The 288,358-nt window shown below is 43.4% G+C and overlaps 4 protein-coding genes across 19 annotated transcripts; 1 reads left to right on the top strand and 3 right to left on the bottom strand.

Moving 5' to 3' along the window:
- Positions 1-32,166: 32,166 nt before the first annotated feature.
- arl4d (ADP-ribosylation factor-like 4D) lies at positions 32,167-55,153 on the bottom strand. Of its 9 annotated transcripts, none has more exons than XM_070864383.1 (5): positions 55,049-55,153; positions 51,588-51,830; positions 46,375-46,439; positions 45,980-46,073; positions 32,167-34,519 (listed from the first exon to the last, which is right to left on the bottom strand). In XM_070864383.1, exon 5 carries the CDS (start codon positions 34,361-34,363, stop codon positions 33,761-33,763), a length of 603 nt encoding a protein of 200 aa, XP_070720484.1. In that variant the 5' UTR covers positions 34,364-34,519; positions 45,980-46,073; positions 46,375-46,439; positions 51,588-51,830; positions 55,049-55,153; the 3' UTR covers positions 32,167-33,760. The 9 variants fall into 9 exon arrangements, 8 of the variants coding, with proteins under 8 accessions (XP_070720484.1, XP_070720485.1, XP_070720487.1 ...); XM_070864384.1 differs by lacking the exon at positions 55,049-55,153 and adding an exon at positions 54,191-54,262; XM_070864386.1 differs by lacking the exon at positions 46,375-46,439.
- A 12,419-nt stretch (positions 55,154-67,572) lies between these two features.
- tmem106a (transmembrane protein 106A) lies at positions 67,573-98,282 on the bottom strand. Of its 4 annotated transcripts, none has more exons than XM_070864376.1 (9): positions 98,242-98,282; positions 92,203-92,279; positions 81,295-81,531; positions 79,133-79,196; positions 78,854-79,013; positions 77,049-77,189; positions 75,352-75,395; positions 74,291-74,344; positions 67,573-73,469 (listed from the first exon to the last, which is right to left on the bottom strand). In XM_070864376.1, the coding sequence occupies exons 3-9, from the start codon at positions 81,512-81,514 to the stop codon at positions 73,322-73,324; spliced, it is 831 nt and encodes a 276-aa protein (XP_070720477.1). In that variant the 5' UTR covers positions 81,515-81,531; positions 92,203-92,279; positions 98,242-98,282; the 3' UTR covers positions 67,573-73,321. The 4 variants fall into 4 exon arrangements, with proteins under 4 accessions (XP_070720477.1, XP_070720476.1, XP_070720479.1 ...); XM_070864375.1 differs by lacking the exon at positions 98,242-98,282 and adding an exon at positions 98,153-98,230; XM_070864378.1 differs by lacking the exon at positions 92,203-92,279 and having other exon boundaries at positions 98,242-98,265.
- Positions 98,283-114,701: 16,419 nt separating this feature from the next.
- nbr1a (NBR1 autophagy cargo receptor a) lies at positions 114,702-176,253 on the bottom strand. Of its 3 annotated transcripts, none has more exons than XM_070864371.1 (22): positions 175,678-176,253; positions 161,671-161,733; positions 160,702-160,720; positions 159,767-159,789; positions 157,862-158,080; positions 157,071-157,148; positions 150,171-150,391; positions 147,926-148,090; positions 146,738-146,944; positions 145,671-145,809; positions 143,700-143,984; positions 142,183-142,272; positions 136,917-137,084; positions 136,554-136,629; positions 134,289-134,396; positions 130,136-130,291; positions 127,932-128,075; positions 124,462-124,822; positions 123,386-123,492; positions 121,872-121,950; positions 120,670-120,769; positions 114,702-118,464 (listed from the first exon to the last, which is right to left on the bottom strand). In XM_070864371.1, the coding sequence occupies exons 1-22, from the start codon at positions 175,777-175,779 to the stop codon at positions 118,291-118,293; spliced, it is 3,084 nt and encodes a 1,027-aa protein (XP_070720472.1). In that variant the 5' UTR covers positions 175,780-176,253; the 3' UTR covers positions 114,702-118,290. The 3 variants fall into 3 exon arrangements, with proteins under 3 accessions (XP_070720472.1, XP_070720474.1, XP_070720475.1); XM_070864373.1 differs by having other exon boundaries at positions 130,148-130,291; XM_070864374.1 differs by lacking the exon at positions 127,932-128,075.
- Positions 176,196-281,850, top strand: LOC139233819 (breast cancer type 1 susceptibility protein homolog). 3 transcript variants are annotated; one of them, XM_070864369.1, is made up of 23 exons: positions 176,196-176,531; positions 184,789-184,894; positions 185,294-185,347; positions 188,111-188,188; positions 190,573-190,661; positions 198,963-199,090; positions 200,480-200,579; positions 202,802-202,850; positions 203,615-203,763; positions 220,961-224,635; positions 234,433-234,518; positions 239,921-240,101; positions 243,697-243,844; positions 245,201-245,376; positions 249,531-249,877; positions 252,196-252,283; positions 253,046-253,123; positions 253,367-253,407; positions 255,708-255,791; positions 261,699-261,744; positions 275,441-275,514; positions 276,993-277,053; positions 279,221-281,850. In XM_070864369.1, exons 2-23 carry the CDS (start codon positions 184,815-184,817, stop codon positions 279,376-279,378), a joined length of 5,970 nt encoding a protein of 1,989 aa, XP_070720470.1. In that variant the 5' UTR covers positions 176,196-176,531; positions 184,789-184,814; the 3' UTR covers positions 279,379-281,850. The 3 variants fall into 3 exon arrangements, with proteins under 3 accessions (XP_070720470.1, XP_070720469.1, XP_070720471.1); XM_070864368.1 differs by having other exon boundaries at positions 261,699-261,756; XM_070864370.1 differs by lacking the exons at positions 202,802-202,850; positions 203,615-203,763 and having other exon boundaries at positions 261,699-261,756.
- The last annotated feature ends 6,508 nt before the right edge of the window (positions 281,851-288,358 follow it).

Below are 288,358 nucleotides of genomic sequence, written 5' to 3'. Positions count from 1 at the left end.
CACGGAGAAATACAAGAGCAAAGGAACACGATCCGTAAAGTCACACATTATTCAGACTTGGACATTTACTGCTATTCCTTCAGGATCTTTGGGTCAAAATCCCAGAACGCTACCTAACATCATTGTTGGAGCATCTTCAGCACATGGACCATGTAGGACCCCAATTTCAATATTTTAATAAGACTCCTGTTTTGGGCAGGAGCATTAGCCGGCCATTTCAATGCCTGCCTGAAAATGACATCAGCTGGGCCTCCGACTGCCAAAGGGCAGATGATTTGCTTTTCTGATCACTGCGGGAACATCCGCTGTTTTCCAGCATAAATGAAATGGACAGCAATTGCTACATGTGTTTTCAGTTGCTGTTGATAGATTGAGTTAGTGATGTAGGACCACAGGCTCATAGCTGAGTGATGTAGGCCCTCCATTAGTATATCGGATTGATTATTCTTTTTCTTTTGCTCGGTTTCTTCCCTTGTCTCCCCTCCTCTGGGTGTTACAATGAGTATGCTGACAGGTTGCATGAGCTGTTGAATTGTGAGTGGCTTAGCCAGTCACATGATGTTCACAAGACTCAATAAAACCCCAGCCAGTTGGGATTAGGGGATCCACGAAGAGGCATGTGGTTGTGAGCCTAGTGGATGAACTGATAATGTGTAGTGTGATTGTTAAATCTTTGCTAATAAACCAACTAGTTCTTAATAGTAATATGCTGATATGAATTCTTAAGCAAAGAACCCATGAAGCCAATACAATACATGTGTGCTTCCAAAACTGACTCTTGCTCGGATGTAGTCCCATGGACGCTAGTAGTTCGCCAGTACCAAGAGCCCATTCTTTATGTGTGAGCAGGCTAGTCACTAAGGGGGACCACAATCCTGTCCTCACGCAAAATCCACACACACACACACGTTACAGCAGGGAACATTGGCTAATGATGAACAGTGGGAATCCTGGTTTCTTTTCCCCTTCTATGGCCTAGGGACACTGTGCTCCAACCATTGCACTGATTGGCATTAGGTAACTACTTAGATCAGAGAGTGAACCTTCCTGACTTGTCCCTGCTCAGTAGCATGCTGGAAGTTTGCCCACGAAGCCCTCAGAAGAACAGGATAAGATTATTTTGGGCAGCAACTGTAGAGAACTCACTACCGTGTAATTATCATAAAACGGGACTTGCAGCATAGCAGGGGATCTGCTCCAAACAAGTGAGACTGTCTGTCTGAACTGTTGTTGGAATCGTGCCTGGTTGAATGAAGATGCTGTAAGTTATGTACAAGTCTCCCATAATCAAAGCAAGTGAGTGCAAGTAGGAGTTTCTGCTTGTCAGCTAATATGGCAGCATGCAACCAGCCTAGATGTGGTTGATTTTTATCCTTACGTTAGCTTATTTTTTTCCTTGTCGAGTCTTTTATTATAATCTGATGGAATTTATAAAAAGAATGTCAGCAACTTGTCTGAGCGTTGCTGAAGACTGGAGGGTAAAATGTACACCGATTATCGTTAACATTTGTGTATATCATTAGTAAATTCTGGTGCCTGTTAAGTGCCAGCTTGCAACAACATCACAATTTTATAGAATATACAAATCAGTGTGGACAGGCCTGGAAGGTATAAACAAAGGCACTACTTCAAAGGGTATACTTCACTCAGAGCTTCATTAGCAATTGGTGCAAATGATTAACAGATTTAGTAGCTTGTTAAAAGTTAACCTGATGAACTGTGTTGTATTTATTTAATGTACTAAAAGAGATTTTAAATGAGACAATACTTGCTGAAGAAAAAGACACAGTGAATACCATTGGAACTTTCCGAAAGATTAACTGCTTGCTTCCATTATTGTTTTTTTTGCTTTTTACTTAAGTTTCCCCAGTAAGTATTAAGTTTTGTGTTCTTGTCCATTATCTACACCCTATCACTTTCCATCAGAAAATTCTGGATAGCTGTCAGAAGCGGGACACCGGATGATTTTTCCCTTCTTAGCCAAGGGACATTGAGTCAACTCCAACTCCTCAGCTAGCTCAGCGCAGAATGGGAATCAGATAGAGGACCTTCTAGTCCGTGTGGGTTACCTTTACCCGCTTTACTGCTTCTGATCATTATCTGTTGGTCCATGCTGAAGTGTGTACACATAGAAACATAGGGCTAGATTTTCCACTTTTTTTGCATGCATAACGCCCATTTAACGTCCATTTTACCGCTGAAGTGAGGTATAATGCCCAGATATCGCCCATTTAGGCACAAAATGGAAACTGACGCACATTTTACGGACACTTATCGCCAAGCGTTACTTTCCCCATGTGTGTAATGCCGGGAAAAAATACTACCGCCCGCCCACTTTTTTTGGGTGGAATCATCAGAATGGGCGAAATCAACGCCCATAATATTGCCCAGTGTTAGTTTCCGCACGTAATTAACACCAAGATTCAATAATACCGACTGCCCACTTTTATTTGTCGTAAAGATCACATTTGCCAAAACTAACGGCCAGGAGATCAGCCAGCGTCACTTTCATCACCCCGCACACAATTCGTCTACAATATTGTTCGACGAAAACATCACTCTGAAAATGTTCTGAACAAATCACAGCGGTGTGGCTGCCATTTTCTAAATCGCAGGTCGCTTCATTCAAAAGGCTGCTTCAACTTCGGGGGAGTTTGCATTGACTCAGGTGAAGTGACCATCTCAACAGACATATTTTCTGACACTGGACTATTGGGGGTTTACTGTGGGTGTATTTTAGTGAGGAAATTATTGCTTCTGATCAATCGCTATTATACTTTCATTGCAATGGGGGCCAGCCATTTCTCAACCTGCATCGATTAATACGCAGATGCTGCAGAGTGCAAATGGCTCAATGTGTGATGCACATCATTATGGGCCCAATTTAAGATGTGCAAGAATGAGGAGGAGGTCCAGACCATACACACCCCGCACTTACAGGGAAAAGAGGTCTTACCTCGACGTGTCCGAGCACACCTGCCTTCGGAGACTGCGCTTGCACAAGGTGGTGATCAATGAAATATGTGAGCTCATCAGGCCACATATGCAGCCTGCCATCAGGACATCAGTGTCAGTTGAGGTCAAGGTAACCGCGGCACTGTCTTTCTACGCATCCGGTTCCTTTCGGGCCTCCGCGGTCGAGATTTACCCTCTGTCTCACCATGCAACCCATCGCTGCATTAGACAAGTCACGGAGGCCCTGTACACGCGAAGGACGGACTTTATCAGCTTCCCCATGACCACGGAGGCTCAGACTGACAGGGCTGGAGCATTCTACCACATTGCTAAGTTCCCCAGGGTGCAGGGAGTAATACAGTGCACTCACATCACCATGCGGGCACTTTCTCAGGACCCAGAGTGTTTTCGTAACAGAAAAGGATTTCACTCCCTGAAGGTCCAACTAGTTGTCAACCATAACCAAATCATAATGGCAGTGAATGCCAAATGTCCGGGCAGCTTCAGTGAGGCTCACATCCTGTGTGAGAGCGCTGTATCTGACATCTTTAAGAGTCAGCCACAAGGACAATGCTGGATGCTTGATGATAACCGATATGGCCTAGCCACCTGGCTGATGAGCCCCCCCCCTGTGTGACACCCACACCGAGGTCGAGAAGCGATACAACCAAAGCCACAGAGACACACGCAATGTTGTCCAGAAAACAATAACTGTGTTTAAGCAGCGCTTCAGATGCCTGGACCACCCAGGAGGGGAGCTACAATACAACCCTAAGCAAGTAAACAAATTCGTGGTCATGTGCTCCATGCTGCATAATCTGGCTATCAGGAGGGGCCACGAATTGCCTTGAAGGGACTGATGCTCCACCTCAAGAGAGAGAGGAAGAGGATGATGAGGGGCTGGATGCTGACCTAGGGCCAGACAATCAGGCTGGCTATGCAACCATGCCCACGCCCCCTCCAGACCGCAGAAAAGGGCCCATGATGGCTACATAGCTGCAAGACTCTTACGTGTGGAGCTGATATCTGAATGATTTGCCTGAAAGAACATTGCTGTGAGTGACAACGCTGACACACTGCTGTGTGTGTGCAGCTCAGACATCAATGGTGGCCATCAGCTTGGTGCCAGTTAAAGTTTACGTTGATTGAAGTTAAGTTTTATTTAACCCTTTCATGTTAAGGAATCACCAGTGTGTAATGGTCCAGCTATCTGAGACAATGCGCAACAAGGTTATGTTGAATAAAAAAATGTTTATAGCAACATTGGTCTGAAATCATAAGTATCACGGGCAAAAACACCAAACCCCCGCCCACACCCCACTTTTTCGACCATTGACATCAATCAAATGGTCAACATGTCCAGCAACACAGAATACAAATGCAAAGCAGGAGGGTGATCCCCTCCCCCCATACATTACAACAAACTGCATACACCCAGATGGAGATATAACACAGCCATCACCTGAGGACATGCACCTCACTTTCCTTCAGTCCTCTCCTTCTCCCCACCTCTACCCCTTCCCCTCCTCGCTCCACGGCGCCTGGCCGAGGAGCTCCTCAGGCGATGCCTCATTGCAGGGGGGGATGAAGGCAGAGGCGGTGGTTGCACGGGTACGGGACTGGGGGGTGCCGAGGGGGCAACATTCTCTGATCCAGAAGCAGGATCTTGGTCCTGCTTCTCATCTGTCATTCGCAGTGGTGGTGCGGAACCTAGGGGTGGAGTGCCTCGCCTGTGCCAGCCTCCAGGGTCTCCGCCATCCATGGAACGTACTCAGTCATGGTGGTCAGCTGTCGGAATATACCTCCCCAATGCTTCAAGGAGCTGGTCACCAATGTCTACAGTCCTCCTGGACAACTGCACCATCTCTCCGTTCTCATGTCGCGCTCGTAGATTAGACCTGTCGCGTCCACGAAACCTCTGCGGGGTCGGCGCTGTCCTGTGGACAAATGGGGTGCCCTGTGGCGAGGTGCTTGGGGCCAGTACCTCCAGAGTGGAGGTGGGAATGACTGGAGGAGCACTAGCTGGCCTTGGGGTGGAATGGCTTCTGGAGCGCGGCGATGCAGGTTCCTCGAAGTCCACGCTCTCGTCCGTAGAGAACAGACCCAGCGGATTGACAGGCGAGAATCAGAACTCTTCAGCAGATGTAGGATCGTCCAGAGAGTCCGGCCCCACGCCCCCACCTTCTGGCCTCTGTGGTCTTACCTGGTGACGCACTGCTGGCTGAGTTGCAAAACACAAATGAGGTTATTAGAGGAGAAGGGGGTGCTAGGGTCACAAGGTGAGTCCAGCGTTACACACAGCATATGCACGACAAAAGCACCACCGCTCTCAAAATAATCACAGACATCACATTTCATGACCATCAACACATGGTGCATTGCAATTATTTTCATTAGGCCAGCATTATTCTAGGACAATGTTAGAAATAATCTATCATATATAATTGTTCGGATATGAGTGAGCGTGGCATCTATTGACTTTACACCACGCAATGGTGTAAACTTTACTCACGTCGCTTCACTTCAGGGTCTGCAGATGCATCCGTGGCTGTCCGAGGGTGCTTCCCCATGAGTGTGAGCACCCGCTCCTCCATGTCAGTGATGTCGCTGGCACCTGGTAGCCCCCACCCGTTCGCCTCTGCACGGACTTCATCGTCGATAGCTTCTTCTGGAAAAGGTTACAGAACGACTTGAATTGAGATCATTGCATGATATCATTGCTAGGTACTGTCACAGAGACATAACTGACAGAAGTAATCATGATTATTATGATCGTTATCATTCTTTACCTAAAGATGTGCACTGTGACCGCAGGCTTTGACTACAATATACCCGGTAAAAGTGGAAGACCTCACATCTACTGATAGTCACTCATGACTGTTTACAAATCAAATTATATAAATACATAAGTACATGTAAATCAATGTAATACTTGCTCTTGCGGATCCCACAAGGTCGTTCCATCATTTGCGGCATTGGTTGCCCTCACACACCTCGTTGGTTGCCGACGGGACCACCTCAGCTATGTCGGCCCATATCTTCTGGTTGGCCTTTGGGGTGGGCTTCCCACGCCCTCCCTGTGTCAAATCACCCCAGCGTGACTTGACCTCCTGCAGGAGGGAGGCATTTGCCTCGTCCGAGAACCCTCTCGCTCTTTTGCGGCCTCCAATGTGCACCTCTCCCACCTCACTGCTGTCACCAGTATCAGTCTCCACAGCGTGCTGTGATGCCTCCTCCTCTAACTCCATTATAGGCCAAATTCGGTCACATATGTGGCTGGTAACAGCTAATTTTTGTTTCCCTATTTGCTCTAAAGCTCTAAACTCTCCCTTCCTCCTCCCAAAACAGCCACACCACACATGACTTCATTCCCTCTCAGCTCCCTCTCTCTCTGTCTCCTCTTCTGCGCATGTCATGATGACCCTTGACCTCCTGAATCGCAGGAATCGAGCGTTGCCATGCCGTTGCTAAGGACGGCGACACTTTACGGCAGAAGGTCAGAGTGATTTAATGCTACCGCCCATTTCATATCGCTCGCAGTAACGCCCAATTTCAAAAATGGAGACTAGGGGCTTTGAGAATGGGCGACAAAACGGCGATCTGAAAACCCATTTTTACTGCCCACGCCAGAAATACCGCCCATTTTTGGGCAATCTGCACAAAAGTGTAAAATCTAGCCCATAGAAACATAGAAATCCACAGTGCAGAGGGAGACCATTTCGGCCCATCGTGTCCGCGCCGGCCGACAAAGAGCCACACGGTTCTCGGTCAGCAGCCCTGAAGGTTACGTATAAACCTATGAACAATGAACAATGGTGGACAGGTAAAGAGCATCCGGCCCAACCAGTCCGCCCCACACAACTGTGATACCTCATGCATTGCAACATTTTACACTCCACCCCAACCGGACCCATGCGATCTCCTGGGAGAGGCAAAAAAAACAGATAAAAACCCAGACCAATTAGGGAAAAAAAAGCTGGGAAAATTCCTCTCCGACCCATCCAGGTGATCAAAACTAGTCCAGGAGATCACTCTGGCCGTATTCGATTCCCTGCAGTACTTGCCATCGTATCTGTGCTAGCAAACAAGAGGTTATCCAGTCCGATCCCACTTACCAGCTCTAGGTCCGTAACCCTGCAGGTTACGGCACTTCAAGTGCCTATCCAATCACCTTTTAAATGTGGTGAGGGTTTCTGCCTCTATCACCTTTCCATGCAGTGAGTTCCAGACCCCCACAACCCTCTGCGTGAAGAAGCTTCTTCTCAAATCACCTCTGAGCCTTCCACCAACCACTTTAAAACTATGGCCCCTCGTGATTGACCCCTCCACCAAGGGAAATAGGCCCTTGCTATCCACTATATCCAGGCCCCTCAAAATTTTATACACCTCAATGAGGTCTCCTCTCAACATCCTCTGTTCCAATGAGAACAAACCCAGCCTATCCAATCTGTCCTCATAGCTAAGATTCTCCATTCCAGGCAGCATCCTCGTAAATCTCCTCTGCACCCTCTCCAGTGTAATCACGTCCTTCCTATAATACAGCGACCAAAACTGTACGCAGATTCCGGCTGTAGCCTAACCAGAGTATTATACAATTTAAGCATAACCCCCCTGCTTTTGTATTCTATGCCTCAGCCAATAAAGGCAAGCATTCCGTATGCCTTCTTAACCACCTTATCCACCTGGCCTGCTACTTTCAGGGGTCTGTGGATAAGCATTCCAAGGTTCCTTTGTTCATCTACACTTCTAACTGGCCTATCGTTTAATGTGTATACCCTTTCCTTATTAGCCCTCCCCAAGTGCATTACCTCACACTTCTCCGAATTAAATTCCATTTGCCACTGCTCTGCCCACCTGACCAGTAGATTGTTATCCTCCTGCAGTCCATGACTTTCCTCTTCATAATCATACCCCCTATATTCAAATCTAGATCATTGATGTATACCACAAAAAGCAAGGGACCCAGTACTGAGCCCTGTGGAACCCCACTGGAACCATCCTTCCAGTCACAAAAACATCCATCAACCATTACCCTTTGCTTCCTAGCTCTAAGCCAATTTTGGATCCAACTTGCCACTTTACCCTGGATCCCATGGGCTTTTACCTTTGTGACTAGTCTGCCATGTGGGACCTTATCAAAAGCTTTGCTAAAGTCAATATACACTACATCGTACGTACTACCCTCATCGACCCTCCTGGTTACCTCCTTGAAAAATTCAATCAGGTTAGTCAAACACGATCTTCCCTTAACAAATCCATGCTGACTGTCCCTGATTAATCCTTGCCTTTCTAAATGTAGATTTATCCTGTCCTTCAGGATTTTTTCCAACAATTTTCCCACCACTGAGGTTAGGCTGACAGGCCTGTAATTACTCAGCTTATCCCTTTCTCCCTTCTTAAACAAGGATACCACATTAACAGTCCTCCAGTCCTCCGGCACCATGCCTAAATCCAAAGAGGACTGGAAAATGATGGTCAAGGCCTCTGCTATTTCCTCTTTTGCTTCGCTCAACAGCCTGGAATGCATTTCATCCAGGCCTGGGGACTTTTGCACTTTGAAAGCTGCTAAACCCCTTAATACCTCCTCTCTCGCTATGTTTATTTCATCCAGAATTTCACACTCCTCCTCGATAGCAGTATCTGCATTGCCCCTTTCCTTCGTGAAAACAGATGCAAAGTATTCATTAAGAACCATACCAACATCTTCCGCCTCCACACAAAGATTACCCTCATAGCCTCTAATAGGCCCTGCCCTTTCTTTAGTTATCCTCTTACTCTTAATATATTTATAGAACATCTTTGGGTTTTCCTTAATTTTACTTGCCAAGAATTTTTCATGCTCTCTCTTAGCATTCCTAATATCCTTTTTAATTTTACCTCTGAACTTTTTATATTCCTCCAGAGATTCTACAGTATTAAGCCGTCGGTACATGACATACGCTTCCCTTTTTTTCTTTATCCTGCCCTGTAAGTCTCTAGACAGCCAGGAGTGATCACATGAGTGTGTGTCGGGTGAGAGCTTGATCAGACTCGGCTGTGAAACCCCTTTATTGCCTAACAGCTTTCCAACACTGTCTCGGCTCACACCTGAAGAGCAGGGTCAAATCTGCTGTGCAGCCCCTCCCTTCCCTCAGCACCTCCCCCGCTGCCAAACATGATATTGGGAACTCATCATCAGCACCATTGCAAGCACAGAGCCACACATCTACTGCACCCTGACACCAGCTATACTATCGGGGTGCACTCAGTGCTGCTCTTCAGAGTTCCCCATATTTCAACATCAGCAGCAATATTTTTTTTAGCAAAGTCACACAAGTCCCTGAATCCAAGATGTTCCTCACTGATCATGATGTTGGTTTGATTTTCTTAGATTTGTTCTTAAATGCTTTTGAATACAATTGTTTAAAAAAGCTGACTTTAAGGGGCGGTTCCCTTTCCAGCCCTGCACGCAACACAGTGTCTTAAATATTAATGAGATCCCCACTTACCAGGCCCTGTGAAGGACAAATTGAGTGCAGTTAGAAGATTCATGAATTCTTTATTAGCTGCCACTTTGTTAATCTACACCCAACCCCAATTTGAACCAGAATATATTTTGAGTGTTCCCTGAGCCATGCAGTGCAAACCCTGGAATAAAGGTCGGACAAATCAAGCCTTCTCCGTTGCTAGTGCCACTCTGATAGGTGGTGGTGGAAATGGTCCAAAGTGGTATTCCAGACGAAGTTTCTTGCCTTCTAAATCACTGAGAAGAGTCCTCTTATTTATATTTATATATAAATTTTACTCAAGTCCTCAGTTCTTAATTTAGGTTGAAATAATTACATAAACACAGATGGCGTAACACTAATTAGACTCTGGGGCCGAATTTGGTCTCAGTGCCGCCCAAAGTGGCGCTGATGGCCGCCGAGGTACCGGACGTACTTTGGGCGGGGTTTTCATCGCCGAGGTCCCTCAGAAGTCGGAGGGCAGCAAATGGACAACGTAGGCCGCCAATCTGGGCGGCAGCGGGCGGGAGGTCTCGTTCTCGGCGGCAGAGGCGCTTGCCGCCCAAGTGCCGCCGAGGATGGAGTCGGGCCCACGGAGGGTCGAAGAGCTGAAGATAAAAATCATCAGGAAAACATTGTTAAAAACTATCGGAAGACCTTCAGGGGACCCCATCCAGGTAAGTCGCTGTGGGAAAAAAATAAATAAAAAATGTTCACTAACCTTTTTTTTCAGGATCTTCCGACTCACAGTCGGGGACAGACCAGCCTCCAGCCAGCGGCACACCCCCATTCGGGCGCCGACTCCCGCCTGGAGTTAGATGAAGTCCTTACTACTAGGGGAATCAAGGGGTATGGTGAGAAAGCAGGAATGGGGTACTGAAGTTGCATGTTCAGCCATGAACTCATTGAATGGCGGTGCAGGCTAGAGGGGCCGAATGGCCTACTCCTGCACCTATTTTCTATGTTTCTATGTTTCTATGGCGGGACTGACCTATCAAGAAAGACTGGATCAACTGGGCTTGTATTCACTGGAGTTCAGAAGAATGAGAGGGGACCTCATAGAAACGTTTAAAATTCTGACGGGGTTTAGACAGGTTAGATGCAGGAAGAATGTTCCCAATGTTGGGGAAGCCCAGAACCAGGGGACACAGTCTAAGGATAAAGGGTAAGCCATTTAGGACCGAGATGAGGAGGAGTTTCTTCACCCAGAGAGTGGTGAACCTGTGGAATTCTCTACCACAGAAAGTTGTTGAGGCCAATTCACTAAATATATTCAAAAAGGAGTTAGATGAAGTCCTTACTACTAGGGGGATCAAGGGGTATGGCGAGAAAGCAGGAATGGGGTACTGAAGTTGTATGTTCAGCCATGAACTCATTGAATGGTGGTGCAGGCTCGAAGGGCCGAATGGCCTACTCCTGCACCTATTTTCTATGTTTCTATGTTTCTATGCATGAATCTGGGAGCTCGGCGGGCGGGAGCTCAGTTGCGCCACTCGGCCGTCCGCTCTCCCCTCCTGCCCGCTCCAGGCCACGTCGAAAGGGGCACTGGGTGGATCTTGCAGAGGAATGTCGGCAGCAGTCGGCGGCACTGGGTGGTAAGTTGATCAATTTTGACCTCTATAAATTGTATACATCACTCACCTGTTATTAATTCCATTTACTTATAATTACATCCCAGTTTCCTCCTTCCTTGCAGTATATATGCACATTATCATCTTTGCCTAGCCATTTGGATCACACAAGGCCCAAACACATATGTAGCCATAGCAATAAATACATGGCTAGTACACTTCTGTATGATTGGCATGTTGGTTTATGAATAGCACAGGCTGGTATGTTGATGTATAGCTGGTATGTTGGTTTCTTGCCAGCAACCTGCAGAGGATGGCATCTCCTATTGGTATTTGCTTCCAGCTCGCTTTGTCTATACTAACTCAATTGTAAAGACATTCAACTCCACTTAACTAAACATTGGATAAGTGAATTTTTTTCTTAACTAAATACAAATTGAAAATTCATATTCAATTTGTATCAGCACCCATTACAATCATTGCTGTTTATATTTATATCCTGAATATAATCCCTCTTGAGCATCCCTGATTATAATCGCTCAACCATCGGTGGCCGTGCTCTCAGCTGCCTGGTCCCTAAGCTCTGGTACTCCCTCCTTGAATCTCTCCATCTCTCTACCTCTCTTTCCTCCTTTAAGACGCTCCTTAAAACCTACATATTTGACCAATTTTGATCATCTGCCGTAATTTCTTCTTATTTGGCTTGGTTTCAAATTTATCTATTTTGTCTTATAACACTGCTGTGAAGCACCTTGGGACGTTTTACTACATTAAAGGCGCTATATAAATAAAAGTGATTGTTGTTGTTGAATATGTTTCTCAGTGCAATCTGGTTAAGTGAATCATGTGTTGTTGAGGTCTGTATTTTTAAATGACTTGGCCTGTTTTGGATAACATCGCAAAATCTCCACTATTTCAACAACGAACCAAGTTGCTGCAAGTCACAAGCAATGACTGTCTGAAACCAATTAAACTTACAAAAAAAACTTGAGCTAAGCAACAAAATTGCAATGGAAACTATTTCCCAGTTCATTCCAAATCATTGAATAAGACGATGTGACTATATGCCCACCGAGTGGACCTCAGCCTCCTCGACGCGGGTTATTCACTGAACAGGAATGTACTGTCTGCACGCATCTGTCCTTAACTATAAATACGCTAATACAAAAAAGCAATAAGAGGGTGTGTCAAACAATTAGCTGGGGGAAGGTGCCAAGAGCAAGAATTACAAAACTGAAGGCAATGCTGTATGATCCACTACCCACCCTTTCTTAATGGTTGCAACATTCACAGACTATTCTGCGTGTTTCCTTAACGATGAAATTCACTCTTGATGGCTCAAAGTGGTTTCTTAACCATTTCATTACTGGTTACTATTTTTGTCCAATTTTCATATTTTTGATAGACACTGACGTATGTTGAAGATTAAAAAGCCTTCAGGATATGAAATCATAATTTTGAGCAATAATTCTTAACTGGTATTCTAACTCAATTTTCTTTCATGTGCGCCTTTCATTTGGCCTTGGGTGGGCTCGTCTGGGACTAGTCTCGTCACAGCAAATTAAAATCTGGAACTTAGCGTGATGAATCCGGTATCGCACTATCTAACTTTGTGCCACACATACTGGTGAACTTGTCAAACACAAAGATAGCTGGGGGAATTCGAATCAAACAGTAGAAACCCCTTGTTTTTTTCTATCCCATTTTGATTTATGTCCTTGATATCCACAGTTAGATCCCTATTGCTTCTACATTTTGCCTCTTCCATCATTTGACCTTGGTCTGGGAAAGAAACCTGCTGTCCTTACCCAGTCTGGCCTACATGTGACTCCAGTCCCACACTAACATGGTTAACTTTTAAGTGCCCACTGCAGTGGCCCAGCAAGCCGCTCTGTTGCATCAAACGGCTTTCTGGAGATCGGTAATACATACTGGCCTTGCCAGCGACATCATATCCCGATTTTTTTTGAAGCCAGATTGGAAAGAATAACTGAGCTTTTTGTAAATATTGTTCAATTCACTGATTAGGGATGCATTTCAGTGGAATGAGCCTGATACTGGAAACTTTTCTAACTTCTGTCCCAGACCAGCCCAACCAAGATCAAATGAAAGACACAGATTAATGGAGATTGAGTTAGCATACTAGTTAAGAATTTGCTGTTCTATTTATATTCCAAAAAAATAAGAGAAAAAAGCAATATTTGAAAATACAGCTACAGTAAAATCTTGATGAAACTTTCTAGCCCCTTTTTAACTGTAATTTACCATGTGTTGCTTCTTGGTCCCACTTGGTAGCCAAGAAGCCATGTATGTGCCTGCCAACCCTTTCACCACTGAAAGGAAACTGATAGGGGCCAAGGCAACAGGATGGAGAGGGACTGAGAACCAAACTGAGCCCTGCTCTTTGAATGGAGGATGTGAGAAGTCACAGGATGTAATGTGATGCTACATATTTTAGAGCTTATCGGGTGGAATTTCCACAGGGATTCTCCCAAACTCCCACCATAACTTCAGTGAAATCCAGGAGAACGGCAGAAACGGCCATTTGTCTGGGGCTTATGATGATCTTCCCCCAAAGTTACAGCAGGAAATAGAGAAAACGCCCATGGAAATTCTAGGCGCATGTATCTGCCATGTTTATAGTTCCTTTACTTACTCACATTGCCACTCCTACATTCAACACATCCCTCATAAAACAGGTAAACAAATTTTTCAGAGTATATATTCTACGCATTATGGCACAGAACCACAGAATTGGTTCAGTCCAGATTGCTTACCTGCAATCAGTTGGTAACAGTTTCACTTTTTGTATTAGTTCATGACGTCACTGGAAAGGCCAGCATTTATTGCCCATCCCTAATTGCCCTTGAGAAGGTGGTGGTGAGCCACCTTCTTGAACCGTTGCAGTCCAGGTAGTGAAGATACTCCCACAGTACTGTTAGGGAGGGAGTTCCAGGCATTTGACCCAGTGACGATGAAGAAACGACGATATATTTCCAAGTCAGGATGGAGTATAACTTGGTGGGGAACTTGCAGATGATGGTGTTCCCCTGCACCTGCTGCCCTTGTCTTTCTAGGTGATAAAGGTTGAGGTTGCGGGTTTGGGAGGTGCTGCCGAAGAAGTCTTGGCGAGTTGCTGCAGTGCATCTTGTAGATAGTACATACTGCAGCCACGGTGCGCTGGTGGTGGAGGGAATGAATGTTTAAGGTGGTGGATGGGGTGCCAATCAAATGAGTTGCTTTGTCCTGGATGGTGTTGAGCTTCTTGTTGTTGGAGCTGCACTCATCCAGGCCAGTGGCGAGTATTCCATCACACTCCTGACTTGTGCCTTGTAGATGGTGGAAAGGTTTTGGTTCCCCTGATTCCCATTGACTTCAATTTTACTAGGACTCCTTAATGTCACACTCGGTAAAATGCTGTCTTGATGTCAAGGGCAGTCACTCTCACCTCACCTCTGGAATTCAGCTGTTTTGTCCATGTTTGGACCAAGGCTGTAATGAGGTCTGGAGCCGAGTGATCCTGGTGGAACTCAAACTGAGCATCGGTGAGCAGGTTATTGCTGAGTAAGTGCTGCTTGATAGCACTGTCGACGACACCTTCCATCACTTTGCTGATGATTGAGAGTAGACTGATGAAGCAGTAATTAGTCAGATTGGATATTCCTGTTTTTTGTGGACAGGACATGCCTGAGCAGTTTTCCACATTGCTGGGTAAATGTCAGTGTTGTAGCTGTACTGGAACAACTTGGCTAGAGGTGCAGCTATTTCTGGAGCACAAGTCTTCAGCATGACAGCCAAGTTTTTCCCTCGTGTTGCTTCTCTCACCACCTGGCCCAGGCCCAGTCTGGCAGCTATATCCTTCAGAACTCGGCCAACTCAGTTAGTACTGGTGCTAAAGAACCACTCTTGGTGATGGTGATTGAAGTGCATTCGGTGCCCTTGCTACCCTCAGTGCTTCTTCCAAATACTGTTCAACGTGGAGGAGTACTGATTCATCAGCTGAGGGAAGGCAGCATGGGCAGGAGGTTTCCTTGCCCATGCTTGACCTGAAGCCATAAGAATTCATGGGGCCCGGAATCAATGTTGAGGACTCCCAGGGCCACTCCCTCTCAACTGTATACCCCTGTGCCACCACCTCTGGGGGAGTCTGTCCTGCCGGTGGGACAGGACATACCCAGGGATGGTGATGGAGGAGTCAACTTCTGAGTCAGAATGTTGAAGGCTTAAGTCCCATTCCATGACTTGGCCTCATATTACAATGCCAAAGTAGCTGGCCTTCGGATGAGATGTTTAACCGAGCTCATGGGTGGTGGTACAATCGGATGTTAATGAACCTAGGTCAGTCTCCACTGCCTCAACCAATGTCACCGCAAACAGGCTAACTGGTCATTCATCTCATTGATGTTTGTGAAATCTGATTGTGTAGAAAACAGCCGTTACATTTGCCTATGTAACAACTGTCATTATGCTTCAACTAATTGAGATTTTTCTATGAGATATTACATGAGGTGTTATATAAATGTGAGTCTTTCTTATTAAATGATTGGAGAGAGGAAGGTGGTGTATAACTGCAGCAATCACAACTGCTGTTGAGCCTAGTGTCCGCAGACCAGACAGGTTAAAAATCAGAAAGAATTCTCAATACTAACAGCAACCTGTGCATAAAAGTGACATCACTGAATGTTAAAGGAGTTATATACCTTGACAGAATCCTGTTAGAATTTTTTTTTAAAACAATACTTTTGTACTCCATAAAAATGCATACTAGATTGTGTCTATGAAAGGGGGCAGAATCAGACATGGCTGTAACACCAACCCCCAACACTCACGTAAGCTGCTGATATTCACTGTCTAGGCTCACAGAGAAGTTTAGCTACTTGTGTGAGATACCAGAGAGCTGGTACCCATGGGATCGTGCATCAGCACGAGGCAGAGGTGGGGGAGGGGATAACATTGTGGAGGAATACGCCATATATTATAATAAATAACAAACATTTACAGGAGAACCCAAATACCTAATTTAATCTCTTGTTTTGCTGATGAGGCAAACCACAGAATAAAGACCTTGAGGTATCACACCTTCAGAACCACTTGACTGAATTACTGCTTTATAGCTTACTGCCTGCCTCCTACCGAGTGTTTATTCTCTGTACTGTCTTTCTCTGGCGCCCACATGAAAGACTTTCATCAGTTGTCTCTCCGCGTGAAAAGGTACAGACGCTGAAACGTATGCTCTTTGTTGTTCAGTTTGTGGAATCCTCCCAGGATTCAATTATCTCATATAAATACAATTCATGTCATATAAACTCAAGCGTAGATATTAATAATGAATAACAAAATCATTATCTTTCATAACTATTTGTAAACAGTGTGTTGCAGCTTTCCCTGTGTGGAAATTGTCTACATTTGGCTGCAACCTGAACCTTGGTAAGTTGAAGAGTTAATATAGGATTTATTTGAAGTACCTTCGGGGAAGTAAAGCTTTTTAGAAAGAAAATTTATGAGGCCAGAAACTCAGTAAAGCTACCATTGTGTTTCCCTGAGGTGATATATAGTAGAACTTGTCATTTGACTGTTTCTCATGTAACCAGATTGGCTCCAGGGACTGACATCCTGTCAAATAAAGGCACTGCCTGCTTGCCCGGGTATTAATTTCTTTTTAGAAATCACAGTATGATGTAACTGCTGTACCGGGTTGCCACAGGGTCATGTGCTGGTTTGTGTTCCACACCATCATTCATGCAAAATCAAGGTGACCTCACTGTGTGCTAAAGCAGTTATACATCTTGCCCGACACATTCCCATGCTGCAAGTTGGCCAGCTTGATTTTTGTAAGCAACAATAAATTTGTGCAGTTTCAAAAACATGTGCTAGAATGGGTCTATTAAGCTGTTAGACTATTACCACTTTTAAACATTATGACGCACTCTTTGGCCTTCACCGTTAACTATCGTCAAGTTGAGTTTCTTCAAGGTTGCCTTTGGAAGGAAAGGAGTGCATGGCCTTTGGAAGGAAGGGAGTGCATGGCCTTTGGAAGGAAGGGAGTGCATGGCCTTTGGAAGGAAGGGATGCATGGCCTTTGAGTGCAGATGCATGAGAGCAGTGCATTGTGGAAGGTCAACCAGCGAGCAATGTCAGGCTGCATAGTTCAGGAGCACTCTCAGGATAATTATGTTCAAGATGAAAGTTATTTCAACTGGGGCAACTCTGTTGTTATAACTGGTGGAGCACAGGTTTCTCCATTTCATTTAGTCAATTCCTGTAATGGAATAATTTCTGAAATAGAGCTGGCACATGATTGCTGACAATATCGGCTTCCAACACAGTTTAGCAGCTCGGCTCGTTAAGGTAGTGAGTCGCTGATTCACACAGACCAGGCTTTTAAATGACAACTTTAAGCCAAGTGCCCCCTTTGGTAAAGGAGCATAATGACGAGAACCCGCAAATGAACAAATAAACGTTACAGGGAACCTTAACAAATCAAATTAAAATTCTGTTCCATGTTGTAATGATGCACTCCAGTCCCTCCGGTGCCCACCTGTAACAGAAGGCCTTCAGCGTACCAGTAGACACCGTGTGCACCATCTCCAGGGGCACAAGACAGATCAGGAATATCTCAGATTCAATCTCCCAGTTAGCCGATCTCCGTTGGAGGGGCTGCAGAGGCATTACAAGTTGCCTCAGCACCTCTGGCTCAGGGAAGGGATAGCCTGTCAGCACTGATTGTCCAAGCACACTTACGAAGAATGGGCACTGATCTCTGTGGAACTGTATCCCAAAAAGGAATCGTCGGAGTGGGGGGGGGTTGTAATATTCGGCTTTGGCGGGAACGGGGAATGGGCAGGAGCCAATCAGCTGCCCCTTATTTGCCCCTATGAAAAGGACAATCAGGTGGGGAATATAACGGGCGACCAATCTGCTACCGCCCATTTTGCATCCCTTTCAAGGTTGAATTTTACCCCCAACGGCTACAGGGGAGGAGGAGGAGAAATATGCCACGTTAAAAAGCGAGAAGTCTAGGAAGAGGGGAAAAATAGCTGATATAAATGACAATCCTGCCACTTATTGTACCTTGTGTCGTTGCTGTGCCCATGGGAAATAAAAGATCCCTCATGGAGGTAATGCAGGTTAGTCTCCTGAGATGTGCTTAAAGCATGCAGTACTCTGCACCATCCGTGCTGTGCCTGACCTGGGAATCATTACTACTGACACTGCCCAAAGAAAGTGGGAAATTATTCCATCTCACAACAGTGCTCCCACTCGCCTTCACCAACATGAAGACTCATCAAAATATATTTATTTAACCCTGAAGAGAAAAGGTAGTGACAGCGACAAATCCTTATCGACAATAATGACCACTGCAGGATCCTTGGCCACTGAATTTAATTTGCTTTTTTGCAGCACGTGAAATGTTTTCATGACACTCATACAAACAGAATTTATTTCTCTCGCCCATGACACTCTTTCTCTCCCCTGAATAGTGTACTAACATTCAGACCTGTCTTTACCCAACTCGGGAACCAGTTGCACTCCAGCTGCTGACATCTCTGCTGCTATTTTAATGAGTTCACTGCCGTGCTTTCTTGGCATGTCTCTGTAAAAGAGTGTTATAGACTGCGTTCTACACTGTCCTTCACTCAACTAATTGTCACCTTGGCTCAGTTGGTAGCACTGTCATCTGGGAGTTATGATGCTCCTGGATTCAAGCCGAAACACAAATAATCTAGACCGACGCTTCACTGCGCAGTGACCACCCCCGCAACTAGAAGTGCACGTGTGGAATGGCGGGGTGGGACTGGAACGGGTTCAGCTGTGATGGCCGGATTTTTCTGTACCTGGATGGGTCGGGTGTGGGCAGCGGCGTGGCAGGTTGTGACCCCATTCCTAATTTCATTACACGCCTCAGAGTGCCACCTATTAAGGCAATCCTGTGCGTCACCCGGCCCTATTGGTGCGGGTCTGATGACATCATCAATGACACATTTTCAGCCGGGATATTTAAAGGAGCCATGGCCACATTGCATTTGAAGGTTGATCTTGGATTGTGCGGGCACGGCATTGGAGCTTTTGAGTGTTGCAAAGCTTTGATGACTCCTGCCATGTGCTTGTGGAGGGGGTAAGAGCACACAGGGAGATCTTCTTCCCTTCCAATGGGCGGAAGAGATCTCCCCAACAAGCGTGGCTGGAGATAGTATAGGAGGGATGTTATCGGGAGGACATGGCTGCAGTGCTGGAAATGCTTCAGTGGTCTGATGAGAGCAGGAAAGGTGATTGCAAAGCCACACTCAACTTCATCCTGCTGTGCCTTTCATCACATCCCCATCACTCTGCCTTCCGAAGCCTACTCCTGCACATCCTTACTCACACCAACATACCTTGCACTCCACCCATCCATTTCTCTCTATCTACATTATCACATCCCCATCTGACTAACAACCTTCATACTCACCCTCATCCTAATTCAATCATACCAACTAACAACACTCAAGGAGGCCATTTGTCATTGGCCCCCCACTCCATCATAGTCACCCTCTAAAGATGGAACCCATCCATTCCTTACACTCATTCCATCACTCTCACTCAAACCTTCTCTTCTTTCCTTCCTTGCAAGAGAAGGGAGCCCATGATAAGAGGGAGAGGGAGCAAACCGGAGGTAGCCCTCTATTATTGGCCATCTTAATTGCAGCAGAGGCGGCCGCCCCGGAAGTATCAGGAGTCACAGAGCAGCTGGAGGTGGGAGATGGAGAGAGAGGGACATCTCAGCAACTTGGTGACATAATTACATCTCAAAAAGCCACATGGCAGACAGCAGTCATTCATATGGGGACATATGTCAGCAGCCAGTGAATGTTCATGTGCGTAAGGGAATTGTTACCCATTCATGATATGACATTTCTAATTCATCTCTTTACTGTCCCATAGGTCCATCAAGAACCACCGCCCCACCCCCCTCACCCCGCCACCCCCACCACCACTGTCCAGGAAGAAAAGGAAGACGACTCTCAGAGGAGCCTCCAGCCTCTGAGGGTGCACCAGCATCAGACATAAGTGCACCCAGCACCAGCGGCTGATATGCACATCTCGGTGGGTCCCACGTGAGATAGAGTAGTTTGTCACTTGGTGTCTCACAACTCACAAGTGAGTAAGAGGAGATGGTGGAGACAGAGACAGTAGTGGAGACTCCTCGCCGGAGAGCACAGGATGCTCCCAGCTCTGCTCAGCTGCATGCAGATGCTGAGTCTTGGAGTCCATCCAGAAAGAGGGCGATCCTGGAGGGGTAGCAAAACGTGCAGGGGGCTTTGACAGGTTTTGCAAATGTGCAGAGAACAGAGGAGTCCATCTCTAACATTAGCACTATTATGTCACTGCCGATGGCGACTGTGGGCTCTGCTATGGAAAGAATGGCCACCTGATAGAGCAGCTAATGTGCCACTCTCAGGAACAGAGGCTATCTATGGAGAATAGTTGGCAGAGGCTCATAGACCTCCTCTCTATGAGGGATGTCAATGTAGGCTTGGGTTCTCATGGCCCCACTGCTGTGCAGCAAGATGCTCTCCAGCTGCTTGTTAGCATGGAAGTGCAGCCCATGAGAGGGATGATGTTGAGAGGGCTTGTCCCCTTTTTTGAAGATGGTCACGATTACAGCAACTCTGAGATCTCCTAGCATGCTCTCCTCCTTCCAGATAAGAGAGATGAAGTCATGCATTCGTGCCAATAGTGCTTCTCCGCCATATGTTAGTGCCTCAGCGGGAATTCCATCTATTCCTGATGCCTTGTTCTTCAGCTAACGGATGGCATTTTCTACCTCGTGCAGGGCTGGGGTTTTGCTGAGATGGTGGCGGATAGCATGCTGCAAGATGGAGTCGAGGATACTTGTGTCGAAGGCAGAGTCTTGGTTAAGGAGATCCTTAATGAGTGTCTCCCCGTTCTTGGCCAGCAGTGGGGTGAGGCCTTGGGTGCTTGAGCCATAGGTGGACTTAACCGTGATGAAGAATCCTTACATGTCATGGCTGTTGGCCAGCTGCTGGCTCTCCTGTGCTTTCTCCACCCACCATCTATTCTTTAGATCGCGGGTTTTTTGTTGGACCTCGGCCTTCAGGCCACCTGTAAAGCTGCTTTGCTGCTCCCGAATTAGGCTGCTGCTTTAAGTTTAGAAATGCCTTGCGCTTGCGGTTTATTAGCTCCTGGAACTCCTGGTCATCCTCGTCAAACCCGTCTTGGTGTTTCCTGGTTGAATGACTGAGCGTCTCTTCACAGGCACTGGTTATGGTGGTCTTGAGGGCAGACCAGGCACTGTGGACACTCTGCATCTCGGAGTCATCGAGGGTCGTCAGGTTGGTGCCAATGCCCTTCTTGATCTTCCTGGCTGCAATGCTCCATCTCACTCTCAACAAGCTCCCCGCAGGAGTGGAACTAAACTGTAGAGCCAAGTGGAACCTGTTCAACCTTCGTCGGCTCCAGGCTAGATCCAAGATCGTCCCATCCTCTGCCATCGAAATACAGTACGCAGACGACGCTCGCGGCTGCGCACATTCAGAGGCCGAACTCCAAGCCATTGTCAACATCTTCACCAAAGCGTATGAAAGCATGGGCCTCACACTAAACATCCATAAGACAAAGGTCCTCCACCAACTTGACCCCGCCACACAGCACTTCCCCCTGGTCATCAAAATCAGCGGCGTGGCCTTGGACAATGTCGACAATTTTCCATACCTCGGGAGCCTACTATCAGCAAGGGCAGTCATCGATGACTAAGTCCAACAGCACCTTCAGTGTGCCAGTGCAGCCTTCGGTCGAGAAAGAGAGTGTTCTAAGACCAGGACCTCAAATCTGGCACCAAGCTTATGGTCTACAGGGCAGTAGTGATGCCCGCCCTCCTATATGGCTCAGAGACCGTATACCTTAAAGCACTGGAGAAGTACCACCAGCGCTGTCTCTGCAAGATCCTGCAAATCCACTGGGAGGATAGACACAACAACATCAGTGTCTTCGATCAGGCCAATATCCCCAGCATCGAAGCACTGACCACACTCGACCAGCTCCGTTGGGTGGGCCACATCATCCGCATGCCCAACGTGAGACTCCCAAAGCAAGCGCTCTACTTGGAACTCCTACACAGCAAGCGAGCCCCAGGTGGGCAGAGGAAACGTTTCAAGTGACCCTCAAAGCCTCCTTGATAAAGTGCAACATCCCCACCGGCACCTGGGAATCCCCGGCCCAAGACCGCCCAACATGGAGGAAGAGCATCCCAGAGGACCCTGAGCACCTCGAATCTCATCGCCGAGAGCATGCAGAAACCAAACGCAGGCAGCGGAAGGAGCGTGCGACAAACCAGGCTCCCCACCCATTCCTTGAATGACTGTCTGCCCCACCTGTTACAGAGACTGTAATTCCAGTACTGGACTGTACAGTCACCTGAGAACTCACTTTTAAAGTGGAAGCAATTCTTTGATTTTGAGGGACTGCCTATGATGATGATGATGATGATGTTGAGAGGGAACATGATAGTGGGGGCTCCACTCAAAACTCACTCACTTCTCCCCCGTTGCACCCCCTCAGTCACAGCCTCCTGGGACAGTGCAGAGTCGCAGGAGGAGCAGACGTTGTCAGGACCATCACAGGCTCCAAAAACCCAGAGGACGTCCACCAACAGTGTCTCTGCTGTCACAGCAGGGAAGTGAGCAGGCTGCCTCTACCTCTGCTGAAGCCACAGGGATAACACCTCATAGAAGCACGCGTAAAAGAAAGATGAAACACAAGTGCATGCACAAGAGTAAGCACTTGGGTGTTTTAATAACTGTTTGTGTAAAGCTTCAGTTACTGTGATGTCACAGATAAAAATAGTTATTTTCATCACATTCCGGTTTTGGCCAATTTAGTCTGCAACTTTTGAAGTGGCTTAGTGAGTTGAATGGTGAGACATACCTTCAGCAATGGTGGTCAATATGAAAGGAATGGCTTAGCCATTGTAGGGATGCTTTAGGGAGAAACATAGAAACATAGAAAATAGGTGCAGGAGTAGGCCTTCGGCCCTTCGAGCCTGCACCACCATTCAATAAGATCATGGCTGATCATTCACCTCAGTACCCCTTTCCTGTTTTCTCTTCATACCCCTTGAACCCTTTAGCCGTAAAGGCAATATCTAACACTCTCTTGAATATATCCAATGAACTGGCATCAACAACTCTCTGTGGTAGGGAATTCCACAGGTTAACAACTCTCTGAGTGAAGAAGTTTCTCCTCATCGCAGTCCTAAATGGCTTACCCCTTATCCTTAGACTATGTTCCCTGGTTCTGGACTTCCCCAACATCAGGAACATTCCTGCATCTAACCTGTCCAGTCCCGTCAGAATTTTATATGTTTCTATGAGATCCCCTCTCATCCTTCTAAACTCCAGTGAATACAAGCCCAGTCGATCCAGTCTCTCCTCATATGTCAGTCCTGCCATCCCGGGAATCAGTCTGGTGAACCTTCGCTGCACTCCCTCAATAGCAGGAACGTCCTTCCTCAGATTAGGAGACCCAAACTGAACACAATACTCCAGATGAGTAACTATTTGTACTGCGTGTTTTCTGCATATGCGTCTGTCAAGCTCCACCACCGATGCTTCCCGCCCGAACCGGAAGTGCGGCCCCGCTCTCATTCCATGCGGCCAAGAGCGACGTCGGGGGACTGAGAGGGAGGTGGAAGAGAGAGAGAGACTGGGGGACGGAAAGGGAGAGAGAGACTGGGTGGAGAGAGAGAGAGAGACTGGGAGAGAGAGAGGGAGAGAGAAACTGGGGGGGGAGAGACTGGGGGAGAGAGGGAGATTGGGAGAAAGGGAGAGAGAGAGGCTGAGGGGAGGAGAGGGAGAGAGAGACTGGATGGAGAGAGAGAAACTGCGGGAGAGAGAGGGAGAGAGAGAGACTGGGGGGGAGAGAGACTGGGGGAGAGAGAGATATTGGGGAAGAGAGAGAGATTGGGGGAGAGAGAGAGAGAGAGACTGGGGGAGAGAGAGAGACTGGGAGAGAGGGAGAGAGAGAGAGGCTGGGGGGGGGAGAGAGAGAGAGAGAGAGATTGACTGCGGGGGGGAGAGAAAAAGATGCTGGGGGGGAGGGAGAGAGAGAGAGAGACTGGGGGGAGAGAGACTGGGGGAAAGAGAGACGGGGAGAGACACGGGTGTGGGGAGATCGGAGGGGAGAGAGGGAACTCAGGGAAGACGGATCACGTTCTTCCAATCCCCTACAAGGGACACCGTTGGGGTGGATGAAATCCAGAAGCCATGACACTGTCACCATTCACTTCATACCCAATAAACCTGTTAACAATCCATACACAATGCCCCATCTATGGTGAGGTGGTGGGGGGCGCGGGGGATAAGGTCGTGCACTTGCACAGGGATAAGGCACTTCGGCTGGGGGAGGGATGTACTTGGTTTGGGATAAGACACTTTGGCTGGGGGAGGGATGTACTTGGTTTGGGGTAAGGCACTTTGGCTGGGGGAGGGATGCACTTGGTTTGGGATAAGACACTTTGGCTGGGGGAGGGATGCACTTGGTTTAGGGTAAGGCACTTTGGCTGGGGGAGGGATGCACTTGGTTTGGGATAAGGCACTTTGGCTGGGGGAGGGATGCACTTGGTTTGGGATGAGACACTTTGGCTGGGGGAGGGATGCACTTGGTTTGGGATAAGACACTTTGGCTGGGGGAGGGATGTACTTGGTTTAGGGTAAGACACTTTGGCTGGGGGAGGGATGCACTTGGTTTGGGATAAGACACTTTGGCTGGGGGAGGGATGCACTTGGTTTGGGGTAAGGCACTTTGGCTGGGGGAGGGATGTACTTGGACTGGATTTGTTGTGCGCTCCTTCCGTTGTTTGTACTTGGCTTCTGTGTGCTCCCGACGAAGAGACTCGAAGTGTTCGGCGCCTTCTCGGATGATTCTCCTCCACTTTGAGCGGTCTTGGGCCAGGGATTCCCAAGAGTCGATGGGGATGTTACATTTTTTTAAGAAAGCTATGAGGGTGTCCTTGAAACATTTTCTCTGCTCTCCTGGTACTCGCTTGCCGTGACGTAGCTCGGAGTACAGTGTTATTTCGGGAGTCTAATATCGGGCATGTGGACAATGTAGCCCGTCCATTGGTCAATATCTCGATGCTGGGGATGTTGACCTGAGAGAGAACGCTGATTTTGGTGCGCCTATCCTGCCAATGAATTTGCAGGATTTCGCGGAGACAGCATTGGTGTTACTTCTCCAGTGCTTTGAGGTGCCTACTGTACATAGTCCAGTCTCTGAAGCATATAGGAGGGCGGGTATCACTACTGCTCTGTAGACCATGAGCTTGGTTTGAGATCCTGGTCGATAAACACTCTCTTCCTTAGGCGACCAAAGGCTGCACTGGCACACTGAAGGCGCTGTTGGACTTCAGTCATCGATGTCTGCCCTTGCTAATAGTAAGCTCCCAAGGTATGGAAAGTGGTCCACATTGTCCAAGGTCACGTCATGGATCTTGATAATCGGGGAGCAGAACTGTGTGGCGGGGGAAGGTTGGTAGAGAACCGTTGTCTTACGGATGTTTAATGTAAGGCCCAGACTCTCATACGCTTCAGTGAAGGTGTCAACGATGGTTTGGAGTTCGGCCTCCGAGTGTGCACAGATGCAAGCGCCATCTGCATACTGTCCTAGTGAAGGGGAAGTCAACACCTTCAGGAGAGGAGGGAGGGGAGGGCACAGAATTGGAGCAGAAAATCTTGTTTATAAAAGGAAAATAATATATGGCGTTCTAATGCTTGCAAAGTATTTTAAATGATGAATTACTGTGATCCAATTAACTCATAAAAATGTTTTGATGTTACACTTCTGACCCAAAATACAGTACAATAAGAAAAAAATCACCGTTGGTCTGCTTCCAGTCACCAGATGCATCTGGTCTGAGGAGAGCAGCGAAAATAATTGAAGCCTCAAACTTTGCTCAAAGGCAGCTTGATTTCATATTGGTTTAAACTATAATTACTGGCACCCTGCTTAGTTCAGGATGGAAAAGGATCATCTTCATTTGGAAATAACGCTGCTGTTTTTCCAGAAATTGCACTCTGCCCAGTCATTTCACTCGACAGAATGGCCGGTGCTGCAAAAAGTTACGAGCATGTTGAAAATTCATTGTGAGATTTTATAGGTAAAGTCGTTAGTCGGTTTCTTGTTCCTATGAGCTTATAATTAATAAACTTAAACGTTGGTGATGTGACAAAGCATGTTGGCTCTTGTCCGCGCCTCCACGCAGCGAGTTCTCAGTTTCTGGTCCTGCCATCTGGGAGAGGTACTGAGCAGCTGCTGGATGGTTCTCCTCAAGAAAAGCTGCTATCAGATAGTCAGTCTCCCCACAAGAATCTCACATAAATCCAAGTATGCTTCAGAACAGCACTAGTAGCAGGCAGGAGAAAGGGAAAGCAAAGAGGTACAGAGAGAGAGAGGGAGAGAGAGAGACACACACACACACAAACTAACAAGATGCAATGTGCAATAGAATTAGAAAGCAAAGAAAGACTGAGACATGAAACAAATACAGGCACAAGAGACCGAGAGAGAAGGAGACAAGGTCAAGATGTAAGAACAGAGATACAAGAGTAGATTTTCATTTTCACCTGGGCTATATCTGGTCAGCAGATCGCAGGCTCTTTATAGAAAAAGGTCCTTATTGCATCATTCATCCTGCACGTTTCTGCGCAGGCGGTGAAGATGAAAATCTATCCCATAGTATAAGAAAAGTCAGGATGAAAAAAGATATTTGGCAGATCAAAGCTCATCAGTCCATGTATTAACTCGCCTGTATTTTTTAGAGCCTTCTGAACAATCCAAATGTTTTTCCCTCTATTAACCTGCTTTCCAAATTATTCAAAATATTTAGCACTCTAAGTATAAAAGTTATTTTTCCTGATACCTGCTCGAATTGATTTTTTATCTAATTTCCAGTATATGCCCTGGTCCCACTTCATTCCATACTTTGCAGTAATAATCTAGGTTTGACTTATCTGTACCATTTAATGCATAATATACTTTGATGAGGGCTATTTTAACCACATTCTTTATTTACTTATGTTTTTCTAACCTTTCCTTTCATCCCCTTTATACTTGGGGTCAGTTTTGCTGTCCTTTCCAATGTAAACAATTTGGGGGGAATTTGTGGTAAAATTGAACACAATATTTTAAGATTGGTCTAACTTTTTTTTTATACATTCACGGGATGTGGATGTCGCTGGCAAGGCCAGCATTTATTGCCCATTCCTAATTGCCCTCAAGAAGGTGGTGGTGAGCCGCCGCAGCCCATGTGGTGTGTTGTAGTGGTTTGATATAACTGTGGCTTATCGGCCATTGCAGAGGGCAGTTAAGAGTCAACCACATTGCTGGAGTCACATACAGACCAGACCGGGTAAGGACAGCATTTTTCCTTCCAGAAAGGACATTAATAAACTAGATGGGTTTTTACGACAATGGTCACCAATACTGATACTAGCTTTTTATTCCAGATTTATTTAATTAACTGAATTTAAACGCCCCAGCTGGTGGGATTTGAACTCATATCTCTGGATCATTAGGCCAGACCTCTGGATTATTAGCCCAATAACATAGTTACTACACTACCATTCCCTAGTGCTTTGTAAAACCTTGGCATAATTTCTGCAGACCTATACTTAACTGTTCTGGCTATATATATAATAGATGTGTCCTACAATTAGCTTGTTGTTTAATTGCTTCGCTACATTGTCTGGACCATTGAAAGTGATGTGTGTTGTACAGCCAGATCCCTTTGTAAGTCTCTCTGTATTATATTGCATTATATTTATGTCCCACATTTTGTGAGCTTTGTGTAATTATTTGCATTTAGTGTTTTGCCACGTGTCCCCTCAGTTGCATAACTGATCTCATGCTGCACCCTCTATCTCTACTGTCAGAATATTGCAGCATCTTCCACTTTGTTCCAGTAACCAGGTCATTTATGTAGATTAGAACCAATAGGAATTAAAGCATTGACCTTTGTGGGGCTCCACTCAGCACCTCCTCCACTCCAATGTTAGAGCTCTCACAAATACTCTTTCCTTAATTTTTTAAGCAATTTCTTATCTGGGCCCATATTCATACCTTGAATGCCCATGGCTTTTGTTTTATTCATTCATGGAATGTGGGCATCGCTGGCAAGGCCAGCATTTATTGCCCATCCCTAATTTCCCTTGAGAAGGTGGTGGTGAGCCGCCTTCTTGAACCGCTGCAGCCCGTGTGGTGAAGGTGCTCCCACAGTGCTGTTAGGGAGGGAGTTCCAGGATTTTGATCCAGCGACAATGAAGGAACAGCGATATATTTCCAAGTCAGGATGATGTGTAACTTGGAAGGGAACTTGCAGATGATGGTGCTCCCATGCGCCTGCTGCCCTTGTCCTTCTAGGTGGTACAGTTCAGGGGTTTGGGAGTTGCTGTCGAAGAAGCCTCGGTGAGTTGCTGCAGTGCATCTTCTAGATGGTACACACAGCAGCCACGGTGCGCCGGTGGTGGAGGGAATGAATGTTGAAGGTGGTGGATGTGGTGCCAATCAAGTGGGCTGCTTTGTCCTGGATGGTGTCGAGCTCCTTGAGTGTTGTTGGAGCTGCACTCATCCAGGCAAGTGGAGCGTATTCCATCACACTCTTAACTTGTGCCTTGTAGATGGTGGAAAGGCTTTGGGGAGTCAGGAGGTGAGACACTCGCTGCAGAACAGACAGGTTCTGACCTGCTCTTGTTGCCACAGTATTTATGTGGCTGGTCCAGTTAAGTTTCTGGTCAATGGCGATGGTGGGGGGGATTCAGCGATGGTAATGCTGTTGAATGTCAAGAGGCGGTGGTTAGACTCTCTCTTGTTGGAGATAGTCATTGCCTGGCACTTGTGTGGCGCGAATGTCGTCCAGATCTTGCTGCATGCGGTCATGGACTGCTTCACTATCTGAGGAATTCTGAATAGCACTGAACACTGTGCAATCATCAGCAAACATTCCCACCTCTGACCTTATGATGGAGTGAAAGTCATTGATGAAGCAGCGAAGATGGTCGGGTTTTGGACACCGCCCTGCGGAACTCCTGCAGCCACGCCCTGGTATGCTAGGTATGACTCCAGCCAGTGGCGAGATTTCCCACTGATTCCCATTGGCTTCTCAGTAGGAGCCTCCTCCTCCCATTAGTTGTTTAATTGTCCATCACCATTCATGACTGGATGTGGCAGATCTGCAGAGCTTTGATCTGATCTGTTGGTTATGGGGTCGCTTAGCTCTGTTTATAGCATGCTGCTTCCACAGTTTAGCATGCATGTAGTCCTGTGTTGCAGCTTCCCCAGGTTGGCACCTTATTTTTAAGTACGCCTGGTGCTGCTCCTGGCATGCTCTTTTACACTCCTCATTGAACCAGGGTTGGTCCCCTGGCTTGATGGTAATGGTAGAGTGAGGGATATGCTGGGCCATGAGGTTACAGATTGTGGTGGAATATACTTCTGCTGCTGCTGATGGCCCACATGGATGCCCAGTTTTGAGATGCTAGATCCGTTCTGCATCAATACCATTTAGCATTGTGGTCATGCCACACACCATGGAGGGTGTCTTCAGTGTGAAGATGGGACTTTGCCTCCACAAGGACTGCGTGGTCATAACTGCCACCTATGCTGTCATGGACAAATGCATCTGCAACAGGTAGATTGGTGAGGACGAGGTCAAGTAGGTTTTTCCCTTGTGTTGATTCTCTCACCACTTGCCACAGGCCCAGTCTGGCAGCTATGTCCTTCAGGACTCGGCCAGCTCAGACAGTAGTGGTGCTACCGAGCCACTCTTGGTGATGGACATTGAAATTCCCACCCAGAGTACATTCTGTGCCCTTGCTACTCTCAGTGCTTTTTCCAAGTGGTGTTCAACATGGAGGGGTATGGATTCATCAGCTGAGGGAGAGCGGTAGGTGGTAATCAGCAGCAGGTTTCCTTGCCCATGCTTGATCTGAAGCCATGAGACTTCATGGGGTCTGGAGTCAATGTTGAGGATCCCCAGGGCCACTCCTTCCCAACCATATATCACTGGACTGCCACCTCTGGTGAGTCTGTCCTCCCGATGGAACAGGACATGCCCAGGGATGGTGATGGAGGAGTCTGGGACATTGGCTGAAAAGTATGACTCTGTATGACTATGTCAGGTTGTTGCTTGACAAGTCTGTGGGACAGCTCTCCCAATTTTGCAGATGTCCGTGAGGAGAACTTTGCAGGGTCAACTGGGCTGGGCGTACCATTATCGCGTTCATAGCCGATGCCAAGGTCAATGCCAGGTGGTCCATCTGGTTTTATCCTTATTATTGTTTTTCGTAGCGGTTTATTACAACTGAGTGACTTGCTAGCTCAGTTTTAGAGGGCAGTTAAGAGTCAACCACATTGATGTGGGCCTGGAGTCACATATAGGCCAGGTAAGGACGGCAAATTACCTTCCCTAAAGGACATTGGTGAACCAGGTGGGTTTTTACAATTCAGTAGTTCCGTGGTCACCATTACTGATACCTGCTTTTTAATTCCAGATTTATTTAATTAACTGAATTTAAATTCCCTAACTGCCATGGCAGAATTTGAACTCACGTTTCTGAATTACTAGTCCAGCAACATAACGACTGTGCTACCATTCCCGATTTTAATTACGTCTTTCATGCAGGAACTGGGTGTTACCGTGGGCGAGATATTGGACTGAGCTTCAAATTCAAACAAGACTTATGGGATGAAAAGCTCCTCTGTCTTGCTCGCTGTAATGACTCTGTGCAAAATTGTTGTGGAGGAATCTCAATCCAGTTCTGCAGAGACACGGCTGTATAGCACAAAACTGCACCTAACTCAGTACTAATTGGCAAAGTCACTCCAACAGGCTCAAGAATGATTGATGTGGGAAATGGGAAACAAAATGCACAAGTGAAATAGAGGTCGGGGCAAAGAAGAAAGGCTTGCATTTATATAGCGCCTTTCACGACCACCAGACATCTCAAAGCGCTTTACAGCCAATGAAGTATTTTTGAAGTGTAGTCACTGTTGTAATGTAGGAAACACGGCAGTCAATTTGCACGTAACAAGTTCCCACGAACAGCAATGTGATAATGACCAGATAATCTGTTTTTGGTTATGATGATTGAGGGATAAATATTGGCCCCAGGACATCAGGGATAACTCCCCTACTCTTCTTTGAGATAGTGCCATGGGATCTTTTACATCCGCTTGAGAGCAGACGGGGCCCTCAGTTTAACATCTCATCTGAAAAACAACACCTCCAACAGTGCAATATTCCCTCACTACTGCACTGGAGTGTCAGCCTAGATTAATGTGCTCAAGTTTCTGAAGTGGGACTTGAATCCACAACCTTCTGATTTAGAGGTGAGCCTCTAAACTGTTACTAAGAAGGAGCTTTAAACCTCATCTAGCTGTGTTACACCCGACCTGGTAGTGCTTGATGTCAACATTGGTTGTCGGAAAGGGAATGTGCACCATTTCCTACACTGGCATCCCTTACTGTGATGAGCACAAAAACTTACTGAAAGTCCAAACTATAATACCCTAAACAAGGACATGCCTTACCAGTTGCCACTATCCATTTTACCTGAAATAGCCTGAAAGAAGCAAGGAGTTTTGTCAGAGAGAATCTTCCCTATCTAAAACCATGCTGGCTTTTTTGAATTAAATTATTTTGTATTAGTCCATTATTTCACTGATGGACTGATAGTTGCGTGGGCCTTCCTTTATAAGTACATTTGCCAATCGATTTCTCCGCAATAGCAACAACTAATTACATCTCTGGTCTCCTTCAGGGTATTTGTTAGCCTCAAAACCCACTATTTTACCAACTACCTGTTATGCTGACTTAAAAATATTAAATGCAATCTCATTTTTGATCTACTTATATAACAGAGATAAAACCTAAAGAGAATTTATTGGACCCCAGCACATACATTTATTAAATTGACGTTTCAAATATTCATCAATGCAAGCTGTCAATTTTTAATTCATCCCTTTCCCCCAGTGACTTGAGGTGCAAGTGTGTTCCTGTATCCATTAAAAGATGATTGAAAATCGTACTGGGAAACAGTTCTGAAATATTGATGTTAAACTATTACCAAAAGAACAAATGACCCATCGTTTCACCTTATCACATCTTACAGCATTTTATTTCAACACCAAACACACAATTTTTCTTAAAAAAACTATTAAAGTACAAAAAAATTCTATGTATAATCACCATTTAATTTCACAGCTTAAATATTTACAGCAAGATCCAGTTTTTTTCAGCTTGAAAGGCTGAATGGAGCACACTTTAATACAGATAATGCAAAACACTTCAAATTAAAGATTTGTCATTGGCATCTTCCCTTTCATTGAAGTACAGTGGCTCATGTGCACTTCATATCCAAATCTAGTTACACTGCAGCTATTGGTTTCAGACCAGGTATCAAGTGAAGTGTAACATGCAGTCACCAGACCGGAGTTATACTGCCAGCTGCCCATCCAAGCAAGTCACAGTAAGGCCAGCCACAAAGGAACTCTGCACACGCTCAGACACGTGAAGAGCTCAGATCCCTGGGTAGCAAATTGTTAACGTTAGGAGGGTGAAGGCAGCTCACATTCGTTCTCTCGACATTAAAATGATTTCTCCACCTCGGCACTCTTAAAATGCAGCTTCACACCGAGTAAGGGCTTTACTGCAGCTGGAGCAAACTTCACGAGGTGCTGAGAAGCCTTCTAGGAGGGCCCTCACATCATTTGGCCTTAGTGCATTCGGGTGCTCAAACTGGAACTGCTTCACATTGGTGGGAATGTGGAAGGAACGCTCACTTATTGAAATACAGTGTTAGGTACTCCCATGTATTTGGGATGTGTTGCTGAATTATAGTTTCAGACCAAAAAAAAATGTACAAAGAGCCTCCCTCAGTCCCCTCGTTATCTCTGCAGAGGAGTCACCAACACGTGCAGAATTAAATGTCTTTTGTAGCTTTTGACATTAGTGTCCTTGACTTGCACATCATGTCTACAAAAAGCTATGCAAGTTTCTAACACTTTATATGATAAAGTAGAATCAGGGCAATGTTGGTGAACCTCAGAACATTTTGTCATGTTCAGCTCTTCAGGGGCAAAGTGAAGAAGCAGTTTTGAAAAAGAGAAAGAGAGAAGGAGGGAGAAAAAGAGAGAAAGAGAATACTTCAGTTCTCGCAATTAATCTAACTTTCCAAGCAATTCTTACAGATCCTCTATCAGTTTGTATGTGCAGGGGTTAGCCAGGTACAACCTATCATTCCAGGAATGTATTTGCAAATCCAAATCAAAAGATTGCATGTTGTCCATAACACTGAGGGTTTTTGCTGTAAACAGTTTGCAAACTTCCTGTAAAATGCCAATCAGTGCTGTTCTCTGGTAGTGGCTGGCTTGTATCAGTCGAACTGCTCACCAACCATCCCTTCCTCTACTTATTTGTCACTTGTCCCTATTGTAGTATGGTCCTTTAAAAGAAAATAGACATTTGGATCACAGGATATGAGTGTTGTTGCTGTTGTATAGACCACTCTGCATCTGGGGGGAGGGGGAGGGGGGGGGATTGAAAAATCGAATTTGGATCACCCACAAAAAACCTAGAAAATATATTCTTGGCAGGTTGTGACCATTTAGTTGCTCCTTTAAGAGACTCTGCTGATGATCTATTCTAGAACGAGCACAGATTTAAGTCTTAATTGATTATAGAATGAGGTTCTGAGTTCATCTCTTTTTCTTCTGGTGCCGGAGTATCTTCTTCCGTTTAATGATCATTTCATACAACCTCTCCAGGCCTTGCTGCAGACCCTGGCCATTCACTGCACTGGAACTCTGGATGTGATGCAGCGTTGATGCGCCCAGTTCATTTAAACCGAGAGCTTTTTCTACCTCGGCTACAGAAATGGCCCCTGGCAGATCTTGTTTGTTGGCGAAGATCAACACGGGCACTCCTTGATTTTCTGAACTCCTGGAAATTTTATGGAGCTCAGCCTTGGCCTCCTCCAGCCTCTCCATCTCAGAAGAGTCTATCACGAAGACGATGCCATCCGTACGCCTGGTGTAGGATTTCCAGAGAGGCCTCAGTTTCTCTTGGCCACCAACATCCCAAACCTGGAAAGTAATGGCCCTCGAGTTTCCAACTGGCACTTTGATTTTTTCCGTGTTGAAGCCTTTTGTGGGAATTGTGTTGACAAACTCCCTTAATTTGAGTCTGTATAATAACGTTGTTTTTCCTGCTGAATCTAACCCAATCACCACAACATGCAAGGACTGGAAAGGAGGTAAGAAGGTAGTGCTCGGCGTGAGCTCAGAGAGTTGATTTCCCATTGTCGACAAAATATCCTCTTCACCTCCCCTTTAAGAAAAAGTACACCGAGCGCTAATTGCCGATGTTCTTATCTTTTAGGAGTTCCTGCAAGCGTCGATTGTTGGCACCTTCTTCAAAGTCAGTCTGAGTTCATTGGGCACAATTTGGTTTGAGTTCTAGTTTGAAAAAAAACAAGAAGTTAACATCTGGTTAGTGAAACCACATTTAAAATGCTCCCTTTTCATCTTAATGTACCTAAACTGAAACAGCCAACTACTCCTGAAAAACACACTTGGAATAAAGATGAAAGAATGTTTTTTTTATTGCATGTTGCATGAAAACGTCCCTGTAGCTTTAAGAATGCTACTTTAAATATAAATGCCATTTTAAATAGATTTGTCATTATTAGCACAGTAAATCTTTGATTCGTGAGCACCTTACGAGGTGGGGATTCATATGGTAATTACCCTGTATAGGGTAATAGTCCTCTATACAGAAATGGAATCAATACATTGACCGATATTTAAAAGCTCAAATTAAATCCCGAATGCTTCATGTGGTCAGCCTGATTTGGATGCAGCATTTGTCTGTCACTCACCATTGAGCCGGATTTGTTTAGACTCCTGGCGTTTTTAAGCGTAAAACTCCTTTGATCCCTGTTTATTTACTAATCAGACGCTTCCTGATTATACTCAGCGAGAACCCATTAGGGTCAAAGCAAAGCAAAGCAAACACCACATTAACACATCAATCTGGAGTGCTCGAGCCTGGACCCAGGCTTTCGAGGTTTCTTCTGGGTCCTAGCTTCACACCAAACACACCCGATAACTGGATTTTTAAATGGATTGTGTACGTGTGGTGTGTGGATAATATTTATACAACAGTACAATTGGCGTCTAAAGCAAAATTGCTACCCACAAATATTAACAGAGGCAGGTAAAACTAAAATATTAATACGACATATAAAGGTCAAAAAATTACTTATTAATGGCAGTCCTCAAAACTGCATCTCCCCAGAGTATTTGTTTGCAATGATCAAAAGTGCCTATTTCGGAACATCTCGGGGTTTGCTGGCGAGCTCTGCAACTGGCCAGCACCGCGCCGAGGCGCCCAGATCAAGGATAGCACAACGGGATTTTAATCTGAACCCAGACGCCAATGTGTGTCGGCACCCGAGGGACCGAAGTCACCGCTAAAACCGGGAGATGAAATAACGTGTCAGCGGACAGACGAGCAATAAGAAGCGCCCGCACTACGCTTTACTGCCCTGCCTGCTGAAATTCACATTTATGCAGCAAAACCTCACACATTTCTCAATTGCATTGTCACATACAATTGCACAGGTTGGAAAGTAATGATAGGCACACTATTCCTATTGGGATAACTAATATTTACTCATACACTCTAACCTGAGCAAAAACGAGCCTCTTAAATATTTGAGAAAAAACAATGAAATATTAATTTAAGCGAATCCTGAGCTATAGAATAGAGGGAGATTGCTTCTTAAAACAAGCAGAGTTTAAACATTACCTTTGTCCTGTTATAGAGACGCGATTGTAAAGCTTCAGTCAAGAAGGATCCACGGATTAGATGTGTCCATAAAGCAGTTTGTTAGGCACTTTCTACTGCCATCAATAAGAGCTGACAGATCAGTGAGCCGCCCCCATCTTCGGGATTTCTCTGAGTAACTCGCTCACAACCAGAGGCAACTGCAACACATTCCCTCTGACGTCGCCTTAACCCCGAGCAACACCTCCAAGGACATTTCTGAAAGTGGTCCGCCCTCCCTGACGTCCAAGACGCCCCGCCTGGGCGCCGATCCTTCCCCAAATCTGATAGGTTTATTCGGACAGAGCCCCTGGCAAAACATGTGTCTGCTCAGGTAACTGGCTCTGAAAATGAATTGAGAGTTTCGCGATGTTGGAAATATTAGTGAAACATTAACCGCCAAAAGATCATACTTAAAAAAAAATCTTCTACTGATGTTAACATTTTATCTGCATATGGACACACGTTTTATTGGGTTGCAAGATGTTTTGCTGAGCCCCACTGATTTGCGTCGTTGCAGGAGTTACAATCGCAATATTGGTAGAATTGTACATGAAATCTCTGCACTTCTTGCACGCTTGTTCCAGATGGAAATCGCCCTGTTGTCGCTGGAGTCACTTTGTTCGATAAAAGCAGATTGTCCCAATAACTGTTTGACATTAACCCCTACAGTGCCAGCATCTCTCTCGGGAATTTTTCACCTCAAGGCTGGCCATTTGCTTTTACAGATTTCGGTGCACATCCTGTAAGGTTGAAGGATCACCCAATATTGCAAAGGCGATAACAAAAGACTTGAGTTAAAGAGCACAATCACACCTCGGAGAAATGTCTCAAGGAGTTTCACACAGCGTGTTCCAAATCCGTGCCTATCTTTCCTGCAACTACGTGTTTGAACTTCTGCAATCAGATTCCCTCCCTTGCCACAGCACTGGAATGGCCCCAATCAAAGACACAAATTACATCCGATGTGACTGTCGCCCTGGGTCTCTAACCATTACCATTTTCTTGACCTCTCTCAGTCTGTGACACGGTTGACAATGTTATTCTCCAGCAACTTTCCTCCCTTGCTCAGCTGATTGGGGCTGCACACAACCGGTAACACTCTTACAATAACAACCTGCATTTATATAGCGCCTTTAAAACGTCCCAAGGTATTTCATAGGAGCATTATTAAACAAAATTTGACACCGGACCACATAAGGAGATATTAGGACAGATGACAGAAAGCTTGTTCAAAGAGGTAGGTTTTAAGGAGCGTTAAAAGGAGGAGAGGTTCAGGGAGAGAATTCCAGAGCTTGGGGCCTTAGCAGCTGAAGGCACAGCCACCAATGGTGGAGTAATTCAAATTGGGAATGTGCAAGAAGGCAGAATTGGAGGAGTGCAGAGATCTCAGAGGGTTGTAGGCTAGAGGAGGTTATAGTGATAGGGAGGGGTGAGGCCATGGAGGGATTTGAAAACAAGGATGAGACTTTTTAAAATTACTTATCTAGTTGTAGCCAAGGAATATCCTTCACTGGCTTCGCTTCCCACCACAAACCAGGACCTCCGGAGCACTCCAACGATCCCCACCTATTTCTCATCTATATGCTGCTTCTCGGTGACATCATCCAAAGACATGAGACAAGCTCAACATGTACGCTGACGACACCCACCTCTCTCAACCCCTCCACGACCTCTGTGTAGTCAGACTGCTTCTCCGATACCCAGTCCTCAATGGGCCATCATTTCCACAAATTAAAATTGGGAAGATTGAAGCCATTGTCTTTGGCCCCTGCCACAAACTTTGTTTCCCTCACCTCTGATTTCATTACCCTTCCTGGCTACTGTCTCAGGCTGAACCAGACTGTTCGTAACCTTGGCATTCTAGTTGACCCTGATCTGAGTGTCTGGCCCCATATCCTTTCCATAAGCCAGACTGCCTACGTCTATCTTTGTAGCATTGCCCGTCTCTGCCCCTGCCTCAATCCATCAGCTGCTTAAACCCTCATCCATGATTTTGCTATTTCCAGACTTGATTATTCCAATACTCTTCTGGCTGGCCTTCCAGTTTCCACCCTCCATAAACTTGTGCTCCTCCAAAACTCTGCTGTCCATATTCTAACCCGCAGCATCCTAAAAACCCATCATCCTGTACTCGCTGACCAACATTGGCTCCCTGTACACCAATGCCTTGATTTTAAAATTCTCATCCTCATGTTCAAATCTTTCCATGGCCTCGACCTTCCCTATCATTGTAACCTCCTCCAGCCCTCCAAGAACTCTGCGTTCCTCCAATTCATACATCTTGTACAACCCCAATCCCTTCACCCCAGTGGCTGTGCCTTCAGTCATCTAGGCGCTAAGCTGTTGGATTCCCCTCTAAACTTTTCCGTCTCTCCACCTTTCCTGCTCCTGCATGAAGACCTTAAAGCTATATCATTGACTAAGCTCTTAGTCACTCCTCCTAATATCTTTATATCTCCTTTTTTGGCTCGGTGGCTTATTTTATTTTCTCTGATTATGCTCCTGTGAAGCACATTGGGATTTTTTTCCTACATTAAAGGCACTATAAAATTGCATTTGTTGTTGAATTACTTTGACTGTGACTGTTATGTACGCAGGTACAATAGTCATTTTGTACATAGTAACGTCCCAATAACAGCCATGAGATAATTGTCCACTTAGTCCATTTGTGGTGGCATTGGTTGATGAAGGAATGTTGGTCAGGACTGATTGAGGGTGGAATGTGGGACAGGATACCACAGGAACTCTCTGCTGTTCTTAAATAGTGCCATGGCTGCTACTTGGCCTGTCTTCTCTTTTTTTCATGTTCTCATTTTCTTCTCTAGTCTCTAATTTAAGTTTTCTATTTTTTAAATATTTGTTTCTGGGATGTGGGCGTCGTTGGCAGAGCCAGGATTGATTGCCCATCCCTAATTTCCCTTGAGAAGGTGGTGGTAAGCCATCTTCTTGAACCGCTGCAGTCCGTGTGGTGAAGGTATTCCCACAGTGCTGTTGGGGAGGGAGGTCCAGGATTTTGACCCAGCGACGATGAAGGAATGGCAATATATTTCCAAATCAGGATGGTGTGTAAATTGGAGGTGAATTTGCAGGTGATGCCGCCCTTGTCCTAGTTGGTAGCAGTTGCAGATTTGGGAGGTGCTGTCGAAGAAGCCTCGGTGAGTTGCTGCAGTACACACTTGTAGATGGTACACACTGCAGCCACAGTGCTTCGGTGTTTAAGATGGTGGATGGGGTGGCAATGAAGCGGGCTGTTCTATCCTGGATGATGTCGAGCTTCTTGAGTGTTGTTGGAGCTGCAAGGATTTGGGGAGTCAGGAGGTGAGACACTCACCGCAGAATACCAAGCCTCTGACCTGCTCTTGCAGTCATAGCATTTATCTGGCTGGTCCAGTTAAGTTTCTGGTCAATGGTGACATGCAGGTTGTTGATGGTAATGCTGTTGAATGTCAAGGGGCAGTGTTTAGATGCACTCTTGTTGAAGATAGTCATTATCTGGCACTTGTATGGCGCAAACCTGAATGCTGTATGCAGGCATGGTTGCTTCATTATCTGGGGCATTGCTAATGGAATTGAACACTGTGCAATCATCAGCGAACATCCCCACTTCTGACCTTATGATGGAGGGAAGGTCATTGATGAAGCAGCTGAAGATGGTTGGGCCTAGGACACTGCCCTGTGGAACTCCTGCAGCGATGTCCTGGGGCTGAGATGATTGACCTCCAGCAACCACAACCATCTTCCTTTGTGTTAGGTATGACTCCAGCCAGTGGAGAGTTTTCCCACTGTATCCCATTGACTTCAATTTTACTAGTCCTCCTTTATGGCACACTTAGTCAAAAGCTTCTTTGATGTCAAAGGCAGTCACTCTTACCTCACCTCTGGAATTCAGCACTTTTGTCCATGTTTAGACCAAGGCTGTAATGAGGTCTGGTGCCGAATGGTCTTGGCAGAACCCAAAATGAGCATCAGTGAGCAGGTTATTGGTGAGTAAGTGTCACTTGACATCAGTGTCAACTACTCCTTCCATCACTTTGCTGATGATTGAGAGTAGACTGATGGGGTGGTAATTGGCTGGATTGGATTTGTCCTGCTTTTTGTGGACAGAACATAACTGTGCAGTTTTCCACATTGTTGGATAGATGCCAGAGTTGTAGCTGTACTGGAACACCTTGTCAAGAGACACGGCTAGTTCTAGAGCACCAGCCTTCAGCGTGACAGCTGGGATATTGTTGGGCGCATAACCTTTGCAGTATCCAGTGCGCTCAGCCGTTTCTTGATATCACGTGGAGTGGCTGATAACTGGCTTCTGTGATGGTGGGGACCTCAGGAGGAGGCTGATATAGATCATCCACTCGGCACTTCTGGCTGAAAACTGTTATAAATGCTTCAGCCTTGACTGTTGCACTCACATGCTGGGCTCCGCCATCATTGAGGATGAGGATATTCATGGAGCCTCTCCCTCCCATTAATTGTTTAATTGTCCAGCACCATACATGACTGGATGGGGCAAGAATGCAGAGCTGTGATCTGATCCGTTGATTATGTCATCGCTTAACTCTGACTATAGCATGCTGCTTTCGCTGTTTCGCATGCATGTAGTCCTGTGTTGCAGCTTCCCCAGGTTGACACCTCATTTTTAGGTATGCCTGGTGCTGCTCCTGGCATGCTCATCTACACTCCTCATTGAATTAGGGTTAGTCCCCTGGCTTGATGGTAATGGTAGAGTGAGAGATATGCCAGGCCAGGAGATTACAGATTGTGGTTGCTATCTATATTCTTTATTTTACCTGTTTTATTAGTTTTGCATATAAACAGTAAAATTTCAATTTTGTTTACCTGCACTGACCTATCACCCATTTTAGGGTGTGCAACCATATCAGTAAATATTGGACTAATTGGTTGATTTTATCTCCAAATCCTTGTTTGTTAGCCAACATGGAGACAGATCAATGACATTGCACCTGGTCACATCATGTGACCACTCTACTCCTATTTCTTATGTAAATCTGATGTGTTTTTCAGGCTAATATTGAAAATTGAGAAACATCAGCAGCCTGAGTAAACAGATACACAGAAATATGTTATCTTGTTGACAGAACCTGAAAATTAAGTTTGTAATATCGCCATTAAAATCTATAGGGGTAGTTTTACAAATGCACACTCCTGGCCCTCAGCCTTGCCCAGTGGCCCTCAGCCTTTCCCAGTGGCCCTCAGCCTTGCCCATTAGAAGTACATGTTGCGAGATCACAGTTGTGCCCCCCATAATTTCCCATTCTTTAAAATGGACAGAAGAGCATGGTAATTGCACAATTTTGTCTCCAAATGCAGCCCTCGAAGGTGAGGCTTCATGTCAGGAAGCTCCAGATAGCTTCCAAGCCTGACAGACCAAGACCAAGAAGATCTCAAGTCCAATTCCCTGTCATTATCTCAGCCGGATGATTGGTTGGTTTTACAAGGGAAGGGAAAAAGCAACCAGGGCCCCCAGTCTTGATGACCATCAACTGGTCCCTGATGAAAGTGTGTGGATGATGGATCAGGACAGAATTAAAGTTGGCTGTGCTGCTCCCCTGGTTAAGTAGCTTGCCTACTCTTGCTGACTTGGCTCACGTACCAGGTACTGAAAGGTGATCTGCGCCCATCAACCTGCAACCAGCCAGGAGTTGATACTGTCTGAAGAGCAGAAGGGGAAAAAGTTTTTAAAAAGACAATGGGATGGAATTAGAGCTTTTATGTTTTGGGGGCGATAATGGCAGCGGTGCAGGAAAGTTAGTGACCGGGAATAGTTTGTGACTTAGTATTTAACTTTGAGCATCTGGGGGGGGGGGGGGGGGTGCCGGAGGGGAGAGGTGAGATGGGGCGGAAGCAAAAATAAAAACGCAAAAACATTCCCAAAACATTGCCCGCGCGCCACCACAACACAAACTAAATAAAATTAAAAGAAAAAACAATCACACTGACCTCTTCGCTGGCGGGATGGTAGGACAGGTCGAGCAGGGGCTCAAACTCACACCAGTGTCATAACCAGGGGCGTTGCACACTGGGCGCAGCTCTTCCCAACAGTGCTGCTCCGCACCACCACAAAACCGAACCCGAGGATCGCTGTGGGGCACTGGAGGCTGGCCGCCCAGCCAAAACACCTCACCGCCGCCATTGCCACCGCTCTGGGGCGAAAACCAGAGCACTGAAGACCGGAAAATTCAGCCCAGTCTTATGTGGTTCCACCAATGGTTTAACAACACAACAACTTGAATTTGTATCGTACCTTTAATGTAGTAAAATATCCCAAGCTCGTCACAGGAGAGTAATCGGGCAAAACGTGACACTGAGCCCAAGAAGGAGACATTAGGCCTCCCTTAGCGCTGCGCCCCCTGACTCAGGGCCCAGATGCCCAAACTTAAATACTAAAGCACAAAATATTCCCGGTCGCTAACTTCCCGCACCGCTGCCATTATCACCCCAAAAACATAAAAGCTTAAAATCCAGACCATTGTCTTTTATTAAACGTTTTCCCCCTCTCCTGTTTGGTCAAAGAAGTAGGTTTTAAAGAGAGTCTTAAAGGAGGTGAAAAGGGGAAGTTTAGGGAGGGAATTCCAGAGCTTAGGGCCTAGGTGGCTGAAGGCCTGCCCACCGATGATGGGGTGAAGGGCGTAACATCACACATGGTTGAGCGGGTGTTGGTGTGAGTAAGGATATGGGCAGCAGAGTTTTGGATGAAATCAAATTTATGGAGGGTGGAGCATGGAAGGCCAGCCAGGAGAGGAACAGCAATGGTTCACGTTCAATCTCCAGTCTGTGCTGAGTTAGCTGATCACAGCTGAGATAATGGTAGGGGTGCTACCGTTGATCTTAACACTCTCCCGGGCCAGTGAGAAGAAAAATCAGCCGGCGTTCCTGCTCTTCATCCCTATCCAGCAACCTCTGGTGGTCGGTACACGTTTATGGATGCTGGTGAGGACAGACTCAGGCCAGCAGTAAATGGTCGAATTGCCTGGCATTAACTATTTTAGATCACATCTAAAGAAAGGTCACTTGCACGAAGGTCGTCAGCAACAAATGAACAGTACCTGAGCAAGGAGTCAACACCTTCGGGAGAGGAGGGAAATTTATTTGGATCTGATTTTGCGAGTGTGCCCCTAATGCTGAGCCACACCTGGGGAACACATATCAGGAACTCCGGGCTGTGTGGACTCCCAAAGCAAGCGCTCTACTCAGAATTCCTACACGGCAAGCGAGCCCCAGGTGGGCAGAGGAAACGATTCAAGGACACTCTCAAAGCCTCCTTGATAAAATGCAACATCCCCACCAACACCTGGGAGTCCCTGGCCAAAGATCGCCCTAAGTGGAGAAAGTGCATCTGGGAGGGCGCTGAGCACCTCAAGTCTCATTGCCGAGAGCGTGCAGAAATCAAGTGCAGGTAGCGGAAGGAGCGTGCGGAAAACCAGACTCCCCACCCACCCTTTCCCTCAATGACTGTTTGTCCCACCTGTGACAGGGACTGTAATTCCTGTATTGGACTGTACAGACACCTGAGAACTCACTTTTAGAGTGGAAGCAAGTCTTCCTCGATTTCGAGGGACTGCCTATGATGATGATGATGGATGGAAGATCATGAGGAAATTGAGTTCCCGACATACACACCCAGCAGGCAAACGTCTCCACTGTGAAATGCATTTGAACGTCGTCCCATTAGTCGTTTAAGACAAGTTAGGACATTGGTGAAGCTGTTGTGTATGCCTGGAAATTTTGATTTGAGTCATGGTCTTGCTGTTCAAAAAAAAGTTGAAAATAAATCAAGGTGAAAATAAGTTTTGCAATTTAATCAGCCCTGACAGAAAACAGCTGATATCTGTAAAGTTGTCAAGAAAACAGCACTGCCGATCATGCCTACAGTTGTTTACAGGTCTCCTGTTCTGACTGTATGTGCGGCCCGCTCTCAATACTACTGTGTGGCAAGTTCCAACTCGTATCGGCAACCTTCAGCGAAAGAAGAAGGTCGAGCAGGTCTATTCTAGTGCAGTGTTCTGTGAATGTTTCATGAGTAATCGGAATTGAAACCAAAACAAGATTGAAACTGTCACTCAAGTGGACTATTGCTTCACATCTGTAACCAGCTAAACAGTCTGTAAATATTAATAAGACAGCCAGCATATTTTATATAACATTATTATTCCTTATGATTCTAATAATACAGAGCAATTAAAAATGGTTGGTGTTGTAAGTTTTTGCAACCAGGAGCTGAGTAAAAATACAGCAAAGGAGACATGACACCTCCTTAAATTAGAAGATGAAAAATTAAATGTATCTCAAGTTACATTTCCAATTTGTTTTCATTTGTCTGCACCACTGTCTGTCTTCTCAGATTTGCAGCAGTACCAGATTGTGGTGTTCATGGATTAGACAAGGATGGGTGAACGTCATATATAAAAGGGGTACCCTCTCCATGAGAGTGGTGTCAGTGACAGACCATGTGCCAGTTCATCACAGTGACGCCATGCACAACTGACACGGTGGAACATTTTGAAATAATTTATGATAGGGGACCTGAAATTGCGGTCGGAGGCTTCCCGTGGGCAATTGCCTCCGATACGCAGGAAAAGTACGCACCTAACTGGTGCCTCCGTATCTTCGGACTCTTGCAGTCCTGGGTCTGCAGGCGGCTTCGCAAGTGTCCCTGGGATCACGCGAGCCGGCCCAACCAATCAAAAAGGGAGGATTCTATTTACGTACGGAATCCCCATAAGCATGAATAGGAATCATTTAAAAAATAAATTTTTCACACAACCTAACTAAAAATAAATCATCACATATTTAAAAAGTCTGAAATTATAATTTAATTAAACATTTAAAACAAAAATTAATTTTTTGAAAAGTAAATTTAAACATTTTTAAAGGGGCCAAAAATAACCTAAACTAATTTTAAAGGTTTTTGAATGTTTAAATAATGTTTTAAATTGTATTTTAATATTTATTTTAACCTTTACGTTGATAAAAGAAGGCTTATGCCTGCTTTTACCAGGCGTAAGAGTTTCACGGGCATTCGCTGGGCAGTAGTTGAGCAAATAGTAAATGTCCATTTCCTTCGGATTCATACGATCTGTTAAGCTAAAGCTTGGCAGATCGCAAGTTCCGGGTTTTCACGCATGCGCATCGCACGATCTACGGGGCGCAAGAGAGCGAGGCAGTGTTAACGTCAGCGCAAAATTGCCAGGGAAGTTTGCGGGCATCAGTGAATTTGCCGTACCCAGTCAGTAACCCCTTAGCAACCCATTACCGCCCCCCACAGGTGCTAATGGGAGGTGCAAGCCAGGTGAATTTCTCCCCCCCCTAGTTTCTGTAGTGCTATGTCCCGTGGACCGTATACATCCTGCAAGCCAGACCACAAAGCCCAGGAACTGCATTGTGCTTACAGTTATTATTGGATGCTTTTCCTGTTCCACACTGTGCATCTGCAAGTTGGCAAAGAGCCATTCTTAGCACTGTTACCTGGTTGGTGGCTAAATCTTAAATCAGAATACCAGGATTGGTTAATTTCAGCAGCTTGAAATATATGCAAATTAATAGAACATTGAATTAAACTTTATACATTCCCCATGAAAACCTAGACACTCCTGTTACAATGGGAAGGCAGTAGTTTTGGTTTTCTAAAAAAATGAGATCAAATAGGCTAAAAGAAGACTTCATCTGAACTAATTTTATAATATAAATACATTTTCTGGTTATTACTGAGCTAGTTCTTGCCGCCGAATCATATTTTATAGGAAGGAATAAATTGTTTATCTCCCCCATTATTTAATATGATGTCCGGTTAAGTTATTCTGAAGAGGCAATCTGGGTACTCAGAGCTGAGATGGAAAACCGCAAAGTTGAATAGATTTGAATGGTATATTATACGGTGCCAATAGTAATATATTACCACAGCAAACACCATTTATTGTATTGTATAATATTAATTTTAAATGCGGTCATAAAAAGTAGTATGCACACATAAAATATTTATCTATATAAAACAGCAGCTTAGAAATGCTAAAATGTGTCAAAAATCAACATTTTCGGGGGAGGGTAGGTATGCCCCCCAGCAAGCTTACCTCAGATGTTGACAAAACCCATTATCTTGCCCTGACCACAGACGTCTCATAAATCCCACTTCCTTCAGGTGCCTGGAACATGGTTGAACTCAGACTGCAAAACAATCACATTTGGGAAATAAATCTTTTCTTAGTTCCGCACAACTGCACTCCTAGGTTTCATCCGAGTGGGTGGAGGCGGTAACACTAAGGAATTCTCTTCATGGCTGTGATTTACAAACACCAAATCATGAAGAGTTAACTCATGAAACCAAGAGCTTTTCTCAATCGTTCAGCTGAACCAAACCAAATTCTTTTTAATACTTTTCATAAATGACTTTTCTATCAGAAGTTTGTTAAGACACAACATAAAATGTACTTATCATGTTAGGAAAAAACATGTATTTATATAGCACCTTTCACATCCTCAAGATGTCCCAGAGTACCTCACAGCCAATGACGTGCTCTTGAGATGTAATTACTGTTGGAATGTAGACAAACATGTCAATCGATTTGCACACAGCAAGATCCTGCAAACAGCAATGCGATAAGTGGCCACAAATTCTGTTTCAGCAGTGTTGGTTGAGGATTAAATATGGCCAGGACTCCAAACCAAATACTGCCGTGGGATCTTTTATAATCAGTTGAGAGTGAACGAGGCCTGAGTTTAACAGTTTATCTGAAAGGTGACACCTCAAGTATCAACTACTAGATAATAGGAGTAGTGGGGCTTCAACCCCTGACCTGTGGACTCAGAGGCTCGAGTGCTACCCCTGAAACACAGGCCTTGGAGCCTTCAATTCGAACTGTTTAAACTCTGCTTTCCCCTTTGTGTGGCCTGAAATACATCTTTTTTTTTGGGGGTGGGGGGTGGGGAGGAGATTTGTCTGTTGTCTGTACAGCAAAATCGCAAAGAGGTTTACGATTTCGCTCTAAATTGAGAAGGGAAGTCTGCCCCTTGGTGTTGTAACTGGTCACCAAGCCTAGTGAAAGATGCAGAAGTTCCTGCTGGGATACAGAGGAGAATCGTCCCCATCACTGTGTAACAACACGTTAAATATATTCAAAAAGGTTGTTTGTGATTTCGCGATACAGCGATCACAGGAGCTTTATTTTACATTCCGCACAATTAGCGCTTTCCGAAATCGTTCCCACCTCTCCTTCAAGCCTAATGGACTGAAATAGCTTCCCTGTGCTGCATTGCAGGTTTAAGTTTTTTTGTAGACGCAACGATGCAATGACTGTTTCCCTCGGATCAAACTCCATCAAGAGACACGAGATAGCCAGCAAGCAGCCTGTTATGCCTGGTTCATACATATTCAGTAGCCAATGTCAGCTATTATTTTTTTTAAAAATGAGTACATGTTTCCCCCACAGCAAAACCAGCGAGAAATGCAGAAGAGTCAAAGAGCATTAATGAAGAAGCTGTGGGTTATATCAACTTACTGCTCACATCTCACCAGTCACTCTGCCTTTGTCTTTATGCCATCTCCTGCGTGGATAGTTCAATATTTTGTTTGAAGATAATATTTTTGAAATTAACATGTTCATTCAATAAATTAATCACAGAAACTCACAATCCCCAGTCAGTCACCAGAAAGCGTTAGTGGTGATTAACTGAATGCTTTTTAAAAAAAGATACGCGTTTTCAAGCGGCTAGTTTACATTGCAAGTCACTTGGCCTTTTGCTATTTATTTCCAACTAAAGGTCGAGCAGCCTCTGATGAAATTATCCAAGGACGGATTTGACTGCAGCCTCCCACTGATTCTTTCACAACGGGGTACGAGCGCCGCCTGGTGAATTATTGACAACAGCGCACCGACCTTCCGCAAAATACTATTTTACAAACAGTATGTGCTTACAATTTCTCTCCTAATAGTTAGTAATAAAAATAATACCTCAGTGCACAAATTGACCTCCCCCAGCCTGTATAACTAGCCCAGACCCAATCTTTGTCAAACTGCTGGGTGAAATGAACTCAGATTTCCAATAGTGCAGAGAGAGGTTTGCAAACATGTATCTTTAGTTTTGAATTTTATGGTGAGACTAGCACATTGCACGTGAATGTGGTCTATTTGTATTTTTCAAACAAACTGGTGATTTCCTTTGTAACCTCTAGACTTGACTATTCCAACGCTCTCCTGGCTCTGGCCTCCCACACTATGTAAACTAGAGGTGATCCAAAACTCGGCTACCCGTGTCCTAACTCGCATCAAGTCTCGCTCACCCATCACCCCTGTGCTCACTGACCTACATTGGCTACCGGTTAAGCAACGCCTCGATTTCAAAATTCTCATCCTTATTTTCAAATCTCTCCATGGCCTCCCCCCTCTCTATCTCTGTAATCCCCTCCAGCCCCACAACCCCTCCCCCCCACCCCAGATATCTGCGCTCCTCTAATTCTGCCCTCTCGAGCATCCCTGATTATAATTGCTCAACCATTGTTGGCCGTGCCTTCTGTTGCCTAAGCCCCAAGCTCTGGAACTCCCTGACTAAACCTCTCCGCCTCTCTACCTCTCTTTCCTCCTTCAAGACGGTCCTTAAATCCTACCTCTTTGACCACCTGACCTAATTTCTACTTATGCGGCTCGGTGTCAAATTTTTATCGTATAATACTCCTGTGAACCGCCTTGGGATGTTTCACTACGTTAAAGGTGCTATAAAAATACAAGTTGTTGTTATATGACACTGGACTTTTTATGGGAATCAATATAGTTAGGAATACATAACACGGTCCCAAAAACATTTATGAAATTTCTCTGCGTGAGCTGTTCTCAAACTCCTTGTCACCAGTGTAACAAATCATTCCCAGCGGGGCAGCGAGCACGGAGTCCAACTCATTATCTCTCAATTGAATTAGCATCGTGGTTGATTAAGATAATTTTCTTCTAACCTAATTTCTGAAGGACTTTATTACATTTAATTAGCAGGACAAAGGCTTGATTTCTAGACTAACGGTATCCACCAAAAAAAATCATGATCAGGATTTACTATTTGGAGCAGTATTTAAAACAGTTATTCAGATGATCACAAGTATATTTGAGATTTTTCAGCACAGTAATCATCGAATAAGTAGCGCTCACCATGGAATCCGAATGGAAAGATCCTACCTCCTTGATTATTTTTCACCAAATTACATCCCCATTGGACTGGAGAACCTTACTAGATGGTATACCTAAACTTCTAAAGGCCTTTGACAGTGTTCCTCACAAAAGGATCAAAGCTGTGGGAATTCAGAGTACAAGTCAGAGGAAGTCAGCTAAAGCTACAGAATGCTCTGGTTAGACCTTAGCTTGAGTTTATGTCTAGTTCTGGTTACCAAGATACAGGAGAGACATTGAAGACAGTACAGAAACAAGCCATGCAGCTGACTCCTAACTTTAAAGGATGCACTTATTTGTACTAATAAAATGGCCGCATTGCCTCTGATTGGCTCTCCATCATCACATGACCTATTGCTGCTTGGTCCCCTTGGAGGATATGCCACACCCTGAAGTTTCTCTGTAATGTGTAACTGGAACCGCACAGCCCAAGTTCTGACTGACTTTGCAAAGTGTAATTTGATCCATTCTGACTTCAAAAGCCAGAGAAGACAGATCTCCAATAACCCAGCAAAAGCCACCAAGTTCCAGCCAAAGTCTCTTACCCCAGCGTAAGTGTATCCTTTCCCCAGCCAAAGTCCCTTACCCCAGCGCAATTACTGCCTCCCCCAGCCGATGTCCCTTACCCCAGAGCAAGTGCATGACCTTACTCACCCCCCCACCTCCCACCATAGATGGGGCATTGTGTGTGGGTCTTCCCTGAGTTCCCTCTCTCCCCTCCGATTCCCCTCCACATGTCCCTGTCTCTCTCCCCCACCCTCATTTGTCTCTCTTCCTCCCGTGTCCCTTTCTCCCCGCTGCCCCTCTCCCCCAGCCGCCTGCCCCCCCTCTCCCCTGGCTGCCTGCCGCGTCTCTCCCCACCGCTTGCAGGCTCGGAGGAACAACATGGTCAATTGCGGGGCCCCACTTCCAGTTCCTGTTCCAGTTTCGGGTGGGGGGGGGCGGAGTTCAGAGGATGCAGGCGCAGAAGGAACAGAAAAGGATTAGTACAAATAGTCACTCTGAACTTTAAAGGTCTGAGTTAGAAGGAAAGGCAGGAGCTTGGCTTTGCAGCCTTGTTGAGAGGTGAACTTTTAGGTATATAAGATAGCAAATGACAATGTTACAAATCTCAGGTCTGCACTAGATATTCTCTCAGGTTCAGCATCACTGATCTCTTCGATAAGTGGCTCTGCCGCTTTACAATCAGGAGTTTGCCTTTACGCAACCAAGGCGGGTAGATGGAGTTAAGATACAGATCAGCTATGGTCTAATCGAATGGCAGAACAGGCTCAAGAGGCTGAATAGCCTTACTCGTACCTACTTCCCAAAATCCAGTCATATGATAGTGTGACCTAAGCCTGTAATAATTAAAAAATCCTTGCTATATTAACTGGGTACAGTAATCTCACATATGCCACAATGTGCATTTCTCCAGCCCTGTTTAGTAGGCTACATTTATCCTTTTTGCCCTGCATTCTCAATAAATGTAATTGGTCCGGTAATTAAAAAGGGAGTTTCTCTCCTTAGGTCTGACTTCCTTACCCAATCACACAGACTGTCTTTCCATACCTGTATTTCGTGACTTTGTCTTTAGTTTAAAAATAAGTCAATGATTTGCTCCATGACCTTACCCCAGCTCTCTGTGTCTGAGGATTGGCCAGTAAAGCTACCAGTCAACAGACAATGCTGGAAGTTGCAGTCTTTAGATATAGGCAATCCTACTTAGTCGTTGAAAGAAATATAGCATTCTTCACCACCTCAGGATGTCCCAAAGTACCTTTGAAGTGTTGTAATGTGGGAAACGTGGCAGCCAATTTGCGCACAGCAAGCTCCCACAAACAGCAATGTGATAATGACCAGATAATCTGTTTTAGTGATAAAGGCCAGGACACCAGGCAGAACTCCTCTGTTCTTCTTCGAATAGTGCCATGGGATCTTTTACCTCCAAATGAATGAACAGTCACGACCTCAGTTTAACATCTCATCCAAAAGACAGCACCTCCAACAATGCAGCACTCCCTCAACACTGCACTGGAGTGTCAGCCTAAATTTTGTGCTCAAGTATCTAGTGTGGGACTTAAACCCGCAACCTTCTGACCCAGAGGCAAGAGTGCTATCCACTGAGCCACAGCTGACACTTCTAAGCAGTCATTGATACACAAGGCTAAACTTTCCTATGAGTCCCTCAACGCTGATTGCCCGCTCAGAAAAAACGCTAGTGTTTGGTGAGTAACGCTGGTGAGAATTTCCACTTTTATGTTAAAACTAATTAAAACTAATCACCCGGCAAGAAAATGGATGTTGCACTTTTATTGTCGGAGGTTTTCTCAGAGGTGAAGGGGAAACTAAGTAAAACGGGTGCTTCTTACCGGAATGGACGATAAATATTTAAAATTTAGTCCAAGGCTTTGGTTGGACCGAGGGAGGGGAGAAAATTTTTTTTTAAATTTCAATAAAAAAAATAAAAACGTAAAAAGCATTCCCAAGACACTTTTATACCTAATCACCGTTTTAAAATTTAAAAAATAAAGAACCTTTAACATACCTTTCTTTGCAGAATACTCATCTATCGTCCTGTTTAAGCAGCTTTTACAGGGCGATTCCCTCGGCGATCTGGACCGGCTTCTGTTGAGGCTAAACTTACGCCCTGGCGATTTTCTCGGCATTGCACGTTGGCGGTTTGGTCCCGGCGGGCGTTTTCAGATTTGGGCAACACCACTAAAAAACTAAGGGGGAAACTTTCGCCGGGCGGAAAAACAGCTGTAACGCCAAGAAAATCACCGAGAACCTGCCGAAAATGATAGGAAAGTCTTGCCCACAGTTTTGTATATAGCTTCAGAAACATGGATAGTTTCTGTATATAGATAATCAATGATACATACACTCCTTGTATGTAAACAGTTGCATGCATAGAGTATCTGTATACGGGCAGCTATTCTTGCCTATAGTTTTTGTATATGGATAGTCTTTGTATGTAGGAAAATTGTTTCAATTAATTATTTCCTTTCCTGCATTTCAAAAAGACTTGAATTTATATAACGCCTTTCACAATCACCAGACGTCCCAAAGCACTTAAAAGAACATAAGAAATAGGAGCAGGAGTAGACCATACGGCCCCTCGAGCCTGCTCCGCCATTCAATAAGATCATGGCTGATCTGATCATTGACTCAGCTCCACTTCCCCGTCCGCTCCCCACAACCCTTATCCCCTTATCATTTAAGAAACTATCTATTTCTATCTTAAATGTATTCAATGTCCCAGCTTCCACAGCTCTCTGAGGCAGCAAATTTCACAGATTTACAACCCTCTGAGATAAGAAATTTCTCGTCATCTCAGTTTTAAATGGGCGGCCCCTTATTCTAAGATCATGCCCTCTAGTTCTAGTCTCCCCCATCAGTGGAAACATCCTCTTTGCATCCACCTTGTCAAGCCCCCTCATAATCTTATACGTTTCGATAAGATCACCTCTCGTTCTTCTGAATTCCAATGAGTAGAGGCTCAACCACTCAACCTTTCCTCATAAGTCAACCCCCTCATCCCTGGAATCAACCCAGTGAACCTTCTCTGAACTGCTTCCAAAGCAAGTATATCCTTTCGTAAATATGGAAACCAAAACTGCACGCAGTATTCCAGCTGTGGCCTCACCAATACCCTGTATAGCTGTAGCAAGATTTCCCTGCTTTTATACTCCATCCCCTTTGCAATAAAGGCCAAGATTCCATTGGCCTTCCTGATCACATGCTGTTCCTGCATACTATCCTTTTGTGTTTCAGGCACAAGTACCCCCAGGTCCCGCTATACTACAGCACTTTGCAATCTTTCTCCATTTAAACAATAACTTGCTCTTTGACTTTTTCTGCCAAAGTGCTTGACCTCACACTTTCCAACATAATACTCCATCTGCCAAATTTTTGCCCACTCACTTAGCCTGTCTATGTCCTTTTGAAGATTTTTTGTGTCCTGTTCACACATTGCGTTTTCTCCCATCTTTGGCTACGTTACACTCAGTCCCTTCTTCCAAGTTGTTAATATAGATTGTAAATAGTTGGGGTCCCAGCAATGATCCCTGTGGCACCCCACTAGTTACTGGTTGCCAACCAGAGAATGAACCATTTATCCCGACTCTCTGTTTTCTGTTAGTTAGCTAATCCTCTATCCACGCTAATATATTACCCCCAACCCCGTGAACTTTTATCTTGTGCAGTAACCTTTTATGTGGCACCTTGTCAAATGCCTTCTGGAAGTCCAAATACACCACATCCACTGGTTCCCCTTTATCCACCCTGTTCGTTACATCCTCAAAGAATTTCAGCAAATTTATCAAACGTGACTTCTTCATAAATCCATGCTGACTCTGTCTGACCAAATTTTGCTTTTTCAAATGTCCTGCTACTGCTTCTTTAATAATGGACTCCAACATTTTCCCAACCACAGATGTTAGGCTAACTGGTCTATAGTTTCCTGCTTTTTGTCTGCCTCCTTTTTTAAATAGGGGCATTACATTTGCAGTTTTCCAATCTGCTGGGACCTCCCCAGAATCCAGGGAATTTTGGTAAATTACAACCAATTCATCCACAATCCCTGCCGCTACTTCTCTTAAGACCCTAGGATGCAAGCCTAGGAGATTTATCTGCCTTTAGTCCCCTTATCTTACCACCTCCTTAGTGATTGTGATTGTGTTAAGTTCCTCCCCCCCTATAGCCCCTTGACTATCCACTGTTGGAATATTGTTAGTGTCTACTGTAAAGACTGATACAAAATATTTGTTCAGAGTTTCTGCCATCACCATGTTCCCCATTACTAATTCCCCAGTCTAGTCCTCTAAGGGACCAACATTTACTTTAGCCACTCTTTTCCTTTTTATATACCTATAGAAATTCTTGCTATCTGTTTTTATATTTTGTGCTCGTTTACTTTCATAGTCTATTTACAGCCAATGAAGCACTGTTTGAAGTGTAGTCACTGTTGTAATGTAGAAAACGTGACAGCCAATCTTCACACAGCAAGCTCCCACAAACAGCAATGTGATAATGACCATATAATCTGTTTTTTTGTTATATTGATTGAGGTATAAATATTGGCCAAGACACCGGGGATAACTCCCCTGCTCTTCTTCGAAATAGTGCCATGGGATCTTTTACACCCACCTGAGCGAGCAGACGGTGCCTAGGTTTACCGTTTCAGCCGAAGACACCATCAGTCTTTTCTCCGACCAAGACTTCTGAGCTTTCCGTGCTTCTAATTATTGGTATGTCTTTTAACAGTTGCCGATGCCCAGTCTCTTACCCCCGACGGCGCCGTGTCTCCCCTGGTCTGGTTGGCTCAGCACAGGAGGGTGTTGCATGGAGCAGTCCCGTGCAAAGGGTTTTTAAGTCGGTTCACGGACTCCCAGTCCGCCTGCAATTTCTGCGGTCTGGAAGAGTCCGTGTTTCATGCGTACACTGAATGTGTGAGGTTGCAGCACCTGTTCCAATAGTTGAAGGGGCTGCTCCTCAAATTCTGGTTGCACTTCAGTCCCACGCTCCTGATCTTTGTGCACCCTGTGCGGAGGGGAGCGGGCAGGTCAGAAGGCCTCCTCGTAGGACTGCTCCTGGGCATGGCCAAAGGTGCCATCAGCCGGTCCAGGCAGCGGGCGGTCGAGGGGGTTATTCAGTCCGACTGTCTGCCTCTCTTCCGTGGTTACATCCGAGCCAGGGTGTCCCTGGAGATGGAGCACGCTGTGTCCACCGATACATTCGCGGCCTTCCGCGAGAGGTGGGCGCCGGAGAGACTGGAGTGCATCATCACCTCTGGGAACCAAATTTTAATTTGATTGTTTTACAAAAAGTTTTATTTGTTAATTTGTCGGTTCTAGTCCCCCTTTAATAAGGGCGCACTTGATTCATAGGTTCAAACAAAATAGTTGTAGAACATTCCCCCCCCCCGCAGCTCCATAGGTGGCTCTCCGGCTCCTATTTTTCGACGCCAACATCTGTATTCCTGCAAGTTACTGCGGCCCTACTTACCTGAAGGCAGTCGCTTTCGACGCAATCCTGAGCGCAAAGGGAGCAGAGTGGGTGTATGCATAGCTCGATGTCTGTGCAATGCAAGAACGGCGAGATATGAACACCTTCCGCTTTCGGCTGCTGTGTTGCAGACTGCACCCATTCACAAAGGGGCGGAGGGAAGACCAATCATTTATTTTAAATACGGCGGCGCCGGCTTAAAATGCGCGTAAGAGGGCAGCGTTAGAACATAAACGTTTGCGTCGAAAGCAACTGTCCTTTGTTGCAGAAAAGCAACTGAAGAACAGATTGCAAACGCGTCCAACAGCAACTTTTGGCGTCCTGTTGCTGAGCAACGGGTGGAATTTGCAAGCAGACCCGGGCAGGGAGTGTGTGGGAGCTGTCAATCAAGCAGCGGCGCCTTGCGCCGAGCGACCTCCCTGGGCTGGCGGTCCCCGGCGCTATCTCTTCCTGCACGCCTCACACTGTCAGCTGCACTGAGCATATAAAGCCCCGCCACTTGGTAACTGTTGACACTGGAATGTCTTCTGCACAACATTGGGAAGCGCGGCGCAGACAGTGGATTCTGGATAAGAAAGTCAAGGTGGACCAGGTATGGCTCTTTACCAACCTGCTAATTGCACGGGGCTGCTAGTGTCATAAAAAAAAAGACTTGCATTTATATAGCGCCATTCGCGACCACCGGACATCCCAAAGCGCTTTACAACCAATGAAGTACTTTTGGAGTGTAGTCACTGTTGTAATGTGGGAAACACGGCAGCCAATTTGCGCACAGCAAGCTCCCACAAACAGCAATGTGATAATGACCAGCTCATCTGTTTTTTTTGTAATGTTGATTGCCGCATAAATATCCGGGGATAACTCCCCTGGCTCTTCTCAATAGTGCCATGGGATCTTTTATGTCCACCTGAGAGAGCAGACTCAGGTTAACGTCTGATCCGAAATACAGCACCTCCGACAGTGCAGCACTGTCTTAACCAGCTGAGCCACTGGGAGAACCCCAATCACGCTGTGTTGATTATTGTCATTGCGAACATCTCAATACTTGTTTCGGTAAAAGTAGCTTTATTATGTTGCACTGAGAGCCGTCCTGGTGGCGATGGTTCTTGGGTCTTGTAGACCCAGCTACAACTGAAAGTCACTTGTTAAAACTGACGGCTGAGAAACTGGCCCATAGATGACCTTAGTGAATCCTAGCAAGATATTGTTCAGGTTGCAGCCGGCTGAGCAAGACCAACGTGTCGAAAGCAGCCACCACAAGAATAGTCTCAATTTTGGCCAGGAGTTCCTCCGTTTTTTTGGAGTAACTTGATTTTTCTGGTGTATCTTAAAAATCCCCATTTTGCACATTCAATTTGCATCAGTGTAAGTGACTTAGTTATGATTTGTTTAGTTTACTTTAGTTTTTCTCAAAAGGGGGCGTTACCAGCCACCTATGCCAGTTTTGGCCATTTAGGCAACTTTGGCCAGCTAATAGTTACTCCAAATCTACTTAGGCCAGTGTATGTGGCCACTTCAGAAAACCCATGCGAGAGTTAAAGAAATCAGCGCAGGTAGGTACATCGGAGGCCATTCGGCCTGGGATAGGGGGCAGAGAGGAACTGCACCTAAAGCACCAAGACTTACAAAGCACTAAACAAAGCACAAAAAGTAATAAGCATTCAATAACAAATAAAAAATAGAAGTAAGTCCTACCTTCATTGAAAACTTGGCTGAGAAGGCAGCGGGCCGGCCGGTGCAGGAGACCACTTGGCCAGGGATAGGGGCGGGACGACCGGGAGACCACTTGGCCAGGGATAGGAGCGGGAACTGCCGACATCGGAGCACACACAGGCTGCAGGAAGCAAACTCGCTGGACAGCAAAACACAAGCAGCTACGATTACCTTTAAAAAATGGGCAATTGCCAAATTTTGGCGCTACTGCGCATGCGTGGACATTGCGACCCGACTCCAATGCGTGTGTGCAGACGTCCCAGCACTGTTTACGGCGCAGGACGCTGGCTCCGCTCCCGACTCGACTGGCCATGCTGCGCGACGACTGAGGAGAGACTGGACAGCGGCCAAAGTGGGGAGCGATTTTTTTCGACGCACTTATCAACGGAGAAAAGCGGCGCATCTCCGGTAAGTGCGCCGAAAAAAGGGGTGGCCTAAATTTGAGCTCTATAAGAGCACCTAAAGTTATTTGTTATAGTGTGCAAGAACAGGCAGTTTACCCGTGTGCATTCTCCTCTGACAAGTGTACCTAGTGACTCTCCCCCATGCTCTAACTGCACCAACATGCATAATGAGGTATTGATATTAAGCTGAGACCAGAGCCTCCAATACACCCACAGCTGTCCTTGTCCCACACCAATGAAAAGCTGATACTCTCCAGGACTGGTTTCTGTCAACCTTTTATTTGTGGTTCATTATGGGGCAGAATTTCCGATGTCTCAGGCCTGTACAAAGTTTCTACGGACCTGGGAAGACATCGGAAAAGCCGGTTTCCAGCGCGCAATGCGCATATGCTGAAAATCAGCTGGAGCTCGACAGATCGTAGCCAGATTGGGAGCGAGGACATTTGTACGGGCAAGAGTGGGCTATTTACCATATCTTGCCTGGCAAATGTCTTCAAAAATCCTGTGCCTTAAAGCACACAAAAAAGAATTGTAAAATAAAATTAAAAACACATAGTTTATTGTTAAAAACCCTCCCCACTACGGTAAGTTTATTTTTAACATAATTTTTAAAACTTTTTTAAAAATCGGGAGAATATTTTATTATTATAAGATATAATAACTTTAATTTCAATTAATTTTAAATATGTGTGGTCTGTTTTTTATTTTTTATTATTTTGTGTGATTGCTTTTGTTCCCATTAATAACACTGAGAACTGGTAGATACGCTCATCTCAGTGCTATTAATGGGAACCTGTGAAATACTTACCTGATTGGCTGAGCAGTCACAGGTGACTGCATCTTCTGCGTCGAGACCCTCCGCACGGGAGCGCGCTTCGCAGCGCGGGAGGAGACGGCCCCCCCATCGGATATCAGGGCGCCACCTAGACCACCGGGTAAATTCATTAAAAATATCCAGGGAGGAGGCAATTGTCCGCAGGAAGACCTCCGGAGGAATTTTTGGGCCATTATCTCGAGTTGAGAAAACTACACCAGTTCATTGTGACACGATGTTTGGCTTCTCATAGTCCATCATCATAAAATTTGACTTCATTGTTACTGTTTCAGGATGAACTTATAAACAGGAAGCAGTCTAACCCTTCAGATCAACCAAAGACCAGCACAGGTACAAATACAGTGGACTATATGTTGTACGTCCTTTAATTAAAGTCACTTTTTCCTTATGTCAGCTCTGCTGGTTTTGTGTTACCTTCTACTATGGTGAATGCTACTTGTATTCGTTCTTTGTTCCAACACTGCAATCCTACACCATCTCCCTCCTTGCTTCATCCTCAGTGTCAAAATCAAGACCCATGACACCAGCTCCTACTCTAACTTATTCCTTTGCAACAGAACCGTAGAATTCCTTCCATATCTGTTTCTCCTTCCTCCTCAAATGCAGACATTTTAAAAGGTCACCTATTCACCACTTCTTGACATAACTTGTCTTCTTTCTAATTCTGTACTATGTGCTTTGAAATTTAACCTAGTTTCATCCTTTTTTTTTAAAACCCTCTCCGTTTTTTTCCGTTCAGTTTTAAGTTGCCATTCTATCCTGTCCCTAGCCCAGGGGTGCTGTTTCACACTGAGCATATTTTATGCATTTGTTTGAGTGGTCAGGAGAGTAGTGGACGCTTTGTGTGGGATTCAGGTGTCAAGTCCTCGTGGCTGCTTTCCCCATATATCTCAAAATTGGCCCAAGTGTCAGACCAAGGGTTGAGATGGGTTCTCCGTCAATTCAGAGGTTGGGAGTTCATTGGATTTACAATACAAAATGGAGGCCAAATTTGGACCATATTTACAAACAAATGTTAGTTTTTTTAATATAGTAAACAAGGCACAAAGGTATCTGCCTCGCTCTATGACATCCTCCTAAACACCTTAATGACTTAAAGTGTGAGTTGATGCTTCCCCAATAACAATGCGATGTGGTACTAAGCCATACAGATAGGAAGGTCCTCAGGTTCAGTCTCAGGTCTGTGCTGACTTGGCTGAACTGAACCAGGACAGTAGGTGGAACCTTGGAGCCTTGGTGTACTGGAGGGGAAAATCAATTTGCACTCTACTCCTGATCCTAATCAGTGGTTCCTGCTGGAAAGTGCATGTGTGTGGACATCAGATTCATGATCAGTTGGTGATGCCCCTAAAGTAGAATAGCCTGCTGATACTTCCCTATTCAAGTTCATGCATCAAAAATGGCCACTTAGGCGAAGTGTGGTATCTTTGGAGCCTCATTGAAGTTCGAGTCAGTGCTCTCAGGAAAGGAGGAAGAAGACTGAGGAAGAAATGGTAAACTTTGAATGTGTCACTAATACCAATAACATTACATTTAATGAGATTTTATTTTTTCCTGGAAGATCCACAGCCTGAAATTTCACCTAGAACTCAGGCCCCTGGTTACAAACCCGTTAGAAGATACACAGTAAGTGCTCTCTTATTATTGACTTTGTATATCTCATGGATTTGCAACATTGAACCCTATGGCCCTTTTAAAAAAGAGCATTCAAACGTAATTTTAATACAGTAAGTAAATAAAGATGTACAATCATTTAGCATCCAAGCTGTTTATAGAGAAATTTTATGGTGAACCAGATTTTTCTGTGTAGCCGATCATGTTGTTATTTTTGTGTCTCCCTAGTCACTCTGCTCAAGGTATTCATTGTCAAGATGGCCTCCGGGATGGCAGCTCCCTAGGGAGCTCTCCCTGAACAAATTTACCTCTGGCCATCCATTGCCATTCTTCACTCTTTCTCCCCCAATCTCCCCCACTCCTCACATTAAGTATCCCCTGGCCCTAATAGTGGGTGCATTTATTGCAGCTACCTGAGCCCACTGCCCAGTCTCCAACCATGCCTGCTCCTTACCTCCATCTGCGGATTTGCCACCCAGATCAATCGTCCAGCCTACTGGTCCTTCCTGCTGCCAAGACCTTCGCTCCCCCACTGGATGCGGCAGACTCAGCTACTCCACTCGATCCCCGACGGCGTCCGGTCAACCTCCGACCAAAGGTTTGGGCACTACCCTCTCTCTCCGCCCACACACTTGATCCCAGCGGCATCCCGGACTGCGCCCCCTCTCTCCGCCCTCGCATCCGCTCCGTCGACGCTTCGGTCTACTCTCGGTCTTCCGTCTACTCTCTCCCTCCGCACCCGACTCCGGCAACGTTCTGGCCTCCCTCCGGCCACTGGTCCCACTCAACTATGGAGCCCCTGGCGAGCACGTGGTGCATGCTATGGTGGTGGCCACTCTGACCTCTCCTCCTCCTACGAACTGGATCTCTGGCCATGCCAATGCCTGCCCTCAGCCGGGAGCTAATAACTGGGAGAGGGAAACATTGCCTCAAATCTCTCACTCCCACTCTCCACACCTCGGATCTCTCACCATTCTCTCCGAAAGGCGCTGTTCAGTGCCAAGCTTACGGCACACACCCCACCATAGGCAATTGGGCCCATACAGTAGAGCCTGGTCTCCAGTCATCTTTGACCCCCTTGCCACTGGGCCAAGACCTCGCTCTACTAAGCCCACATGGTAGTTGGTGTGCAATGGCCACCCCATGTTAAAAGAACTCACGCACAGGCATCTTCCAAGCTTCAAAATGAAGTTCTGGACCTGGAACGTCAGGACCCTCATGGGCAACCCCAACAGCAACAGACCAGAACACCGCACTGCTATCGTTGTCAAGGAGCTCAGACGCTTTGACGTTGACATCGTCGCCCTAAGCGAGACCCGGCGGGCAGGGGAAGAGCAAGGTGGTGGTTACACCTTCTTCTAGAAAGGCAAACCAGAAGAACATCGCCTCCACGTAGTTAGCTTTGCCATCAAGAATGAGCTGGTGGGCCGTCTCAGAGACTTCCCTTGTGGGATAAGCGAACGCCTCATGACCCTTCGGCTCACTCTAGCCCGGAACCAGTGTGCTACGGTCATCAGTGCGTACGCCCCAACACTGGACGCTACAGATGGGACCAAAATGAATTCTACTCCAGCCTCAAACAATCTCTGTCCCGAGTCCAAACGGACGACAAACTGATCCTTCTTGGTGATTTCAACGCCAGAGTCGGAAAGGACACAGACCGCGAGGGAGGTGTGATCGGCAGAGAGTGGGTCGGGAAAACCAACTCCAGCGTTACCCTGCTCCTGACAAAATGCCTAGAACATGGCCTTGTCATTGCCAACACCTTGTTCCACTAGAGGGACAGTTACAAGACATCATGTCAACACTCTCGCTTCAAGCACTGGCACCTGCTCGACTATGTCATCGTCCAAGTGAGGGAATGCAAGGACGTGCGCAACTCCCACGCCATGACCGGAGCTGACGACTGCTGGACAGACCACCACCTGATCCGCTCCCTCATTAACAACAATGTAGCCCCAAAACAGCAACGGCAACAAAAATGATGCCGCAGGAAAATCAACGCAGAGGCACTCAAAGACCCTGTTAAGAAAGCCCAATTCAGCCAGCGCCTCACCGCCAACATGGCGACCCTCGATGACCCCGAGATGCAGAATTCCCACAGTTCCTGGTCTGCCCTCAAGACCTCCATAATCAGCATCTGCGAAGAGACGCTCGGTCACTCAACCAGAAAACACCAAGAACGACCAGGAGATCCAGGAGCTAATTAGTTGCAAGTGCAAGGCATTTCTGAACTTAAAACAGCAACCCAACACGAGAGCAAGAAAGCAGCTCTACAGACAGCTGCAGACTGAGGTCTAACAAAAAACCCACAACCTAAAAAACAGATGGTAGGTGGAGAAAGCACAGTAGATCCAGCAGCTGACCAACAGCCATGACGTGCGAGGATTCTTCAGTGCAGTCAAGACCACCTACGGCCCAAGCACCCAAGGGCCTAGCTGGCCAAGAACGGAGAGGTATTCATCAAGGACAGAGAGGCAGTCAGTACCCATTGGAAGGAGCATTTCGAAGACCTCCTTAACCGAGACTCTGTCTTTGACGCGAGTGTCCTCGATTCCATCCCACAGTCTGTTACCATTTCAACAAAACCCCAGCCCTGCACGAGGTAGAAAAAGCCATTAGTCAGCTGAAGAATAACAAGGCAACAGGAGCAGATGGAATCCCTGCCAAAGCACTAAAGCATGGCGGAGAAGCATTATTAGCACGAATACATGACCCCATTTCTCTTTTCTGGAAGGAGGAGAGCATGCCAGGAGATCTCAGGGACGCCTTAATCGTGACCATCTTCAAAAAAGGGGACAAGTTCGATGGCGGTACCTACAGAGGAATCTCCCTGCTGTCAGCCGCAGGGAAATCATTGCAAGAATCCTCCTCAATCGTCTTCTCTCCGTGGCTGAAGAGCTCCTCCCGGAGTCGCAATGCGGATTCCACCCACTAAGGAGTACAACGGACATGATCGTCACCGCGCGACAACTACAAGAGAAATGCAGGGAACAGCACCAACCCTTGTACATGGCCTTCTTTGACCTCACAAAGGCCTTTGATACTGTCAACCATGAGGGATTATGGAGCGCCCTCCTCCGTTTTGGCTGCCCTCAAAAATTTGTCACCATCCTCCGCCTGCTCTGCGATGACATGCAAGCTGTGATCCTGACCAATGGATCCACCACAGACCCAATCCACGTCCAGACCAGGGTTAATCAGGGCTGCATCATTGCACCAACACTCTTTTCGATCTTCCTTGCTGCAATGCTACATCTCGCCCTTAGCAAGCTCCCCGCCGGAGTGGAGCTAAATTATAGAACAGATGGGAATCTGTTCAACCTCCGCTGTCTCCAGGCCAGACCCAAGGTCATCCCATCCTTTGTCATTGATCTACAGTACGTCGATGACGCGTGCGTCTGCGCACACTTGGAGGCCGAACTCCAAGCCATCGTAAACACCCTCACCGAGGCATACGAGAACTTGGGCCTCACGCTAAACATCTGTAAAACAAAGGTCCTCTACCAACTTGATCCTGCCACATAACACTGCCCCCTATTATCAAAATCCACGACAAGGTCTTGGACAAACGTGGACCATTTTCCATACCTTGGGAGCCTACTGCCAGCAAGAGCAGACATTGACGATGAGGTCCAACACTGCCTTCAGTGCACCAGCGCAGCCTTCGGTCGCCTGAGGAAGAGAGTGTTTGAAGACCAGAACCTCAAATCTGGCACCAAGCTCATGGTCTACAGGACAGTAGTGATACCCACCCTCCTATATGGTTCAGAGACGTGGACTATATACAGCAGACACCTCAAAGCGCTGGAGAAGTACCACCAGCGCTGCCTCCGCAAGATCCTGCAAATTCATCGGCAGGACAGACACACCAAAGTCAGTGTTCGCACTCAGGCCAACATCCCCAGCATTGAAGCATTGACCACGCTTGATCAGCTCCGTTGGGCGAGCCACATCGTCCGCGTGCCCGACACGAGACTCCCAAAGCAAACACTGTCCGCGGAGCTTCGACACGGCAAGCGAGCCCCGGGTGGGCAGAGAAAATGCTTCAAGGACACCCTCAAAGCCTCCCTAACAAAGTGCAACATCCCCACCGACTCCTGGGAATCCCTGGCCCACGACCACCGAAAGTGGAAGAAGAGCATCCGGGAGGGCGCTGAGCACCTTGAGTCCCATCGCCGAGAGTAGGCAAAAACCAAGTGTAGACAGCGGAAGGAGCGTTGATCAACCCAGGCTCCCCGACCACTCTTTCCTTCAACCAATGTCTGCCTCACCTGTGAGAGACTGTAGGTCCCACATTGGATTCATCAGTCATCTGAGAGCTCACTTTTAGAGTGGAAGCAAGTCATCCTCGACTCGAAGGGACTGCATATGATCATGATTAGTCCTCGGCCAGTAGAATGGCTGGTTCCAATGCCTCTGCCATTGCTTTGCAATAAGTTTCCTCTGATTTACCCCTATCTCCTTCCTTGTGGAGAAGTGCCCAGCCATTGCCCAGTGCATCGTAGCCATGATTGATACCTTGCTATAGGGGCAATGGCTGCCACACTCATATGCCCAGGCAGTTTGTGATGTAGCACACTGCTAGATCATTAAACTGCCTCCAATTACTGATTCCTAAAATAGCCAGGTTACCTTTTTCCCTTCCGTATCAAAATAACAGAAGCAGCAATCATGCACAGATTAATGTATTTCTTAATGAGAATTTACATTCTGCAGGTACACATATAATCTGCGATTAAAATCAGGGATGATCAAGAGGCCAGAATTCGAGGAGCGCAGATAGCTCGGGAGGTTATGGGGCTGGTGGAGATTTCAGAGATAGGGAGGGACGAGGCCAGGGAGGGATTTGAAAATAAGGTTGAGAATTTTGAAATCGAGGCGTTGCTTAACCAGGAACCAATGTAGGTCAGCGAGCACAGGGGTGATGGGTGAACGGGACTTGGTGCGAGTTAGGACATGGGTAGCAGAGTTTTGGATGACCTCAAGTTTACGTAGAGTAGAATGTAGGATTTGGGATCGATACCAGGGTAACAGAGGCCCATGGAACTTTACCCCAGCAAAGAGTCTATGCCTTCTGCAACAGGAAGGGATTGAGAGAAAATTAGGGGCAAATATTTTTTTTAATCCTTGTCGAATGCGAGATGTGTGCACTAAATAACCAAAACATTCAGATGTGGTAGATACATGGGTGAAAGGTCACTATTGACGCAACATCAGTGAACAATTTGCCATGTCATTTATTGTTAAAAGATTTGGTTCAAAAACTGTTTCATTCGTACAGAATAGCAGATTTAAGGGGGAAGTTTTTAAGCTTCTCACTTATACCACTAAGGGATCGTGCATCAATATATTTGCACTTCAACTGGAGCTGTGGTCACTATGTGGTGAAATGTATGCCTGGTGAATAATTTATAAATAGTGAAAGTGCATGTGGGAATGTCATGGTTCAATATCACCACAATGCATCTTTACCCAGCAACTCATGTCTTGTTATCTTTAGTTGCTATTTTTGTAACAACTCTTTTAGAGTAAACAAAATAAACATTAGATCAACTGCCCTTTTTTATTTTTGGGGGTTTTTTTTGTGATTTTTTTTTTGGGGCATTAAAATGATATACTATTTTTGTAACATTAGGCTCCCTCCTAACAACTTAATTTCACAGCAAAAAGACAATTTCCATACACAGACCCAGTTTACAGGAACTGAAACTTGCACGCTTCTGTGTTGTGATTGGAATAGCCTTCCATAGGACTAACAATGATCATTTTACCATTGGATTATGCACCAGAGGCTATGCAGACTGCCAACAGCATTGTCCCATCCACTCTAAAAGGTACTGATCTACTCACACTTGTTTTGACTGCAACAGTGCATCGAGATATTTATTTCAATATTTTATTGCACTGTTTTGTTCAAACAGACATCTATAGACAACCTGAACCATGGGGCCTGTGAAAGAGGCACGATGGAGCTGTGCTTCCAACAGTTATATATTTTTATATCACCACGGCCTGACAAAATTTGGTGAATTTTTAAAATGGACTTCAAATTGCTACACTTAAGAGTTTTACTTTTATGGGGGAAAATGCAATGTGAAAATACGGTCGATGTATACCTACATTTATGGAGGTTACTTGATGCAGCCATGTATATACAAGTTAATGACATCTCGTGTTTTTGAAATGTTAATACATGCAAGGTTAAGGAGCCATATCAAACACTCAGATTGTCATTGAAACCTCGAGAGCAGGAAAGTTGTTTGATATGAAAGTCTGCTGTCAAAAGGAAACAAAACACCAGGATGATTGCTATTCACATCTTATCTACTTGAATAATAAGATTATTATCCGAGCAGAAAAGAACTTTGATCTTGTACGATCAAATCTGCCTTTGGAAATGAAGAATAACTGGAGGAGGTACGTGTTTTCTCTGTCTCAGGTTCCTTCGTTTGACTGTTTTCCAAACCAAGGTGATGAGAACTCAGTTAAAAGATCCTGGAAAAGACATTGGGATTTTGACAGTTTATTGCCAGCATCTTAGGTAAAGCAATATATTGCCGATTTATTTGCTGTATTCTTTTACATCTGTGAAATGATCTTACTAGCAGTTACATTTGAATGTTTGTTTTAGCCAGTGACAGCATTTGGGAGTGAACAGGGGACCGTGGTGGGTAATCCACACAATCTCTGGTGTGAAATATTAAGATAAAGGGGTTATCATTCATCTGTACATTCACATCATACATGAGAATGCACATTTTGGTTCGTAGTTGTCAAGGGCCTGCCTTTTTACAATGAACCTGTATCAAGAGGTAGAGGGCCAGAACAATATCCACAAAATTAAAAGGCTCATTAAATACGTTAACCATTGCAGCGTAGGCCTCCAAATAAAGTGCTTGCTTGTTGAACATGGATGCCATTATGTTTTGAATGTGCCCTTTTCTCTTTTTTGTGCTTCAGTCCACAGATTATAATCAACAATGGTGAAGAATTGAATCATCAGGCACCACCTCAAGATAATGAAGACCCTACTCTCCAACTGAGAAAATTCCTATTTTTAAACAGTATTTTTAAATGGACAGTACTAGGAAGTAAAATAGATTGTTACATGCAGCTTGTTGATCAAATATCAGTCTGCAAAGCTCAAATCAATAAAAATCTTTCCAACATCATTCAATATTTGTCAACCCTAATACGAGTCTGTCTCCCTTTCCTTTTCAATTACTTTGGGCTTCTCCTGCTGGAAGTATTTTGGTGTAATCCTGAATGTTATATATCTCCGTACCCCTGTATGAGCCCTTGTAAATAAGTCTAGGTGGCTTATCGCAACACATTTTAAAATGTATTTTCCTTCGTCTTGATCAGACTCTCTGCAGCACACATTCTTCCCAGGCTTGGCCAACTCTCAAACCAACTGTTCAGAAGTGCTTGAAAACAGTCCTGATTGACTTCTGGGTTGGAATCAGTCTGTGCAATTTTATTAGTAAAGATTCTGTTAACATACTCATATGATACAGATTAACTTCTCTTAGAATAGCAGAGAAACTTCACGCAAACAGGTTAGCATGCTTGTTACTAATATTGCATAGCACTGTTTCAGGACATTGCTCCTCATTTATTTCTCTCCTTTATGGTGAGCAATGCTCTTTAAAATCCAAGTTTTATCGCAACATGGTACAATACATTGTTCACCACATATTTAATGTTAATGTTAGATGCCAGCAGCTCAATTAGGAAGGCTAGCATTTATATAGTAGCACCACAATTTTTAAATAGCTTACGTGGCTCTCATTTAAAGAATATATGAAATAGGAACAGGAGTAGACCATTTGGCTCCTCGAGCCTGCAATTCCAATTATCCAAGTCACAAGTGTCCTTCTGCCCAAGTTACCACACAACTGATGTCCTTTAATTACTAATCACTATGCATTTATATTAATTCAATCTCACAAAGAAACTTTAATTATCCTTTAATTAGCAACAAAGCCACAATTACAAGACAATTCATACAGTGCAAATATGAAAACATAGGGTAACAGCAATCTAAAATAGTAAGGTGTGACACATCACTTTCTACAGAACTCATTACATTTAAAATTTAAAAAAAAAAATCACAATGCACAGTTAATTTGGACATCAAAAATTCAACAGTCATCTTTTTGCTGTACACATTGGCTATTGGCAAAGAATGAATACGAAACAGGTTTACCATATTTGTAACCAGGAGTGGCACCATATTAAGACCAGCACTGTTGATATTTTCTAGTTTCCTTGGACTTCTGATCTTACAGGAGCATGGTTATCATGGTACAATCTCTTCGGGTTTACACACACATAGATGCTCAATGGCATGATTGGTGACGCAATGATGTCATGACATAACTATCAGCAGTAGAAATTATTTTACAATCAACAAAAATTAAATGAGTGAATACAAACTGAAAGTTTTCACACTATATAGGTGATACACTGCACAATTCAGAGCCAGCTTTCTTCAATGGTCAACATGGCAGCAGTTAAACAGCATTTTTAAGGACAGGCTGTTCCGAGAACTGAACTACACCAAAAGGAGGAGTACCTCTCCCGATGCACTGACATGTAAAACTGGGAAAATCCATGAATCAGTTATCTTATTGACACTGATAAACTAGTTGGCTTAACCCACATCATTTAATTACCTGATTAACCAGCAAAACTCTAAAGTCACTGTTCCAATTACTAACTAGAAGTTGAAACTCACCTACCATCGAGGAGTTAATTAAACGTCACACTGCGGCAGTGATAGTTTACCAACTAGTCATAATTTAGTGCAGTTTAATAACCTTTTGTGTTTTGTCCATGATTTACCAGTAATACAGACTGGAGATGTTAATTGCAGGGTGGAAAATATTTTCGCAGGCTTAATTATTATTGGGCTTCCTTAAAAAGTGTTTTTACAATGCCTAATTATGTGGAATAATGGAGTATTGCAAAAGAATTACAAAATTGGAACCTAATCCAGGCATTCAGGTGACATCGTAAAGCAGCACAAAGCTTAAATTCACCTGAAGCTCAGGATTAAATTTCGGTCTTTGATTGAGTCTGTCATTGAGTAGAAAAATTAATACATCTGATATTTTGTATATGTAAAAATCTGAATACAGTATGTAAATAGAATTTTAAGTTAACTGCATTTCAGCTTTATGACAATTGCTTTATTTTTATAAGTTACCATTTTGGAGAGCAGTGTGAGCTCAAATGACAGTAAGGTGTTGTGCTCCTCGTTATCTCACTGTCACAGGGTTATCCATAAATAATGGTGAATCGCTATGCACAGTAAAACACTAACATAACATGCTGATTTCAAAATATTTTATTAGTTCCCTCAAGCCTAAAACATCCAGTGGATGATGGAAGCGCCAATTTAATTATTTTAACTGAAGTACCTAATTAAATATACCTCAGTCAACAATGGAAGTATGAATACCGAAGCAAATTCTCAAATACTTCTCTTTTTCTCCTTCAATTTCCTGAAGGTGCCGACTGGGGAAAAGTTCCACAAGTGCCAATAGCTCTCTTGTACTTCGCCCAAGAGGCCGTTCTTTATGTTTCAGCATAGACAATGAGTAGTGGTGGACTATTCAACTGTGGAGGCCAGCACCTCCGAGCCCAATCCCATCTACACCCATCACAAGCAATTACTGGTTTGTGATCAAGGAGCAGGAACTCAGACATACTTCACCTCCCTAGCTCAAGGCGCTGAGGCCAACTGTAGCATGTCTAATGTGGCACATGCTCAGATGAACACAGACCAGAGATTGAATCGGACACCTTCCCAGTCTGCATGGCTAAGTACCACATGAATCTACTAACGGAGACATGTCTATGAATAATTTACTGCCATTTCTTTGATTACATACATTGGTTCTGAAGGACTCAAATTTTAAACATACAAACAATTTGTACTTGTATGCTGTGTCTAGCACCTTTCAGATTTGTATACCACTTCTCAATTTGTTAGCTATTTGTGTAGTGTCAGGCATAAAAGTTAATTATATACACTTACAGGAAAAGTCAAGACCAATAAATTACAGCACATTTTGTCGTGTCACTGTGTACTAAAGACATTTTCTGCACACAAGCTATTCTTGTTGCAGGTGAAGAGCTGAGACGACAAGTATTCTATGGTAATATTATGGCCATTCAAATACATTTAACATTTTAAGTTTGTGGCCTTTGAAGTAGTATCATTACGGATAGTGTCAGTTACATTAAAGGCTATGCACAGCAAAATAAGATGTCTTTACATCACATAACAGACCTCATGTCCATACAATGAAAAAAAAACCCTTAACACAAAAGTGATCATATAGAAAAGCAAATGATCTTCACAGTTAATTTTAGCAAATCAAGGCAACTGAGCATGATATGCATCAAAATAAAAATTCCTCTGGTTACAATGTGTACCAACATCTTACAGGTAAACATGAAGAATTCCTCTGATCTGTCATTTTAGTAAAACCATAAATGCATTTTCTTAATGTCACTACACATGGCGATCACAGTGACTCACCCACTCTGACCTAACGTTTCCTAGCTTTCCCAAACTCTCAATTTCATTTAAAAAAAAATAATCAGATGCTGGGGTAAAATTTACAAGACCTCAATATCACCAGCAAGCCCTTGTATACTGCCAGCACATATTGGATGTGCCCACAAAATCTGATCCATTAAAATCACTGAACACAAAATCATGGGCAGCATGCCTGTGATAATCTGATATGCACTGAATGCAAGCGAGGTGTCTTAAAATTTGCCCTTGTGCATCATTCTAAACAGCAATAGTCAGAGGCTACCACAAGGGACAGAGTGATTGGTTTAATCAAGCTTTAATACTTTAGTTAATCATCTTGACACTAGACAGGTGGACGGGTCATGGAATTGGCCCTATAACGTTAAGTGACTTTTCTGTGACCCAACAGCAAGGCTCTGCACTGGGATTGAAGACCCACAGAATCTACCTGCACAAGTCTTCCTTTCTCTAAGAAAGCCTCCCCTACCACTCGATTTTATACTTTTATTCCAAGAAACAAAAAAGGTGCCTTCATTGGTGTCCCCAACCCCATAAGATGAGTGGATAAAGATTTTCAGGGAGTTCCGTTGAACAAATTGTCATTTATAACGGAAAAGTGGATATATACTTTGGCCTGAAACATAAAATGCAGAAATATATTCTTTAAATATATGAATACTGACAATTTTTCAGTATTTAATTGTCTGTGAGGCACAACACAGGATAGCTTTACTTTCATTAGTGATGCACCAAACTGGAAGTAATGCTCCAGGCTGCTGGAAAACTGAGCAGTGAACAAAGTGGTGGGCTGGAAACAATTTGAAAGATTTTGCATATATTTGTAAATTGTGATTGTGGAAACATGGAGATCCTCAGTAAAAGTACTTGTTGCCATTTTGTGCAAAACTGATGTTAAGGAAATCCCGCCCGGCCCAGTCACTTTCTAACTTGGTCAATACCGGTGAAGTCACATCTACAGTGAGTAAGTATGCTTCATAGAATGTTTCTCTTCAGCACCAACCCAATGCAATGGACAGCAATCACTCTGGAGAACCACTCACAGTAATACGTTCTCCCCATCTATCCATCTAAACAACATTGTTCGGTTCTGTATGGGCTGGTTTGGGGGAAGGACAATATATGACTTTAAATAACTAATTTATCCTTTGATTAAAAGCATTTGAGCAGCAATGACCAACTGCACTTAGTACTTGGATATGAACTTGAAGTGCCATAACTTGCAAGGCTACAGACCAAGAGCTGAAAATTGGGATTAGACTGAACAGCTCTTTTTCAACCGGCGCAGACATGATGGGCTGAATGGCCTGCTTCTGTGCTGTAAATTTCTATGTTAAGTTGTGACTGCGATACGGATGGAATGTAGTAACATCTTCTGTAGTATTGACTATTCCCCCAAAAGAATTTGAGGTGTGCACACAAGCGAAAATTGCTAACATGCTCCCCAATGTATTGTGGGAGAAAACACTACATAGAATCATAGCATAAAATGGTTACAGCACAGAGGCGGCCATTCAGCCCATGCCAGCTCTCTGCAAGAGCACTTCAGCGAGTCCCACTCCCCCGCCCGTTCCCCGTAGCCCTGCAATTTTTTTCCTTCAGGTACTTATCCAATTCCCTTTTGAAAGCCATGATTGAGTCTGCCTCCACCACCCTTTCAGGCCGTGCACTCCAGATCCTAACCACGTGCTGTGTAAAAAAAAGTTAGTTAAAAAAAACATAGACTGCATAAGTGACAGAGAAAATACTACCATTAACTACTATAGTAAATCTAAGGCTTTTGAAATAGGATTATTTGCTCTGTGTGGCTAAGACAGACACACACCAACACCCTTGTCACACTCAAAACCCTTTTAGTGCTCATGGACTGGTGACACCTCTGGGGTTGGCTGTATAATATGGCTAGACATTTATCTAAACAATAAGGTTTTCTTTTTTGTTTAAAAGATTATTTAAAAATTCCCCTCCAATATTCCTCCCTCCTCTGCTGAATGCTGTGGTTCCATGGGGATCGTTGGGCATCTCGCCCAAGTGGCCATTCTTCATGTGTGACTCTGCCAGTAAGTGTGCACAGTCTGTTCAACTGTGGGGAGCATCACAGCTGAGCCCAATCTTGTGCTCACCCAACATTCACACACGTGCACTTTCCCAGCACGGGTTGTTGGGATGGCAATCGGGAGCGGGAACCCTGGTCTACTTTTCCTGCTCCAGCCCAGGAACACACAGCCCAACTGTGCAATTCCATCTTCCGCCCCTTCTATCCAAACTGGGATCATCAAAATCAGCAGAGGCCAGTGATCAAACTAGATTGGTGTGGCTCAGTACCACAACACACAAAGCATTTATCCACTGGACCATAAGGGGCCAGAGTTGAATATTTTATATCAAATATAGATTTTGTTTTTAAATTTCATTTTCAGATCACACACACGTGGTAGAAATATAACTGGAATATGCTAAATAACACAATTTAAAATCTTCCGGAACCCAAGTGTTGCATACGCTGACTTTGCGTGTTAAATTATTTCGCATATTCCATCATTCCAAGTTAGTTATTGGACATCCTGCCCTTCTGCAATAGAAATACTTTGACAATTTTACACATGTATGTTTTTCATGGGTTTCAGTCTTCATGATCTATAAATGCAAAAGAACTTCCCAAATGTTATCTAGCGAGTTGCTCATAGATGTTGCACAAAATAAGCTTCCTGCATGAGTCTAATGAACGAGAGGTGACTTATTTAAGGAACCACACATTTAAATTTGGAGGCCATAAAAGGTACAGCTGTCATATCCAAAATCGACCAACAAATGTCAGTTTGCAGTTCAGCCCCTGTTCATTTCCCAGCTAGATTTAACTCATCTTCCAGCTCTGGTAGTTCAGCAGAACTTGCTCTTACCAGAATTGTCAAGATTATCAAATCATCATTACACTTGCGATATCCCAAATGAATTTACTCCTCTTACAAGTGTTACATTGCCACACAGAGCACTATAAAATAATTAGGCAGACAAGTGCAGAACTGGCTGATGGAGCTTCTCATCAGTCCAGAAGCACAATATCTACATACAGAGGAGGACGCGTTTGTGCCATGCTGGAAGCCTTTAGCGAAAGGGCACCAACACAATCTGCGTTAACTGAGCAGCTCTTGCAAATGGTTGCCATGGGAAGGGTAGTAGGGGCTGTGAAGGCGGGTGGTGTTGGAACCACAGTCAACGTACTGGTAGGCATCAATGGAAACTTGCTCAGAGTGCGACAAATACCAGGCGGTCACAGTTGCTCTGGAAGAGATGGAAAAGAACAAATAATATAACTCTCTTCGGTTCCATGCTGTTACTTTTGCATTCATTTTTAGGAGGGCTATTGCTTCATTTACTTTGCTGATCCATTTCAGCAAATCAGTGGTGGCTGCAGCTCTGTTTATATTTCAGGAAGGTTTCCACACAAACAGATCTATGTTTAAATAACTTGCTTGTACAAGTGGATTTGTTTTAAAGTGACTAGCTGATAGCAGTGCCTTCTCTAAGTGCAACAATACACAGAAACATGAAAGACCTGGAGGCCATGATTGAAACCATAAGGCGTTTCTGGGCAGGAGGATATACGGAGGCTGAAAACCTTTGCCCAGTCCCAAATTGGAAGGGGCAACACATTGTTCACACTACGCAGGTGGTCAGATTGCTTATGCGAAGTGTGCCCAGTGCAATTGTGAAAGGAGTTGTATTCACACATGTGCACAACAGTATTTTAAAGCAGTAATCCAAAATTAGACTTTTTCTACCCAATTATCAAATTTACCAGGATGTCACCTCAAAAAAACAAATTTCCTGGTTCAAAACTGACAGGAAGTCATTACTCCACAGAAACAGGGTGCCTGTGGAGGACAAAATATCCCATCCTTCATGATAAGAGGGAATACAAACACAAGTGTGTGGATTAGACTACCCATTTCTCCCTTCAGGAAAGGGTTGCACAGAATGAGTGCTCTGTAAAGGGAAGGAAATAGGGATTTTGGTTAAAAGAAAATAAATTACAGATTAATTTACTTGGACTAAATCTGCACAGATTCTACTAAGGAAAAGACAAAATCTATGGTACTTACTGTATTGAGATCACAATATTGTGCACTTTGATTTCAGGCATTGTGCAGTAATGGCTTAAACACAAAGAAAATAAAGAACAGATTATAGATTCTCTGACATATGGGCAGCAAATTACTCCAACAGCTACATTTTATATTGTGGCGGTTTTGCCGATCAACCCATCTTTCACCATAAAGAGCAATTTTCGGGGAAATTATATTATACAATTAATTTTAAATGAATCTTTACCACCATAAATGCAGTCACGGTCTAGGATTCACACAATGAAGAATGCCCACTAGGTTAGGTACTGGAGGCTGTGCAACTGTACCTCAACAAGAGTTGGCATCTTAAGGAGCGGAGGCGAGAAAATAGAAAAATGTGACTGTATTTGGGAATGTCCAAAACATTCTCAGGTTTGAGGTAGGGGTAAGCAATTATAGTTCGCTTAGGCATCCTCTAAAAATGAATCTTAAATGTGTCAGCTTGGCTCAGTTGGTAGTATTCGCACCCGAGTCAGAAGCTTGTGGGGGCAAGCCCAGCACAAAGTTGAGCTTATAATTTAGACCATCAGGTCAAGCAGTACTGAGGGATTGTCAGAGGCAGTGTCTTTTGGATGCAATGTTGAACCAAGGTCCCATCTGCGTTTTCAGGTGGACGTACAAGATCCCATGACACTTATTTTAAGAGCAGCAAGTTCTCCTGGTGTCCTGGCCAACATTCAGCCCTCAACCAACACCAATACAACAGATTAACTAGTGATTCATCCCACTGCTATTTGTGGGACCTTAATGTGCACAAACTAACTTCTAGGTTTTCCCACAAAACGACAGTGACTACACTTTGAAAGTACTTCATTGGCTGTGATGCACTCTGGGACTTCCCAAAGATGTGAAAGGCTTTATATAAATGTAAGTTCTTTCTTTTACATCATAGCATTAATTTTGTTTGCTGCCACACTAATAGACAGTGCTATTATTCACTTGCATAGAATTAAATGGAAAATCTTGCTCTTAAAGCACGGTCAACTCATTCCTGCAACCAGCCAATTTCTGAACAGAATTGTCATTACAATACTTACTACATGCCGAGATCATCTAGCGTAGCAGTCACCGCATAGAAAATCTGAAAAACAGAAAAGATATAATCAAATTATATAGAACACCAGAGAGGCACACGAGACCAGTAAACAGAAGTGGGTAAAGTAAAGTGTGTAAATGGCCTTGTATATGGATGTGTATAATAGTGATTGGTTAGAGATATAAATCTCATCTATATTGATGAAATTCAGTAAATTGTTTGAACTGCAGAAAAAAAATAATTAATTTGAAATTCTGAGTAATTCTGACAGCAGGAACAGAAGGAATCTTGTTGCAATGATTTCTTCCCTATATCGGTGTCAGTAATTACAGTGATAATTTGTGTACACTGAATGAATTATGTGCAAAACTCATTAATAATTAGTGAGGTCTATGTGTGTGCATCTGGTCTACACATTAGGAAAACAGAATGAGAGACTCAAAATGCATTGTAACGTGGAAGTCTTTGAAAGGTTCCTCTCCTTTCCCAACCATCTCTGAGAGTGGTGGGTCACTTGGTAGAAAAATCAATCAATTGAAAATTGAGGGATGAGATAGCAACAGTTTAATTTGTAAAAATCTAACCACAACTAGATCAGAAGCCCAAACCAGCTACTTCCACCTCTAAAATATATCACCTGGTCTCAGTCTGTACCTACTCCACCACTGCTGAAATCCTCATCCATACCTTCATCTCCTCCAGGCTGGTCTCCTTCTTTCCAGCTTCCATCCAATTTAAACTTCAATTCAACCAGAATTCTGCTGCTCGTATTTTATCCCACACGAAGTCCTACTCACCTAATGCCCCAGTCCTTGCCAACCTTCATGACTGTGCCCCCAAGGCATCAATATCCAAATCCTCGTTTTCAAATCCCTCGATGTCTTTCTCCATCTGACCTCTGCAATCTCCTTCAGCCCGAGTCCCCTGCTTGCACCCCCTCCTCTACTGTTAATGACATCTTCTTCCACTTACCATCAGTGGAAGAACCTTCAGCCATTTAAACCCTGCACTCTAGAATTCTCTTCCCAAACAATTCCGCATTGCCCCATCTTCGAAAGCTTCCTTACAAACTACTATTTGACTGTACCGCCAACAACCTCCGCTAACTCCTCTTCCTACTCCTGCTCCTGCTCCAACCCCCATACTGTGCAGTGCCTTGAGACACTTGCTACTTTAAGCTATTATACGTTCAAGCTGTTGTCCTAGAAATTGCTAACACTTGTTTGAATGACAGGCAATTAACAGTTTGTGGTAATGCATTTAGACACCAGTTTTCTGTTGCAAGTACTACTTATTATCTTGTACTATAAACAGACATTTAACTGAAGAGGATATCATATCTTCAACAGCAAATCACAATCATCATTTACATTACTGTGTCCAAAGTTTACCATGCAACCTAGATCTGAAGTAAAAACTTATATTTTGTAAACACTATTATTTAGTTCCCCAAAACAGACCACATCTGCTTTGACAAGATGCAGTAGAGCTTAATGCAAGCAAGCAAAAACTAATGAGGCTAGAAATTACTGTTGTTGATATTAGTGGTTACAAGCTTTACATGTTGATATGACATTCCCATGTGCTGTTTTAGTGTAGGTAACCGGTTTTAAATACAGATTAGCACCACTGCTAAAATAGCAACAAGGAAATCAATCCAGCGATACCACCAGAGGAAACGGAGGCAATGTTCATTACCTGGCCGCCTCCCAAGGGCCTGAAGACTGTAGTGTTTTTGATGTTGACAGTTCCAAGGACCTCATTAAAAAACACAATCTGCACACTGAGATCAGTAATACTGATGCTGTAGAAGTTGTAGTTCGTTACATTTAATATATTCTGCAAAAGAAAGTGGCACATCAAGAGCCTAAATTAAGACATGAAAAGCACCACAATATACCTTAACCATAACCTCAGAATACCTTCCTCAACCAGTGTACACTTTTCCCATTTCCCACAAAAGCAATCATTGTGGCTTTTCTGAGTTAAATAGCAATTTGGTTCTAATTGGAGCTGATTTGTGGCCATTTTTATGTTGCACATTAAGATCTTCTAGAGGTTTAATTGAGATTGTCCAAATCATTTCACAAACTACCATTACAGCCAAAAAGCAGAGTCTTGCATCCGATCTAATCTGAGGATAGCGATATCCACGTGATGCTTTTCCATTCTGAGTGAGGAGCCAGTCTTTCTAGGATGTCAGTCCTGGTAAATGGAGCATTTTTTTCCCCCTACTTTTAACACACAGGCCCCAAAATTCCAGGATCCCTGCTCTTGAGGTTATAGAATTCATCCAAATCCCATGGACATGATCACTTAAATAATCGGGCTGAGTGGCTCTATAGTGCCGCTACAGAGCTGCCCGTGCTGATGAGGTCCCCTGCCACTCTGATGGAGGAGATTGTGTACCCTTGAAGGGCTGAAGATTTAAATTTTAAAAATACTTCTTTCCCCTCAGAGAAACACTGTGCCTTAGTTCAGAAGGTAATTAATATTCTCTGGGATCAATTACCTTTAGTGTCAGCTTAGCGGCTCAGTGGGTAGCACACTCGCCTCGGAGTCAGAAGGTTGTGGGTTCAAGTCCCACTCCAGGAACTTGAGCACATAAATCTAGGCTGACACTCCAGTGCAGAGCTGAAGGAGTGCTGCACAGTCGGAGGTGCCATTTTTCAAATGGGACATTAAACCAAGGCTCCGTCTGCTCTCTTTGGTGGACGTAAAAGATCCCATGGCACTATTTCGAAGAAGAACAGGGGAGTTATTCCCGCTGTCCTGGCCAATATTTATCTCTCAATCAACATAACAAAAAAATAGATTATCTGGTCATTATCACATTGCTTTTTGTGGGACCTTGTGTGCAAATTGGCTGCCGCGTTTCCCACATTACAACAGTGACTACACTTCAAAAAGTATTTCATTGGCTGTAAAGCACTTTGAGACATCCGGTGGTCGTGAAAGGCACTATATAAATGCAAGACTTTCTTTTTTCTTTCTTTCTTTTAACTCCTTTCATTTCTTGCAAGGAAGAAATTTCCACAATGGAAGCCTTCCATACCTGCTCTCCACAGGCATGGCCTTCCATTGGGCCTAAACCGGCATCCTGGCTGGAATTCCCAGGGTAGTCCTGAACGCCGACTTCGGGAGGGCAGGCAGAGGACTTGTCCACTCCAATCACAGAATGCGCAGGGCGCAAATCCTGTGTAGTCAGATTCTGCCCTAAATTCCTGCCGAGGAATGAACTGTCCGTGTTGCAGTTTCTCACCCGACAGAACTTTTGGCCTCACACTTCATGTCAGATGTTGCAGAGCAAAGTTCCCTTTACTGTCCCACAATAACCCTAGCCTCAGAAAAGATCAATACCCCAATATAAAATTACATTTTCTAATTTTGTAATAGACAGCAAGGATGGCAGGAGCCAGATTACGCAGGAGTTGCTATTTTTGGTACCAATCTAATCCTGCACAATAGGAGTTGAAATTACATCTAATATATGAACCACCTACCGTTATTTTAAGAATAACTCTATAATCCAACTTGTCATCAATGATGTAGGCTGACTTAATACCAACATGTTCTACATTAATGGAACGTGGGAAAAGGAAGAAGATCGCAAGTCCGCTAATCAGAAGGCTGAGCACCACGGCAACCGTCACATAAAGCTTCCTGAAAAGTAAATCATATTGCAGCATTGGAACTGGTTTTCTTCTGTTCTACTGAAAGGCTTCAGTTTTGGTTGTTAATGAAATATTAAATTGTTTAAACAGTAAAACATTAATACTGACGTTCGTTGTGGTTGCAGCCTCTGGTCACTGTACGGAATCAGAGCTACCAACTCATTCTCCTGGCCTGGAAATGTAAAAATAGAAAACAAATCGTAAAAATACCATCAGATTTCCCATAGCATTGCATGTGATATGTTGGAAGATAAGATGTCAGCCTTGACTCTGTGGCATCACGCTCACCTCTGACTTGGAAGATTATGGGTTCTAGTCTGACTTCACAGACTTGAACATATAATCTAGGCTGACACTCCAGTGCAGTACTGAAGGAGAGTTGCACGGTCAGAGGTGCCGTCTTTCGGATGAGATGTTAAATTGAGGCCCTTCAGGTGGACATAAAAAATCCCATGGTAGTACTTGAAGAAGAGAAGAGTCCTCCCTCCCAGTGTCCTGATCAATGTGTACAAATTGACTGCTATGCTTGTCTACATTACAACAGTAACAACATCTTAAAGTACTTCATTGGCTTTGAAGCACTTTGGGACATCCTAAGTTTGTGAAAGACTTTATGTAATATTGTGTAATGTGTCATGCATTATTCAGCCTGCCTCTTTAAAACTACAAGCTCTTATCGCTGTAATTGGAGGGTAATTTCTATGGTGTGGCAAGTTTCTCAAACTAGCTGGAATAGATTTCTACCTTTAAAAAAATGACATCCCTGCCTATTATTGTAGGTGCCTGCTTCAAAATGGGGATGGCTCATTTCTGTTTTATAAGTGTTAGGTAACACGGAACGCACCCAGGTGATAAAAGTAATTATTATCGATCGCCTTACTACAAATTACAGTCTAATACATTTGCAATCATTATATTTCCATAATGGTTATCCCATCAGTAATTCTCAGGAGCAAAACTCTTACCTAATTGGCAGTTTTCATTTGTTCTGAAAAGTTGCAATTGCTTTTGAGTCAGGATTCTGTGGAGTAACCGTATGACTTTGAAATCTATTTTGATTTATTACAAAAGTACCTTTTTAGATGATTTTTTTTTTTGCATTTGTTTCAATGTCACAGTGAAAACAGACATAAAGCTACGCTGCTAGCCTTTGGACTTCATGGTTTTCCTACGTGTTCCACTCTTTGGGTCGGGGCAGTCTGTAAAGGCTCAGCCCCATTTAAAACATGTAATCAAAGACTATGGCCTATTTTGCCTTGGTTTAATCTTACTTCTTAATAAAGATGAATCAGTAGTTTTGGTCAATGCTGACTGACTGTCAGTGTAATGTTTTTATTACTTGGAGAGATAATAAAGGTAGAGTAGTATCCTGTACTACTTCCAATGCATATTTCAATGGTAAGTGTTCATTATTTTCCCAGAGAGCCATTGCCTAGATACTTTGTACAAAGGGTCACATATGGTTCATGGAAACTGACATTTGCTTGAATATGAATACTAAATACCTGGAGAGAGCCCAAGTTACAAAACAAGGTTTCTCCACTAAATCGCAAGCATTGCCAACACTAATTCACACAACTCCTCAATCAAAAGTAGCATCAGTTAAGGCCAGAGAGCATGTCTTTGGCCACACACTTAGCTAATGGAAGAGGGCATAGCACAAGGAAGAAAATAAAAATACCTTAAAATAAATGAATGCTGATTAGTTTGCCAGACCAGAAGGTTTACATCAATACAGGTTAAACCTCCCTTATCCCTCCAGAACCACCCCTCATCCAGACCATTCCCGACCACTGGGTGGCACATGCGTAGAACTCCGACATGAACAAATTGAAGTCCTTCCTCGCTGCCGACTCCAGCAATCGTTGGCCTGATCCCGCGATCCACTGCCCCCACCCACCATCATCTCTCTGCCGCACTCCCAGCCCAGACATCCGCTTGCTCAGTACCCGTACCATCCAATTTAACGTGACCACCCCTCATCCGGAAAAATTCCTTATCCAGAATAGGTCAAGTCTCGAAGGTTCCAGATAAGGAAGGTTCAACCTGTAGTACTTTATGATATGATGGCCCCAATTCTTCCTTGGGTTGACAAAAGGGCTTTCAGCAATGTTTGCACTATCTTAGGAAGTGTTTGGAGTTATCAATGCTTTGTTACGCCTACAAGTGGAATTTTCCTCCATCAAATGTTGGTGCAGGAGAAAGGAATGAAGCTTATTTCGCAAGCCTAGCACCAAACGTCTCATTAAAGTTAGTGGAAAACTACCTACCTCTTGGTATTCTTCCTGTTCCTTGACACGTGGGGCATGTGATGTTCTCTCTTCCCACAAACTCAACGTATGGCACATGTGAACTGGTCTCTCCATTACTGCCCTGCACTTCATTTGTGTTTTCTAGAGCTTTTTGATCAGTCTCTGGCACGATGGGTGCTGTATCTTTGTTCTTGCTTTCTCTTGAGAAATTAGGTAAATGAGAGAATGATTTACCCATGGTTTCTTGTACTTGCCCTGTAATGTGAATTTAGAATAAAGAATCACACTCTATTTATGGAGATGGCTTGAGATGCCAATTACTGGAAATATCTGAAAAGACATTTGAAAGTGCATTTCAGAGCTCAAACATTATATAAACCTGTATCACAGAACTTACAATCACTCCAGCTACACAGGAACCAACGTGCTGTTCCAGCGGGGGTGATAGGATGCAGGCTTGTTCCATGATTGCCTACAAGACCAATTTCTAGTCATGATAATGTGAAACTTTGTGCTTTGAATTGCTGCCATTGTTTTGTGTGTATATATTTATCAAAGGCGGACATCAGGCAGGGTGATCCAGAATATAAAAAGAGAAGCTTCGATAGGCCATGTGGCTTTTTCACATTCTTGGACTTTTTGTTAAGTCTCGGGGGCATGAATTCCAACTAAATTTTCAGCTGTCACTTGGTGACATTAACAGACCTCTTAATGGAATGGATAACGAAATGCTGTGCCTCAAGCGGTGGAGGGAAAATGAACTGGACAGAACCGGTCTCACCAACCTGTTCTACCCCAAAGTGTTAAAGTGCAGCAATAGAGCTTTGAGTTACACTAAAGAACTGGAGGGGAGATATAATGGCCTGGAGTTTGCATTGAGAATAAAAGTGAGGCTAACTGCGCTCACCGTTATTATGGAGTAAATCGTACAGCAACTTTCAGAGTACGCACATGCGCAGTTAAACATGGATATCCGAAAATTGCGATCCAAGTTACCAGGCTGTGCAAAAACAGTATCATGCCGATAGATTCGGCATTGAAATACATGCAACGGCGTGAGTTATGGTACTTACCCACTAAACAGAGAAATAGATTCTAGAACAGCTCCCACAGATTGGAAGGTAGCAAATGTAACCCCGATATTTAAGAAAGGAGGAAGAGAGAAAACAGGGAACTACAGACCAATTAGCCCGACATCAATAGTCGGGAAAATGCTAGAATCTATTATTACGGATGTGGTAACAGGGCACTTGGAAAATAATAGGATTGGGCAGCCAACATGGATTTATGAAAGGGAAATCAAGTTTGACAAATCTATTTTGAGGTTTTTGAGGTTGTAACTGGCAGAATAGATAAGGAGGAAACCAGTGGATGTGGTGTATTTGGATTTTCAGAAGGCATTCGATAAGGCGCCACACAAGAGGTTATTAAACAAAATTAGGGCTCATGTGATTGGGGGTAATATACTAACATGGACTGAGGATTGGTTAACGGACAGAACACAGTAGGAATAAATGAGTCATTTTCTGGTTGGCAGACTGTAGTGAATGGGGTACCGCGAGGATCAGTGCTTCGGCCTCAGCTATTCATAATCTGTATCAATGATTTGGATGAGGGGACCAAATGTAATACATCCATGTTTACCGATGATACAAAGCTAGATGGGAATGTAAGTTGAGAGGAGGATGCAAAGAGGCTTCAAGGGGATATAGGCAGGCTAAGTGAGTGGACAAGAACATGGCAAATGGAATATAATGGAAAAATGTGAAGTTATCCACTTTGGTATGCAAAAATAGAAAAGCAGAGTATTTTTTTAAATGGTGAGAGATTGGGAAATGTTGGTATTCAGAGGAACATGAGTGTCCTTGTACACAAATCACTGAAAGTTAACATGCAGGTACAGCAAGCAATTAAGAAAGCAAATGGCATATTGGCCTTTATTACAAAAGGATTTGAGTACAAGAGGATTTGAGTACAAGAGTAAAGATATCTTACTGCAATTATATCAGACCACACCTGGAATATTGTGTACAGTTTTGATCTCCTTACCCAAGGATAAATTTGCTATATATGGTGCAACAAACGTTCACCAGACTGATTTCTGGGATGGGGGATTGTCCTATGAGGAGAGATTGAGTAGACTAGGCCTATATTCTTAAGAGTTTAGAAGAATGAGAGGTGATCTCATTGAAACATACAAAATTCTTACAGGGCTTGACAGGGTAGATGCAGGGAGGATGTTTTCACTGGCTAGAGAGTCTAGATCCAGGGGTCACAGTCTCAGAATAAAGGGTAGGCCATTTCGGACTGAGATGAGGAGAAATTTCTTCACTCAAGAGGGTGGTGAATCTTTGAAATTCTCTACCCCAGAGTGGTGTGGAGGCTCAGTCGCTGAATATATTCAAGACAAAGATTGATAGTTTTTGAGATATTAAGGGAATCAAGGAATATGGGGATAGTGCAGGAAAGTAGAGTTGAGGCAGATGATCATCCACAATATTGTTGAATGGCAGAGCAGGCTCGAGGGGCTGAATGGCCTACACCTGCACCTAATTCTAATGTAAACATGCCAGAAAAAGTTAGGGCTGATGTAAGTGAATTTTTAACGCCGTGTTCAGTCATAATTACTGCCAAACATCATCTCTGACATTGAACATTTAATTTTACAAGTGTGGAGTCTCATTCCTTCAGAAATTAATTAGTGTTGGAGATTTTTTTGAATTAATTTTTTTAAATTTCTGTCCGTCTCTTATTTCTTTCTCAATTTCCTCTTTTTTTTTGCAATTTTTATTTCACTTTCTATATTTATTTTACTTTCTATACATGATTTAAATCTAATTTCTTGGTTTATATGTCCTGGTTTAGACTGCATGTTTCAGTGAGAATTCTTCAATCTGATTGGCTGAAGAGCCTCGCTGTAGCTTGACCTACTTACAGACGCCATAGATCCCCTGTAGAGGGCGCTACGCTAGAACAGATGCCGGTTGATAGCAAGTCTACGCTTAAAAGCCCGTAAAATCCTGTGGCCATATCCTGTCAGCATAGTGAATAGTGACATTCATTCGCCGCTGACCGCAAAATCCGTTAATTCTTCAGCTTTGAAGTGAAAGTTATCAAAAGGAGAAATCATCATGGCTCTATCTTGTGTTAGTTTGAAGTTATAACGACTCCCATTTAAGGGCAGAGCTGTTAAATAGTATTCAAATACATAAATTAAACAAACAGTTCTCTAACCATCCCAAATACAGTGACTCTCATCCTTTGCATATAGTTAGCGAATTATTAAATATATTAGACTTTTATTATTCAAAGAAGAGCAGGGGAGTTCTCCCCGGTGTCCTGGCCAGTATTTATCCCTCAACCACCACCAAAAACAAATTATCTGGTCATTATCACATTGCTGATTGTAGGACCGTGCTGTGCACAAATTGGCTGCTGCATTTCCTACATTGCAACCAGTGACGACATTTCAAAAGTACTTCATTGGCTGCAAAGCACTTTAGGACATCCTGAGGTTGTGAAAGGTACTATATAAATGCAAGTCTTTTTGTTTTTTTTAAATTGCAGGTAGAGTGAAATAAACAGATGTGGCTTTTCACGTGTGAGCTGACATGCAAAGATAAAAAACACTGAAAATGATGCTAAAATAGATGAGTAACTCAGTTGTGGCAAACCACATCAGTCCATATCCGGTAAGCACAGGCCTGGAGGTTACTTCGAAAGATGCAGCTGTTAAACTGGTAAACTTGGCCGCCTGAGGAAAAGAGTGTTCGAAGACCAGGTCCTCATTCTACCATCAAGCTCATGGTCTACAGGGCTGTAGTAATACCCGCCCTCCTGTATGGATCAGAGGCATGGACGATGTACATAAGACACCTCAAGTCGCTGAAGATATATCACCAACGATGTCTCCGCAAGATCCTGCAAATCCCCTGGGAGGACAGGCGCACCAACATCAGTGTCCTCGCCCAGGCTAACACCCCCAGCATTGAAGCACTGACCACACTTAATCAACTTCGCTGGGCAGGCCACAAAGTTTGCATGCCAGACATGAGACTCCCTAAGCAATTGCTCAATGCGGAGCTCCGACGCGGCAAACGAGCCAAAGGTGGGCAGCGGAAACATTACAAGGACACCCTCAAAGCCTCCCTGGTAAAGTGCGACATCACCACTGACACCTGGGAGTCCCTGGCCGAAGACCGCTCTAGGTGGAGAAAGTGCATCCGGAAGGGCGTTGAGCTCTTCGAATCTCAACGCCGCAAACGTGAAGAGGTCAAGCGCAGGCAGCGGAAGGAGCGTGCGACAAATCAGTCCCACCTCCCCTTCCCCCGACGAATGTCTGTCCCACCTGTGATAGAGTCTGTGGCTCTCGTATTGGACTGTTCAGCCACCAAAGGACTCACTTTAGAAGTGAAAGCAAGTCTTCCTCGATTCCGAGGGACTGCCTATGATGATGACGATGAACAGCCAGAAGTTCCAAATAGAACATACAGAATAGGAAGAACCAGCTTTGATCCCCAGTCTGTGCGGAGTCAGCTGGTTTAGTTGTAATGGTTATTGAGGGGAGAGAATTCAATATGCTTCCTACGACTGTGCGCACACAACTTTTATTTGTCAACCGCAAAGGTCTATGGAGCGTCCTCCTCTGTTGTGGATGTCCCCAAAAGGTCGTCAACATCCTCCGCCTGCTCCAAGACGACATGCCGTGATCCTTACCAACGGATCCATCACAGACCCAATCCACATCTGGACCAGAGTCAAACAGGGCTGTGTCATCGCCCCAACCCTCTTCTCAATCTTCCTCGCTGCCATGCTCCACCTCACAGTCAACAAGCTCCCCGCTGAAGTGGAACTAAACTACAGAACCGGTGGGAGACTGTTCAACCTTCGCCGTCTCCAGGCCAGGTCCAAGACCACCCCAACCTCTGTCGTTGAGCTACAGTATGCGAACGACGCCTACATCTGCTCACATACAGAGGCTGAACTCCAGGACATAGTTGATGTATTTACCGAGGCATACGAAAGCATGGGCCTTATGCTAAACATCCGTAAGACAAAGGTCCTCCACCAGCCTGTCCTCGCCGCACAGCACTGCCCCCCAGTCATCAAGATACATGGCACGGCCCTGTACAACGTGGATCATTTCCCGTACCTCGGGAGCCTCTTATCAACAAGAACAGACATTGACGACAAGATTCAAAACTGCCTCCAGTGCGCCAATGCAGCCTTCGGCCGCCTGAAGAAAAGACCGGCCCTCAAATCCACCAGCAAGCTCATGATCGACAGGGCTGTAGTAATACCCGCCCTTCTGTATGGCTCAGAGACATGGACCATGTACAGTAGACACCTCAAGTCGCTGGAGAAATACCACCAACGGTGCCTCCACAAGATCCTACAAATCCCCTGGGAGGGCAGATGGACCAACATTAGCATTCTTGACCAGGCCAACATCGCCAGCATTGAAGCACTGATCACACTTGATCAGCTCCGCTGGGCAGGCCACATCATTCACATGCCAGACACGAGACTCCCAAAGCAAGCACTCTATCGGAACTTCTTCACGGCAAACGAGCCAAAGGTGGGCAGTGGAAACGTAACAAGGACACCCTGAAAGCCTCCCTGCAAAAGTGCAACATCCCTACTGACACCAGAGAGTCCCTGACCAAAGACCGCCCTAAGTGGAGGAAGTGCATCCGGGAGGGTGCCGAGCATTCCGAGTCTCATCACTGAGAACATGCAGAAATCAAGCGCAGGCAGCGGAAAGAGCATGCGCCAAACCTGTCCCACCTACCCTTTCCCTCAACGACTATCTGTCCCACCTATGACAGGGACTGTGGTTCTTGTATTGGACTGTATAGCTACCCATGGACTCATTTTTAAGAGTGGAAGCAAGTCTTGCTCGATTCCGAGGGACTGCCTATGATGATGATGATGATGATATTTATATAGCGCCTTTAACGTAGTAAAATGTCCCAAGGTGCTTCACAGCAGTGTTATAAGACAATACACTAAAATTTGACACCGCTACGTAAGAAATTACGGCAGATGATCAAAAGCTTGTTTAAAGAGATAAGTTTTAAGGAGCGTCTTAAAAGGTGGAGAGGTAAAAAGAGGCAGAGAGGTTTAGGGAATTCCAGAGGTTAAGGCTCAAGCAGCTGAAGGCACGGCCACCGATGGTTGAGTAGTTATAATCAGGGATGCTCAAGAGGGCAGAATTTGAGGAGCGCAGACATCTCATTCAGACACATAAACACGTGATCAGATAAGGACAAGATTAGATCTGGAGATTCTTGGTGGTGAAATAGTCTGTCAACATTCTCTGTATAGCGTACATCTGAAGAATGGTCATTTGTACACAGTACTGACAGGGCTGCCAGGAACTTGTAGAGTGTCGAGAAAATTGGGAAAGCTAAAAGTTAAAAAAAATTAAAAAGGAAAACAGAAGTTAAATAGAAAGGATGGAAATAAAACACCTTCAACCTGTAAAGCAATGGTTATCAAACAATTTTGTGTGGGGGATCATCGACAAATACTGACCTACTCATGAGGACCCTCTCTAAATCCGGACATAAGCTTGGGAATCTCTGCAAATACTGACACACTCCCAGAGACTCCTGCAAATACTGACACTCTCAGGTACACCTTGCAAATACTGACACTCTCAGGTACACCTTGCAAATACTGACACTCTCAGGTACACCTTGCAAATACTGACACTCTCAGGTACACCTTGCAAATACTGATGCACTCCAAGGTACACCTTGCAAGTGCTGCCACACTCTCAGAGACCCCCTGCAAATACTGATGCAATCCGAAGTACACCCAGCAAATACTGACACACTCCCAGGGATCGACAAAAATTACTGGCACACTCCAAGGTACACCTTACAAATATTGCCACACTCCCAGGGACCCCCTGCAAATACTGACACACTCCCAGGTACAGCTTTCAAACACAGATACACCCCAAAGACCCCTAGCAAATATTGCCACACTTCCAGCCAGCAAATACTGCCACACTCCCAAGGACCCCCAGCAAGTACTGACACACTCCCAGGGACCCCGGAAAATACTGACACAAATCTGGGAAGCCCTTGTCCTAATTTTTGAAAGACAATGTGTCATGTATTTGCTTCATGGGCTCTTTGCTTAAGAATTAATAGCAGCACATTGCTATTAAGAACTAGTTGGTTTATTAGCAACGGTTTAACAATCACACTACACATTAGTTCATCCGCCAGGCTATTTCCTCATCGTGGATCCCGAGACCAACTGACTGGGGTTTTATTGAGTCCTGTGAATATCACGTGACTGGCTAAGCCACTCCCAACTCAACAGCTTTACAACTCTTTTGTTGCAAAACAAAATTAAACAGTTAAGTCAAGTGCCCCCTGATCTGGGGGACACTCCAAACACTTTTTAAGGCCCTTTTTTTTGGGGGTTTTTTTTTAATGTTTTTTTGGGGCACTAAAACATAAATTTTACAAGTGCCCCCTATAAAAGGGGAGGGGGACACTAAAACCGGCAATAAAAACAAATTAAACTTTAAAACATATAAAAATCAAATTAAAATTTGTTTGCTGGAGGTGATGATGCACTCCAGTCCCTCTGGCGCCCAGGAAGGCCGCGAGCGTACCGGTGGACACCGCGTGCTCCATCTCCAGGGACACCCTGGCTCGGATGTAACTGCAACAGCTTTACAACTCTTTTAGTGTAAACAAAATGAAACATTAAATCAAGTGCCCCCCGATCTGGGGGGACACTCCAGACACTTCTAACTGCCCTCTTTTTTTTTGTGGGGTTTTGTTTGTGATTTTTTTGGGGGGGGCATTAAAATCATATAATTTACAAGTGCCCCCTATAAAAGGGGAGGGGGGGTACTAAAACCCGGCAATTAAAACAAATTAAACTTTAAAACAAATAAAATCAAATTAAAATTTGGTTGCCGGGGGTGACAATGCACTCCAGTCCCTCCGGCGCCCACCTCTCGCGGAAGGCCGCGAGCGTACTGGTGGACACCACGTGCTCCATCTCCAGGGACACCCTGGCTCGGATGTAACCGCAACAGCTTTACAAACCTGCGAGCATACTCACAGGGGCATACATTACACAATGTTAGCTGCACAAAGTTTAACATTGGAGGAATTGTTTGTCAGGCAAACTTTCCTGAGCTACCGCGTTACCAGTGGGGCCTCGCAAGCAGCTGGTTGCTTACAGGAAAACCACAGGTTGCTGCTTGTCATTTTCCGTCCGTTGATATCTATGAATAGAAAATCACGGACAGTGTGCCCACGATTCTCCAGTAAGCCATCTGCTGTTTGCAGGTCTCCAAAAATTCCAACCATTTTATACAGCGACAGAAATAAGATGCCAACAGATACAGAAAATGGCATACTCAAAAACCAGATGCCATTGTGGTCATCCTATGACCCCTTTGCCGATCCTTAAGAGACTAGGACTTGAGTTTGAAGTAAAGGGATTAGGGCTGTTCTCTAGGAGTTACTGATTTCCACGTTGTTTGCACTGCAGATTATAAATATCCAGTGAGTACACAAGTTTATTAATAAACTGAAAACCTGCGCTGCTTTCACTACAATCGCATGCTAATCATTACCTATCTGGAACAGTAAAAGTTTTAGATTTGTGACAGTAATTGAAAGGGAAATTAGTGCAAGAGTCCAGAATTAATATCAGATGTTTGCAGCAAACTCTAATGGTGCGATGATTATTTTCAAAACAGAACAGAGCAAGGTAGAAAATCTTAATAAAAATTATAAAAGTTATGCATTTAAACATGTCACTAAAAACAAAACAATAAATTAAAATTAAAAAAAAATTATTTTCTTCAAACAAAATACTGTTTAAAGTGCTACATTTTGGGAGAAAGGAGTTTGTTTTCAACTTACTTTTCCTTGGAACTTATGCAGGAGTTACTAAGATCCTGACAGTGACCATGGCTCACAAGCTATCCCTACAGCAACTCAATGCGGGCATCTAATAAGGACCCATGGTCATGACATCTGCCAGTCCCAAGAGGAGATTATTTACTGACCCTTGGTCCCGAGAATGATGTATGGCAAAGGGGGTTGGGGACCCGTACATAAAAGCAGAAAAATCAGCTTGCAAAAGGATAAAACTGCCCATATCGAGCGGCATCTGTGCCCATTTGGACAATCGATAAATGTCACTGCCAAATTTCTGGTGACTTCAACACTGATGAAAACTAAAGGGTGATCCAACAGTGTTTAAGGCACAGTTTACTGGAGCAGCAACCTGCAACTCAGATGATGTGTAGTGTACACCAGCACCACCCTTCCCATGTATCTCGGTGCAGACAGAAGTGTGTTCCACAAATATACGTGTGTCCTGGTATTTGAGTTACAAAAACCTCTGGTGGAGCTAATGCAAGACTCTGGTACAAATATATGTGGGTATGTCATCATCATCATCATTGGCAGTCCCTGGGAATCGAGGAAGACTTGCTTCCACTCTTAACACGAGTTCTTAGGTGGCTGAACAGTCCAATACGAGAACCACAGTCTTTGTCACAGGTGGGACAGATAGTCGTTGAGGAAGGGGTGGATGGGATTGGTTCGCTCTTTCCGCTGCCAGTGCTTGATGTAGAATTCTGTAAGCTGTCATGTATAGGCACATTGGTATGTCAATGCTGGTATTATGCCAATACGAAACCTATTGTAGATGTAAGTTTATATTATTAAACCCTTTTATGTAGGGATAATACCTCTTCAGTGAACATGATGGTAATTCAACATTTTTATCTTTCGACTACACCATTTCATCTTTCAAAATGTCACTTCTTAATGTACTATCTCGGAAATTAATTTTCCACATATTTCAAATGAGCACGTGAAGTATTCATAATATTTTGGGAATGAGTTGGAAAGAGGAAAATTCTAAAATCAACTTCTGTTTTGAATTCTGATGCTGGAACACTTGCTGCCCCTGGGTTATTTAGCTACTTCTCCGCCGGCTACAGTCAAACTACCCCAGGGATGATTCCGCTTTCCACTGTGTGAAGCGAACAGTAGTCGTCCACACCCATGTACAAGCAGCTCTTTAACCCTTGGCTACCTTCCCCAGGTTCAAGACGCACACATTTGTGTTACAGAACATCAGTAAAAAGGTTGGACATTAATTTCTAGTGAACAGAGATGCAGAAAATTCAAAAATAAAAAAGCAGATCACCTTAGTACTGAGAAACATTTATACTCTTTACAACCAGCAGCAGGTTACAGAGCAGCAGTGCTAGAGGTCGGGGCGGGGTAGGAATAGAAAAGAGGATAAATTAAGCGTGGTATCCTTCTTAAATCTGCAGCTTTTTCACTTCCCCCTCAAGATTTCCAATAGTTCTTTCTCCATTGCTTTATCTTTTTGTCTCCAAAATTCTACTCATTTTTTAATGGTCCCATTATCCATGTAATCTTCTATGCTTTGGCAATTTTTCAATTCAATCCAGCTTCTTTCTGGCTGTTTGCCTCAGGCAAGAGAATGATTGGGCCATAGCTGTGCTTGCCTTATTGGTTCCTATGGGCTTGGCTTAGATTAAAATGAAACAAAGAGCTCGCAGTAGGCACCTGCTGTTTAATATAGACAACAGGATAAACCCACTGAAGTTTGTGACTCCAGTCTCTGTGGGACTCTCTAAAGCATCAATGTACACAAGTGTTGTTAAGTGAAGGAGCTAACTGTAGGGTACAGACAAAATGAGATGCTGACTGATCTATAGACTTCATTATGCTGCAGCCTGAAGCATACCCCAATTCTTTTGGATTTTGTGGTTCTGTCTACGCAACTGAAAATACACTAACCAATTTCTCATTGTGGGCAGCTTGAAGTTTACACAGTAGCAAGAAATCAATGAAAAAGCTTTCCCAAATGTATAATTTTCCTCTAAGTTATATTCACCTCTCACTTTTGGGTAGTTTGTCACGTCAGAGGATTCTATCTCCTCTTCTCCCAGGGTGCCTTCCTACTAAAGGAATCTGAAAAAAAAAATTGGGATAACAGTAGCATCCAGGGCTATTGTGAATTGAGGAAAATCAAATTAGCGACCGAGAGGCAGGTGGTCGTAGTGTATATGCTGGTCTATAAGGCGACCCATGTATCTGATGAACACTACTTTCAACCTGCAAATAGCAACTTACATTTTGTATGTTACTCGTAAGTTCATATGGTTGTTAGATTTATACCTCACAGTTCTGGATAAAATCTAACAACTCATAGGAAAGGGACCATTATTCCTTTAATAATTTAGTAACTACCCCGCTCTTTCCCCAGAGCCCCTACAATTTTCTCCCTTTCAAATAATTATCCAATTACTTTTTGAGAGTTATTATTGAATCTGCTTTCTCCACCCTTTCAGGCAGTGCCTTCCAGATCATAGTAACTCGCTGCATAAATGAACCATTTGATTTACATACAAATCTCTTATGTGTGGTACAATTTTTGTTTGGCAAGAATTGTGTTGTGTAGTGTCACTGTCAAGACATTTGTGAAGTCTGCAGTTGCACACGCTCAAACTGTAAGCAGTGATAGAGTGTATACATTGCTAGTAAGACCTGACTTTCCTATATATTCTTCAGGGACTTGCACACTGCTGGCTCAGATGTGTAGCACCAGTGCACGTGTTTATTTTGTCCTTCCAATTTACTCCCCCTATCCTGAAGATGCTAACATTAGAGGGCAGTTTCTCTCATGCCAATCGCCATCAGATACCTCACCCATGTGGTGATGCCTCACATGTGACGAAAACCATGTGTTTTTAAACTGGGAGTCTGCAATGTAATCAGGGGGGGAAAAAAATCATAATGTGTGTGTCTGGGGCCAGGCACACAGTGCCGTAGGAAAGGTTACAGCTCTGCAACCCCCAAGAATCAGGTGTGGGCCCACCTCTTGTTTCAGCTGCAAGATCAGTGTTAGTTCAAAACAGCTGAGCTTCTGGCTGGCTGTGCTGAAGCTTTTCTATTCACAATACTGGCATGCTTTGTGGACTCTTTCAACGCCAATGATATCAGCAGCAAGGTCCCTAGTTAGAGATCAATGGTGCCAAGTCTTTCTTAAAGTAATGGTCAGGCCCAAAGTAAAAAAAAAAAACTGTATATAGAATCAAGATCTATATATAGTAGCTGTGCCTGTCTTTATTCATATTGCTTCCCTTCCTAAACGTCACACACTCCACCAGACTTTCTCCTGATTTCATGTTCATAATTTTGAAGGTGCAGTTTGTCATCAGTCCAGGCAGGGGGGGGCGGGAGGAATACAAATGCAGCGTCCTGCCTGTATTGCCGATCTGTGCTATGTTTAAATTACTTTGTTGCCGCATCAAGGCCCATGTGAAGGTTACTGCGACTCCATATAAAAAAAGCATACTTGGATTCTAGCCTCAATATGGTTGTATCTATAACGCTTATGGGATTCTTAGTGTTCAATAGTACAGTCTATGGTTAATGATCTGAAGGCTGCAATAGGTGGCTCTATGTTTATGCTTAGCTATGCATTTATGAATAATTTGATTTTTAAATTTTATTTTCAATTCTTGCACTCATACTAGATGACTAAACTCTCTTGTAGCCACGGCCCCCTTCCCACCTAGTGCCAGTTACATGCTCAGGTTTTGGTCAGTATATTAAGACTATAAAATGCTTTTTTTTAAAAAAAAAGGATACTCTTCCTGCACAAATACATTTTAAAAAACACAGCTGTTGCAGCAGACTAAATCACTAGTTTTCAAACTGGGGTCTGCAGAAAAAACAAATGGATGTGTTGATTTTTGTGAATGTTAAAAAAATTCTGCTGTATTTTATTTAACACTCCTGTAGGTGTGAGACATCATCAGGCCACAGGTCAGAAAGCGCGATGCTTTACGCTCTTTTGCAACTTTTACGATGAGGGGGCTGCAGAAGTGTGCCAATATTTGCAGGAGGCCCTCCAGACAGAAAAGATGAAAATGACTGGCCCAGACAGAGTATGACAGGCTATTGTGCTGCAGGGGCTCAACCCTGTTGTTACTGACCTTCACACATGCAAACCTTGTAGCAGGTGTCACTGGATAGCAGTCTGCAGCGGGATCTGAATGTTTCCTTTTCCTAGCCTAAACCCGCTATGGCACCAGCTGAGATCAGCTGACAAAGTACAGACTGGGGGTCAAACCTGGGAGCTTCATGATCTGCATGACTTAGTATCACATCAGGTGATGCATTTACAGTCGGGCATAAGGAAAGATTCATTATTTTGCAGTGCTGATATTCCAAGATACGTAGTCAAAGCAAGGGAACTGCCATTGATGTTGGTGCTCCTGATGGCAGTGTGGAAAATTAAATAGCGCACTGATACCCAAATGTATTGTGCTACTGTTAAAAATAACTTGTAGGGGTTATGTGGCTTTACCAGGGTTTCAGTCAAAGCCCAAACCCTCCGCACATGTATCTCCTTATACTCCCAGAGATCCAAAATACAAACAAAAGATTTCCAATGAAGTTGCCTCAGTGACTCATACATACGTTTGTTATTTCAAGGCTTGACATATCAAATACCCTCCTTGCTCACATCCACCCCAATATAGGCTACAACTCATCCAGAATTTCACTTTCTGTTCCTAATAACTTTTATTTATATAGCACCTTTAATGTAGTAAAAGGTCCCAGGGTGCTTCACAACAGAATTAAAAGCAAAACAGATAAATTTGACACCAAGCCACAAAAGAAGAAATTAAGGCAGATGACCAAAAGCTTGGTCAAAGAGGTAGGTTTTAAGCAGTGTCTTAAAGATGGAAAGAGAGGTAGAGAGGCATAGACGTTTAGGGAGGGTGTTCCAGAGCTTAGGGCCCAGGCAGCTGAAGGCACGGCCACCGATGGTTGAGCAGTTATAATGAGGGATGTTCAAGAGGCCAGAATTTGAGGAGCACAGACATCTTGTGGGGTTGTGAGGCTGAAAAAGATTACAGAGATAGGGAGGGGCAAGGCCACAGAGTGATTTGTTAACAAGGATGAGAATTTTGAAATCGAGGTGTTGTTTAACCAGGAGCCAATGTAGGTCAGAAAGCACAGGGGTGATCACAGGTGATCGTGACTTTGAGCGGGTTAGTCCACAGGCTGCTGAGCTTTGGATGACCTCTAGCTTACATAGTGTAGAATGTGGGAGGCCAGCCAGGAGTGAGTTGGAGTAGTCAAGTCTAGAGGTAACAAAGGCATGAATGAGGGTTTCAGCAGCAGAAGAGCTGAGGCAGGGGCGGAGGCGGGCAATGTTACGGTGATGGAAAAAGGTGGTTTTAGTTATGCCGCGCATATGTGGCTGGAAACTCATTTCAGGGTCAAATATGACACCTAGGTTGCGAACAGTCTTGTTCACCCTCAAATTGATGCTAGGGAGAGGGATGGAGTCAGTGGTTAGGGAACGCAGTTTGTGGCGAGGACCAAAGTTAATGGCTTCGGTCTTCCCACTATTTAATTGCAGAAAATTTCTGCTCATCCAGTACTGGGTGTCGAACAAGCAATCTGACAATTTGGATACCAATCAGGGGTCGAGAGAAGTGGTGGCGAGGTAGAGCTGGGTGTCGTCAGCGTACATGTGGAAACTGACTCTCTGTTTTCGGATATCGCCAAGGGGCAGCATATAGATGAGAAATAAGAGGGGGCCAAGGACAGATCCTTGGGGGGACACCAGAGGTAACGATGCAGGAGTGGGAAGAGAAGCCTTTGCAGGATATTTTCTGGCTACGATTGGATAGACAAGAACGGAACCAGGCGAGTGCACTCCCATCTAGCTGGATGATGATGGAAAGGCGTTGGAGGTGGTAGAGCGGTCAACTTTGTCAAAGGCTGCAGACAGGTCCAAAAGGACGAGGAGGGATAGTTTACCTTTGTCACAGTCACCTCCTTAAAGCCCAGACTTTCATTACCCCAGTCCCTTCCGGAATCTAATAGACCCATGAATCAACTTCAAAATTCTTATCCTCGTTCTTGAAATACTCCCAAGGAATGCTTGGATCACCTGACCTCATTGCATTCCTTTACCTACATCTCCTTGCTCACATCCTTTGTTCCTCTAACTTAACTACTGCTTCTTCCCCATGCTGTTTTTAAGTTACTCTTTTGGCCAACTTGCCCATGTCCTCAGCAATTTTGCCCGAGCCCTTTGAAAACCCTGCCAAAATCCATTTGCCTTTCCTCCTCACCATCCAACTTTCCAAGGCCTACCAAAGATTTATTTTCAACTATTTTCTCCATTCTGCCCTTTAAAACTCAATCTACAATTTTCCTTTCTTCTCAGTGTCCATTTTCAATTATCTGATCTGTGAAGCATTGTGGTACATCTTTCCAATGCTAAAAGCACTATATAAAATGTAAATTGTTGTTTAACATATCCTTCTATTTCTTTCTTCTTCCTGTGTGTATCTAGCTGCCGTTAAATGCTAGTCGCTTTAACTACTCTTTGTGATAGCGAGTTCCACATTCCAACCACTTTCTGGTTGAAGAAGTTCCCCTTGAATTCCCTATTAGATTGATTAGTGACTATCTTATATTTATGGCCATTTAGTTCTGGTGTCTACACAGGTGGCAACATCTTCTCCACACCCCATCAAACCTCTTCATAATCTTAATGACCTCGATCAGGTTTCCTCACATTAAACGAACGTCTCAGATGCCCTGAACAAGTTGGAAATTTGGATAATGAGCAAGAAAAAGGAGGGAGAGCCCCTAGAAAGGGCTCTGAGGGGCCATTTGACCAGAGAGTGCCAGATGGGAGATGCATAGTGGCTTTAGCAGTGAATCCCAGAGAGCAGGGTGTAGCGACTGCACAATTGGCCTCTGATGGAGGTGCAAAGGGAGCAGGGAAGCAATAATCTGGTTATCAGAAGAGCAGAGGGCACGTAAAGGGACAATGGCTGGAGACAGTTGCTGAGTTAGGTTGTCACGCGGCTACGGAAGGATTTGAAGATGAAGAAATGGATCCTGAAGTCAATTCGTTGGGGCAGAAGAGGCCAGTGGAGCTTGACAAGGATGGGGGCAAGGGGCGATTGGTGTGTGGGGCTGATGAATGTATATATACTAAATTACACTAAAAGATTATGATAGATAATGCAAAGTTATAGTGTGAAGTGAAATATTCAATAAAAACGGTGAAAGTTTACACCAATCTGTGCTGCTTGAAAAACTTCAAGGGAGAAGAGCCTCCAAACATAGCAAGACTCAAGTCCCAGTGAAACAAGTCCCACTGAAAAGTAAAACGAGTGCAATTCAACTGTTATTAGAACAGTGAATGTTACACAACCGGTTTAATAATGCAGAATAAATACAATACATAAATTATACATAAAAACAATACATAAATTATACATAAAAACAATACATAAATTATACATTAAAAACAAGGCGTCAGTTAATCGCGACCGGGGCAAACTCAGGGCCACGGAGGCTGGCGATGAGCGTCCGCCGCTTCACCGCCGCAGTCGCGCTCACGGAAAAGCCCCGCCGGCTTCCCGCCCCAAATTCGCTCTTTGCATCGAGGCAAACAACAAGCCCGCCTGGAGGTACCGCCGGCGGACTCCCCCTCCTCTCCCCCTCCTCTGTCCGCTAAACCCCGACTCCCGGGGCGGAGGGGGGAGGGGGAGAGCGCCGGCCGTGAGGTGACTGGGGCCCAAAACAACATTTGCAAAATATCTCCCAACCACACACACCACACACACAGCGGCGGCCGCCAGTCACCGTCACTGCGGGCTCTCGGGGGGGAGGGAGGCCCGGGGCCGGGGCCGGGGCCGGGGCCAGGCCCGCTCGTCTTTTTTCCCCATCTGCGACATTGATGTCCGCCCGGTGCCCCGGCGGGGTTAGCGCTCTCTTCCCTTCCTTACCCCGCTCACCTTCGCTCTCCGGGCCGGGTTTATTTGCCCCCTTCTTCTCCCCCCCCCCTCACCCTGGGTTACATACCCGACCTCCGACTCTCACTCACCTGCCGCCGCCAGCCACTCGCCCGCCCGCGGCAACCACTGGCGCCCCTCCACGGCCAGCCTAAGTACTGCAAGCTTTAAAACTCACAACACCACGCCACTTGGTCCCAGCACATTCCCTTCCATGAACTAAACGATAGTGCCCTTGACTTTAAAAAAAAAGGGGGAACTTGATTGAATGTTACTTAAAATAGTTATGGAGCTGTTGCATTGTAGGGGTGGCGCAGCCAGTTGCGTGATGTTCACAAGACTCAATGAACTAAACACGCAGCATCGCTGCAATTGCTGATGTTTCAAAATTAAGTCATAGGCAAGTCCCTCAGAATTGAGGAAGACTTGCTTCCATTCCTGAAGTGAGCTCTTTGGTGGCTGAACAGTCCAATACGAGAGCCACAGACTCTGTCACAGGTGGGACAGATAGTCGTTGAGGGAAGGGGTGGGTGGGACTGGTTTGCCGCACGCTCTTTCCGCTGCCTGCGCTTGATTTCTGCACGCTCTCGACGTGGAGACTCGAGGTGCTCAACGCCCTCTCGGATGCACTTCCTCCACTTTGGGCGGTGCCCCCATACAAAAGCAACATACTGCAGATGCTGAAATCTGGGATTAAAAACAGAAAATGCTGGAAATCTCAGCAGGTCAGGCAGCATCTGTGGAGAGGGAGCAGAGTTAGCGTTTCGGGTCGCTGAACCTTCGTCAGAACTGGAGAGTGTTCGAAAAGAACAGATTCTTGACAAGCCATGAAAGGGGGAGGGGGAGAAAGAACATAAGGGAAGGTCAGTGATAGGTTGGAAGACAGGAGAGATTAGAGAGACAAAAGGGATGATGGCCCCAATTCAAATGGTAATACCAGGAGTTAGAAAAACATTAGTCAACGCACGAACCATTGACGGAGATTGAGATCCGTGCCCTGTCACTGTTCGGGGATAGCAACTGTGCCACCACCGGCGTTGGAGCTGACCCACCCACACAGGAAGGTCAGTTCAATACAATCCCCCGTCTGTGTTGTGGTCCTGTAATGTCATGTAATGTAAAGTAATGAAAGTTTATTGCACTGTAATGTTGGGCTCATGTGATGTACTGCAATGCTGGGGGCATGCATATATATATGTGTATTGTCTGTCTGCGATAGATAATGCAGTAATGCAGCAGTGATAGACATTTAAGTAAGACTGCGCTACGTCACTGTACTCATGTACTCATGTAACCCTGACCTCTCCCCTGGTGCCAAGCATTTTTAACTGTTGTTTTGTACTTCCAGACTCGGAGGATTTAGACCAGACCTCCGCAGAGAGACCAGACGACAGACCCACTGCCTCCACCTCTGGCATCACCCAGCTCTCTCCTGACTTCACCCCTTCCAGAGCTGATGAAGAGGAAGAGCAGCTGATCCTGGAGCCAGTGGAGGTGGGGGTGGAGATGAAGCAGGATACACCAGCTCCATGTGGGCCAGCTGGAACATCCTGCACCACTGACTCTACTTTCATGGGATTCTCCCATGCCTCCTCTGATTCTGCGGGACCAAGGTCAGTGTACAAGGTGTGTACCAGGACATCATCATCATCATCATAGGCGGTCCCTCGAACGAGGATGACTTGCTTCCACATGAGTTCACAGCTGTTTCAATGAAGGACCCGATGTTTTGGTCATGAACTCCAGTTGAAGGGGTGGAAGATGCCTGTGTGTGGATTTTTTTAACGTGCGGTGGCCGTTGCACACCAGCCACCACACGGGCTCGACAGAGCTAGGTCTTTATCCAGTGGCAAGGATTAACGAAGACAACTGGAGACCTGCTCTGCTGCACGGACCTAGTGCGCACACATATCGCAGTGTGGGCTGGTCCGTGCTGCCCCTGGGCCCGTGGCTCCTCTGGGCTCTGTACCCTCATTCGCTGCACCTCTGCCACGATCTCTCACCGCTCCTCCACCACAAACATTTCCTGTGGAGCGGCGGGTGAGTGAGGACACACAGGGAGAGAGCTCCATGTTATAGTGTGCGATAGACCGTGTTACATGCTGTTTATGTAGATAGATCTGTTGTGGGCGGATTACTTTTTTTGCGGCGATGATTTCGGTTGAAAGAGGCTCGTGCTCGGAACTTGCCGTTTGGGTTTAAATATTTATTGTTTAACGGATGTAAATCTTTGCCCCTGTGAGTGGCCACGGGGCTTTGCTTCTGTGATTGGCGGGAGGACATTAGGTTAGTATATGAGGAATATGAGGTACCAGGACATGGTGCATCTGTCACAGGCCAGCGTCGACATAGATCGAGAGCTGCTCAAGGCCATATCGCAGTGCTATCAGAACGACAGTCGGAGAATATGTCGCGTCTGATCACCATGACAGAGCGAACCGCCGACTCTGTCGCTGCCAAGCGGCAGTTGACGGGATTGGGACATGGCACGGAATCCCCCCGTGCCATAGTAGTCGGGTCGACAGCACCTGAAGGTGGGGAGCTGCCAGCAGCTTCCAGCCCTGAAGCTGTGCCTTCCACATCACGAGCTTCTCCTGAGGCCCCATTTATTGCGCCTGTAATGTCTGACCCCCAACGACAGCAACAGCACTCGGGGTGTGGTGCTGCACGCTGGCTTGGTACCACCACGGGGAGGTCCGGGCTCTGGGGCAGTGGGAAAGGGAAGGGCGGGAGTAAGAAAGGGTGGGGTGGGGGGCGGAGGGTGAGTTCAGGAGTAAGAAAGGGGAGGTGAGTCCAAAGGATGGGGGAGTACGTGGTCGAGGTCAAGGTCGAGGACAGTAGAGGGTGTTTTGTTGTGGTCAAGTGTTCATTGTTCATTTTAAATAGTTGAAGTTTGATTTTTAATAGTTTATTTCAAGTTGTTAAAATTGTTAAAGTCGTTACAGTTGTTCAAAGTTATAGTTATAAGTTTTACAAAGTTTCACAATTGTTGTATATTTTTTACATAAACGTTTGAATTGAATTTAAGTTCTCTTGTACAGTGTCAAACTTTTGGGGTAACAGTCATCAGGGTCCCAAAACATAGCTCTCCACATTGGTGAGACCACACCTTGAGTATTGTGTACAGTTTTGGGTCTCCTAATCTGAGGAAGGACATTCCTGCTATTGAGGGAGTGCAGGGAAGGTTCACCAGACTGATTCCCGGGATGGTAGGACTGACATATGAAGAAAGACTGGATCGACTAGGCTTATATTCACTGGAATTTAGAATAATGAGAGGGGATCTCATAAAAACATATAAAATTTTGACGGGATTGGAGAGGTTAGATGCAGGAAGAATGTTCCCGATGTTGGGGAAGTTCAGAACCAGGGGTCACAGTCTAAGGATAAGGGGTAAGCCATTTAGGACTGAGATGAGGAGAAACTTCTTCACTCAGAGAGTTGTGAACCTGTGGAATTCCCTACCACAGAAAGTTGTTAATGCCAGTTAGTTAGATATATTCAAAAGGGAGTTAGATGTGGCCCTTACGGCTAAAGGGATCAAGGGGTATAGAGAGAAAGCAGGAATGGGGTACTGAAGTTGCATGATCAGCCATGATCATATTGAATGGTGGTGCAGGCTCGAATGGTCGAATGGCCTACTCCTGCACTTACTTTCTATGTTTCTATGTTTCAAGCAAAGCGTTCATTTATGAGCTGCTGACATAACAATTTTACAGTGGCATACGCTCCGTGTGCCCCCTGCTGTGATATGGTGGGGGGGGGGGGGGGGTGGCGGGGTGCCAAGGATTCATCTGGAAGCTCCTCCTCATCCTCCTCCCCCTCATTTTCCTCTTCCTCCTCCTCCGTCTCCTGCACTCTCTCCCCAGGTGGTCCCGCAGTCTCCTGTGGCAATTCCTGCCCCTGCATGATTGTTAAATTATGCAACATGCAGCACACCTCTGTGAACTGAGTAACCTGCTGTGGGTGGTATTGCAGCCTGCCTCCCGAGTGGTCCAAGCATCGAAAACGCTGCTTCAGCACTCCAATTGTCTTTTCAATAATATTACGTGTGGCTATGTGGCTCTTATTATATCGTTGCTTGGTTTCTGTCTGAGAGTTCCACAGGGGGGGGTTAAGAGCCAGGTGGCGAGGCCGTACCCTTTGTCCCCCAGCATCCAGCATTTGCCTTGTGGCTCAGACTTCAACGGGTCAGACACAGAGCTCTCACACAAGATGTGCGCATCATGGATGCTCCATGGAAAGTAGGCATTCACTGCCATAATGCACTGCGTATAGTCGCAGACGAACAGCACGTTGAGGTAGTGGAATCCCTTATGGTTTCGGTACACCTCCGCCTCCTGTAATGGTGCTCGCCGGGCAATATGGGTACAGTCAACAGCACCCTGCACCTTGGGGAAGCCGGCAATGCGTGCAAATCCCAAAGCCCCCTCACTCTGTGCAATCCTGGTCATTGGGAAGTTTATAAATTCCATCCGGTGTGCATACAGTGCTTCGGTTACCTGTCGAATGCAGCGATGAGTAGTGTACTGAGAAATACAGCATATGTCCCCAGCTGATGTCTGAAAAGAGCCACATGCATAAAAAGAAAGTGCCGCAGTCACCTTCACCCCGACAGAGAGTGCAGTAATGTTGGTGGTACTGGGCTGCAGGTCTGCCTTAATGAGCCGGCAAATCTCACTGATCACCTCTTTTCGGAAGCGTAGCCTTCGAATGTACTGTCGATCGGTCAGGTCCAAGTATGAGCACTTCTCCCTGAAAATCCTTTGGGGGTAAGGGCTCCTCCTCCTCATCAGTCTGCGACCTCCTCCATTACCCTGATAACTCTGCTCAATAAACCTTCTCCCATCTAGATCCTACATTAGACAGGCAGTCAGCAATACAGGCTGAGATAGTACAGGCCCCATTCTTTTTAAATCTCCAGAATCTCAAATATCTCAAATAACGCAAATGATTTTTCAATGAAAAAAATATAACTCAAATGTCTTATATTTTAATAATGTACTCAGTACCAATAAAAATACCTTTCCCACTGTAAATCGCACTGTAAAGTCACTGTTCACCTCAGAAATACTGAGTTGCTACTTTAGCTGACTGTTCCCGATTTTAAAATGGTGGCCGCGAGCCCATTCCCGCCCACTTAAGATCACGTAAAACCACCTTTTCCAGGACGGTATGCAGTGATGGTGTTGGTGGTATGTCATAAACTTGCACTTTTTGGACAGTATATGGGTGGTTCTGCATGGCGGACGGTGTGCATACCGCTCGGTGGTATGTCAATGATGAATCTTCCACCAAGTAGTATGTCGGCAGTATGTATGGCTTTTTTGACCAAACTTGTATTTTTGGGCAGTAAGCGGGCGGTATGTTAATGAATTTTGGGCCCAGAGTGTTTCCACCTGTGGGGAAGAGCAAAGCTAGAGGCCAACGCTATAGGATAGTCACCAAGAAATCCAATAGGGAATTCAGAAGAAACTTCTTTACCCAGAGAGTGGTGAGAATGTGGAACTCGCTGCCACAGGGAGTAGTTGAGGCAAATAGTATAGCTGCATTTAAGGGGAAGCTAGATAAGCATAAGAGGGAGAAGGGAATAGAGGGTTATGCAGATGGAGCTAGATGAGGAAGAATGGCAGGAGACAGAAATGGAGCATAAACGCTGGCAGGACTGGTTGGACCGAATATGCTATGTAATTCTATGATTTACCTTTAACAAATCTAAGCTGACTTTCATTTATTAACCCATATTTTTCCAAATGATAATCAATTTTGTCCCAGATTATTGTCTCTAAAAATTTCCCCACCACTGACATTAGGTTTACTGGTCTGTAGTTGCCAATTCAAGCCCCAATCCAGAGGCTCGAGCACATGATCTTTGCTGGCACAATACTGAGGGAGTGCTGGACTGTTGCAGGTGCTGTCTTTCAGATGAAATTTTAAAGATCCCATAGTATTATTCAAAGAAGAGTAGGGGAGTTCTCCTGGTAGCTTGGCCAACATTTATCCTTCAACCAACACCTAAATACAGATGGTCTGGTCACTTCAGTTATTTATGGCACCATAATTTGCACAAATTGGCTGCCATGTTTCCCTACAACAGTGACTACACTTCAAAGGGTACTTCAATTGCTATAAAGCACTTTAGGACGTTCTGAGGTTGTGAAAGGTGCTATATAAATGCAAGTACTTACTTCCTTTAAGTAATACCTTCTTGATCAGCAGACCCTTGCAAATGAAAGTCTTTGTGTAGATTTTAAGTAATTCATATTTCATCTGTGGTGATTAGTTTTGCAGTAACAAACCCTGGCCTGGGCTTCTGCTCCTATCCAGGGACCCTTGCTGATAGATCATACTTGAACAATGGGACACTTGGATAAAGCACAAGAGTGACTGGCCTCTGCGGGACTACAAGTGTGAGTGTTTTGAACATATGAAAGAATGCTTAGGATTCACACTTGGCAAGATCATGTTTACTCTCAGGTCACACATTCCCTATTGCAATCTAAAGGACAGCTATAAATGTACACATATCACTTCCGCCAAGAGTCACATTGCTTCACGTATGCAACACCATGTGGGCAGTAATGCAACATCTTGTGGGCAGTAAAGCTACCATTCAAATCCTGATTAGAATCTAAACTGTAACTAGCTAAGTTACAGAGTAGAGTAAGTGTGGCTGTGGCTTAAGCTTTTGCACATTATTTCTCACCATATAAAACATAACTATTAATAAGCAGTAGAAGACAAGTTCATGAAACAAGCATTTTGTGAACTGAAATGTTCAAAACAGTTTATAATTACATAAAATGTGCATAACTGATTGTGATGCTGACTGGAGCAGCAGGATTCTTTTTATATACATTAAATGCAATATTGTCTCATTAACCCAAATCACATTTTTATATTTTATATTTTGAAACAAAATAAAGCTGCCAAGAAGATTTCCACTTCGGGTTCAGTGTAATTAATCAAATAGTGAAATTTAGTAAATGGAACTTCAATGTACATAAGCAGATTCTCATTCAGTGGAATGCGTATCTGAAGCAACTATATACTCAATGACTTACTCAGAGTTATCACCAGAGAATGTTTTTTTAAACAAAATAGATCAATATTCAGCCACTTAATTCTGAGTTAGCTAATTCAGCCAGGGTAGTGCTAGAGGTACTACAATTGGCCTCAATGTCCGAGTTACACAGGTGAAAATTGGCCTAAGCTCCGGCTGCTAGCAAGGAACCTATAGCTCATACTTGAATAATGGGGCACTCGGATAAAGCACAAAAATGACTGGCTTCCATGAAATCATACTGCAGCAAAGCGTTAATGCCTTCAGGAGAGGAAAGAAGGAAACTTTTTGAAAAGAACAGATTCTTAACAAGCACTGAAAGGGGCAGGGGAGAAAGAACAAAGGGATAGGTTGGAAGACAGGAGAGCTGTGGTGCATATTCCATGTCCGTCCTCCTTGACCTCTCTTCAACCTTTGACACGGTCAAACATATCAACTTCCTCCATGCTTCTCCTCCATTGTTCAGCCTTTGTTTGGCTCCACTCTTACCTATCCAATTGTAGCCAGAGCATCACAAACAATAGCTTCTCTTCCCACCCCCACACTGTTGCCTCTGGAGTCCCCAAGTATCGATCTCCTTTTCTTCACCTACATGCTGCCCCTTGCCGACATCATCGAAAGACACGGGGTCAGCTTCCACATGTAGCCGACAACGTCTAGCTGTACCTCTCCACCGCTTAACTCAACCCTTCCTGTGCCTCTGTGCTATTGGTCGGATATCTAGTCTTTGATGAGCTGTGATTTTCTTCAGTTACATATTGGAAAGGCCAAAGCCATTGTCTTCGGCTCTAACCACAAACTCCATACCCTTGCCACCAGTTCCAACACCCTCATTGGCCACTGGTTGAAACAGATTGTTCACAATCTCAGCGTCCTGCTTGACCCTGAGTTGAGTTTTCAACCCCATGTACTCTCCATTATAAAGACTGCCTCTGTAACATCACCAACCTCCACTTCTGCCTCAAATTATCTGCTGCTGAAACACTCTCCCGTGACTTTGTCACCTCTGGGCTCAACTATTGCAATGGTCACCTAGCTGTGTCCAAACCTCCATGCTCTGTAAACGTTCGCTCATCCAAAACCCATATCTTATCATGCACCAAGTCCTGCTCAACTATCACTCCTGTCCTTGCTGACCTACAGTGGCTCCCTTGTGCAGTACCCCTCTCTGTGTGCTTTAGATGACTAGGTCCCACGCTCAGGAATTTCCTCTCTAAGCCCCTACACCTCTCCACTTACCTCTCCTCTTTTAAGACCCTGCTTAAAATCCACCGTTTTGACCAAACTTTTGGTCATCCCTCCTAATATCTCCTTCGTCACACCTCTGTGAATGCCTTGCGATTTTTGTTGAAGGCACTATATTAATGCAAGTTTCTATTAAGTGAATGAGTGAGTGAGTGAGCAAATGACTGAGCGAGAGAGTGAGTCAGATGAATAAGAAAAGGATGACATTAACCCCAAGCATCAGAAAGGCTTCAAAACTCTCCCTGCCCACTCCTTTGATATCAGAATCAGGTGAATTTATAATGGGGAACAAAGAAATGGCAGACCAATTGAACAAATACTTTGGTTCTGTGGTGTATGTAGCACACAAATCACAGACTCCACACGGTCTGGTGTAAGTCTAACTGCTGTGACCTTTGTCCTTTATTGTTCAGCTCCAGAGTGCCCCCAGGCGTGGTGGTCAGCCTTATATAGTCCTTGTTACAGGTACTACCAGGGTTTCCCACCGCAGCGCCCTCTGTGGTGTGGCATAGTACTTGCATTACATTTAAGGTACTGGGACGATACACACATCATTACATAACATCTTCTGTCTTCACTAAGGAAGACACAAATAACCTTCCGGAAATACTAGGGGACCGAGGGTCTAGCGAGAAGGAGGAACTAAAGGAAATCCTTATTAGTCAGGAAATGGTGTTCGGGAAATTGATGGGTGTGGTGTCCCTGCACCTCACTACAAACTCACACGAGGCATGTACTGCAGACACAGTCACTACATGACCTTAACCTTTATTCCCCAGGACAAGGAGTGCTGACCCTGGGTGGGACCTCCCCTTTTATACCTGGAAACCCAGGTGAGGAGTGTCTCCCACAAGTTCACCCCCTGTGGTCAGGGTGTACATTTCTAGGGTATAAGTACAGTGTACAGGAGTTGCATGAAGGTTACAGTTACATGAAGGTTACCATTGCATGATGGTTACATACATGACATCACCTCCCCCCTTACGTCTTTTTGTGTCAAAGGTTAAGTCTTTCAGGTGGTCGACGCTCTCTCGTGGAGCGCCGCAGTTGTGGCTCTGGTGGCTGAGCCTTGGCATGCGTCTGTCACCTGAGGTGATTCCGGGCTGGCCGCAGGGACTGTGCATGCTGTGGACTGTCCTTGTTGCTCGTCCACTGGCAGTGGTGTGGGTGACATCTCATTTTCTTCTTCAGGTTCCTCCGTGTCTATGCTGAACCTTTGATCTGGCGGGCTGTGATGGGGGAGCCTGCGGTGTCAAAAGCCTCAACGGCCATGACCATCTCAGCGCTTTGCTCCGACGCCCCCTCAGTGGTGGCCAGTGGGAGCCTGCTGAGCGCGTCAGCGCAATTTTCAATGCCTGGCTGGTGCCGTATAGTGTAGTCATACGCAGCCAGCGTGAGAGCCCATCGCTGTATGCGAGCTGACGCATTGGCGTTGACAGCCTTGCTGTCAGACAACAGGGATGTTAACGGCTTGTGGTCCGTTTCTAGCTCGAGCCATCTACCGAAAAAGTACTGGTGCATCTTTTTCACACCGTAAACACAAGCGAGTGCTTCCTTTTCGACCATGCCATATCCACGCTCTGCCTGGGAGAGTGACCTGGAGGCGTAAGCCACCGGTTGGAGTCGGCCGTCATCGTTACCCTGCTGCAACACACACCCAACCCCGTAGGATGATGCATCGCACGTTAAAACCAGTTTTTTTACAGGGGTCAGACAAAGTCAACAGTTTGTTAGAACACAGCAGGTTCCTCGCCTTATTGAAAGCCTGTTCTTGACAGTCCCCCCAAAACCATTCACAACCTTTACGCAGGAGCATGTGTAACGGCTCCGACAATGTGCTTAAATTCAGCAGAAAGTTCCCGAAATAGTTCAAAAGTCCCAGGAATGATCGCAACTCCGACGTGTTGCCGGGCCTGGGCGCCCGGCGGATCGCCTCCGTTTTTGATTCAATGGGCCGGATCCCATCTGCGGCAACCCTCTTGCCCAAAAACTCGACCTCTGGGGCCAAAAACACACTTGGCCTTTTTCAGCCGCAAGCCTACCCGGTCCAGTCAGCGTAGCACCTCCTCCAGGTTGTGGAGGTGTTCCTCGGTGTCTCGACCCGTTATAAGGATGTCGTCTTGGAATACGATTGTTCCAGGAATGGACTTGAGCAAGCTTTCCATGTTTCGCTGAAAGATGGCTGCCGCCAAACGAATGCCAAACGGGCACCTGTTGTAGACAGATAATCCCTTGTGCGTCGTGATGGTGGTCAGAAGCTTGGATTCTTCAGCCAGTTTCCGAGTCATGTAGGCCGAAGTGAGGTCCAGCTTCATGAACAGCTTGCCACCTGCCAGCGTGGCAAATAGTTTCCTCCGCTCTCGGGAGCGGGTATTGGTCTTGCAGCGACACTTGGTTGATGGTGGCTTTGTAGTCGCCACAAATCCTGACCGAGCCATCTGCTTTAAGGACAGGGACGATGGGACTTGTCCAGTCGCTGAATTCAACGGCCGAAATTATGCCCTCTCTGAGCAGCCTGTCCAATTCACTTTCAATTTTCTCACGTATCACATACGACACCGCTCTGGCTTTGTGGTGCACTGGTCTGGCGTCCGGAGTGATGCGTATCACTACTTTGGTGCCCTTGAACGTTCCGACACCGGGTTGAAACAGTGACCCGAATTTTTGTAGGACCTGTGAGCATGAACTTCACTCCACAGATGAAATGGTGTGCACATCCCCCCATTTCCAATTTATCTCGGCTAGCCAATTCCTCCCCAAGAGCGCAGGGCCATTTCCTGGGATGATCCAGAGTGGCAGCCGGTTCTGTGGTCCATTGTGTGTTACCACCAAGTTTGCACTGCCTAGCACTGGGATGATCTCTTTGGTGTACATCCGTAGCTGCGTGTCAATGCGTTCTAGTTTGGGCCTGCTAGCTCTGTGTGGCCATAGTCTCTCAAATTGTTGGGCGCTCATAAGTGACTGGCTAGCTCCCGTATCCAGCTCCATGCGCACCGGGATGCCATTCAATAAAACTTTCATCATCATGGGTGGCGTTTTAGTGTATGAGCTGTGGACATCAGCCACGTGAACCCGCTGAACTTCAGCAGCCATGGCTTTTCACCAGGCATCATCCTGCATTGCAGACCCCTCGTCTGATTCCTCTGTCTCGCAGATTAGCCTCGCTACAGCCTTTTTGCACATCCTGGCCAAGTGTCCACTGACGTTACAAATCCTACAGGTATATTGCTGAAACCTGCAGCTTTTCGCAGTATGTCTACCCCCGCACCTCCAGCATGAGCTGAGATTGTTGTTAACAAAGGGACTGTTACCAGGCATTCCTCTCTGATTGCCCATTTGGTTGTTTATAAGCACTCTGATGGTGGGTGTTAATGGTCCCATCGCAGGAAGCATTGTTCCTCGTGATGGCGTGAATTGCTGATCCCTTTTCCATTGTGCCTGTTGCGGGCCCTTCCTAGAGTCTGTTGCTGCCTGGGCGGTTTCGAAATGCCCTTGCCTGCCTGCGGGGTCCCTAGCCGTGTTCACCATGTTGACTCCCTGGTCCATCGCCCCGTTGGGACCAGGGCTGCGCGCGTAAATTAGCTTGGTCTCCTCTTCTCCTGCCATGAAGGTCTGAGCTATCAACGTCGCCCCTTCTAAAGTCAAGTCCTTGGTCTCTGTGAGCTTCCTGAAAATCCCGGCATGATTAATGCCCTCAATGAAGAAATCCCTTAACATTTCCCCCCTGCAGGTGTCTGTGAACTTATAGAAACTGGCCAAGTGCTGCAGGTCTGCAACAAAGTCAGAGATGTTTTGTCCCTCCTGACACAGGTGTGTGTAGAACCGGTGGCGGGCCATGTGTACGCTACTCGCCAGCTTGAGATGCTCACTGATCAGCTGGCTGAGCTCTTCAAAGGACTTGTCCGCTGGCTTTTGGGGTGCGAGCAGGTCTTTCATCAGCGCATACGTCTGTGTCCCGCAGCTGGTCAGTAGATGCGCCCTCCGCTGGTCAGCCGCTGCCGCTCCCAGCCAGTCCTTCGTGACAAAGCTCTGCCGGAGTCTCTCCACGAAGTCGTCCCAGTCCTCACCCACACAGTAATGTTCCTCTCTGCTACCGGTGGCCATCCTCGTGGTTCGGTGATTCCCGTTTCTTGTCGCCAAATGTGGTGTCCCTGCACCTCACTACAAACTCACACGAGGCATGTACTGCAGACACAGTCACTATATAACCTTAACCTTTAATCCCCAGGACCAAGGAGTGCTGACCCTGGGTGGGACCTCCCCTTTTATACCTGGAAACCCAGGTGAGGAGTGTCTCCCACAAGTTCCCCCCTTGTGGTCAGGGTGTGCATTTCTAGGGTATAAGTACAGTGTACAGGAGTTGCATGAAGGTTACCGTTGCATGATGGTTACCGTTGCATGATGGTTACATACATGACAATGGGATTGAAGGCCCATAAATCCCCATAAATCCCCAGGGCCTGATAATCTGCATCCCAGAGTACTTAAGGAAGTGGCCCTAGAAATAGTGGTTGCATTGGTGGTCATTTTCCATATAGACTCTGGATCAGTTCCTATGGATTGGAGGGTAGCTAATGTAAACCCACTTTTTAAAAAAGGAGGGAGAGAAAACAGGGAATTATAGACCGGTTAGCCTGACATCAGTAGTGGGGAAAATGTTGGAATCAATTATTAAAGATGTAATCGCAGAGCATTTGGAAAGTAGTAACAGGATCGGTCCAAATCAGCGTGGATTTATGAAAGGGAAATCATGCTTGACAAATCTTCTAGAATTTTTTGAGAATGTGACTAATAGAGTGGGCAAGGGAGAACCAGTGGATGTGGTATATTTGGACTTTCAAAAGGCTTTTGACAAGGTCCCACACAAGAGATTAGTGTGCAAAATTAAAGCACATGGTATTGGGGATAATGTATTGACGTGGATAGAGAACTGGTTGGCAGACAGGAAGCAAAGAGTAGGAATAAACGGGTCCTTTTCAGAATGGCAGGCAGTGACTAATGGGGTGCCGCAGGGCTCAGTGCTGGAACCCCAGCTATTTACAATATACATCAATGATTTAGATGAAGGAATTGAATGTAATATCTCCATTTTGCAGATGACACTAAGCTGGGTGGCAGTGTGAGCTGTGAGGATGCTAAGAAGCTGCAGGGTGACTTGGACAGGTTAGGTGAGTGGGCAAATGCTTGGCAGATGCAGTATAATGTAGATAAATGTGAGGTTATCCACTTTGGTGGCAACAACAGGAAGGCAAAATATTATCTGAATGGTGACAGATTAGGAAAAGGGGAGATGCAATGAGACCTGGGTGTCATGGTACATCAGTCATTGAAAGTTGGCATGCAGGTACAACAGGCGGGAAGGCAGCAAATGGCATGTTGGCCTTCATAGTGAGAGGATTTGAGTAGAGGAGCAGGGAGGTCTTACTGCAGTTGTACAGGGCCTTGGTGAGGCCACACCTTGAAAATTGTGTACAGTTTTGGTCTCCTAATCTGAGGAAGGACATTCTTGCTATTGAGGGAGTGCAGCGAAGGTTCACCAGACTGATTCCCAGGATGGCTGGACTGACATATGAAGAAAGACTGGATCGACTAGGCTTATATTCATTGGCATTTCGAAGAATGAGGGGGGATCTCATAGAAACATAAAATTCTGACAGGATTGGACTGGTTAGATGCAGGAAGAATGTTCCCGATGTTGGGGAAGTCCAGAACCAGGGGTCACAGTGTAAGGATAAGAGGTAAGCCATTTAGGACCGAGATGAGGAGAAACTTCTTCACTCAGAGAGTTGTTAACATGTGGAATTCTCCATCACAGAAAGTTGTTGAGGCCAGTTTGTTAGATATATTCAAAAGGGAGTTAGATGTGGCCCTTATGGCTAATGGGATCAAGGGGTATGGAGAGAAAGCAGGAATAGGGTACTGAAGTTGTATGATCAGCTATGATCTTATTGAATGGTGATGCAGGCTCAAAGGGACGAATGGCCTACTCCTGCACCTATTTTCTATGTTTCAAAAAGGTAGATTTCCAGTTGTTCCCAGAAGTTTAGGTGGGCGCGGGTGATCCACACAGGCCAGCATTGTGAGAACTGCATTGCTGGCCTCTACAGGTGAGGTCAGCCCGATCAAATAGTGGTCCCAATGTCTAGCATTTGTGGTGGTCATTTACATTGGTCACTGAAGAACGCAGGAGACAATCCAATTTCCAGAGGTATTGGCACAGCCTCATTTATATTGATTCTGAAGTACTCAACACTTTTTAAACATTGCTCCACAGCATCACCATGTGGACAGAGTATCAAACTGCACCCAGACTGAAAGCAGTCACACAGTATCACATAATGTTAAGTAACATCAGAACATTTTATTGGGGCATCGTCGCCTTCAGGTGTCACAGGTAAAAGGGAAACATAAGATTCCACATGCTGATGCTGTGGAGCAATTTTTAAAAAGTGTTGAGTACTTCCTCCAGAATCAATGCAGAAATATAAATGAGAATGTGTCAACGTCTCTGGAAATGGCAGTTTCCGCCAGTGGCGGACATAAATGACTACCACGAATGCTAGACCTGGGGACCACCATTTCTCAGTTAACTTACATCAACCAGAACTTTCATATTCTATTCCCATTGGAAGGATAAGGTTTGCCTTTTATGTGGTGTATTCATGGCGCAATCATTAGAGAAACCAGGCTCTCGTTTAATTAAGTGAAAACAGATACGCACCTATTACTGTAATAATAATGTTTTGCATGAGGGCAACAGTCCACATATGGCCTGATACACAATATGGGGAGGGGGAGAAGGTTATTCGTGGGGAATGAAACAAGAAAATACATGAAGGGGAAAAGGGGTAGAACAGCAATTAAATTATTTCTAAATGCTCCCCCGACCCCAGGTTAGACAGAAAAAGGAAAGAGCTACCTTCCAGCAGAAATGTTGGCTTATATTGACTTTCTCCTCTGATCTTAGAGCAGCATTGTGTATCTCAGACTGTCCAGAGAGCCATTCAACATGACGTCAACCAGCAGCTCTGTACTGTACAGCGGTGATTGCCTATCTTTGGGTGCAGAATAACCAGTGGGACACATGAGCCTTCAATGCTTAGTACAGGCCTGGTATTACCATTTTACAGTTTAATGGGCTAAAATTCTGATAGACAGAAATTATAGTTTAAGTTTAGACCATTTTGTTGCAGATGACAATCAATCATGCAGGTGAGTTAATGTGGTTGCATCTCATTGGGGAACACTGACGATACAAAGGATTATATACACTCTGCATTCAGATGGACTTTTCTTACGAGACCTAATCTCCAATGGAGGATTTTCTAAAGTCCATGGGTATCAACTCTATATTGAAAGCTGGCAATGTGGCTGACCAACTCCAATTGGGAGTTGGACTTGAGCTACTGACTAGAAAATGTTGTTCTAAAATGCGAGCCAATTCAAACTTGGTCAGTATTATTCAATGGACAACCTCTGTCCTTGTAACAGTAATTACAAGCAGTATGCATTCAAAGTTAGTACACAAAATCAAAAGGTCCAAGGTGGGCTTTAACCTCATCTTATTACTAATGCACCATCGCATCCACAACATCATTTTATGTATTTTAGTTCAAACTGTTTTCAGGATATAATCTACAAATTTCAAGCATTCTGTAAAAACAAAATATGGTTCAAACTAGCACCCAAAGCAGCATCCCATTCAGAGATGTATATTAACTAAAACTGGTTTAAAAACTGTTCCTTAGCAGAGACCTAGCAAAATGGGGTAACATTGCGCAATGGCGAAAAGTGTATTTGACCCACGCCAGAGTTCCACTACACAGAAAGGGAAAATCATTGCAGATCTCCCCAATGTTTCCCAGTTCGGATGGTATCGCAAGTAGGTGGCCTGTTCTCCACGGCATGGAGACTACAGAAGTCAAAGGCATTAATACTTCCAACAACAAAAAAAAAAATCCCTTACTCCCATTCCTGAGGGTCAGCAAGATGAAAGTAAGCATCATTCACATTTGAAATAATGATCTATTACCTTGAAAATAATTTCTGCCTAGAAATCAAGAGCCAGTATCACACCTACGCCGAATAACAAACTCTAATGAAAATACAGAACAAATGTCCTTTCATGTTAGGCACAATGCTAATTCAATTTCAGCTTAGTTTTAGGACATTACATACGCTGTAAAGAGAATCACTGATGAGACCATTTTATTTAAACAATATTTTTATTGATTTATTTATCTAGGCGAATCAAATTTCATTTACATCACATTTTAAAAGGACAGAAAAATACAGATCTGTAAAGAATGTTGAGTAATGTATGCAAGAAGATCGGTTTTAGGACAATTACATGCAAATGTAGACAATGTGCAAATGAAGCCATCAGAAGTTACTGAAGCATTAATTTTTATCTTAAAGTACTGCAGATTTTATGATAAATTATGTGCAAAAAGGATTCATGTATGTAAGAGAAGAATGCAGATGAGCTGTAGAAATGATTCAATGGTTTCTATGTATGGCATATCTATCATGCTCTTGAAACATGGAAATATGCTTTTGTCTCCAGTTTTTTTAATAAAAAGGACCTTTCTTTTGATTCCTAGTCCCATAATGTAAAGCTAACAGCCACTAACGAAGATGAAATGGTACCAAGGAAGAACCTGTCGATTGGCTGAATGCGAGTGTGCACCCTTCATATCTAAGGAAATGAAGTCTATTCTAAGAAAGTGAAGTCTAGCTATGCCAACGTGTAAACCACTTGTCAGTGCTATATGCTGGAAGTATAAAACTTGTTGACCAGGGAATCCCTATACTGTATTAGATCTATTAGTAAACAGTTTAGTTTTATATCTTGTTAAAATACTGAGAACATAGTGATAGTTTGAATACTTGACTTTGTCAAGGTAAACTGTTGTTAATATAATTGTGTTATTTCAAAAGGTACAAGATATTCTGTTCAAAAATAATTATTACAGCGTAACTGAAGTTAATCTGCAAGACAGGTCATGGTGCAAGCATTTTAGTTAAACGTTTGAGAAAAACATTGACTTTTTCTTGCATTCTACAGCATACTTCAAACCAATTTCAAGAGCTCTAAGTTAACATCACACAATTATCTGAATGAAACAGCAACACACTATTCAGTACATCATAGCACTCATAACATTTAAAAATTTGGGGGCACGGAGTATAAATGTAGAATGCAATTTATAACAAAAATACAGGAGATCCATTTTAGCCATACAACATGTTGTGTACTGTATCAATGTAACTTACTGAATGGACGACTCCAACAGCAGTTAAAATGGAAATTCCCAGGGTTAACATTGTTTCTGAGCATTCATAAACTGCTAACTAAAAGATGTCAATACTGTAAATATTGCTGCAACCTCCACATCAAAACCTGATTTAGAAATGGTGATTGCAGAAATCAAGTCAAATCTTAGGATACGCTCCTTATCTTGGCAGCAAAGTGGTTCAAATTGATGGTTAATAGTATTTATCAAATTTTGAGTATCTGGATTTCTGTAGCAAAATTCTAAATAAAATACTTTTACCATAAATGGTGACTTGAACTTTGATTGCACAATTGCTCATTGATTTTCCAGCTGGATATAAACTGTGTTCACAGGCAGGTTTACTAGCACTTTGTTTTATCACTACTGACTAGCTGTAAAAATTTAAAAACATGACTCAACATCAAGCTGCATCTTTGTCTAAAATATGATTTTACAGAGAAAGCTGGCTATATTGCCAATATGTTAAGCACTTTTTTATTTTCCCTTGGAATAATCAATATTTATTTTTGCACCTAGTTAAAGAACAGGGTTTCCTGGAAAACTAATTAGTGACCAATTAATTCAGCCTATGTTAATTCAAAAACATGGACAATCCATCATTATCCAACACACTAATTACATTTTTTTAAATCTAGGAATGAATCCAGCAGCATCTGTCTTTGACAAAAATGACTAAATCAATCACTGCTGCATCACTTCAGCCAAAGTAGTAATCAGCAGTTTCAGCTGAGGAAACTTTGCCCTTGATAGGCATGGGGAAATGGAGGAGAGAACAGTACACTTGGAAGGTCAGATGTGAAGATTCTAGGAGTTATTAAGGTTTTTCTTGAGCAAAAAAATTGTTGGGGCTGCACCCCTATCCAAGTGTTTCCCTGTTTGTGTCCGTGTGTAGGAGTTGATAATTCTAGCTACATTACATTTATTTTTTAAAGTATTACAATTGTGAATCAGTTAGAATGAAGGCTCCAATGTCACAATGAGCAAACAGCTTCAGAGGAATCTGAATAACAGTACAATTCTTCGAGTCCCAACCGTATATTAACTGAAGTTTTTGGAGAAGCATTTAATTAAAAACTGCCGCAAAGTAGTACCACATTTTTCAGAGTGGAAAAAAAAGATTGGTTTCCTTGGGCGGGGAATATAATTATAATTGTAAAAAGATGGCTCCTACAAATCTGGAATTAGCTGCATTTGAATCGATATGCAACCCTTAATCTACCTCAGCCCTAAAAGGAAAAAAGGAACTTTTAAAAGACGTCACATAGTTTCAGAATCCAAATTAAGTGGTATTTCAATTCAAACATTATTGTGTGCAGTTCCTAAAACTGGACATGAAACGTGGCCAGAACTGCAGAACAGAAAATGCCAACTCTGCAATATAGCCGAAACTAATCCACTGAGAACACCCACTGGACACTGGATCCTTAGAAGCACATATAGGTTGCCAACTAATACTATAGTGATCATTTCAAAACACACAACTTCCACATACTGGAACTATTAGAAGAAACTATAAATGAAAGATTAAGAAAATATAATGTTTTTACTCACTCCAGCAGAATCAAATTTTGTGTTTCAAATTAAGTTTTTCCCACTGCCATCTGACTAATGTTTTAAAAACAAGAGTCTGATTATGATATTTTAAATTTTGTGCTCTGCATATTGTTGCTGCTGAAGAAATCATCCTGTACAAGAACTGACCTCACACATACGAGCATTTCACTTTTCACAACCCAAAATATTGTTTCTAACAACGGGCCTGTTTTATAAACTGAAGCCGATGGTAAATGCCAATTATTGTTACTGCAGGTTTGCACCATGCTAATTGTGAGTTTTACAGCAAATTTAAAAGATGAACAAATCGCAGAAATAGGCTTACACTACTTCCAGAAAATGATATAAAATAAAATTTCAGTTGTCTGAATGGATATAATATGCTACTAGAATGTTCTTCCCTGCAGGTGTCTCTATAAAAGAAGCATATTCATGACAATAGGTCTCTAAAGCACACTCATTGCATTGATACTGGTTCGCTGTAGTGTTTAATTGTATACAGAATCCTACTCTGCAAGGAATATTGCTTTTCAAAACCAAATATATACATTATGATGCAATGCAAAAAGGTGGTTAATGTCTTGTTTTGTGAGTGTAGTGTAACTCATGAGGATATCAGCATCAATGTGAAATAATCTGATTTTCCAAAAATAATCAAACAGACTCAAAGACTTAGACACATCTTGATCCCCTTTTCTTCTGGCTTTGTTGTTAATGCACAGCTAATTTTTTAACTTTATAAAAACTCACATACTTAAAAGTGAAATGTAGATTAATATGGACTAGAGAAAGCAAGCACATTATTTTCCAAATAATAACTGAACTCCGTGTTAATGCAATGAAACATTTTGCTGAAAATGAATTCTCAGAATATTGAGTCAGATGGATGTCCTTGGTTACTGCTATTGTGCACAATTTTCTTTTAGCACATGTGGCAGCTCCATGTTATCGAAGGTGCAGTCCATGTATCCCGTGTGTATTCAGTGGCGGTCAGCGTACCAGTCGTTCTCACTGATCTGGAGAAGTTCAGTGACAACTTCAATGAGATTGTTGCTATGCTTTTTGAGTAGTTTCATATTTAGCTGTCTGTCACAAAATCCCATTTCAAAAAGAATATCCATCATGGACACTGTTTGATTCTCTGTTGCTTCAGCCTATGCAGAGGGAAACAAGTTACAAGGCGAGTTCAGGAATACATTTTTCCAACTTTTCAGCTCCATAAAGTCATTCTTTGTCATGAGCACTGAGGTTTGGTTGCATGATCAGCATTTAATTGCTTTTATAATTATCCTGAATATATGCCTAACTAGACAACCAGTGAACAAAATCTATTATTATTTACCCCATCATAATTTGAAGACCTCCACCAGATCATCCTTTAACCTTAACTTTTAAAGTGTCTCTTCATAATTGTAACTGATCAAATTTCCCTATTCAGTCACGGTAGCCAAACCTTCAACATACTCCCTTTCCCCCTATTGTAAATATTTAATTTGTCCCTTTCTGTTTCCTGTTTAAATATTTCTATTATTGATCTATAGTTCGGTTTGCCAATTTATCCTTCTATTTAATCTGCACAAGATACTTTTTAAATTTACTATAATATGCTTTCCCCAAATCAAGCATCTTTGTTCTCAAATTTTCTTTCTCCTTTTCCAATATTCTGAGAGAAAATATTCTGTGTAGCTCTGTCCCCTGACATAAATCCAGCAGCCGTCCTTTCCACTCCCACCAGAAACTGGACAGCCTTTTTAAAATAGGGAGACCAAAACTGCACGTAGTACTCTAGATATGGCTCAGTCAGATAATTTTAGAATTGCCTCTCGAGTTATAATTACATCCCTGGCCATAAGCCCAAGATTCAGTTCACTTTCCTGACTGCCTGTGACCACGACACCAATTATTTTGGTGACCTGTTCACCCAAACTTCAGATCTACTTGCTGTTGAGAAAGCATACCACCTTTCCATTTAGTATATGATCCACATTATCATTCCTTGTGCTGAATCTCACCATTTCATATTAAACTGCATCTGCGCCATTACTTATCCACAGCTCCAACTTCTCTAGATCTTTTTGAATTTGTGCACATTGATCAAACCAGCCCTTTCCACCGCTCCTCATTTGGTGTCATGTGCAAATTTAGACACCTTGACACAATTCCATCTTCCAAATCATTTATTAAAGAGTTATAAACAGATTCCAACACCAAACCCTAAAAAACAGTTCCCTCCAGGACATTTCCCCAGACACCAGTATTCAAACCATCTACCCACCAGCCAATTGCTATTCCCAACGAATGCATCGTCATCTATTCCATAGGTCTGAACATTATGCAGCAACCTATTACATGGGATTGTGTCAAATGCTGGTATACAACATCGACCACCTCATCTCTATTTACTAGGTCTGTAACTTCCTTTTGAGACCATACCCTTTCCACCATGAGGGAGTTATACATGCTGGAGAAAGAGAGCAATGGAATCAAACACTTATTTGACAAATTAATAAACCATTAGCGACAGATGAATCACTTACCAATCCAGCTCTTTGTTTTTGGAGTTAGTATCTAGTAACTGATCATTACCAATATAGTATAATTTGTCAAAATACATAGCTGATTTAAGCACAAACCTGACTCGGGTAAGTCATGACAACTGCAAAGGAATTTTAGAAAAATATTTTTCACCTCTCCTTTGCCAGTTCTCCTCCCGCCCCATGCACACTATACTCTGACTAGGAAGATAGGCACGTGAGTAGCTCATGAGCCTCTGCTGATGCTACTCTTCAGCTGACTACTATTAAGTCTGCAACAGTGGTCCAAGATACCACTCAAATCAATTCCATAACTTAACTGCATAGCCACCACTTGTCAATTCCCTCAAAGGCATGGTTAGAATCTCTAGTGTCAAGAAAATTGCAGGAGCAAATACACATTCTATCAAGCCTCAGTGCACTGCATTAATATATCATTTGCAATCAATAGAAAATTCTAAGCCAACTATAAATATTACTGAGTAAAAATGTTATCAGGAGTGAATTAAATTGCTCATTAGCAAAAGGAGGCTTAGCGTCAACTGGTAAGAACCCAGCTACAAGTGACTGCAAGCACATCAAATATAACTGGCTAATACAGGTATAATCGTAAAACAGAGAATGTCTTTTAAAGTGCTGCATGCGGCATAGGCCTAAAAGTAGACATGGGCTCCAGTCCCTTTTTGTTTCCAGCATAATGCCACCATCAGTACAATGAGCACATTAATCATAAAGCTATGAAAAACCATCTTGTGAACATTCTGAACTGGGTAAAAGCACAGCAGCGTCCAAATGGTTTTACTTAAAGAATGTTAAAAAAAATACCTGTGTCACACTGGTGTCCCCTGAAAAGAGAGCTTTATAAGCAGAGGCTGCCACAGACAGGGCTCCTTTCACCAGCTCACCAGCAATGCCACTATGGTGTCTACAAAGAAAACCAAAAAAAGTAGAAAACAGATTTCAGTTTGTAAAAAGATTCTGATTAGACCTGCTAATCAAGTTTACATTGGGCCAAACTAGAAAATAAAAGCTTTAAAGTTCTCCTGGTCACAAGATTTTGCTCCTTCCCTCTGAAGGCAGCGACCCCTACAGGGACACAGTCCCATGGGCTCCAGTCACCTTCTGCTTGCCGGCTAGGGTCGTTTCCCAACTGGCCACTTCATGTGAGGCCTGACAGGAAACCTTGGGGAGAGTACAGGAGCATCATAACTCAACCCTAACCTGTCCTCCCTGATGAACACAGGGGCTGCTGGAAGGTGAGCAGGAACTATGGGCGATTTCCCCCTCTCTGAGGGACACTGAGGCCAATATAGTGTCCTTCAGCTGCTCCAGCTGTGATCACCTAACTCAGCTCTACTGAGCCGCTGGGGAAAGGTTTGAAAAGATAGTATCAACTGTTTGCTCATTTAGTTTTCTACTTGGCTTTAATGTAAAGCAAGAACTTGCATTTATATAATGGATTTCACATTCCCAGGAGGTCCCAAAAGGCTTCACAGCCAATGATGTACTTTTAAAATGTAATAACTGAGGTAATGCAAGGAAAACGCAACAACTAATTTCCACAAAGAGCAATGACATAAATAAGCAGGTAATCGATTTTAGTAGTGCTGGTCGGTGACTCCCCTGCTCTTCTTCAAATAGTGCTTTTTGACGACGTGAGGGGACAGATGGTGCCTCAGTTTACCGTTTTATCTGAAAGATAGCACCTTTGACAGTGCAGCACTTCCTTGGTTTTGCACTAGAATGTCAGCTCAAGTTACTGGAGTGCGACTTGAACCCACAACCTTCTGACACAAAGACGAGAATCAGCTAAGGCCAATACTGAGAAATGTTTCTGTTGGTTTGCACAGTGGAATTAGCACCTCTGGTATAGAAGTCATTACTTAAGTGACAATATTTGGGCAGGTAAAAAAGCATATGCATACTTCCATCTTGAACACTTTCAGCTCCACCAAAAGCAAGTAGCTACTGTTATCTTACAAAATAATATTTTTTTGAATAGAAAGTTTGCATAGTAGTATTGTCACCTTAAATGTGGGCATTGCACTGCTCTATTATTCATGGTCCTCGGTAGTTCTGCACATTGTACTTCCAAACATGTAGACACTGAGAACAAATAGTATGACAATTATCTTAAAATATTAAGATGGTTTAAAGCCAAAAAGAAGTTTGCTGATTTTACACTGAAAACAAGGTACTTTCTCAATTGCACCATCAGAAAAGCTCACATATGGTGGCAGCTTTAGCCAAGCACAATGTTGTTAACAGCAGCAGCTGAATGGCTGCGTCGTAATTGTACAACTGATCCCAAGGATCTGGTCAAAATAGCATGCTGGACATCGGATGATAAATTCAGAATTAAAATTGAAATGCATCGCAGTTGGATCCAGAACGGATGACGTCACACCTGATGCTGATCTGTATGTTCACCATTTTTGGGGGGTAATTTCCCCCGGATACTTTAGGCGCTAAAGAGACTCCGAGGTGGCCAAGATGGAGTCTTGCCGGTTTAGCTCAAGGTGCCACCTTGGTAAAGGAGTTGAAGCTTGCGCTAGGAATGGCCGCCCAGATGATTGCCACTTAAATTGCCTGCTAGTGCTCATTAATGAGGCTGCACAGCATTTTGGTGGATAGCACAAGACCCGTTGCCCCATCACCTTTTACTGTTCCCTTGCTGCTGGAGGTTTGAAGAGGAATTTTGAAACATATCGGGAGACGTTTTGGCACAATTGGTCAATACTTCAATACTCTATCGACATTTATTCTAGAAATTCTCTGGAGGACTTAAATCTAAAAAGAGGAAGGGCTGTGCTATTCTACCTTATAGGAGTCACCAGGAGAAAGGGAGTGCTTGGTCATCGGGATGTTGCTAGGGGTACCCCTTGGTCTGTATGAGGAGGAGATGAGGACAGGCAGAACAGCACCGGCTGCTGCTGGAGAGGGGGACAGGAGGGCGAGGGCATCCCTCCTCCTTTGGACCTCCTCCACCAGGACCTCCAATGCCACATCCAAGAACCTGTGCACCCTCTCACTCGGTCCCCGAGCCACCTTGAAACCTGCCGCTGCGAGTCAGCCAGCCCTCTCCACATCTTCAGTGGAAGTGGGTGCGTGGAGCCCTCATATACTGCTCCTTGAAAATTGCGTCTAATCAGCACGCGAGTACTAAATCTGCAGGTGTCTATTTCAGCATCTCCAGGCAAGTGCAAATTATGTAATTAGCAATTAGGCCCAAAGTTGTGCGCTAAAACTAAATGTGCCTTATTAGTGCAGCACCCATTTAGTGACTGTTTTCACTCTTTCACCAAAATGTTTAATTTGTGGTTTCCATCATTCAGGGTTTTTCTTAACATCCAAACTAATTGCAATAATTATCTTCAAACTTGCAGCACTATCTATAAATTCCACTCCAATAGAGCAGCTATTCTGCAACTGAAAACTGGAATGAAAAGAAGCTAAAATGACTAGTGGCTAATAACTATTATGAAGAGAAGCTATAGCAATACAGCAACCGAAAAAATAGTTAAATTGTGATATACATTACCGTTTTTTTGTTGACAAATAGGTGATCTAACTGTAGAATTCTCTACATCAGATATTTCCGACATATCAGAATGAACTTCGTTTGAATTTAGAGTTGAGCCATCAATCCTTCAACACAGACCAGGAAAACAAATTAAAATGTTATTGCCCATGTGAATTACTTTCATTTATTATAATGCTAGAAAGATTAAAACCTAGAATCACAGAATAGAATAGTACTTCACAGGAGGCCATTCGGCCCATCAAGTCTGCACCGGCTCTTTCAAAGAGCAATCCTGTTGGCCCCAGCATTAATGGGAAAGCAGGAAGGGTGTGGTGGAGCATGGGGAAAACTAAGCAAGGTCCTGAATGACAGAACCTCATTTAAATAAAAGAATGCAAACTTCCACTGACAGCCGCTTTTCTTGCGCCTCCTAATCTCCTGCATGCATGGATTCCTTGCTGGGATACAACTTCATAGGTGGTCCTCACCCTTTGGTACCTTGTGAACATTATCATTGTGAGTTTTCACAGGGAGGGTGGAAATTATTTGAGCAAGGGGGTGTCACAACAAAAATCTGATCCCTTTCCCCCCTAGCGTCCACCCTTCCACCAATCGTCATTAGATAGTTAGTACCTGTAAAAGGATTGAGAACCCTGGAAATGTTTTCATTCCTAACCCAGGAGCACAGAGGGCAATTGATTAATATCAGCTAATTCAGCACAGACTGGATTTACCTTGGGATCTTCCTAGTCTGCTTGGCTCAGACAGGATCTTTATTTTTAAGTCATTAGAGAGCCAATAAAAGTTTTTTTGAATGTTTGTCAAAAAATGTTTCACAACAATCACTGGTAAATAACCCATCATTTGCAGCTTTGAAATCTTAAGTCTTGTTACTTGGCTAAATTTCAAAACTTGGGTATGCAGAAACAATCATAAGCACAGTATCTTTAAAAAAAACAGTATATGCAGTGGAGACATAATGGTAATGACTTAAACATTTAATGCAGCCACCAATATAATTTACTGTATAGTTATTTTCAATCAATTACCATGAGAACATTTAATGCAAAACATTACCTATTAAATAATACTACCTTTGGTGGTGTAAAGGAGCAGACACCACCTCTGGTTTAAGGGGCTCCATATCCAGTGTCTGAGATATACACAATATATCATTAATGTTATGCCACGGAGGCCTGTTTTCACCAACAGCATTTTCACTTTCAGTGACCTCTGCATCGGATACCACTTCTATCTCGTCCTCCATTTCTTCAGGTTGGGAAAGAGCAGAACTATACATAGATTCTCCCAGAGGGCGACTAGTATCAAAACACTCCGGTAGGACAATAATGTAGTCCTCTGAACAGTCCGAGGACACTTGGCTTTGTATTTCATACTTTTCTTCTTCAAAGCTTTCACTGGCACTGTCAGCCACATCAATTTCAAAATCATTATCTGTCAGTCAGAAGCAAACAACAGTTTGTTTATTAAACATGCGTCAGTAATCTCATCACCTGTTTACATTACACTTAATAGTGAAGCTCAAGAGTGGCATCTCTGGAGTTCAAGGACTTGATACTGATTCTTTACAAAACACTGGTGACGCATTTTGGTTTTACTGTGCAGTTTTGGTTACCATACCTACAAAAGCTAGAGATATATGAAAATGCAAAAATGCATCAAAAAGGTAATAAGGATGGCATTAAATGCAGCAGAACTCGACTTGACAGGGCTTGGCGGCTTGACAGGGTAGATGCAGAGAGGATGCTTCGTGGGGGAATCTAGAACTAGGGGGCATAGTTTCGGAATAAGGGGTCACCCATTTAAAACGGAAATGAGGAGGAATTTCTTCTCTCAGAGGGTCGTGAATCTTTGGAACTCTCTACCTGAGAGCTGTGGAGGCTGGGTCATTGAACGTATTTAAGGTGGAGTTAGACAGATTTTTGAAAGATAAGGGAGTCAAGGGGAGCGGGCGGGGAAGTGGAGTTGAGGCCAGGATCAGATCAGCCATGATCTTATTGAATGGCGGTGCAGGCTCGAGGGGCCAAATGGCCTAATTCTGCTCCTATTTCTTATGTTCTTATGTTAGAATTCAACTGTAATTCGGTAATGTATTTTTCTAGAGCTATCTGGCTATGCAATGTCTCCAAGGTTGATCTGAAGTGCAGGCCTCCAGTGAAGCAAGTGGAGTCAACCAGAGATACATGTAGACTCTCTCCACAATTTGTGTCATGGAGCTGTTGAGGGGGGAAGGAAACTTGGAATGGGGGTCGCAAGATGTTAGTGGAACATTTTCTGTTAGCAACAAATACACGTGTTGCCATATCTTTTTCATACAGAGACTTGGGTTACTCTCAATAGAAAAGACTATAGACTTGCATTGCACTTTAACAATTGTCATTTTTGTTTTAATTAATTTTTAAAATGTCCTTATTTTTATTCTCTTTAGTTTCCAAAATAAAAATGCTTAGCCTGTAGCTGTAGCTGAATTAGATTGCAAGCTTGCAAATCCACTCTTGGCTGTGTTTCAGGGCTCAGGGGGAAAAGGTAGTACAAATAATAATTCTAAAACAAATGAAAAGAAAAGAGTAGAGTAAGAATCAGAAATTGTGTGTCAGGCACTACAAGTAAAGGGAAAACTAAAAGATGTAAAGTCATTAAGTCAAGAGAAAGAAATAAGAAACATTAGAGCAGAAGGACAGGTTAGGATGTCTGGCCCAAATAAATGTTCTTTATACAAACGCATGAAGTATAAGGAACAAATTGAATGAATGGAGTGACTGAACACTGAAAATTTTCAGCTGACCAGCATGGATTTGTAAAGGGTAGGTCAAGCCTGGTGAACCGGATTGAATTTTTTGAAGAGGTGACTAAACTAGTGGGACAGGGGAATTAATATGGATGTTATTTATTTCCAGAAGAAATTCGATAAAGCCCCTCATATAAGACTATTAGCTGAAGTTGAAGCTCATGGAATTGATGGCAAATTATTGACCTGGTTAGGAGATTGGCTGAGTGGCAGGAGAGAGTAGGGATAATGGGCCAGTACTCGAATTGGCAGGATGTGACTAGTAACGTCCTACAGGGATCTGTGTTGGGGCCTCAACTATTTACTGACTTAGATAGAAACATAGAAAACAGGAGCAGTAGTAGGCCATTCGGCCTTTCGAGTCTGCACCGCCATTCAATATGATCATGACTGATCCTCTATCTCAACACCATATTCCCGCTTTTTCCCCACACCCCTTGATGTCTTTTTGTTTCTAGCAATCTATCTCCCTCTTAAATATATATTCAGTGACTTGGCCTCCACAGCCTTCTGTGGTAGAGAATTCCACAGGTTCACCACCCTGAGTGAAAAAATTTCTCTCCTCGGTCCTCAATTTCCTACCCCGTATCCGGAGACTGTGACCCCTTGTTCTAGACTTCCCTCCCCGCATATTTCCAAGTTTGCTGATGACACAAAACTAGATGGGATTGTGAGTTTTGAGGAGGATGCAAAGACGCTGCAAGGCGATTTAGATAGGTTGAGTGAGTGGGCAAACACATGGCAGATGCAGCATAAAGTGGATAAATGTGGTTATCCACTTTGTTAGGAAAAACATAAGGACAAAGTATTATTTAAATGGTGATGGCTTGGAAAGAGTCAATGATGGGACTTAGAGAGCCACATAGCCAAGTTTGCCGATAATGCAAAGATAGGTGGCATTGTAAGCAGTGTAGATTGAAGCATAAAATTACAGGGAGATATTAATAGATCAAGTGAGGGGGCAATCTGCGGCAAATTAATTTCAATATAGGCAACTGTGAGGTCATCCACTTTGGACATAAAAAGGATAGATCAAAGTACTTTCTAAATGGTGAAAAGCTAGAAGCAGTGGTGGTCCTAAGAGATTCATGCACATGGATCATTAAAATGTCACAGGTTCAGAAAATAATCAAAGGCTAATGGAATGCCAGAGGAATAGAATACAAGGGGTTAGAAGTCATTCTGCAACTATACAAAGCCCTGATTAGACCACATCTGGAGTATTGTGAGCCGTTCTGGGCACCATACCGTAGGAAGGATATACTGGCCTTGAAAGTAGTGCAGTGCGGATTTATTAGAATGATACGTGGACCTAAAGGGTTAAATTACGCGGCCAGAGTACACAAACTAGGGTTGTATTCCCTGGAATTTAGAAGGTGAATGGGTGATTGATCGAAGTTTTCAAGATATTAAGGGGACCGGATAGGGTAGTGAGAGAAACTATTTCTGCTGGCTGAGGAATCGAGGACGAGGGGACATAGTCTAAAAATTATAGCCAAGCCTTTCAGGAGTGAAGTTAGGAAACATTTCTCCAGGCAAAGGACGGCAGAAATTTGGAATTCTCTTCTGCAATTGATGCTAGGTCAATTGTTAATTTTAAATCTAAGATTGACAGATTTTGTAACCGAAGGTATTAAGGGATATGGGGCAAAGGCGGATATATGGAGTTAGGTCACAGATCAGCCATTATCTCATTGAGTGACGGAACAGGCTCGAGGGGCTAAATGGCCTACTCCTGTTTCTATAGTCGGTTACCTTTCTCTGGCAACACCTCCTCTACTGTGCAAGGTTTTTCTGACTGTCCTGTAGCAGTAACCATTGTCATAATGATTTTACCAGGTTTCCCTTCTCTGCTACCAATATCAGAGCTGTAGGTTTCTTGCACATCTTGGGATGTGTCTGTTAGAATGAAACACAGATTAACAGCATGATTGAAGAACATATGGATTATGTGTGCGCATATTGGTGGGGGTGGGGGGGGTAATCATTTAGCTAAATGCTTTTCTTCCTTTTTTAGTTTGCCTCCATAACAGGGCAAATAATAGGACCAGGAAGAGATGATATTAGCTTCACTTTTTCTTAATTTTTATGAAGCTTTGAGGACCGTATACATTACACGAAATATGATACTAAAACTTCCTGTACTGACCCCAAACACACTCCATCATTGTGCGGGTTTTCCTTCTCCCTTTTACTCCAAACAAAAGATTCACCATTCATCCTCTGCTGTTACCAGAAACAGCTTCCCTCTATTTCTATACGTTAAGTGCCGCAATGCACCACCAAACAGATAAACGATTAGGTACAGATAGAGATCATTCAATATGGAACAAGAGGTTACTTGATCTTGGAAACACTATCAAAAAGTAGGCAACCAGTCCAGGATGAAACAGGCAAGATGCATCGATAGATAAGTATGCTGAAGTTTTACTGATTAACTTTGATGAATCTTTTTTCATAGGAGAAAAAAATGGGTTTGAGAGAAGAGTGAATTATATATAGTGTGTGCGACAGTAAGAGCCTTTACTCCTTCTTGCTTTATAATGTTAGACATGAGAGAGATCAATTCCACAAAAACAGACATCTCATTGGAAATTTGACTTGCTGGGTTTTTTGTGATCATTTAGCAGCTCACTATAGAAACATAGAAAATAGGTGCAGGAGCAGGCCATTTGGCCCTTCGAGCCTGCACCACCATTCAATATCATGGCTGATCATTCACCTCAGTACCCCTTTCCTGCTTTCTCTCCATACCCCATGATCCCTTTAGCCGTAAGGGCCATATCTAACTCCCTTTTGAATATATCTAACAAACTGGCCTCAACAACTTTCTGCGGTAGAGAATTCCACAGGTTAACAACTCTCTGAGTGAAGAAGTTTCTCTTCATCTCAGTCCTAAATGGCTTACCCCTTATCCTTAAGATTGTGACCCCTGGTTCTGGACTTCCCCTACATCAGGAACATTCTTCCTGCATCTAACCTGTCCAATCCCGTCAGAATTTTATATGTTTCAATGAGATCCCCTCTCATTCCGCTAAACTCCAGTGAATACAAGCCCAGTCAATCCAGTCTTTCCTCATATGTCAGTCCTGCCATCCTGGGAATCAGTCTGGTGAACCTTCGCTGCACTCCCTCAATAGCAAGTACGTTCTTCCTCAGATTAAGAGACCAAATATTGCAGGTAAGGCCTCACCAAGCCCCTGTACAACTGCAGTAAGACTTCCCTGCTCCTATACTCAAATCCTCTCACTATGAAGGCCAACATGCCATGTGCCTTCTTCACCACCCACTGTACCTGCATGCCAACTTTCAATGACTGATGTACCATGACACCCAGGTCTCATTGCATCTCCCCTTTTCCTAATCTGTCACCATTCAGATAATATTCTGCCTTCCTATTAGCAACACAGTATTTTATAGCATTAATTCAGGATTTTTATTTCTTCAGTTTAATTCTAAAACATTATTACAAACGTGCCAAAAAAGCAACACAAGTGCAATTCCATAAAGAAATGACCTTACTTGAACTTTACAGTTTATGCAGTTAGAGACTTCTGAAAAGGTCAGACTAAAAAAAGTGATCTTTGATCTAATTATTTCAAGATGGTTACATTGTGGAGAATACTTTATTTTAAAAACAAATGATTATAATGTGATAGTTTTAATCAAAACAACTTGAATAGAAAACACAAGAGACTAGGATAGAGCACTAAACACCCAATTTTCCAATTGAGAAATTGCAGTTCTGATATCAAACATGGAATATTACTAAACAGCAAATTAAATTGCTTATAGTACTTAAACATATAGGACAGCAGCCTTTTCCCTGCAGGCACTTCTAGGAACTCTATTTTGAAATCGCCAGTCCACAATTGTTCAAAATTTCCCACATACATTCAGAATGCTGATAGCATCAAGCCACTATTGGTTAGTCTCTTTTATCCTCTACAAATGCTTACTGTCTGGTTTACCCCTGCGGCGTGGCAACAAATCAGGTGCCTCATCCAAAGCGAGAGAACGAATCACTGTCTCACAGACAAACTGAGTCCCGCTGATGTCCTCCTCGCCCTCCTCTAAATGAGGATGATCTGTTTGCTTTTCCCCCAGCGTCACATCTGCATGGAGAGATAAGGTGAGCATCAAATATTATACGATTACTGCTTGGAGGCATAGCCCTGTAGAAATCGCAGGATTTAATGAGGAATTCTCAAAGAATAGTGTTCAAAGTTTTTTTTTCCCAAATAGACTTGAAAACAACAGCTATAACTACAAAGCCACCCTTGTATAATTGTAAATAGTATTTTTCAAACCACTGAAGTGGTAATCCGATGTTCACGGATAGCTAGATAGATAGTATTACTTCATGGGTATTTATTTTTAACTTCTTCTTGGGATGTGGGTGACACATTTATTGCCTTTCGTTAGCTGCCTCGAAGGCATTAAAATTTAACAACATAGTGTAGACTAGAGGAACATCTATGGATAACAAGTTCCTTTCCATGAAGGACATTAGTGAATTAAAAAATATATATTAACAATCCAGCAGCTTTTGGTCATTTTTTCAGGTGCTAGCCCACAAATGACCAGGTTTATTGAATTCGAACACAGTATGTATGGATCTTTTTTTTTGGGGGGGGGGGGGGGGGGGGAAGAATTTTATTTCAGTTCTCCTTTCAGTCCATTTCTTTCAAGGCTACAGTTAAGAATAAACTGCCAAAATCAACCAACAGTCTCAGACTTTTTGATGTGCAAATGCACCCGCTATAATTAGAACACTTACAATTTAAAGCACAAATGAAAATGCTAGTTGAAAACAAACAAAATGCAAGTCCACTAAGTTTAAAAAAAAAGATGACACATTTATTTGTTTTTGTTTCTTTCTGGCTAGCTGCAAGAATTGCGTATTCCGAGTTGAGCCACCACACGGTGAAATTTCCAGTTTCGACTGGATATAGGTCAATGTTATACATTCCGAATGGAAAACTGTGGAAGGATTCAATTATTCAAAATGCATTCCATTCCCTTATTTGTTTCACTAAAAAAAAAATCTAGTTTAATTTTAGTCATTTTATTTTGTTTAGACTTCTTTTGGCAGTGTACTCAGGAGATTAAAAAAACAGCACACCACGTCATACACTATCTCCATGCGCAACTGAAAGAGAAAGGATGGCCTGAAATTCCGGCCTCCCCGGGTCAGTACGGAGTGCTTATGGACCTGGGAAGGCATTGGAAAAGCCGATTTTCGGAGCGCAAAGCGCATGCGCTGAAAAACTGGCTTTTCCGATCTGTCACGTTTCTCGGGGAGAAGGACATTCCCACGGCAGAGATCGGGCTATTTGCCCATCTCTTGCCCTGCGAATGTCTTTAAAACTCTTGCGCCTGGTAAAAGCAGGCGCATAGCCTACTTTTACCAGTGTAAGAGTTTAAAAACACCATCAAAATAAAAGTGTAAAATACAGATTTATGTTCAAAACTCTGCCCACTCAGGTAATTTTATTTTAAACCACAATTAAAACTTTTTTAAAAATTGGCAAATATTTTTTTTTTCCAAAAACATTTCTATCAACTTTAATTTCTATAATGTATTTATGTGAGGTGTTTTTTTTTAATAAATGTTTTATGTAGTGTTTGGGTGTTTGGTAGTGTTTCTATAGATATGCAAAGAGAAAAAGATGAATGAAGACAAATGTAGGTCCCTTGCAGTCAGAATCAGGTGAATTTATAATGGGGAACAAAGAAATGGCAGACCAATTGAACAAATACTTTGGTTCCGTCTTCACTAAGGAAGAAACAAATAATCTTCCGGAAATACTAGGGGACCGAGGGTCTAGCGAGAAGGAGGAACTGAAGGAAATCCTTTTTAGTCAGGAAATGGTGTTAGGGAAATTGATGGGATTGAAGGCCGATAAATCCCCAGGGCCCGATAGTCTGCATCCCAGAGTACTTAAGGAAGTAGTCCTAGAAATAGTGGATGCATTGATGATCATTTTCCAATAGTCTATCAACTCTGGATCAGTTCCTATGGACTGGAGGGTAGCTAATGTAACACCACTTTTTTTTTTTAAAAAAAAGGAGGGCAAGAAAACAGGGAATTATAGACCATTTAGCCTGACATCAGTAGGGGGGAAAATGTTGGAATCAATTATTAAAGATGAAATAGCAGCGCATTTGGAAAGCAGTGATAGGATCGGTCCAAGTTAGCATGGATTTATGAAAGGGAAATCATTCTTGACAAATCTTCTAGAATTTTTTGAGGATGTAACTAGTAGAGTGGACAAGGGAGAACCAGTGGATGTAGTGTATTTGGACTTTCAAAAGGCATTTGACAAGGTCCCACACAAGAGACTAGTGTGCAAAATTAAAGCATATAGTATTGGGTGTAATGTATTGACGTGGATAGAGAACTGGTTGGCAGACAGGAAGCAGAGAGTCGGCATAAACGGATCCTTTTCAGAATGGCAGGCAGTGACTAGTGGGGTGCCTCAGGGCTCAGTGCTGGGACCCCAGCTATTTACAATATACATTAATGATTTAGATGAAGGAATTGAGTGTAACATCTCCAAGTTTGCAGATGACACTAACCTAGATGGTGGTGTGAACTGTGAGGAGGATGCTAAGAGGCTGCAGGGTGACATGGACAGGTTAAGTGAGTGGGCAAATGCATGGCAGATGCAGTGTAATGTGGATAAATGCGAGGTTATCCACTTTGGTGGCAAAAACAGGAAGGCAGAATATTATCTGAATGGTGACAGATTAGGAAAAGGGGAGGTGGAACGAGACCTGGGTGTCATGGTATATCAGTTATTGAAAGTTGGCATGCAGTTACAGCAGGCGGTGAAGGCGGCAAATGGCATGTTGGCCTTCATAGCTAGGGGTTTTGAGTATAGGAGCAGGGAGGTCTTACTGCAGTTGTACAGGGCCTTGATGAGGCCTCAAGTGGAATATTGTATTTAGTTTTGGTCCCCTAATCTGAGGAAGGACGTTCTTGTTATTGAGGGAGTGCAGCGAAGGTTCACCAGACTGATTCCAGGGATGGCAGGTCTGACATATATGAGGAGAGACTGGATCAACTGGGCCTGTATTCACTGGAGTTTAGAAGGATGAGAGGGGATCTCATTGAAACATATAAAATTCTGACGGGACTGGGCAGGTTAGATGCAGGAAGAATGTTCCCGATGGTGGGGAAGTCTAGAACCAGGGGCCACAGTCTAAGGATAAGGGGTAAGCCATTTAGGACCGGAGATGAGGAGAAACTTCTTCACTCAGAGTTGTTAATCTTTGAAATTCTCTACTGCAGAGAGTTGTTGATGCCAGTTCATTAGGTATATTCAAGAGGGAGTTAGATATGGCCCTTACGGCTAAAGGTATCATGGGGTATGGAGAGAAAGCAGGAAAGGAGAACTGAGGTAAATGATCAGCCATGATCTTATTGAATGGTGGTGTAGGCTCGAAGGGCCGAAGGGCCTACGTCTACACCTATTTTCTGTTTCTTATGTTTCTCATTCATAGGAATAGGAGTTTCAGACTTACGAAACTCCTATTATTATGAATGAGAAAAATACGTTACCGTGATTGGGTGTCCAGGCCCACGTGACTCCTACGGACGTCCCAACGTGAATGCGCTCCATTGCGCAAGAAGAGGAGGCCTCGAGTCCGGGATCTTTGGCCAGCATTCGACCAAATGGTAAGTGCGTATCTTTTCTCCTATTTTTCGTCGAATGCCCACGGGAAGAAGAAATCGGGATTTTAGGGCCAATTTGTTCCAAGACTTAAAGTACAGAAATTCAGGGCAAATAATATCTTTTTTTTTTAAATCACTGCTAGAAATTTACCCAGATGAAAAAGAAAATCAATTAGAGATTAAGAATAATTTTGAAGTCTGCAAATTTAATCTGAAAAATTAGTAAAAGTTAGAAACAAGAAACCTGAAGTTTGAGACTATACTCCACCACTAGGTGGAACATAACCACTAGATGGTTCAATATAGAGAAAACAGACTCCACTGCAAGGTGGATTCAATACCAGAGAGGTTCTTTCTCCAGATACCTACTGCAATTCAAGTTGTTAAATCCCAGCCCATAGCTCCTAAATGAAAAGCAAACATTTTCTTACCAAACCGCGACTTAAAGTGAGCTTCATTTTCCTCTTCAATCTGACCAAGGCATGGCCTCTCCATTAGTGGGCCGTCGTAGGGCAAAGGTGACATGCATGGAGTCATGTCTTGGAAATAAAAGCAGAATTTTAAATTGCAAAACTGAAATATGTAAAAAAAAAGATTACATAATTTTAAGAAAAGTATTTCCAAAAAGGTACAGGAGATGTCTAGCTTACAGCTTCTTTAAATACAATGTGAAATTATTTGTAAAGTGTAAAAACTCTGATTATATAGAATTACATAAAATTTACTGCACAGAAGCAGACCATTCGGCCCAACTGGTTATGTCTATGCTCCACACAAGCCTCTTCCCCTCGCGCCCCCCCCCACTTCAGCTAATCGTATCAGGATAACCGTCTGCTCTTTTCTCCCTCATGTACTAATCTAGGTTCCCCTTAAATGTATCAATGTTTTTTGCCTCAACTACACCATGTGGTAGCAAATTTCACATTCTAACCACAATCTGGGTAAAACAAGTTTTTCCCCGAATTCCTTATTGGATTTATTAGTGACCATCTTGTATCTATGACCCCTAGTTTTAGATTCCCCACAAGCAGAAACATTTTCTCTACATCTACCCTATCAAACCCCTTCATAATTTTAAAGACCTCTAGTAGATCACCTTTCCACCTTCTTTTTTCTAGAGAAAAGAGCCCCAGCCTGTTCAGCATTTCCCGATAGTTATAACTGCTCGGTTCTGGTAACTCCTTGCAAACCTTTTTGGCACCTTCTCCAGTACCTTTATATCCTTTTTGCAATATGGAGACCAGAATTGTGCACAGCACTCCAAGTAATCTAACCAAGGTTTTTACAAGTTTAACATAACTTTGCTGCTTTTCAATTCCATTCCTCTAGAATAAGTTTCGGTTTCTGGCAGGTATCAGTCCTCTGGGCACACTGACTGGACAGCCTACAGCAGTGTGACTATCTTGAATTGCTGCTGTTTTTTTGATGTTAGTTTATGAACCAGAGGTTTGTATTTTGATCATTATAAAATACCTGGATTAGAAACCAGTCAGAACCATAATTTAAGATTATTGTTTCAGAATTATTTTACCATTTTAGACAAAGAGAATAGACGGATTGACTTCATACAATTTTGAATCCTGTTGGTTTTTTTTAAAAAAAGATCCAAACTTAGCTTCAAAAGAAATCTTGAAAAACAACAGAAACCAGAAACATTATATGCACTAACTAGTAATCCAGTGCTTCACTGCACACAATCATGTAACATTTTTCTATTGGTCACATAACGAACAGCCTCAATACATATTGTAATAGATGTCTTGCCAAAAGTATACAAGACCTCCAGGTTCCAGCAATAATCAAGAATGGAATAATCCCACAAGGCATTACAAGGTACAAGGGCACTGCAGGCAGCAACAAAATCCTGAAATTTAAATGAAAGCATAAAACTACAACATTATCTGAACCTTCTAGTCACCACTGCTGTATGCAAAAACGTTTACATCTCTTCATTCTTCTATACAGGACCCAGAAAAGACATTCACACTATGTTTGACAAGTCCTAGTATGATAAAATTGTCACCTGTTCATAATTGGTAGGATTGTGGATTAAAAGACAGAAAACAGCAGGCCACTTTGCAAATTGGAATTGTATGAACAGTTGGCAATTTTCCAAAATTATTTGGGCAACAGGATTTCATAATTTTAAACACATAGCCCCAAAATCGGAATTATTCGAATGAAAAAAGACCCAACTTTTACATTTTTCTTCGTATTCGTATTTCTTCTTACCAGGCTGCATCCTAGTGAAGATAAATTCTAGAATACTAATTTAACTAGAAACTGACATTACCTTGCTTGTTCTGCTGCACCAGGGAGAATATTTTCAACAAATTGCGCTGGTGTGATTTTCGGCAAAGATGCTAAAGATTTTCATAGCTTCAATAATGCGCGGTAAGGATCATGCCGTGGTTACTAGCTTAACATAAGCCATAGATTGGGTATGTGGGATTTAGATCAAGTTTTTAGTAATGATGGACTCAAAATTAACACAACAGTCATAACCTGTTTTCAAAAGAAAACGACTGTACTGATGGTCTTGCATTTCTTCATTTATGAAAAGTTGTAAATGCATTTTAAGATTAAAATGGGATCAAAATTAACTCAATAGTGGGATTTTCATTACGATAGCAGTTAAATGACAAAAGGATTTATTGGCAAAATGGATTATAGGTCCAAGTAATTTAAAATCTTACCAACTGGGGTGTTGTTGGGTACATGTTCCATTTCCTGCACAATATTTATGTCCAGCAGTTCAAATGAAAGTAAGTCCTAGAGAATTGAGGAAACAAAATGACGATTCCTTACTGCAGTCATCCTCACAGCTATAGTGCTCTCAAAAATGACAAACTTTAGAATGTACATACAAATCACATGGGTAAAAACAGATAAGCCTGCTGGTTTGAGCGCGTAATCTTCTATGTACCCTGTGCACCAGTTCCAAATACATAAGCCATGCTAATACATGTAGTTAATTCTGTAAGAAACAAATAGTTTGAACTAAAAACAGGAGTATACATATCCAGTTTAGTCCAGCTTTTACAGCACACGGTATATACCTGCGCGGTCAGAAGGTCTACAGATGGCACCATTGTGTAAAAGTCCCGGTGCTGGTCTTTACGGTGAAGTTTGGGCAATGCTATGGCTGCTGTTTTTGCAGACTCTGCTTCTTCAAGAACAGGCACATTCAGCTGCTTCTCAGTATCTGCAGTCAAGGAAGTCTCTTTCTAAAAAAAAAAACAACTTTTATCGGTCTTAGACAAACTACTATCTACTTATCATTTACTAAAACTTTGTGAATTTATCAGCTTAAAAGTTTTAGATTAAAAAAAAAAGATTCTTTAAAAAAAATATGTATTCCATATTTAAGCAAATTAAGGATTTAGTTCAACCTTGTTGGGAGTCAAGTTGAGTTCCTGATCATGGCGCGTGCAGAATAATTGCCTGAAATCAGTCCTAAATTTTCCTTTCACCAACCTGAATCTATCGCCTTCATGTCTAGATTTAATTTGAAGTACTGTTCCACATTTACCATTTCTGTACCGTTTATAGGGCCATAATTTGCGGCCCCTACGGGCCTGTAAGGGCCGCGTAAGTTCCGGGTTTTACGTACAAAGCATATGCACGACAACTGGAACTCGTGATCTATCAAGAATTTTCTTGACGGATCCAATGAATCCCCGGAAAAAGGGCCTTCTCGGGCAGAGAGATCTCCAACTCATGCCGAGCGAATGTCCATAAAATTCCAATGCCCGGTAAAAGTAGGCGTAAGGCCTGCTTTTACCAGCGCAAGTGTTTTAAAAAAAAAACACAAAAATTGAATGTTATCATTTATACATTAAAAACCCTGTGCAATAAGGCAAGTTTATTTTTAACCCCGTTAAAATATGTACATTTTTCAAATAATTACATTTTTGTTTTAAATATTTAATTAAATGCCATTTTAATTAATTTTAAACATGTCATTTTTTTTTAAATTTAAAGTGTAGGTGTATTTTTTGGGGTATTCCCATTCATTCTTATGGGGTTTCCGTACATGTAGAATTCCTATAAACATGAATGGGGATTCCCTTCTTTCATTGGTTGTCCCGGCCCACATGATCCCTGTGGTGCTTGAGAACCGTATGCGCCGTTGAGATACATGGGCCTCTCCCCGCGGGTACCCGGAGAGTCCCAGGACTGCAAATCTCCGTACCACCAGGTACGCGGGCATTTTATTTGCGGATCGGAGGCATTTCCCCACAGGACGCCTCTGACCGCAAATTCAGGGCCATTATCTTACATATACTTCAGGGTTCATTTACAGTCACTTCCTGTCAAGGCTGTACAGGACAAGCTTTTCTAGTTTTTGCAGTCCTCTGATGCCATGGATCAATCTTGTGGCTCTCTTGAATATCTCCCAGTGACAAAATCTGGACACAGTATTCAAGGTGTGGCTTGACCAATGCAGCGTGCTGTTTAAGTGTCAGTGGTGGTTCAGTGGGTGGCTCAAAAATCTAGGCTGACACTCCAGTGCGTTACCGAGAGAGCATTGCACTTGTCGGAGGTGCCGTCATTCGGATGAGACGTTAATCTGAGGCCCTGTCCGCTCTCTCAGGTGGACGTAAAAGATCCCATGGCACTATTTTGAAGAGCAAGGGAGTTATCCCTGGTGTCCTGGCCAAAATTTATCCCTCAATCAACAGAACTAAAACAGATCATCTTGTCATTATCATATTGCTGTTTGTGGCAGTGACTACACTCCAAAAGTACTTCATTGGCTGTAAAGCACTTTGAGACGTCCGGTGGTTGTGAAAGGCGCTATATAAATGTATGTTTTTCTTTCTTTTAAACATTACTTGTCCCTACTCATTTGAGCATATAGTTTAGCATTCCATTTGCTTAGTTGATTGCTGCTCTGCATGTTAACCAGTCTACCAATACATCCAGATCTTTTTCAAAGTCACCTGTAGCTATTTCACTATCATTCATGGAATATGTAATAATCATCCATTTTTTCCCTTATTGCAATTGCACTTATCTACCATGCCACAAAAATTGCATACATTAATTAGAAAGGGTACAGAAAATGAGCTAAAAGACTGATCTCAAGTGTAAGGTGATGGAGGTTTGAGGAAAGTTAGAGAAACTTAAAAGGGGAAGGAAATCCAGGGAAGTACTTCTTTACTTTATAAGAAAATGGTAATTTCACCCAAATTTCTTAAAAAAAAAAAATCAATTGTATCATCATCACGGAGACCTACAAGTAGGATTATCAATATGGAGCTACTACATAACAATTAAAAACAAAGACATTTTAAGTGAAACGATAATTTTCTTCTGTAAAGAGGGGTAGTACTTGGAATTTTAAAAATCACAACTTTAGTCTCCTTTAAACCTTACAGCACAGAATGAAGGCAGTAATGGGAGGATCGTATCCATATCAAGAAAGTAGGACCAGAGAGAATGCATTCAAATTAGTAAAACGTAATTTTAAACTTGAAAACCAGGAAAATTTATTTTAGTCAAAGAGTGATAAATGGTTGAATTATCATCATCATCATCATAGGCAGTCCCTCGGAATCGAGGAGGACTTGTTTCCACTCCCAAAGTGAGTTCTTTGTGGCTGAACAGTCCGATACGAGAGCCACAGACTCTGTTACAGGTGGGACAGACATTCGTCGAGGGAAGGGGTCAGTGCGGTTGGTTTGCTGCGCGCTCCTTCCGCTGCCTGCGCTTGGCCTCTTCGTGCTCTTTGCGTTGAGACTGTAAGAGCTCAACGCCCTCCCGGATGTACTTTCTGCACCTCGGGCAGTCTTTGGCCAGGGTCTCCCAGGTGTCAGTGGTGATGTAGCACTTTACCAGGGAGGCTTTGAGGGTGACCTTATAACTTTTCCGCTGTCCTCCTTTGTCTCGTTTACCATGAAGGAGCTCTGCATAAAACATTTGCTTAGGGAGTCTCGTATCTGGCATGCGAACTATGTGGCCTGCCCAGCGAAGCTGATCGAGTGTGGTCAGTGCTTCAATACTGGGGATGTTAGCCTGGTTGAGGACACTGATGTTGGTGCGCCTGTCCTCCCAGGGGATTTGCAGGATCTTCCGGCGACATCGTTGGTGATCGATCTCCAGCGACTTGAGATGCCTTCTATACATCGTCCATGCCTCAGATCCATATAGGAGGGCGGGTTTTTACTACAGCCCTGTAGACCATGAGCTTGGTTGTAGATTTGAGGTCCTGGTCTTCAAACACTTTTCCTCAGATGGCCGAAGGCTGTACTGGCGCACGGGAAGCGATGTTGAATCTCCATATCAATGTCTGCCTTTGTTGATAAGAGGCTCCCGAGATATGGGAAATGGTCCACGTTGTCCAGGGCCGTGCTGTGGATCTTGATGATTGGAGGGCAGTGCTGTGTGGCGGTGACAGACTGGTGGAGGACCTTTGTCTTACAGATGTTAAGCGTAAGACCCATGCTTTCATATGCCTCAGTGAATACATTGACTATATCCTGGAGTTCAGCCTCAGAATGTGCGCAGACGCAGGCGTCGTCCGCATACTGCAGCTCAACGTCAGAGGTTGGAGTGATCTTGGACCTGACCTGGAGGCGGCGTAGGTTAAACAGCTTCCCACTGGTTCTGTAGTTTAGTTCCACTCCAGCGGGGATGCAATGCGGATTTCGTCCCCTACGGGGCACAACAGACATGATCTTTGCAGCGCGACAGTTGCAGGAAAAATGCAGGAAGCAGCGCCAGCCCTTATACATGGCCTTTTTCGATCTTTCAAAGGCCTTTGACACAGTTAACTGTGAGGGTCTATGGAGCGTCCTCCTCCGTTTCGGAAGTCCCCAAAAGTTTGTCAACATCCTTCGCCTGCTTCACGATGAAATGCAGGCCGTGATCCTTACCAACGGATCCATTACAGACCAATCCACATCCGGACCAGGGTCAAACGGGGCTGCATCTTCGCTCCAACCCTCTTCTCAATCTTCCTCGCCGCCATGCTCCACCTCACAATCAACAAGATCCCCGCTGGAGTTGAATTAATCAGCCAAGCAATATGATAGAGACTGATATTTAAAATATAATTTGATAACATGACGGGACTAATGCACTAGAGTGACGAGCTTTGATTGGCTAAATTCTTATCTATGATTTCTCTCAAGTTCTTGCTAACTTGGAGCTGTCGAAGGTTAGAAAGGAAACCCTGCAGCAGCGGGGAGTTAGACTTTAAGCAACACGAGGCTGAGATTTAGACCAGGCCAATGAGAAAAATACTGAAACGGACAGTCATGGGGTTACCAAAGAACAAATGAGTCCCAGGAAATAGGGCTTTTAACATTGGCTTGAGTTAATGGATTAATTAGACTACAGAAAACAAGTTATTAGTGCTGGTTTTAGCAACAAGCAGGTAGTTTTTAAAAAAACGCAGCAATAAAATAAGGCTCCCTTATAAACCACAAAAACACTCGTTCAATCCCCGACCTGTATGGAGATACATTATCACTCTTGATTGCTATCTTATAATCCAGCTACAAAGTATGCATGTGAATTTTGCACGAGGATAGGTTTGGACTCAGCTGTGATGCCCAGATTCTGGAATAGCCTGGATTTTATGAATGGGGCTATCTCTTGATAGGGTAGGACTTCCATCTGCCATGGAGATGCTCCCTGACATCAGGCACATTTCTGGCTCCGGGATAATTAGAATGCTCCTCCCCCTCCGCCAGGAAGTCACATCAGACTAGGGGTGGAGACTTACCACAGGAGGAAGAAGGTGACCACTGATCTGCCAGAAAAAAATCTTTTTGGGGCCATATTTTTTTTTATGAATGGCTATGCTCTGAGAGCACTGTGTATCAGGTCCTCTTCATTCAAAGCTCCATGATCACCTCCAACGTTAGAATGCTGGATGCTAGGTCAGTTAGGGCCAATTTAATGTGCATGCACCTGCCCAGTGATGGGTCCACCCACCAGGAAATTGAGGTAGAGGAGGGAGGTGGGACTTGACAGAGTGAGCCCCAAGTCAGTATTTTCAAATGGCTGTCCCAGATCCACTGAAAAAATATTGGCAGAGATTTAGCCCCATGTCTTAGCTCACATGAAGAATGGCCACTTGGCAAAGTTACATGAAGGCACTGGCATCTATTTTATGTCTTGAAAACTTAAGAAAATCAGAAAAGGAAACAAAAAGCAATGTCCCTTTAAAAATAAACATTTTAAAATGTCAGATTATTAGTTGTAGAATCACAACAATGGGAATTCTACCATCAATAATATCAAGTTAAGGCAAATAGCTCCTTGAAGTATTGCACTCTCATCTCTCTAAAACATGTATGTATAGTTGATTACTATTGTAGTTGCTGTTTCTGCGGATTCCGCTTCTTCGGGATCGGGCACAATATGTTGCTCCTCAGTCCCTGCAGCCAAGGAAGCCTCGTCCTAAAGAAGAAAATTTCAACACTCTTAAATCTAGGACAAATTCAACTCTTGTCATTTACTGAAATAACTTTACAGGTTACTCCTGAGCAAGCAACATCTCAGGTTCAATCCTGGGGCTGCGCTGAGTTAGCGAATCTCAGTCAGGATGACAGCAGAGGTTCCGTTAGCCTCTGTGTGATGGGGTAACTTACCTTTTGCCTAAAAGTCTAAAAGTTGGACAAGGGGTGAACAGAAAAAATGGACACTTGGGTGAGACAGTGGAGGGTGGTCAATGTCTATAATGCCATCACCAGAATACTTGTCTGTGGAAAGCATAATTGCAGAACCTAATCCATACGTTGTCCAGCAGGGAGTCAATAGACTGAACAGGAGCAGGTCGTCTACCCCCAGACTCTCACGCTAATTTGATTTTTGTGCATTCAGGTGTCACACTGATATTCCAGTTATACGGTCACATTTACAAAGATGTCTATCTTAACACTGCCTCACATCAACAGCAAAGTCCTGACAAAACGCGGGCTGGAAATTCGGTTTCACCCCGCTTGGGGCGCTAACTTTTGAGAAGCTGGAAGTTTAGCGGCAGGCACTAATCAATCTCGCTGCCCACTAATTTCAGTCTCAGCGCTCAAAGAACGCAGGGAGCGCTAAATCAGGCACTAATGGCATAGATGAGTGGCGTTCGGCTCCAAGCAATAATGAATATGAGGTGTTGTGTAATCGGGATTGAGCATTGGCAAAGGCGCCTTCAGGAGAAGGTCACTGGAGTCTGCACAATAGCCCCTAATGATTCAGGAAGTGCAGAACGGCGATATGCTGTGGGATGAAATGTAAAGTCCTTTGACGGTCCGCAACACTCCAGGGACTAAGCAGCCTTTATTTGGTTGCAGATACATCCTGCGCTCTCTGCCACTCATAACAGACCTTTGGAACGGAAGTTCCCTGACAACTGGGACGCAGTAAGTAGCGCCTTGCTGGTTCACGCCTCCGCTCCCCAGTGCGAGGCAGTAAGGTGGGGAGTGCTACTGAAGTGTTCAGATCATTGCACGCTTGCTGAGCTGACGATCTGCACAGCAAAAGGCGCCGAGGTGTTAACTCTTATCCCGGCGCTTCGGGAGCCGGCGAATTCGCCATGCACCCTGGGATTCACCCCAGGGTCCCCGGCAGGCGTTAACCTGCCGAATTTCTCCCCCATATATATTTTGCTGTTTTGTTTATTTGAATGGGTCATAAATAAGTAATGTTACCTAGCAAATGTGCGCTTTTTGAAAATTGTAGTTCTCCAAAAATGTGTAATGTTTGAAACAAACAGTAAAAGTATCACTTTATATAATTTGGCAGTCTGTTATACAAAAAAATCTCACAAAACACAAATTTACTACAGTGAAACAATCCACATTGGGTTCAAATATTTGCTTCATTCAACTTACCCGACTGCCAAGAAATCTAGTCTTGATAGAGCTAAAAAGGGAGTTTTCATTCCCATCTGGGGCTTCAGTGAGTAACTGGGAGTCAATAATAATGCTGCACCATACTCTAGGTCCAAACTGTTCACCTTTATGAGCCAAGCGCCAATGAGAAGTATAAGTGCCTTCAAAATTGGGTGCAACAAATTCCACTGACACAATACCAATGTCTCCTGGTTGTAGGAATGGAACAGATACTTCCTTTTTTGCAGAGAAAGCCAGAGTGAGATTCCCCCACATGAACTGGAGCTGTCAAAACATGAAAAGAATAAATGTAAATTAATCTCAGTATTTTAAAAATGAGAACTAAATAAGTCTGATTTTATTTTAATAAATCATTTCCCATTCTCCATTTTCACAAACCATCAGAAAACTGGGCAAGACTTTCTGGGTCTTAACTGCTGTTAACATTGATCCAGATCAATCAGCATGGAGATACATATCTGGGTTCAAGATATCTGGTCCAGGCAATTTGTCCACCGTAAGTCTGAGTAACTTCTTTAGTATTACCTCTCATTTGAATATTAACTTCCACTAACTGGAGAACCAAGAGAGATCTGTGTAGAGCAATCTCAATGTCCACCTGCTCCATGAAAACTTAGGCAAAGTACTCAATATCTCTGCCTCCAATAAAAGCTTGCCTCCTTCATGTTTTAATGATCATACCCCTTCTACCACTATCCTGTGACCACTAATGTCATTTTGGAAAGCTTTTCTTATTGACCTTTATTTAATAATTTTTCTCCCTCTTAGATCTTCAAATCTGCCTTTTTCAGCCTTCTTATATAGGTTCTTTGCATTTGTCCTGGCTTTCTTTTTTATTTTAAAATCTGTCCCTAAGTGCTATATACTTTGTCAAGTTTCAAATTCGATCTGATCTTCCTATTCATCTATGCAAGCCCAGCCTATGATTTATTCCTTTTTCCCCATAATGAAATGCTTTGATTTATACCCTTTCCATCTTCTGTAGAAATATTTCCCATTCTGAATCTACAGTTGCCACATTTTCTTTCCATCTAAGCTGAGCAAGGTTTTTTTTTCAAACTCACTATAATTTGTTTTTCCAGTCAAGTATCCTTGTCCTCAACCTATCGTTTTCTGTTCTTTCACTGAACCTAATTATGTTGTCATCTATTTGCTCCTTTTCATTACCTAGGTTAAAGAGTATTTCCTCTCCTGTTAACTGAAAACAGTCATGAACACTACAAACCATCCCCCACCTCACCACAAAGAGCTTCCCTCTCCCAGTCTATTTTTAATTAATTGTTTTTCCCTACAATTATAATGAATGTTCATTTCCTTTTATTTGTTCAGCAGTCTTCAATATAATTCTAACAATATGATTGTACCCCTGCTATTCATTAGCCAAATCCAAAAAAGCTTCTGTTTGGACTTATCTATTTAACTCTAGTACAAAGAGCAGTCAAAATTGAATAACATAAAAACACAAACATACAAGTTGTGCTTTAAATTAAAAAAGGACCAATTTAAAATGCAAATTTAATTCCTCACATCAACACATGTTGTGGGAGTTACTGAGCAAAGACTAAATACATTTCTGTGCAGGGTTGGGATGGGGAAGGGAAATACTAGTGCTTGGGCTGCTGTTCTGTACCTTCCAGCAGCTGGCCCAGCCGGGAGCAGATAGATTATGACGGAGGAAAGAACAGCAACAGAAGTACAGAAAAAGTACCTAGCAAATAAATAGAACCGATGCGAACTACATATAATGATCCTGCAAACCCGTGAAAGAACATTTATAACTCATTGAGAAGACAGATTATTAGATGCTGCTGATTGTCATATCTTGTTTTCAGCTACAAAACAAAAATGTAATTACAACACTACTTTCACTGCAATTCTATCAGTTAGCTGTCAGTGCAGACATTGTGACATTTTTGCTAAATTGTAACATAAAGAAAGGCAGCTATTCACTTTTGTGGCAGATGTCCAATTAGCATTGCCAGTGTTCTTCATTCTCCAGTGCTTAATAAATTTAATTCCTGGCTGAAGATGAGTACCATCAGGGAAGTTCTCGTCCACAAATTCAGCACTGAGTGTTGAAATAACAGGCCTGCAAAATGAAAAAAAAAATTAGCAACCATCAAAGCAAAAACACAAATGAAATAAAGGAGTGTAGGGCAAGAATATGTTATGTTGATAGATACCCCTTTGTTCTTAGGCTTAGCTATAGCATTAGTTACATTATTTAGAAGAAAACTATTCAATGTTGACTCACCAAACAGACTTCACTTATTATACCTTTGACAATATGTGTGATGTGGAGATTGATGGTTTTTTGTGTCCAAAGAACTGCTATTGGAATTTTCTTTTCAAGCTATCAGGACTTAGAATGGATTAAAGTCTCACATACCACCAACGCATGATGGTGGCTCCCTGTTCAAATACTTTTAAACATTTTTCTTTTGCCAATTTCAAGCCACCTCACAAGACATTATACCTGTACTCTACAGCTTCCAACTACATCGGTCAGTAAATCAATTCAAAATTGCCAAGTTTAAAAAAAATCTATTCCAACATCCACAAAACTCACCTCTGTCCTTTAGGTACACACTCATCAGAGGCCAGCAGTAACAAAAATACATCACTTAGGCTGCAGCCTCCGGTACCAGCAAGTAATGCAATCAGTCACTTAATGATTTGTTTTCCATGAACAATTGGTCTTAGATGTCTATCCACAATTTATCAACATATGGAGAATACACAATTACTACCCATGGGGTAACTTTAGGTACACAACTAATACAGGCTCATCATTGATCTATTGGCAAAATGATGTTATCTGGTCATTAAGTTATACTGCATTTTATAGTTGGTTAAAATTTCTGGACAAAAGTATATGGAACTGTAAAATTGATCTGCAGCATTTATTCAACCATCAAAAACATGGGGGGGGGGGGAGGGGGATTGTTTAATGGGTTCTATTTTTCCACAAAAATGCTGCAATGGTGTCCCAAACAGTTAATGATCCTTCTGCTTACACTGTTGAAGAGCCCTGGACTCCTTTAGGTTCGTGTATCGGTTGATTCAAATGTTCCATGACATGCACACCATTCCATTGCAGATGTTTTTTCTGCAGCTTTAGCTGTTTTTTAATCTCCTTAAACTCTGCTTTGCGTTGCCTCTTTTCAGCTCGCAGTCTTTGCTTTTCCGTTTTCAAAAAAGTTTTATCTATTTGTTTCTGCAACCTAAACAAAAGTTGAAAATGCATACTTTAAAATTTACTGCGGAACTTTTTTCTCTAACATTTGGATAATATGGTAATCTTCCCAATATTGTTTGAGAGATACAAAAGTGCGTAAAAGGATACAGAGGGAGGTTATACAAGCGTGCTTTACAGTGGAACACATCTTAAATGAGATTTTGAAACTTAAAAAATCTTTTCTCCAATACATTTTGAGGACTTCAGTGTTTACAAGCCAATTAGAAAGTCAATACTCAAACCAGTTGTGAATAATGTGATGTTTCGGCAAAGTTCTTTCAAAAATTAAGTTATAGACACACATCACTTTGGGCACAACATGCAAACCACTGTTCGACCACATTGCCAAAGAGAGCACAGGTTTAATTTACAGATTACATTTTTGCTAGTACTAATACAATAATCTGTTTATTGTTTTCAACTATAAATCAAAGGCACCTCAACTACATCAAACGAATTCTGAATGTCGACACATAGAAATTACAACACAGAAACAAGACTGTTTGGCCTAACCAGTCCCTGCCAGCATTTACCCTCCACGTGACTAAATAGTCCTAATCACATTTACCTGCCCTGTTCTTGTATCCTTTCATCTCCTATCTTCAAAGTTGACATAGTTTCTTTCTCAACCACTATCCATGAATGTGAATTTCAGAGTCTCACAACTCATTATATTAGCTTTCTTTTGCTCTCTGTTCTAAATTTCTTACATTTAATATTGTATCTATTGCCCATTATTCTAGACCTCTTAACTGCTGGAAACTGTCTATTCCGATATACTTGATACTTGTCCCATCCTTTCCTAATTTTGAACACTTCTATCACATCACCCCATAATCTGCATTGTTCTGATGGAAAAAAAGACCCAATTTGTAAGTCTTTCTTCATATTTGTATTTTGTCATACCAGGCAGCATCCTAGTGAAGTTAAATTCTAGAATGCTAATGTTAGTAGAGATTGTCATTACCTTGTTTGTTCTGCTACACCAGGGAGAGTGTTTACAACAAACTGTGCTGGTGTGATCTCGGGCGAAGATGTTAAAGGTTTCCTCAGCTTCAACAATGCGTGGTTAGGATCATGCCCATAGCCACTAGCTTCACAGGAGTCACAGATGGTGTATGTGGGACAAATGCTATGAAAATAAATTACACTACCTTAAGTATATATTTTTGTAAAATAAAATTATGTTCAAAACACTCTTAATAACCAAGTTTCTAAAACCAAAAAGTTACATTTTAAGATTAATATTTTTCCTTGAGAACTCATTCCAGTAAAACACTTAATTTATATTTTTAGCTGGTGGTTTTGGGAAAAGATCGTTCCTTCCTAATTACTATCAGTTTACAAAATCACCTGTGGAAGTATACAGAATAGAAAAATAAATTGTAGATATAACCAAACATACGGATGGCATTTAGCATGAAAATTTGGGTCACCTCATGCTTCCCATTGTTAAGTTCCAATAAGAATAGAAAAGGCCCATCACTAACCCGGGCGTTAATCGATAACAGAAAATAAGTTTCAATGTTTGCAAATGGTAATTACAACTCAGTCTGTGTATACATAAACCGATAGACAGTAAAGATTGTTTAGCACAGGTAGAGGAAAGGGACACCGCCAAAAGATTAAGCTAAGGTTTTTACACACATGCAATAAAGTAGGGATATTTAAATGCAGGTTACTTCTGTGAAATTACATTACAGTTCTGTTTCCTTTAAGGTACAATATAGGTCAATTATGCTACACAGTTGGTATAGGTGTGAAAATACTTTGGTCTTCCACTGATGCAGTGTCACTGGGGTCTAAAATCACCCAAGTGCCTGCCACCACAATGGGACTGCTACTGCTTCCACTTTGCATCTACTACTATAATTGAAGTCACATTCAAAAGGTTCCCAAAATGTCAACTCTCTCTCAACATTAAAATTTAACCAATATTCTGATGCTGTTGAGTGCCAACGACACTGCCACAACCATGCATGTATCCACTGTCCCTGGATAAAGAGTGGAATCAGATAAGGGTCTGCCAATTCACTTGAGAAACATGTAACAATGCATTCACACTCCACGAATTTAGTGAAAGTACAACACCAAAACCACTTTACACTGATGTGAAACTTGGATGTGCAAATCAGGTGTGAAGTCAAGTGACTCTGAAGCAAATCAGAGCAAGACTCCCTCCTCCAGATGTTCCCATGTGTCTCTGCTTTGTTTGTGTGACTAGATTTAGACTACACTTACAATATAACTGCAATATCAGTGCAAACCAAAACCTCTGCACATCGATGCTGCAGTTGCAGTGTAAACATACCCTTAAACCTGTAATTAATCTGCTGCAAAGACACCCACATGGCAAAACAGCACACTCGCAAACTTCAACTATTATTCAGACTTATTTACCCACAATGATCAAGTTTTGACAGTTCTCAGTCAGGCTGCCATATGGCATAACAGAAGCTCCAACTATTTCTTAAACTAAATTAGATTAATTTGCTTAATTTCAATGTTTAATGCATTAGTCATCTGAATCTAGAGCCTGATCAGAGAATACACACGAACAGCTAACAGAACAAAATAAAGAAATAGGAGCAGGAGTAGGCCATTCAGCCTCTCGAGGCAGCTCCGCCCTTCAATAAGTTCATGGCTGATCTGATCTTAGCCTCAATTCCACTTTCCTGCCCGCACCCCATAACCCTCGACTCCCTTATTGTTCAAAAATCGGTCCATCTCCACCTTAAATATATTCAATGACCCAGCCTCCGCAGCCCTCTGGGGTCGAGAATTCCAGATTCACAACCCTCTGAGAAAAGAAATTCCTCCTCATCTCCGATTTAAATGGGCGACCCCTTATTCTGAAATTATGCCCCCTTCGTTCTAGATTCCCCCAGGAGGGGAAACATCCTCTCTGTATTTACCCTGTCAAGTCCCCTCATAATCTAGTAAATTAAAAATATAATGCTGAACTATAGAAAGCTGTTGAAGGAAATAGATCCAGATACAGTGGGAGTGAAATTCATCTTGGACGGCAGTGCAAAATGGGCGACTGTGAATCGGCCACCCGTTTTACACATCATCCGATTTTAATTTCCATTATTCATTTTACTCTACGGTCCAAGGCAAATTTTATCCCCGGTGTATCATCCCCAGTATATCCAACAGGCACAATTTAAATGAAACCAGGTACATAAAATATCATTTACGCTTCATATTACCTGCACTGGTAGCGTATTCCAAGAATACGAGACTGGCAGTTGCTACAGGCCATGAGCCAATCATGGTAGCTGATCTGTGTAGTGTGGACCTCTGGAACTTGGATGGGAGGAGGTGCCGTCAGGGCACTGGAAGGGTCACGCTCCTGCTGCTGAATGCTCACCTTCTCAAAGAAATCGCAACAGATCCGGTCAATTGTTTCTCTCACGAACTTATCTTTGAACTGAAAATTAGAATGTACAGAAGCTGAAGTCCCAGATAGCAAAAAAAAGATACAAGAGATTAAAATACCATTATAACTGGCAAAAAAATGGGGCAGAACGTTGTGCTCTCGTGCCACTGGCGGGGCCTTGTACAGCGAGCAACTCATTGGAAATTCATGGGTGCTTTGCCTGCGATACTTTCTCGGTTGATATTAATGTGAAGCAAACAATGGGAATTTGAGATAAATTGCAGCTTCAGGCCCCTTTGGTGGTGCCGTGCCTCAAAGTTCTGCCCTGTTCTCTTGCTTGGCTTCTTGTTTACATGTAAACATAGCAAAGAAAGATCCAAGGAGAAGCAAGCCACGGGATTTGTCATATGCTACGCACTTATGAAACAACAAATATACCAGAGAGTACAGGAAGGATAGCATAATGTTTCTGTGAAGTATGGTATTTCCTGAGGCAGACAAAGTATCACCATAAACCTAACTTATTTTGGGGTGAGGAACAGGAAGATGAAATCTTTTGTGATAATATTTAGTTTGTTAATAGGTCTGCTAATAGTGGTAAATGCATTTTTTGTTTTAAAAAGAAAATCACTAATATTCTTGTTTTCTGCAAATAAGTACAAAGCAATGACACTTTTCAGACTATCTGCATTACTACTGATTATATAGAGGAAGGTGAATGAGTACATCAGATACAAGTTATATATATATTTATATTATATTTAAAAGGTTTTGGAGGTTCGTTGTGGACTGCCAGCAATACAAATGGGGTACCTATACGCAATTCATAAGCTTGGATGAAGGCACCTGAATGCTACATAACATAGAAACATAGAAAATAGGTGCAGGAGTAGACCATTCGGCCCTTCGAGCCTGCACCGCCATTCAATGCGTTCATGGCTGAACATCTAACTTCAGTACCCCATTCCTGCTTTCTCGCCATATCCCTTGATCCCCTAGTAGTAAGGACTACATCTAACTCCTTCTTGAATATATTTAGTGAATTGGCCTCAACAACTTTCTGTGGTAGAGAATTCCACAGGTTCACCACTCTCTGGGTGAAGAAGTTTCTCCTCACCTCGGTCCTAAATGGCTTACCCTTTATCCTTAGGCTGTGACCCCTGGTTCTGGACTTTCCCAGAAGGGTCAATGCAGCACCAGACTGCCCCTCTAATGTTGCAAATCAGTCAAACGTATGTAGAACTAGATTGTTAAGACCTAGCTCAAATCTGCCAAGACAAATGTAGGATGCGACAACTATTATCGGGACTGACAGCCATTACTATGCCCATGTAAATATGTCTGGACAACATCAGCTTAGTGCCCGTGGGCAAAGATCAGCAGCAGAAAACTGACCTTAATGTCTGTACTCACTAACAAATATCTGTCATTACAGTTTCTCTGAGCTAGAGTACGGGAAAAGTTTACACTTATTTTTAATTCTTATACCCGCACCCCCGCCCCCCAACAGTTTTATGACGCATGCTGGGGTCCAGTTCTATAGGCTTTGACAAACCTCCTACACCCCAACTGTAATGTATTTGCTTTGCGGGTTCTTTGCTTAAGAATTCATAGTAACACATTGCTATTAAGAATTCGTTGGTTTATTAGCAAAGGTTTAACAATCACACTACACATTACCAATTCATCCACTAGGCTCACAACCATCTGCTAATCGTGGATCTCCTGAACCCAACTGGCTGGGATTTTATTGAATCTTGTGGACATCACGTGACTGGCTAAACCACTCCCAATTCAACAGCTCTACAACTATTTTGTAAAACCTGTAATTCAAATGCCCCTTTTTTAATGGGGGGGGGGGGGGCGGCAGGGGCACTAAAACCGACAAATAAACAAATGAAACTTTAGACACTAACAGATCAAATTAAAATTTGGTTGCGGGGGGTGATGATGCACTCCAGTCCCTCCGGTACCCACCTCTTGTGGAAGGCCGCAAGCGTATCGGTGGACACCGCGTGCTCCATCTCCAGGGACACCTTGGCTTGAATGTAATCGTGGAAGAGAGGCAGGCAGTCGAACTGAATGACCGCCCGCTGCCTGGACCGGCTGATGGCCCCCTTGGCCATGCCCAGGAGCAGTCCTACGAGGAGGCTTTCCGTCCTGCCCGCTCTCCTCCGCACAGGGTGCCCAAAGATCAGGAGTGTGGGACTGAAGTGCAACCAGAATTTGAGGAGCAGCCTCCTCAAATAATGGAATAGGGGCTGCAACCTCACACATTCAACATAGACAAGGAACACGGACTCCTCCAGACCGCAGAAATTAAAAGTGGCCTGGGAATCCGTGAACCAAGTTAAAAACTGATTGCACGGGATTGCTCCGTGCAACACCCTCCAGGCCAAGTCACCAATAAATAGAGGGAGGACTCCCGTGAAGAGAGCACTTCATTGGGGACCCCTGCCTCCTCCGGACGGCTAGATGGTGCGCCATGGCGTGTCCGGACGACAGACAAGGATGGTAAAGTGGGGAGTGTGCAAGAGCAGCCCATACAGGAATCCCCTCCGCGCAGAACTGAAAGGCATGGAGGGGATTTCCCGGAGGGCAACAACTCTACAAACCTGTGAGCATATAGTACACCAAGCAAGGAGACATTCTTTATGCTTCATAGACAGCAAATGTCAGTAGGCACACAAAGGGCATCACAGGGAGCCCAATCTTGTCCTCACCTGTTGTCAATGCACATGCACCAACCAGTAAGGTTCACTCGATAGAATTAGCTGAAGGACGTATGCAGATTTCACCCCCACACCCCCACCCCACCAGTTCAGGAACACAGAGGACAAGTACAATGCCCCCACCACTGCTTGTCTGACAATTAACATAGTTAACTCAATAAACTCAGCATAGACTAGGGATCAAATCATAGACCTTCCATGTCTTATGACTCAACAGCACACCATATCTTCATTTATTTTAAATTCAACTTCCCTTTGACCATTTGGCCTGTTGAGTTACATTGTAGGCCAAGCAAATCCCTAGAAATTAAACATCTGGTTAGGTAAACATAATGAGTTAAAGATCGATCCCTGAAAATGCACAGAAGTGCTGGTTCGCAAACTACCATCTGCCTGGATTCAAAAGGCTTTAAGCCATTAGCTTTCAGTTACCTGTTCTTCATATAACTGTCTAGTCTAAAAGCAGCATGCTATGAAGAACAAAATGTGCAAAAGTTACATTATTGGAGGTTTTGTTTAAACCGAGTTGACAATTTTGTTACTGGTGAGCCAAATTTTATTATGGCAAGCAACTGAATTGAAGCTTTCAAGTCAATCTGGGTTAAACTGTCATACAGGAGTGACATTTTATCACACATAAGATATCAATAAGAACTGTAATATCAAAGTTTTTACTACAGAGGTGTCAGTCTTAGCTCAGTGGTAGCACTCTTGTCTCTCAAAAGGTCATAGGAGTGGAGGTTAAAGATCCACTCCAGAGACTTTCGGACATATTCCAGCCCAACATTTCAGTGCTGTCTTTCAGATGAGACATCAAACTGAGGCCTTATCTACCGTCTCAAACATCACATGGCAGTATTCAAAGGTCACATGGCAGTATTCAAAGAAGAGCTGGAGATTCTTCAGGCTTTCTGGACAATATTTATTCCTCAATCAATATCACAAATAGATTATCTGATCATTCATCTCACTGCGGTTTGTTTATCCTTGCTGTATGCAAATTGGCTGCTGCATTTCCCTAAAACAGTGACTGCACTTCAAAATTTCTTCAATGTCTGAAGTACTTTGGGACGCCCAGAGTATTGAAAGATGCTATACAAATTCAAGTTTTTTCTTTTAATATCTGGAAAGAGATGTCTTATTTAATCATAAAAGCACAGCTCTGTGTAGATGGAAAGAATACAGGCAAACAAATGTCAACAAAGAAAATAGGTGTAGGAGTAGGCCATTCAGCCCTTCGAGCCTGCACCACCATTCAAAAAGATCACGGCTGATCATTCCCTCAGTACCCCTTTCCTGCTTTCTCTCCATACCCCTTGATCCCCTTAGCCGTAAGGGCCATATCTAACTCCCTTTTGAATATATCCAATGAACTGGCTTCAACAACTCTCTGCGATAGGGAATTCCACAGGTTAACAACTCTCTGAGTGCAGAGGTTTCTCCTCATCTCAGTCCTAAATACCTTACCCCTTATCCCAAGACTCTGTCCCCTGGTTCTGGACTTCCCCAACATCGGGAACATTCTTCTCGCATCTAACCTGTCCTGTCCCGTCAGAATCTTATATGTTTCTATGAGATCCCCTCTCATCCGTCTAAACTCCAATGTATAAAGGCCCAGTTGATCCAGTCTCTCCTCATATGTCAGTCCAGCCATCCCGGGAATCAGTCTGGTGAACCTTCGCTGCACTCCCTCAATAGCAAGAACATCCTTCCTCAGATTAGGAGACCAAAACTGAACACAATATTCCAGGTGAGGCCTCATCAAGGCCCTGTACAACCGCAGTAAGACCTCCTTGCTCCTATACTCAAATCCCCTAGCTATGATTGCCTTCTTCACCGCCTGCTGTACCTGTATGCCAACTTTCAATGACTGATGAACCATGACAACCAGGTCTCGATGCACCTCCCCTTTTCCTAATCTGCCGCCATTCAGATAATATTCTGTCTTCGCGTTTTTGCCCCCGAAGTGGATAACCTCACATTTATCCACATTATACTGCATCTGCCATGCATTTGCCCACTCACCTAACCTGTCCAAGTCACCCTGCAGCCCCCTAGTGTCCCCCTCACAGCTCACACCGCCATCCAGTTTAGTGTCATCTGCAAACTTGGAGATATTACACTCAATTCCTTCATCTAAATCATTGATGCATATTGTAAAGAGCTGGGGTCACAGCACTGAGCCCTGCAACACTGCCTGCCATTCTGAAAAGGACTCATTTATCCCGATTCTCTGCTTCCTGTCTGCCAACCAGTTCTCTATCCACGTCAGTATATTACTCTAATACCATGTGCTTTGATTTTGCACACCAACCTCTTGTGTGGGACCTTGTCAAAAGCCTTTTGAAAGTCCAAATACACCACATCCACTGGTTCTCCCTTGTCCACTCTACTAGTTACATCCTCAAAATTCCAGATTTATCAAGCATGATTTCCCCTTCATAAATCCATGCTGACTTAGACCAATCCTGTCACTGCTTTCCAAATGCGCTGCTATTTCATCCTTAATAATTGATTCCAACATTTTCCCCACTACCGATGTCAGGCTAACCGGTCGATAATTACCTGCTTTCTCTCTCCCTCCCTTTTTAAAAAGTAGTGTTACATTAGCTACCCTCCAGTCCATAGGAACTGATCCAGAGTCGATATCCAGAGTCAAATAATGCAACTCGCTTTGTTCATTTTTCAGAAAGCAATAGTTTGAAAATGGGGATTTCAGAGGAAACTATGTCCTGTTATTAATCTTCTACATTTATCAACAACATTTACTTTGCTAATGTTGCACAATAGTATTGCTTTATATTTCTACGTTAACATTTTCAAGGCTATTTCTAAAACTCTGATTACAAGTCACTCATGGTTTAAAGACATCAAAATCAAATATAACACTAACTAATTGTCCTTTTATGTAAAGAACAAGATAACTCTACAACTCCAAAAACAAAACAAGATTACCACAAAGTACTAAGACAGATCTATAAATATAAAAAAGCATCATCCCTATGCCAGTTACCCACTGTAAAAACTACGTTGGTTTAGAAACATCGGGCCAAAAATTGAGGTCTGCGGTGCTGCTCCAGAGTATGCCGCTGACCTGCAAAAAGAATATGCACTTACTTGATGGCGGCCCTCCTGCATAAACATGTGCTCCGTCACTGCGAGTAGGAGGGCAGGGTAATGGCTCACGGATCACAGGGACACAGCCAGTGTGGAAGTGTACCTGAGATCATGTGGGCCTGGTCTTCCAATCAGAAAACAGACCAACTTTCATTCATTTAAATTACTACATTACTTCAGCCTTCAAAATACATACAGATTTAGCTTTTATTGTGGGGATCCAATTCAGTACTCAAAATTCCCACTTCTAAACAAATACTGTGCATGGTACAGAAAGCTATGAAAGATAAATGTTTTAACTGCAGCCGTACCAAACACTTGGGATTGCTTTTCATTAAAGCTTTTAAGTCATTTAATTTTAAAAAAGCATTTTTTTCATTTTGGTTATCCCCTTACACTGTAAAAACGAGTCCTGTGCCTGATTCCACAACTGTAAAATTTTCGTACGTAATCGTAGGACAGTTGGTGGGCAAGTAGCCCAACTCTGTGCCAGCAATTGGGTTTTCGGTGGCGATGTGGATGGCCTTAAACGCGCAAGTTGACATACCGCAAGATCGGGATTTAGCGCATGCCGAATTTGTGGTGGATTTCAAAGGTAGTATGACAGCATACTCCGAGTACACCATCATACCCAGCACAAAATCCAGGCCATTAGATCATAGCATTCCCTTCACTGCAGCTGAAATATATTGCTTTAGAATTAGAAGGGCAGAAATTATAAGACTGTTGTCATCACAGAGCCTTGCATAGAACCAGTGCTGCAATGTTGTAGCCCCATATCTAACCTGCACTCACAGCTAGTGAGGCTTCACACCAACAGTGAAGCCTTTCAATTTCCACCTTATAATCCCATCCTTAACAGCAGGTATGCCTGTACTTACTGTTTCCATGTATGCTGTAAACCAAACTGGAGGCAGCCGCCAATTATCCTTGCTTGGATCTGCATCTTTTGGCATCACCTATAGGAACAGTGGTATGCACACAAAGTTATTATATTTGTGTAAATTAAAAACTAAATAAAGCAATGTACAGTTGCATATTGATTAGCTGCACCATTAAATTACGACAAAAATATTTTTAAATATTTAGAAGAAAACAAGCAAGCATATACAGTTGTTACTCATTTACTGCTTGTTAGTCTGGCAGATCTGTGGAAGAGTAAAGAGGTGCATCAACAAGCTATAATATATCAGCACACAGCCCTATAATTACAATTGTCCTACTTAAAGCTTTTGGTTTGACTATGGTATCACGTGAGGTAGCAGGAAGTCAAAGCCATGCAGCTCTTCCTGGCTTGCATAATAATGACACTGACCAAACTGTGGAAGCAGGTCGTCTGCATTTGGTCATGGAATGGTGTGACTTGGGGAGGCAAATCGAGTGAGAGGAGAGGGTAAAAAAAGAGCCTGGAAGCCTGGAAAAAGATTTCAAGCAGGTTTCCAAGTCAAGAAAGTATGAGCAGAAGAAATGAGGGGAATAAAAAAAGGGCATGGCTCTAAAGGCAATGAGGGGAATAAAAAAAGGGCATGGCTCTAAAGGCACCCTTATTTGTCAAATCATTCCAATCCATCTGCAGTGTGGATGAATGTCAAAGAGTGTAGCAATATTCAGTATAGCCATTAGTTTGCCCTATTGACTTCATAATTTCTAACGCTTTATAAAAATATCTTACATTTCTTTTAGCTTCTTGTGAAACCTTTATGTCTTGGCCAATGGTTTTTGCTAACTGTGAATAATATTTCAGTTCTTTTTTCTTAGCTTTCTTATTCTGAGATTCTTTCAATTCATTATTTTCAAAGGATCTCTTTCCACACTGGGTCTCTGTTTTTTCCTTCAGTTGTTTTACTTCATAAGCATTCATCCGAATCTGGTTTCCCTGTTTAACTGCACTCTAATTAAAAGAGCACAAATAGCAGTAAGAAAATAGGTCACAACATTTATCTACAAACAGTACATTACAGGCACTTAATTTAACAGGAAGAGTTTATTACCAAAATTGATGCTTTTTTAAAAAACAAAGTGGACCAATATTCAGCAGCAGGCAGTAGGTAGTGTAATGTTTATGATACTGTAATAGCAACCCTGAGGTTATGAGTTCAAATTTCACCAAGCTGTGAATTTGAATTCAATAAATCTGATTATACATGTAAAGGAAAAATATCTCCTCTACCCAGTCTGGCCTACATCTTCCATCCCTAGCAAAGAATAAAAATTGTGAACCTAATCCTCCAATGGCTCAGGAAGTTTATCCCACGTGGCTGAACCATACAGACAATGAAGGACTCAGGTTTGATCCCCCATCTGTGCTGAGGTGGTTAGTACCAGAGGAGCAGTGATAGGTGAGCTACAATTAGCCTCTATGCTTCTGGTTTAGAGGGGAAAATTAGCCTAAATTATCCTGCTCGCTGTCTGCTGCAAGTCTTGAGCAAGCAGACACTGGCAAGAATCGGTGCCCATTGTGATGTCCCTTCCCCACCCATGATTGTCTCAATTGAGACAGTCACTTTCTCATGAATAATGGCCACTTGGACAATGTACTGAAGGGTGTGACAAGGACAGGAGAGTGCAGTTCAAACTGTCACAGGACAGAGTGTTCCAGCTCAAGCAGTCACAGGACGGGAGAATGCCGGTTCAAACTGTCACAGGATGAGAGAGTACCAAGTCCCGCTCACCCATCTCACTGACCTACACCCCAGTCAAGCAACGCTTCAATTAAAACATTTTCATCCTTGTTTTCAAATCCCTCCATGGTATCACCCCTGCTTACCTCGAATCCCCTCCAGCCCTATAATCCCCCTTGATTTCTACGCTCCACCTATTCTGACCTTTTGAACATCCCCAATGTTAAATGCTCCACCCATTGGCAGTTGTGCCTTCAGCTACCTAGATACTAAGCTCTGGAATTCCCTCCCTAAATCTCTCTGCCTCTCTACTTCTCTTTCCTCCATTAAAACGCTCCTTAAAATCTACCTCTTCGACCAAGCCTTTGATCATCTGCCCCAACATCTCCTTATATGGTTTGGTGTAAAATAAAAACTGTTGCTAACACTCCTGTGAAGCGTTTTGAGACTTAAAGGTACTATATAAATATAAGTTGTTGTTGTGACTAGTGGAACTAGACCCCAAACAATCAGTGCCTTCAGGTGAGGGATAGGACAGAAAATTGAAAGTAAAAATGAAGGGAAAGGAGAATAGAAACTCCAAAGTTACATGTTTGGCAACTTTGAAAGATTCTTCAGTCTTCATATATTCAACCATTCTAAAGTTGGAATGCAGACACTGAACCCAAGTGTGTTCATTATTACTCATATTGACTATATCCACACTAAAAAATTAATGACTGGGACATAAATTGCTGGAAGATTAACTGACTGATTATACAATTGATTACAAGGAAGTAACAATGTCAGTGCACAGATTACACAAATGTCATCTTTATCACAGTATTCCAAACCATTTTCTTTGGCATACCAGTTAATAACTATGATTAGTGATATGGAAAATTAAGTAACAATAGGGTTGAGTTAACCAAGTGATACATTTTTAAACCGCAATTAATTCAACAATGTGCAATTACCTTTAAAACTTCTTCATATTCCTCTGTTATAGAGAAAAAAAAATACAACGGAATAGATAAAACAAAATTGTCGTAAAGAAGCGGAGGGCAAGTATACAACTTTAAATTTTCAACATGCACATTAGAGACTATGACTATAATAATTATCCAAATAATAAGTAAAGGGAGCAATTTTCCCGAGATACTTTAGGTGCTAAAGAGCCTCTGAGCTGTCTAAGTTGGGGCCTTAAGTTGAAATGCCGGCCTAGCCCACGTTTAGCGCAAGATGCCATCTTGGTAAAGGAGCTGAAGTGCACACTAGGAATGGCTGGCCGGAGGATCCTTATGGGGCTGATGTTGCTGCTAGCACTCATTAACGCGGCTGCATAGCATACTGATGGATATTTTGAGGTTAGACAAATAAAGGCATTTTTTAAAGATAAGATTAATTCCTTGCTACATATTACATATACGGGCTTGTTTTAACCCTCAAATTTAAAAAAAGCGAGAACCATAACCGAGATTGCAAAAGAAGTCATTTCAACCATGCCAGTCGGAGGGTACAGGTGACAAGATGCACAATACTGAGCAAAGACTCTTTTGCACAGGTAGAGTATTCTTGTGCATTTACCAAGAGGCTAGTTCCAGAACTGTATTGGCAAAGACCTGGGTTTTTTTGGATTATGGTTTGTGAAACGGAGGGACCTGATGAGAATGGAGAAAATAAATACAACTTTTTTTTTAACTTATACATTTCTCAGCTTATTCCTAAAATTATAGATACTGTGTCACTGCACAGCTAATTTTGTTCTCCTTGTCAAGCTTTTGAAAGCAAGCCACAAATTTTGGAGACTAAACAGAATTATGGTGTTAAATATAAAAAGAGTGCACTCTAATAACTGTAAATGATCTGCAAGTTTTCTGTACTGCCAAATGTAATTCTTATGCACACGTACCTGCACTATTAACAGACACCTAAAAAGAAAACAAAAAGCCATGAAATAAAATGTACACTACAACATATTCCAAACTTTACTTTTACTAAAACACCTACATTGCTATCTGGGCAAATAGTCAAAGAGTTAATCTATATATAGGGTTTCATTCCTTAAACACACCAGAAGTACTTGGGAGCTAAAAAAAAACATATTAAGGCAACATCAAATATCCAACTTGGAATGAACCTGGAATTTGTGTTTAGGTCAGCTGGATTCATGCAGAAACAAGAATCTCCAACTTAAGGTACTGAGAAAGTCGCAAGTAGTTTCTGTTTCCCTGGTATGAACTGCAGACTTCCTGCTTATAGGTTCACACCCCACTTACTTAAGCTCACAGAATTTAGCTGAAGGTTGACAAGAACCCAGGTTTAGGGACCTCAAGTATGCACAGGAATAGTGCGAGAGTTAATCAGTTAAAACCCTGCAGACTACCAGTACAGATCAGTGGCAAGCTTCCCCTGTATATATAGCTTTATCTGGACCCTGTGACAGATTTATTCTGACACATCCCATTAATAAAGCAGACTGGCTGATCATTCATCAATCATGCCCTGCAGTGCTAGCTCAATTATCAGATTACTGAATGTGTTAACGATTCAACATGGCTCCAATCTTCCATTGGTGTGCCCTAGAGAGCTCACGTACTCCAATCTGCTCCCCCACCCCCGCCTGCCCAGGAGAATAATTAGTTGGTCATTAAGACAATGGATGAGCACAGGTTTAAGCCATTGCTGGTGGACAGCAGGTACCAGGAACTCCCCGAGCAGCACAACTCAATATTAAATGAATCTCCAAAAAATTACCGCGATAATCACAGAAGTTATCCACGATTAATTGACAACCCTAATTGAAACATCAAAAGCCAAAGTAAAATTAAAACTGTACAAAATATTCCAGTGCTTTACCCTGAACACTACAAGAACTCACCTCTTCATTGTCTTCATCAAAGTACTTCATTTGTACATTGTTGAGATCAAATGAAACTTGTACCTGAAAAAGAGAGAAAAAAATACTACTTTAACTATCACAAAGTTATAAAACTCTTCAACCAAAGTAACACCCAATACATCACACACAGCGTGTCCAACACTGTAGTAAAACAGTTTGTGAGAGGTGAATCAGTAAACAGAGTAGGCACTGTTGGAATTACATGATGAAAGCTTAGTTGTACTTAGCGCTCAGGCATTTCAAATTACGATCTATAATTCAATTCATAAACAAAATGTGATAGAAGCAGAGTTTTTCCCCCATTAAGATTTCATGCCTTCAGGCCTTTGATATCAAGTTCAACTAACCATGCAGCCCTGTGATCTTTAGGGTTCAACACCACACATTTATTTACCAAACATTCAGAATAGCCCCAAAAGTGATTCCCTTTACTCCCTCCTTCAATTTTAAGTTACTAAATCCCCCTAGAATACAAACCCATCACCTTCCCACTGACATTGCCAGCTACAGATTTTCTAATCTGTATTGGCTGCTAGTAGGCAACATGGTTTCTCAGAGGCATTAGAGTGTGGCCTAAGTTAAGTCACTTGCTCAGTTTTTCCTTCCCCCCCCTGTCAGTGAGGGGAAAAAAACCTCCTCAGAAAAACTGTGCTCACAAATGACAACATTCTGGTCTGATGCCATAATAATAATTTGACTTGCTTTTCCTGGTTCTTTAACTGCATTACAGTGGCCATAATATCCAAATATAGCAAGGCTGTTATTCAAGTTTTTAAATGCAGAATGCATTAACCCAAAAACATCAGAATTACATTTGATCAATGTGCGACCAGTGAAGTCTGTTTATTTAGCAAGGTAATGGACAAAAACAATCCGCTTTTATTACGGTCTTGGAAAAAGTCCAGTAAGTTCCAGAAACGGTGCCATATTGACTTATCATTGCAGTGCGTTTTGTAACAGTTGGTTAACATTTATCAGGCACCATTTTTGGGATAGTTAAAAACATTTCCACAGTTTGACGTATACAGGTTATGAAAGGTCAGATGAACAGTTATTTGTACAGACTTGCATTAATCTCCTGAAATCTATGAGCATCTTCAGGAATCAGCTATATGGTTCCTAAACAACTTAAAGAAACATTTTACAGATGAAGTACAAGAAAGGATTTGCATTTAGAATTACCTGCACAAAAATCAACTAAAAAGATGCTGTATTTTATTTTACAATGGTAATTTCCAGCTTCAAAATGACTACTAAACTCTATCTAGGTTGCTTTACCATTAAGCCACCTCAGCACAACCCCAGCCCGGCATGAGGCTGTAAAGGCCACCCGACAACTGAAGGTCTCAGGAGAAGACGGAATCACCGCTGAGGAACTAAAGCATGACAGAAAAGTACTATTGACGCGAATACATGAACTTATTTCTCTTATTTGGAAGGAGGAGAGCATGCTAGAGGATCTCAACGGCGTAATCGTGACCATCTTCAAGAAAGGTCACAAATCCGATTGTGGTATTTACAGAGGAGTTTCCCTGCTGTCTGCCACAGGGAAAGTCATCGCAAGAATTGTCCTCAAATCGCCTTCTCCCAGTGGCCAAAGAGCTCCTCCCGAGTCGCAATGCAGATTCCATCCACTAAGGCGCACAATGGACATGATCTGCACCGCGCATCAAATACAAGAGAAATGCAGGGAACAGCATCAATCGCTGTACATGGCCTTCTTTGACCTCACAAAGGCCTTCGACACTGTCAACCGCGAGGGAATATGGAGTGTCCTCCTGAAATTCGGCTGCCCTCAAAAGTTTGTCACCATCCTCCGCCTGCTTCACGATGACATGCAAGCCGTGATCCTGACCAACGGATCCACCACAGATCCAATTCGCAACGGACCAGGGTCAAGCAAGGCTGTCTCATCGCACCAACGCTCTTCTCGATCTTCCTTGCCGCAATGCTCCATCTCACCCTCCATAAGCTCTGCGCTGGAGTGGAGCTAACCTACACAATGGGAAACAGTTCAACCTCCGTCGCCTCCAGTCCAGATCAAAGGTTGTCCCACCCTCTGTCATTGAATTACAGCATGCAGATGACGCATGCGTCTGCACACACTCCGATGTCGAACTCCAAACCATCATCAACACCTTTACCGAAGCGTACGAGAGCATGGCCTTACACTAAACATCCGTAAGACAAAGGTCCTCTACCAACCTGCCCCCAGATTATCAAAATCCACGACAAGGCCCTGGACATTTTCCATACCTCGGGAGCCTGCTGTCAACAAGGGAAGACGTCGATGACGAAGTCCAACACCACCTTCAGTCACCTGATGGAGAGTGTTTGAAAACCAGGACCTCAAACCCAGCACCAAAGCTCATGGTCTACAGAGCAGTAGTGATACCTGCCCTCCTATATGCTTCAGAGACATGGACTATGTACAGCAGGCACCTCAAAGCACTGGAGAGGTGCCATCAATGCAGTCTCCACAAGATCCTGCAAATTCATTGGCAGGATAGGCGCACCAACATCAGTGTTCTCCCTCAGGCCAACATCCTCAGCATCGAAGCATTGACCACGCTCGATTAGTTCCGATGGATGGGCCAAATTGTCCACATGCCCGATACGAGACTCCCAAAACATGTGCTCTACTCGGAGCTCCAACACGGCAAGGGAGCCCCAGGTGGGCAGAGGAAACGCTTCAAGGGCACCCTCAAAGCCTCCTTGAAAATATGCAACATCCCCACCGACACCTGGGAATCCCTGGCCCAAGTCCGCTCAAAGTGGAGAAGTAGTATTGGGAAAGCACCGAACACCTCGAGTCTCTTAGCCGGGAGCAAGCGGAAGCCAAGTGCAAACAGCGGAAGGAGCGCACGACAACCCAAGCACCCCACCTGCCTGCCCCTTCAACCACCGTCTGCCCCACCTGTGACATAGACAGTAGGTCCCGCATTGGACTCATCAGTCACCTAAGAACTAATTTTTAGTGTGGAGGCAAGTCATCCTCAACTCCGAGGGATTGCCTAAGAAGAGAAGTCACCAAGTTAACACTAAAGGATTACAAGTCCAGTACGGACAGAATAATGCTAAAGTTTTGTATAGTACTGAAACAACGGAGAGTCCATCATGTACACATTCCCATCCCCAATCTAAAATGTTATATTCTGAAAAGGACTGGCTAATGCTAGAGGATGCAGCAATATTAATTCAAATGAAAAGTCAAGTCTAAAGAAGTTATGCTAATTTACAATGCACTGTGCAGACTGTGTTCTGCTTTGGTCACCAGACTAGAAAAAATCGTCATGCATTAGAAAGCAAAGAGAATGACCCAAAGAGTAAATTGGGATGACTTCAAAGAAAGCTTAGAGAAGCTTAGAAAATTAGACCAAGTCAATTTGGAACCACTAACAGGTGGACCTTCTTTACTCAAAGGAATACAGGTTTGGGATGGTCTGACAGGCAGGGGTGTACAGGCAGGGTTGTTCAATATATAAATGGATGTTGTGATAGTGTTAGGGTACTGGAGGGGCAGGTTTCAATGAGTGAAAAGGCCTTTTGTCACCCATCACTTTACTTACGCACGAATCCAGACAGAGAGACTGTTGTTAACCTATCTGACCACAGAGACATCACAACCAATCTGATCATGATATTCAATGTCCACACTTGTACTTTACAGCAGAAATCACTGGATAGCAATCAAGAATGGGAGCCATAGAAACATAGAAAATAGGTGCAGGAGTAGGCCATTCGGCCCTTCGAGCCTGCACCACCATTCAATAAGATCATGGCTGATCATTCACCTCAGTACCCCTTTCCTGCTTTCTCTCCATACCCTTTAGCCGTAGGGACCATATCTAACTCCCTCTTGAATATATCCAATGAACTGGCATCAACAACTCTCTGCGGTAGGGAATTCCACAGGTTAACAACTCACTGAGTGAAGAAGTTTCTCCTCATCTCAGTCCTAAATGGCTTACCCCTTATCCTTAGATTATGTCCCCTGGTTCTGGACTTCCCCAACATCGGGAACATTCTTCCTGCATCTAACCTGTCCATTCCCGACAGAATTTTATATGTTTCTATGAGATCCCCTCTCATCCTTCTAAACTTCAGTGAATACAGGCCCAGTCGATCCAGTCTCTCCTCATATGGCAGATTTATTCGCTCCTCTCTAGCTTTGGGGCATGGAGTGCCTCTACTGTCAGCTAGGTGTGAACAGATAAAACAGACTAGAAATCACATACAGGTTTAAATTATGCCCAACTGAGATCCATCCATACACATTAATTTCTAAAAATGTTTTTATTTGGTCAATGTTGTTGATTCTTAAACATTTTAATCAGAACATTGAAAAAGATTTATAATACTCTAGAAAACCTATGATCGAGCATTATTAATGATCATACAAAGCCACACATTTCAAAGCTGCATAAATCCCTCTATTTTGTTGCCAACTTGTTGATTAAACAAAAAACAGCATTCTACCATTTTCTGCAAAAGAAATTTCAGGCCCCAAGAAATTTGTTTTGATTATATCATTCACTCTAATCAATACAAGCAATTACAGCCGAGGCCACTGTTTAAACCTTCACCAATACAATAAAATAATTTCTTTCCCACACCTACAGTAATAACAACAGGTCAAAAATGAATTCCAGGTAAACGGTCAACCGTGAATAGAAATTACACTGTGAATTACTTTACGGGTCATACATCAATTTACTCAATCCTGTTACTTGGGTACAAAACCTAGGTCAAATACCAGCAGAGTGTACCAAAACATCTGGAAGCTCTCCAGAAAGCCATGAACAAGTAGGCCTATAAAGAATCAAGTGTTTTGAACTTTCAGAAGGGTGGTTACCTAGGTGACAAGATTTATGGAACTGAAGTATGATATATAGGATTTAACTTGTGTGTCAGTATTAAAGCCAAGGAAGTGGCATACAAATTGGCCAGAAATAGCAGCGAACCTGGGGACTGGGAGAAATTTAGAACTCAGCAGAGGAGGACAAAGGGTTTGATTAGGGTAGGGAAAATGGAGTACGAGAAGAAGCTTGCAGGGAACATTAAGGCGGATTGCAAAAGTTTCTATAGGTATGTAAAGAGAAAGAGGTTAGTAAAGACAAACGTAGGTCCCCTGCAGTCAGAATCAGGGGAAGTCATAACGGGGAACAAAGAAATGGCAGACCAATTGAACAAGTACTTTGGTTCAGTATTCACTAAGGAGGACACAAACAACCTTCCGGATATAAAAGTGGTCAGAGGGTCTATTAAGGAGGAGGAACTGAGGGAAATCTTTATTAGTCGGGAAATTGTGTTGGGGAAATTGATGGGATTGAAGGCCGATAAATCCCCAGGGCCTGATGGACTGCATCCCAGAGTACTTAAGGAGGTGGCCTTGGAAATAGCGGATGCATTGACAGTCATTTTCCAACATTCCATTGACTCTGGATCAGTTCCTATCGAGTGGAGGGTAGCCAATGTAACCCCACTTTTTAAAAAAGGAGGGAGAGAGAAAGCAGGGAATTATAGACCGGTCAGCCTGACCTCAGTAGTGGGTAAAATGATGGAATCAATTATTAAGGATGTCATAGCAGCGCATTTGGAAAATGGTGACATGATAGGTCCAAGTCAGCATGGATTTGTAAAAGGGAGATCATGCTTGACAAATCTTCTGGAATTTTTTGAGGATGTTTCCAATAAAGTGGACAAAGGAGTACCAGTTGATGTGGTATATTTGGACTTTCAGAAGGCTTTCGACAAGGTCCCACACAGGAGATTAATGTGCAAAGTTAAAGCACATGGGATTGGGGGTAGTGTGCTGACGTGGATTGAGAACTGGTTGTCAGACAGGAAGCAAAGAGTAGGAGTAAATGGGTACTTTTCAGAATGGCAGGCAGTGACTAGTGGGGTACCGCAGGGTTCTGTGCTGGGGCCCCAGCTGTTTACATTGTACATTAATGATTTAGACGAGGGGATTAAATGTAGTATCTCCAAATTTGCGGATGACACTAAGTTGGGTGGCAGTGTGAGCTGCGAGGAGGATGCTATGAGGCTACAGAGTGACTTGGATAGGTTAGGTGAGTGGGCAAATGCGTGGCAGATGAAGTATAATGTGGATAAATGTGAGGTTATCCACTTTGGTGGTAAAAACAGAGAGACAGACTATTATCTGAATGGTGACAGATTAGGAAAAGGGAAGGTGCAACGAGACCTGGGTGTCATGGTACATCAGTCATTGAAGGTTGGCATGCAGGTACAGCAGGCGGTTAAGAAAGCAAATGGCATGTTGGCCTTCATAGCGAGGGGTTTTGAGTACAGGGGCAGGGAGGTGTTGCTACAGTTGTACAGGGCCTTGGTGAGGCCACACCTGGAGTATTGTGTACAGTTTTGGTCTCCTAACTTGAGGAAGGACATACTTGCTGTTGAGGGAGTGCAGCGAAGATTCACCAGACTGATTCCCGGGATGGTGGGACTGACCTATCAAGAAAGACTGAATCAACTGGGCTTGTATTCACTGGAGTTCAGAAGAGTGAGAGGGGACCTCATAGAAACGTTTAAAATTCTGACGGGTTTGGACAGGTTGGATGCAGGAAGAATGTTCCCAATGTTGGGGAAGTCCAGAACCAGGGGTCACAGTCTAAGGATAAGGGGTAAGCCATTTAGGACCGAGATAAGGAGAAACTTCTTCACCCAGAGAGTGGTGAACCTGTGGAATTCTCTACCACAGGAAGTAGTTGAGGCCAATTCACTAAATATATTCAAAAGGGAGTTAGATGAAGTCCTTACTACTCGGGGGATCAAGGGGTATGGCGTGAAAGCAGGAAGTGGGTACTGAAGTTTCATGTTCAGCCATGAACTCGTTGAATGGCGGTGCAGGCTAGAAGGGCTGAATGGCCTGCTCCTGCACCTATTTTCTATGTTTCTATGTATTAATGTTGACCCTGATGTCCTAATTGGCCACAAACATTTAAGCATATAATAATGGCCTCAGCCAATTCTGTGCACCCTGTAAGCAAATTATAGACTGAGGATAGACTTTAGGTATACATGTTTCCACCAGGCATGCCCAACACCATACTATACAAGTGCTATCAGTAATGAGATTGGCCTTTTGCATGAACATGCAACAGGTTTCCAAGGTGTTTCCTAGTATAAATAGAGGGGACTGGGGTGGGGAAAACCCAAGGGTTCCTTGTGGGGCCCAGACAGGTGAGAGGTGCCACAGAACTGATCCCTTGGGATACACTCATCTTCACCACCCGGGCAGCAATCTGAAATCAACAAAATTGGGTATGTTATACAACTGGCAAGTGCACACTCCATCAGATGATTGCCCAGTCGGTGAAGATAAAATAATACGCATCAGTGTTAGAGGTCTGTGTTGTCAGGAAAGACTAGAGAGACTTGGGCTTGTTAGGTTAGGACATAGGGACACAGGGTTCAAACTTGTACAAGGTAAATTTAGGACTGATATCAGGAAATAATTCACATAAAAGGCGATCAACACATGGAATGGATTTCTGGGTAGGCAAAAACCTTGCAATGATTTAAGAAACAATTGGATGCTGTATTGGGAGACACTGTAGAGTTTTCCTGGGTGGACATCTGCACTTATCTTGTGAATTCAACAGTTTTACAACTAAGCAAATTCAAAATGTAAAGAACCATTCACAACTGCTAAGTATTTTACACAAGAACAAATCAACAATCCCCAGTTTGCAAAGTCTGTCAATAAATGACTTGCATTTCCATGCACTGTTCCCAGCCCACCAGAACTTGACTTGCTCTTGCCCATCACTCAATTTCCAACTCTTCCTGGATCTGGGGGATGTAATGCATTTGCATCATGGCTTAACAATTCATAGCAACGCATTACTATCAAGAACAGTTGGTTTATTAACAAAGTTTTATCAAACTACATATTACCAGTTCATCCACTATGCTCATTACTACATTCCTCATCGTGGATGACCGAGACCCAAATGACTGGGGTTTTATTGAGTCTTGTGAACATCACGTAACTGGCTAAGCCACTCACAATGCACAAGCTCTACAAGTCTTTTACATTATACAATTAATCCAAGTGCCCCCTTCCACAACAATTAGAAACTGCAAACTAACCAAAAATGTAACAAATCAAAACAAAATTTGGTTTCGAGGGTGGTGATGCACTCCAGTCCCTCTGGTACCCACCTCTCGCAGAAGGCCTCAAGCATACCGGTAGATACCATGTGCTCCATCTCCAGGGACACCCTGGCAAGAGCGTAGCCGCGGAAGAGAGACAGGCAGTCGAGCATACATTAAGGGGGAATCTCACCATCAATGATTGCACTTGTAAACTATGGTGTTGGGCATACCTGGTAAATACATATATACATAATGTCTATCCTCAGTTTATGAAGTTAGATTTGCTTACACATTGCAGCACCAAAATTCAATTGCTAAATGAACACTCCAACAATCATTTTGAGAGGTATGATTGTTCCATGGGTACCATGTGGCCACTAAATGTGAGCTATGATTGGTCATTGGTAACCTCCGATTGTGCTTAAAAGCATCCAATCAGATCCAAGTTCACCTCATTTATGTGAGATCCCAAAGCAGCTCAGCAATGTTATGCCATCTGCTACACCCACAACAAAACATTTCAATAAAAATCATTATCTTATGGTTGAACAATGCAGACAACGGGACTAATGGTTACATCGTAATTTGTGTCTGGTCTTCAGTGATGCACTATACTCGATATCATAGCTAGGTCACAGGTTCTCCAATAAGATTTCCACAAACCGGATATCGTTTTTAATTCACAGTACAACGAACAAGACAGATTCTCTAAGAAATAATTACTATTTTAATGCCAGTTCCACTGCAATTGTTCCCTCAAGTTGATCTGACAGTTAACTATAGCTGAATCTTACTGCAACAGTAAAGTTAAAGCTGAATTAATTCACCATTACAACATACATTTACAGGAAAATACTAGATACAATACAAGTAGGAAGAAAATCTATTCTAATCCGGATTGCTGAACTTCAAACATGAAAGCAAGAAAAGTGTTAAAATCAAAATGAACCAAATACCTTCCTCTCCTAGTGTCTGTCCCTTGTGGAAATTGATGCTGCTTCTACAGCAAAACAACCAGTCAAAAGTTTTGTAAAGATCATATCTCGTCAGCATGCTCTTTTATAGACTGACCGACATAGGCTATGGTATAAAACATAGCCCATCGTATCAAAAGGCAAGTAATTCTGCAATGACTCTGGCCTTCAAATTATACATCACACCTAGTTTGATATGTTCTCCATTACAAGAAAGATAAAAAGTATTTCACAAACTTGTGAGATAGCCCAGTGTACACATTTGAGTAATTGTGCTCCATATAGCATTCGGTTCAGCATCTTAGTAATGCTTAATCTTGCACTGAGTGGACTAGGCCTATATTCTCTCGAGTTTAGAAAAATGAGAAGTGATCTCATTGAAACATACAAAATTCTTACAGGCTTGACAGGATATATGCAGGGTGGCTGTTTTCTCTGACTGAGGAGTCTAGAACCAGGGGTCATAGTCTCAGAATAAGTGGTCGGCCATTTAGGACTGAGATGAGCAGAAACTTCTTCACTCAGAGGGTGGTGAACCTCTGGAATTCTCTACCCCAGGGGGCTGTGGAGGCTCAGTCTTTGAGTATATTCAGGACAGAGGTCGATAGATTTTTGGATATTAAGGGAATCCAGGGATATGGGGATAGTGCAGGAAAGTGGAGTTGAGGTAGTAGATCAGCCATGATCTCGTTGAATGGCACTGTAGGCTCGAGGGGCCGAATGACCTACCCCCAGTTCTTTTGTTCTTATAATGTTGAGAGATAAAATAAGAATTTCCCACAAAGGAATATCTGCAACCTCAGCACTGGCATAACAGAATCCAAGCGGGTGAGGAAGGAGCTGGAATGAAAAGAACTGCAATTCTCAACATGCACTGAACTAACTCAATACACAGTGTTAAAAAAAAGTTCAGAAGTTTATGAGCTTTAAGTTAAGTACCAGTTTGACTCAGTGATACCATTCTCGCCTGAGTCAGAAGGTTCAAACTCCACTCTAGGACTTGAACTAGGCTGATATTTTGCTGTACTGAGAGAGTCTTTTTCATGAGACATCACACCAAGGCCTCTTCTGTTTGTTCAGCTGGACGTGAAAAATCCTATGGCATTATTTCAAGAAGATCAGTGATTTCTAATGATCTGGCCTACATTCATCCCTTAACCATTAAACTATATTATTCAGCAAAGCAGCTTTAAATATTACCTAGTCAAATTGTTTGCATCAAATTCATTTGTTTCTATTCTATATTATCCCTCAATCAACATCACCAAAAATAGATTATCTGGTCTGTTATCCCATTGCTATTTGTGCACCTTGCCTTGGGCAAGCTTGCTGCTATGTTTCCCTACTATACTATACTACAAAAGTACCCCATTGACTGAGATGTTTTGGAAAGTCCCAAGATCATGAATGCTGCCATATAAAAAGTTTGGAATACAAGAGATGTTAAAAGGAGCATCTAAACACTTTGTATAAATCAAATAAAGGAATAACAAGTGTAAAGTTTTATAAAAATCTTCCTTTATTTGGAACTTTTTCCCCAGACAGGCCTCCTGACCTATACACAAAAGTTCAATATTAACTAAAGCAGGGTTTTTAAAGAGTAAACATTAGTTTGTGTGTTTGTTCTGGGCTGCAACTATTGGATTACTTGTGTTTCTGGCTGCTACCTGTTTTTAAGCCACCAAAATAATAAAAACAAAGAATGCTTCAGCATTCTAGACATTCACTGCACATTACTCAAGGAACATTTTAAAGAAGCCATCTTACCTAAATGATCATGTTTGAGTTATCAACCATTGGTGCTACATGCTTCATGATAGCACTTGAGGGGAGAGTATTAGCTCAGTATTATGTCTCTTGTATCCAACTGGATGACTGGTGGCCAGCAGGATAAAATGAATGGAAGGTGTGCTACACACATCTAGGTTTTTTATCTAAACTTCGACAAACTAAGTCCAAGTGAGATCCAATGACTATTTTATACAGATTTGTAGCATTTTGCAAAGAATGGAAAGCTGGTTCAGCAACTTGATGAAGCACTTCTTAGTAGGTTTTCATGCTAGATAAAAAAAATTGTTGTTTGGAAATAATGGGGACTGGTTTGAACACCATTCTTTTACCTTTGGGACTTAGATTGAACCCAGACCAGACTAATGGGTTTACGATGGTGTTTACTGAATTCTTTAATTCGTCAAGTTAGGCACATATCCACAGTCCCAAAACTGCTCAGACTTATGTACTAAGTATTTGATGTTTGGTGTGAAGTCAATGGGAATCGGAGGAAAACTCTCCACTGGCTGGAATCATACCTAGCACAAAGGAAGATGGTTGAGATTGTTGGAGGTCAATCATTTCAGCCTCATGACATCGCTGCAGGAGTTCCTCAATGCAGTGTTCTATGCCTAACCATCTTCAACTGCTTCATCAATGACCTTCCCCCCCATCATAAAAGGTCAAAAGTGGAGATGTTAGCTGATGATTACAGTGTTCAGTTCCATTTGCAACTCCAGAAAATGAAGCAGTCCATGCCCGCAAGACCTGGATGACATTCAGGCTTGTGCTGATAAGTGGCAAGTAACATTTGCACCAAACAAGTGCCAGGCAATGACTATCTCCAACAAACGAGAGTCTAACCACCACCCCTTGATATTCAACGACATTACCATCGCTGAGTCTCCCACCACCAACATTTTGGGGGTCACTATTGACCAGAAGCTTAACTGGATCAGCCACATAAATAATGTGGTTACAAGAACAGTTCAGAGGCTGGGTATTCTGCAGCGAGTGTCTCCTGACTCCCCAAAGCCTTTCCACCATCTACAAGGCACAAGTCAGGAATGTAATGGAATACTCTCCACTTGCCTGGGTGAATGTAGCTCCAACAACACTCAAGATGCTCGACAGCATCCAAGACAAAGCAGTCCACTTGTTTGTCACCCCATCCACCACCTTAAACATTCACTCCCTCCACCTCCAGCGCACTGTGGCTGCAGTGTGTACCATCTATAAAGTAGCACTGCAGCAACTCGCCAAGGATTCTTCAACAGAACCTCCCAAACCCTTGACCTCTACCACCTAGAAGGACAAGGGCAGCAGGCGCATGGGAGCACCATCACCTGCAAGTTCCCCTACATGTTACACACCATCCTGACTTGGAAATTTATCACCATTCCTTCATCGTCACTAGGTCAAAATCCTGGAACGCACTCCCTCACAGCATTGTGGGAGCACCTTCACCACAAGGACTGCAGCAGTTCAAGGCGGCTCACCATCACCTTCTCTAGGGCAATTAGGGATGGACAATAAATGCTGGACTTGGCAGCACGCCCACATCTTGGAACGAATAAAAAAAGGAATATCACATTGGTTTAGTAAGGCACATTGCTATGGTGTTGTTGGAAGGGTTTTAGCTTTGATCTAACCCAGCTTGATGATAAATCTTGATGTTGATATGGGGTGAAAAAAAATTAAATCTCCAAACTCTTATGACGAGCACAAAAAACTCACCAAGATCAAGGAAAAATTAAAAACATTTCTTTTATCCATCAATTCACTGAACTTTCATTAATACCTTTTTGGCCATTTGTAAACATCTACAACCTACAAGAACATCTTACAATTCAGACTTATTTGATGGAATATTTTGATCTTTCTACCAATAGTATAAAATGTTATAAAATCATTTACAACCATTGACTTTTCAGCACGATACAAATATAAAGCCAATTGGATTGTAGATACAAGTTTACACAAAGTATTAGAACACAAAAACTGGTGATCTTGTAGATCATTTAAGATCCAAATAATATACTAAAAAATGTACTGCCTAAGAACTTGGGATTTTGCCCACTCAACAAATGCCTCATAAACAGAGCTTCAGCCAGGTATGCCAAAAATTAGAATATTACCATCTACAAGCAGCCTGTTTACAGAACAGGTTTTAGACCACCTAAAAATGGCTGCTAAACTGCACATTTGTTAACCAGCCTATACATGATAAATTCATACTGAGAGGGGTATCATACCAGTATTTCTCAGGATACAGCATACTATAAACAAATTCTGGATCTCAAACTGTACACCATTCCTGGTAACATCCATAGGAATGCCACATCAGCATTATCTTTCTAACGCAAACAGGATATGTGTATGTGTATCTAAGCAAACTCTCAAACTGGCGTTCACTCATTTGAAAACACTGAGCAGGGTAGCAGCATATTCTAAAGTACATATTTACAATGATTAACAATGTACTGACATATACTACATCTAATCAAAATGTTTCTTTTAACTCAGAGAGCTAGGTGAACCACCATGATCTATTACGCAAGGCATCAGCTAAAAAGTGTGAAAAACGATTGGATAAATCAACTTCATGTCTGACGCAGGCCAGAAAGATTAAAGAAACAACAAATTATATAGATTTGGGAAACAGGTAACACAATTTGAAAATGATATTAAGAAACTATACAAATAAACTGCAACGTCTGAAAATCGCAGGATAAATTCTGCAAGTAACTTCCACACCCAAACTTTTATAAAGTATAATGTATGGGGGGGGGGGGGGGGGGGGGAAGATGAGGAAATTTAGGAAAACAAGCTACACAACGGCACAGTTTAATTTAAAAAAAAAATCAATCCAATTTCTAAAATAGAAAACATCTACGTGAAAAGCGGAAACATTTTGAGTGAAACCAAACTGCGAATTGCCTCTTTTTGCAGCCCGTGTGGTCAGGCCACAGATCGATAATATTCGGGGCCCACTTCCTTGTGTCAGGTGGTTGGCAGGGCCCAGGTCCAAGTGCTCCATCAAACGCCTGCACCCTCACCCCCCACACAGCCACAGCTGGGCCCGGCACCGAGGCTGGCTTCCCACCCGCCCGCTCACCATGGCTTCCAGATCCGCCCATGTCGTCTTTTCCGAGCCGCACACCAGGAAAGTTTGAGTCTCTCCGCCGCTGGTCACGTTCAGTTTGATCTGCTCCTCCATGGCTGCGCGGGCGGCCGCACCTTCCTGTTGGTTTAGTGGCTGGGCTGGGCCGTCGTAGGGGCCCGGCTATTCTTGATTTGTTCACCTCCCTCACACTTTGAGCTGGCTGCGGCGGGGAGGGGGGTGGGGGTCTCAGATGTCCGATTCTCCAGCGCCGTCTCCTCTGTTTACATCACACCCCCCCTGGCATTACCCGGCAGCCACCCCGGCCCGGATTGTAAACACCGCCTCGCATTGGCCGGCGCGCCGTCAGCTGACAGGAAGTGACGCTCGTCTCCGCACTACACCACACATTTATAAATAAAAATCGGGGTTTGCCGCCTGCTGCCAAAGTCACTCCCTCCCGCCCCGCCACCTCTCTCCTCCTCCTCCTCCAAAAAAAATACCCAACGGAGTGTCTTCGGGAGAATGGGAGCCGCGGCTCGGAAATGCGGAGCGGCAGGAGGTCCGCCGCCGCCGCCGCCGTCTCGTCAGTCGAAAGTCAAAGCCGAAGGGCTGCGTCTGACGTCATGATATTTTCAAGCGGACAATTGGCCCGATACGTCATCGGGATCACGTGTACTCACGCCGCGTGAAACGTCACGCGCCCGTGCGTTGTGTGTTACGTCACGCACCATGACGACCTGACGGGCGAGAAATGCGGGAAAACCAAAACATGGCGGAGGCGGCGCTCTGAGAGGAAGCGGCCAGGCCGTTGGGAGATCGCCGCTGCTGGGCCGCTGTGCACGGGTCGGGGCTGTTCGCTGCTCCAGGTACGAGGGATAGGTTGGTGAAAAAAGTGTGCTGGGATTGCTGTGTGTTTCCAGTGACGGGCCTTGGCGCCCTGGGGGTCCTGGGGCCCTGTGATTGAGGAGTGAACTGGAATCAGGCGCAGTTGGTCACCGTGGGTTGGTGTCGGTAATTGTAACCGGCAAAGGCCGGCGAGGGAAGGGGGGAAATGTTTCCTGTCGCTGCTTTTCAAATCCAGGCGTTCAAACAATGGGAAAGCTCCAGTGCTGCATGAATTGTGCAACCTGTTGTTCAAACAAACTTCGCCGGCTGCAGCAAGTAACGCGCTAAAATCATTCAGCATTTGTGCAGCGCACTTCTACTTCGTGGCGCTGTCAACAAACTTAGCCTTGTTTTGCCGGCTTAATGTCCGGCTGTGAATATCGAGAATAAAAATTTATGATCTGTGCGAAACTGATTGCGAAACCGTCAAAATAAACTCGGCAAAATACTGCGGTTGCTGGAAATCTGAAATGAGAGACCCCGACTTGCATTTATATAGCGCCTTTCACGGCCACCGGATGTGTCAAAAGCGCTTCGCAACCAATGAGGTACTTTTTGGAGTGTGCTCACTTTTGTAATGTGGGGAACGCAGCACCCAATTTGTGCCCAGCAAGCTCCCACATAATGACCAGATAATCTGTTTTATTGTTAGGTTGATCTGAGGGAGAAATACTGGCCAGGACACCGGGGATAATTCCCCTGCTCCTCTTCAAAATAGTGCCATGGGATCTTTTACGTCTGCGAGAGAGCAGACGGGGCCTCGGATTAACATCTCGTCCGAAAGACGGAAAGAAAGCAGAAAATGCTGGAAATACTCAGCAGGTCAGGCAGCATCTGTGGAAAGAGAAACAGAGTTAACATTTCAGGTTGATGACTTCCGTCTGAACTGGAAAAAATTAGAGATTTTAAGCAAGTGCAGGGTTGGGAAAAGGGGTTGGGGAGGAAAGAACAAAAGGGAGGGTCTGGAAGGCAGGAGACCAGGTTCCGCTGCATGGGCCAAGTATGCACGCATGCAGCCAGCACACACCCCTCCTTTCGACAGGTCCTCAAGCCAATTCCAGTGATGTCATACTTCGATTTTGTCCCCCTTGGGTCGGCTCGCACTGGTTCTTGCGGTGGCTATCTCGTGTCGGCGCAGATCTGGGAGGAGCCACCACTGGCAGCAGAACACAGGAGCAGCGCCCCAGGACCCAGCACCGACCCGACCTTTGAGGAGACACCACCGGCAGCGGATAAGGGGTTATGGGGAGCGTGCAGGGAAGTGGAGCTGAGTCCATGATCAGATTAGCCATGACCTTATTGAATGACGGAGCAGGTTCGAAGGACCGCATGGCCTACTCCTGTTCCTATTTCTTATGTTCTTATAAGAAACAGTGCCCCAGGATCCAGCAAGACCTTGCTCTGCCAAGCCCGTGTGGTAGCTGGTGTGTTCAACGGCCAACCCGCATTAAAAGAAGTCACGCACAGGCATCTTCCACACTTTAAAAATGAAGTTCGGGACCTAGAACGTCAGGACCCTCATGGACAACCCCAACTGCGACAGACCAGAATGCTGTACTGCTATCGTTGTCCGGGTACTCAGACGATTTGACAGACATCGCCACCCTAAGTGAGACGCAGAGGGCAGGGGTAGGCCAGCTCAAGGAACAAGATGGTGGTAACAATACCTCTGCTCTCGCCCCTTCTCCTCCCTCTCAGAACCATGACAGGGTTCTCCTTGTCCTCACCTTTCACCCTACCAGCCTCCACATTCAACGGATCATCCTCCGCCATTTCCGCCACATCCAGCGTGAACCCATCAACAATCACATATTCCGCTCCCCTCCCCTCTCAGCATTCCGAAGGGATCATTCCCTTCGCGCCACCCTGGTGGTCCATTACACAGTCACCCCAGCACCCCCTCCCCTTCCCACAGCACCTTTCCGTGCAAGCGCGGGAGATGCAGCACCTGCCCTTTTACCTCCTCCCTTCCCATTATCCTGGGCTGCAAATACTCCTTCCAGGTGACAGTGATTTACTTGTACTACTTTCAATTTGGTATACTGTATTCGCTGCTCACGATGTGGTCTCCTCATAACATAAGAAATAGGAGCAGGAGTAGGCCATACGGCCCCTTGAGCCTGCTCCGCCATTTAATACGATCTTGGCTAAACCAATCATGGAAGAGTGTCCACTTTCCTGCCCGCTCCCCATAACCCCTTATTCCCTTATCGGTTAAGAAACTGTCTATCGCAAATTTATTCAATGTTCCAGCTTCCACAGCTCTCTGAGGCAATGAATTCCACAGATCCACAACCCTCTGAGAGAAGAAATTTCTCCCCGTCTCCGTTTTAAATGGGTGGCCTCTTATTCTAAGATTATGCCCCCTAGTTCTAGTCTCTCCCATCAGTGGAAACATTCTCTCTGCATCCACCTTGTCAAGCCCCCTCACAATCCTATACGCCTTGATAAGATCACCTCCCAATCCTCTGCATTCCAATGAGTAGAGGCCCAATCTACTCAACCTTTCCTCATAAGTCAACCCCCTCATCTCTGGAATCAACCTAGTGTACCTTTTCTGAACTGCCTCCAAAGCAAGTATATCCTTTTGTAAATATGGAAACCAAAACTCCTCTACATTGGGGAGACCAAGTGAAGATTTGGTGACGGTTTTGCGGAACATCTCCGTTCAGTCCGTAAGAGTGACCCTGCACTTCCGGTCGCCTGTCACTTTAATTCTCCACTCCACTCCCAAACTGAAATCTCTGTCCTCGGATTCTGCACTATTCCAATGAAGCTCAACGCAAGCTCGAAGAACAGCATGTCATCTTTCGTTTAGGCACTTTACAACCTTCTGGACTCAACATAGAGTTCAACAATTTCAGAGCACAAACTCTGGCCATCTTTGGCCCCCCCCATTTTATATTTTTTTTACTCTTTTTTTTTTTTACTCTTCGTCTCCAAATGGCAGTTGGTCATTATTCCGCCATTCACCCCCTAACCAGACTAACCTTTTTCTAACTTCTGTCATTACTATATCAATTCGGCACATTATCCCTTTTGTCTTTAATCTTTCCTGCCTATCACTGATCTTCCCTTTTGGTCTTTCTTCCTCTCCCCCTTTCAGTGCTTCTTAAGAATGTGTTCTTTTCAAACATTCGCCAGTACTGATGAAAGGTTGATGATCCGAAACGTTAACTCTGTTTTTCTCTGCATAGATGCTGCCTGACCCACTGAGATTTCCAGCATTTTCTGTTTTTTATTTCAGATTCCAGCATCCACAGTATTTTGCTTTTGTAAGGTGGTGGTTACACCACCTTCTGGAAAGGTAAACCAGAAGAAGAATATACCGCCTCCATGGGGTGGGCTTCACCATAAAAAATGAGTAGTTGGGCGTCTCGGAGACTGCCCTTGCGGGATAAATGAACCCTACGGCTCACCTTAGCCCGGAACCATTGCACTACGGTTATCAGCGTGTACGCCCCAACACTGAAAGCTACAGACGAGATCAAAGAGGAATTCTACTCCAGCCTTAAACAATCCCTGACCCGAGTCCCACCGGGCGAAGAACTGATCCTCCTCAGTGACTTTAACGGCAGAGTTAGAAAGGACACAGACCCCTGGGGAGGTGCGATCGGCAGAGAGGGGGTAAGGAAAGCCAATATCAACGGTTACCCTACTCCTGACGAAATGCTTAGAAGATGGCCTTGTGATAACCAACACCGTATTCTGTCAGTGAGACAAGTACAATGCATCATGGGAACATCCTCGCTCTAAGCACTGGCATCTGCTCGACTTCGTCACCATCTGAGCGAGGGACTGCAAGGACGTCGGCATCACACGCGCCATGACAGGAGCTGATGACTGCTGGACTGACCACCACCTGATCCACTCTGTAATTTCCATCAATGTAACCGCAAAACTGCGGCGGCAACAGAAACGATGCCACAGGAAAATCAATGCTGGAGCACTCAAAGACCCTGCTAAGAAAGCTCTGTTCAGCCAGCGCCTCACAACCAAGCTGACTATTTCCAGTGAATCAGAGACGCAGAATGTCCACCGTGCCTGCTCTGCCCTCAAGGCCTCCATAATTAGCAGCTGTGATTCACTCCACCAGAAAACATCAAGACGGGTTCGACGAGAACGACTAGGAGATCTAGGAGCTGATATGCTACAAGCGCAAGGCAATTTTGAACTGGAAACAGCAACACAACTCGAGAGCAAGGAAGCAGCTCTAGACGTCTGAAGGCCGAGGTCCAACATAAAACTCTCAACCTAAAGAACAGGTGGTGGGTGGGAAAAGCGCAGAAGATCCAGCAACTAGCCGACAACCACGGCATTCATGGATTCTTTAGCGCAGTCAAGACCGCGTACGGCCCAAGCATCCAAGGTCTGACCCCACGGAGGGCCAAGAACTGAGAGGTACTCCTCAAGGTTAGAGAGCCAGTCAGTGCCCGCTGGATGGAGCACTTCGAAGATCTCCTTAACCAAGACTCTGTCTTTGACGCAAGTGTCCTCAACTCCATCCCGCAGCATGCTACCCATAACCTCAACCCGGCATGAGGTTGAAAAGGCCATTTGACAACTGAAGAACAATAAGGCCTCCAGAGCAGATGGAATCCTTGCCGAAGCACTAAAGCATGGCGGAGAAGCACTATTGGCGCGAATCTGTGAACTCATTTCCCTTATTTGGAAGGAGGAGAGGATGCCAGTGGATCTCGGACGCTGTAATTGTGACCATCTTCAAGAAAGATCACCAGTCTGATTGCCAGAGGAGTTTCCTTGCTGTCTGCCACGGGGAATCGAAAGAATCCTCCTCAAATCGCCTTCTCCCAGTGGCCGAAAAGCTCCTTCCAGAGTCGCAATGCTGGTTCCGCCCACGAAGGGGTACAATGGACATGATCTTCACCGCATGTCAAATTTAAGAAAAATGCAGGGAACAACACCAGCCTCTGTACATGGCCGCCTTTGACTTTGCAAAGGCCTTCGACACTCAACCAGGAGGGATTATGGAGTGTCCACCTCAAATTCGGCTGCCCAAAGAAGTTCGTCAGGATCCTCCACCTGCTTCACGATGACATGCAAGCCGTGAACTTGACCAACGGATCCACCACAGACCCAATACACGTGCAGATTGGGGTCAAACAAGGCTGTGTCATTGCACCAACGTTCTTCTCTCTCTTCCTTGTTGCAATGCTCCATCTCTCCCTCAATAAGCTCACCGCTGGAGTGGAGCTAATCTACACAACAAATGAGAAACTGTTCAACCTCCATTGCCTCCAGTCCAGATCCAAGGTCATCCCATCCTCTGTCATTGAATTAAAGTATGCAATCGACACTTGCGTTTGTGCACACTCTTGAGGTCGAACTCCAAACCATCATCAACACCTTCACCGAAGCGTACGAGAGTATGGGTCTTGCATTAAACATTTGTAAGACAAAAGCTCTCTACCAAACTGCCCCCGCCACACAGTACTGCCCCCCACCCCCCCCAATTATCAAGGTCCACGATGAGGACTTGAACATTGTGGACCATTTTCAATACCTCGGGAGCCTACTGTCAACAAGGGCAGACGTCAATGACTTCAGTGCAGCCTTCGGTCGCCTGAGGAAGAGGGTGTTTGAAGACCAGGATCTCAAACCCGGCACCAAGCACATGGTTTACAGAGCAGTAGCGATATTCGTCCTCCTATATGCTTCAGTGACCTGGACTATGTACAGCAGGCACCTCAAAGCACTGGAGAAGTACCACCAACGCTGCCTCCGCAAGATCCTGCAAATCAATTGGCAGGATAGATGCACCAACGTCTATGTTCTTGCTCAGGCCAGCATCGAAGCATTGACGATGCTCAATCAGCTCCGATGGACGGGCCACATCATCCCTATGCCCGATATTGGACTCCCAAAACAAGCACTCTACTCAGAGCTCCGACACGGCAAGCAAGCCCCAGGTGGGCAGAGGAAATGCTTCAAGGACACCCTCAAAGCCTCCTTGAAAGTGCAACGTCCTCACCGACGCCTGGGAACCCCTGGCCCAAGACAGCTCAAAATGGAGGAGAAGCATCCGGGAAGGCGCCGAACACCGAGTCTTTTCGCCGGGAGTGTGCGGAAACCAAGTACAAACAGCGGAAGGAGCGCACGACAGCCCAAGCACCGTCTGCCCCACCTGTGACCGAGACTGCAGGTCCTACATTGGACTCCTCAGTCACCTGAGAACTCATATTAGCGTGGAAGCAAGCCATGCGCGACTCTCGAAGGACTGCCGAAAAAAGAAGGAAGGCGGGAGTGATTAAATGAGAGGCATGGTGCACGGCAAAAGGGGGAAATAATGGACCAAGAAAAGAAACAAAATATAGGTCTAGAGGAGTTTAAACCGACGCATGCAGAATCATTACCAGTAACTGCTGTCTGGAAAAAACTGGAGCAGTGGGTATGATCTGAAATTGTTGAATTCATTATTGAGTCCGGAAGGTTGTAAAGCGCCTAATCGAAAGATAAGGTGCTGTTCCTCGAGCTTAAACAAGAATTGTGTTCTTTAAGGGCCTGAATCAAAGTGCGTTTAGTTTCAAATTGCAATTTCCCGTGGTATTGCTTATAGTAAGTAGTGAGTTTTCTGTATGATCTCCAGAGAAAGATCGGAGGTGCCTGCACATTGAGGAATTTGAAATGTGTTCAATGACTGGGAAGTAAGCTTTGAACTGTGTCTTGATTGGTTCCTGGAAAACAGGAAAGCATATTGCCCCAGATTTTGCGGTCAGCAGCAAAGCGCACAAGGATCTCGCAATCCCCGTGTCGAGAACTTTGGGTTTTTCCGACCTTCAATGCAATTCAACGGACTATAGTGGGGATTCCCTTGTGCGAACTGCTGTGACGTCAACAGGCTATATAAGCAGCCAATCAAAAGGCAAAATTCTCACAGAAAGCGAGCAATGAAGTGAATAAGCTCTTAATTATAACTTTTAAAATAGTGAGAGAGCAAAGGCTAGATTTGGGGTTCTCATGGCAGGGGAAAGGCAAACCTGAAATAAAGATGAACAAACTTTAAAAATATTTAATTTTACATTTTTTGAAAAGTTTTTTGCATTTTAATTTTTATTAAAATGAACTATTTTCACACTGCACAAAATTAAAATTAGTTTTCCGGGCCCTTAATATTTGTTTAGCTGTGAATACGCTGTTAAACCCTCAGTTACACCTAATCCCTTTGGGTCTAACTTTTAGTGGGGAATTTAACAGTGTAATTACTGCAGAAGAGCCAAAGTTGTCAGATTGGAGTGGCACAGTACAGCCCTTTTCGAAGCTGTAATTGACCGACCACAACTTTGGGATTTCTGCCCGCGTGTGTGCCAAATCCCAAAGTTGCAGTCAGTTTTAAAGGCGGAATAATGGCGAACGTCGTCCCTGCCATAATTCCAGGCCATTAGATTTTTTTCTATGTGCATTAGAATCCATTTGCGAACTTCTGATCTAGGAGAAGCATTTCTACTGAGTGAGATTTGACTGGTCAGTTAATAACCAGGGAGACTCAATTGTTTAAAAAAAAAATCATATCCCTGGCCACTAGCTTCAGCTGCACCAGGCAGTTCGCAACCTTAATATCCTATTTGACCGAGTTGAGCTTACGACCGCCATATCGTCTTCCATCACCAGGACCGCCTACTTCTACCTCTGTAATAACACCCATCTCCGCCCCTGTCTCAGCCCATTTGCTGCTGAACTCCTCATCTGTGCTATTCCAATGCTCTCCTGGCCGCTCTCCCATCTTCCACCCAGTTAAGTTCATCCAAAACGCTGAGCGTATCCTAACTTGCCTCAAGTTCTGTTCATGCATCACCCCTGTTGTCGCTGGCCTACATTGGCTCCAGTTCCTTGAACGCCTCGAGTTGCAGCTATGAATTTGGCTTTCTCCCACAGAAGTAACCTCTCGGCTCATTGCACTAACTTGCCACTTGTGACTGGCTTCTGTCCACATCTAACTACTAATGCCTGTATATTGGATATCTGTTTTCAATTTCCTTGCAACTGCAAAATATATTTTTATTATACTCTCCTTTGAATTGTATGCTTTAATATTCTATCATGATGGCCTCTGAGGAAGTCGAGCAGTAAGAACGGTAGAAAGTGATAAGACTCGCATCATTTAGAAGTTGAGATACTGCTCCATTAAATTGCAGTTTATGTATAATCATACTTAATTTTGGAAAAAGACCAACCAAGTTATACGGTTCTTTCTCTAATAAGGTACAAATTTATTTGCAGAAGCCATCAAAACAAAGAAGACAGAAATGTCTTTGTGCAAGTTAGAGATTGAACGTGTGCACCAGGTTCTGTCCTTAATGCTGAAGAATTTGGAATGTCCAATATGGTGAGTCACAATTTCATATGTTTCTGCAGTATCAGAATTATATGATCTGAGGTGCTGTTCATTTTGAATGCAATTTACCAGAAAATTATGTCTAATTGGTTCCTTTGGGCAGTATATTTATATACCCGCCGTTATGTCCTGTACACTGCACTTTCTCTGTAATTTTTTACATCTTTGTTTATACAAAAAACTTTATGCTCTAGTACCTAACCATGCTAGATTCTGATGCTTCTTGATTCTGAGTCATCTCCAAATAAGCTAATAAAGTAATGTCAGATATTCCCACGCTGGTTTGTAAATACTTAAATATTTTCTCATCATTGTTGGTTGTTCCTGGTTGTTGTTTTTTCCTGGGTTATGTATCGCATTCATCGATTAATCCTTTCATTTTTATATTAGCTTAGAATTAATGAAAGAACCAATATCAACAAAATGTGATCATCAATTCTGTCGGTAAGTAAAATATCTGCTTTTTTTTCCTGAAATCGTATTACTTAGTGTTGCTGCTAGTGGTTTAAAAAAAAAATCATATTGTCTCGGAAATCACTAACTTGGTTTGCCGGACATTACTGGCTCAACCCTTTTTGCAAGCTAAATGTGCTCATGCAGAAGTATGGGGTAAAGAAAACTTGGCTCAGACATTGACTGTCAAGAAAATGTGTTTGCGTTAGATAAGCAAGCAAATAAATAACAATATATACAACTCTTATTTACAATAGAAGCTATACTCTAGCTCCTCAATCATTTTTTTCACATCCTCTATACTGAATTACCATTATTCTGAATTAACATTTTTTATATATATTCATGTGATTTTTCTTATTTTCTCACTATAAAGCAAGTAAAGTGATGTGGCCTAACTCTTGAATATTCCAGATTAATTCTCCTAGATTTAGACAATTCATTTAAATAACCTTTTGGAAAAAGTTGCTGAGACTCTTTTTAGATTTAAAAACAAAAAGCTGGCACTCATTTCAAAAAAAGAGCTGTCAATAAATCGCAAGACTGAACCAATCACAAAGAATTATTTAGATTTGAATTATAGGGCTTGGTTCCCGAGTATTTGTGTGTGTAAAACCCTCTAGTTTGGAAGAGTCCCCAATGTACTGCCATGTTAAAATGTAAATATCTATGCCGTGATGTATGACTGGTATGGGGCCCAGAAGAGGCGAGGGCCCAGGGGCAGCACGGGCCAGCCCACACTGCGATATTTGTGCGCACTAGGTCCGTGCAGCAGAGCAGGTCTCCAGTTGTCCTGGTTACCCTTGCCACTGGATAAAGGCCTAGCTCTGTCAAACCTGTGTGGTGGCTGATGTGCAACGGTCACCACACGTTAAAAAAAATCCACGCACCGGCATCTTCCATCTTCTGGAGTTCAGGACTGGAATATCTGGTCCTTTATTGAAACAGCTGTGAACTCATCCCTTTTGGTGTGGAAGCAAGTCATCCTCGTTCTAGGGACTGCCTATGATAATGATGATGTATGATCGTAAACTGAGATAGCTGCTTAAAGAAAAAGTTAGTCTAAATGTTTGATTTTAAAAAAGTTTTTAATTACTGAAATGTACAAAAATCTGGTATCTAGTGCTCATCCCCCCCAACCTCCTATGCTGCACTTTGTAACCAATGTAAAACAACCTGCCCACACTGTTCATTGGATATATTCAAGAGGGAGTTAGATATGGCCCTTACGGCTAAGGGGATCAAGGGGTACTGAGGGAATGATCAGCCATGATCTTATTGAATGGTGGTGCAGGCTCGAAGGGCCGAATGGCCTACTCCTACACCTATTTTCAATGGGCCCAAGTTTACACACGATAAAAAACGGCACCTAAAAAAAAAAACGCGCTATTCTCGAGCGCCCTGCAGCTCCTTGTCTGCCTGGCGCGGCGCCCAGGGGGGCAGAGCCTACACTCGCGCCGATTTTGTAAGTGAGAGGGTGCGGGTACCATTTAAATTAGTTTTTTTTCCTGCCGGCAACCCTGCGCATGCGCGTTGGAGCGTTCGCGCACGCGCAGTGTGAAGGAAACATTGGCACTTGGCCATTTTTGTAGTTCTTTGTAGCTGTTTAATTTTTGAACATTTTTTAATAAAAGCACATGATCAGCACTGAGGCTTCTTGCAGCATTGAGAAGGTGCAGGAAGCCTCAAAGTTGAGGCAGCCGTTTCCCTCCCCACCCCCGCCCGCCGTCGGGAACGAACGGAAGGGCTTCCCCCCCACCCCCGCGGGAACGAAGGGAAGGGCTCTCCCCCCCCCCCCCCCCTCCCCCCATGGGAACGAACGGAACAGCTCCCCCCGCGGGAACGAACGATGGCTGAAGCACTTTCACACAGGTAGGAAGATGGTTTATTTAATCTTTACTTTGCTTATAAATGTTTATTCAGATTGGATTTATTTGTAGAAGTATAAATAAGGATTTATTATAGAATTTAATAACTTCCCTTCCTCTCCCCCCCCCCCCCCCCCCCCCTCGTTCTGGACGCCTAATTTGTAACCTGCGCCTGATTTTTTAATGTGTAGAACAGGTTTTTTCAGTTCCACAAAAATCTTCTCTTGCTCCATTCTAAGTTACCGTAGTTTGGAGTACGTTTTCACTGTGGAAACTTTGAAATCAGGAGTCAGTGGCCGGACACGCCCCCTTTTGAAGAAAAAATTCTGTTCCAAAGTGGTACTGTTCTACCTGCCTAGAACTGCAGAAAAAAAAAATGTGGAGAATTGCGATTTCTAAGATAGTCCGTTCTCCACCAGTTGCTCCTAAAAATCAGGCGGAAACTTGGGCCCTATGTTTCTATGTTAACCTGTTCCAAAATAAAAGTTCACTGACCTGAAGCCTGAAATTTACAAGCCGTTACAAATTCTCTATTACTGACCTCAGTCATGTATACATAGCTACAACTAATTGAATTTTTTCCAACTAACAGCTGCAGTCTTAGAGGCAGGCTAGATTATCCAATAAATATCATAACTATGTTCCAGAAATAACTGCTTGTGAGCAATGCCACTGGAGATGCATCAGAATGTTGACATTTTGATTGCACATTGGTTCTTATCGAAGTGATTATAAAACAGAATTTGCGACTGTCTTGTCCTGCACGTTTTTCATTGGAAATTTACCAATGTGCAATGATCTTGTGCAATTATTAAAACATTTATTTAATTTGTGCTGCTATTTTTCCAGCTAACTTAAAACATTTTCTTTTAATTCTTTTGTGAAGGTTTTGTATGTCGAAGCTTTTTGGTAAGAAGAAAGGTACTGTACAGTGCCCATTGTGTAAGCATGCACTTACCAAGAGGTAGGTCAACGCTAAGGTAAATAAATATATCAAGCACCTTTTTTTTTTTGCATGCTCTATTTTGGGGACACTTTACCCAAGCCAAAAAAAAACAATCTTCAGGAGGGTCCATGCATTGGTATATCTTGAATTGCAGTAGTAAAAATTATACTCTAATTAGGTATATTTTGGTTGGTTAGTTGTACTAATATCTGCTCCATACTTCTGACTCGTTAAGTATCACCCACATAGCACTACTGCACTTAACGTTCAGCGGCTAATGGAGTTCATGCTCCCTTGTTTTCCACGAGTTTTTCATCAATTAGTACATTTGTTTTTCAATAATAACTTGCATTTATATAGCACCTTTTAATTAGTAAAACATTCCAAGGTGCTTTCAGATTGATTATTTTCTTTTCCAGACCATGCCAAAGTGTGTTTAGGATTCTAGTTTGTATTAAGTACAATAAGGTATTTTTCAATACAAAAGCAAAATACTGCAATGCTGCAAATCTGTGATTAAAAACAGAAAATGCTGGAAATATTCAGCAGGTCAGGCAGCATCTGTGGGGAGAGAAACAGAGTTAACATTTTAGGTCAGCGACCTGAAACGCTAACTCTGTTTCTTTCTCCACAGATGCTGCCTGACCTGGGTATCTTCCAACACTTGCGTTGCACATTATTTGAGGGGTTTCGCGTCAAAATTTGGGTTTTCACAGTCAGAAAAAACACACATTTCACCAGATTATTCAGAGACTTAAAAATATAATGAAAAGCTGCAATCAGGGCAAAATGTCTGATTTTAACAGTATCTGTGTTCAAATTGGGCAAAATTGGGGCAGGTAACAAATACATATGAAAAATGACGGACTGGTAAAGACCATCTGGTCCATCAAGCCTGTCTAACACAATTGCGATACCTTGTGTATCACAGCATATAACCCGATACCATGTGATCGCCTGGGAGAGGCAAAAAAAAACAGGCTGGACTTTTGTCATTTTTTTGATCATTTACCACCGAAAATACCACCTGTGGTAAATTCATTGCAGATGACCACTGAAATATCGCTGATTTCATGATTTAGCACCGAAATACCACTGGTATTCATCAGTGATTTACCACCGGTGGTTAAAAAATACCACCAATCTTTTTTTTTGCTGTTTTTACGATGTCATTAAGTGTGCAACACCGAAATACCACTGAAAATTACCACCAGAGGTAAATTCATCAATACCACCATTTTTACCACTGGCCTAAATTACCACCAAGAAAAGTGCAGTCTTATCTGATTGAATCCAGTGCTACGAACTCCATTTAAAAAAAAAACAGAGCTGCAGTCCATTCCACATGTTTTACGCAGACATCTTTTTGAGTTTAGAGTTAGATTTTAAAGTTATTTGAGGCTTTTAGTGGATTTTTTGAGGACATCAGCTCAAATCAACGTTTTGCTTGAACAGTGAGAGTTATGTTTCACCTTGTAAACTTTGAAAAATGTAAGTCAATAAATAAATAATTTTTAATCTTCAACAATAACACAAGAACAACTACAACATCAACAGCAAGAACAAAAACAGCAATAAAACGTCAGTCCGCACCCTGCACTTCTTTTACCTGCTACTCCAGCACCGAATTACCACCAGAGGTAAATTCATCAATATCGCCATTTTTACCACCTGCATTTTACTTTTGAGTGTTGCACGATCAAAAATAAAAACAAAATACAGTTAACCCTACCACTGGTCATATTTGATGAAAAAAGTGGCCTTGAGTGAAAGTGGTATTTCGGTGGTTTTAAAAAAAAAACGTGATTTTTAAATGCCACTGGAAAACCAGTGGTAGAACTAAGTGATATAAATCCAGCCCAAACAGATTTTCTTTTTTAAAAACCCAGACCAATTTTGGGGCGGGGGAGGGAAATCTGGGAAATTCCCCTCCGACCCATCTAGGCGATCGTAACTAGTCCAGGAGATCACTGGCCATTAAATTCCCTGCAGTACTTGCCTTATGTAAGAGGTAATCTCCGCAGCAGCCAGAAACAAATCCAGCTTTTGCTTGAAGGAATTCACTGAGTCTGTATCCAGCAAAAAGTGATTAAGAACCCATTGAGCTGACTCAAGAAAAAATGTTCAGCACCTATAGAAAAATAACTGCAATTAATGGAAGCTCACTGCCACCGTGTCCATCGTGCCAGTGTGTCAAATTGAGTTGTCAAATTAATGGCAATTGAGTGTTTTCAGTTGTTATTTTTCATTGCTGTGCATCGACACAGATTGTAATTAATGCAGAGGAATGTGTAATGTTTATTTTACATTTGCTATCTGAGCTGCAGTCACTTTCCATCATGCCATATACAGCTCTTGTGATAGATCTTGAAATATTTATCTAATACTGCCATGCATTTCAGGAGTCTGCAGGAAAGCACTCGCTTTAAACAACTTATGGAGGGTATTATGAGAACGATCCACGCCTTTGAATTGGATACAGGTTATGAATGTAAGTATCGAAACTGTCTTTATTATTTTGAGGTAATTCTCACATTTATCTTCACTAGATTTAAAAACTGCGGGGTTTTTTTTTCCTAAAAGAATATTTTAGAAAATGCGTACTTTCAGTACTATTTGTGAAATGGTGACTAATGGGTAGGAAAAAGTACAAAGTCTCGAAAGTTACTACAAATTCAAATGGTTCTTTGAACCTTCAAAAACTGAATGGAGGTGAGAGCAGGCTGTGCAATTTTATTATGCGAACGCTTGATATGTCCTAATCAATGGATTAATGCTGTCCTTTAAAATCGTGGACAAAAGGAGCTTGATACAAAGGTGCCAACCATCTGTATGTTGATACGCAATCCAATTTCCCCCCACTAATGAATATTTGACAACTAATGAGAATAATTTGGTGCTTCCAGTTGAAATTATGGCAGTACAGTGGAACTGGAATTGAGTGCATAGATAGGGGCACATTCTGCTCAAAAAAAAACTAAAATAATTGTATTCCTCTGAAGGAAAACCCCCCACGTGCAATATTTCATACAAAAAAAACCCTCATGATTTATTTTTATTTGCTCTTTATTTTCCCCTAAATTGTAAGGAAGAACTGTATCTTGCTGTCCTGGATACACATTATTGACCCTGCCATTGGTTATATTTTGGGAAAATGTAGTTAATCGCATTACCTGTTAAATCACCAGAAGTGAAAAGTCAAAACAGCATTCTATTTGTGAAATTTCAAAACCTGTATACCTGCTGTGCTAAGGGCCGGTGTTTAGTTTGGGTATCCTTCCTTAAATACTCAAAAAAAAATTCTAGACCACTATTGAATGTCATCTGCCTACTACTGTGCCATAGTTAGAAATGCAGGAATCCTTCCTGTATATCTCTGCTGTAGATGCTGCAGTACCTAAATAAAAATAGAGGTCTTGGGCCCAAGTTTTGGCCTCAATTGCTCCTGATTTTTTGGAGCAACTGGTGTAGAACCGAGTATCTTAGAAATTCAAATTCTCGGCATTTAGTTTGCTCCAGTTCTAGTCAGTTAGAACAGTTTCACTTTGGAACAGAATTTTTTTTCAAAAGGGGCGTGTCCGGCCATTTATGCCTGTTTTCAAAGTTTCGGCAGTGAAAACTTACTCCAAACTAACTTAGAATGGAGTAAGTGAAGATTTTGTACGCTCGAAGAAACCTTGTCTACACTTTAGAAAATCAGGCGTAGGTTACAAATCAGGCGTAGGGAATGATGGGGGGGGGGGGGGGTTTAAAGGGAAGTTTACAAACATTTAAACACTTCAGTTTTACAAATAAAGAGCCATCATCAATAATAAATGATAAAAACATCAATAAATCAACCAATAAATCAATCAAAAAAAATTAATAAATAAAGTATTTTCTACTTACCGACTGCAGCACCGGGAGCCCTCCAACAGCATGCTGGGATGCCCCCGCGGGGCCCCCCCCCCCCCCCAGTGTGTCTCTGTCAGTGTCTCTATCTCTGTCTGTCTGTGTGTGTCTCACTCTCTGTCAGTGTCTGTGTTTCTGACAGCGAGAGGAGGGGGTGGAGGAGAAGGAGGTGGGGGGAGAAGGGCAAGGAAGGGGAGGGGCAGGGGGAGGAGAAGAGGGGTGGGTGGGTGGAGGCTGAACAGGCCGGGCCCAAGACTTCGGGCAGGGCCCGTCCCCAGCACCAGATTTACAGGTAGGTGGCGTTGGGTCGGGTCCGGGGGGGGGGGGGGGGGGGGGGGAGAGGGAGGTCAGGGGGGGGGGGGGGGGGGCGGGTCGGGTCGGGTTGAGGTCGGGGTCGGGTCAGGTCCGGGGGGGGGGGGGGGGGGGGGAGCGGGGATCGGGGTCGGGAAGCAGGAGCTGGGCGTGGGAGGCAGCCTTATGCACGCAGCCCCAGTGAGGCCAGGGCTAGAGGCTGCGTGCTTTGGGCCCCTCCCACACAGTTTTGGGTGCCTGGAGCTACTGCACATGCGCGCCCATTGTGGCGCACATGTGCAGAGGTCCCGGCACTGTTTTCAGCGCAGGGACCTAGTTCCGCCCCCAACTGCTCGTGCTGTGCCGCACCTGACACAAGAGGACCAGCAGGGTGCCGGAGAATCTAAGTTTTTCTTTTTTAGGCGCACTTTGTGGCGCGAATAATGGGCGTCCAGGTCGGGGCTGCGCCGTTCTCGGCGCGGCCCAAAACTTGGGCCCCTTATGTACAGATCAAGATGATGGAATTCTTTGTAGAATATGATGGTTCCTAAATTGTAGCATTCGTGGGAATATCATTCCATGATTGGTAATTAGTTAAGTAACATGGGATGCATAGATAGATGCATATCTTAGGATTTTGTGCCCTATTCCTCAAACCTTTACTGTGGTTTCTTTAAAGAAAATATAATTCCATTGCAAAATTTCAAGTTTAAAAATGCATTTCTTGCAGCCATCCTATTTATCCATGTGACAGTAGAATATATCAATGTAGACTTATTTGGAAGAAAGGTTTCAGACCATCTCCAAAGCTCTGTTTTCTGTGTTGCAGTTCAAGTCACACTTTTTGTACTTTTTTTTGTACCAGTATTGCCAGCCTTGCTGTTTCAGTCTCTCTTCAATCCATTACACCTACACATGGATAAGTAAAATCAAACCTAATTATCAAGAAGTGATCTGGGGCTAGGTTTTCCATTATTTTTGCACGCATACAGCCCACTTAACGTCCATTTTAATGCTGAAATGAGGTGCAACGCCCATGTATCGCCCAGTTAGGCACAAAATGGAAGCTGATGCCCATTTCTCGATCACTTAGCGCTTAGCATTACTTTCGGCATGTGCATAATGCCAAGAAAAAAATAATACCACCCGCTCACTTTTTGGGCTGAATCATCAGAATGAGCGAACCCAACGCCCATAATATCGCCCAGCGTTACTTTCGGCACGTAATTAACGCCGAGATTTAATAATACCGGCCGCCCACAGTTTTTTGTCGTAAAGATCACATTTGCCGAAACTAATGCTCAGTATATCGCCCATCCTTACTTTCGACACCTCGCACACAGCTCGCCGACAATATCGCTCACCAAAAAAACCGCTGTGAAAAAAAGTTGAACTGACTGGAATACATTCAGCGGTTGGACACCATGTTCTAAATCGCAGGTTGCATCATTTAAAAGGCTGCTCTGCTTCAACCTCGGGTGTGGGGGGGGGGGGGAGTTCAGATGTATTCTGGAAGTGTTTTGAGGTGATGTGAACATCTGAACAATCACCTTATCATACTGTGGACAATTGGAATTTATTTGGTGTCTTAGTGGGGACATTCATTCTTTATGAACAATCAGTGTAAAACAGATAGCTGTTGGAATGAGGCCTGTCATTTCTCTTTCTCTCCCTCTCTTGATGACCATGCACATGCTGCAGACTAGAGATGACAGAAGGTACATTCGACAGCATCATGTGCCCAATGGAAGATGTGCCAGACTGATGAGGAGGACCAGCTGTTACACCCCCTCCCCCGCCCCCCCCCCCCCCCCCCCCCCCCACCCAAGTACAGGGAGAAGTGGTCTTACCTCAAATTGTGCGATACCTACTGCCTTCAGGGACTACGCTTCCACAAAGAGGTTATCAGTGAGATGTGCCAGCTCATCAGCCTGCACTGTCCATCAAGGTCACTGCGGCACTGTCGTTCTACGCGCCGGGTTTCTTTCAGGCCTCGGCTGCGACGTTTGCGGTATATCTCTGCATGCCACACATTGCTGCATGAGACAGGTCACTGAAGCCCTGTACACACACAGGAGGGACTTGATCAACTTCCCTATGACCAGGGAGGCTCAGACTGAGGGGGCTTTTGGATTCCACCGAATTGCTAACTTCTCCAAGGTGCAGGGAGCAATAGACTGTACGCACATCGCGAGGTGGGCACCTTTTCAGGATGCATAGGTTTTCAGGAACCGCAAGGGATTCCACTTCCTGAATGTGCAGCTCGTTGTCGACCACCAGGAAATTATTATGGCAGTGAATGCTAAATTTACGGGCAGCATCCATGATGCTCACATCCTGCGTGAGAGCACTGTATCTGATTTGTTTAACAATCAGCCACAAGGTCAATGCTGGATGCTTGGTGACAAAGGATATGGCCTCGCCACCTGGCTGATGACCCCCCTGCGTGACACCCACACTGAAGCTGAGAAGCGATACAACGAGAGCCACAGATCCACTCGCAATACCACCCTGAGCAGGTAGCTCAATTCGTGGTGGTGTGCTGCATGCTGCACAACTTGGCTATCGGGAGGGGACAAGAATTGCCAGAAGGGTCTGGCGGTCCACCTCAGGAGAGATAGGACGAGGAGGTGGACGCTGACATCGGGCCAAACAATCGGGCCGACGCTGAAGCCATGCTCCTGCCCCCTCTATACCGCAGGAAAGGGCCCGTGGTGGCATCATAGCTGCAAGGCTCTTGCGTCAGGAGCTCATAAATGAGTGCTTTGCTTGAAAGAACGTTGGTGGTATTTACAAAGCTGCAACACTGCTGCGTGTGCAGGTCATACATCAATGGTGTGCATCACCTTGGTGACCGTTAAAGTTTAAGTTGATGGGATTGAAGGCCGATAAATCCCCAGGGCCTGATGGACTGCATCCCAGAGTACTTAAGGAGGTGGCCTTGGAAATAGTGGATGCATTGACAGTCATTTTCCAACATTCCATTGACTCTGGATCAATTCCTATGGAGTGGAGGGTAGCCAATGTAACCCCACTTTTTTAAAAAAAGGAGGGAGAGAGAAAACAGGGAATTATAGACCGGTCAGCCTGACATCGGTAGTGGGTAAAATGATGGAATCAGTTATTAAGGATGTCATAGCAGTGCATTTGGAAAGAGGTAATATGATAGGTCCAAGTCAGCATGGATTTGTGAAAGGGAAATCATACTTGACAAATCTTCTGGAATTTTTTGAGGATGTTTCCAGTAGAGTGGACAAGGGAGAACCAGTTGATGTGGTATATTTGGACTTTCAGAAGGCTTTCGACAAGGTCCCACACAAGAGATTAATGTGCAAAGTTAAAGCACATGGGATTGGGGGTAGTGTGCTGACATGGATTGAGAACTGGTTGTCAGACAGAAAGCAAAGAGTAGGAGTAAATGGGTACTTTTCAGAATGACAGGCAGTGACTAGTGGGGTACCGCAAGGTTCTGTGCTGGGGCCCCAGCTGTTTACACTGTACATTAATGATTTAGACGAGGGGATTAAATGTAGTATCTCCAAATTTGCGGATGACACTAAGTTGGGTGGCAGTGTGAGCTGCGAGGAGGATGCTATGAGGCTACAGAGCGACTTGGATAGGTTAGGTGAATGGGCAAATGCATGGCAGATGAAGTATAATGTGGATAAATGTGAGGTTATCCACTTTGGTGGTAAAAACAGAGAGACAGACTTTTATCTGAATGGTGACAGATTAGGAAAAGGGGAGGTGCAAAGAGACCTGGGTGTCATGGTACATCAGTCATTGAAGGTTGGCATGCAGGTACAGCAGGTGGTTAAGAAAGCAAATGGCATGTTGGCCTTCATAGCGAGGGGATTTGAGTACAGGGGCAGGGAGGTGTTGCTACAATTGTACAGGGCCTTGGTGAGGCCACACCTGGAGTATTGTGTACAGTTTTGGTCTCCTAACCTGAGGAAGGACATTCTTGCTATTGAGGGAGTGCAGCGAAGGTTCACCAGACTGATTCCCGGGATGGTGGGACTGACCTATCAAGAAAGACTGGATCAACTGGGCTTGTATTCACTGGAGTTCAGAAGAATGAGAGGGGACCTCAGAAACGTTTAAAATTCTGACGGGGTTAGACAGGTTAGATGCAGGAAGAATGTTCCCAATGTTGGGGAAGTCCAGAACCAGGGGACACAGTCTAAGGATAAGGGGGAAGCCATTTAGGACCGAGATGAGGAGGAATTTCTTCACCCAGAGAGTGGTGAACCTGTGGAATTCTCTACCACAGAAAGTTGTTGAGGCCAATTCACTAAATATATTCAAAAAGGAGTTAGATGAAGTCCTTACTACTAGGGGAATCAAGGGGTATGGCGAGAAAGCAGGAATGGGGTACTGAAGTTACATGTTCAGCCATGAACTCATTGAATGACGGTGCAGGCTAGAAGGGCCGAATGGCCTACTCCTGCACCTAGTTTCTATGTTTCTAAGTTGATTCAAGTTAAGTGTAATTATACCCTGTCATGTTAAGGAATTACCAGTGTGTAACGGTGCAGCCATCTGAGCCAATGCGCAATAAGATTGTTAAATAAAAAAACATTTGTCTGAAATTGTAAGTATATGTTTTTTTTAAAAAAATACCCCGCCCCAGCCCACAACAAATTTATCACATTTATATCATTACAATGATTCCCATTTCCCGCAAAACGGAACACAAATGCAAACCAACAAGGTAGCCCCCTCGCCCCTTGCACCGACCCTCCCACCAAAATAGCAGGTGCAACCGAAAAATATGCCCCAGACACACACACAACACCTGCGGCCTTTCACCTCCCTCCCCGCCCCGCCCCGGCTTCCCCCCCCCACACGCACCTCTACCTCTTCCCCTCCTGACTCCAAGCCACCTGGCCGAGGAGCTCCTCGGGCGATGCTTCATTGGGAGGGATTGACTGCAGAACCGCTGCTTGGACGGATATGGGAGAGGACGGTTCCGAGGTGCGAACATTCTCCGAGCCAGAAGCAAGATGTTCCTCCTGGCTCTCGTGTCGTTGGCAATGCGGGTGTGGCACCTTGGGGTGCAGTGCCGCCTTCCGGGACCACTAGGAGCCCTCTGCCATCGGTGTTCCTGGCTAATAGCTCCAGGGCCTCCTCCATCCCTTCCATGTTATATCTTATTTGTTGGACAAAAACTCGGTGCCAGCTACGTTCTTGGTGTTTAGTAGACTTTTCGCTGCTGGTGAATCTCCATCGTGCTCCCCACAACAGTCAAACAAGTACACACCACGCCCACACACGCTTTTAGTCTCTATCTCTGCTCCCTCCCTCTCTCTCTCTCTCTCTCTCTCCTCTTCTGCGCATGTAATGATGACTCCTGAATCGCGGGAAACTAGCGTTGCCATGCCGTTGCTAAGGACAGTAACACTTTACGGCAGAAGGTCAGAGAGATTTAACGCTAACGGCCATTTCAAATTGTTCGCGGAAACGCCCAATTTTTTAAATGGAGACTAGGAGCTTTGAAAATGGGCAACAAGCCAGCGAGCTGAAACACCATTTTTACTGCCCATGCTGGAAATAACGCCCATTTTTGGCCGATCTGCACAAAAGTGCAAAATCTAGCTCATGATGCCTGTTCTCACCCAGCACCCCAGAAATGTTGCGAGGAAAAAAATCTTGTGCCACTTACCAAAAATACATTGGGGGATTTAGAAATGGAATTGAAGGAGAGATGCAGGAACGTTCATCCTGTGGATTATTAATATCTTATGCTCATCTATCCTGATCAGTTGAAGTTTATTTTTGCACATTTGAATTTGAATTAAGCAACAAAATGGAAATTTGGTGCTTTAACAAAATGATTTGAATGAAGGGCAGTCTATTTAAATAGAATATCAAGCTTTTTTCAGGCTTAGTCAAAAAGTATATTAAATGTAGCACCTTTTTGAAGTAGGAATCAGAGCTTTTGAGAGGGAATACATAAAAAAAATTTAGAACTCATTTTACAGATGAATTATGAAATAGATAGCTAAAAGTATTAAAATTAACACATTCCAATTTGAATGTGATGTTTGTTACTTAATGTGCCTTGATTGTATATGTTAAATGATGACACAATGTACATTTTCTAAATATAAAGTCTTTTGCACAAATACAATTCCAAATGTATTTTGAAACCAAGTTGGCTATTTAGTTTGTAGAACGAATAGATGGCTGTCAATTTTTACATTTTTGACTTCAAACTTTAAATGACCAAAATGATGTGCTCTTAATTGCTGTTGAGATTGATTAATGTTTCAAAAATTGTCTTTTTAAATACTTCATATTTAAATTCTGTTTTATGACTTGGTTTTGTTCAAATCAAGGTTTTAAAAATGAATATTTTAATAGTTGTCTTGATTTAATGCATTTAAAAATGGCTTAAAATCATCCCTTATTAACAGCCTTTTAAACATGAGAGAGGACTAGAAATTGTCTGCACTGTCATTTTGTATGTTTACAGGAATTTGATTTATATATTTTTTTAAATGGAATAAAAGCTATTGAGCAATCTGTTAAAATTAGTGAATTTAAGTGATAATATATGTGTAAGTAAAATATTTTGATTTTTATGATCTTGCATCTTTTTAAACAGTCTCGCCAAAAAAGATTCCAGCTGAGATCAACTCTTACAAACAGTTATGGCAAGATGACAACTGTGCCCAGAGCAACAATACACCCCAGAAAGTTGTAGCTACTGGAGTCTCCACAAACCGCACTTTGGTACTGCAATAATTTGTTTGATACCTTGTGGTATTATTGGCCCAGAAATTGCAGGAGCAGCTCTGGTGCCTTGAATTAGATTTTTTTTTACCTCTCCCTTTGGATAGAATTTTTTGCCTCGCAAATTGCTGGAAATGCAAATTGATAACTGGGCAGTTAGGACCTCCTGAATGTTGAGTCAAATGGTCTTTCTCCTAAACCAATAACATTTAAGGATCGAGAAAGAAACTGAGCAAACGGCAGAGAAGGAAATGGAGTGAATTAGAGTCAAATTAGATACAAAAAGAGGGGGGGGGCAAAAGACAAAAAGGAAAACTAAGAAAAGAAATTTTAATTTAAAGAAAACCTCGAAGAACAAATTACTACCTGCAGAAGTGAGACCTACCACAGTTTTCATAGTTCCCTCCAAGGTTGAGTAGCATATCAGAACCATAAATCACATCATTAATGTCTTTACAACATGAAATACCAGCCCTAAATGGTAGTGGTGAGATTCAGTCGTAATTACAGTGCAAATCCAGCAATTTCTTGACCTTCATGGGGAAGCTAGCCGCGGTGCGGCACAAATCATCCAGCAATTTGAGGCGATTCGCAGCTCATGGCATATCTTCCTCCTAACTGGAAAAAACGGGAAAAGTTTTTTTACCTAATAATAATAATAATAATAATGACGGGCACTGTGAACTTGCTGTTACTTTTCCAGCAATTTCTGGACCATTCCATTTATTTTTTTTTCCCCTTTTCCTTTTCACATTCTCATAAATTCACAACTTGCATGTATCCTCCGGATATGAGGTAAGCTGACTAGAGAAAGGAGTTTTATACAGGCGGCTGTCCTCGGCTTTTAACGCTCTAGAGTGATAATTATAATCTGAAATTTTGAGTACTCATCAAAACCTCCCAATCGCACAATGAGATTACTGCTGTGTAATCACTTTGGGTATATTTGGTGCAGCTTAATATTAACTTAAAAATCAATTTAGATTTTTTTAAAAAAAATATTAAGCTACATAAATATATTCAAATTGATTACACGGCAATAATCTCATTATGAAATTCTGATGATGTATCAAACAGTTTAACAGTCTTCTGAAGACTGAATTAAGATCACAGTGTTGCACTCACTCCCATATGTTTTTGTGTGCACCTGCATTTTTGGAGTTCTAGGGTGTTTTCTTTTGGCTATGGCTGGTGATTGCACAATACCTATCAGTGGACTTTATGCATGATATTTACACTGACATATTGACGATTGTGATGTAATCACTGCAGGTTTATCATCATCATTCTGATTGTTTATCAGGAAATAACTATATATTGAATATATAACTTCTTCAACTATACTGTATAGTTAAAGACATTCTGAATTAACTTTGTTTTCTTGTACAGAATGTGTGCGCTGACCCTCCTTTGACTGAATTCGTAAGAAGGGTTTCTCCAAGAAATAAAAGGCAGAAAATAGAGGTCGTTCCTGTCTATGTTGACATTGGTAAGAATTTCAATTGCCCAGCATGAAGGGAAGATCTTTGTTTTTTGTGGTTTATTGTACTTTTGTAGCCAAAATCCCCACCTCTTGCATAAGAACATAAGAAATAGGAACGGGAGTAGGCCATACGGCCCCTTGAGCCTGTTCCGCCATTTAATACGATCATGGCTGATCTGATCATGGACTCGGGTCCACTTCCCTGCCCGCTCCCCATAACCCCTTATTCCCTTATCGTTTAAGAAACTGTCAATTTCTGTCTTAAATTTATTCAATGTCCCAGATTCCACAGCTCTCTGAGGCAGCGAATTCCACAGATTTATAACCATCTGAGAGAAGAAATTTTTCCTCATCTCAGTTTTAAACGACAGCCCCTTATTCTAAGATTATACCCCCTAGTTCTAGTCTCCCCTATCAGTGGAAACATTCTCTCTGCATCCACCTTGTCAAGCTCCCTCATAATCTTATACATTTCAATAAGATCACCTCTCATTCTTCTGAATTCCAATGAGTAGAGGCCCAACCTACTCGACCTTTCCTCGTAAGTCAACCCCCTCATCTCCAGGATCAACCTAGTGAACCTTCTCTGAACTGCCTCCAAAGCAAGTATATCCTTTCGTAAATATGGAAACCAAAACTATATGCAGTATTCCAGGTGTGGCCTCAGCATTACCCTGTATAACTGTAGCAAGATTTCCCTGCTTTTATACTCCATCCCCTTTGCAATAAAGGCCAAGATTCCATTGACCTGCCTGATCACTTGCTGCACCTGCATACTATCCTTTTGTCTTTCATGCAAAAGTACACCCAGGTTCTGCTGTACTGCAGTACTTTGCAATCTTTCTCCATTTAAATAATAACTTGCTCTTTGATTTTTTTCTGCCAAAGTGCATGACCTCACACTTTCCAATATTATACTCCATCTGCCAAATTTTTGCCCACTCACTTAGCCTGTCTGTCCTTTTTGCAGTTTTTTGTGTCTTCCTCACACATTGCTTTTCCTCCCATCTTTGTATCATCAGCAAACTTGGCTATGTTACACTCGATCACTTCTTCCGAGTCGTTAATATAGATTGTAAATAGTTGGGATCCCAGCACTGATCCCTGCGGCACTGCACTAGTTACTGATTGCCAACCCGAGAATGAACCATTTATCCCAACTCTCTGTTTTCTGTTAATTAGCCAATCCTCTAGCCATGCTAATATATTACCACCAACCCCGTGAACTTTTATCTTGTGCAGTAACCTTTTATGTGGCACCTTGTCAAAGCCTTCTGGAAGTCCAAATACACCACATCCACTGGTTCCCCATTATCCACCCTGTTCGTTACATCCTCAAAGAACTCCAGCAAATTTGTCAAACATGACTTCCCCTTCATAAATCCATGCTGACTCTGCCTGACCGAATTTTGCTTTTCCAAATGTCCTGCTACTGATTCTTTAATAATGGACTCCAACATTTTCCCAACCATAGATGTTAGGCTAACTGGTTTATAGTTTCCTGCTTTTTGTCTGCCTCCTTTTTTTAAATAGGGGCATTACATTTGCAGTTTTCCAATCTGCTGGGACCGCCCCAGAATCCAGGGAATTTTGGTAAATTACAACCAATGCATCCACAATACCTGCCGCTACTCTAGGATGCAAGCCATCAGGTCATGGAGATTTATCTGCCTTTAGTCCCATTATCTTACTGAATACCACCTCCTTATTGGTTGTGATTGTGTTAAATTCCTCCCCCTCCCCCCATAGCCCTTTGACTTTCCACTGTTGGGATATTGTTAATCATGAATACTAATCCCTTTAAACTGTCGGTCCTGCACAGCCGGCTTTTAAATAGAAAAACCGTGCTTATGTGAAATTTTGTACAACTAAATTATAGGGGCTGCCTGGGCCAAAACAAAAATTAGAGGGAACATTGGTCATGAACTAATGAATCTTTCATTAAGGATGATCAATTTGCAGATAAATGAGCAGACATTCTGTTTTGTTGAAGAATTGATGTTGGCCAAGACACCACCTGCTTGTCTTTGGATACTGCCATGAGATCTTTCTCAGTGGATGAGTCAGTAATTTAACACCTCATATAATAGATGGCAGTACTAGCCTAGATTATGTGCACAAGTTTCTGAAGTGGAGCTTCAGCCTGTGAGATGAGAGTGCTACCACTTGAGTGACAGCTGACATTTGGTAAACACACGATAGTTTAAAGTTTGTCTTCTATATTACAGATTCTGACTCTTCTGAGGAGCCTTTGTTCAGAACACATGTTAATGTAAAGTAAGTTAATCTACACATCAGGAGCAGTATGTTCTATATGGAGCAAGAAACTTAACTGGATTATAAAATGTTTCTCAAATACTATATTGGTTTATGTATTATGGGAATGTGAAAGTAGGTGATCAGCTTTGTAATAGAGCCAATTACAGTGAGAAGAAATAATGAAATTATCTATAATCTATTTGGACAAATTGTTGATTTTGGAGGCTTGCTGGTTGACTTAACAGTATGTGTATATTTAAATATATATATGATTTCAGCAAGATTTGATATCGGCTGCAATGGCAAGTATAGGGTTTCATTGACGCGATCCATTAGGATTTTTGTGTTTTTTAAATATTGTTTACTAATTTTGATTGGGTAGCCTTTTTAAATAACTGATATTTACAAACATTTTTATTAATTCCCAAGGAAGTGGATATTCTGATAATGAGTTGCTCACTTGATTAGAAAATGAGCAGTGGGATAAAGAAAATAAATAAAAATAGCTAGACTTGCATCTTCTTATCACCTCCCACTGTGTGAAACCACAAATGCAAAACCTGATGTTGCAGCTAGTTAGTACAAAGATGTGCTGCCCCGAGCACAGATTGATCATGTTGACATCTTATTTGTTTAATTATCCACCACCTACATTTTTTTTTGATGGCCACAATTAGTCATTTTCTTTCAAAATCCTAACCACTTTTTTAATGAACTATTTTCATACTAATAAACTCACTAAAGTTTGAATTTCATAGTTGCTGTTCTGGTTGCTTCCATAGGTCAACATTGCAGCAAAAAAATGTGAATAAGAAAGCCACTTCTCAAAAAGAGAAAGTTGATCGATGTGGCAATGATGAAAAACCTTTTGAGGGAAAGAAATCAAAATTATCGAAACCAGTACTGGAGGAACTGTTTTCATCAGAAATGGGTACGTTTATGTTTGCATTGCCAGAATTCCAGATGTCCAAGTTCCTTTAATTTTGGCATTTTTTAGTATGAAACTCGTGAAGAGCTAAATAACTTGTTACTTTATAAAGTATTGAATTCAAGTACCTTGAAACTGTTGCAGGTGTGTTTTGAGAATGGGAATCAAAATAATTATTAGCTCAAGTTTTTTTTTCTCTGCTTTTCCTTGACACGCTTTGGTTCTGTTATGTTGCCATTCTTCTGGTAACTTCATCAAAAGATCTACTGGTCCTTTCAACATGTCCCACACAGTTGTGATGCCTTATGGGTCATAATACATACATTCCCCACCCATCCGGAGCCATGTAAACTCCTGGAGAGATGAAAAACCAGATTGAAAGCCCAGGGCCAATTAGGTACAAATAAACAGGAAAGTTCCTCCCCTTAGGCGATCAAAACTAGTCCAGGAAATCACATTGGCCCTGAATTGCATAACAGCATACCTACTTCTTGTATGAGTTGATCGCCACTGCAGCCAGAAACAGGTCAATCTCTCGCTTGGAAGAAATACAGCAAATCAGTGTTCACCATAAAAGTTGCTAACCTATTCCACAGGTTCATTATTCTCTGTTCTGTCCTTGCATAACTTACAAACAACTCCCCTCCCATCCTATTCAGTTGAAATAATTAGTCTATAGAAACATAATCTAGTTCCTTCATTATTTTATAAATCTCAATCAAATCATCCCAAAGTCTATGCTTCTCTGAAATATAAGACCCAGATTTGAGCCTATCTCAGTAACTACGGTGTTTTAAACTGGGAATTAATCAGAAACGGAAAATAGCTGCAGGAGCAGGCCATTCGGCCCTTCGAGCCTGCACCGCCATTCAATAAGATCATGGCTGATCATTCAAGTACCCCTTTCCTGCTTTCTCTCCATACCCCTTGATCCCTTTGGCCTTCAGCCGCTGATAAAGCAGAAAATCAAGGCATGTTCACAGTTGCAGGACAGTAAACTGTTTGTTTCTGTGCTCGAGTACCTCCTCGCAATTGGTAATTACCTGAACACGAATGCTGGCAAAGGCCAGGCAAAAGGATTTTGTCTTTCTTCCCTGACAAAAGTGGCCCAGCTGCGGGGGAAGTACAGGAAGTTCACCTTACTACATGCTCTTGTGGAGCAGATTATGTCACAAGAGCCAGCCTTGGCAAACTTTCCCCAAGAGCTCACAGAATTTGAAGATGTTCCTGGAGATTCCATTAAGGGTCTGATTGCTGAGGTAGATGTTTTGAAGAATGAATTTGGGAAAATTATTCAGCACAAAAAAGTTTTCAAACCGAAGAACAAGACGAGCTCGGATGGACAGTTCTACAAAGAGCTGAAGTCTGTAATTCAAAAGTATGAAGCTGAATTGTCTCACTTGACCAAACAATGTGATGAAATGAAGAAACTCTACAATTGCATCTTGGTTAAGTTTGGAGACTCGCAGCAAATGTTCGAATGGATCTCCTCCTTCATTAAAGATTTTAGGAAAGCTGTCAAAGAACAAAGAAACTGCCGACTGGAAACAGCCCAGAAATAATACTAAACCTTGTCACATGAAGCCTTCTGGGGGTTTTGTATTCCGCAGTTGAGAAAGAAGTGTACTTCAGATTTTATCCAGATTCTTTTCCAGATGCCTCTACAGTGTTTCAGAGCACTTTTCAACATGACTGCAGATCAAATTTGTACTCATGTACCGAAAATTAGCATACTCTGTTCTGAAAACTGAAATAGAAACACCACTTTATTATTCACAACTCTAAAATATTTATTCCCCCCCATTTAATTTATCTCCCTCGATGCCACACACCATCTGTGAGAACAAATAGTTGACGTGCTCAATCTCCGCTCAGTGCCATTCACACTAGCTCTTCAGAGGAAACAGTCTAGGATGACTCATTCATCCATTGATGGGATGGATATTCAAATTTGGAAAGGTCATTGTGAGAGAACCGGGAGTATAGACCAGCATCCTATTATTCTGTGGCACAGAATGTTGAAGCACCAGAATGATGCCTCACTCGTTTAAGGTAGCTGAATGCTGGTTGCATTGGGTTTCCGACAGCCTGAATACATGTACCAAACAGACCGTCTGTATGCGGAACAGTTGAGTGAACTGGGGCCAATATGTCGCATTCCTTTTTGATATTTGTATGTGGTGTGTGATGTGAACAACAAAAGATTCATCTTTTTGTTAAGACCATCAAATTCTATTCTTCAAAAAAACTCATAGGGTGACTCATTGAGTGACAATACTATTCTGTCTGCCTTGGGTTTAAATTCAATTCAGACTGATGGGAAGAAAGTTTTTAAATCTCTTGATGACTGCTTAATGTGCTGAGTAAAATCAGTTTGCACATTCTCAAAACGGCACCAGCCGAGCTAGAATGCACCAGTGATTGCTACTAATTGGACAGCCACAGTCAGGCTACAAGGATGGCTCTTATTGGCAATGAGAATGTTACTTTAATGCAAGGAGGAAGTGTTCTGAGGTTGTTGGGAATGAGGGGAGAACAGGAGGAAGGTTTCGACACAAAGATTAGTGGGAAAGCAGGTTGTGTAGAGGACACAGAGAGGCTGCAAAGAGATTTGGATAGGTTAAGTGAATGGGCTAAGGTTTGGCAGATGGAATACAATGTCGGAAAGTGTGAGGTCATCCACCTTGGGGGGGGAAAAAAAACAGTAAAAGGGAATATTATTTGAATGGGGAGAAATTACAACATGCTGAGGTGCAGAGGGACCTGGGGGTCCTTGTGCATGAATCCCAAAAAGTTAGTTTGCAAGTGCAGCAGGTAATCGGGATGGCGAATGGAATGTTGCCCTTCATTGCGAGAGGGATGGAGTACAAAAGCAGGGAGGTCCTGCTGCAACTGTATAGGGTATTGGTGAGGCCGCACCTGGAGTACTGTGTGCAGTTTTGGTCACCTTACTTAAAGAAGGATATACTGGCTTTGGGAGGGGGTACAGAGACGATTCACTAGGCTGATTCCGGAGATGAGGGGGTTACCTTATGATAGATTGAGTAGACTGGGTCTTTACTCGGAGTTCAGAAGGATGAGGGGTGATCTTATAGAAACATTTAAAATCATGAAAGGGATAGACAAGATAGAGGCAGAGAGGTTGTTTCCACTGGTAGGGGAGACTAGAACTAGGGGGCACAGCCTCAAAATACGGGAGAGCCAATTTAAAACCGAGTTGAGAAGGAATTTCTTCTCCCAGAGAGTTGTGAATCTGTGGAATTCTCTGCCCAAGGAAGCAGTTGAGGCTAGCGAATTGAATGTATTCAAGTCACAGATAGATTTTTAACCAATAAGGGAATTAAGGGTTACGGGGAGCGGGCGGGTAAGTGGAGCTGAGTCCACGGCCAGATCAGCCATGATCTTGTTGAATGGCGGAGCAGGCTCGAGGGGCTAGATGGCCTACTCCTGTTCCTAATTCTTATGTTCTTGTATCGAACTCCCTCTTGAATATATCTTAACGAACTGGTCTCAACAACTTTCTGTGGTAGAGAATTCCACAGGTTAACCACGCTCTGAGTGAAGAAGTTTCTCCTCATCTCGGTCCTAAATGGCTTACCCCTTATTCTTAGACTGTGACCCCTGGTTCTGGAACTCCCTAGCAACAGGAACATTCTTCCTGTCCAATCCCGTCAGAATTTTATGTTTCTATGAGATCCCCTCTCATTCATCTAAACTCCAGTGGATACAAGCCCAGTTGATCCAGTCTCTCCTCATATGTCAGTCCTGCCATCCCGGGAATCAATCTGGTGAACCTTCGCTGTACACTCTCAATAGCAAGAACGTCCTTCCTCAGATTAGGGGACCAAAACTGAACATAATATTCCAGGTGTGGCCTCACCAAGGCCCTGTACAACTGCAGTAAGACCTCCCTGCTCCTATACTCAAATCCTCTAGCTATGAAGGCCAACATGCCATTTGCCTCCTTCACCGTCTGCTGTACCCGCATGCCAAACTTCAATGACTGATTTACCATGACACCCAGGTCTCGTTGCACCTCCCCATTTCCTAATCTGTCACCATTCAGATAATATTTTGTCATCTTGTTTTTGCCACCAAAGTGGATAACCTCACATTTATCCACATTATAGTGTTTGTAAATATCAGTTATTTAAAAAGGCTACCCAATCAAAATTAGTAAGCAATATTTAAAAAACACAAAAATCCTAATGGATGGCGTCAATGAAACCCTATACTTGCCATTGCAGCCGATATCAAATCTTGCTGAAATCATATATATATTTAAATATAGACATACTGGTAAGTCAACCAGCAAGCCTCCAAAATCAACAATTTGTCCAAATAGATTATAGATAATTTCATTATTTCTTCTCACTGTAACTGGCTCTATTTCAAAGCTGATCACCTACTTTTACATTCCCATAATACATAAACCAATATAGTATTTGAGAAGCATTTTATAATCCAGTTAAGTTTCTTGCTCCATATAGAACATACATTATAGTGCATCTGCCATGCATTTGCCCACTCACCTAACCTGTCCAAGTCACCCTGCAGACTCTTAGCATCCCCCTCATACCGCCAACCAGCTTAGCGTCATCTGCAAACTTGGAGATATTACATTCAATTCCTTCATCTAAGTCATTGATGTATATTGTAAATAGCTGGGTTCCCAGCAGTGAACCCTTTGGCACCCCACTGGTCACTGCCTGCCATTGTGAAAAGGACCCTTTTATTCCAACTCTCTGCTTCCTGTCTGCCAACCAGTTCTCTATCCACGTCAATACATTACCCCCAATACCATGTGTTTTAATTTTGCATACCAATCTCTTGTGTGGGACCTTGTCAAAAGCCTTTTGAAAGTCCAAATATACTGCATCCACTGATTCTCCCTTGTCCACTCTACTAGTTACATCCTCAAAAAATTCCAGAAGATTTGTCAAGTATGATTTCCCTTTCATAAATCCATGCGCTGCTATTTCATCTTTAATAATTGATTCCAACATTTTCCCCACCACTGATGTCAGACCAACCGGTCTATAATTCCCCGTTTTCTCTCTCCCTCCTTTTTTAAAAAGTGCTGTTACATTAACTACCCTCCAGTCCATAGGAACTGATCCAGAGTCAATAGAATGTTGGAAAATGATCACCAATGCATCCACTATTTCTAGGGCCACTTCCTTAGGCTGCATCCCAGAGTACTTATCAGGCCCTGGGGATTTATCGGCCTTCAATCCCATCAATTTCCCGAACACAATTTCCTGATTAATAAGGATTTCCTTCAGTCCCTCGAACCCCTAGTATTTCCGGAAAGTTATTTGTGTCTTCCTTAGTGAAGACAGATCCAAAGTATTTGTTCAATTGGTCTGCCATTTCTTTGTTCCTCATTATAAATTCACCTGATTCTGTCTGTAAAGGACCTACGTTGGTCTTCACTAATCTTTTTCTCTTCACATATCTATCGAAGCTTTTGCAGTCAGTTTTTATGTTCCCTGCAAGCTTCCTTTCATACTCTATTTTCCCCCTCCTAATTAGACCCTTTGTCCTCCTCTGCTGAATTCCAAATTTCTCCTAGTCCTCAGGTTTGCTGCTTTTTCTGGCCAATTTATATGCTTCTTCCTTGGATTTAACACTATCCCTAATTTCCCTTGTCAGCCACAGTTGAGCTACCTTCCCCTTTTTATTTTTAATCCAGACAGGGATGTGGCCCTCTGCGCTTTTTTCAAAGCCTCATTTTCTCCCACTGTGTGAGGAGACCAAAACTCGATGCAGGATTCTAACTGAAGCCTAACCTTGGTCTTGTACAAGGACAAATTGGTATGCTTTATTTTGTAGTGAATTGTCCTATAAATGTGTCCTGGGACTCTGTTCACTTTAACTATAACTTCATGGCATTAATCATGGATCTTTAGTGATTGATGCACTAAAAACATCTGGATCTCTTTCCATTGGCTTTAATTCTTTTCCCTGTAGGCTGTATGAATGTTTAGCATTTGTTTTGCCCATGTGCGTAACACTACCATTTTTTTCACCCCAAGTTAAATTTTATTTGCTAAGAACTGGCCCAATTCCCCAGCACATCACATGGCTGAGTTTCTGATTTCAGCTGCACTTCATGGGAATTTCCAGTTGACTCCTAGGAGGGTGGCAGAATTGCCTGACTTATCGTGTTGTGTTATGATGGGGGGCTACCTGTCCATCTGTAGAAACAAATGGCCAGGGATGATCTGTGAGAAGAACTGAGCAAAGTAAGAGTTGCCCTTCATTAAAGGGCACTGGCAACAATTTTTTTTTCGGTTAGATTGTTGGGGCTTGGCACATCAGGGCTTAACGTAGTACGTACAATGCCAACTACCAGTTCCACAATAGTCGCTCCCCTATCCCTTCACCATTCTTCTACTAGTCCTTACTCCCTACATGTCAATCTCTCTGTCTGTCTTTCTCTATCCTAATGGGCATGATAGTACTTATTCTCAAACCATAGACGTTTACAGCCTCCCTGCCTCACCTGTTGTATCCTCTAGGCTAAAGCAATTATTGGTAATGAACACTTTTGAAAAGGAGCTGCAGGAAAATTGATTAAAATAAGATCTACCTGAATGATCAAATAGTCTTTGGAGTTTGACGGCTCCTGCGCTGCTGGCATCAGTAGGTAGTTATGTAGATTATACTGTTTCTTTGATAGCCTTATTCTAATCAATATTGCACAGAACAGAAGTGCCTGGCATCGTTTTGTTTGAGTCATGTGGAATTGATTAATATCCTGGGGGTGTTGTTCAATTATCTTGTTGGACTGAGATGAAAATTTATACACCTAAATCTCTTTGTTGGAGGTTTTAAAAGAAATTATTCAATTCTTTATTAACTAATAGTGTAAATTGGACTCATTCCTTTGAAAGTGGGCTTTAAGGCCAGTTGGTCAGGTTTTCTTTGATCGTAATTGGTCTAAACCTTATCAGTCAAAAGTTCTAGCTCTATTGAATGTATGCAGGCTCTTAATCCTTGATTTATGGTGGTGTTGCTTATTTTTTTCAAACCCGTTCTCCTTGCATTCCGAATGACCAGAGACCCCTCTTATCCCCAAAAGATATAACTATCTGCCTGCCTGTTCTATCAGCAAAATCTGTGCGTGGAGGTGGAAGATGTGGGTATGGTTCTTAACGAATACTTTACATCTGTTTTCACAAAAGAGAGGGGCGATGCACTACTATCGAGGAGAAGTGTGAAATATTAGATGAAATAAACATAGTGCGAGAGGAGTTATTAAGGGATTTAGCAGCTTTGAAAGTGGATAAGTCCCCAGGCCCGGATGAAATGTATCCCAGGCTGTTAAGCGAAGCAAAAGAGGAAATAGCAGAGACTTTGACTATCATTTTCCAATCCTCTCTGGCTTCAGGTGTGGTGCCAGAGGACTGGAGGACTGCTAATGTGGTACTTTTGTTTAAGAAGGGAGAAAGGGATAGACCGAGTAATTACAGGACTGTCAGCCTAACCTCAGTAGTGGGAAAATTATTGGAAAAAGTCCTGAAGGACAGGATAAATCTTCACTTAGAAAGACATGGACTAATCAAGGACAGTCAGCGCGGATTTGTTAAGGGAAGGTCGTGTCCGACTAACTTGATTGAATTTTTTGAGGAGTTAACCAGGAGGGTCGATGAAGGCAAAGCATATGATGTAGTGTATATGGATTTTAGCAAAGCTTTTGATAAGGTCCCACATGACAGGCTGGTCACAAAAGTAAAAACCCATGGGACCCAGGGCAAAGTAGCAAATTTGATCCAAAATTGTCTGAGGCAGGAAGCAAAGCATAATGGTTGATGGGTGTTTTTGCGACTGGAAGGATGTTTCCAGTGGAGTCCTGCAGAGCTCAGTACGAGGTTCCTTACTTTTTGTGATATACATCAATGATCTAGACTTTAGTATAGGCGGTATGATTAAGAACTTTGCAGATGATACTAAAATCGGCTGTGTGGTTGATAATGAAGAAGAAAGCTGCGGACTGCAGGAAGATAGCAATCTATTGGTCAGGTGGGCAGAACAGTGGCAAATGGAATTGAATCCAGAGAAGTGTGAGGTAATGCATTTGGGGAGGGCTAACAAGGAAAGAGAATACACATTAAATGGTAGGACATTGAGAAGTGTATAGAAACAAAGGGAGCTTGGAGTGCATGTCCACAGATCCCTGAAAGTAGCAGGCCAGGTAGATAAGGTGGTTAAGAAGGCATACGGAATGCTTGCCTTTATTAGCCGAGGCATAGAATACAAGAACGGGGGGGTGGTTATGCTTGAACTGTATAAAACACTGGTTAGGCCACAGCTGGAGTACTGTGTGCAGTTCTGGTTACCGCATTACAGGAAGGACGTGATTGCATTAGAAAGGGTGCAGAGGAGATTTACGAGGATGCTGTCTGGACTGGAGAATTTTAGCTATGAGGAAAGATTGGATAGACTGGGTTTGTTTTCATTGGAACAGAGGAGGCTGAGGGGAGACCTCATTGAGGTGTATAAAATTATGAGGGGCCTAGATATAGTGGATAGAAAGGGCCTATTTCCCTTCGAGGGGTCAACAACCAGGGGGCATAAATTTAAAGTAATTGGTAGAAGCTTTAGAGTGGATTTGAGGAGAAATTTCCACGCATAGGGTTGTGGGGGTCTAGAACTCACTGCCTGAAAGGGTGGTAGAGGCAGAAACCCTCACCACATTTAATAAGTACTTGGATGTGCACCTGAAGTGCCATAACCTGTAGGATTACAGACCTAGAGCTGGAAAGTGAAATTAGGCTGGATAGCCTCTTGTTGGCCGGTATGGACACGATGAGCCGAAATGACCTCTTTCTGTGCTGTAAACTTCTATGATTCTAAAATCTTGGCCCTGCCTAATGTTTATTGGCTTAAATATGCTCAATGCAGAATTTTTCATCAGATAGACACATTTCATGTAGGGGGGATCCCATTTTTCTTTCCAGCGATCTACTTTCATTTTAAATCATGTCTCTTTCCCCTCCGCCAGCCCTACATAATGTAAGTTTTTTTTTAAGCTCTAAGAAAACCGGAGAGACGGAAGGCTCGGGGGACATTTCAGGGACTAGGGCTGAGGTGGCTGAAAGCTGACCACGCAAGGTGAAAAGAGGAGGAGAAATGCACAAAAGAGTAGATTATGAGGACAGAACGAGTAGATGTAAGGCTGGAGGAACGTACAGGAGTTGTTTGCAACATAGCCATGAAGGATTTTAAAGACTAGGTGAGGATTTTATATTCTTTGGGTTGGAGCATAAGGAGCCACTGTAGACCAGTGAGGATGGAGTCCATGGGTAAGCAGGAATTAGTGTGGATCATGGCACACATGGTAGAATTGGCAAGGAGGATATTAAAGAAATCCAGTCTACAGGTGACGAAACCAGGTTTCAATAGCAGTAGAGGTGGAAAATTTTGCAAAAGTCTTCATATTGGATATGTATAGGATTTGAAGCTTTACTCTTGGTCAAATAGGATGCTATGACATTGTACGGTCTGAGCAAGTGGCCAGGGAGTGGGATGGAATCGGCGGGAACTGAGTGAAATTTATAGTGGAGACTTCATGCCATGGCTTCCATCTTGGTATTCAATTAGAGGAAATTTTAACTCCTCCAGAACTTGATGTCAGGTCAACAGTCTGACGATGGAGAGAGAAAGCTTGATATTATGAGCATACTTGTGGAAGTTGAACCCACGCCGGCAGATGATGTCACCGTGGAGCAGCAAACAGATGAAGGGGGGGCGGCAAGAATAAATCCTTGGAGACTCCTAACATGATTTCAGGGGTAGAAGATAAATCTTTGCTGAAAAAGCTCTGGTTACATTCAGATGGCAGGAATGGAGCCGAACAGTGGAGGAGAGACAAAAATAATCTATACTGCAGAGGTCAAGAAGGATAATGTACCACAGTCACCGACTGTATCTTTCATGACTTTGGTCAGCTCTCTGCTTTGAGGAGTGTGGAGGCCAAACTGGGGATTTTGAGCAGGGCGTTTTGGGAGAGATGGGCATGGAGGTGGGATGTTGACTGTACCATTCAAGGATCTTCACAAGGAAAAGGAGGTTAAAGATGGGATGGTAGTTGGGAGAGGGCAGATGAATCAAGACTGGGCTTTTTGAGGAAGGCAGCAATGACCATTTTGAATGGGCAAGGGATTGTGTCTGTGTAAAGGGAGACATTAGTAATGTCAACAAGCATGTGGCTGGAAGTAACTCTTGTAGAAAATATGAGTTTGGAGAGGCAGGATATGGAAGAAAAAATGTACTGAAGGAAGTTTGGGATCCAATGGGAGAGTGCAGAGGAAGGGAAGGTAATGGTAGAGGCAACTACACAGGTGGTCTCAATCTTATAGGTGAAGAAATCTTTATGCTTTTGTATTGGAGGCAGGTGGTTGGATTGGGGGGGATTTGAGTTTGAGGAAGTGGTTCATCATGAAGTAAAGGTGCTTTTGGGTTGTCCTTGTCCTCAACATGATCCTGGACTTGGAGGATGATGAGAGACAGTCGTGCTTAACATTGTTAAGCCAACTCTGTAAGTGAATGAATGACTTGACCAGTTGTGTGCCAGATGTGCTCGATTGCAACCTGCAAACTTAAAGAAACAAAGATGGGGACTATATCGCGGGTATGGAACAGTGTTTGGAATGAGGGCGTTAAAGGCAGAGGCAAGAAACCGTTGAGTAAGGCAACAATTTTTCAGAGGAGACGGAGTTGGGAGTTTGATGGTGAATTAGCGAGCATACTGAAAGAGAGGTTTTTCTCCCCTGCCCCCCTTCCCGGGCAGATGGTGGGGTTTGGGGATATGGTTGGTAAGGGAGAGGAGGAAATGGACAGAAATTGTTGTCTTATCAAGACTTCAGAAATGAGGAGAGAGACCACAAGAGATGGCAGCTTCGAGGTGTTGGTCATGAATGTGGGTAGGTGAGTTTATGTAGTGCATTAAACAGGTGTGTTGTTTTTTTTTTTGCCATAAGACTGATTCAGAATACTTTTTGTCCAAGAATCATTGTTCACATTGTGGAGATGTTGGTCAGCTGGCTGTTTGCTCCTCCTGACTGAGGATCGATGGGTCAGTATGAAGGATAGGAACTATGACTAATTGATCCAGGGTGATATTGGATATTCACATTAAATTGATGTGAATTGTTGGTATTGTATAACAAATTGTTGAAGGTGGCAGGGCAGGTTGAGAAAGCAGTTAAAAAAGCATAGCAGGATCCTGGACTTCATAACTTTATGCCTCTATTTATGATGAACCTTTATCAAACACTGGTTTGGCCTCAACATAGAAACATAGAAACATAGAAAATAGGTGCAGGAGTAGGCCATTCGGCCCTTCTAGCCTGCACCGCCATTCAATGAGTTCATGGCTGAACATTCAACTTCAGTACCCCATTCCTGCTTTCTCGCCATACCCCTTGATCCCCCTAGCAGTAAGGACCTCATCTAACTCCTTTTTGAATATATTTAGTGAATTGGCCTCAACAACTTTCTGTGGTAGAGAATTCCACAGGTTCACCACTCTCTGGGTGAAGAAGTTCCTCCGCATCTCGGTCCTAAATGGCTTACCCCTTATCCTTAGACTGTGACCCCTGGTTCTGGACTTCCCCAACATTGGGAACATTCTTCCTGCATCTAACCTGTCTAACCCCGTCAGAATTTTATATGTTTCTATGAGGTCCCCTCTCATTCTTCTGAACTCCAGTGAATACAAGCCCAGTTGATCCAGTCTTTCTTGATAGGTCAGTCCCGCCATCCCGGGAATCAGTCTGGTGAACCTTCGCTGCACTCCCTCAATAGCAAGAATGTCCTTCCTCAGGTTAGGAGACCAAAACTGTACACAATACTCCAGGTGTGGCCTCACCAATGCCCTGTACAACTGTAGCAACACCTCCCTGCCCCTGTACTCAAATCCCCTTGCTATGAAGGCCAACATGCCATTTGCTTTCTTAACCGCCTGCTGCACCTGCATGCCAACCTTCAATGACTGATGTACCATGACACCCAGGTCTCTTTGCACCTCCCCTTTTCCTAATCTGTCACCATTCAGATAATAGTCTGTCTCTCTGTTTTTACCACCAAAGTGGATAACCTCACATTTATCCACATTATACTTCATCTGCCATGCATTTGCCCACTCACCTAACCTATCCAAGTCGCTCTGCAGCCTCACAGCATCCTCCTCGCAGCTCACACTGCCACCCAACTTAGTGTCATCCGCAAATTTGGAGATACTACATTTAATCCCCTCATCTAAATCATTAATGTACAGTGTAAACAGCTGGGGCCCCAGCACAGAACCTTGCGGTACCCCACTAGTCACTGCCTGCCATTCTGAAAAGTACCCATTTACTCCTACTCTTTGCTTCCTGTCTGACAACCAGTTCTCAATCCATGTCAGTACACTACCCCCAATCCCATGTGCTCGAACTTTGCACATCAATCTCTTGTGTGGGACCTTGTCGAACGCCTTCTGAAAGTCCAAATATACCACATCAACTGGTTCTCCCTTATCCACTCTACTGGAAACATCCTCAAAAAATTCCAGAAGATTTGTCAAGCATGATTTCCCTTTCACAAATCCATGCTGACTTGGACCTATCATGTCACCTCTTTCCAAATGCACTGCTATGACATCCTTAATAATTGATTCCATCATTTTACCCACTACCGATGTCAGGCTGACCGGTCTATAATTCCCTGTTTTCTCTCTCCCTCCTTTTTTAAAAAGTGGGGTTACATTGGCTACCCTCCACTCCATAGGAACTGATCCAGAGTCAATGGAATGTTGGAAAATGACTGTCAACGCATCCACTATTCCCAAGGCCACCTCCTTAAGTACTCTGGGATGCAGTCCATCAGGCCCTGGGGATTTATCGGCCTTCAATCCCATCAATTTCCCCAACACAATTTCCCGGCTAATAAGGATTTCCCTCAGTTCCTCCTCCTTACTAGACCCCCCGACCCCTTTTATAACCGGAAGGTTGTTCGTGTCCTCCTTCGTGAATACCGAACCAAAGTACTTGTTCAATTGGTCCGCCATTTCTTTGTTCCCCGTTATGACTTCCCCTGATTCTGACTGCAGGGGACCTACATTTGTCTTTACTAACCTTTTTCTCTTTACATATCTATAGAAACTTTTGCAATCCGTCTTAATGTTCCCTGCAAGCTTCTTCTCATACTCCATTTTCCCTGCCCTAATCAAACCCTTTGTCCTCCTCTGCTGAGTTCTAAATTTCTCCCAGTCCCCAGGTTCGCTGCTATTTCTGGCCAATTTGTATGCCACTTCCTTGGCTTTAATACTATCCCTGATTTCCCTTGATAGCCACGGTTGAGCCACCTTCCCTTTTTTATTTCTATGCCAGACAGGAATGTACAATTGTTGTAGTTCATCCATGCGGTCTCTAAATGTCTGCCATTGCTCATCCACAGTCAACCCCTTAAGTATCATTCGCCAATCCATCTCAGCCAATTCACGCCTCATACCTTCAAAGTTAGCCTTCTTTAAGTTCTGGACCATGGTCTCTGAATTAACTGTTTCATTCTCCATCCTAATGCAGAATTCCACCATATTATGGTCACTCTTCCCCAAGGGGCCTCGCACAACGAGATTGCTAATTAATCCTTTCTCATTACATAACACCCAGTCTAAGATGGCCTCCCCCCTAGTTGGTTCCTCGACATATTGGTCTAAAAAACCATCCCTTATGCACTCCAGAAAATCCTCCTCCACCGTATTGCTTCCAGTTTGGTTAGCCCAATCTATGTGCATATTAAAGTCACCCATTATAACTGCTGCACCTTTATTGCACGCACCCCTAATTTCCTGTTTGATGCCCTCCCCAACATCACTACTACTGTTTGGAGGTCTGTACACAACTCCCACTAACGTTTTTTGCCCTTTGGTGTTCTGCAGCTCTACCCATATAGATTCCACATCATCCAAGCTAATGTCCTTCCTAACTATTGCCTTAATCTCCTCCTTAACCAGCAATGCTACCCCACCTCCTTTTCCTTTTATTCTATCCTTCCTGAATGTTGAATACCCCTGGATGTTGAGTTCCCAGCCCTGCTCATCCTGGAGCCACGTCTCCGTAATCCCAATCACATCATATTTGTTAACATCTATTTGCACAGTTAATTCATCCACCTTATTGCGGATACTCCTTGCATTAAGACACAAAGCCTTTAGGCTTGTTTTTTTAACACCCTCTGTCCTTTTAGAATTTTGCTGTACAATGGCCCTTTTTGTTCTTTGCCTTGGGTTTCTCTGCCCTCCACTTTTCCTCATCTCCTTTCTGTCTTTTGTTTTTGCCTCCTTTTTGTTTCCCTCTATCTCCCTGCATTGGTTCCCATCCCCCTGCCATATTAGTTTAACTCCTCCCCAACAGCACTAGCAAACACTCCCCCGAGGACATTGGTTCCGATTCTGCCCAGGTGCAGACCGTCCGGATTGTACTGGTCCCACCTCCCCCAGAACCGGTTCCAATGCCCCAGGAATTTGAATCCCTCCCTGCTGCACCATTGCTCAAGCCACGTATTCATCTGAGCTATCCTGCGATTCCTACTCTGACTAGCACGTGGCACTGGTAGCAATCCCGAGATTACTACTTTTGAGGTCCTACTTTTTAATTTAGCTCCTAGCTCCTTAAATTCATTTCGTAGGAACTCATCCCTTTTTTTACCTATGTCATTGGTACCAACGTGCACCACGACAACTGGCTGTTCTCCCTCCCTTTTTAGAATGTCCTCCACCCGCTCCGAGACATCCTTGACCCTTGCACCAGGGAGGCAACATACCATCCTGGAGTCTCGGTTGCGGCCGCAGAAACGCCTATCTATTCCCCTTACAATTGAATCCCCTATCACTATCGCTCTTCCACTCTTTTTCCTGCCCTCCTGTGCAACAGAGCCAGCCACGGTGCCATGAACTTGGCTGCTGCTGCCCTCCCCTGATGAGTCATCCCCCTCAACAGTACTCAAAGCGGTGTATCTGTTTTGCAGGGGGATGACCACAGGGGACCCCTGCACTACCTTCCTTGCACTACTCTTCCTGCTGGTCTTCCATTCCCTCGCTGGCTGTGGACCCTTCTCCTGCAGTAAGACCAACTCGCTACACGTGATACTCACGTCATTCTCAGCATCGTGGATGCTCCAGAGTAAATCCACCCTCAGCTCCAACTCCGCAACGCGGACCGTCAGTAGCCGGAGGTGGACACACTTCCCGCACATGTAGTCGTCAGGGACACTGGTGTTGTCCCCGTGTTCCCACATGGTACAGGAGGAGCATATCACGTGACCGAGCTGTCCTGCCATGACTTAACCCTTAGATACACTTAAATTGCCGACAACAATGTTAAAAGTTACTGACTAATAAAGAAAAAGAAAAACTACTCACCAATCAGCAGCCAATCACTTACCACGTTGGCTGTGACGTCACCTTTTGATTTCCTTCTACTTCTTTTTTGCCTTCTCTCACAGCTGGAGCTGCACCGGTACCCGGACTGCTGAGCCTTTTATAGGCCGCTGTCTCTCTGGACTCCCGTCTCTCTCGACGCTCCCCGGACTGCTGAGCCTTTTATAGGCCGCTGCCTCTCTGGACTCCCGCCTCTCTCGACGCTCCCCGGACTGCTGAGCCTTTTATAGGCCGCTGCCTCTCTCGACTCCCGCCTCTCTCGACGCTCCCCGGACTGCTGAGCCTTTTATAGGCCGCTGCCTCTCTCGACTCCCGCCTCTCTCGACGCTCCCCGGACTGCTGAGCCTTTTATAGGCCGCTGCCTCTCTCGACTCCCGCCTCTCTCGACGCTCCCCGGACTGCTGAGCCTTTTATAGGCCGCTGCCTCTCTCGACTCCCGCCTCTCTCGACGCTCCCCGGACTGCTGAGCCTTTTATAGGCCGCTGCCTCTCTCGACTCCCGCCTCTCTCGACGCTCCCCGGACTGCTGAGCCTTTTATCGGCCGCTGTCTCTCTCGACTCCCGCCTCTCTCGACGCTCCCCGGACTGCTGAGCCTTTTATAGGCCGCTGTCTCTCTCGACTCCCGCCTCTCTCGACGCTCCCCGGACTGCTGAGCCTTTTATAGGCCGCTGTCTCTCTCGACTCCCGCCTCTCTCCTGGGGTATTGTCTCCAATTCTGAGCACCGCACTTTAGGAAGGATGTGAAGGCCTTCGAGAGGGTGCAGAAAAGATTTACGAGAATGGTTCCAGGAATGAGGAACTTCAGTTACGTGGATAGACTAGAGAAGCTGGGATTGTTCTCCATGGAGCTGAGAAAGTTGAGAGGAGATTTGATGGAGGTGTTCAAAATCATGATGGGTCTCGTCAGCATAGATAAAGAAACTGTTCCCATTGGCAGAAGGGTCACGAACCAAAGGACACAGACTGAAGGTGATTGGCAGGAGAACCAAAGGCAACACGAGGAAAAACTTTTTTATGCAGCGAGTGGTTAGGATCTGGAATGCACTGGCTGAAAGGGTAGTGGAGGCAGACTCAATCATGACTTTCAAAAGGGAATTGGATAAGTACCTGAAGGAGAGAAATTTGCAGGGCTACAGGGAAAGGGTGGGGGAGTTGGACTAGCTGAAGTGCTCTTGCAGAGAGCTGGCACGGGCTCGATGGGCCGAATGGCCAACTTCTGTGCTGTAATCGTTCTATGATCATTTTCATTTCAGAAAATAATCCCTCTGACGTGAAGCTAAGTATTTCTAACTTTTAAAAAAAACATTGCTATTAATCCATATGAATACCTGATCAAATAGTAATGGATTTAAGTGTTCCAGGTTCTGACTTTAATAAGAGAATTTATATGTGTGGACTCAAAAAGTCAGATTAAAGGACTCTGCAGTTGATAAGTATAAAGAAATTATAGTTGCATACATGTCAGTCAGTACTAATCCTCAGTGTGTGGGATCATATGAAAAAAATTATCTTTTTGTTCCACTGCTGTCTGTCACTGAATTAAGATAAGGTTCACCAAGATGTGAATTACCAGATTACTTGGAAGATTTTATTCTTGGGTGGTGGATAGAGGTAAAGTTGCTGTCCAAGGTTTTGAATTTGAATTCACCTTTAAAGTTTAATAAGAATATCTATACACAAGAAAAGTAAGAGATGAAAAAAGACCAATTTGCCAATCAAAACTAATGTTATACCCAAGTGATTATGTCTGAAAATGTGTTTTATTTGTAGATGATAATGAAGTGTCAGAGGATACTGCAAACACAGATGCTGGTGATTATTCCTGTGCAACTGAATCTGAGGCAGAACAAAAACTAATGACTGCGAACAAATCTGAAAGAAGCTTCTGTAGCCCAGAGGCACCTGGCAAGATGCTTAGATCTCCAGTTGATAACTCAAATGCGAGCTCCTTGCAAGTTGCTGAAGGAAGGGTGAACAGGCAAAATTGCATTGATGGAGACATGCATTTCATCGCTAGTGCAATGCCTTTTTCAGAAAAAAATACCTTGAAAAAAGATATCGATGTATTGGGTGACCACGAAGAGCTTGACCAGAAAGATTCTACTTTGTTAGTAAAAGATGAAACCGATTTTCAGAGAAGTGGAAATCAGCCTAATCCTCCATCACTTCTAAAAGTGTCCAAGCGAAAAAGCCAGAGAATTGTCAAGAAAGTCAGTGAATGGTTATCTAAAATTAATGTTGATGAGGTGGCAATTCTTGGTGTTGAATTTAATCCGTATGACCAGAACACCGAGTCAGATTCTTTAGCAGAAAGAGAGAGCCATGCCTCTTGTGAGGAAGCTTCTAATTCAGATGATACCGCAACAGTTGACTTCTCATCACCTTTAAAAGACAAAAATGTGACACATGCAACTGATATTAAAAACAAAATCTTTGCAAAAACCTATAAGAGAGACAAGAGAAAAAGTGCTCCAGTAAACTGGTCTTTTTATTCTGACAGTAAAAGTGATGCCTTTACTTCCCACACGGAAGATGTCTTTGATATCAGTTGCAATAAAACTCAAAAAGGAAAAACAAGAAGCAATGGACTCAATCCTGAAGACTTTATAAAGAAGACTGCTAATGATGAAGATAACCATGACAATGGACATGACCAAATAGCCCAGAAGGAGTATGTTCCTGTATCCAAGAACATTGAAACCGAGACAAATAAAGAAATAATAGATGAGTCGTCTGATAGTAAACAAAATGGCGAACCAGATGTTGCCACTTTGTCTAAAGTAGCTGTTTGTAATGACATGGTGGAAGACCTGAAGCAAAATGCACAGCAGCGTGACTTAGAGTTATGCAAGACTGATGCTGAAAGCAAAACAAAATTGAGCAAAGCTTTGGGGAAAAAAGGGAAAAAATCATCTGTAAAACAGACCAAAAAAAGAACTAAACCTTTGCAGCTGGTCAATCAGCTTGCAAGAGCTGATGGAAGTACTAGAAACAACCTAGCTGATATGTATGAGAACAAGATTGATAGTTTCCCAAGTAGTGAAGAACCAGGGAAGATGGAACTAGAAATGAAGGCTACCAGAAGAAGCAGCAGATTGAAGCTTCTGGATGAAGAGTTGATCATGCAAGACAAAAACCTCGGCAAGAAATCTAAACTGACCAGCTTGCATTCACATCTCAAGCCTGGTGCAGGCATTGCACCCTTAGCAGAGCCGAGTGAGGAAAATACTGATGCCGGCATGGTATGCGTAGAAACGGAGAGTCTACCAATGCAGGATATTATAGTTCAAATCTGTAATGAGCAGTTACCTGATGTTAACTATTCAAATCATGATGCAGATTTTCGGGAATCTCTTGGGGACTGTGTGGTAGAGGAGCTTGAAGACAGTGTTGCACCAAGATTATCAGAGGATGTGCAGAAACAATTAAGGGACTGTGGTAAAATAGCAGAAACCGATAATGCTAGAGTGCCATCTGAGTGCCCTGATCGTTCATCCTTCATAGTAGCTTCTGGCACACAGTCAGAGGATTCAGGCTCTCTGACCAGCTTGTTACTACTTGCACCTCAGCCTGTTCCTGGGGAAAAACATAGTTACCTGCAAGTGCATTCCAGTTGTATAGAAAAAGGTGAGGTGAACCCAAATGGTACAACATGTTTGTCTGAGAGTCATTCCAAAGTAGGAACTGTAAAAACTAAAGAGAACAGCAGTGAGGAAACCTCTATAGCACAACAGACAAAATCGAAGGAGGTGACTGAAGACAGTGAAGTGGACACTGAGCAGCTTCTAAAGTCATTCAAAATATCAAAACGAAGATCATTTGTTCTTTTGCCAGCCACAGTGCATCAGTCTGTAGAAGATGGATGTCCAACAGCTCCAGCTTCCAAATGTGTTGATGTGTCTGCTAGTAAATCAAAGGCGATCCATCGAGTTGTTGCAGTAAACAGAGAGTATGATGGAAACTTTGCTACATATCAGAAAACTGGGAATGTGAATTTGGATCAAACTGGTTCTCCAATCAAAGAAGCTACAGTTGCCAATGACATCAAAAGTAAACAATGCAGTTCTGAGTTAGATAATGTACTGCAGCTATTGAACAAGGCAGATCGAGATTCTGTTGAAATTGTGCCTCCAACAGCCCTTGGATCACCTCTTCCTCCTGTGTTTCCACAGCGTATCCAGCAGGTGGTGCCTCTATCAAGTAACAGGACAAAGGGAAAAAGGAACACTAGGTTGCTCAGAAGTAAAGGATCAAATGGTAGTAGTTCAGTGATTACTACAGAGAAAGACATATTTGATTCTGACAGATCAAGCCAAACCTCAGCTAGTGAGCACTTAAATCGCAACATAAACAACAATTCTTGGTTTAAAAAAAACACACATGCAGAAGAAGATAGAGCCTTAAAAGTACCTATTAGCCAAGAGGTTCAACAAGATGTTTTCGGTGCAGGACTTGAATCCAATGCCTATCCAGAGTCTGAATTGTTGTTTTCAACTAGAAGTCCGCTTGGACAGAAAGCAACTGAAAAAGATAGTTATCAAGAAAAGAAATCTGATAAATTGCTGAGAGAGAGAAAGTTTTATAAAAATAGTGAATTACCTCAAAACGTTCCAACAGTTGTGGAAAGCAGTACAGAAAGTGAATTGGATAAAGTAACTGATGCAGCAAGATACCACTCTCCGCCTAATGCACAAGAAAGCATTACTGTAGGAAATACAACTAGCGAGAACAAATGTCCACTCAGTTTACAGATGTCTGCCATAACTCCTGACTGGCTGCTGGGCAGTGCTGAGAAAAGCGCAAATAACAGCGATACAAAAATCATGGGGGATGAGCTGGATGAAGTGCAGAGTAAATATAAAACGAGAGGGGGTGAAGAGCAATTGAAACAACGTAAAGTAGAATTGAAGACGAGGAGCTTACAAAGCTCTTTGACACGAGGTCTGGTGCGAGGCCAGAGGAAACGACCAGTGGTGAAACTGTCGACTTCAGAATCTGAAACCAGTGATGAAGAGCTACCTTGTTTTCAGATATTTGGATTCAACAGATCGGGCTCAAATGCTCCATCTGAGTCGCAAAGCCCCTTAAGTACAGCTTGTCCGTCTTTAAAAGGCTCACTGGTACAAATCTTTTCATTGCCAAACAGCAACACAGAAGTTAAAAAGACTTTTTGCAATGAAGTAAATAAATTGGAAGAGAATGTAGGTGAAGGCTCTCCAGAAAATGGATGCTTTTCCCCAAGCCAAGAATCGGATGAATCTCCTGACTTGTTTTCTTTTCATTCTAATTGTTCCTCCCCTGATGCCAGTCCCCAACCAAAACTGAACATTAAGACTCATTGCAAACAAACAAATGCTTTAAGTGTAACTAAATCAGAGTGTCCGGATGAGAAAAATGGTGGCAACATTGAAGAAACCTGGGAAGGCACACCAACTCAGCATTTAGGTATGGTGTTATAATGGTAATTTGGGGAAACTTTCATGCTTGAAATGTGACATAATCTGCAGGCAAACTTCAATTTAATGTTTCCTTATGGGCAGCAAAAGTGAGGTTACCAGCTCACTGGGCAATTTGGACACTTCTAGGCAGAGACTTCAGGTGACCAGATGGTGATGCTGATTTTCAAAAAAATCTAAATGTCCAGCTTTGAAACATCATCTCCAAACAACAGTTTGTTTGTTTTTTTTCTCCTGAGTACTAATTCAAGAAAAATTGTAGACATGCATGTTTTAAAAACTGTGATTAAGCAATTAAGGTGACTAGAAATCTCCTATTCCAAATCTGGTCCTACTAGATACTGCATGCGGCATAGCTTTATATATATTTTTTTTAAAGCTGTAATATTAACAACTTCACTTTTCATGTTGATGCTGTCTCCTGATTGGCAAGCAATAAGAATGTAAATGTGATGGAAGGTGCATCTGATCATATTCAAGATGTGTTGCAGATTCACTCGTGGTTTGGGTTTCTGCCACTTTTATGGCTTATTTGCCACTAATAGTAAAAAAATGCATGAAATTTAGTGTTCAGGGACTTTCATCAGATAATGAAAGTGCAGTTGGAGAAAAGGGAGAAACATTCCGGATTTGCCAGTATCTGCTGCTCTCTCTTCTGTTAGATTTGGTATAAGGAAAGCCTGGGAGTAATCCATCAGAATGGTTAGCAGCCTGACTAGCAGAATTGTGGAAGAAAAAGATCCATGGGTCTGTGTTTACTGAAGATTTTCCTGGAGTAGATTGTCCAATAACAGTTAAAAGGAATGGTAGTTCTGGAGGTGGACAAAGAAACCAACATAATAAATTAGGAAGGTGTGAAGAGAATCAAAGATAAGTTTGGGGATCTGGTGTGTGTTTGCGGGGGGGGGGGGGGCAGTGCGCTGGGAGAGATGGTTGGTACAAACACAATGAATATGGATCAGTGATTGATGGAAATAAAGAAAATTATATTCATATGGTGGGGGTGGGGGGCGGGGGGGGGAGAAGTATTAAAAGAAATGGACAACTTGGGGAATAGCAAAAATGCCTTTTACTATTTTTATCACAGCCCATCTGCTTCAAGATTCTCTCCAGTCAAAAGGGTTGAAAAATACACCAAATAAAACCCACATTTTCTGGGGGAGAATGCACTCTGAGCAACTCCCCTTCAATTGGAACATAAATATAGTGGGGCGCTAGATGTCTCTTTCATGGGATCTGAGCTGAAACTCTGAGAACTGCTGCTTTAAATCTTTAGTGCAGGAAGAGATTATGGGGCCAAAATTCGTCTGGTTACCGCCAGCTGATAGCGCCCCGGATAGGCGTTATCATGCCGGCAATGGCTTAGCGCCCATGTTCGGCGATGTCACCGCCTGCTGCAAACTTCGGTTGAGTTTTTGCAGCGGTGTAAAGAACTACTGCCCTGCCCTTTATCACCAGGGAAATCATGACGACTGTACGCGTGCAACGTCTCGCTAGCGCCGCTGATGTGAACTTCGGGTTTTGCGCCTCACTTACTGGCTGGTGGTGAACTTGCCACAGAAAGCTAGCATTCACAACTCATGGTTGCGATGCCGGGGCGGTATATAAAGGGAGTAGCAACCTGGGCGCAGAGATCGCAGTGAGTGCTACATATTCTCCTAGCAGAGTGCGTAGGTGTTGGCGTGCTGCGGCTGCTGAGTACCTACCCTGACGACAACCATTTCGGCTCCATTGACAAGTACCATCTTGCTCTTGCCTTCGGCTGGAACAGTTAAACTCTTTGGACTCCCTAATGACGCCTAACATCAGACTACGGAACTTGTGTCCAGCTGCAATGTACACATTAACAGTGTGCAGAATAGAGCGCACAAAAACTGCATTCACCGTGGAACCAAATATATGGATTTTATTTTTTAAGACTTTGTAGAAATGGAATGTTATTTTAATCGTGCTGGCACACCACATTGTGCTGCGGCGACTCCTTCGAAGACGGCAACTACACCGCCGCAATGTGGCCAATATGGTCCACACCTGAGGAGAGGCCGCAGATGTCTGTCCAGGAAGCCTTGCGCATTCTCCGTACCTTGATAAGTCCGAGGTGCAGTGCATAAGAAGGTTGCGGTTCCGCAAGGATGTGGTCATGGAGCTCTGCCACCTCCTGCACACACCTCTAAGCTCAAAGCGGCATCAGGACCTCTCTGTCCGTGCTAGTGAAAGTGGCAGTAGCGCTCAACTTCTAAGCTACCGGGTCCTTCCAGGCACCTGTCGGTAATTATGTGCAACATTTCGCAGTTTGCTGCATTCGCCAGGTGACTGACCGCTCCCTACAGCTGCGAATGGACTACATTAAGTTCAGAATGTCCAGGGAGAACCGGGATGAGCGCTCCCGTGGCTTCGCCAGGATAGCGGGCTTCTCCATGGTTCAGGGAGCCATTGACTGCGCATGTGGCATTGCGGGCCTCACCCAACAATGGAGAGGTGTTTCACAATCACAAGGGCTACCACTCCCTCAACATCCAGTTGGTGTGCGACCACAGGCAGATGATCCTCGCTGTGAACACCCGCTATCCTGGCAGCGGCCACAATTCCTTCATCCTGTGGGAGAGCAGTGTGCCACAATGTTCCAACCACCACATGAAGGGCGCGGCTGACTGCTTGGCGACAAAGGATATGGTCTAGCCACCTGGCTGCTGACCCCTCCACAAACCCACCACCCCTGCTGAGCACTGCTACAACCACAGCTATGTTGCAGCCAGGACCATAATAGACCAAACGATCGGGGTTCTAAAGCAGCTTTTCTGCTGCAATGGCCACTCTGAAGCGATGTTTCAGTACTCCCCTGAGTGTCCACGTTCACTGTTGAGTGCTGCATGCTGCACAACTTGGCCATCATGAAGGGCCAACCGTTTCCATCAGGGAAGGCTGCTGCACTTCAGGAAGACAAAGACAAGGAGCATTAGCCACCGAGGAGGCAACCTGAGGCTGTTGCCGCTGCAAGGGACTGACCACTTATCAGAGACTCGTCACGCAGCGATTCCCGTAAATGATGACCCAGTGGCCAGCCTATTCACTTGGCAATGTGCGGAAGACATTGCGCCCCACCCTCCAAGCTTCCGTGTATATAAAACGTCACAATAATGTAAAGTCGCAAATTCAACTTTATTAACCGCAACAAAAGTGTGGTGTAAATGAGCATAACACCAACCCATCAGCAACAGCAAATGCAACAACACCCCTGCAAACATAATCACCCAGAGGCAAGTGCAACTATATACATGCCTTAATATTCAAATAAGGTCACCAGATATGACCGTGGCCGTGATACTATCAGTCCTTAGTGGGACTTCCGCATGGATTTCCCATCCCTTCCTTTTTTCACCCCTCCCAAGCCTACTGCTCCTCCTTAATGGGATCTCAGTGCCTGCAGCAAGGCTGGTTCAAAGTTGCTCTGTCAGTGCCGCAGAGACTACTGATGGCCTAGCAGGATATCCCTGACCAGCTCGAGCCCTGGCAGGCCCAGCTGCAGACTGCACTACCTCGGAACTGGCGGCAGCAGTCTCAACTGGATGGGTTGCAGACAGCAGCAGGTGCAAAGGCAGAAGTGGCTGTGGTGGGAACCAGAATGATGTCCTCCTGAGAGAAGACATCACGTTCCATCTCGACCGACACGCTGTCATTCCCCCAGGGCAGAGTGTCAGCATCCGGAGCAAACAGATGGAGCATAGATTGCTGGCCTGCTTTGCCACTGTTAGCTTCCCGTTGGACTGATTGTTGCCATTGTGCCTGGGTCCCAGTCAGTGCATGCGTGGCATCAATTTGACTCTGCATCAGAGCAGAGCGAGTCTGCATCAGAACAGACAGCGCATTGATGACGACTTGGCAGAATGTAGGCCGTGTGGTTTCAACCTGGTGTTCATTGGCTACTGCCACGTCAGCCATGGCACGCGCCATCATGTATGGGACCTCATGGTCACTTGTGGCTTCCAACATCTGTTGGTATCTACTAAGGATGGACTCAGTGGGGCGCTGAGACACACATGTGGTTGAGGCGTTCTCCTCCATCCTTTTTTGAGGATGTAACGAGTAGAGTGGGTAAGGGAGAACTAGTGGATGTGGTGTATTTGGACTTTCAAAAAGCTTTTGACAAAGTCCCACACACGAGATTAGTGTGCAAAATTAAAGCATATGGTATTGGGGGTAATGTATTGACGTGGAGAGGGAACTGGTTGGCAGATAGGGTGCAAAGAGCAGGAATCAACGGGTCTTTTTCAGAATGGCAGGCAGTGACTAGTGGGTTACCACAAGGTTCAGTGCTGGGACCCCAGCTATTTACAATATACATTAATGATTTGACGAAGAAATTGAATGTAATATCTCCAAGTTTGCAGATGACACTAAGCTGGGTGGCAGTGTGAGCTATGAGGAGGATGCTAAGAGGCCGCAGGATGACTTGGACAGATTAGGTGAGTGGGCAAATGCATGGCAGGTGCAGTATAATGTAGATAAATATGAGGTTATCCACTTTGGTGCCAAAAACAGGGAGGCAGAATATTATCTGTTGACAGATTAGGAAAAGGGGAGGTGCAACAAGACCTGGGTGTCATGGTACATCAGTCATTGAAAGTTGGCATGCAGGTACAGCAGGCGGTGAACAAGGCAAATGGCATGTTGGCCTTCATAGCGAGAGGATTTGAGTATAGGAGCAGGGAGGTCTTACTGCAGTTGTACAGGGCCTTGGTGAGGCCACACCTTGAATATTGTGTTCAGTTTTGGTCTCCTAATCTGAGGAAGGACATTCTTGCTATTGAGGGAGTGCAGCGAAGGTTCACCAGACTGATTCCCGGGATGGCAGGACTGACATATGAAGAAAGACTGGATCGACTAGGCTTATATTCACTGGAATTTAGCAGAATGAGAGGGGATCTCATAGAAACATATAAAATTCTGACGGGATTGGACAGGTTAGATGCAAGAAGACTGTTCCCGATGTTGGGGAAGTCCAGAACTAGGGGTCACAGTCTAAGGATAAGGAGTAAGCCATTGAGGACCATGATGAGGAGAAACTTCTTCACTAAGAGAATTGTGAATCTGTGGAATTCTCTACCACAGCAAGTTGTTGATGCCAATTCGTTAGATATATTCAAAAGGGAGTTAGATGTGGCCCTTACGGCTAAAGGGATCAAGGGGTATGTAGAGAAAGCAGGAATGGGGTACCACATAAGAACATAAGAATTAGGAACAGGAGTAGGCCATCTAGCCCCTCGAGCCTGCTCCGCCATTCAACAAGATCATGGCTGATCTGGCTGTGGACTCAGCTCCACTTACCTGCCCGCTCCCGATAACCCTTAATTCCCTTATTAGTTAAAAATCTATCTATCTGTGATTTGAATACATTCAATGAGCTAGCCTCAACTGCTTCCTTGGGCAGAGAATTCCACAGATTCACAACCCTCTGGGAGAAGAAATTCCTTCTCAACTCGGTTTTAAATTGGCTCCCCTATATTTTGAGGCTGTGTCCCCTAGTTCTAGTCTCCCCGACCAGTGGAAACAACCTCTCTGCCTCTATCTTGTTTTAAATGTTTCTATAAGATCACCCCTCATCCTTCTGAACTCCAACGAGTAAAGACCCAGTCTACTTAATCTATCATCATAAGGTAACCCCCTCATCTCTGGAATCAGCCTAGTGAATCGTCTCTGTACCCCCTCCAAGGCTAGTATATCCTTCCTTAAGTAAGGTGACCAAAACTGCACGCAGTACTCCAGGTGCGGCCTCACCAATACCCTGTACAGTTGCAGCAGGACCTCCCTATTTGTACTCCGTCTCTTTCGCAATGAAGGCCAACATTCCATTCGCCTTCCTGATTACCCACTGCACCTGCAAACTAACTTTTTGGGATTCATGCACAAGGAACTGCTCCTGGGCACGGCCAAGGGTGCCATCAGCCGGTCCAGGCAGCGGGCGGTCGAGGGGGTCGTTCAACCTGACTGCCTGCCTCTCTTCCGCTCTTACATCCGGTCCAGGGTGTCCTTGGAGATGGAGCACGCGGTGTCCACCGGTACGCTCGCGGCCTTCCGCGAGAGGTGGGCACCGGAGGGACTGGAGTGCATCATCACGCCCGGCAACCAAATTTTAATTTGATTTTACGTTTTAAAGTTTAATTTGTTTTAATTGCCGGTGCTTTTAGTGTCCCCCTTCCCTTTTATAGGGGACACTGGGGAAAATTGTGATTTTAGTGCCCAAAAAAAAACCAAAAAAAAAAAAAAAAAGGGGGGGAAAAAAGGGCCTTGAAAATGTCTGGAGTGTCACCCAGGTCGGGTGGCACCGTTTATTGTTTTTATGTTTTCACAGGTGAACTCAAAAGAATTTCATGCACAAGGAACTGCTCCTGGGCACGGCCAAGGGTGCCATCAGCCGGTCCAGGCAGCGGGCGGTCGAGGGGGTCGTTCAACCTGACTGCCTGCCTCTCTTCCGCTCTTGCATCCGGTCCAGGGTGTCCTTGGAGATGGAGCACGCGGTATCCACCGGTACGCTCGTGGCCTTCCGCGAGAGGTGGGCACCGGAGGGACTAGAGTGCATCATCACGCCCGGCAACCAAATTTTAATTTGATTTTACGTTTTAAAGTTTAATTTGTTTTAATTGCCGGTGCTTTTAGTGTCCCCCTCCCCTTTTATAGGGGGCACTTGGGGAAAAAATATGTTTTTGTGCCCAAAAAAACCCCCCAAAAAATACCACAAAAATAAAAGGGCCTGTAAATGTTTGGTGTTTCCCCTAGATCGGGGGGGCACGGTTTAATGTTTTTTGTTTACTCCCAAAAAGAGTTTCATGCACAAGGACCCCCAGGTCCCTCTGCATCGCAGCATGTTGTAATTTCTCCCCATTCAAATAATATTCCCTTTTACTGTTTTTTTTTCCCCCAAGGTGGATGACCTCACTTTCCGACATTGTATTCCATCTGCCAAACCTTAGCCCATTCGCTTAACCTATCTAAATCTCTTTGCAGCCTCTCTGTGTCCTCTACACAACCCGCTTTCCCACTAATCTTTGTGTCATCTGCAAATTTTGTTACACTACACTCTGTCCCCTCTTCCAGGTCATTTATGTATATTGTAAACAGTTGTGGTCCTAGCACCGATCCCTGTGGCACACCACTAACCACCGATTTCCAACCCGAAAAGGACCCATTTATCCCGACTCTCTGCTTTCTGTTCGCCAGCCAATTCTCTATCCATGCTAATACATTTCCTCTGACTCCGCGTACCTAAATCTTCTGCAGTAATCTTTTGTGTGGCACCTTATCGAATGCCTTTTTGAAATCTAAATACACCACATCCATCGGTACACCTCTATCCACCATGCTCGTTATATCCTCAAAGAATTCCAGTAAATTAGTTAAACATGATTTCCCCTTCATGAATCCATGTTGCATCTGCTTGATTGCACTATTCCTATCTAGATGTCCCGCTATTTCTTCCTTAATGATAGCTTCAAGCATTTTCCCCGCTACAGATGTTAAACTAACCGGCCTATAGTTACCTGCCTTTTGTCTGCCCCCTTTTTTAAACAGAGGCATTACATTAGCTGCTTTCCAATCCGCTGGTACCTCCCCAGAGTCCAGAGAATTTTAGTAGATTATAACGAATGCATCTGCTATAACTTCCGCCGTCTCTTTTAATACCCTGGGATGCATTTCATCGGGACCAGGGGACTTGTCTACCTTGAGTCCCATTAGCCTGTCCAGCACTACCCCCCCTAGTGATGGTGATTATCTCAAGGACCTCCCTTCCCACATTCCCGTGACCAGCAATTTTTGGCATGGTTTTTGTGTCTTCCACTGTGAAGACCGAAGCAAAATAATTGTTTAAGGTCTCCGCCATTTCCACATTTCCCATTTATTAAATCCCCCTTCTCATCTTCTAAGGGACCAATATTTACTGAAGTTGCATGATCAGCCATGATCATATTGAATGGTGGTGCAGGCTCGAAGGGGTGAATGGCCTACTCCTGCACCTATTTTCTATGTTTCTCACAGCGAGTGCATTGAGGTTTGTGGGCACCCTTGCCAATGAACCCAACAGATAGCTGTGCTTCCATAATGATTGTCTTGCAACAACCTCCAGCTCCAGGTGCTCATCAGACTGCCGCTGAGCATCATTCAGGCATGCACTCTCCCTCCAGGGAGCTGGCCCCCGAGTTTCCCTTACCCCCTGGCGTTACTGCAGGCCACTGGGTCCCAGAGCATCACCTACCTCCAACTCCCTGACCATCCACGGAGGTGATGTCCCTGCTCGCTGAGGCCATTGGCTCCTCAGTGACTGGGGGAGAGGTATCCTCCGCCTTCTCGCCTCCACCCTCGCAGCACTGGACGCTTCACGGACGGACTCCTGGGCCTCTGGTTCATTATCTGAAAGCACAAAGCCAGAGAAGAGTGGTCACCTGCAGGGGAGGGGGCCAGGAATGGAAAAGGCGTTTCTGAAATGCCAGTTTCATGGAAAGTGGGGCAGGATTGTGGTGTTGGGGGCTAAGTGGTCTGATAGAAGATGCAACGGTCCTCAACATACCGTCACTGTCCCCAGGGGGCTCGGCCTCACCCACCGCACCCATGAGGGTGGACACTAGTTCCTCCACCTCACTGAGGGCCTGGAGGTCAGGGTCTCTGCCTCCAGTCCGCATTTGCTCCTGGTGGTTGTGCGCTAGCTTGGCCTGCAAGAAGAAACAGAACGTCCTGAGTTCAGTGTGCTTCTATCCATCTGTCCAAAGTGCCTTGCATAGCTGACTAGACGTTACTGTATGGGAGTCTTCAGATGTTGTTGTCACTCAGAATAGCTGCACGCACTTGGGTGTGGCAATGCTGGGATTTGGGGGCCAGCACCTAAGAGTTACGGTGACGTTACCATCTTCCACACGCACCTGAAGACTGAGGAGGTAACAAGACCCAGGGATGGGTCTCAACAATGGAGCAGGAAGACTAAATATGCATGCAGGTTCAGGGTGTGGCTAAGGATGCAAACCCGAACTTTGCATCTGTGCTCCCCCAATAATGAGCATGGGGCCCTACACCTACTGATTTGAGGGGAGACTGCACACTATACATTGTGCTCCGAGCGTGGCATGCTAAGGTTAATGTAAAAGATACTCATCCTGACTAACTGCGTCAGGTCGTTGAAATTTTTCCTGCCTTGCGCGGCTGTCCTTGGCACCGTGTTCCTTGCAGAATCTCTCTGTCATCATCTTCCATAATTGGCGCAACGTCTGGCTTGGCCTCCTGCCAGTATGTGACCGCAGCAATTCCTGTCGCCTCTCCACTGAGTCGGAGTGCCTCCATGACGGTGTCGGAGAACCGGTGCGAACGCTGACGACCTCTCGTCTTTGCCACGTTCACCCTCTTGGTAAGAGTGCGCAGGCAGCGATAAGCATGAGGCGTTGCCGCATCATATCACTGCCTCAATCGAATCCAGATGATGCCAGTATGCCTGTTGCACAGTTCCAAATGCAGAATATCGCTCTGATCTTACCGCCATTTGGCACCTCGAGTCACATGTAGCGCCTGATTTATGGCTCCAATCCCCTCTTTAGGCAGTAAAACTGAATTTCGCAGTAGGCGGCGATATTTACCGGCTGGCGGTAAAATTACCGAGCAGGTGGTCTTAAATCGGGTGATGCCGAATTTCCACCCCTATGTAGATTATTGTATTCATTTTTCACATCTAAGGATTTAGATGCAGCTATCTAAGAGTCAGCATGTAAGAGTAAGTTATAATAGTTTTCCAACTGTGTTTCTCTGCAGAAGGTGGTAAAATACCTGGCTATGACAGTGAAGCCAGCCATACAGGGGACTCCTTCTCTCCAGAGAGAGAGATTCTAACCACTCAGGTAAGACTTAATGATTTTTTGTGACAAAAATCAAAATTGCATTTGTAATTTAATGAAAAAATTGCCACTTAATCACAATTTACTTGCTTCAAGGTACTCATTTTATTATTTTTAATTATATTTAGCTTTTTAAATTTGTCAATTTATGAAGTGGTTGTATAATATAATATGGGGTGAGTGTTTTAATTTCAAATTGCTGGTGGCTTAATTTATAGCTCAAATAACTCTACTGCAAAGTTAACCAATTCTTTTGTCAGACTTCAAGGAGTAGACAAAAGTTTACTGAATGCTTGCAAAATTTTTGACTGTTTATAAATGCTGAACTGAAAAGACTGCAATGCCTAATGACTCTAAACAGTAGTGATTCTATTTATTTTTCAAAATCACTAATGGCTAAAAGATGTTGAGAAAAGAAATGACCACTATGGTATTGGGGGTAATGTACTGACGTGGATAGAGAACTGGTTGGCAGACAAAAAGCAGAGAGTCGGGCTAAATGGGTCCTTTTCAGAATGGCAGGCAGTGACTAGTGGAGTGCCGCAGGGCTCAGTGCTGGGACCCCAGTTATTTACAATATACATTAATGATTTGGATGAGGGAATTGAGTGTAATATCTCCAAGTTTGCAGATGATATTAAGCTGGGAGGCGGTGCGAGCTGTGAGGAGGACGCTAAAGGGCTGCAGGGTGACTTGGACAACGTGAACCATTTTCCATACCTTGGGAGCCTACTATCAGCAAGGGGAGACATCGATGACTCGGTCCAACCCTGCCTCCAGTGTGCCAGCGCAACTTTCGGTCGCCTGAGGAAGAGTGTTTGTGGACCAGGACCTCAAATCGGGCACCAAGCTTATGGTCGACACGACAATAGCGATACCCGCCCTCCCATATGGTTGAGCCGTGAACCATATACAGTAGACACCTCAAAGCACTGGAGAAGTACCACCAACACTGCCTCCGCAAGATGCTGCTGATCCACTGGAAGAATGGATGCACCAACGTCCGTGTTCTCGCTCAGGCCAACATCCCCAGCCTCGAAGCACTGACCACACTCGACCAGCTCTGTTGGGCGAGCCACATCGTCTGCATGCCCGACACAAAACTCCCAAAGCAAGCACTCTACTCTGAACTCCTACGCAGCAAGCGGGCCCCAGGTGGGCAGAGGAAATGTTTCAAGGACACCCTCAAAGCCTCTTTGATAAAGTGCAACATCCCCACCGGCACCTGGGCATCCCTGGCCCAAGACCGCCCTAAGTGGAGGAAGAGCATCCAGGAGGGCATTGAGCACCTCGAGTCTCGTCGCCGAGAGCATGCAGAAATCAAGCGCACAGCGGAAGGAGCGTGCGGCAAACCAGACTCCCACCCACCCTTTCCTTCAACCACTGTCTGTCCCACCTGTGACAGAGACTGTAATTCCCATATTGGACTGTACAGTCACTTGAGAACTCACTTTTAGAGTGGAAGCAAGTCTTCCTCGATTTCGAGGGACTGCCTTTGATGATGATGACTGGAGATTATTGTGGCTGAGCCATGTGCTGACCTGTCCATACATATACACTTCTGTTAAGAATCTGGAGAACACTGGCTGATTTTTCCCTTCAGTAACCCGGGGCACTGGGATTAATTGTAATGTACCTCCCACTGCAGCAGCTAACACAGAACAGATGGGAGGGGAGGGGATGGAGATTGAACTCAGGACGTGTCTGATCTGTACAGATCAGAATTATTGGGTGCAGTTCTCTACTCCTTACACACACTTTCTAGCTTGCGCATCCTTTAGTAATCAAACATCAAAAATTACTTTTCAATTGATCTGAACATTTCACTGTGTTTGGAGAACGTATTCATCGATGTTGTTGTCATTACATATTAGACTCTACCAGAATATGGTGAAGTGCAACATATGTTCTAAGTATTTATATGCCTTTTGTTATATTTTTAATTGTTCTATGGCTATACCTTTGCCTATGTTATAGTCATGTGTATTTTTAAGATTATAATCTCCAGTGCTCCTTATTATACAGGTACCTGTACAAACAAATATAAGTTAGTCACTAATATCCGTCCAATAGGGAATTCAGGAGAACTTCTTCACGCAGCGAATGGTTAGAATGTGGAACTTGCTACCACAAGGAGTAGTGAGGTGAATAGCAAAGATGCACTTGAGGGGAAACTAGATAAACACATGAGGGAGAAAGAAATGGAAGGCAGTGTTGATGGGGTTAGATAAAGAAGGGTGGGTGGAGGCTCATGTGGAGCATAAACACTGGCATGGGCCTGTTGGGCTAAATGGCCTGTTTCTGTGCTGTAAATACTATGTAATACTATGTATACAATGCTGGATTTCCATTCCAGTTGCTCATTAATGACTTGTTTTGGATGTGTGCTTGGCTGATGTCTGCGTTATCACAGAAATATTCCTTGTGGAACACCCCAGAAGACCTGGCAGCTAAAGGCACCATGGTGTAGCATTAAACCATATAGATGAGAGGGTCCAAGGTTGAATCACACTGCATAGATTGTCAGCTAATCTCAATTGGGAGTGGTGGGTAAGATGCTATAATTAGCCTCTTCACCTCGGCTCGAGAGGGATTACTGCTCCAGATCAGTATCCAGTGTTACTGGTAGAAAATGTGCCACGAACTTCAGGTGAGGACAGGATTAGGCTTTCTTGTAATGGCCTCCGCGGTCAAATATTTTGTGACCTGCTGCCTAGGCTCGCATATTAAGAATGACCATTTGGACAAGGTACCAGAGAGCTGTACTGGCCAATACCCACCCAATAGCTGGTGCCTTCAGGAGAGCAGGATGAAAAATAAGTACAAGAGCCAGTGTGCAGTTGAACTATTTTAATACAGTTCCTGAGTTAGATTTTATTGAATTGGATTTGGATCGTGGCCTCCACAATAGTTAAGCTAGTGTAAATCATGGGGTTTTAAACAAGTCCCCAGGTTCGAGTGGGTCCACAAAGGGAACTTGAGTTCTTGAAATTCAGATTTCTGTCTGGACAGCAGCAGATTTGTTGACTTATTAAGCACTTTGTTTCTGTATATATTTAATAGCATTTCTGCAATGCCTGCACTGATTTCCCTCTGGGTAGCTGAAGGCGTAAGTTTTTCATCCATTGCATTCTCAGGGCAGAGCTTCACACGGCGATGCTCACTGAGAATGTGGGTGTCTATTTGCAGGGGATCTTTGGAACTTTGTCTATAATTGCAGTTGGTCCTTCATACACCTACTACTTTGGATACCATTGGTATAAATTTAATATTAAATTAAAATGTTGAAACGTGTTGTCAAAATAATCTCAATTGAATACTACTACTTTATGCAAAAGTCAAGACTAGAGATGACGGGCAATATTTCCCGCATAACAGATCTATGGAATAGACATCCATCAAAAACAGTCATGTGGAGTCCATTATTAAAGAAGCAGTAGCAAGACATTTGGAAAAGCAAAATTCAGTCAGGCAGAGTCAGCATGGATTTATGAAGGGGAAGCCATGTTTGACAAATATGCTAGAATTCTTTGAGGATGTAACAAACAAGGTGGATAAAAAGGGGAACCAGTGGATGTGGTGTATTTGGACTTCCAGAAGGCATTTGACAAGGTGCCACATAAAAGGTTACTGCACAAGATAAAAGTTCACGGGGTTGGGGGTAATATATTAGCATGGCTAGAGGATTGGCTAACTAAGAGAAAACAGAGAGTCGGGATAAATGGTTCATTCTCTGGTTGGCAATCAGTAACTAGTGGGGTGCCACAGGGATCGGTGCTGGGACCCCAACTATTTACAATCTATATTAACGACTTGAAAGAAGGGACCGAGTATAACGTAGTCAAGTTTGCTGATGATACAAAGATGGGAGGAAAAGCAATGTATGAGGAGGACACACAAAATCTGCAAAAGGACATACAGGCTAAGTGAGTGGGCAAAAATTTAGCAGATGGAGTGTAATGTTGGAAAGTGAGGTCATGCACTTTGGCAGAAAAGATCAAAGAGCAAGTTATTATTTAAATAGAGAAAGATTGCAAAGTGCCGCAGTACAGCGGGAACTGGGGTACTTGTGCATGAAACACAGTTAGTATGCAGGTACAGCAAGTGATCAGGAAGGCCAATGGCATTTATTGCAAAGGGGATAGAGTATAAAAGCAGGGAAGTCTTGCTACAGTTGTACAGGGTATTAATGAGGCCGCACCTGGAATACTGCGTGCAGTTTTGGTTTCCATATTTACAAAAGGATATACTTGCTTTGGAGGCAGTTCAGAGAAGGTTCACAAGGTTGATTCTGGAGATGAGGGGGTTGACTTATGAGGAAAGGTTGAGTAGGTTGGGCCTCTACTCATTGGAATTCAGAAGACTGAGAGGTGATCTTATCGAAACATATAAGATTATGAGGGGGCTTGACAAAGTGGATGCAGAGAGGATGTTTCCACTGATAGGGGAGACTAGAACTTGAGGGCATAATCTTAGAATAAGGGGCCGCCCATTTAAAACTGAGATGAGGAGAAATTTCTTCTGAGGGTTGTGGATCTGTGGAATTCGCAGCCGCAGAGAGCTGCGGAAGCTGGGACATTGAATAAATTTAAGACAGAAATAGACAGTTTCTTAAACAATAAGGGAAAAAGGGGTTATGGAGAGCGGGCAGGGAAGTGAACCTGAGTCCATGATCGGATCAGCCACGATTGTATTAAATGGCGGTGCAGGCTCGAGGGGCCGTATGGCCTACTCCTCCTATTTTTTATGTTCTTTTCTTTTATTTAAATTTCTGTTGAAGAACCAAACTGAAGGCTTGTATAGACAGAGCTGAAATTAGATGATTAAATATTGCGTGGAACATGATGGTTCCTGTACCATTTGGACCAGCGAAATGTCGCCTGTGGAATGTAACTGGTCAGGGTTGAATTATGTGGGCTGTAATGTTAAATCGATATCCAAGAGTTATTGCTCAATTAACTTTTAGGAGTGAGGAAGAAATTTCCCAGAGCCACATCTTGGAAATTTTATCTGTAAATATTCCCCTCCCTCGTGACATAAAGTTGGATGAAGCCCCTGATGGTGCAGTTTGTATGTGGTCAGTTGGAAGGTGCAAACTTGGAGTAAATAGCCTTATCTAGTCGCATACTCTTGCGTTCTTATTTAACACTTCAGGAAAATAATTGATTTTTTAGGTGAAAGTTGATTTTTTTTTTAATAATATCTGTCATCACTGTGGCAATAGGATTAAAAATTCTATTCTAGAAAATTTGAGACAAAAGATCTGTTGAGAAGCAAGTATCTTTTGACAATAGAATAAATCACATTGTTCAAAATGTTTTATTAAACTAAAATCACTAGAGCTGCATTTAGTGCAACTTTAAAAAAAATACATTTTAATTGGAAACTTTGTTTCACCTCCAAAGCAAAGGAATGCAATACAGAATAACATAGAGAAACTTGAACATGAAATGGCTGTGCTCGAGGCAGCCCTGAATCAACATGGAAGCCAGGACACTGAACACTTACTCTCAATGAACCATCCGGAAGACCGTCCTGAATTACTTGAACACCAAGAGAAAACCGACAGTTCATTGATAGAAAAGGGTAAAGTTCTTAAACCGTAAATAAAAATATAAAACTCCACAGTGGCCGATGGTGAGAGTTTTATTAGGCTGTTTTTGTGTAACTACTTTCTCAGACATTTACAAAAGTTGAATATTAACAGATGAAAATGGCTTGTGAATTAAACTAGGTGAACCAGCAAAAACAAAATCCTTCAAAAACAAAATACTGTGGTTGCTGGAATCTGACATAAAAACAGAAAATGCTGGAACTCTCAGTAGGTCAAGCAGCATCTGTGGAGAGAAACAGAGTTAATGTTTCGGGTCTGTGACCTTCTGTCAGAACTGTGAAGGGTCACAGACCCGAAACATTAACTCTGTTTCTCTCCACAGATGCTGCTTGACCTACTGAGATTTCCAGCATTTTCTGTTTTCAAAACCTATTCTTACATACTTTTATAAATTAAAATCACCTGGGTGATTTAAAAAAAAATGTCCGGGAATAATTTTGAAATCACTTCATTTATATAGTATGGGCAGTTTGTGGGACATTAATTTTAACATTTATCATATAACGTAGAGCAATTGGTGTCCAATTTGAAAACTTAACTTTCCAAGATCGATTTGAAGCCAAGGAGTTGTGCATACATGTCATTATATTTCAGATGATCTGCTGAATTTACAGTATTTTTTGAACACTTTATTGCTTCAAGATATGAGCAGTCATGTGCATAATAGTAGAAGAAATTGAGCAGAGTACAATGAAGCATCATTTGTTATGCTTAGAAAGCAGTTAAATTGAAATCTTTCTCCACAGAATACAATTTAAACCTGTAATTAAAAATGGTTTAGTCATAGTACTCTAGATAAGCTGAAACTTCTCGCTGTCAATTTCTATTCATTCTCATAAGAAATACAGCTGACTCTGCAAAACAGAAATCCAGAATGGAACTAGCCAGTTTAAAAATTAAATTGCTTTGGACGACTTCTCTTTTAATACTAAAGATTCTCATTTTAAGGCTCTGTATTTTAATTTTATATGGAATTCCTGAAAAGATTTAATCTGCGCACACACACACACATGTTTGGAATGAATGCAGGGGAACCTTTGATATCAGCCTTGACATTAAATCTCACTTTAACAGAGATTCAGTGGAGTGCAAATTTTCAGAGCAGTATTGGTAGAGGTTGGGATCAAGTCAATTGCACTCTAAGGATGCTCTATATATAAGGAAACAGGAGGAAAATATGTCTCCCTGCTCTCCAAAAATCACCATTTTACCCATCTGACCCATGCCATAGTTGAGCTGGCAATGTTTGATGTTACTGTGTGTAGTGAAGAAAGCTAGTTCATTATGTAGTGGATGCCTTTTTTGCCTATTTTCTGCCTGAGGGTGCTAACCACTTGCTGGGTATGGTTCTGTGGTTGCTGTTCACCCTCTGGTACCTTGCCTAAGTGATTATTATTTATTCATGAGCCACAGTGAATTCTTGCAGGGTATTGAAGCACCAGGGGCATCACATTCAAGCAGGGTTCTGCCCTGGCCTAACAACCCAAAGTCCCACTTCAAGCAGGGGTTGCTGGGTAATGATCAGGAGCAAGAATTTTTACTGCCTTGCATTTTGGAGCACTGAGGCTACTTCTCCCAACTGAGATCAGCTTAACTCTGCATAGACTGGGAATCGCACCTACAACCTTCCTCGTCTGTAGGGCTCAGCCAGTCATTGGCTAAACCTGTGTTTTTCAACTGATAACTTCATGCACATTATTTTTTTTTTAAACTTCTCCATTTCCCTTTGTAGCTTATCCTATCTTGTCTTCAGTTCAGAAGCAGATCTGTCCTGTCAAACTGCCACTAACAAAGCTGGTATCAGTTTTGTTCTGTTCTAAATTTACTGCAGAGGCAAACAGATCTTTGGGAGCTGATGACAAAGATACTTAATGGATTCACATTTTAGTAGTTTCAAATGAATTCCATCTGGAATCAATGAAATAATTGCATGTAGATAATAGCACTCTACCTTGCGACACCACATGTGGCTTTTGACTCATTCGTCGTCATAGGCAGTCCCCCTGAATCAAGGAAGACTTGCTTCCACTCTTAACATGAGTTCTTAGGTGGCTATACAGTCCAACACGAGAACCGCTACCATTACCATCACGTGGATAACCATAAGGTATGGTGTCCAAAAGCATCCCAGTGTTTTTGTCAGAAACACATACGATTGATTAGCTTGGGATCTTGTACCTGTTTATAAAATGCTATTCCAACAAGGATTTCAAGCTCTTAACTGCAAATGGGTTTCCAAATGATCATTTATTTGTTGTTGAGAATTAGGTTTAACGCAAGACTATTGCTACAAGATAGCAGATGTAGTATAGTCTTGAGTTAGTCAAATCTATACCCTGGCATCTGATGCAACAAATGTAATCGTGAGTGCAACTTCCTTTTGAAGAGCAGTTGAATTAATGTTTCTTCCCTTTCCAAATGGTTTTTAATCATGCCAGATCATTAAGGTCAAAGAAATTCTCTATCAGCTACTTCTATATCATTTTTTTTTTTAAATCCACCACATTTATCATTCTTGTGGCCAACTATCTGCCCCATTGGTATTCTCTAGAAACATAGAAAATAGGTACAGGAGTAGGCCATTCGGCCCTTCGAGCCTGCACCACCATTCGATAAGATCATGGCTGATCATTCACCTCAGTACCCCTTTCCTGATTTCTCTCCATACCCCTTGATCCCTCTAGATAGACCGTATCTAATGACGTGTTTTCATCCAGTGCTTTGGCATGGTCGTGCGGGTTTTGAAAGGATGACCAACAATTTTTAGTTATTGCCTGTGACGTTTTTTTTTTTAATTCAGACCCTATATATTTCACAGGCACAAATAAAAAATTCAGTAATCTGTCTGTGAAAACCACTTTATATTTTATTCAAATTGTGCTTCTGAATTTACTCATAGCATCTGTCACTTTTTCTCCACTCTACCCCCCCCCGAATTCTGAATTATTTCATTAACTTTGAAACTTATGCATGATTTCCATTAAATCCTTCAGTTTGTTCTACATTGCAAGACACTTCCTTACTGCTGTAAAATTACCACTTTCTGCAAATTGTCGGCTTACTACTACGTTAAAATAACATTTAACATAGAAATGTGTTTTTTTTTTTAAATAATATATGCATTTTCTTATGTGGGTCCAGACCCTCTTTTTTTTTTTTTATTCCCTGATTTTATCCCTTGTTGGTTTTCCCACGCCTCTTAGACCATTCGCATTAAGGACAATGGGAGATCTTAACTAGAAAAGTTAAGATTTTTAACTTAACTTAAATTAATTAAAGAACAAATCCATACATATTACACAGGTAGCAGGGTATCACCAGGTTACTTTTTATCAGTTAGACAAACCTTCATAATCCACTTGCAGCATTTATGAATTATGCTGGTTTTTTTAAATATATGATTTGATCAATTTTTGTAATCACATTGTTTAAGAAGAAAATATGAAATTTCAGCATTATCTAAAACCATGCGGATACCATTGGGATGAAAGGCTTGCTTCCGTGCTGTAACTTCCATGTATAGTTAAAAGTATATAATTACAAACCCCTTGTTCCTTGTGTTAACAGTTACTGCTGCATTTCACCTGGTGGATACTGAGCATTTGCAAAGCAGATCAAAATCAAAATGTCTTCCAACAATTGAGGCCATAAGACCTCAACCACAGCTAAATACAAGCATAACCTTTACACATGGGGACAAAGAGCAGACTGAATGGTAAAGTTCCAAAATCCAAATGGTTTCTAAAATATTTTGTTTCAATTTGCGTACATTCCTGACTAAAGAAATAACGTGTAGGTGTTGAATGTGTGTACAGTCTTTCTTTTTCTTGTATATTTGAATAGCCATAACGGACAGTATGTTTCCTTGCTGGATGCTGACCAGTCCGACATTTATTGTTGTCCTGCAATTATCCAACATTGTCCTAACTTGATAACAACAACTTGTATTTATATAGCGCCTTTAACAGTAAAACATCCTTCACAGGAGGATTCATAGGAGTATTCTAACACAAAAAAAATAGATTAAATGGCATATACTTGTTCCCTAATGAACTACAAAGAAGTATGCAGCCAGTAGAGGTGGCTACTAATTATGACCCATGTTTGATTTAAAAGTTGTTGAAACTAATAATTCTAATTGGCTGCTCCACAGGATAACTAATAGAGTGAAACAGAAAATTATAAATGCTGGAAACTTGAAATAAGAGAAAAATTTGCATTTATATAGCGCCTTTCACTACCACCGGACGTCCCAAAGTACTTTACAGCCAATGAAGTAATTCTGAAGTGTAGTCACTGTTGTAATGTAAGAAATGTGGCAGCCAATTTGTGCACAAACAGCAATGTGATAATGACCAGATTGATCTGTTTTTAGTGATGTTGGTTGAGGGATAAATATTGGCAAGAACACTGGGGATAACACCCCTGCTCATCTTCGAAATAATGCCATGGGATCTTTTACAGCCCATCCGAGAGAGCAGATGGGGCGTGCGTTTAACGTCGCACTCCCTCAGTACTGTACTGGAGTGTCAGCCTAGAGTTTTGTGCTTAAGTCTCTGGAGTGGAACTTGAACCCCACAACCTTCTGACTCGGAGGCGAGGGTGCTACCCACTGAGCCACAGCTGACCCGTTTATAAAAAAAAATCCCAGAAATGCACAGCAAGTTGTTCAGAATCTGAACAGAAGTTTAATGTTTCAGATAGTGCTTAACCAGATGATAGTTCCATTGTCTCTTTGTTTTCTCCAAGTATGAGTTGAGCCATGGTTTGAGTCTTATCCTGAAGTACTGTTACTGGCAGCATTATCTCTGCCAAACAGTTTGTCATAGCATTGGAAATATTCCTGTGTGAAGTATTGCCGAAAAAAGAATGTTTGGCACTGCTTTTCTGGTTACAAACAACAGCTTAGTTGGAGTATTTTGTAATGTTCGTGTGTTCCAAGTATCTTGGGAACGAGAATAAATAGATAAACAGAATAACTGCCTTGTGTTAATGTTGCACAAACTTGTAGATTCCAGATTATTGGACCAACATATTTTTAACTGAGTCATTTTTTTTCCCCTCTTGTCAGCCCAAAACCTCTTATGGATTTGGAAATTAGGCAAATACCAGAGAGATTTCAAGCAGTGAATGGCTCGCTTAACCAATTCCAATCTAAAGCACGTTCTCCAGGAGAAATGCCTTGCTCTCCCAGTGCAGCACAAAAGAAAGAGGAGATGAAGGAGCAAATAAACTCGGAGAATGAAGGTATTTTTCATATAAAGGAAAGCACACAGAATCAAAAGATCCACAAGAGTTTACTTTAAAGTCAGGAAAAAAAATCTAAATATGTTCGATATGCAACAAAAGCACCACAGTAATGTAACACAAAACAATTGGTGCAATCTGTAACGATTTGCCTAGGAGTGGAGCAAAGTGACATGGCACAGTCTGCATGCTTTAAGTATTATCTTGTCCAAACCTCCAATTCATAAGCGCTGCAGAGATCCAGCTAGCCTGAACTTGTAGATCTTGGGGATTTTGGCTCAGGGTTCTGCAGAAAATTGGTATTCTCTTGTTTGTATGTAGAGGTTAAATAAATGAAAAATGTATGGTTTTCCTCCTTCATTCAAAGCACTTCAGCTTCCACAATCAAAACTCTCACTTCATTCTACTGGTTGATTATTCTACTCTGGCACTTTTTGAAGATCCCTTTATATATTCTATGTTCTTTTTGAGGGCTCAATGCTATATTTCCCCTTGTGAACCATTTGCAGTGGCACCAGCTGCTGCAAAACATGGCTTGCAATATAACTGGGACAGTTTTATAGCACAGTGATCAGAAGCTGGTATTGGAGAATTTCTTCAGGAGACGATTCAGAAATATATAAATGTGTTGTTACGGTGGTTTGAAAACTTTGCAATGGTACCATCCTCTTTTCCCAACCCCCCCCCCCCCCCCTCGCCCCATACCTCTGTTACAGATGCTAGAGTCTCCAAGGGGTGGGGGTGGAGAAGGAGCTCAAACCATGAAGACCTAATAATGTGCTGCTTGGTACACATTAGTGCTGCAGCTGGGGCAACTCTGCTTTCTCCTCCCTAGGACATTTTTTTAATTTGTTCCTGGGATGTGGGTGTTGCTGGCAAAGCCAGCATTTATTGCACATCCCTAATTGCCCTTGAGAACATAAGAACATAAGAATTAGGAACAGGAGTAGGCCATCTAGCCCCTCGAGCCCGCTCCGCCATTCAATAAGATCATGGCTGATCTGGCCGTGGACTCAGCTCCACTTACCCGCCCTCTCCCCATAACCCTTAATTCCCTTATTGGTTAAAAATCTATCTTTCTGTGATCCTCAACTGCTTCCTTGGGTAGAGAATTCCACAGATTCACAACCCTCTGGGAGAAGAAATTCCTTCTCAACTCGGTTTTAAATTGGCTCCCCCCGTATTTTGAGGCTGTGCCCTCTAGTTCTAGTCTCCCCTACCAGTGGAAACAACCTCTCTGCCTCTATCCTGTCTATCCCTTTCATGATTTTAAATGTTTCTATAAGATCACCCCTCATTCTTCTGAACTCCAACGAGTAAAGACCCAGTCTATTCAATCTATCATAAGGTAACCCCCTCATCTCCGGAATCAGCCTAGTGAATCGTCTCTGTACCCCCTCCAAAGCCAGTATATCCTTCCTTAAATAAGGTGACCAAAACTGCACGCAGTACTCCAGGTGCGGCCTCACCAATACCCTATACAGTTGCAGCAGGACCTCCCTGCTTTTGTACTCCATCCCTCTCGCAGTGAAGGCCAACATTCCATTCGCCTTCCTGATTACCTGCTGCACCTGCAAACTAACTTTTTGGGATTCATGCACAAGGACCCCCAGGTCCCTCTGCACCTCAGCATGTTGTAATTTCTCCCCATTCAAATAATATTCCCTTTTACTGTTTTTTTTTTTTTCCCCCAAGGTGGATGACCTCACACTTTCCGACATTGTATTCCATCTGCCAAACCTTAGCCCATTCGCTTAACCTATCTAAATCTCTTTGCAGCCTCTCTGTGTCCTCTACACAACCCGCTTTCCCACTAATCTTTGTGTCATCTGCAAATTTTGTTACACTACACTCTGTCCCTTCTTCCAGGTCATCTATGCATATTGTAAACAGTTGTGGTCCCAGCACCGATCCCTGTGGCACACCACTAACCACTGATTTCCAACCCGAAAAGGACCCATTTATCCCGACTCTCTGCTTTCTGTTCGCCAGCCAATTCTCTATCCATGCTAATACATTTCCTCTGACTCCGCGTACCTCTATCTTCTGCAGTAACCTTTTGTGTGGCACCTTATCGAATGCCTTTTGGAAATCTAAATACACCACATCCATCGGTACACCTCTATCCACCATGCTCGTTATATCCTCAAAGAATTCCAGTAAATTAGTTAAACATGATTTCCCCTTCATGAATCCATGCTGCGTCTGCTTGATTGCACTATTCCTATCTAGATGTCCCGCTATTTCTTCCTTAATGATAGCTTCAAGCATTTTCCCCACTACAGATGTTAAACTAACCGGCCTATAGTTACCTGCCTTTTGTCTGCCCCCTTTTTTAAACAGAGGCATTACATTATCTGCTTTCCAATCCGCTGGTACCTCCCCAGAGTCCAGAGAATTTTGGTAGATTATAACGGTGGTGGTGAGCCACCTTCTTGAACCGCTGCAGTCCGTGTGGTGAAGGTACTCGAGCTGTTAGTGGGAGGGAGTGAGTTCCAGGATTTTGACCCAGCGGCGATGAAGGAACGATGATATATTTCCAAGTCAGGATGTTGTGTAACTTGGATGGTGTTCCCATGTACCTGCTGCCATGTTCTTCAACGTGGTAGAGGTCAGGGGTTGGGAAGTTGCTGTCAAAGAAGCCTAGGCAAGTTGCTGCAGTGCATCTTGTAGATGGTACACACTGCAGCCACAGTGTGCCAATGGTGAAGGGAGTGAATGTTTAAGGTGGTGGATGGGGTGCCAATTAACTGGGCTGCTTCATCCTGGATGGTGTCAAGCTTCTTGAATGTTGTTGGAGCTGCAGATGGAGAGTATTCCATCACACTCCTGACTTGTGCCTTGTAGATGGTGGAAAGGCTTTGGGGAGTCAGAAGGTGAGACACTCGCTGCAGAATACCCAGCCTCTGACCTGCTCTTGTGGCCACATTATTTTTGTGACTTGACTTCTGGTCAATGGTGACCCCCACCCCCTGCTGGATGTTTATGGTGGGGGATTCGGTGATGGTATTGCCATTGAATGTCAAGAGGCAGTGGTTAGACACTCACTTGTTGGAGATGGTCATTGCTTGGCATAAATGTTACTGTGTCAACAGTGCTCTAACAGTCCTGCCAAATACTCACCATGGAAGGTAGCCAGAAAGTGAAAATGCAGGTAAAATGCACCAGTTTATGGCTTGATTGCAAGTGAAACCTGACCAGCTGAAGATTTGTTGGATCCTTACTTTGGCAGATGACTTGAGCTCTTCCTTGCAATTCATCAACTTTGCTGCACTGCATCTAAGTTGGGGTTAAATCTTTATTCAAAATGGTGGGGCACTTTTTCATATACAGGTGCAGCATCTAAAATCCAGGACCGAGGCCATTCGGATTGCGGGCTTTCGATTTGTTTCTGACGTCATGAATCCGGAAACGCCCGAGCTCAGGTTCGGGTAGTTCTGGATTTTGGAACGTCAGAAAGGGGGGGAGGGGGGGGAATTCCCGCTGAGGAGCTGTTCAGGCGGGGGATTCCCGCTGAGGAGCTGTTCAGGCGGGGGATTCCCGCTGAGGAGCTGTTCAGGCGGGGGATTCCCGCTGAGGAGCTGTTCAGGCGGGGGATTCCCGCTGAGGAGCTGAGAGGGCAGCCTGGCCTCGCCGAGGTGGTCGTCGTCGGGCAGGGCCTCGCCGAGGAGGCCCCGAGGTAAAGGCAACGGCGGCGAGGCCCGAGGTCGGCAGGGTCGTCTGCACCGGATTCCAGAACGTTTTGTGGATTCCGGACAACCCTGCCACCAATTGTCCCAGATTCCGGAAACTCCGGATTCTTGACGCTGCACCTGTATTCACAATGAATTATTCTATAACTAGTCCTGAATAGTGATCTTCAAAAAAGGCAAGTTTTCAAACTAGCAAATAGGAAGCGGTTAATTGAGTGTGAAATCAATCTTCTCTTTCCCTTAAGTATTGCAAGAACTCCATGCTTAAATGGCGTAAAATTTATCTTTTTAAAACAACACTACCACACTGGATCATCACTCAGTCGTTGCCTAGTCTTGACTTCTCTAAAATCCCCTTTAGGAGCTCTGCCAGCTAAATTCTATGGGCAAGGATTCTTGTCCAAAAATGTCCAGGTTCTACGCCTTTTACAACATTGCTAATCAATGTGTTTGTTCTTCAAGAAAATGTTGATGCTGGTGGTGAGGAGCTGCTAAGAGACGTTGCATGGACGCAGGAATTCGAAAGCACAGGAAAGAGGGACTGCGTTTTGGTGCCAGTTAGAAGTCCTTCCGTGTTGTCTCTTGTGGTGGGATGTCAGCCTGCACAGGGCAAAGCTGGCAGCCCAAGCATGTCACAGCCCCAACACCAGACGAGCCACCAAAGGGCAATGTCCTACCTGACGCAGAACAGATCTTCTCTTCCGTTGTCTCCTGTTTTCAACAAAAGTTCAAACTCCACCAAGAACGCAGTTGTGACAATTCAAAGAAAAATGTCCTTTGTGGCTTCAGGGCTGAACAAACATGAAATTGTAAGTTTAAATCAGTGAATGTTAATATTTTCAGAAGCAAATGAACATTTTAATCCTCTGCAAATTTAAACACACAGTGCCATTAACACTGTCTCCTGGGGAAAAGCTAACAGTTATAAATAATTAACTTTTTTTTTCTGCCTTTCTGTTGACTCTCCACTTAATTTTGTTGCAGCCTTGTCTGATCAAATCTCTTGAGCATTGACAATGAGGAATTACTGAAACTGACCATGGGAGGGAGCTGAATTAACAGTTATGATCATCAACCCAGAGGTAGTTCAGCTTTCCTGTTAATTCAGCTCCTTTATACTGTTGAGCTCAGCAACTCTTTCAAGCTAGTTCCCCCAATGTCATCAGCACTCAATTGTTAAAGATATTCCACAAAAATACTGCAGGAGGATAGAAGCGAGCAGGATGTTAATGGTGATGGCATCTATTTAAATTACCTATTAACTTGTCTAAATTTGTGGCATTTACCAAGATGCAACAAAATATGCTGCGTAACTTTACATTGTGACGTTCATTGGCAGAACGTGCAGAGGTTCTGGGGAAATGTGCATATTTTGAGACACTGAGTGTCCCTGAACTTCATTATTGACTTACTGAAAGCACATGACATGAATAAACCTGGAATGAAGCCTGACCCCACAGAAAATTGCTGTAAAATAAGTGACAAACACTGCAGTATTAAAACCAGAGTACTATATGCCTCTTAGAATGATATCTGATTATTGATTTTCTACAGCTATATAATGCAGAGTATCTGAAATCTACAGACACAAGTTTATTATAATGGAGACGAGTTCTTTGTAATCAAGCCTATTCCAGAGGTTTGACTTTTGCAAAATCCAGTCCTGGTTTTTGGGTTGCTCCTATCTTGCACCTTACCATCCACAATGATATCTAGTTATTAAAAGATGATAATTGTTCCAGCATAATAACCATTTTGTGTCAAATAGCAGATATCTGCGCATGAGTTAAACGCTTTATTTCCATCAGAGTTTCGAGGATGTTGTATAGTGTAGGTGGCAAAGTTTGAGCGCATCTGCTTGATCGACTTACTGTGCATCCTTAATCTCACTTTTGGTATTTTCTTTGCTTTATATACAATACATAATGTATTTCTTTCATTCCTGGTGTGCAGTGGGTCCACTTTGTTGTCTATTCTAAGGTTGAAGTGAGGTTGAACTGTTCCATGGTCAGAATAGTCAAAATTATGTAAAATTTGAGTTTGCCACACAGAATAGCCCTTTAAGAAGCCAATAAAAACAGAAATTGCACAGTTAAGCAGGGGAGGAAGGAAAAGAGGAGAGGATGGAATTCAGCCGTGTTTTAATTTTTTTTTAAAAATGTGTTTGAAACATACTATTGGAAGAACTCATCACTTTAACTTGCCCACAATATATCCTGACACTAGGCACAAAAGTGGTCGAAATATATAATTCATCTTGGGGTAACCTATTGCGTCAAACATACACAGAGCTAGAGCTAGAAGGCAAATATAATTGGAATTCGAGAGCTCTTTTGAGATGTCATATTTATATGCGTAAACACATGCTGGCATCTTTGCTTTCAACACGAGTACGGTAAAAGCTATGAAACCAATTTTGAAGTTAAAATGGATAAAGGATTAATTTATATATTCAACCATTGAATGTGGCTGTTATCACACATACTGAGAGAAATGCTAAAACCTGACGACCGTGACATTGCTCAGTTCTGTATGCTAATGTCACTGATGACAGGGAACTGACTTTGATGGAGTATCGCAGTTAAACAATGAGATGTAATTATCTACAAGCTGAGCCACTTTTTCCTGCCCACTTTAAAAAAAAAACATAATTTGTGGGATAACCTCATTTGCCACCAACATTCTCTCTCATTCATGTTGCTGAGGATATCCTTTGGGTTTTGAAAGCACCTTTTTTCATTGTCAATTTGCCAAGGGATCTCGCTTCCTTTTATGTTTGTTAAAATTATACAGTATTGTATAAAAATTTAAGAGTTGGGTTCAGTAAAGGTGCTGGATTATCAGTGCCGCGAGGGTGGGAGAGGTTTCCAATCCTTGATCTTATTATCCTACTTACTGCTTTTATAAGTGTGGACCAGACTGATCCACCTATCTTTTCAGAAGACAACTTCTGGTTTGTTTCCATGTACCAATGGCATTAACATGTTTCGTAATTGAAGATCCTAGAAAAAAAATTGAGTTAATTGCAGAAGTAGCTGAATTAAGTAATAATAACTTGTCACGGTAAGAGTTTGTTATTAACTTGTGTATGTAAATGAGTCTCGTTTTTTTTCCCTCCCGACTTCAGCTATTGGTTGAAACATTTGCAAGAAAAACAGGGGCCTCGTTCCTCAGTAATTTTTCACCCAGTACAACCCATGTCATCATGAAAACAGGTGCAGTATTATTTTGCAAACTTTATAATTTTAATATTTTTGAATTCAAGGAAGAAAATGAGTGTTTGAAGTAGGGGAATCATAGAATTACCTCGAATCTACAGCACAGAAATGGGCCATTCGACCCAACTAGTCCATGCCAGTGGTTTTACTTCTCGGGAGCCTCCTCCCACTCGAATTACCTTTTCCTATCCTACCCCCATATCCCTCTAGTCCCTTTTCCTTCACGAATGTAACAATAAGTATAGGTAGAACATTCCTTCCACTGATGTGCACTAGTAGGTAAATGTAAAAATATCAAATGGGAAGCTCTCATATAGACATGAGGGAGCGGTGTATTTTTTTTTAATAAGGGCTTCTTGCTGATTTGTTGAAACACTTGCCTCAGTTTTGGTTGCAATTGTACCAAAATTGTGTGCTTAATATTTGTTTAGTTACTGTTGTTCCTAGGATCCCAGTAATATCCAAACTTTGTATGGCATGGCAATAAAAAGCAACTTAACTTGGCTGTTCATTGTGGATTATTAATGAGGCGTTGGTTTGTGCAGTTTAGTTAATCTTTAAATACAAATGCAAGATATCTCAGGATCCAAGGACAGTGTAAATTGTATACTTGCTGGTGACAAAGAATATAGAAAATAAGGAAGATCTGTGAGCCAGCTACATATGTATTGGACGTTCTGTGTTGGAAAAATGTTAAAATTATTGCCAAAACCAAGTTGGTGTGTTAATGCTGTGTTTTTCTCCTGACTTACAATTTAGATACAGATTTAGTTTGTGAGAGGACACTGAAGTACTTCATGGGAATAGCAGGGAGGAGATGGGTTGTCAGTTATCAATGTAAGTACAATTTGCTAAAGTATGATAAGTAAACTGATGTAATAATTACATTAGAAGCTTGAACCCATGATATTCTGACTCAGTGAAATTCCTACCACTGATCTAAAGCTAACGGCTACAGATCAGCTTTGTCAAACCATGATAGCCTCTCGAATTGAAAACTGATTATTATTACCTGATGACTGAAATCTTAACTCTGATTGTATCTTACTTGCAAAATTGACTGCAATGATTTGTTTTCAGGGATCATTGAGTGTTTCAGAGAAGGCACAGTAATTGATGAGGTAAGGTTGCTTTTTTTTTATAGAGAACATTAGTTTGCATTATGGTATGAACAATATTTATAATTTTGGTCAAGCAGAAATGAGTCCACAAAGGCTTAAACACCTGTAAAAGCCTCTGTTTGTACAATTGCTGAGGCTAATGACATTACTAGCTTATGGTTTGTTCATCTCCAGTGCATTACTTTTGACCATTCCCAGCCCACTGATTTGAATATTAATTTTCACTTTTGGTTATTTAGACAGGAAATTTCAGACGTGCAACATGAGGCTTTATTTTGGTTTAATGCTTTTAATAACATTGGATTAGTTTCACATCAGTTCCACCATAGCCCGTATAACCTGGGAGTGAACTCAGGATTGAAACCTGCTGTTATCCTATTCCATAGCCGTATCATTCTATCTATTTTATTACTCCCCTTTGTATATTTAATATAAACTCTGTATACCACTTGCGGACAAAAACAAATTCTGCAATGGAGATTAGATGCATAATCAATTTTGCGTTATCGGTTTGCAATACAGAAGCCAGAGCATGTGTCACTGGCTTCTTTCTAATCTTGCCACTACCATGTCCGTGTTTTGATAGTCCTATTGTATTTGGATTACAACCAGTTAAATGATTTGCATATCTGCGAATTGCAGCAAATATTGTGTACTTTGTCAAGTGTAACATTAAAGGCACCCGTGTGGTCTTGTGATCCATTTTAAGTGCTATCTTGAACAACTCTGACTTTCTGGTTGCATTAGAATCTACAATACACCAACTGAATCACAAATATGCAATGGGTTATCTCAGACAAGATGATGTTGACACCGAACAACATCATTGTACCGCAGCCCTTCTGTTTCCAAGCAAGAAAAGGACAGTTTATAGCTGAGAATGGATACATTGCTCATGTAATGACCTGAATGCAGATAGAATTTTATAATCATAAAATGATTGCTATCAATTTTATTTTTAGTCAAAAGTTTGTACCAAATTCAGAATGGAAGCTATCTGGGTTGCAAAATGCTTGCATTAGGAGGGCTATTTATTACAATGGAAAGAAAACAAGCTAACTGAAGTGGATCAATACTCGTGGTCATAAGTTTCTAATTCATCTCCCACCACCAAATCCGTGATTAAAAAATATCCACAAGTGTGCAAAATGCACTTATTTCTGTTCAGATGTTCTGACTGTTTGTGAATTATGTTACAGTTTGCAGAAATATTAGATCATATCTACCTTGATTTGCTTCACAAGGATGCTTAAGAATACATTGTAGGTTATTTTCTGGGTGATTTTTATGCTCATCACGGTGATGTGAAAAGGTGTTTCAATCCCTCAAAGCAACACCCTTCAACTGTTTGGCTACAACCTAGACTAGATGTAACATAAAGCTCCCTCTATGCTGCTGCTCTAGTACTGTAATGTGGGGCCCTTACTGGGAGGGTGTTCTCCTGAGGTGGAGGTGGTTTTATAATCTATTCAACAATAGAAATTAATTTCCGAATTTAAAATTTTTTTTCTTTTTGTTACTCTTGTGTAATCTACAAGTTAGAAAACTATTAAAATATAATGGGCTGGAAATTGCCCTGGGGCGGATAGTTCGAATTAAATTATCCGCTCCGACTACTGCCAGAATAGATGGGGCGAGAATCGATCGAAATTTGGCCCTTTTGTAAAAAATGAACTGGTGGAAGAGAGTCGGGAGCAGGGCGGATGGTGGGCGGTGTCATTTAGCGTCGCGCTGGTGCGTAGCAACGACCCTCCCCCTTCAGTTAAAGGGGAGGGACGTTGCGAGGCAGTTAGGCCTCCGCGGCGCCGACTGGGCCACTAGGGAAGGGTTCAGCCGGATCAGCGGCCAAGAGGGGGTGCCAGGCTGCCTATTGGCGGCCCGGCCGAATCCGCAGCCGCCATTGTCGGCTGACTGCAGAGACTGCCGACAATTAAGAGCGTGGCGGTAGACCCTCCCCTTTAAAGGTGTCCACACCGCCCAGCCACTGGCAATTTCCCTCACCGGGTGGAAAAGGGGTCGGCGTGCGGCCGACAAGAGGTTGGAGCACCAGACAGGGCGAAAAGTCTGGGCGTGGAAGAAACCTGTTTCTGTCGCCCCCTCAGCCCGGGAGCAGTTGCAGATGGGGTCGCACCCAGTCGGTAAGGCCTTACTGCCCCATTAGAGGCGGTAACAGGCCTTAAAAAAGGGCAATTTTGGCCCCAAAGTGTGTAGCATTGCTGAGACATTTTGGTATTGTCAAAACAAATTGCAGTTTTTCAAGCTGTTAGAATATTCTATATTTCTGTTCTGAAATGTTACAGCATGAGTTTGAGGTGCAAGGTGATGTAATCAATGGAAGAAACCACAAAGGCCCAAGAAAAGCAAGAAAAACAGCAGAGGGAAAAGTAAGATCGCAGATTGAATTCCTAATGGCAGCTGTTCTTTCCCTTTCCTCCACCCCTTTGGTGGAAGTCAAATCGATAACTGACACACATACTTGCTTTCCAATTTTTTTTTTTTAAGTGGCGACAGTCCCAAAGCTGACTTGTCTGTGCTGCCTTTTTGTCAATTGATTACTTCAATTTCTTTTGATCAAATAATTTAGCAGCTAATGGCCATCTGAAATAGTATAGATTGTTCATACCAGCTGTGCTTGCACTGCTGTGAAATGTGTATGTGGGGAATTGTAGTTTGGCTACCAGCTTAAACTTAAAGATGGAAAGTCACAGCAGTGGTTTTCACCAGAGGCAGAACAACAACTGTCTGGATCTGGTTGTCAAAACTGTTTAGAGAGTCTTATTAGTGAATAACAATTTTCCTGCACTTTACATCATCTACATTTGTTACCAAAGATTTTATTACCGTGGAGGTTTTTTCTTAATTAAATCTTGGGTTGGTAACATTTTTGTGGCAGATGCAACCCATAGCAATTACGAGATTATTCATACGCCTCTTTAGAGAAGGCTCTGTAATAAAATTTAAACCAAAATAGTCTGGAGTTACAGACCATTTCTTATCTCCTCAATTGTTAATGCGAAGAATTAAGAACATAAGAACATAAGAATTAGGAGCAGGAGTAGGCCATCTAGCCTCTCGAGCCTGCTCCGCCATTCAATAAGATCATGGCTGATCTGGTCGTGGACTCAGCTCCACTTACCCGCCCTCTCCCCGTAACCCTTAATTCCCTTATTGCTTAAAAATCTATCTATCTTTGACTTGAAAACATTCAATGAGCCAGCCTCAACTGCTTCCTTGGGCAGAGAATTCCACAGATTCACAACCCTCTGGGAGAAGAAATTCTTTCTCAACTCGGTTTTAAATTGGCTCCTCCGTATTTTGAGGCTGTGCCCCCTAGTTCTAGTCTCCCCCACCAATGGAAACAACCTCTCTGCCTCTATCTTGTCTATCCCTTTCATGATTTTAAATGTTTCTATAAGATTACCCCTCATCCTTCTGAACTCCAAGGAGTAAAGACCCAGTCTACTCAATCTATCATCATAAGGTAACCCCCTCATTTCTCGAATCAGCCTAGTGAATCGTCTCCGTACCCCTTCCAAAGCTAGTATATCCTTCCTTAAGTAAGGTGACCAAAACTGCACGCAGTATTCCAGGTGCGGCCTTACCAATACCTTATACAGTTGCAGCAACACCTCCCTGCTTTTGTACTCCATCCCTCTCGCAATGAAGGCCAACATTCCATTCGCCTTCCTGATTACCTGCTGCACCTGCAAACTAACCTTTTGGGATTCATGCACAAGGACCCCCAGGTCCCTCTGCACCACAGCATGTTGTAATTTCTCCCCATTCAAATAATATTCCCTTTTACTGTTTTTCCCAAGGTGGATGACCTCACACTTTCCGACATTGTATTCCATCTGCCAAACCTTAGCCCATTCGCTTAACCTATCTAAATCTCCTTGCAGCCTCTCTGAGTCCTCTACACAACCCGCTTTCCCACTAATCTTTGTGTCATCTGCAAATTTTGTTGCACTAGACTCTGTCCCCTCTTCTAGGTCATCTATGTATATTGTAAACAGTTGTGGTCCCAGTAGTGATCCCTGTGGCACACCACTAACCACTGATTTCCAACCCGAAAAGGACCCATTTATCCCGACTCTCTGCTTTCTGTTCGCCAGTCAATTCTCTATCCATGCTAATACATTTCCTCTGACTCCGCGTACCTTTATCTTCTGCAGTAACCTTTTGTGTGGCACCTTATCGAATGCCTTTTGGAAATCTAAATACACCACATCCATCGGTACACCTCTATCCACCATGCTCGTTATATCCTCAAAGAATTCCAGTAAGTTAGTTAAACATGATTTCCCTTTCATGAATCCATGCTGCGTCTGCTTGATTGCACTATTCCTATCCAGATGTCCCGCTATTTCTTCCTTAATGATAGTTTCAAGCATTTTCCCCACTACAGATGTTAAACTAACCGGCCTATAGTTACCTGCCTTTTGCCTGCCCCCTTTTTTAAACAGAGGCGTTACATTAGCTGCTCTCCAATCCGCTGGTACCTCCCCAGAGTCCAGAGAATTTTGGTAGATTATAACAAATGCATCTGCTATAACTTCCGCCATCTCTTTTAATACCCTGGGATGCATTTCATCAGGACCAGGGGACTTGTCTACCTTCAGTCCCATTAGTCTGTCCAGCACTACCTCCCTAGTGATAGTGATCATCTCAAGGTCCTCCCTTCCCACATTCCTATGACCAGCAATTTTTGGCATGGTTTTTGTGTCTTCCACTGTGAAGACCGAAGCAAAATAATTGTTTACGGTCTCAGCCATTTCCACATTCCCATTATTAAATCCCCCTTTTCATCTTCTAAGAGACCAACATTTACTTTAGTCTCTCTTTTCCGTTTTATATATCTGTAAAAGCTTTGACTATTTGTTTTTATGTTTTGCGCAAGTTTACCTTCGTAATCTATCTTCCCTTTCTTTATTGCTTTTTTAGTCATTCTTTGCTGTTGCTTAAAATCTTCCCAATCCTCTAGTTTCCCACTAACCTTGGCCACCTTATACGCATTGGTCTTTGATTTGATACTTTCCTTTATTTCCTTGGTTATCCACGGCTGGTTATCTCTTCTCTTGCCGACTTCTTTTTCACTGGAATATATTTTTGTTGCGCATTATGAAAGAGCTCCTTAAAAGTCCTCCACTGTTCCTCAATTGTGCCACCGTTTAGACCTTGTTTCCAGTCTACTTTAGCCAACTCTGCCCTCATCCCACTGTAGTCTCCTTTGTTTAAGCATAGTACGCTCGTTTCTGACACAACTTCCTCAACCTCTATCTGTATTACAAATTCAACCATATTGTGATCACTCATTCCGAGAGGATCTTTTACGAGGAGATCGTTTATTTTTCCTGTCTCGTTAAAATGGCTTGCTCCCTTGTAGGCTCTGTTACATACTGTTCTAAGAAACAATTCCGTATGCATTCTATGAATTCCTCCTCCAGGCTACCCCCTGCGATTTGATTTGACCAATCGATATGTCGGTTAAAATCCCCCATAACTACTGCCGTTCCTTTTTCACATGCCTCCATTATTCCCTTGATTATTGCCCGCCCCACCATGAAGTTATTATTTGGGGGCCTATAAACTACGCCGAACAGTGACTTTTTCCCCTTACTTTCTCTAATCTCCACCCACAATGATTCAACATTTTGTTCATTGGAGCCAATATCATCCCTCACAACTGCCCTGATATCATCCTTTATTAACAGAGCTACCCCACCTCCCTTCCCTTCCTGCCTATCTTTCCGAATCGTCAGATACCCCTGTACGTTTAATTCCCAGTCCTGGCCACCTTGCAACCATGTCTCTGTAATGGCCACCAAATCATACCCATTTGTAATGATTTGTGCCGTCAACTCATTTACTTTATTTCTAATGCTGCGTGCATTTAGGTAGTGTTTTCATCCTAGTTTTTAAACCATGATTTTTAGTTTTTACCCCTCCTGCAGCCCTTTTATATTCAGTGGCCCTTTTTGTTTCTTGCCTTTGGTTTCTCTGTCCTCCACTTTTACTCATCTCTTTTCTGTCTTTTGTTTTTGTCTCCTTTTTGTTTCCCTCTGTCTCCCTGTATTGGTTCCCATCCCCCTGCCATATTAGTTTAACTCCTCACCAACAGCACTAGCAAACACTCCCCCTAGGACATTGGTTCCGTTCCTGCCCAAGTGCCAACCGTCCGGTTTGTACTGGTCCCACCTCCCCCAGAACCTGTTCCAATGCCCCACGAATTTGAATCCCTCCCTGCTGCACCACTGCTCAAGCCACGTATTCATCTGTGCTATCCTGCGATTTCTACCCTGACTAGCACGTGGCACTGGTAGCAATCCCGAGATTACTACTTTTGAGGTCCTACTTTTTAATTTAACTCCTAGCTCCTTAAATTCGTCTCGTAGGACCTTATCCCTTTTTTTACCTATGTTGTTGGTACCAATGTGCACCACGACAACTGGCTGTTCTCCCTCCCTTTTCAGAATGTCCTGCACTCGCTCGGAGACATCCTTGACCCTTGCACCAGGGAGGCAACATACCATCCTGGAGTCTCGATTGCGGCCGCAGAAACGCCTATCTATTTCCCTTATGATTGAATCCCCTATCACTATCACTCTCCCACTCTTTTTTATGCCCTCCTGTACAACAGAACCAGCCACGGTGCCATGAACTTGGCTGCTGTTTGCTCTCCCCTAATGAGTCATCTCCCTCAACAGCACTCAAAACAGTGTATCTGTTTTGCAGGGGGATGACCAGATGGGACCCCTGCACTACCTTCTTTGTACTACTCTTCCTGCTGGTCTTCCATTCCCTAGCTGGCTGTGGATCCTTCTCATGCGGTAAGACCAACTCACTACACGTGCCACTTATGTCATTCTCAGCATCGTGGATGCTCCAGAGTGAATCCACCCTCAGCTCCAATTCCGCAACGCGGTCCATCAGGAGATGGATACACTTCTTACACACGTAGTCATCAGGGACACCGGAAGCGTCCGAGTTCCCACATGGCACAGGAGGAGCATATCACGTGACCAAGCTCTCCTGCCATGCCTTAACCCTTAGATACCCTTAAATTGGTAATAACAATGTTACAGTTTACTTACTGATATAAAAAGAAAAGCTACTCACCAATCACCAGCCAATCACTTACCCCATTGGCTGTGACGTCACCTTTTGATTCCTTTCTACTTTTTTTTTGCTTTCTCTCCTGCTGTAGCTGCACCGGTACGCCTTTTATAGGCCGCTCCGACGCTGCTCCCGCCTCTCACCAACTGCCGCTGACTGTCGAGCTCCCGCTGGGCCTTTTATAGGCCGCTCCCGCCTCTCGCCAACTGCCGCTGACTGTCGAGCTCCCGCTGTGCCTTTTATAGGCCGCTCTGACGCTGCTCCCGCCTCTCGCCAACTGCCGCTGACTCTCGAGCTCCCGCTGGGCCTTTTATAGGCCGCTCCGATGCTGCTCCCGCCTCTCGCCAACTGCCGCTCTTTAAGTCTTTTGATTCCATGTTTACCATCCCCATTGACTCTAATCAGCAAAATGTTTCCTGTTTTGGCCAGATAAGCAAATCTTTGTTCACCAAGGTTTGAAAATCAAAATGTTTTGCACATCCATTCATCACCAAGACTTCTTATTTCCACCTCTGCAACAGTACCCATCCAGCCCTCTTCCAATAGTGAAACCCTCATCCATGTTTTTATCACCTCTAGTCTCAACTTCCTTAACATCCTTGTTATTAGCCATCACTCCTTCACTCCATAAACTCTTGACTTGCCCAAAACTCGGCCGCCTGCATCCTGCCCTGCTAAGTCCTGGTCGCCTGTTACCCCTGTTCTCACTGATCTGCACTGGTTCCTGTTATCCCAACAAGTGAAATTTAAAATTCCCTGTCTTCGTCTTCAAATTTCTCCAAGGCTTTGCCTACTCTAATTTTGGGACCAACTCACTCTTCAGCCTTGTATCGCCTTCTCGGCCCTTCACCTTTTAACTCTGGCCTCGTGTGCCACTGGTAGAACCTTCAGCTGGCTCGGCTCCATTCTCTGGAACTCCCTTCTTAAGCCTCTCTGCCTAGTCACATCTCTCTCCACCTTTATTTTACCTTTTTGCCCAAACTTTTCTGCCCCTTCTAAAGCAGCTTGGGCCATTGTCAATGTTGGAGGTACTATATAAATGCAAATTGAGTGGAAAGACAATATATAAAGAGCAATATTGTTTACATACTTTAGTATTGAGGCAGTCTGGTGTATTTTGAACAATTGCCACAAATATATTTGCTAATTGTATTTTTTTAAAACTTGTTTTTCAGCTGCTGTTAAGCCAATATGAGATCTGCTGCTTTGGCTCCTTTACAGGTATGAGCAAAGGTAAGAACTTTTCAGTTACTTGTCAAACTCCTGTGTGAGTAATTGGGGCTAAAAGCATTAATGCCTACATTTAGATCCATGCAAGTTTTCGTAGGTTACTCTAATAGCTTTCTAGCAAAAAAAAGAATTAAACCACCCGAATTAGTAACAACATAATGTATATTATCCAGCTTTGTTGTGCAGATTAACTGTAAATTAGTACTTTATTCATGGATTTAATAAACCAGGGTTTAATGAATTCAGTTGGTGCTAGATGTTCTTCAGGATGTTAAATGTAAAATTGAAATGTGCAGCAAGAATGATGGGCTTCTGTTTATCAATGAGTGGAAGGACATCCAGTTGTGAATGGCAGTGGACAATTAAAAAAACTAACTGGAGGCAGAGGCTGCATGAATATCCCCATGCCCAATGATGGTGGAGCCCAGTACACAAGTGCAAAAGACAAGGCTGAAGCATTTGCAACCATATTCAGACACGTACTGAGTGGATGATCCATATCGGCCTCCTCCCAAGGTCCCCACCATTGCAGATGCCAGTTTTCAGCCAATTCGATTCACTTCACGTAATATCAAGAAGTGGCTGAGCGCACTGGATACAGCAGAGGCTATGGGGCCTGACAGCATACTGGCTGTGATGCTGAAGACTTGTGCTCCAGAACTAGCCGTGCCTCTAGCCAAGCTATTCCAGTACAGCTGCAACACTGGCATCTACCTGACATTGTGGAAAACTGCCCAGGTATGCCCTGTCCACAAAAAGAAGGGCAAATCCAATCTGACCAAATACCGCCCCATCAGTCTACTCTCAATCATCAGCAAAATGATGGAATATGTCGTCGACAGTGCTATCAAGCGGCACATACTCCCCAATAACCTGCTCACCGATGCTCAGTTTGGGTTCTAGCAGGACCACTCTGGTCCAAACATGGACAAAAAAGAGCTGAATTCCAAAGGTGAGATGAGAGTAACTGCCCTTGATATCAAGGCAGCATTTGACTGGGTGTGGCATCAAGGAGCCCTAGTAAAATTGAAGTCAATGGGAATCCGGGGGAAAAAACTCCACTGGCTGGAGTCATACCTAGCACAAAGGAAGCTGGTTGTGGTTGTTGGAGGCCAATCATTTCAACCCCGAGACCTCGCTGTAGGAATTCCTCAGGGCAGTGTCCTCGGCCCAACCATCTTCAGCTGCTTCATCAATCACCTTCCCTTCATCATAAGATCAGACGTGGGGATGTTCGCTGATGATTGCAGTGCTCAGTTCCATTCGCAACTCCTCAGATAATGAAGCAGCCCATACCGGCATGCAGCAAGACCTAGACAACATTCAGACTTTGGCTGGTAAGTGGCAAGTAACATTCTCGCCACAAGTGCCAGGCAAGACTATCTCCAACAAGCGAGAGTCTAACCACCGCCCCCTGACGTTCAACGGCATTGCCATCGCCAAATTCCCCCATCAACATCCTGGGGCTCACCATTGACCAGAAACTTGACTGGACCGTCCACATGCATAATATGGACGGAAGAGCAGGTCAGAAGCTGGATATTCTGCAGCGAGTGTCTCATCTCCTGACTCCCCAATGCCTTTCCACAAGGCACAAATCAGGAGTGTGATGGAATACTCTCCACTTGCCTGGATGAGTGCAGCTCCAACAACACTCAAGAATCTCTACACCATCCAGGACCAAGCAGCCCACTTGATTGGCATCACATCCACCACCATAAACATTCACTCCCTCTACTACCAGCTTACCGTGGCTGCAGTGTGCACCATCTACAAGATGCACTGCAGCAACTCACCAAGGCTTCTTTTGACAGCACCTCCCTAACCTGCGACCTTTACCACCTTGAAAGACAAGGGCAGCAGGCTCATGGGAACACCATCAGCTGCAAGTTTTCCTCCAAGTCACACACCATCCTGACTTTGAAATATATCGCCGCTCCTTCATCGTCGCTGGGACAAAATCCTGGAACTCCCTCCCAACAGCACCGAGGAAGTACCTTCATTACATGAAGTCCAGCGGTTCAAGAAAGTGGCTCACCACCACTTTCTCGACGGCAGTTAGGGATGGGCAATAAATGCTGGCCTTGCCCACATTCCCTGAACGAATTTTTTTTTTAAGTTATTCCCCAGTTACAACATCTCAATACTTTGCTGGCACAGTATACTTGCTTTTATAATTCAGTGTATCTAATACATAAATGGGGAGTAAAGCCGTGTAGAGAGAATTGGCATTGGTGTGTAGTTGGCCATTGGATTTTTTTTTGGTTGCATAGACAGACTATAGCATTGTGAACACACATGGGCAAGTGGATTTAAACTTCTTTCTTTATAAATGCCAAGAACATCTTGTGAAGCTAGTTTTTTTTGCTTTCTACTATATTTTACCAATGTTTGTACTTTAGAGGTGTAAATGGTCGATACACTGGTAACAGTTACATAATAACGAGTGTAGGCCATTCAGCCCCTGTTCGGCCTTTCAATTTGATAATGGCTGATCTGTACCTCAACTCCATTAATCTGCCTTACTCCATTCTCTTTTGATACCCTTACCGAACCACAATCTATTAATCTCAGTCTGGAAAATGTCAATTTGACCCAACATTGACTGCCTTTTGGAAGAGAGTGTTCTTGATTTCCACTGACCTTTGCAAAACCAATGCTTCCCGATTTCACCCCAACTGGTTCTAGATTCCCCCACTAGAGGGAATAGTTTCTCTGTGTCTATCTTATCAAATCCCTTCATCATTTTAAACACCTCGTTTAGATCACCCTCGACCTTCTAAACTTAAGGAAATACAAACTAAGTTTATGCAACCTGCCTTCATTAATTTAAACCTTGTTACCATTTTAACTGATGCTACTTTTCTTTTTGTGCAATTGTCTTCTCGCCCTTTCTTTTCCTATAGATATTTGCTGTTTGTTGGGGTATACTTCCATGAGTGCCAGTTTTTCCTCCTCACGGCTCTTTCCAAATGGTCATTATTCACGTGCGAGACTTGTCTCTCTCTCCCACCAAGAATTACATCTCTGAAAGGTTAACCTTTAGCCTCGATTACCAAATTTGAAACCAGATTAAACAGATCAAGGACCCGAGAGACGGCCCCTCTTTACAATGCCCATGGCCAACGAGAATAGTGGCTGCTCTGCCACGCACAACACGTGGCACTTACACTTTTCACAGCATTTGCAGAAGGTGTCACTGTCTGTAGCCGGATAGAAGTGCTTGTCAACAGCCTGTTTGACAACAGCTGAGGCCAATCCTGCCCTTGCCCCATATCCACTCCGGGGGGGGAGAAATCGAGGGAGGAGGAATTGAGCAATGATTGTAATTGTCGTTCGTTACATGCCTGATTTGTTGATAGTTAGAGACATTGTGCTTGTGCACCACACTGCAGCTCGAGTGTGTTATACTGCGGAGTGATAGGACACTGGTTTGTGCCTAGAATTGACCACTCGATGGGCTGGATTTTCATCACTTGGCCCTACCACTGGTTTTCCGGTGGTATTTAAAAATCAAGTTTTTTTTTTAAACCACTGAAATACCACTCGCACTCAAAAGACGCTATTTTCATCAAATAAAACCAGTGGTAGGGCTAACTGTATTTCATATTTTTCAACGTGCAACACTGAAAGTAAACTGAGTGGTATTTTTGCACACGTTCATCAGTACCCACCCGTTCCTCCTCTCCCCGACATGGCCTTACCTTGGGCTAGCCTCTCCTCCTCTCTCCGGTGCTCCCTCCGAGGCCGTTGCTTGGTGTGCTCTTCCCCCAAGCTCCCACCATTCCCCCCCCCCCCCCCCCCCCCCCCCCAACCACCAACACTAGGTGCTTACGAAGCGCACCCACCGGTTGCATTGCTCCCCTGCACCCTTGCTGACTCGGTCTCTTCATCCCTGCAAGAAAAATAAAATGCAGTGTGTAGTGTGCGATGGCTCCAGAGACGGAGAATCCGTGCCTGACTCAGAGTGAGAGAGAGAGACACTGCGAGCTCCAACCATTGAGCTGCAGACCACACCATTGTGCAACATCCCCGCGCTCTCTGTGTCTCTGCTGCTAGACATGTCTGTTTTTTTTTCGCTGCTTCTCTGGATGTCCTTGATTGTTTGAGGTATGCCTTCTGTTTTCTATTTAAATAATTTTTCACTCTCGCTGTCTTTACATTCTCCCTTCAGCATCTCTAACAAGCCTCTATTTCTCTCTTGTCTCAGTAACTTCGATTTAACAACAGTGTCCCATTTTTTATTTCTCCTTCTCCCTCAGTCTTACTGTCCTTTTCTCAGATGAGTTATTTCCTGACGATTCTGGTCAGGGGGCAGAGAGAGAGAGAGAGAGAGAGAGAGGAGGCCATTTTATCGAATGAGCGAAAGGAATATTAAAATCAAATATCAAATTCAGTATGCAGCAATTGGCACAACATTCGCAGCAGCCCCAGCCAGAGCTTCGACTTCGAATGGTGGGCTGTCAAAGGGCTCATAAATTTAGTTTGGACGTCCTGGAGGCACTGGTAGTGGAAGCTGAGGCCTGGTGGGGACAATTGTCCAGGGGTGGCAGGGGAAAGCCCCCATCACCTGTAATGCGCAGAATTTGGTCGGCAGTTGCTGAGGCTGTGTCCGCATCTGATCATAGCCACCGGGGGAGCCAGCGGTGCCGGAAACGGTGGAGTGACCTAGTTGCGTCCGCGAGAGTAAGTATTATTTCTATTCATGTACTCCTTGCACATGTTTATGTAGGTAAGATTAATGTTGCACCTTATTTAGCTTGAATTATTTTTTAAAGGTGGCTTTCTGAGATGTTTTCTGCACTTCGATGTTTTCCTCATGAACCACGTGCCGCTTAATGGGACAGATTTTTAAATGGCTGTATTAAATGCACACAGTATGTTACAAGAGCTTTGATGGCGATCAGTGCGCGCCACCACAGCAAACGGGCAATTTGCTTAAGTATTGCTATTGTCATTTTTACAGAGGAAACTATCTACAAATCGGGCCGAGCTGGGGGGGGGGAGTGGGTGGCGGCCCATCCAATTTCTTACATTTAGCCGAGGCAGAGAATCGTGCGGCAGCCGTGGTGGGTGCCCATGACAGGACAGATACCTACGGGGGTGCTGATCCTGTAGTTGAAGATAAGTGATGAAAAATCCATGGGCTGTGAAGGTGTCACATAATTTAATGTTTGTATCATGTAACAGAATGTCATGTAGTGAATGTGAATTCGGCTTAGGGTCATTTAGGGTTACAGTAATTTTACGTAGTGTCTCTCGACATATAATGCAGTCCTTCAAATAAGTCTGCGGTATGTGACCGTACTCATATCACCTTTCCCCCTCTCCTGCTGCTAACCACTCGTATGTTTTCTATTTTGCAGCTGAGACGCATACTCCTCAATGGTACATGGTGCGAGGCGAAAACCAAGAGGAGAGAGGAAGATTAGGGGTTTGTTCTTCATCTTGAAGATACAGATGAAGAAGCTGTTGTGGGGTGGGGGGGATGTTGTTGGAGGGGGAGGAGGAGGAGCAGAGGTTGGGGCTGCAGGTGGAGGACCATGTGTTTTTAGTGGGACAAGCGGGGGATATTTTACCTGCGGCTAACACTCCCTTAGAAGGATCCATCTTCCATGGGTTCCCCTCCACAGATGAAGTGGGACCAAGTGGTGTGCACAACGCACCCCGAGTGCACAACCCCATATGCCGTGTCCACGGAGGTTGAGTTGGCAAAGCGGCCGTGCTGTCAGACAGGCTGCCGCAAACCTTGACGTGGTGGGACGGTCTAGGGAGAGCGTTGATCAAGGTCGAGAGCTCCTCCGGGCCCTGGAAGGAATTTCCGACAACATCGCCGCGCGATCGGCCGGACAATCGGCGGACATGTCGGAGCAGACTGCGGCTTTGAGGGAAGTATGCGAGTCTGTCAATGCCCTGCAGCAATTGCTGGTCTTGCATTTTGGCACTGCACCCCCAAGTGTCACACCACCCAGAGTGACAACACCTGTGGGTGGGGAGGTAGAACTGCCTTCCTTCTCAGAAGCCAGGTCTTCCATACCCCGCGTTTCTCAAGTGGATCCACACATGGAGCCGCCAACGTTTATCCCCTGACAACAGTAGCGCTCTGGATGCCTTGCTGCACAGCGTCCTTATCACAACGTGGATAGGGGCAGAGGTACCAGGGGATGCGTTCGGGGGTGAAGAGTAGGAAGGCGGTGGGAGTCTTGGCTGCAGGTAAAAGAAGTACAGGGTGAGAGCTGATGTCTTATTGCTGTTTTTGTTCTTGCTGTTGATGTCGTTCTTGTAGTTGTTGTTTTGTTGTTGTTGCAAAAAAAATTTAAATCTTTGAAGTTTAAAAAAATTATTTATTACATTTTTCAAAGTTTACAACATTTTATAAAATTTTAAAACCATTCTTGTACTGTGTCTAACTTTCAGAAAATGAAGGGTAAAACTCAACGATAATCTGTGGTGAAGGTGAAACGTAACTCTCACTGTTCAAGCAAAGCGTTGATTTATGAGCTGCTAACGTAACACTTTTGCAGTGGCGAAAGCTCCATGAGGCTTCCCCTGTGGTGTTGGGAGTGGTCATCGCCAGACTCCTCGTCCTCATTCCCTCGTCACCTCCTCCCTCCCTCCTCTCCTCAGGTGATTCTATAGTCTCCTGTGGCAATTCCTGTCCCCCTCATGATGGCCAAGTTGTGTAACATGCAGCACACCACTATGAACTCAGAGACCTGCTCAGGGTGATATTGCAAGCTGCCTCCTGAGTGGTCCAGACATCGAAAGCGCTGCTTGAGTACTCCAATTGTCTTTTCGACGATATTGCGTGTGACTATATGGCTGTCATTGTACTGTACTGCTGCTCAGCTTCTGTCTGAGTGTTCCTGAGGGGAGGGGGGGGGGGGGGGGGGGGTCATGAGCCAGGAAGCGAGGCCGTAGCCGTTGTCCCCCAGCATCCAGCTGTGACCTTGCGGCTGACACTTAAACAGGTCGGAGACCGTGCTCTCACGCAAGATGTACACATCGTGAATGCTCCCTGGAAAATTGGCATTTACTGCCATGATTATTTGCTTGTGGTCGACAACGAGCTGCACATTCAGGGAATGGAATCTCTTTTGGTTTCGGTAAACCTCTGGCTCCTCTAAAGGTGCTCGAAGGGCGATGTGCGATGTGGGTCTATGGCACCCTGAACCTTGGGGAAACCAGCAATTCGTGTAAAACCCACAGCCCTCTCCCTCTCTACCTCCCTTGTCATTGGGTAGTTTATAAAGTCCATCCAGTGTGCGTACAGTGCAGCAGTCACCTGGCAAATGCAGTGATGTGTAGTGTGCTGCGAGATGCAGCATATGTCCCCAGCTCATGTCTGAAAGGAGTCGGAGGCATAGAAGGCAAGTGCCGCAGTCACCTTGTCCTTGACGGTCAGTGCAGTCCTGTTGGTGCTGGTGGGCTGCAGGTCTGCCTTTATGAGCTGGTATATCTCTGTGACCACCTCTTTTTGAAAGCGCAACCTTCTGTGCCTCGGATAGGTGCAGGTATGAGTGTCTCTCCCTGAAAACTTGTTGGGAGTAAGGTCTCCTCCTTATAAGGCTGCGAGCTCTTCGATTAGGAACATAATGCTCATGAATAAACCACCTTCCAGCTCTATTCTGCATCATATAAGTAGTCAGCAATATTGGCACAGATATTTTAGGTCCCATTCCTTTAAATGTTCTCAATGTCCTCCAATTGTCTTAACTATCCTTAAAATGTCCTCCGATTTACTCAAATAGTCCACTAAAAGCCTCAAATAACCTTAAAATCTAACTGAACTCGCATAAAGATGTCTGTAAAACTCAACCTACTTTCGTGTGGAATGGACTGCAGCTCCGTTTTTTAAAATGGAGTCCGTAGCACTGGATCCGATCAGATAAGATTGCATTTTTCTCGGTGGTAATTTAGGCCAGTGGTAAAAATGATGATATTGATGAACTTACCTCTGGTGGTAATTTTCGGTGGTATTTTGGTGTTGCACACTTAATGATGTCATAAAAATGGGAAAAAAATATCGTGGTGAATTTAACACTAGTGGTATTTCGGTGCTAAATTATGAAATCGGTGGTAATCTGCGATGAATTTTCCACCGATGGTAAATTACGAAAATCCACGTGTTTGTGACCTGTGCTGCTGTGTCGGCACCCAGCAAAGACTAACTTCTTCCCAAGAGGAAGGGAACAAGAAAAGAAGAATCCTGTCTCCTCATCCCCTTTTTCCCATTGCACCACTTGTAGCAGCTGTCTTGAGAGCACCTTTGGCAGACATATGGAAGCAGGTTGCCTGTGCACCTATTTGGCTCAAGAATAGTGCCTACTGTAGAAAAACCTGGGTGGGGGAGGCACGTTAGAGGAAAAAATAAGATGGCCTTTTTCCTGATTGGAGAATTGTAGCCCAGAAGAAAATCTTGTCCTTGGAATACAGAATTTCATCTACATAACCAAAACTATTTTCCTGCTAGCCACCAGCAGTTTAAAAATAAATCAAAACAGCTGTGCATCTGGTCCCATCATCATCAAGTATCAACTGTAACTGTGGTAATGACGATTACCTTTAAGCAGCCTGGAATATCAGTACAAAATAAACTCACTGGTGTTACACAGCTGACCCAAACACAAGCGCTTGTACAACTAAAGGTTTACTTCTCCAGATACTTTCTAAATGAAATGGAATGGAACAAATTTCCCACTAAAGTCGAGTCATGATCAGACTTGCTTCATTATTGCATTTTATTCAAACAGTGCAATGATGCCTGTCTCATTATTCTCTGCTCCACCCGATACAACCAAAACATCCATGTTAGCCTAAAATCTGTAACTGAAGTTTGTTTTTTGGGAATATATACAGAATATATACAGTCTTGTCCTATAAATAGAATGTCACAGATGAACTTGTCGAATACCATGTATAATTCATCAATGTCTTTGTCATTCAAATGTTGTCACTCCTTTACTTGCATAGAATGAACAGCACAGAAACAGGCCATATAGCCTAACTGGTCTGTGCCAGTGTTCATGCTCCATGTGAGCCCACTTGTGGAATTAAAGGAAAGAGAGAGAGGGTTTGCATTTAGTGAGCACTTATCACGTCTTCAGGAATCCTAAGGCGCTGCACAACCAATGAATTACTGTTAAAGTGTAGTTGCTCTTGTGTACTCGAGCACCGCAGCTGGTTTGCACACAGCAAGACCCCACAAACCGCAATGAAGTAAATGAACCGTTCATCTGTTGTTGGTTGAGGACTAAATGTAAATCAAGATGCGTGGCGATCTCTCCTGCTCCTCTTTGTATAGTGCCATGGGATACTTTATGTCCACCTGAAGATATAGATAGGATCTTGGTTTAACATCAGGATCCACATTTAAAATTCAGTACACCATTTTTTAAAATGTGAATCACACAGGAGGCAGACAGACATAAGCACCCTTATATAGCTATATTCACACATTAAACGTGCTTTCAATTATGCATGATTAAATACAAGTCATTTGCAAGATACTTAAAACAATATCTTTTATAGAAGTAAATCTCTGATCTGGTGCTCCCAGCTGTCCGAAGATCGCTTTTAATGGGCTAGTGCTGAGCAGTGGTCACTCTCGTGGTCCCTGCCATAATAACGATGCAGTTTATCTCCAGCGATTTGCTTTAGAGAGAATCTTTCCGCACATGTACCACACAGTGTGCTGAAGGTACATTTTAACCTTCCTTACCCATGTCTCCTAACATCTCCCGACACAACATGTTATCATTTTACTTTGTTTTACTCTTCAGTTCATGAAAGATGCATCTGAATTTAGAGGAATTAACAAGTGGCATTTAAAAAAAAAAAGCAATCCTTCCCTGCATTAGTAAATGCAGTCAGTTCTCAAACTCCTGATAGCATTATCAGGCCTTTAATTAAAACCAGTACCTAGACGATAGCAATCAAAGCTTGGAGACAGGCAGGAGAAATAACTGTTCAGATTGCCTGAGGTAATCAAAGTAAATAATTGGGTATATTTTTTCCCAACAATCCTGATGTCCATGTTAAATTTGGAAGTGGAACAGCCATTTTAGACTTTCCAAGTGAGAAATCCAACTCCTAGAGGGAGTGGATCCACAGAACTGCTAAATTGAAGGTCTCGCTCAAAGACATAGTGATGGGTGAAGCTGTGGTTAAGCCACTTTTCCAGGCTTAGTGGGAGCTTTACTTTTTGTCTAGCTATATTGTACCTAACCAAATACTTATTTGATGCTGTCATCGGTACCAGATATGGAAAATATCTTTGTTTCCCAGTACTGGAATCTCAACTGGAAATTAAACGTTTGCTCACAAAAGTGGTGAGGGCGAAAGGATCTCTTTTAGTTTTCTGGTAATTGGGTAAACCATTCACCAAACATGACCAAGACAAAAGAGAGGAACACTGCTCCTAAGCTTCCACTCGTGCTTTACTATCATCTAACTGCAAGATGGCTTTCTCTCTACTTTTCCATTTATGCGCCCCCCCCCCTAAACGCAGCAATATGTGATGTGCTATACTACCAGAATATATAACCTTTCTGAAAGGTGTCCATCCTCTGTTGCTGGTGTCATTTTTAAATGTCCTATGCAATCGGCTACGTAAGTTCATCTTAAATTTTCATCTTGTTTCTGGAGAATGTCGAGCAGATTCTATAATTGAGGAAGTCGTTGATAGTAAATGATGGATGTACTTGTCAGTGAAACAATGCAAATGAGATTAATTCAGCAGTTCTGGCATTGGCTGCCAGTTCCAACAACAGCTGCCAGTGCACTCCATGTTGATGATGCACACAACAGAGTTAATGGTTGTGATGTTGTTACCACAATTGGTAATTTGCAGTTGATTACCAGAAAATTTGGGGCATTTATTATTAGATTACAAATTTCTTTGCTAGAATCAAGCTCTGAAGCTATTCAGAGTTGATTAAAAAAATTAAATGCTTGACTAACATTTTCATTAATGCCAAAGACTTTTCTCAATCATCAATTACAAGATTCTTAAATTGTCCACTATGTTTAGGGTTTCTTCAGTTGTATTGATTGCAATTATTGGAAACATCATTGTGTCAAGATATAAGGCATTGCATAAATAATTGTTTCTTGTTAAGGTTTCCCTTACCCTTTTTAAAAACTGTATATGAGTCATTGTAAAGAAAATAGTTTAAAATTTAATGTATTTGGTTGCTTGGTCCAGTGATTTTATGTGGGCTCCCTCCCCAGGAGGAGATTGACTTTGCTAATGTTTTGATAAAATACAATGTCCAAGGATGATTTGCAGCAAGTGACCCTAAGAAGATCTTCCTCTTTCTTCTCCATCACTTTCACTGCATTTCAAATGTCCTCAATCCTAGTTGTGCATAATAGGAGTTTGAGTGCAGTACGTTACATGCTCACTGGTTAAGTGCATGTTTAACCTTGCGCAATAGACTGGAATATTTGAGCTCTTTGTTGTTTGATGACTGGAGTCCAGCTACTACTGTGCCACCTCTATTTGAGGTCATGGGTCATTTCGCTTACTCCCATTGAAACTTCAAAAGCATGCTGTGCAATAGACAAGGATCTCCTGGGTATTCTTCTAGCCTAGTTCCCACATGCCTTGAACACTTTTTACAAAGGAAAATAAACTACTGTTGTGTGGGGACCACACACACACGTGAATGGTAATCTGAGGCTTCTTAGGTGTCTCCTCAAACACTTGCAAGAGTGAAAACAGGATTAATGGTTCATTAGTATAAAGCAAGCTTCAGGATGTTATGATCAATTTAATACGCTTTCTTCAGTTTATGTTAACTACAGATAGAATTGTTATACCTGAGGTTTCATGCAAGCCATGGCCATCTTTTACATCTTTAACACAGTTTGAGCAGTAGTGTTATCTTAGTATCTACATTACTTAAAAAATGGTAAATAAATTACTCTCGATCCTGTAACCTCTTGCTTCATTCACATTTTGCATATGGTTACGTTTCAGTTCATAAAAGATGCATGCTTATGGAAATTGCTTTCTGCTCTGAACATAAGTTATGAGTGTTTGATAAAAGCATGAACTGTAACAACGTTATCATGTTTATGTCCATGCATTTGTCACTGCATTTGACATCGGTTTTCCACCCCAACTCCCAAACTGAAAAGCATTCTGCAGATGTATTGCAGTAAACAGCTATGTTTATTGACCCAGGAGCTTTTGGTATTCAATTCTAAGTAGTATATTCAAACCATGGAACAAGTGTAATGAAGGTATGCCAGAATGATACCAAGAATAAGATGTTCTATGAAGAAATGCTTTTTTTAATTAAAAAAAAAGGAACTTTTTCACTTAAACAGCGAAAGTTAAGGAAGACTAAATGGAGATTTTCAAAATTTATAGAAGGTTTTGAGATGGTAAAAACCAAAAGCTAGTTGCCAGTGATTGGCAAATTGATGACAATAGACATATACTCTGGAGTATCACTGGAGAAATGAAGGTGGAATTTAGAAGACACAACATTTCACACAACGGATTATTAGAACATGAAATGCTTTATTACATTGAGGCAGACACTAACATTTTAAAAAGGAAGTTGATAACTATTTGAAAAGGAAAAATATAAAAGGATATAGGGAAATGAGATTAGAGTAGACAGTTTAAAGAGGCAGCACTAGCACATGTTAAACAAGGGCTCTACTTGCAGCTTCAACATGGCAAGTGAGCCGCAGGTGGGCAGAAGAAACATTTCAAGGACACCCGCAAAGCCTCCTTGGGAAAAAATGCAACATCCCCACCGACACCTGGGAATCTCTGGCTCACGACCGCTCAAGTGGAGAAGTATCCAGGAAGGCACTGAACACTGCGAGTCTCTTTGTCGGGAGCAAGCGTAAGAAGCGCACGACAACCCAAGCACCTCATCCAATGCCCCTTCAACCACCATCTGTCCCACCTGTGACAGAGACTAGGTCCCTCATCAGTCACCTTAGAAATCATTTTTAATGTGGAAGCAAGTCATCCTCGACTCCGGGGGGCTGCCTAAGAAGAAGAGAAGAATGGTCTAAAGGACGTCCTTTAGTGCAGTAATTTTTCAATTATAGAAAATATACTCAATTATGCATTGTACGTTATAAAAGTTTTTCACTATTTAAAAAAATATATTAATGTTATTACTATATTAAGATGCTCAACCTTCCCTGCAAACATAAAGGGTAATTTTCTAGTTTTGCATTCCATGTACAAAGCCATCCTGTGGGCAGTGACTATTGGGAGGTCACAGGTGCACAGCCTCTGGATTTTTTTTTTTGTCCCTTAAAATTCAAGGACAGAAAATAGAGGACAGCGCATGCACGATTTCTGGATATGTGGTCCAATGGGCAAGGCTTTGCGCCAGGCATAGTGAAGTACATGTAGTTCTATGCACTGCAAATCAAGCACAGTAGAAAATTAAAAATTAATTCTATGTGTAGACTATCGATGGTAACATTTCATGGGGATGAGGATTAATGACATTGTATAATGCCTGCATAAGGTCACACACTCTGTGCATAATTTTTGTTCGTCAATTGTGTTTCCTTCGCAACTGAGGTTGGGAATTGAAGCTGAGCAAATTAATTTTGAATTGTGCTGGAAGATAAAAATCCAGTCTTGATATCACTGTGAAATGTAGGTATGAAACATGTCGTGAGTGGATATTGTTCTGTCTTACAGATCAACTGGAGTGGATGGTGGAACTCTGCGGTGCCTCCATAATTAAGGAACCTTATTTATTCACCTATAGCCCTGTAAGTACAAGATAATGTCATAGAACTAATAAAATAAGAAAATTAGATGTATCTTAATGGAGAGAAATTGAAATGTTATTAAATACTACATTATGACTGCCTAATGCTTTAGGGAGTAAATCGAGTAGTTAAACTATAATGCTTTTACACTTCCCCCAAGGCTGTTGCCACATTCTCCGACTACCTATCTGTCTTTAAGATGTGGATGAGCTGAAATATTCCCCAGCTAAATGTCGCCATCAGTGAAGCTTTCCTATTCTACTCTTGCAAAGCCTTTTGCAGCACCATCCTCAACTCCGATCAGCCTCCCTGACTGTCGCATCAGGCTAAGCCTACGGGTGCGGGACCTGGGTATACTACTCGACCCCAATCTCTGCCTCCGCTTCCACCTCCACATCAGCCCTATCTTTCTCCAAAACATTCTCCACTTCCAAAACTCTTATATTCCTGAAATTGTTAGCCTGAGAAACCTATATATTTAACGGTATCGCTCTTTAGAACATTTGAGATTATGGGACAAATTAGCAGATTGCAATTCCCCATTTTAAGCAGTAGGAATATTCTTACATTTACACCAGTCTTTTTCTTTCATTTCCCTCCCCTCCCCCTCCGCCCCAAGAAAAACAATGGAATTGGAGGTGGGGCGAGGAGATGGACATTTGTTTAAAAAAAAATCTGGATTTATTTTGAAATGTTAAAACTTGTTCAATTTTTATATATGGTTTGATTGATTGTGCCTTTCCTTAATAAATGCAAGAAGACTTCATTTTTCATTGCTAGCAGGATGAATGAGTGGATTGATGTGAGTTTTTTTGTGATGAAAGTGGCTTTTCATCATAATCTTAGGTTCTTAAACACACTGTCGTCTCAGTCTGCAGTCGGAACCATATACATTCTGTAAAATTATGCTTCCTAGCATTCAGCCAAGACGAGCATGGTCAGTCTCTAAATAAAATGTGATTATGTTTGCTAACATCTACAGTTTTCAAAATGGGATTGTGTTATCTATGAAATAAAAATTATAATTATAACTTGTATATTTGTGCAGCTTAAAGGCAAGTGTTTGTTTTGGTCATTGATTAAAAAAATGTCAGAAAACCACTCCATAGATTCTAATTATTCTGTTCAGAACTGAATCTTTGCAGACAAATTGGGTGTGAATTCTATATTTTACAATGACCAACAGAATAATAGAATTTTAATTTAAACATGCTATTAATATCTGATGTGCACAAATGAAGAGAAAAAATTGTATTGATACAAGAAAGTAATGAATGCTAAAAGATCTTGCATTCTAACAAAGCTACTGCATTGTTCCTTGAACAAGTTATTTTTCTTACATCGATACAGAATTTAAAATAAGTGGAATGCATTAATTCTTATGTAAAACACTTATTAAAAGAATGAGGATGTTATTGCTAATGGCTTTTGTAATTAATTAATTTTTTTTTAACCCCATATTACATTCTTTCTGCTAGAATTGTACTACAGTGGTGGTTGTGCAACCTGATGCTAATCCAGTAAACATTGACTACAGAGGTGAGTTTAGAGTTAAATCTAAGAACTACCTGTATCTTTATTGCACAGGGTATGCTTTTATTGAAGTACAGTAAACTATCAGCAGCCACCTGTTTGCAGCCATTAAGTTTTAGATCTGATAAATATCCTGTTAATTGGAACAAATCTATCCCTATAACACCTATTTGCCATTATTAGTAAAAACAATTTGAACACTCGGACTTCTGTAATAGCTGAATAATAGATGTAGTACACGTGATTCAGACACTTCCAGGTTTGATAAACTTGTAGGCCCAAGAAGTCTGCCTGTGCTTTGCACTTGAGGGAGGTGATCGCATGGTGGGCTGAACAAAAGAGGAATGAATACTTTAGATGCTAAGGCCCCAAGTTTCCACATGATTTGCTCCTGATTTTTAGGAGCAACTGGTGTAGAACGGAGTATCTTAGAAATCGGAATTCTCGTCATTTAGTTTGCTCCAGTTCTAGTCAGTTAGAACAGTTTCACTTTGGAACAGAATTTTTTTTTCAAAAGGGGGCGTGTCCGGCCACTTGCGCCTGTTTTCAAAGTTTCGTCAGTGAAAACTTACTCTAAACTAACTTAGAATGGAGTAAGTGAAGATTTTTGTACGCTCGAAAAAACCTTGTCTACACTTTAGAAAATCAGGCGTAGGTTACAAATCAGGCGTAGGGAATGGGGGGGGGCAGGGTTTAAAGGGAAGTTTACAAACATTAAACACTTCAGTTTTACAAATAAAGAGCCATCATGAATAATAAATGATAAATACATCAATAAATCAATCAAAAAAAATTAATAAGAAATATTTTTTTAAATCACTAAATAAAACATTTTCTACGTACCGACTGCAGCACCGGGAGCCCTCCAACAGCGTGCTGGGATGCCCCCCCCCAGTGTGTCTCTGTCAGTGTCTCTCATTCTCTGTCTCAGTGTCTGTGTTTCTGACAGCGAGAGGAGAGGGGGGGGGAGATGGGGAGAAAGGAGATGGTGGGGAAGGGAGAAAGGAGATGGGGGGGGGGGAAGGAGATGGGGGGGGGAAAGGAGATGGGGGAGGGGGAACAGGAGAAGGGGGAGGGAGGCTGAACGGGCCGGGCCCGTCCCCAGCACCAGATTTACAGGTAGGTGGCGTTAGGTCGGTCGGGGGTTTGGTGGGAGGGAGTTCGGGTCGGGGGGAGGGAGGGAGAGGGAGGTCAGGTCGGATCCAGTCCGGTGGGGGGGAGAAAGCGGGAGTCAGGTCGGTGTTGGGTCGGGTCCGGAGGCGGGAGGGGGAGCGGGTGTCGGGTCCGGTCCGGGGGGGGGGGGGGGAGCGGGTGTCGGGTCCGGTCAGGGGGCGGGCGGGGGGGGAGCGGGTGTCTGGTCCGGGCGGGAAGCGGGAGTCGGGTCGGGAGGAAGCAGGAGCTGGCCGTGGGAGGAGCCTTATTCACGCAGCCCCAGTGAGGCCATTCGGCCAGGGCTAGGGGCTGCGTGCTTCGGCCCCTCCCACACAGTTTCGGGCGCCTGGAGCTACTGCACATGCGCGCCCACTGTAGCGCGCATGTGCAGAGGTCCCAGCACTGTTTTCAGCGCAGGGACCTGGCTCCGCCCTCCTACAGCTCCTGCTGCGCTGCGCTGAGGGCCAGAGGACCTGCAGGGAGGTGGAGAATCTGGCCGTTTTTTTTTAGACGCACTTTGTGGCGCGAAAAACGGGCGTCCAGGTCGGGACTGCGCCGTTCTAGGCGCGGCTCGAAACTTGGGCCCATAAAGTCTAGGCCCAATTCAAAAGCTGTTTGCACTGTACTGATCTCCTCGACCTTTCTAACCTAGCAAGAAGTCTTGTGGATAACTAGGTACCTGTTGTAGAAATTCTCATACTTTTTCTAAACCCTAATTTTGGCTGGCCTCATGGGTATGCTGCTAGTGCACTAGACCGAGTTGAATTAGTTTCTACAAATGTCTGCATCCCAGGCTTTCTTGGGGGTTGGTTTGAAGATCTGGGCCAGGGTGGGCTCTCTTTCTGAACCATTCATGTGTGTTTCCCATCAGGTCAACTAAGGATTGGCTTTGATAATGATTACTGTGCTGCTGCACCTGACAGGAATAATTAATGTTGATTTGAGATTTTTTTAATGGTTAACTATTTATGTTGTAACTCATTACAAAATGTATGCTGAAAGATACAATATATTGTTACAGCAATACAGAGACAGTACAACAATATTGTGGTTACCCGAGAATGGATTTTGGACAGTGTTGCTTGCTATCAAAGCCATCAACTGGAAGCTTATCTGGTCTGCCTTCCACTCCTAAATGCAGCAAAGACTGGATATTCTGGAGATGTACTTGTTATTTAAATAGAATGTAAATAACCGATAAACCTGTGAATTGGTTTCACTTTATTGAAAGACTGAGCAAAATTCTGATCAAAATGCAATTGCACAAAACTGTATTTTAATTATCTCATTCAGATTTATTTTGTTATTGGCCCAGTCTGCTATTTTCAGGGGTAGTCTAATGCTCTTTTTTTGCAAATGCTCAATGTTAACACCATATTCTATATTAAATGTTGGGCCTGATAAAAACATTGTTTTGATTGTTTAGAAAATTATGTTGTATGGTAGGTGCAGAACGTCACCCTCTCACCAGCTTGGTGCACAGTACACTTGTGATAAAATTCAGCCTGGAAAGTAATGGGAAATATTGTAGGTGATGGCAACACAATATACTGGCCTCGTAAGCACAAGAAATATTAGTCTTTAGTTAGTTACACTGGCATTGTTCAGTTACTGATACAAAACAGTTTTCTACCTTAGTAAATGTTTTACTGACAATTGCGAATGAAAATTATTTTTAGTCTTTGCATATCTTAGCTTACATTTAATCACATACCTAATCTCTAGCTTTTGTCACACTTGAAAACTTTCCAGGTTTCTGTGATCTGCACTGTAGCCACCGAATTTAGACATTGAGAAACCTGCAATTATTGTCCCTTTGTGCATTCAGAGCTTTTTTCCAAGGGCAGTGGAGGGAGGAGAACGGGAAGGTGCTCATTGAATAAACTATAGAGCTTGTTTAACTCAAAGAACTGCTGGTCCTAATCTGATAAAGGCAGTAGATTTTTTTTTTCTTTTTAACCTATGCAATCTCAATTTATCAGCAAGAACATTCAGTTTTTTTGATGCAAGATCACAGTTCTGAAAATATTAATTTCAAGAGTTGATAAGATTTCAATTCTTGATACATTCTATAAAATTTAATATGGAGATTCTCTACTTCCCTAGTTCCAGTTAAAATAGTAAAACTAACTTTCCCCCCCGCCTGTAAATTATAATCTTCCTTGCTTACCTTGATGCCCATAGGTAAAAATGGGAACCAAGGAGTATATTTCTATCCCCTTTTTTGAGCTGAACGTGTGTTAATGTAAACCTGCCCCTCCAATGGTGGCCCCGAGCTGATTGAGGATATGTGTAGAATAGTTAAAGTTGCTGATAAGGTTATGTAGTGCAGGAGTGTCAGCCTACATGCATTGCTTCCGCAGTGTCATCTGTATGGTTCGCTTTCAACCAATTAACCCTACATGCCTTCCAACAGCAGTGTGCCTCCTTTGGGAGAGATGTGTTGTAGTAGGGCCTGTACTGGGAGGACCCTTGTAATAGAACCCTTAAACTTATCTCTCCATAAGATTCTACTCTGATCAACCCAAAATCTCATTTTATATTTCATTTGCTGACTAAATGGTGTTCTCCGTGATCTCGCAGCCATTGGGGATTTTAGATCCTCGTCCAAACTTTCTACTCTGCTTTCCCACATGGTCCAATTTATGTTAATTACCAAACTTTTAGCTCTTGGGTTGTGAATACAAAACTGACTTTAGATTTCTAGATTTTTACATATGTCAGCAATTTTTGGTCAAGAATTTGTTCTTTTCCCATTATGACAATTATGTAGTATAAATAAAGGACCTGTACACAATTATATACTGTAACTAAAATCATTTGGCTGTAGTTTTATTTAAATTCTAAGATGAGATACTTGTGCCACAGTAAATTCTCCAATGACGGATGTAGCTTTCAAGGACATTACTTGCATTGTGACATACCATGCCTGTTGTAATCTGAAGGAACTGCAAAATAACCTGTATTTGAGGATCCCTATGCTCAGGTTTAAACTCCTGTTGACTGCAGCAAAAATTTTCCCTAGGATTAATTCCAGAGCTGCAGTAAGACATTTGTAATGTCAAAATTCACTGTAGATGTAACTAAGAAAATTTGATACAGTTGCTGATGGATCTGTTGAAGTTCATAGTCCTCATGCCAAAGTCTGTATAACTTTGTACACACTTTTATCTTTGGAACTGCTTAAATACAGTAATTTATCTTGTTGATTTTTGTGGATTGAAAATGTATCTTTTTTAGGTTTGATTTTCCTCCCCCCTCAATATTGTCCACAAAACACGATTCTGCAGAGAAGAGCAGCTGTATTTTTACATGATACACTAGAGAAGGCTCTGGTGAACTGGTTACCAATATTTGCTGCTGCCTTTTTCTTTAAGTGCCTGGCTTCTTATGAGCACCTTCTTCTGACTGAATTTGGGAACTCTGGTGGTATATCAGAAACCTGAACCAGCTTCTTATCGCCACAAGGCTAGTTTAACACCGGTTTTCTTTCCCCAAATGTGGGGGGGAAAGATAATGACCGGCTGTGTTCTTTACGCATGATGTAACATAAGTCTTTATTTTGTACAGAAATGTAAAATATCTTTATAAACCTCTGTTTAAAAAAAAATGTATACAATAGCGATTAAAATAAATTATGAACATTCTCAATGAGTTGCCCCTTGTAAATTGAGTTCACACAGTTTGATCAGAATAGTACAACATCACACACAGCAAAGTCTCTCTTCATTATAGTTTCAGGGCTAGAAGACTACGCAATTAACTGCAGGTAAGTTATACAAGCAAGATAAATTGAACAGTATATCTAGATATTTCTTGCTGTTCACTGTGGACAGGTATCCTGTGGGAATGAAGCTGCTTGAAGTATATAAATGAATAAGGCAACTGTGAAATCTGCAAAATGAGGCTGTGATCTAGAATGCAAATCACTGAAGTAGTTCAATGGGCCCAAGTTTCCACATGATTTGCGCCTGATTCTTAGGAGCAACTGGTGGAGAACGGACTATCTTAGAAATCGCAATTCTCCACATTTTTTTTTCTGCAGTTCTAGTCAGTTAGAACAGTTTCACTTTGTAACAGAATTTTTTTCTTCAAAAGGGGGCGTGTCCGGCCACTGACGCCTGATTTCAAAGTTTCCACAGTGAAAACGTGCTCCAAACTAACTTGGAATGGAGCAAGTGAAGATTTTTGTAGAACTGAAAAAACATTGTCTACACATTAAAAAAATCAGGCGCAGGTTACAAATTAGGCGTCCAGAACGAGGTGGGGGGGAGGGGGGGGGAAGGGAAGTCATTAAATTCTACAATAAATCCTTATTTATACTTATACAAATATTATACAAATAAATCCAACCTGAATAAACATTTATAAGCAAAAAAAGATTCAATAAACCATCTTCCTACCTGTGTGAAAGTGCTTCAGTCAGCTCAGCGGTGTGGCGTCGTTCCCGCGAACGGGAGGGAGGGATGGGCAGTAAGCAGGCAGCAAGCAGCCTTCCACTTGAGGTGGAAGCCTTACAGTCAGCTCAGTGGTGTGGCGTCGTTCCCGCGAACGGGGGGGGGAGGGAGGAGGCAGCCATTCCCGACGGCGGGCAGGGGGGGAGGGAGGCAGGCAGTGAGAAGGCTGCAGGAAGCCTCAGAAGTTGAGCAGCCATTCCCGATGGCAGGGGAGGGAGAGGCCGTCGGGAAACGGCTGCCTCAACTTCTGAGGCTTCCTGCAGCCTCCTCACTGCTGCAAGAAGCCTCAGTGCTGATCATGGAAGGGCAATGTGCTTTTATTAAAAAATGTTCAAAAATTAAACCGCTACAAAGAACTACAAAAATGGCCGAGTGCCAATGTTTCCTTCACACTGCGCGTGCGCGAACGCTCCAACGCACACGCGCAGCGTTGCCGGCACGAAAAAAACTAATTTAAATGGTACCCGCCCCCTCCCACTTACAAAATCGGCGCGAGTGGTAGGCTCCGCCCCCCTGGGCGCCGCACCAAGCAGACATGGAGCTGCAGGGCGCTCCAGAATTGCGCGTTTTTTTTCAGGCGCCGTTTTTGGCGTGAAAAACGGGCGCCCAGCTCAGAGGGGCGCCCGTTTTGTAGCGTGTGGAAACTTGGGGCCAATGTATCTCCATTTTCTTTTTAAAAATAAAACATTGTCCCTCGAAATGCATTTCAGAGATTCATGTCTAACAATTGTACAGAAAAGTAATATCTTCTTAGCTAGGTTCCACTGTATCCAATGTGTAACAGTATAGGAGGAGTAGTTTGTTCCACTTTTATATCCAAAGAGGATCTGTTCACACTATAGAAACAGGTATTTCTGTGTGTGTGTGTTTATATATAGTTAAGTGAACTGGGTCACTCAGTTTAATTATTGTCTCAAGAATTTGCTATTTGCAAATAGTATGATAACGCTGTTTTATAAGGACATAAGTTTTATGCACATCATACTGTTCTGCTAAAAGTAAAGTTATGCTCCTTTTAAGGTGAAGCAAATCCAACTATTACGTAAACTCAATCTCTGGTCACTTAGTTTAATTGTTTACTTAGCTAGAAATGAATAATTGGTTTTTCTACCTTTTTTGTAGATTCAATACAGTTTTGGCAATGTTGCGCTTTATTTAGCATCTTCAACACAGAAAATCATCCCATGGTGATTTATAGAAGTGTAAGTTAAAATGGACGCTGAGTTGAAGAGGAAAATATTGAGAGGTGACCAAAAGCTTGGTCAAAGAAATAGGTTTTAAGGAGTGTATTAAAGGAAGAAGGAGATGAAATTCCAGTGGAGCCTAGCCACCTAGGTGGCTGAAAGCATTGCTGCCAATGGTAGGGTGAAGTGAGGAGAGATGCACGCAGCCCAAGTCAATGAGCGTTTGGGGGCGGGGTGGTGGTGGCAGGGGGCCTTGTAGGGCTGGAGAAAGTTACATGGGGAGACCAAGCCATTCAGGGATTACATCAGAACAATTAGAGCTTCAAATGTGAAGTATTGGGGACCAAGCAGCAAATTTAGGTCAGCACTGATCAATGAGCAAGATCTGGTGTTGGATAGGTTATGGGCAGCATAGATTTGGATGGCCTAAAGTGCACTAAGGATGGTCGGCCAGACAGGAGACCATTGTAATGGAGTGGAGATAGCAAAAGGCAGGATTTAAGGGTTTCAGCAGCAGGTGTGCTGCGTACGGTGCAGTGGTCAATCTTATGAAGAAGGAAGTAGGTTTTTGTGATGGAGAGGTTATGTGAACAAAATTGGGCTTGGTAGTGCCTGTTTTTTGGGGTGCCTCAAGGCCCCGTAAGATTTTAAAATGATACGGACGCACACTTCTGACACGAAGTGCACCGGATACCACATTGGTAAAAGGGTTAACGCGCACCCAACATTGGCCAGCAGCATGCAGAGCAGGGAGGTCATGATATCAAACTGCAACGCTGATTAGATGTCAGTGCTGCCATTTTGGACCTCTACGCTCCAGCCTATGCCCTCTCTCAACCTTGCATAGCTGAACACGCCAGGATGAAACCCTCTCAAAGAGATCATCAACTACTTGCAGGTTAGTTGCTGGTTGATTTCTTCTGGCTGTTTCTGCAATTCTACATGTTTTTGGTGCTTTCTACAGTTGTTTAAATTTTCAAAAGTCTACAGGGAGTGGTCTGGCAGGTGCTGATGTACTTGTCTGCCGACTTCAAGGCTTCTGCACAAACCAGTTGCTTCCACACATCGGTGGACTAGTAGGCCTTTCTCTTGGCATTGAACGTGACTGGTAGAATGAGCTAAGGCCACACACAGCATGACAGCAAAGGCCATGCAGAGCATGACAAGCTGCTCGACGGGAGAAGGGCTCTCAGGAGGAACCCCACCATTGGCTCATATAGCTCCTTGGCTTAAATTAAGCAACCAAGAATGCAACTCTGAGAAAGTTAGACCCATAGCTTTCCCTAGCACTTTTTTTCCTCTCCCCTCTTTACCATTATACCTTGTGAACTACTTTTCATTAGGGGTATTAATGACCTGAGAATTGGTCCCAATATCTTCCTGACCAGACCATAAATCAATTTTGGCAAATCCTATATTTCTTTCTTTCTCTGTGTGGACTATGGTGCTGTTTTTGAGTCATGAGCTCTCTGAGCTCTAGGTTGAGGTCGCCCAAGAGATCGCTTTTAGTGGTGGGACTGAATGAGAAACCACTAGTCTTTTCTCCCCACCCCCTGCCGATTACATAGGATATACGGTGCAGAAACAGGCCATTTGGCCCAACCAATCTATGCTGGTGTTTATGCTCCACTCAACCCTCCCGTCTTTCCTCATCTAATCTGTCAGCATAATCTTCTCTTTCCTTCTCCCTCGTATGCTTGTATAGCTTCCCCTTAAATGCATCTATATTATTTGCTTCAACCTTTCCCTGTGGTAGTGAGTTCCACATTCTCACCACTCTCTGGGTAAAGAGGTTTCTTCTGAATTCCCTATTGGATTTATTGGTGACTATCTTATATTGACGGCCTCTAGTTATGCTCTTCCCCACAAGTGGAAACATTCTCTATCCACTATCAAAATCTTTAATAATATTAGGTCACCCCTCAGCCTTCTCTGTTCATCCTTTTCTGATATGTATACCCTCACATTTCTGGTATCCTTGTAAATCTTCTCTGCACCCTCTCCAGTGCCTCTATCCTTTTTATAATATAGTGAGCAGAGCTGAACGCAGTGGTCTAACCAAGGTTCGATGAGGTGTAGCATAACTTTCCTACTTTTCAATTCTATACCTCTAGAAATAAACCCTAGTGCTTGGTTTGCTTTTTTTATGGCCTTGCTAACTGTGTCGAAACTTTAGTGTCTTGTGTATTTGTACTCCCGGGATCCCTTTGTTCCTCTACCTCACCTAGACCCACACCCTCCAAGTAATAAGTGACCTCCCTATCTTCCTGCCAAAATGTAATACAGTACCTCACATTTGTGTCTATGGCCATTATCACATTGCTGTGTGTGGGAGCTTGCTGTGTGTAAATTGACTGCCCCATTTCCTCATTTATTTGTATTGAATTTCATTTGCCAATTATATGCCCATTCTGCAAGTTTAATAATATCCTCCTGTAACTTGTTGCAGTCCTCCTCAGTATTGACTGTCATCCCCAAATTGAGAAATTGTGTTTTTGATTCCAAAGTCTAAATCATTAAAGTAAATTGTGAACAACAGTAGTCCCAGCACTGATCCTTGTGGAACCCCATTACCCACCTTCTGCCACTGAATAACTACCCTTTAATCCCACTCTCTGCTTTCTGTCTTGAAGCCAGCTAGCTATCCATTCTGCTACTTGTCCCCTGACTCCGCATTCTCTGACCTTGTTCATCAGTCTATTATAGGGTACCTTATCGAAGGCCTTTTGAAAATCTAGATAAATTACATCTACTACATTACTACACTCTGTTAGTAGAGGCACCTTTGTCTGCTGATCCAGGTCATTAAATGTGGCCATGCAAGTTGTCAAGGTTATTTGTATTAAGGCATAGAACGTAAGAGAAAGGCAATGTACTTGCACAAGACGTTAGTGAGGCAGTAGTTAGTATTGTGTACAGTTTTAGGCACTGCATCATAGGAAGAATATAAAAGCTGAGAAAGGGTGCAGCATAGATTCAGTGGGGTAGTAATGGGCTTGAGGGTTTCAGTACGAAAAGAGACTTGAAGTTGGGACTTTTGCCACTGACGGTTTGACCTAATGGATGTCTTTAAGATTCTGAAATTATGATACATTTTTTCCATTAGTTAGGTGGTAACGAGAAGGCATAAATTTAGGATAATCACAAAAATTAAAGGGGAGGTTAGAAAAAGTGCCTTTACACACGGGTAGTTAAAATGTAGAGTTCTCTGCCATAAACCATTGTTGAAATCTGAATCCATAAATTATAAAGGAATTAGATAATTAAAGTAGATAAATAAGTTAAGGAGCCAAGGTAGTGAGAAGGAGGGTGGGATTAGACTCGGTGGTTCATGGAAAAAAGCACTGGTACAGACTTAATGGGCCAATTTCAACCGTGTTTATAGTCAAACTTTATTTTCTACTTTCATATGTTCTCTTTTCAAACATGTAGGCAGGTGTTGTGGTAGACACTGAGTGGAGGGAAATGATTTATTTTGCTGTGTATTTTTCACTGATTTATTTTCTGACCTTGGCCAAACTGTCCGAGGGAGGCACTGGGCAGAGGTTTGATGCTTTTCCACAGCAAAGGGTGTGCCAATTGGACACATCCAGTTGATGGCTAGCCAAAGAGGTTTATGGCACAGAAGGAGGCCATTCAGCCCATCGTCTCTGTGCCGGCTGAAAATAGAGCTAGTCTGTCAAAAGCAAAATCCGACATGATGGAGCAAATGGCATTTTTAAATTCCATGATTTTCAATTATGGCATTAAACTAGAGAATACGCATTAGGAAGATACTTAGAGTTCTATGGGAAGCTAATGAATTGCACAAATATGAAGATTATGTCAAAATGTAGCCCCACATGGCCTGTGCTAATTTTCACTTTCCAACTCTTGGTCCGTAGCCCTGTAGGTAACGGCACCTCAAGTGCACATCCAAGCATTTTTTAAATGCAATGAGGGTTTCTGCTTCTACTACTCTTTCAGGCGGTGAGTTCCAGGCCCCCACCGCCCTCTGAGTGAAAAAAGTTCCTCCTCAACTCCCCTCTAATCCTTCTACCAATTACATCCCAACTTTCAGCCCGGTAATGATGGAGGGAAGATTTAATATTTTTTTAAAAGGAAGGGTCGGAGTGGAAGAAGGCGTACACTGATGAGGATAACTATAATCAATGTAAAAGAGAAAATACTAACCAAAGCTTCAGGATGATCACCAAAAATGGCAGTGACAATTTTGAGATGTATGGTTGACTAGAACTACCTCCTCAGAAGGATAGAAAATGGGGTCTTTGCTGACACTTTGTGCAGCAGTAGTGATGGAGAGTCGGGGCGTGGCAACACAGAAGTGACGACTTAAATGAAGTCACTTGGTTAATGACACGATCCAGAAATCTGTTGCAATCTAAATAACTGCTTGTAATATAATCAAAGTAAATGGGAACTTGTTTTATGTTTTTGCGTTTTATGGTCGGTCAACTGATTGTGGAATTAGAGTCAATGTGTGATAAACACTAACACTGCATTATGGCAATGGTGTTA

The sequence above is a fragment of the Pristiophorus japonicus genome, chromosome 21, assembly GCF_044704955.1.
Source record: "Pristiophorus japonicus isolate sPriJap1 chromosome 21, sPriJap1.hap1, whole genome shotgun sequence".
NCBI classification, from domain to species: domain Eukaryota; kingdom Metazoa; phylum Chordata; class Chondrichthyes; family Pristiophoridae; genus Pristiophorus; species Pristiophorus japonicus.
The sequence above is the reverse complement of the archived record's forward strand: the minus strand, read 5'-3'. Positions and strand labels throughout refer to the sequence as shown.

Coding starts and splice junctions, on each gene's coding strand:
- LOC139233819 (XM_070864368.1), top strand. CDS start 184,815: ATGTCTTTGTGCAAGTTAGAGATTGAACGTGTGCACCAGGTTCTGTCC. Junction 184,895..185,293: donor AATTTGGAATGTCCAATATG/GTGAGTCACAAT, acceptor TTTTTATATTAG/CTTAGAATTAATGAAAGAAC. Junction 275,515..276,992: donor ATTTATTCACCTATAGCCCT/GTAAGTACAAGA, acceptor TCTTTCTGCTAG/AATTGTACTACAGTGGTGGT.
- tmem106a (XM_070864376.1), bottom strand. CDS start 81,514: ATGGGTAAATCATTCTCTCATTTACCTAATTTCTCAAGAGAAAGCAAG. Junction 77,190..78,853: donor GAGTTATTCTTAAAATAACG/GTAGGTGGTTCA, acceptor TTTCTTTTGCAG/AATATATTAAATGTAACGAA. Junction 74,345..75,351: donor CTAGATGATCTCGGCATGTA/GTAAGTATTGTA, acceptor TTTGTGTTTAAG/CCATTACTGCACAATGCCTG.
- arl4d (XM_070864383.1), bottom strand. CDS start 34,363: ATGGGAAATCAACTCTCTGAGCTCACGCCGAGCACTACCTTCTTACCT.
- nbr1a (XM_070864371.1), bottom strand. CDS start 175,779: ATGGAGGAGCAGATCAAACTGAACGTGACCAGCGGCGGAGAGACTCAA. Junction 142,273..143,699: donor CTAGATTTCTTGGCAGTCGG/GTAAGTTGAATG, acceptor TTTCTTCTTTAG/GACGAGGCTTCCTTGGCTGC. Junction 121,951..123,385: donor TATTTGTCAACAAAAAAACG/GTAATGTATATC, acceptor ATTTGTTCTCAG/TGTCTACATGTTTGGAAGTA.